The following is a 288,358-nucleotide window of genomic DNA, read 5'->3' on the forward strand; positions in this document are numbered from 1 at the left end:
CTGGAGGCAGGGATATGGGAAATGTTTGAAGTAATCCTGGCAAGAAAAATCCAGGGTGGTGGTAATGAGTGGGAAATGAAGTAGAACTGAATTTGAATATAGGATTAACACACTCAAAGTAAGATTAACATAATGTAATGATTGATCAAAGGTGGGAAAGGAGAGAAAAAGAAGAGTCTAGAATGACTCTAGCTAGAATTAAGAAAGAAGAAACTACAAGACATACTAGCAGAATTCTTGAACAGGCCGTTGAAAATTGGGTCTGGAGCTCATTGCAAAGCTCTGAGTTAAAGATATAAATTTGAGAGTCATCAGGGAATAGTGAGCAGTGAAAGTTCTGGGAATTATTCCAGGAAGAGGAGTTCAACATGCTATCTTCTTAGTCTATTGCATTATTTTCTCTGGTATTCATTTTTCTGCAATGAAGTGAAGTGTAATTCATGTCACATGGCCTCCAAAAATAAGGTCTCCATGCCATTCAACTCTTACCACATTTTTTTCCACAAAGTGCAGCCATGGTTGAATCACCTCACTTTCTACTGCAGAGGAAGGGTCCTGTGCATTGAATTAATCAACAGAAACATGCTTCTTGGACCTTCGGAACTCTGTTACTTCTTGATGGACAGAAATCGTGGTCTCTTACTACAATAATTGCTCTTGACTCTGTTCTGCCACAAAATGTTGGAGAACTAAATTGTTCATTTTTTTTTTACAATTAAATATTTCATCTACAGAAAGTAACTGCATATACATTGACCAAGCAACCCACCTTTATATTACATAAATCAAAGTTCAAAGGCTCATCTACCCTCCTTAGATAAACCTTTGTCTCTTCTTCTCAAGAAGAGATACTTCTCTTCTAACGTCTTGTAGGTGGGATAGTAGTCTTTAACGATAAGTTTAAATTTTTTATTTTATTCCATATCCATAATGATTTTGTGTGAATCTTTTAGAACATAAACTTTTTATTTTAGATCTCTCTAAAGAGCTTGCAATGATCCTGGTTTCACCTTAACCACCAGCCCTAGGCCAATTATTTGAAGCAAATGAATGACCAAACACTATAATTTTTTTTAATAGTTCACCATTTACTGTGATTGAGTGTAAAGAATTTTATGGGCAGGAACATTATTAGAGAACCATCATGCTTCATCACCCTCAAGCTAAATGTTGGTGTAGACTACAAGGGTGCCTTCAAGCTGGCTGATGGACAAGATTAACCAGAATGACTTGGTAGTTTCCTCATTGCTCAACATACTATATTTTATAAGCAATAGTTTACACCTATACAATATCACCAATGAAAAAACAGAATTGAAACCTAGAAACCTTGGGTTCACATCCTTGCTTCAACCTTGAGCAAATCAATTCAATCTTCTAAGGGGTCAATGTCTATACTTGTAAAACACTGAGAGCAGTACACCCCTACAGTTTTTTTTAAGCATTAACAGGATAATATATGTGAAAACTCTCAGCATGGTGCCAAGTAAATAAAGATTTGCGCCAAATATCAATACTGGAGCAGGATAAGAGCTGGGGATCTAAATAAGATCATGATCTGCTTATACCAGGTCTTTGCTTTAATTGTTTGCTCTAATGACTTACTGGGATGGAACTATTGAGCCCACAGATTTTTTTGAAAACTATATTTATTTTTATGTATATATTTTACATCATTGTTCATTTTCGTACAATGTTTGAATTCTCTCAGTGTAAACCAAATAATATTCCCACCACCAAGTCATCTATGAACCATCACCATAGTCTCTTGTGCTCTTCCCACTGCTTTATGATCCCTTTCCCTCCCCCTCCCTGGTTGAATGTCTCAATTAATAGTTTGCCTGCTAGTTTTGTCTTTTTTCTTGATCCCTTGTTTTGTTCCCCTATATTCCTCCTATATGGGAAAGCATCCAATATTTTTCTTCTTTCCTTTTGACTTACTTCACTGAGCATAATCCCTTCCAGCTCCATCCATGTTGCTGCAAATGGCATAAGTGTATCTTTTTTGATCACTGAGTAGTATTCCACTGTGTGTGGGTGTCTATATGGGGGTGTGTGTATATATATATATACACACACACCATATCTTGATCCAGTCATCTGTTTTTGTGAGAGCCCACAGATCTTGAATCTTGAATCACAATAGTTGAAGATTTTAGATGACCCTTCTTCATATTAACCATCAGTTAATACATAGCTATTTGGATGACCAGGAAACTGAAGACTTTTAAAGAAGCAGTTGCTGTTCTGATTGTGATTTTTTCAGGTACTCCACAAGAGAACTTACCTTTTCTCTAACATAAAAAAGCCACAATCATCTATCCACAAATTACTGAAATGAAAAAAATTTTGATTTTTCTACACTTGCAGAATTTGAGACAGAAAAGGTAACATATTCCCCAGATTTAGAAATATTTTGTGCAGGTAACTAATTTGACTCAAATAAGCTAAATTAGGGTTACCTTAATATTGTAATAAAGCATATATGACCAACTTCTTGCATAATTTGCAAATTTCTTTCTATTCTCTAGGAAATTTGAATATGTACATTTGCCTCTCCTGTGTAAAACTCTGAGGGAAAATTCCAAAGAAGTTCTACTGAATACAAAGAATTTAAAAAAGCAAACTTAACAAATAAAACATTTTGGAAAAGGTCAAAAAGATATTTAAGGGAATTTGCCAAGACAAACATCATAGGTTCAAAGAAAAAAATTACTTACGATGGATTAATGTTTTGGAACTTGATCTCATAGTCCAGTATAGGTCATTCTCCTCATATATTATAATTAAGTAAACACATATTTAACAGATACTCACCAATGGGAAATTGATTTCTGGAGCCCACTTGATATTCACTCCATAACTTGTTACTGACACACACACACACACACACACACACACACACACACAGGCTAAATGTACTTGGTCATACAGAGCCAGTAGAGGAAGCTTGCATCTTATTCATTCCCAAATTCTCTCCAGCCAACCATGTGACTTTCCAGAACCATCTGTGAGAAGCTATGGACTTTGTCATCCTGGACCATTTATCCAGGCATGATGTTTAATTAGTGCACACAAAGTTGATGTGAAAGGCTTGGCAGCTCATCCCCTCACCCCTGTTGGGTTCATTGCCTCATTAGAAAAGCCCTGGATGGCTGACCAGCCAGACGAAACTAACAAGCACATTTTTCACCATCCACAGCAGCAGTAACTAACATTTTCATAAAGATTTAAGGTTTACCAAATGATTTTACGGATGCCATGCTCTATCTTGCAGTGTAGTAGATGCAGCACCAGATTTCGAAGGCCCAAGTCTAAATCCCAATCCTGCCATCATGTGACATTGAGGAAAGTATTCTGTCTTCTTCATTTGTCTGTTTACTCCAATGAAATGTCTAGATGGGAGTTGTAGGATCAGCTGAGATAGTCCCTGTGAAAATAACTCTGCAGGTGTACAGTAGTTGTCCTTGTGACCCAATCTACTGCTTTCCAGCTTCTCCCCATCATGTAGTTTAGAGAGCAAACTGACCTTCAGTTCCTCTGAAAAGATGATGGTCCTAGACAGGCCTACTGAGTAGAATGAACTGCCAATGACTCAAGAAGAGACCTGAGAATATCATAAAAGAGTAAGGAGGAAACCCTGGAAGAGAAGATAGTGTCTTCAGATAAGATTTCATGCTAACCCAATGTCCTAGAAATGATTTTGTAACTCAGAAAGATTCTTGTGAGTTGCTGAACCAACACATTTGCCATCACCAAAGTTAATACATTGGACATATCCCAGAAGATGGTTAAAGTTGGACTCTGCAGTTGAGATCTTGCTTCTAGCATCTTTTCTGCCCAATGTTCTGTTTCAAAATTCCACAACTGAGCCCCGAGCCCCCTCAAGAAAAGGGGCTGGAGCTCATAGAGGTACTATATCTCAAGGAAAGATATGACTACCCCTCTCCTATCTTTCACAGTCAAATAAATATTTACTAAGTAAGGACACACAGCATACATTAAAATTAATGCTTCACACAGCTTTGGAAATGTCTGTCATATCTGTCAATGTTTCAATAGCTTCATGACTACGAATGGCTCTGCTGTCTCTCAGTGAGAGCTGCCATTTTCCTGACATTGCTCAGCAAGAGATGGGGGCTGATTACACACTCAGAGCCGGAGGACGGCAGCTAAGCAGAGGAAAGCTCCAGAGAGGGAGGAAGAGCTTATAAAGTTTATGTTCAGTGAGGTCTGTGGCTGCTCCATGGTATTTTGGGAGAGTAATTTAATGGTGATTTCAAATAAAGAAAAGAGGCTGCACCTAACAGGGACATCCGTGTTTATAGACTATTAAAAGAAAACTGGGGAAAACTGACGACCATCTTTCCTTGGTTAAATAGCCTATGCAGAGCTATGTCTTCCATATGTCAAGTTGTCACCAGCACAAGGGTGTAAGAAGGGACAGTTTGCACTTAAAAGATACTGGTGCACATGTTTCCCCAAGTGTCATTCATCCAGTGCCTGTGCAGAGATATTTGGACTTGGGTCATTTTATTTTAGTGTTTTCCCCTCCTCCAGGAACAGTGTCAACTCCTGACACTAATCTGGCTGCTGAAATGATGATTTCCAGTTTCATTAGTAGTATATTTATGATCCTTTTAAAATGCCAGTGATCTACTCTTTTGGAAAATACACACAACCCCTAGGAAAACCACATTTTCCAGCCATTGCTGTGTCTGTTGGCACCTTGGATCCTGTTGCAACCACAGTCTCCAGAAGATAGAAGGAAATGTGACTGGCTATTTTGGAACAGTGAGAGAAACAGATATGGGGAGTTGTAGAAATGGAGAAAGTAAAAAGTGAAATGGGAAATAGCTACCAGAGAGGTAAAACTGTGATACACAGTTCACTGCATTTTCCCAAGTATTCAGAAATGAATTAGTGACATTCTTGAATGTGCTGGAATGTCTTGCTTCATTCCAGCTGTGTTTTCTCTGTGACTCATACATTAAGGTCCATCTCTTCAGCGCTAATAGGCAAGTGGTCCAATTTAATATCAGGGCTGGCTTCCTGGTTTTCTTCTTAGAAAACACACTTGTTTTTGTCAGGAAGAAAGCCAGTCCTCTCTACCAATATATTTATCAATGGATATGCCTCTCCATAACAGGTATTTCACATCATAAAAATGGGATTGGAAAATCATCGTAAGAGCTCTAGCTCTAATACTTCTTGAAGTTACCTGGGTGATTAAAGCATTTTTTTATTTCAGTATAAATTGCAAAGCTGCTTGCATGTCTAATTCCATTATTGAGAACCAACAAAGCTGTTAGGTTGGATTTCTCAAAAGCAAAATCTGAGATGAGAATTCTTGCTGGGGAGATTTATTGAAGAAGTAGTCTCCAGAGGTATTGGTAAGGGTGGGGATGTCAGTGTCAGTACAGGAAAGGGGAAGAAGCCAAGCATGGTGTAAGTGCAGGCAGAGTTCCAGCCTCAAGCTGAACCTGTGGGGAGCTCTAGAGGATAAATAACGCTGCAGAGTTTGTTCCATTTGGAGGCAAGGGAGCTTGCCTCAAATTCCTGAGCCAGTAAAACACTGCTTCCAGGATGCCCCTGAGGAATGTAAACAACCAAGCATTTTTGACTCTTGGAAGGTCTGGGCAAAGAATCTCCACTGGCTCAAGGGAAGTCCTGTCATGAAGGTTGATAGTATGAGCTGTTAGGGACAAACTACCCAGGAGCTAAGGGATTGAATCCAGGGGCATCTGTGAGGTGCATCAGTAGCATCCACTATGACATATAATCATGTGGTCATTATTCACTAAGCAATCCTTTAGTCCCCACTATGTGTCAGGTACCTGACCAATTATTGGACATATAAAAATGAAGGAGAACTATTTCTCAGTAATGTTCAACAACTCTAGGAAGGAACAGACATAAACAAAAGAGTCTCAAAAATACAATGTGCTTTCCAGGATAAAAGTGCAATGGAATCATAATGAATACTTGTGTAAAAGCCAGGCGTGGATGTCTTGCAAAACTTGAGAAAAAAAACAATCTTAAACATCAGACACTTTGGAGAAACAGAAGAACTCGAAATCATTGTGAAAGGATGAAGTTTTGCACACTCAGCTCTGCTGAGCTATGCTCACACCCTGCGTTATTGTTTCTGTTGTTTCAGAGACATTCATTAAATATTCACCCAGAAAACATTTACTGAGAACCTGGCATTTTCCAGGAACAACAATGGCACTGAGGGAACAAAGAAAAAGAACAGCCCCAACCTTGGGGAGCTTATACCCTGAGCTCATCATTTCCCACTTTGAAAATACAGCTTTTCCATCTGAAAAACAACATCTATAAGCCTTTGATATCTGTCTATACCCAAAAATCACACATGAAAAAAATATGAGCTCACAGAATTGGTTCAAAGCAATTAAGATCTCAGAAGCCCCAGAAAAAAAAAAAAAAAGCAAGTATTTTTTTCTTTTTTTTTTTCATCATTGTGGAAGATGTGGGTACTGTTAACCATAGACTTAAACTCAACTCGTAGAATGAGTGACTGGTATCCTTAGTAAAATATCTAAAATGTCTTCCTCTATGGCCAAAAAATAAAAATAAAAGTAAATGAATCTTAAGCTCCCTGTGATGGTCTCTACTACTAGCTGCCAAGTAAAACCACAGGTAAGAAAGCATCAGAATGAAGGATGGTGCTACCCAGGGTCCAAGTAGGTATGTGACTGTCAATAGAAAATGAAGAGGGCCTCCCCTGGTGGCGTAGGCGGTTGAGCACCACGCTGTGAAGCTGTCCACAGTTTCTGCAGCACCGGTTCAATCCTGGCGGCCAGCGAGGGTCCCACATGGCACGGCAGACCTCTCCTGTCTCACCCGCTGCTCCCCTCAGCAGTGTATTTCATCAGGCTGCCTGTTCTGTTCCCCGCTCTGTCTCTGGTGAATCCTCTCACCCTCCTGCACATCTGGCCTGTACCCTGGTTTTTGCATAAATAAATAAATAAATCTTAAAAAAAAAAAAGAAGAAAAAATAATGAAGAATGGGAGCAAATAATGTGGAGGAAAGCATGTTTAGGAACTCCTGCCTGATGTCATCTGCCCCAGTTCACCAACAGTGATGCCTCCCCTGGTAGGTCCTAATCCTGCTCCAACTTCCCCAGAGAGCCAGGTTCAGTCTCTTTAATAAAGTAATCCAAACCCTTCTCTTACTTCTAACAGCTCTTGTGTTTTCCCCTCTCATTAGCTCTTTGCAAATCATCTGATCTTATTTCTTAACTTTCTCTTATTCCCCAATAAGTATTTAAAGGCCTTGAAGGTAAAAATTTCTTCTTTTCTGTCTCTCCAAGCTGAGTTCAAGGCAAATAGAAAAAGTGAAAACTCATATTTGCTAGTGGAGGAATAGGAAGAGTATCCTCAAACTCCAAGTGTGTCCTCAAATTTGAAAGGATAAAGCAAAATGTGGGTGCGGGGAGCGAATATATATTGGCAACAATGCAGATGAATCATCAAGCTTAGTAAGATTAGCATGGAAACAAAACAGGCTGAAATCAGGATCTGACTCCAGTGAACAAAATGACAACCCTCATCAATGGATTGACAGAAAGCAAAAGGGAAGAGTCAATGTAAAGAATAAGTCACGATGAGAGCTGGCAGGGGCTGAAAGACAAGAAGTTCAGAGAAACAAAATCTGAAGGTTAAGTCTGGACCACCTGAGCAGACAACTCTGTTGAAATTGGCTTTTATAAAAAATAATTCTTTTTACTTACAAAATCCTTACAAAATTAATATGTACAACTTCGTGAGTTTGGAGATAAGTATATGTTCGTGAAACTATTACCACAATCGATGCCACCAAGCTATCCATTTCCTCCTGGATCATTCTTTTATTGTTGTTGTTGCTGTTTTTGAATTTTGTGTTAAGAACAGAAGATCTACGCTAACCAAAATTTTAAGTATAAAATACAGTATTGTTGATACCATGTTCTACAGTAGATGCCTAAAACGTGCTCATCTTGTGTTACCAACGCTTTGCATCCTTTGACTGATACCCCCATTTCCCCCCACTTAGCCCTTGGCAGCCGTATTCTACTCTCTGCTTCCTTGAGTTTGACAATTTTAGATTTGTCATCATATAAGTGATATCATGTTGTGCTTGTCCTTCTGCTTCTGGCTTTTTTTAGTTGGCATAATATCTTACAGTTTCATCCATGTTATTGCAAATGGCAAGAATTCCTTCTTCTTTAAAGCTGAATGACCTATATAGTATAGATATAAATAGATATTGATATAGATATAGATATGTATGTATCACAATTTCTTTATTCATTCCTCAGTTGATGGGCAAATATTTAGGTTGCTTCCAAGTCTTGGCTATTGTAAATAGTGCTGAAATAAACTTGGGGATGCAGATATCTCTCCAAGATATTGATTTTAATTCCTTTGAGTATATACTCAGAAGTACAACTACTGCATCATATGTTAGTTCTGCTTTTAGTTTTTTGAGGAACCTCCTTACTGTTTTCTATAGTGACTATATTAATTTACATTCCCACCAACAGTCTACAAGTGTTCACTTTTCTCCACATTCTTGCCAACATTGGTCACATTTTCTTGTTTTAATAAAACCCCTCCTAGCCAGGTTTGAAGTACGTAACTGGCCTTTTTTGATGACAAAATCTCCACTTAGTAATTACTACTAAATTATATTAATGGATGAGAAGTTACATGTCTTCATAACTTACATGAAATTGCACTTTTGAGAATAAAAATCTTAAAGACTACAACTCTGTTCTTTAATTAATCTGCTGAAAAGATTACAGAAACTACGAAATAGTTATGAGCAAGGAAAAAAACGCACTCCAGGTATATGAACAGTTTATCAGACATCTGTCTTAAATGAGCAGCTGACTTTTCTATAGAAATTAGAACAAAAAATTGGGGTAAATTAGCTGAAAGTAGGAAGGGGAGCACTTAAGGAATTAGAAAAATTGCAGACCTAGATCAGTACTGTCTAAGGCTTTCTGTGAGCCTGGAAACCATCTATAGCTATACCATCCATAGTGCCACTAGCCATAAGCAGGTATTAAGTAGTGGGAATGTAGCTAATGCAACTGAAGAGGAATTGGATTTGTCTGTAATTCTAATTAATGTAAATTAAGATAGGTACTTGCCACTAATGGTTTCCACATTGGACAGTACTAACCTAGACCATCATCTTAGAAAGATGAAGAAAAACAATAAAATAATGAGGTTGAAAGAGCAGAATAAAAGAGAAACAGAATGACTAAGATTGAGAAAGTGATGAGAATGGGTAACAAAGTTGGTCAATAGAAGAAAAGAGTGAACAAGACCATCTGGGAGATCTGTTTTTACTTAAGAGAAGATGTGTTGCTAGGAGATATATCAGCCTAAGACCAGAGTTAAAATAGCTTAGCTAGGAGAGGTTAGATTGGCAAGAGGCCTTGTCAGGAAATATCAACCAGTTTCTACAATCTGGAAGAATGTTGAGCTAAGAACTTCTTCCATGTTCAACTTCCAGGCTCCTAAATAAAGCCATGTGCAGTGTCTGTTTTAGTTTTTAAATTTGTCCAAGGAATATCCCTAAAAATTACTTTATTTGATGTTACTTCCCATGAAATGGAAGTTTTTATTCTCTGCAAGGCAATTCTAACTGTTTGAGTCTTAAACTCCAAAAAAGAACATTATAGAAAGTGGCACTCCTTCTTGAGTCTATTTCATTGGTTTACCAAATGTGTAGATGTTTATAGCACTTTATTCATCAATCTGCAGAAAAGCAGATGACTTTGTTTTACATTGGTGATATGGGGAATTCTCCACACAGATACATAGACAAAACGAACTAATCTACCTTATTCCTGTTCAACCAGAGACATTTTCTGAACACCGGGAGACTTCACTGAGGTCATGAGAAATTTCAAGGGTGGGGAAGTTCCTACAGAAGAACAAGAAGAAACTTGCTTTCTTTTTTCTTTAAACAGAGGAAGCTGTTCCCAGATCAAGTCATTTGCATTGTTTGTTTTGCACCTTCCCCTTGAGTAGACTATGCCCATCTGGCCCTCATGTTTACATGCTACCAAGTAAGGAAAAATAACTAATAAATTCATTGAGTCAAACTATTTAGGTAACCTTTCTAAAAATCTTACTATTTAGATCAGCAAATCATTCTTATTTTGCAGAGGAAATAACAGACCCAGAAGAGAGGGTGGCCTGCTCATGGTTACCCAATAGTGAATAGGAAAACAACGGTATCTCAGGTTTATTTCAGCCAAATCCTTTATGAGAGTATCTAATCCAGTGCCTTGTTCTTGGCCCTGGAACTTACTTCTGTCCTTCTTTAAGGCCATACACACGACAAAATCCATATTCCTCAGGCCAAAGATTTTCCCCCTATAGTACCTAAAAATCACTGGCAGGTAGGCAAAGAGGAATCAGCAAATTGAGATACACACTGTTAAGTCCTGTGTGTGTGAGACATAGACCTGGTAAATCTTGATCAGAGTTGAGTAGAGGGATTTTTAAATAAAGGAAAGAAGAAAAGTACAAGTAATGTTGCTATAAATTGGAAATTTGAGGAGAACACTTCAGATCTGAATTAGTGGGTGACTGACAAGATGAGCTACCTTATTACCAGGCTCTAAACAATGAGCTGAAGGTTTTACAAATAGTTTCCTTAACAAAACTGACTCTGTGATGATTGGCATTGACGATCCAGTATCTCTTCATCCTGAGATGATTGGCCTGTGCTTGTCATGGTAATTTCATTCTTGTTACCAGTCATTACTTTGGTAATAAACTGCTAATCCAATGGTCTTTGGATAAAATTTATCTCCTTCATAAGCCAGAGCCATGGGAATATACAGCCTCTATTTCCCCCTCTGAAAGTAGTGAACCATAAAGATGATAATGCTGAAAAATGAAAAGAATATAACTGAGTCATTGAGTCTCACAACCCTGGATCCACCATACCTTTGAAATCTTACAATGTGAAATAATCACTCATCTTGCCATTAGAAGGTTACCTGTAGGTAAAATTGCCCCAACTTATATGTTCTATTAACCTCATTTAAGGACAAGAAAACTGAGAATTGAAGATGTAAAGCATCAGAAACACACAGGTAGTAATAGCAGAGTTGGGATTTGAGCATGTAATCTATCTGATTTCAAGGCCCATAGCCATAAAATAAATTGGATTCAATTTCTTATGTTTTCCAAAATTTTTAATCACTGACAAATGCTTTCTGAGTGCCAGAGTTAACAGTAACCAAGAAATTATTTAACCAACTACCTTTTTATATATAAAAGCCCTGATTCTAATGCATTACTTGTTTTTTTTTTTTTTTCAAATACAGATGGACACCCTCAAAGGACTCCACATTAAATACAGTACTTCTCAAATCTTTTTGTGTTTGTAATATACTGCTAAATATTAGGAATTTGGATACACATTTATGTTTCCTTCACCAATCACAAAATAGTCTAACTGTTGAAGTGGATTTGGACTGAGTGCTCATAAATTTCTGGTCTTTATTCATTCCTGGTCTGCTGTTGTCAAGTCTTTTTTTTTTTTTTTATTGTGAGCTTTAATTACAGGGAATGCATTAATACAGAAATTACATTAAAATAAGCAAAGATTATGAAACAACTGAAATACATGGGTGAAGTGAATTGTGTACACACTAGAGCACCAAACAGTCCAACTTCCAAGTCCTTCAAGCAACACTGAGACTATTCAGGGATCAAGGAGGAGAGAAGAAGGCTTATGGTAGAGAGTAAATAACCTTCATCTAGCAAACCAGAAAATTCAGGATAGATTTTAAAGATAAATAGGTGGGATTTCCAGAGAGGAATCTAAGAAGTTTCAGTGATCACATGCTGCTGTCAATTCTTACCTTTCCTTGAAGCAAATAACTCCCTGTTCTATACCACATCGCACAAATGCTCATTGTACCTTCTGACAGAAATCACGGTAATAAAGGTGTGTACACCATTGTAGCAAAAATAAACTTTACAGTTGGGCCCAGGGAAAGGTTCATATTAAATCTGTCAATCTTGACACAATAGTCAAGAAACAATGATCTGGTAAAAGAGACAGATTTGTAAACAACTAATTACGATATAGTCTAAGGAAAGTAAGCACCATGGCAGGAAAGAATCCTGGGTGGAATATATGGGCAAAGTCATAAGAGGTATGATATTTCCTGTTGTAGTCACATAAAAAGGGTTGATCAGAGAGGGTGGGCATTGCTCAGTTCATGCCCAACAATGAGAAGAAAAGAGCTTTGTAAGGATATCTGTGAACTTTAAGATAGAAATAATAAACAGTATTAACCCCAGATGTATAAAACAGCTCACACTTTGGAGGAAATTTTATGTATGTTATCTAAGTTGGTATTTACAAGAGTCATTATTATTTACACCCTACTGATGAGGAAACCAAATTTCAGCATGATTGAATATCTTGCTGATAATTACACAGCAAATATTCTACAAAACTTTCAGTAAAATATTCTTTCAATCAGAACATTCCTTTAAGCATCTCATAAATTGAAGGTCATAAAAATGTTTAAGGTCATAGGGAAATTCATGTGCATAGAATATTGATGCCAAGGAATATAAGACAATAACTGAGTAAATCAAGGAACTGGGAAAGATAAGACTTCTTTTTCTTTCTGGCTTATATTCTCCAAAACGGTGTCCTTTTAATTTAAAAACAAAAAATAACATTGGGAGTGCATGTGAGATGTGAATAGTGCTATTTCTCCAACTTTCAAAGTTGTTCTTTATTTTACACTTAAAAGTATTGCTTTTTTGACTATAAAGTAATTTATAATCATTTTATAAAATTTGGAGGAGAAAGAGCTCACTTAATTCCAATCATTTGTTAATGTTTTGGTGCATTTTTTTCTATATATATTTATGAATGAATGCATACTACAGGTGTGTGTGTAGGTGTGTGTGTTCCTTATGTGCCACCAATTCTTTCTCAGATTCCATAGGTTGAAGAGAAGACATCTGAGGAGTATCTATCTGAACAAGCTACAAAATAGGATTGTTAGGATTTTGCTAAATGTTGCTACTGAGGGAAGAGACCCTGACTCAGTTTAACTAAAGATATGTGACACTGAGAATATGTCTAATATATGCATTCCTCTCAAACTCAGGATTCACAATTGCAAATACCAAAAGTGACTGTGGTCACTCTGAGACGTGATCTAATAGGAGTCTCAATGTTGTGGTCCCACTTATCATGGAATCACTTCATGAATCTAAGTCCCAAAATACAAAACACCTACTTGCTGGTCCCAATGACCTAATCTCACTCTTATTTCTCTATTGCCAAAAACATATGGTCAGAAAGATTAAGACACAAGTGTGAAAAATGAAATATGGGACCTTGAAGGTGGCCTTTAGCATTAAGATACTGGTCAGTGGGGAAATCAGAAGTCAAGAAGACATTCTTGGGATCAGCAAAGAGAACAATTGAACTTTTTCTCCCATCCATACTCCCTACGAAGGGTAAAATCTACGAAAGGACCACCCAAGATGATGTTTCGAAAAGCACATGATCACCACTTGAAACAACAAGTTAATTCATGAATTACCTCATCTACCTCAATTGTAAATACAATGCCCTCCATGATGCCTAGCTGGAAATAACTGCTACCTGCCCCCCATCACTGTGTTTGTGCCACCACTAAGCATCACCTAATCTCTACAGTTAATGAAGTTTCCAGTCTCAGCACCTGGCTTCCAGTCATAATGAGTAAAGTGTCCAATCCCTTGCTCCGGTGGTTATAAAATCAAATTATATCCATAGGACTTGTCTGTGTTGGCAATATTCTTCATCACTTGTAGATATAAGCTTTGGTAACTTGTGAAGTTCTTGATTTCAACATGATGATATTTTCACTCAAGGGACATGCAGAAATATATTGATCACTTTTATGTCAAACTTCATGTCAAGTATTAGGAGAAACTCATTTACTCTTCCTGCTCTCAACAAGCTTTCAGCCTATTAAAATAAAGATGAACACAAGAACCCAGTATATAAGCCAGGGGAATGTATAATTAAATCCTGCATGGTGAGGAGGTGACTCTGATGATAAGAGGATAAGATACTGTGGCAATAAGTAGAGATGTCTACTGGGAAATATACTGGAGTCAAAATCTAAGTTCAAATTCTGGCAGCACTACCTTCTAGTCGAGTGTTCTTGGGCAACCTCTTTGATTATTTCAACTAGATGGGTTTGTACTCTTCCTGTCATAAAACTCTATAACTCTCCATCTTGAGGTACAATGAAGGTGGAATAAATTTTGTATAAGTAGAAAGAAACAAAAGGGCATTGAATAAAGGAACAGTGTGGATCAGGAGAGCAATGGAGAGTGTACCGTAGGAAAAACCCTAAGAACAAGATAACGATGCCTTATGGATCAAGAGTTTTTAAAAAGTAGACTGTTGGTTGAGGCGGGATCCCCATTTACTCTCTTCTTCCAATGTAAAGTGCTCCCTTACTACTTTCAGATCATGATAATATCTGAGTCCCTTCCTAGTCACACTTAGACAGCCTGACTTGCAAAGACTATAATTCAAGAGTGCTCTGGTCTGAGAACTTTAGCTTTGTCAGGATTCATTTTGTTGCTTCTAAGAAAAAGGCACTCACATTAGTTTAAATAGAAAGGATTTATTGAAATAGAGGAGGATCCTATGAGATCCAGTTGTAGACTATGACAACCAGATTTCATATAACCTAAAATATCATCAGGCAACTACTCACTCACTCCATCTCACTCCCTGAACCACTTAGTTCTTTCTCTGCTTTGTATCAACGTCATTCTCATCTTCCTGCATAGCAGCGTGGTCATGCCTGCCCCCCCACACCTTGGTAGTCACACAGATTCTGTCTCTGACTCCTCATGAGTGTAGCCTCTCAGTGGCCAACATATTTAGAACTTGATTCATTTCAAATTCTAAAGAGAGTATCTGATTGAGCACAGGCCAACTAATGGATTTATAAGTTTAAAATTCCTCCAATCATCAGAGGCCAATAGATCCTGTAATCACCCAGTTTGGACTTTTCCAGGCTTTAAGTGGAACAGCTTAAGCTAAAAGGAGGATTTAGTTTTGCCAAGCAATTAACTGCTGTCTTTGCTACTTATTGTATTATAGTTTAGACATCTTGTGAGTTACAAAAGATTGTGAGAACTAACCTAATGACCTAAGTATCTTTTATAACATATAGCATTATTTTAAGATTAAAAACATGCTTCAAATTCCAATTTTCAACAACTTTTAGGACAAGAGGTATCTCCATACAGTGTCTCCCAACTGAATGTGACACGTGAAATGAAGGCATTGATCAGATTGGATCTGAACTTGATTCGCCTTTACTCCATATAATTTCTAACAACTTGAGCAGACGTATACTTTCATGTGAGTACAAAAACCCATCAATTAAAAAGCAATTTACTTTTTTTTTAAAGATTTCTTTTTATTTTTTATGCATATAAGACTGGGGTGTGAGCCAGATGTGTAGGAGGTGAGAGGATTCACCAGAGATAGAGTGGGGAGTAGAACAGGCAGATCTACTGAAATACACTGCTGAGGGGAGCAGCAGGTGAGACAGGAGAGTCTGCTGTGCCATGTGGGTTAACTCTCTGGTGGGGGATTGAACTCATGCCTCACTGGCTATAGATAGCTTGATAGCACTGAGGCTTTAATCCCTTTGCCACCAGGGAGGCCCAACAATTTACTTATAATGTAGTAGATGAGTGACCAAGAAGAAGGTAGGATGGCCAGCCTTCCTCCATGACATTAAGGGGAGCTTCAACTGGAAGAAACTAGCCTTTGCTTGATGTTAATTGTATGCCAGACACTGGGGCAAGGACTGGGTGTGTATTTTCTTATTCAATCATCACAAAATCCTGGAGGAGGATATTATTAACCTTACTCCCCAGGCAAAGGAACTGAGTGAGACTCAGTGAAGACAACTAGTTCCTACAAAGTTGCAACAGAGCCAGTATGCAAAACAGGGCCCATCAGACTCCAAAGCACAAGAGCATTCGTTTCCGCAAAACAGGGCCCATCAGACTCCAAAGCACAAGAGCATTCGTTTCCTTCACTCACCTTAATCTACACAGAGATTACACACACAGACTCTGAAACCAATCTAGTGGATTCTTACCCTGCTCCATCTCTCACCAGCCCTATGACAGAAGGCAAGTGAACCTGTAACTCAGATCCCTCAGTAAAACTGAGTTGTTCAAAACCTATTCCAAAAGCTGTCAGAAGGATTGAGTGAGTTTAAATATGTGAAGTGCTTAGAAAAAATCCTGCTATATCTTAAGCTCCTCACCATTCCTTCTGGTATATCAAGTGGGATTCCTGGGTTTGAGAAATACCAGCAATGTAGAGATGCCCTCAATGCCCAGATAGCTTCAGTTGAACTGAAAATAAAGGTCTCCTTGCATACCCTATTTGCTCCAATAATGAGATTTGGAGCAATCCTATTTTGTGGCTCATTCAGCATGCAGAGTTTTACATAACTCAGATGATCTGCTTGTCTTTTCTTCAACCTCTGGTGATGAGCAATCTGAGAAAGAAATTGGTGACCAATGAGCTACATACATGCATATATGCATAAAAGCAAAAATGCATCAAAATTATTGTTTTTATTACCCCCATGCTGCTTTGGAGGCTATGATCCATGAGCAGATGATTAATACTATGAAGGGGGGGGAATCATTTACCTGGATCTGATTACAAGCACAACACAGTATTTGCAAACTGGAAAATGTATCTAAATGTTAAAAAAGTAAGGAAATCCAGGAGCATATACTTACCCAAGGAAACCTGCTAAAAGTATCAGCACAGACATTTTAGAATGAGGGTGAACCAAATACTGAAGAAGCAGAAGAAGGAATAAAATATGCTATCAGAGTAATCTTCAGCACTGGCCCTAGAGGGATAAACTAAGTAACCTAATAGGTGTTTTCCATCTTTGAATTCTATGACTAGAATAGCAATGAAGGTTTTAGCTGAGAATTGGGATGCTATAGCAAGCATAGAAGATCTGCAGAAAGAAGCTTTTATATTACCCACCCACACCATATCTGGCTTAAACCAGAGCTGACTGATTCCTATTCTCATGAGTGCTCACTCACCATAACACTGTGTTCACACACTATGTGCAGTCCTCATGCACACATGTGTGATGTACACAGGTCGAGCTACAGGAATATTTGTGTATTGATTGATTTTGAAAGGTGCATTTCATCCCTGATGCACTGGTTCTTTGATTTACATTCAATACTTACTGAAAGAAAGCATATTTCTTTTAAAAGGGAAAGAAAAAGCTGATGTAGTTTTGAATTTATGGATCAAATATTAATTCCCCAAATATTTCGGTAGATGAGTGTTATACTTTTTAACTTGCAGTGTTTATCAAAAATGATAGTGTGTGTTGGGGGGAAGAGGCTGAGGGGAGAGAGAGCTTTAGTTTCCTTCAGACTTCATTATCAAGCTCACTTGACGTACCTACTAAAATTTTGATGATTATACCTTTAAAGGTAAAAATATGCTCATATTGATCACATTAATTTCCTTATGGTGGCAAATAGTTTGAATTACAATGTAACAATATTGAAACTAAATAACCACTAATGCTTTTGCAAAGGTTATTAAGAACAGAAGATTTCTCCAGACGGTTTAGGAATTATCCCAGCGAAATCACAGTTACATAATATATGGGTCAAATTCCATGATCTTAAATTCCATAAAAAGTATAGTTTTTCTTACACCACTTTTTTGGTATATTGCCTAACTAGATGGATATAATAAATGAATGAATCTTATGATATAAAATGGATAGATTATTATGTAAAGCTTTTTTTCTTTTGCAAGCAGTATTTGTTGAAATGGAATCTGACCCACATAACAATTTATCTTTATGGATGTGAATCTGATATGGGAGAAATCCTTTCAAAGTTCTATGTCACAACACTATTCACAATAGCTAAGATATGGAAGCAATTTAAATGTCCCAGAACAGATGACTGAATCAAGAAGATGTGGTATATATACACAATGGAATATTACTCAGCAATCAAAAAAGATAAACTCATGCCATTTCCAGCAACATAGATGGAACTGGAAGGGATTATGCTGAGCAAAGTAAGTAAAAAATGAATAAGATGTAAGAAAATAAATAAATTTATTTTAAAAAAAGAAAACAAAGTTTTATGCCACATATCCTTTCCATTATGGAACATTTTCAAGGATATGTTTTAAGTGTATGTAATAATGCATTACTTTCTACTATCTGAATCTCAAAATGTAGTAAATCATAAAATACAAACTCAGACTGTTACAATTAATGCCCCTTATTGTCAAGTTACATGCATGGGTGCTTGAAAAGATACCCAAATAACCATTTCAGCATTTAATTTCCTCAGATTAGAATCCCTCATTGGCAAGAAATGAATATTGCATATTGTCTCTTCACTTTTTCTTCTCCCATTACAGTCTAATGACATTAAAATAGTTCTCTTGCTTAGAGTATCCCACCTTGGATTTCTCCCCTAAGGTGATGGAGTTTATAAAATATGTTGTAGGCCCTTATTACAGGGAGACTCTCATTATGCAATTTATAACCAGAGAGCATTCTCTTCTGAGGGCACCAGCCAAATACTGTGTTTAGAGTTTATGCAACCCTCATTCATTTGTACATTCTTTTTCAACTAATAGTTATTCATTGTGCCAGACACTGTTCTGAGTGTTTCATGTGGCTAAAGACAGAATAACAGTCAAGGAAGGAGCAGAGAAGAAATCCTACATTCTTGAAGCAGGCTCTGATTATACAGTACCTCCTTTGTTAACAGTAATTGCTTGTTACCTTACAACACTATCCTTTAATTAGAAATGCCAATACAGGAACATGTTAACTAGGTTTTGCACCTATTATCAAATGCAAGATATGTCAAAATTACAAGAAGATGGAGAAATGCACATTCATAATAATAATGATGATAATAATAATAGAATAATAATAGTAACATCTACCACTTATTAGTGCTTAGCATGTGCTTGACACCATGACAAACACTTTCCATTTAATCACCAGACTGTCAATTCTCTTAGGGCAGGAACCATGTATGTGTCTCATGTATGGCTCTATTGCCAGTGTCATGCAAATTGTAAATATTCAAAAAGTCCTTTTGTCAAAGGAATGAATAGATGAATGGATGGATCTATTATCTCATTAAATGCCTAAAAGATAGGGATTATTACCTATCTTTACAGATGAGTGAACTTAGGTTCAGAGAAATGAAGTATTCATGGCAAAACTAGGATTTAAAATCCAATTCTGATTGACTCTGAGGCCTGTGGTTATAACTCCCCCACAGCAGTAGTCTCCTGGTACTGTGGGTCTCGCGTTTCATTGCCTCCTTAAATTTAACATATTCTTGATTAAAATAAGCATGCAATTCCCTTTCATTTGACAAATATTTTGATCACCTCCTCTGTCTCTCATTTTTGGTACCACCCCTCTGTAAACACTAGTTTAGTCTTTATTCAGAACATCCATAACTTTCAAAATAAATGTATCTTAAATCTTTTCCCTGTTACCCCCCAAATCCAGTGCTCGCAATACTAAAGGGAAGAGAACCTCTCAGAGAGGGACATGTGTTTTCAGTAAACCAATCACCCTTCTTTGTATCGAAACCTGGGGTAGTGAAAGTAACTGGTGAGGCAAACCTGGGTTCAAGTCCTGCTCCGCCACTTTCCCCACTGCAGGACCTTAACAGCAGAACAACCGCAAGCCTCAGTGCTTCCCATGTAAATCAGAAACAATTGGAAGAAATAACGATATAAAATTCTCAGAGTTCCTAATCCAGTGTGGGATATAAGAGGTTTGGTAAATGTCACATTCCTTCCAGCGCTGGTTAAACAGATGCACACAACTTGAACAACCAAAAGCAGACAGACGCTCGTGTGTGGTGCTTATCTGGTTATGGAATAGGCAGGCCCAGTGGAGTGGAAGCCACTGCTGTTTGGTTTACTGATGCTCAGACAAGTTCTCCTCCAAGAAAACTGCTCAAGAGCGATGGTTCCTCAGGATGAAGGACAGAAAGGGAGATTTGAGTTTTACTCTTGCTGAGAGGTCAATATCATCTCAGAAGGGGAAGTTCCTAGAGTAAAAACTAGTGGAGAGTCTAAGGCTTGGGAGCAGATGATCTCTGAGGTTCCATTCAGTAATTGCATATTAAGATTCCAACCTCTGACCAATTTGCAAAAGTAATTTAAATGATCTCAAATGGCCTGTGAGTGCATCAAGGCAGAACACCTCAGTATTGGAGGACAGAGGGGGAAAAAGAGGAACTTCCCATCACCCAGTGTGTTAAACCTCCAATGCTGGAGAGATTATTATAAGTGGAAGCAGGAAGCACAGAAAACCAGACTTCAGAAAGAACACTGCACTCCCTCCCTCACAGGCACCTCAAGAAGAAGGCATTCTGTGCTAGCTGAATCTTCCAAAGCATGTGTGAATGCAGCCTCAGATAGAATATTCTAAAAGCTTACAGGAAAAATAACCTATCAAATTTCACACCGAAAAGAGAAAGCTCTCCTTTATGGCTTAGCAAAGAATATCAACAACACACTGAATACCTGATCTGTGTCTTTTACTAGACAGAGATGCAAAAACAAATGAGAAAATAAGATATTTTCTGTTGTCAAACATCTGGCAATTAATAGGTGAAGATAGGACCCAACATGGCAGAATAAAGTGACCCCTAAATGGGCACAAATAACATACTATGAAAAAACAAAAATTCAAGCTAAGAAACTAGAAGAAAGTCCCTGGGGAAATTCTATATTTTTGAGAAAGTACATTTTAAGTGGAGCTTAGAAGGATAGACAATCAGAATGTATAATAAGGGGAAAGAAACACTGACTAAAAACTACCTTCCTAATAAAAAATGTGGACACAGGTTATGGACAGGCAGTTTCCTCCAAAATGCAATGTAAATGACCAATAAATAAGAAAATAAGATTAATCTTACTAACACTCAAAAATGCAGATTAAAATAATGTAAAATTATTTTTTACCTATCAGATTGGCATAAGTTTTGTAAATGATTATATCCAATAGTGACATAAATAGTGATATTATATATAGTTTTATGAGCAATCACCAAAAAATATATATCAAAGCCTTTAAAATGTTAATACAATTTTGCCAAGTAAATCTAAATCTAAAAAAAAAAAAAAAAAATTTTAAAAAATTAAAAAATAAATAAATCCAGGACCTCCCCTGGTGGCGCAGCGGTTGAGCGCAGGGCTGCGAAGCTGCCGGCAACCTTTGCAGCACCAGTTTGATCCCCAGCCGCCGTGAGGGTCCCACATGGCTCTCAGACCTCTCCTGCCGCCGGCTGCTCCCCTCAGCAGTGTACTTCATCAGTCTGCCTGTTCTGTTCCCTGCTCTGGCTCTGGTGAATTCTTTCACTGTCCTGCACTTCTGACTGTACCCAGTGCTTGTATAAATAAATAAATAAATAAATAAATAAATAAATAAATAAATAAATAAATAAATAAATAAATCTTTTTTAAAGATTAAAAAAAAATAAATAAATCCAAATCTAATGTTCAATTCAAAGGGGGAAAAATCAGAGGGATGCATAAAGACATATGTCAAGGCATTATTTATAAAAATAAAATATTAGAGGGGCCTCCCTGGTGGCATAGGGGTTAAGTCTCAGCACTATCATGTTGACCCACATGGTGCAGCAGACCTTTCCTCTCTCACCTGCTGTTCCCCTTAGCAGTGTATTTTGGTGCATCTGCCTGTTCTGCTCCCCAATCTGTCCCTGGTGAATCCTCTTGCTCCCCATGCTTCTGGACTACACCCCAGTTTATGTATACATAAAAAAATAAAAATAAATATTTTAAAAAATACATTAGAAACTATTTAAATATTCAGTGATATTTGTGTAATAAAATGTGATGTATCCTTTACATATAATTTAAAGAATATAGACATAAGAATGTTTTCTTTATACATTAAGTGAAAAAGAAAGGGTTCTAAATACACACTTTTATATATGTGTAATATAAATATGTACTTTGAAGACTAGAACACATTTATATAGAGAGAAAATATTATTTCTGGACTAAGCAACTATGTGATTTAATTTATACTTAATAATGTTACTTAAAAACAAATTTTTAATGAGTTAGATTTGGACGGATAGAGAAATTAAAATGACATTTTTGACCAAAGAATAATAATGGTAGAAATAAAAGGAGAAATGTGAACAGTACTTCTGAAAATGATAGAATAGGCTAGAAGGAACATGGCAGTCAATGAGACTGGAGTAGTAGTGGTTTCTGATTGCTGAAGACCTGAAATATCATGCCTGTGAATTAGTCCTCTGTATAGAGGAGATCCTTAAACAGGGTGACTGTGTGAGCATAATAGTGTTGTAGGAAGACCTTAAATGACTGCTTGGGGGCTAGGGGAATGAATCAAAGTGGGAAGACTGGAAGCAGAAAGATTGTTGTCTATACACTAACTGCAGTGGCTTCCAAGCTTTTTAGACCATGACCCACACAGTAGGAAATCTGTTATATACTGTGACCCAATCCACTCAGGCACACACATACAGACACAATTACTCCTACATACAACTGAAACAAAGGTTTTGTGAAAGTCATCCCCTTATCCAATAAAATCTACTCTAATATACTTTCTACTCTGCTATGTCCTATTTCTTTCCCCTCTATAAAATTACATTGTATTCTTTTTAAAGCAGGTCACAACTCACAAAAAATGATTTCATGACTCATAATGTGATAACACAATTCTGGGAGAAATCCAAGGCTCCCTCTCCCCTCCCCCAGCTTCACTCCTAGAAGTAGATCATGTAATGGGTTAAAACCAAGAATCCAGTTAGGGCCTCCCCGGTGGCGCAGCGGTTGAGCGCTGGGTTGTGAAGCTGCCCGCAGCCTCGGCAGCACCGGTTCGATCCCCGGCTGCTCCCCGGCCACCAGAGGAGGGTCCCACATGGCGCGCAGACCTCTCCTGCCGCCCGCTGCTCCCCTCAGCAGTGTGCTTCGGTCCTTCTGCCTGCTCTGCTCCCGCTCTGGCTCTGGTGAATTCTCTCACCCTCCCGCGCTTCTGACTGTACCCAGTGCTTGTATAAATTAAAAAAAAAAAAAAAAAAAAGAATCCAGTTAGACCATGATACGAGGAACTGGAGTTTCCTGGAAAAGGAGCAAAGGGAGAGACATCTTTTGATCCCATATGGAGAAATATTTTGGTTGGTTCTTGTTCCCTTGGCCTCTCTTTCTTCCTTAGAAATCTTTATGTCCTGTAAGTCACTTCCCATACAGATAAGAAGGCTTGGCCCTTGTCCTCATTCTCTGCCAACTCACCCCACCCACAGAACGTCAACAGAAAACAAAGGTTAGCCCAGAAAACAGGAGTCTGAAGCAGAAGAGCATCTACTCCAGACGTAAGGAATCTTTCCAACTGGCATGTCATCCAGCCTAATTCCTAATATAGGAATTTGGAGGGGAGGGAGCCTCAGCCAAGAACAAGATGATAAATTGTTAGGCTGCTGATGGTAGAACTTTCCTTTTGACAAAAAATCATAGGCACTGACTCTAGATGGAAGTTGTGTTTTCATATATCCTGACAGAGGAGTCATAGTTCTAGTAGGAGATGATGCAGGCCTTTCTCAGGAACAGGGTTGTGGGTGGAGGCCAAGGGAAGGTGGAGGCAATAAACATCAACAAGAGTTGAAGTCCCATAGGACTGACGAGTGGAGGAATGACAGAAAGCAGGGACAGGGAGAGGAAGAGATTTCCAGTTTGGAAGACTGGTTGAAAATGTCAGAATACACACAATATTCTGACATTTTTAGCAAGGATAAGAAATTGGAGGGAAAGAACAGGTGTTGTAGGGCAAGCAATGAGTTGGATTTTCAGAGAAGTCTACAGCTGAGAAAATTCAAATCAAAAGGACAAAAGTATAATATCCTTCTCCCCTGAAGTGTTCCTATTTATTATGGGAAAAGGCAGAATATGAAGGGCAGCTAACCAAACAATAAATCAGTTCATTATTACAAATTTATGGGCTTAAAGCAAGCCAAGGTATGCCCAATTTCACACAGAAAATGCAAGCAGCAATGTTTATACATTTAACTACGTTTTTTTCTTGTCTACCTTTTCTCTTGCCTTCTCATAAGAAGCCTCAAAACAACTGGATGATATAGGAGACACGACTTCGTCTTTGCAGGTGAAAGCCCAGACTTGAAGAATTTAAGAGACTTGCCTGAAATCACATTTAGTTCTGGCACTTTTTATTGCTGCCTGTTCTACTCTTGAGCCCCCTCTTACTAAAGAGCGAGCCTGTAAATTTGATCATGAGAAGAGAGGGGAAAGTGCCAACTCAGGAGGCCCAAGTGGAAGAGTCATCTCTAAAAGGAATTTGGAATATTCTAGAAGCCAGTAGTAAAAGACTAGCCTTACCCAGTTTGTAAAATAGAAAAAAAATATTGAGCATAAAATCCCGGTCATTAGAAAACATTTCCATAATTTGATGCTAGTTATGTTATGAAATACAGTCCCAACGAAATCCATCTGCTTTACAATCATTCTGAAAAATAGTTTCAGAAACAGAAGGATACTAAGGAATTTAAAATGGCTTCTGCTTTGAATACTATTGAATTTTGTTAGAAGAGGGTTTTCAACCATTTTAAAAGCATGTCAATTAACATCAATTATATGTTTTATCAATTTTATTAAAGTTTGTGTATTAGTAATGAGTTTAATCCTTTTGCCATAAAACAAGTAGGATTTTCCCCAGTATATTGATAATTGTAAAGAAAATTTTGGATTCAGAGAGGACAGGATTTTAATTCTAGTTCTACCACCTATAGTTTGGTAACTGCAACTGGACAAGTTCTAGCAGAATTTATATGAGTTTCAGTTCCATCATCTGGTAAATAAAAATAACAATACCTACCTTACATAATAGATGTAAGGATTAAAAGAGATTAAAATGCATGTAAATCCCTGGTTCTAATGCCTGACATGGCAGAAGCTCGATGAACAGTAGTTGATGAAAAAGAGAGAAGGGAAAATATATACACCAACTTTGGAAAGCTGTAGTAATCTTTAGGTTACTCGAGTAAAATTCTTTCTGGAGATTTCAAACTTTTAATAAAACACAATATATACTTGCAAAAAATTCTTATACTGGGCCTCCCCGGTGGCGCAGCGGTTGAGCGCTGGGTTGCGAAGCTGCCCGCCGCCTCTGCGGCGCTGGTTCGATCCCCGGCTGCTCCCCGGCCACTGGAGGAGGGTCCCACATGGCGCGCAGACCTCTCCTGCCGCCCGCTGCTCCCCTCAGCAGTGTGCTTCGGTCCTTCTGCCTGTTCTGCTCCCCGCTCTGGCTCTGGTGAATTCTCTCACCCTCCCACGCTTCTGACTGTACCCAGTGCATGTATAAATAAACAAACAAACAAATAAATAAATAATAAAACAAAAAAAAAAAAATTCTTATACTTACAAAATATATGTGTGATTCTAACATTCATAGTCTAAGAAGACACCTTGTCTTCTTTGGTCAAATTTTGTAAAACAACAGGATAAAACCACTTACCTCTAACCTTTCCAGAAATATAGGGACTAATTACTTTACAAAGATCAATCATGGTTAGAAGTCCTCTTTATTAAAAGTCAATCCAGCTCTGGTCTTCAGACTCATGATCACATGTAACAAAAACTAAACCATCTCAGGCAAATAAGAGGTAAGCCTTTTGGGTCTAGGTTTTCAAAAGAAAATATGGCCATCTTTCTGGGGAACTCATTAAGACATTTAACAACTTATATTGTTGGGAAATTCAGGCTTAAAAATAAACAGAGTAACTACATTTCAAGTGCTGCCTGTGTTCCAACCTCAGCAGAGTTGAAGTACAATTGGTTGCCACCCTCTGGATAATACCTCTTTAAATACTGCAAGATTAATAACAGCTTCCTCTGTCTTTTCTCTTCTACAGGACAAATCATCCTAGTGCCTTTAACCTCTGCAGAGCATGCTGGAATGCCCTGATTCTATAAAAGTGCCTGGCACCCCGTGGACCTTAATAAAATACTCTGGACAAACTAACAGGTTGACTTTTGCCATAGATCTTATTTCCCAAACTTCTAAACTTGCCTGTAGCTTTCCTGTCCAAGTTCAAATATAGCATAACACATCACCAGTGCTGAGAAGCAGGAAGTCCATCACTGAATCTGGCACAGCGGTCCCGAGTGGAAAATACCATTGGTTTCCTTGGCAATCTCTCCTTGGTAACTGGATGAAGAGGGAACAAAGGGTTAATGCTCCTGGGGAAGAACATCTAGACTCCACCAGTTCTGAGAGGACCAGGAAGGGGATAGGGACTGGAAATAAGTTAATTCCTGGTGTTGTTCGACAGGAAGTTGGAGAAAAGGTCTAAAGGTCTAATGGTCTCATAATTAAGAGCTTCTACTCTATAAGTTTATAATCGGGAGTTGTCCTGCAGGAAGAAAAGGAAAGGACAACAAGTGGGAAAGTGACTTTTGCATTGAGACTTGGCTAGCCTAGAGGATGGAAGGCAGAAGACCTTTCCAACATGTTAAGAGCCAAAAGAGTACCTTTTAGTGTTTGTTTTGATTATATTTGCTGTAACCCAGCAACTGGGCCCAGATGCCAGGAGCTCAAAGAGAACACTGCTGATGACTAGTGTATGGAAAGAAAAAAAATCCTTTTGTTTTCTTGCATTTATGGTTCTGCTCAAGGTAAGTGTACAGGGCTAGTCAGGACCTTTTGGAATTGTTTAGAACCCTTACTCATTTTCCTAACAGTCAGGATGATTTATAACAACACATGCTCTCACTGGTGGTTCCCTCTTTTTATTTTTGAAGACAAGACACTAGAGGGAAATGTGAATCTTGAGCCAGTCTTAAGCTGATCTTTTAAAGCAACCAAATGAATTTCCCAGTCACTATGCCCCAATCTTGAGGTTTCTTCTCTGAACCACTGAGTTTTCCCCTTTCCAGGGCAGTCATTCATAGACTTGGGGTCACTCGAAACTTTTGGATTTCAAGAGCTGCACAATATTTGCTCAATATTTAAGTTGTTTGTTTAATCCATTCTCCCTCTTTGTACTGGAAAACAAAAGGAATGTATTCAGTGGGTGAAATTAATTAAATCAATCATAAAATCACACCAAAGTGATCCCAGACAGAATTATATTATTCCAATGGATACACAGAAAAAGGAGAATATAAAACTAAGCCATTCTTTATAATTTTTCCAACCATGCAAGTCTTCTTTCTTCAATCTAAATCCTTCCTTTTAAAGTGTTTATTTTTTCTTGTCCTTAACTCTATAGAAATTGGGAAGTGTGTGGAGGGAGGAGTAGTATTTTAATTAAACCATCATCACTCAGGCATTTGACAATAATTATTAATATGATCCTTAACCTCTTTTTTTCTAAAAGAATTGTAATTTTGTCAGATTCCTTTGATACTCCCCATAGGTCTTATTTGGTGTGTTAGAAAATAACTTTAAATTAAAATATTTCATATTTTGTTGTTAATTCAAAGACTCTTGGGATTACCGATGATGTATCAATTTAAATGGGAAAATTACAAGTAAATTTCTTTTGACTGACTAATTTGGTGGGTAGGGTTTTCTGATTAAATAAGCATCCTCCATATGTTAATGTTCAAAATTTTTTAAATATATCTAGCAACAAAATTATGTGCACCAGAATTTAACCACTCTGATGATTCAGGTGGCATTTTAGAAAGTGGTATTACTTCACTAATGGTTTTGGAGAGTCCTTTATGCAACTTCACAGGATGGCTTTGAAATCAGTCATGGCAAGAGTATTTATGCCACAGAAAGCAGTAACGTCTACAAGGAGACCCAGTTGTTAAACATTTACCAGCACACCATTGGCTTCTAGGTCATTATTACAAATATCATTATCAATTACCTATAACAATTACCTATAACATTATTATCTATGACCTTGAATTTGCCATAGCTCAGTAGGAAACAGAATAAATAAATAACCAAACTTGGCAAATTTCATTCATGCTCAAAATGCAAGAAATGCAACTTGGTTTTGAGTTACTAATTATTTTTCAAATGTTTTAGCATTAAAAAAGGTTTTCTCATTAAGTTAGAAGTGAGCAAAATAGAGCCTCCCCTGGTGGCACAGCAGTTGAGCGCTGGGCGCGAAGCTGCCTGCAACCTCTGCAGTGCTGGTTAGATCCCCGGCCACTGGCGAGGGTCCCACATGGCACAAAGACCTCTCCTGCCACCCGCTGCTCCCCTCAGCAGTGTATTTCATCAGTCTGCCTGTTCTGTTCCCCACTTTGGCTCTGGTGAATTCTCTCATCCTCCTGCGCTTCTGACTGTATCTAGTGCTTGTATAAATAAATAAATAAATCTTTAAAAAAAAAGTGAGCAAAATAGTAATGTATGATAAAGTTTCAGAATGTTTTAAATCCTGTTTTAAAAGGTTGATAAGCTTTACTATGTAAAGAGTTCTTGAAAATCAATAAGTAAAAGATATATATCACAGTAGAAATTTGGCTATTATGTTGGGGGAAAATGACATAATTAGAGATACAAAAATGAAAATAAGAAGATTCTATTTTTTATAAGATTGGCAAACCTTAATTTCTTAATAAAAATAGTCAATGTTGGTACAACTATAAAGAAACAAACATTACTGTACAGCTAAGGAGTGGATAAAATATCAAAACTTTCTGGACAAGTTAGAAATATTTGTCAAAGTCTTAGAAATATGTATATTCTATAGCCCAGAAATTACCTCTCCAGGGAATTTATCCTATGAAAATTACCAGAATTTGGAAGTTACCAAATATTCAGCAATATTAGATTTCTAAAGTAAATTAGATTATTAATTTTTTATTAAAACGGTTCTGTTGCATTGTGTAGCACATATAACAGTTCACATTTATGAAAACCTAATAAAGGATAAGGAATAAATATGATGCCAACAATTTTAAAGAACTAAGTCCAGGGCACAGCTGAAACCAATGTAGAGTCAATTCATCACACCAGATTGTTTACATAAAAAATTAATATAATTCATCTTAACTAAGAACTTTCATAATCAAGAACAAAATGAATTAAAGTTGCACTGCTCTAAAGCAGGAAACAATTCTGTGGATCTTAAGAGTTGTGAACTCTATTCTTCACACTACATACATTCTTTCCTTCTATAACATTTCTAAGAAACAGTATGTTCATCACCCCTTAACATGTTTTTAATAAATATTTTTATGGCTATTACCATGACCCCAGATCATGCTATCACCCTCTCTTGCTCGTCACTTCAGTTGCCTCCTAATTTGACTGTATTACCCTTGAGCTTCTACATAGTAGCACTGGACATTAACACTTCTAACTACTCTATCCTTACTATGGCCTACATGTTCAAAATTACAGTTCTCTCCAAAACACCTCTCTGACATCTCCAGAATGTCAGAGCTAGGGTACAAGAGCTGGGGTACAAGCCAGAGGTGTGGGGGGTGGGGGGGAGGAGAGGATTCACCAGAGACAGAGTAGAGAACAGAATAAGCAGAATGACTGAAATACACTGCTGAGGGGAGGAGCAGGAGAGACAGGAGAGGTCTATTTCGCCATGTATGTTGCGCCCTGGCCGGCCAGGGATTGAACTTGTGCTGTAGAGGCTGCAGATAACTTCATAGGATGCGTCTTAACCCCTTGAGCCACCAGGGAGGCCTGCATAAACTGCTCTTTGTGGAGTGAATGGACTTCTCACTGGCCTCCCCACCTGCTATCGCTGCCAGCCTCCAGTTAAATCTTTTATTTTACATCATCTTCTTTTCAGTTCTCAATGTTTTTTTCTTGAACTCTCCAACTATTGTAAGCTCTCCCAAAACTTTCCTTCAGGGCCCTTATGAGTTCCTTTGTGGGCATTACAGGAAGGTGTCCATCCTCTTGATCCTGCAGGACACTTAGCAGGCAGAGCTCAGGCTGGTGCCTCTCAACCCTTGTCCAGGTGCTTTTAGGTAAAGCCCAACTTGAACAACAGAAGTGACTCTGTCCTCCTTAACATGTATCACAGCTGTAAGTTTCATGCAGAGCCATTTTTCTTTCCCATGTTTCTTTTCTCAGCCTCTCCTATTCCAAGACTGGAACCTCCAGCTTGACCATGATAGTGACTGGATTTGCTTACCTTATTTTCCCTATTTTCATTTCTGCTATTGCCTGGCATAAAACAAGTCTTTACTAGGAATTTGCAAATCAAGGAATGAGTCTAGCCTTCCCTTTTATCCTATTATTCCTCTTTCCCCCACTTACCCTTTCTAATTCCACCTTGTTGACAATCCACACACAGAGATCATTGACACCTCCAAGAAGGCTCCAGCATTGACTGCATCAAAATTACAGAGAATGGAGAAACACTGAGGTCCTCAAAAAGGAAGGCAACTGCCATCTTCACAAAAGATCCAACACAGGTATTATCATTATTCAGTTTCTTGTTTTTATTGTAACATATTTAATTTTTGTTTTTTCTGCATTTTAAATATGTAACTAGTAATGAGATATTTAGAAAATGTTAAGGATCAAAAAGATCTAAGTTTAGCTTATCAAATAATTGTAAAAGATTTCTGAACTACAAAAAAAATGGGGGCGGAGCAGTGGCAGAAGATTTACAGAAGAAACTACAGGGTCAAAATCATGCTAAGGAAGTCCTAGAAAATAATATTCAGCAGCCAGTTACCAGCTGTACTTGAAAGTGAAGAGGAGGATTCTGAAGAGCTCAAATTGAGTCTTCATCCTGGCAAATTTCAAAGAAATATCAGTCTCCATTGTTTCGGTAAACATGAAAAAGCTGGAATTCAACTTTAAACAAAGAAAAGAATAGAACAAGTGCAAGTCTATTTAACTTTATTTTTTTTAAAAGATTTATTTATTTATGCAATCAAGAAATGGGGTGTCAGCCAGAGGTACAGGACTGGGGGGCGGAGGGGGAAGTTGGGGAGGATTCACCAGAAAGAATGGGCAGCAGAACAGGCAGATCTACTGAAATACACTGCTGAGGGCAGCAGTGGGCAAGACAAGAGAGGTCTGCTGACCCATGTGGGTTGCTCCCTGGAGAGCTGGGGATCGAAATTGTGCTGCGGTGGCTGGTGATAGCTTGATAGCGCTATCTTTATTAACCCCTGCGCCACAAGGGAGGCCCGTCTATAAACTTTAAATAAGTGTTTTATAATTTTCTAAATAGCTTTTCAGAGTAGAAATGAAATAATAATTAAGGTAGATGGAGAAAATATAAGATAATTAGCACACTTTGGTTTGAATAAAGAAGAGGGGATGGGACTCCATGCCTTAAACTAATTGGGGAGATGTAATTTTGGTATTATTGCCCTTTCCTTTTTTTCCTCTTGATTTTCTAAAAGTAGCATAGGGGTGGATAAACATGTTTACAAAGGAGGGGCATCATTGGAAGGAGAATTCTGGCTTTTTTCTGCTTCTATATCTAAATCCTGTTAGAAATACAGTGTACCAGGAGAAATTTGGAATGCTTATAAAAAACATAAAGGAGGAAGAAAAAAATTGTTAAACCCATTATGTTGCCCTAAAGTGACTTTATATACATATGTACATACATGCATACATACATACATGCATATATATCATCAGTTCAACATTCCAATAGATAAGCCCCAATGAATGGAAAAATGTAAATTGACAGGTAACTTTGGGAGATTAATGATAATGAAAAACAAGACTTGTGTGATTAAACAAGTTGTAGCACATCTTTTGTGCTTTCACAGTGAACTATGACCATTTGAGTATCTGAGTGAAAGGGAGATTAGTGTTCTTATAGGCCAACTCCCCTGATGTGCAGTTGTTTTATTACATCATTCACAATATATGTCTTAGTGTATGATTGTGCCAGAAAGAATAGGAGGTGCTGGAGATATGGCAGAGAACACATCAAAGTCCTTGATCTCAAAAAGCTCATATTCTACTTGGGAAAGAAGAATAATGGACCTATCAAGAAATGTGTGCTATGTCAGCTGTGCAGGCAGGGATGGACAGTGTACTTGTGGTACTTGCATTTGTATGTATTTGTGTGTGAATTGAATGTGAGAGACTGGAGAGGGAAATCCTTTCAATAAAGTGGCATTTGAGTAGAGATCTTGGTGAAGAGAGTATGTCCCTGAGGTCATACAATAGCAGAGAAGTCCAGAGGGAATTCAAGAAGGAACAGCAAATACAAAGCATCAAGTAAAAGAGAGGAGGGACAAGTGTAACTGAGCAAGAAAAATGATTGTTCTAAGAATTTCAAACAAAAGCGTTGTCCAAGATAATCCAACATACTTTGGATTTTATTCTGCATGGTTTGGGATACCATAACATATCGATCCCTTAATCTTATTTAATGTTTTAAAAGGGTCACTCAATATAAACTTTATGGGATCAAGAAGTAGAGAGATCAGAAAAAGGCTATTAAAATCATCCAATCAAGAGATGATGGTATGGTAGTCCAGATTACATAAAGGAAGTAGACAGTGGCTAGATTAAGGATTTATTTTGCAGTGGAAGGATGGCATATAATGATGGGTGACAATTGAGTGTAAGACAAAAAGGAATTAAGGGTAACTTTGAGGTTTTTGGATAAATGAAACTACCATCTGCTGTCAGAGAAGACTGTGGGATGCGGAAATCAAGCACTTGGTTCTGGATGTGTTAAATTTGATAGCTGTTAGACATCCAAGAGATGATGAGCAGGCACTTGGATGGACCTAAGAGTTACTTCATGCTCTTTTGGAGTTATTATTTATGGTATTTAAAACACAAGACTAGATAAAATCACATTGGGATTGACTTTAGATTGCCCAAGGAAAGAGTCTGGGGACTGACTTTAGATTTCTCCAACAAATAGAGGTAGGAAAATGAGAGGATCCAGCCACGGAGACTGAGGGTATATGGCTTGTGAAATTGAAGGGGAACCAAGAAAGCAGGGTTAGAGGTCAACTGAAGGACATGTTCAAGGATAAAGCAATCTGGTGAGACAGAAGCTAGAGAACTGATTGGATTTTTTGGCTCTCAGTTCCAGGCTTTTTCTTTAACACTATCTTTCCTCTATTGTGAGAGGCCCATAAAAAATGTATTAATGAGTAGCTACCTGAAAACAACTGACTCAGTTTCATGGAGACTTTCTGAGGAAGCGTGCAGAATATGCTTCCACATTGTTAAGAGGGTCCAATATGCTTCCACATTGTTAAGCTGAGGTAGTTGTTCACAGACTTGTTGGTTGGTTGTTGGCTAAGGAGGGTGGATTAAATATTTAGCCTTTCCCAAGTGTCATGTGTATATTCTGTGATGCTAGTGGAAGTTCCTAGACAGAGAAACAAAAAAATAGGTGCTTAAGATATGCAGGTACCCAAGATATGTCCATCACAGCTGCAGGTGAGTCCAGAGTTGGGCTGCGTGAATATAAGGAAATTGAAGACCATGGAAATCTGATTGTGTGAACATTGCTTCATACCAACCAGTAGCAGATTGTCTGGATTTTAGTGTTTTTAAACTGTGAACTAAGACTTCTAGGCAAATGATCAAGTGTTATTTTTTAAAAGGTCTAGCTAGATTGATGAAAAATATATGCAGTAAAACATTTTTAACAATATTTGCTATGTCTTAAGAATAATAAAATATGGTTTGATTAATATTAGAAAGCATAACACCCTACCTGCATTTTAGTTTCTAGAAATTTCTGGAAAACCTTCAAGTTCCTGCTGTGTAAAGAAAATAGTTGAAATATAAATATTATAAATAGCATTCTTCTTTTTATTTGAAAAGTTATTTGGATCTAACTAGTATTCAAAAGGATTTCATATGGATAAAATAATTATTAAAACTTTTTAATGTGCTTTAATAGGCACAATCTATATAAATATATCATTAAAATGAAATTTTCCTAAGTCCATCCAGTGAACTATTGCCATTATCTCAAGAAGCTATACTTTTCCCCCTGATAGCTAAAGGGTGTTTGTTTTTTTTTAATTAAATAGATAATAGACATATGTCTTAGTAGGGTTTCGTCATTTTCTAGGGAACTTATCCACCTAGAGATGCCTTTAATTGGCAACACAGACCATATGAACTCCAGGTTCTCATTAGAGAGCTGAGCTATTCCAAACAAATAAAAAAAACATGGTTGCAAGCAATGACAATGACATTAATAGGGAACTGCCTGAAGCACAAGTAGTATATCCTTTCCTCTAGGTCTTCCGCGAGGTCCTGGAGGAGGTCAGAGCATGAGAAATGTGCCCATGCAGGTGGCATTGCTTTGACCTTCCTAGAATTACACCTGTCCAATTAGGATTTGGTGTTATACCAAAGGTTAGGGAAGGGGGTTGCAGTTGAATCCACAGAATTAATGTCTCTCTTTAGTGTTTAAAACAGACAGACAGACAGACAAACAGCTTGTTTTGCCTTTGTCTTCTGACTGCCTTATGACTAATGAAGTGTCATCCATGTTGGCCCATCTCAGTCTATGCCTTGTATTTCTGTATGATAATCCTATGTTTGTCTGCTACTATTTTCTATTCACTTTTAAGCTTGCTTGGGTTTCTTTGGTTATTTTTGTCTTTGGTTTTACATTTATTTTTATAATTTGACCTGAATCCTTTGTGGAAGTAGAAGAGAAATAAAAATGAAGATGGTAGGGAGGGTGGGAGGTAGCTAAGAAAGTAGGAAGGAGGGTAAATAGAATAAATGACTTGTGAGCATTTAGTGATTATTGGATCCAATATGGGTTAACATGAATAAACCAGGTAAAATGAACAATTAAGAAAAATGCCATGTATATAGTATATCCTAATTTCCAGAACATGTTTTCTGTTTCTCATAATGTAGTAGATCAAATACCAACTTAGCTAGGTGAATTCAACCCTATGTGAATGATGATAACAAAGGAGGGTTAATTGAACAATGACAAAACAAAGAGGATTGATTAATGAGCCTATTCCAACTTACAGAGGTCATTAGTAACAATTCAAATCTCCCTCCTTTACCTTGTTACTTCAAAGGGATCACAAAAATATTGAGCTTTGAGAATTAAGGATTCATAAAACTGGGGGAGAGAATGAATAAAATAGAAAACAAAACCAATACTGAAAAAAATAGTTTGACAGTCTGAAAAGGTACACCAATTTTTTTTAAAGATTATGTTTAAGAAGGATTGTAATAAAATCTTAAGTATTAAAAACTCTATTTCACTAATACAAATTGGAGAAAACCAAGCTCTGGAGAGATCATCACTGGTTAAAAAATTAAAAGGGGAGGGGGATGTTGAATGATATTTAGTTGACTTAATGAGTGTAAATAACATTATTGTAAATATTAATTGAAGTTGATAATCAAATTAAAGTTAGGGGCCTCCCCGGTGGCGCAGCGGTTGAGCGCTGGGTTGCGAAGCTGCCCGCAGCCTCTGCAGCGCCGGTTCGATCCCCTGCTGCTCCCCGGCCACCAGAGGAGGGTCCCACATGGCGCGCAGACCTCTCCTGCCGCCCGCTGCTCCCCTCAGCAGTGTACTTCGGTCCTTCTGCCTGTTCTGCTCCCCGCTCTGGCTCTGGTGAATTCTCTCACCCTCCCGCGTTTCTGACTGTACCCAGTGCTTGTATGCATGTATGTATAAATCAATCAATAAAAATAAATAAATAAATAAATTTAAAAAAAAAAAAATTAAAGTTAGTTGAGTTTTTTTTTTTAACATTGCATAACTTTGGTTCAAATCCTGTCTTTTAAAGATAATATCAAGTATACTTCTGGAGAAAGAAAACTGAGATGAAGAGGCTCTGAAAATTTAGTAACAGTTGAAGGAACTGGAAATATTTAATGTGGAATATGGAACAAAATCAAAATTCAGACAGAGGTAGAGTGTTTTATTTAAAAGGCATAGAGACTAAATTGTCTCTGTTGGCAGAAATTGAGATCCAGGGAGGCTAAGTTATTTGTCTGAGGTCACACAGTTCATTCCTAGGGCTGATATCTGCCCCCAAGTCAGACATATCCCAGAGACTTAATATGATCTTAGTATGATCCACTACACTGTCTTCACAACTGGGATTATTCCAATCATATAAAAAAATCATTATCTTAAAAAAAAACTGTTGGTTTACTTGTAATGTTCCTCTCTATATATTGTTAGAATCTGTCTTCTTGAAATAACAATTCCATACCTTAACATGTATGTATGTATGTATGATGTATCATATGAGTTATGTAGGATGGTAACTAGCTTTCAATTTTGTTGTGATGCTTCAGTAGAGGCAATGTTTGTGAAGAGTTATGACAGTGTTGAAGATAATAGTAAACATTCAGTAAATCATAATCATTATTCTGGCAGATATTATCTTATTTCCAAAAGATATAAAGGGATTCTTGGAAGAGATTCTTGCATTGGATGGGAAATTGACTAAAGGATCATTTGGTCTTGCTCAATTCAATGATTCTTTTAATTTGCGATTTTTCAGCACTATTTTTTTCCTGTTTCCATAGCATTTTATAAATGACTCTAGAATTGCATTTATTTCACTAAACTGAGAGCATTAAATTAAAGGAAATCTTGAGTTCCTTCATAGAAAGAACTGTCCCTTGATCATCTTTACACCTCCAAGTGCCTAGTACACTGGCTGACATATAGTAAATAATACTGTATTTACTGTCTAAATGAATGCATAATCAAGCAATTAAATATTTACTTTATCTAAAAACATAGACCATAACTTTCATCAATGAAAGTTCAATTACAAGTACTTGATCAAATCTTCCTGATGAAACAAGGTTTCCTTTAACCCCAAATGAGAAAAGCAAATGATAAAGAGTATAATTTTTTATCTCTTACCTCAAATATTTAGGAATAATTTTTGAGCACCTATTATGGGCCAGGTCTTTTTTCATGCATTAGGTATTATTTTGCCTAATTTTTAGATAAGTTGAGTTTTTGATAACTTAAAAATATTCAAGTCACACAGCTCTTAGTGACATATACAAGATTTGAAACTCAGTCTGTCTAATCTAAACACTTAACTGTCTCCTTTTAAATATTTTTATTTGCAAAAGCATGATATATGCTTATTCTGAAAGTTAGAAATACATAGAATAAGGTATTAAAATATTTTAATATATTATAATGTAAATATTTTATATTATATTTAATATAAAATAGCTATTTTTCCACACTCTCCTGCATTAATCTCTTCCAGTCTATAAGAAGTCATTTCTAAGAGCTTAGCATCCTTTTAGATACTGTTTTATGCATCCACATGTTTATATAATATACAAATATAGTAGTTATAAATCTAATATATAATATAATAGAAATTAGCATAAAAATAATATAACTTTTTCATTTAATGTTATATCTTGAGGATCTTTCCATGTCCTTACAAATAGATCTGCCCTAATTGCAATGAAAACGTAAACATTTCTGAAAGTGTAAATATATATGCTATAATATATAAAATAATTCCACTATTGTTAGGCACTTAAATAATTAGATTTTCTCCAATTAGAAACACTACTATAATAAATGATTTTGTGCACTTATACAAATATTTATAGATGCTGGATTCTTAGAAGTTTAAGAAAGCTTACATTATTTTAAAATTTGGTAGATATTGTCTTATTGACCACCAAACCACTGTGCAGATTTGCGTTTGTGAAAATTTTCACAAACGCAAATCTTGTATATCCCTATCAATACTGGAAAATATCAGTTAAAAAACTCACAATCTGATATATGAACTTATTCTATCATTATTAAAATTTTCACCTTCCTGATTATTAGAGATATGATGTCTTTTAAATATGTTTTGCCCATTTTGTATGCCTTCTGTGAATGGCTTGATAATATTCTATATCCACTTAAAATATAGACTGTCTTTTATTGAATTATTGAGATTCTTTGCAAATTATATTTTTCCTTTCCTATATATGTTACAAATATCCTTTCCAGGTCTAACTTTACATGCAGAATTTATTATGTAGGTTAACCGGTCAATCTTCGGATTTTATGTCATTTTAGAAAATCCTTTCACACCCAAGATTATAAAAATATTCCCCAATGACTCGGAGCATGTTATAGACTTTTCTTAATCCATCTGGAATTTATTTTTGTACATGGTGTGAGAAAGGAATATGACTGTTTCTTCCCAAGTGGAGACATTTTTTCAAAATTAAATCTAAAATAATCAATTATTTCCAACTCATGTGAAATACCCTATATGTTATGTAAAAATTCTGATGTGTATATAGGCTGATTTTAGACTTTTTGTTACTGTACATATATAATAAATATTATGATATATAAGGAAGCAGACCTCATACTAGTCTTATTTTTGTAAAAAATTATGTCTTCGAGACAAACTCTACAATTAGCAAGGTAAAAAGAAAAGGGTGTTTTGATTGGGACTACTATGGATTTGCAGATTATTAGAAAGGTAATCAGCATTTTACCATTTGGGGACTTTTTATATAAGAACATGATGTCTCTTTGCTTTTTTAATGTCTTGTAAAGTTTTCCAGTAAGTTTCTGTATATTATGTAGGTTTTACATATTTCACTATTTATTGTAGATATGTGTGTCATGGTTTTTAGGTTGTCATAATGGCATACACTGTTAGTCATGTATCCAGTAGCCCTCTGACCACTTGCCCCTTGCACAAAGAATCCTAATTCTATTTGAGGGCAACAGTGTGCTCATTCTCGAAAATAATCATGATTGGTCAAAGACAATGTGGCAATCCAAGTGATTGTATCTTTTACTACATCCTCACTTTCCCTGGAATCCTTGCCACCAAGGCTGGCCATATTGCTTGGTTTTACCCAATGTGTGATAAGGAAAATTCTGATTATTTTTATTCCTTGATCAAGGAAAGCTGCTTTGCTCCTGTCCCATTCTTCTAACTTTATTGTGTTTAATTGTTTGGGAGGTATTTATATTCCACAGATTAGTGAGACTATCAAAAATTTGTCTTTTTGATTGATTCACTCAACATACTCACCTTAAGATCTCTCCATTTTGGGGGGGCCTCCCCAGTAATGCATCAGGTTAAACGTGGCTCTGTGAAGCTCTCCGCAGTCTCTGCAGCATGGGTTTGATTCTGGGCTGCCCAGGGAAATTCCCACATGGCTTGGCAGACCCCTCCTGCTCCCCTCAGCGGTGTATTTCAGTCCATCTGCTTATTCTGCTCCCCACTCTGTCTCTGGTGAATCCTCTCACCTTCCTGTGCCTCTGGCCTGTACCCCAGGTCTTGTATAAAAATAAATCTTAAAAAAAAAAAATCTCTCCATTTTGTCTCAAATGTCACCATTTCGTCTTTCTTCACAGCTGTGTGATATTCCATTGAATATATGCTCCACAGATTATCCATTAATCTGTTGAATGGCACTTAGTTTGGTTCCATGATTTGACAATTGTAAATAGTACTACTATGTACATAGGTGTAGATAGATCTTTTCATATTAGATTTTCATGTTATTTGGATAAATACCTAATAGAGGTATTGTTGGGTGTAATGGAATTTCCAGTTTTATTTTCTTGAGAAATTTCCATACCATTTTCCACAGGGGCTCTACCAGCTTGCATTCCCACCAACAGTGGATGAGAGTTCCTTTTTTTTTTTTAAAGATTTATTTATTTATTTATACAAGCACTGGGTACAGTCAGAAGTGTGGGAGGGTGAGAGAATTCACCAGAGACAGAGCAGGGAATAGAACAGGCAGGCTGACGAAACACACTGCTGAGGGGAGCAGCGGGGAAGGCAGGAGAGGTCTGTCATGCCATGTGGGACCCTCTCCGGCTGGCTGGGGATTGAACTGGTGCTGCAGAGACTGCAGGCAGCTTCACAGCCCAGCGCTCAACCGCTGTGCCACCAGGGGAGGCCCGAGCATTCCTTTTTCACCACAACCTCACCAACATTTATAAATTCTGTTCCCTTTTACGTGGGCCATCCTCAAAGGGATAAGGTGGTATCTCAGAGTGGCTTTTATTTGCATTTTTCTTATAATAAGTGATACTGAACTTTTTTTTTTAATTTTCTATAATGTCTTCTTTACAGAAGTGGTTATTGAGGTCTTTTCCCCATTTTTTAATAGGGCCATTTGTTTTTTTGGTTTTGTATTGTGTAAAAACTGTAATTTTTTGTATTAGCCCCTTGGTAGGTATGCAAGTGCATTTTCCCATTCTGTGGATTGCCTTTTTGTTTTTGTGATGATTTCTTTTGAAGTATGAAAGCTTTTAACTTTGATATAATCCCATGTGTTTATTTTTGCTTTTGTTTCCCTTGCTGTTGGGATTGCATTCCCAAATTTGTCTTTGTAGTAGATATCCTGTAGTATGACCCCTATATTTTTTTTCAAAGTTCTTTATGGTTTTAGTTTTTGTGTCCAAATCTTTAATCCCTTTTGAGTTAATTTTCATGTATGAGTTAAATTTCATGTGTTAAATATAGGTCTTATTTAGTTTTTTCATGTGGCTATCCATGTTCCCCAGCATCATTTATTAAAAATGGCAGTCTTTTCTCCAAATATATGGCCATTATTCCTTTGTTGAAAATCAGCTGTCAATATTTATGTGGATGTATCTCTGGGTTTCAATTCTGTTCCATTGGTCTGAATTTCTATTTTTGTTCCAGTACCATACTGTTTTGATTACTGTTGTTGTGTAATATTGTTTGAAGTCAGGAAGTGTGATCATATCTCCATTTTTCTTCTTTTCTCTCAAGATTATTTTAGCTATTCAGGGTATTTTCTTGTCCCATAAAATTTGATAATTGTTTATTCTATTTCCTTAAAAATGTCATTGGTATTTTAATAGGAATTTCATTAAATTTGTAAATTGTTTTGGGTGATATGACCATTTTAATGATGTTAATTCTTCTTACACATGAGCACAGGATCTTCTTTTATGTCTTTTAACCGAATTTTATAGTTCTCATTTAATAAGTCCTTCACCTCCTTCATGAAGTTTATTCCCAGGTATTTCATTCTTTTTATAATTGGAACTGTATTCTTTATTTCCCTTTCTTTTGATACACTGTTCATATATTTAAATGCCACTGATTTTTGTGTATTGATTTTGTAGCCTGCCACCTTACTGTATTCATTTTTGATTTCTACATGCTTTTTGTAGAATCTTTTGCTTTCTCTAAGTAGATCTCCTCCATCTTAATGTTATGTATTTAAAGGTTTTTAAATCAAACATATCTGATTTTTCTGTTGAGCATTTAATCAAGTTTACTTGCTAATTTTGGCAGAATTCTGCTTTAAGCTCTCAACACTTTCTACCTTTAAAGTGGGGGAATAGGGAGTAGTGGTGACTTTTAGTTCCTTTAATTTAAATGTTTTGTTTTCTACGTAACACATTTGAAAATATCATTTTTTATTTGATTACCACTGGGTGACATCACATAGCTTTTGATATGTAATATTTTCACTGGTTTATATTTAAGTAGTCTGTATTTCAGCTTGATTTCTTTTCAAACAAAAGGTATTATAGAAGATATTTTAAAGTTTTTAGTAGATTGTGGGTATTTCTACCCTTTGGTAGTGAATTTATGTTTTTATTACACTCCAATCTGTATTCTGCTATTTATCAAGTTTATAGAAATTTAATTTTTGTGGATGAATGATTGGACAATTTTTGCAAACGTTCTGTGGGAATTGAAAAAGAATATCAGGCACACAGTTTACAATGTATAATCTATATTCAACTTTAATAAATGTGTTATTCAATTTCCTCTATATACTTTTGTATTTGAAGACTACTTAATTTGTCATTTTGGGGAGGCATACTAAAACTCTATAATTATCATTTCAGTTTTATAAACTTCTTTTTTGCATATCTAACAGCTTATGCTTTACATATTTAGAAGTTATATCATTAGGCACAAAATAGTGAGTTATTCTTTTTATCAATTAATTTTTTTCTTTTTCATTTTAGTGTTTTAAGCATTAAATTTTGTGTAACTATTATTCCTGCTTTCTTTTTGATAGTGTATTTACCTTTACCTGATTTCTGGCTATTGTGTTTACAAAAATATTTACTCAAGTAACACTGTCTTATAACATTATAGAGCTTTCAGGTGTACATGGTTATTGTATTTTATTTCCAAAAATTCCTGGTCATTTAGTTCTATTTAGGACCTATTTACTTTCTCTGTTTCTTAGACATTGCATTGTTTAACATACATCTTTCAGAAACAGCCTGTGACTTTCAGATAATAAAAGATATAGAGGAACTGAGCCACCAGTTTAGTAACTTTGATTAAAGTTTATAATTATTTACTTGGTTTATCATATGAGAGTTTCTGTATCTCAGGCAAGTACATACATTCATTAACATTTACTCTGAAAATTGTAAAATTTTCACCAAATGGTTTTATTTCTGAAGTCATATTTGTATTGTCCATTATCTTTTTTTTCTCATTTGTTTAAATCTATTTTCTTTTCTTTATCTGTATTACTCGCAATTTCTTGTTCCTATATTCCTTTATGAATCTTGATATCACTAGTCTACTACCTTAACTGCTTTCTTAATGAGATGAAAAAGTTAGATAGCAAATAGTAGTGTAAGATACTACTCAGACTCCTGAATCGGTGAGGAAAAAAGCTGATGCAAAGTTTTGGTTTTTTTTGATATAAAGTTTTGAAGGGATTTGTAACACACTAATGCATCTGGGGGCATGTGTAAACAACAGTCTGTGTCTTTGTTGACGGGATTTGGTCTAAGTTAATTGATATGCATATTTTAACTCTATATATGCTCATATATTTAATAAAATCTAAATAATATTGTGATCTTTTTCAATGTTAAAAGAAATGTTTGATAATAAGAGGAGAAGATCCAAGAGTAAAACCAACACACATTTATTAGATACATAAATAGAAACATACATGCAGATTATATCTTATGTATGCATGTATGTAATCCTACATGCATGTTAATACATACCAAATTGTAGTGCTTAATAAAAGTAGCATTTCAATTAAGCGGATAAAGGAAGGCTACTTTTTAATACATGATTATTTAATTATTAAATGATTTGGAAAACAATTATGTTAAATACTTGCTTTATATCACATATCAAAATAAAATCTATGTAAGTTGTAGAGTTAATGTGAAAATAAAAATCCTGAAATTAGTTTTAAAAATATAGATGAATAATATCCTCTTTGGAATTTGGAAAACTCTTCTAGTATTACAACATGGTAGAAAGCTTAAAGAAAATGATTGATAAATTGAACCAAATATTTTAACTTTGATATATATCAAAAGTATCATTTCTAAAAGGAAACAAGCTAAGAAAAGAATTATATAAGGGGTTAATAAATTTAAAACATGATAGCACAAATTTAATCACACATATAAATAAAATAAGCAATGGATGTAAACTTTAAATCAGAAAAGGAGCTAATGTCATTTTCTCTGTGTTTCATGTCTAAATGTTCTTTTTTTTTAACTTAGGCATTTGCGAAACTTGCTCAATAAATATATCACTTTTATAATCTCTCTCTACATGTACTTTATATCTAGAGATATAGGGAGATATATGGAGTGATAGAGAGAGGGACTGATAGACAAAAAAAAAAAATACTATGTTATAGTGAGAGTTTAATGTTTAACAACAAAGAAAGATGGTAGTATCTAGAATTAGAAGTTATGTTTTAGTCCCAGCACTCATTGAATGATCTTGGGCAAGTCACTGAACAACTTTGAGACTTGGTTTCTCCAAATATCAAATGGAAAAAATAATCTTTATGTCATAAATTGTGAGCAATGGATTTTTAAAAAGCATGTGGGAAATGCTTTGTGAGGATCATAGACAGATGTCAGAGATTCTTATCACTGATCCAGTGCATTAGGGCTTTTCTCAGCCTCCAGACAAACTGTGCATTTTCTCTTACAAACATTTTATCCTTGTGCAGGATGAGGGTTTATGTCCCTGAACTGTTGTTCAGTTGACAGTTAGCTGGAAGTGTCTTGGATTTTGCAACCTCACTGAATGGGAATGGAGTATCTACTATGTCTTGTCAATAGTCAAATGAAATTGCAGTGATAACTGTTGCTTTTCTTTTTTCCACGCTAAATGCTGTATCATTCAATTCGAGTATCAGAGTTAATCTGATGACCAAGTCCATACTATCATTCCATGTACATGACCTTTAAAAAGTTACTACTCATTTCAAATTCAGTGTTCTGTTGTAAGTCAAAGGAAGCACTAGCTCATCTCCTCTTTCAATAATAGGAGTAATTCCTTTGTGAGTGCTCTATGACAGAGTGAATGCAAAAAGAATGGAGAAATCAATGTTTCTTTTATGTGACCCCTAATAAGCATTATAGTGGTATTATGTTTCTTCATTTAGATATCTATGGAAAAGAAGAACAGGATTAGAATTGTCCAGGTGAAAAATTTATCTTTCTTTCTGTTTTAATCATAAGCCTGGAAAGACCTTTTGATTTGAAATATGAGAAGGAAAATGTAGAAGAAAATGAAATATTTTCAAGGAACAAAAGATATCCGTACAGGGAGAACACAATTAGCTATTCTGCTAATCCTCTGAGGTTAGAAAAAAAAAAGAGGATATGAACTGAAATTCATCAAAATAATTTAGAGAAAGCATGAAAATTATTTGTTGGTTGACTAAACTGTTGATCTTAAAGTACAGAATCTCATTTCAGGGGAAATCATAAAAGGAAAGGAGGCAGATAGAAATGTAGAGAGGAGAGAAGATAACTTGAGTTTCTAAAGAGTCAAAGTTCTTTTGCTAGGATAGGCAAATTGGATGCAGTGGAAATTGCCAAGAAGAGCAATTGAATAGGTCTGGATTGTCAATAATTTGGTATGTAACCCAGGGCAAATCACTTTTCCTTGAGACCATTTTCTCATCTGGTATAGATCAGTGGTTTTCAAATTGTACTCCAGAAGAACACCACTGATCTAGAAGCTAGACCAATGAACAATGGTGGTCTCTATACAATTCACAGAAAAATGAGGCAAAATAAGATGTCCCCCTTTTGCTGGAATTTGTTTTTATTTATTATAACAATTCCTGCACTGTGTGGACTTTTTTTTTTTTTTAGCACATACAACTGTTTCTTAGATATGAGATTTCAAAAAACAAAATTTTCTTGATTTTTAAAGTCTTCTCTTTCACTTAAAAAAAAATCTTCGGTCTTACTGCCTTATATCTGGTAGCTGAGTTCTATCAAATGACAAAGTGAACAAAGAAGCAGCAAATAGTAGAAGTTAGATACAGTTAATCATGCGTAGAATTTTAATTATTATTGTGTGATATATAAGTATAAAATAAAAATGTGTTATAGATATTTATTTTATATATTCTATAGAAATTATTATTGATTTTTAAAAATTTGCTAAAATAGCAGTGGATTGTTTTTGGTCATTGCTACACATTCTGGTTTTGATTTTCTGCAGTAGATACCTGTCTTTTTACTCTTAATTTAGAGCTCTTCCTTCATCTATGCTGCCTTCTAGTAAATCTTTAAGGACACAAATCAAACTAATGTACAGCTATAGACTTTCATGTTCTTCATATGCATTTTTAAAAATCCTCATAGCAATCCCATACTCAGTTATTTTTCTTTTAAAAATGTAGAAACTACTGCTTGGAGTCCAGGACAAGAGCAGAAGTTGGAAACTAGTGAATAGGTGTTCATTGCTAGATTCGATTTTGTCTTTGTTCTAAACACTAAATGAATAAATAAGCACTTAAGACCTGTTCAGGTTTTCTGGACAAACATCAGAAAGACCTAAAAATCACCTTGTTCTGCATTCTGGACGCTGAAGAAAGCCTATAATCAATGAGTAACTTTTGTGAAACACTATCGGTAACTTACGGGAATATCAAACCTAGTACACAGGAGAGAATGCTGAAGGATCCATGTTATGATAAAAAGGAAACAAACAGGATAGTTACAAGGGGTCAGCCGTGACCTGTTGGTTAGTGGATGCAGTCACTTTGGTGCTTGTAGTTATTACCCAAATACATACTGAATGTGCTGAACTCTGAATAAACACTATTGGGGAAATCAAATAAATAGATGTAAGGATTTCAATGTTTGCATATTTTAAAATACTGATTCATAAAAGCTTGCAGTTAAATTTTGTTTTTGATAAATTAGGCAAACATTTGTTTGGTTAGTCTTTATTACCTTAGAAAAATTGTGTGCTGCAAAATTTATTTTCAAATTTAAGTTTTCTTTCTTTAATTACAAAGAGATATAGTTGTAGAAATGTTTCAAAAGCTGAGAAGGGACAGTAGAAAGGAGATATAAACACCTATAATTAAGAAAAAAATTATACCACCTAGAAAAGACTACTAACACTTTGATTATGCTTTTCTAAGCATTTCTCGATACTTAGATACACACACATATTTACAAATATGGGATAATGCAATATAGTTTTGAAAAAATTTTTTTTAAGATTTATTTATTTATACAAGAACCAGGGTATAGGCCAGATGCGTGGGAGGGTGAGAGGATTCACCAGAGACAGAGTGGGAAACAGAACAGGCAGACTGATGAAATACACTACTGAGGGGAGCAGCGGGCGAGACAGGAGAGGTCTGCTTCGCCATGTGGGATTCTCGCCAGGCAGCTGGCCAGCCGGGGTGGAATCCGCGCAGCAGAGGCTGCGGACAGCTTTACGGTGCGGCGCTCAATTGCCTGCGCCACCAGGGAGGCCCTGAAATGTGTTTTTCCTATATCAAAAATCATGTAAATACTTCAGTGTCATCAAATATTTCCTATAGCATTTGATAGCTATATAGCTTTCTAACACATAGGTGAACACAATTTCTTTAACCAATCACATATTGTTGGATATTAATATCACAATGAACCTCCTTGTACACACATTTTTCTTACGATTGCACCTGTGGAAAGCAAATTAAATTATCTCTGTGAAAAAACAGCTACCACCATTTGATTAGAAATATTAATAAGTTCTCTGAAACTCATTTATAATTACCAGACACACAAAAGTAGGTTCTATCCTTTAACTTTAAAATGTTTTAAATATTTAAATAACTGACAATTTAGTTCAATTGACTGCATAATATATGTGTGTGTGATATTCATATATTATATGTAAGTTCGACATTTTTCTTAGTTTTTATAAAGAAAAGTCAAGTTACTATTGACAAGTTGGTGTATTTCCTTTCAAGGTGATTTTTCTGTGCTTGGACATTATGAAAAAATAATGGGTGAGCTTAATGTTGATTCTAAGTTTTTCACCTAGCATGAGTTCATTTTTCTCTTTAATTGCAAATCTTCAAAAATAAGTTTAAGCTGCCTAGTATATCATAGTGAGGATGTATTATTATTTACTTAGTCATTCTGCTTCTCTTAAGTACACATACTTTACCTGTATTTTATTTTTTATTAATCTTTCCGTCATTTTTTGATGCTTCTTTAAGATAGCTTCTAAGAGGTGAAATTAAGGGGTTTAAAATTGTGAACATTTTAAGATTTTAAATACATATTGTTAAATTGCACTAAAAATATGTGCTAATTTTTAATTCCTACTAAGTATATATAATGAGAGGACTTAATTTGGGGGTACACTAGCCACCACTAGACCACATAATTTGTTTCTTATTTTTCAAATTATGAAAATGATTCATGTTTGTATGCACAAAAACAACACTTTCTTTTCCATTTCCCTTACCATTTCTTTACCAATAATGGTTTGGTATGTATACTATCAGGCATTTTTTTAATCCCCAAATCTTTTTATTATTTTAATTTTAATAATTATAAATTTATTTGGATGAGTACTGAAAATGTATGATAAATAGCTCATCAGACCTATGATTTCAGGGTGCTATTGCTTCTAATGAAGCTAAGATTTATGTAATTTGGTTTTAAAACAATCTACATTAAGTAAATAACAGCATAAGTCATATGGAATTGTCAAAAAAAAAAAAAAGGAAACTTGAAGGTGAATTAGAATAATAACTTTAAGGAAAGAATATGGAGGCCTACCTTCTAGATCTGATTGCTCTTCACTAGCTCTGAATTCCCCACTAAGTCACATCCCTTCTCTGGGCTTCAAGTTGAGTGCAAGAAGTAGGAATCTGGAAATACTGGTCTTTCTGCTGAAAGGGATGCCTTAACAAAAGGACAATCTTTCAGTAGAGTTTGTTTCTGCTGAATTTTGGTTAATCTAATCATTGATGAGGCAAAGTAACTTTCTTTCCTAAAACGATATTCTCTAGTAAGAATTTTGTGTAAATTATGAGTTAAGGCAAGGCATTGATTTTATAATGCAATATGCATTTATAATTTTAACAACATTGCTTCTCAATATCTCCTTAGTAGGGCAAGATACATTCAAATTTGATCATAGTCTCCTTATAAATTCCTGTTACTGCTTTGAATATGTAAAAAATTGGAAGTTCTGTTAGGGGGAAAAGGATGTCCTAAAGCTAATTCCATACAGTCTTTGTGCACTCCACCCCCACCCCAGGCCAAAGCCAAAGACACTAGGAACTCTAAATTCCATCACCACCTGAGTTGTACATTTTCCTTATTTCCTTTTTCCCTTGTAAATAAACCTTTTATTAACCTTTTGTGTATGCCTGTAGTGGAGTATTAATAAGTCCCTTTTAAGCACGCAGGTGAGGACCCACAGCCAGGCAACCCGTTCAATATCGGGGCTGCCCTATAACAGTTCCATAATCAAATATTGGAATTTTAAAGTTAGTTGTTCATGAAGTAGAGCATGCATTTAGATTTTGACTCCTCTTCTCCTAGCATTCAGCTCTGTGACACAGCATAGATGCTAAACAAATATTTATTGGCTAAATAATATGCATAAATATTCTATTATAATAGCTAGTTTGATGAAATTGTAAATTTAACTTCTACCTATGAAAGTAAGACTTAAAATTATTTTTTAGGACATTGCTATTGAAACATCCTTGGTATTCAAAGGCATATATACCAATTCAGAGTAAGTTCAAGCTATTGCTGCTTTTCTTCCTTTGAGAGATGTTCAGAATTACTTATGACCATCTTTACGGCTTTGCCCTAAACATGGACACCAGTCCATTAGTTACCTCTGTTTGGATATGGGTTCATGAGAATATATGAATTTTTCTGTAAGGGATCAGAAAGAAGGTATGTTAGTGACTTCACTTTTTTTATATTTGGAGGGCTTGTAAGGATCCAGTTCGAAGCTTCTTTTTTAAAAGAAAAATGTTTCAAAGATAGAGTAAAGATTTCAAGGATTCTAAATAACCTGTTGAAAAATCACAAACTCACTCAAATAATAATTTTTTTAGAAGACCATTGAATTGCATGAAAATGAGTTTCACATAGACAGAAAAATATTATCGAGTTGAAGAGGTGTGTCACAATATGGTCAAATGTTTAAATTCAAATAATTAAGATTTCTGAAAAGCCATATTCTCCATTCATCTACTCTCTGTTTTGCCAACATTGTCAACTCCAACAGTCTTCACCTTCAAATTTTAAAAAGTGGAGCTATAGACAGAATTTTTAAATACAGCTTTTTCTGGAAGTCTGCAGGCATTTCCATTTCCTTTTTAATATGATAAAGTTAAACATTGAAACGATGACATTAGACCATCAGTTGAAAGTCTTTTAGCCTAGCCCCTGGGCCAACTCTTCTTTCTCTCCATGATTCCTTCCTGCAGATGATAGAAGCCTCCTCCCTCTCCCCTCCCATACAAACACTTTTCTTTGAGAGATTTGGGTGTCTTCCTTTCTAAACCTTTAAAAACCAAAATGATTTATAGAGTATCCCTGTCCTGCTAGAGTTGGGCCAGTAAATGGATCATATTTGCATGGGTCACTCTGATTATAGGCTCTGCTGTTTCTTGAACTAAAACTGCAAGATTTATTATTCTATTAATACTCATAAAGTCATTATTTGATGAGCCATAATTTCCCTTTACGAGGAGTCTGCATGCCACTCACCCATGATAAGGGAGAAAAAAGTCCAGACATCCAACATATTCATATTTCCTAGGACATTATCAGTCTTGAAATCCCATATGACTCTGGGGGGATAATGGCATAGGGTACGGTAACAAAAGGCAAATTTCACGGAGTCAACAAGTCCCCATGAGACTTCCCTCACATTGTGGGCTGTATACAAAACGTAAGCTTTTCCATTTTAATTAAAAAATTTAGAAATGAACCTTCCAGGTGAAGACGATAACCCACCAACAGGCTGGTGGTATCTTTGTGAATATTCTTAGGGGATAAAACAGCAGGAGGTGCGAACTTTCTCTTGTTTATCTTAATGGTCCGCTAATGGCAAAGCATAATTACAGTTACTTAAGTGCCAAGTTTATCAAGGTTTTCACTAAAACCTTCAGCCACAGCGCCTTCCTCGCCTGACCCAGCTTTTATTTCTCCAACTGCTTTCCTGTCATTGGAAACAAAACTGCTCCCCAATAACAACAAGCAAACAAAAAGCCCACTCCCCCACCATGTTTAATTTCTTTCCATTATTGTAGTTGGATGGTTAAGACACAGGAGACTCCAGAAAAGTGGGGAAAAATAATGTGTGGCATCATTAGCTGAAATTTTAGCCTTCCCACGTTCAAAAAGCAGGGCTGTGAGGGAGTTTTGCAATAGTTCGCTTCGAGGCTTTGGGAAGTCAATTCTCCTCTAAACCAGAAGATGGTCTTCTACAGACTAGCCGGTATTTGGGGTGGAAAGTTCGCCCTTCTACCTCTCCCCCAGGGCATCTACAGGAGAAGCCTGAGAGCCACCTATCTCCCCATCGGTCTCAGGAGCTCCTCTCCGCCTTTGTCCCTGGTAGATGTGGAGGCTTGGAGAGGAGGTTTAGTTTCCAAGGATTGGAGCGTTTGAAGGGCGGGGCCATCTCCAAGTCCATCTCCCCTTTTTGTCCTCTTCTCCTGGGACGGGAGGGAGGAGCCAGGTTCCCCCGCGGCCGGTTCGGGAGCTCTCTCGGTCTCTCGAGGTGAGTGTGCAAGGCGGCAGCCCGTTTAATTGTAGCGCAGGTTAATTTCTTGAGTTCACCGCAGCCGGTCAGCCAGCCGCTTCCCGGGGCGCTGCCAAGTGGGTTTATGAGGTCTGAGGCGTGTTGGGGCGCGCTCACGTTCTCGCGAAAGGCTCCTCCCCAGGGCTCATTCCCCGACTGCGGGAAGCCCTTTGGTGTTCCAGAAGCTTTGGGTTTCCTCTGACCTCGTCGCCTCTCCCTCCCTTCCCACCGCCCGATTCCGTCCGTCCCTGCCCTGGGGGAAGGGCGGCCCCCATCTTAAGACTTCCGACCCGAGCCAACCCTGAAGGTACCTTCACGTCGAGGAAGATTTTTATCACGGTCTCCAAAACCCAGCTGTAATAGGATCTTTCAACCTGAAATACGGTTGTTATTTTCCCGGTGCAGAGCTTGACAGAAAAAGTCAGCTTTTTTATTAAAGACAAAGAGGTAAATTATCAGCCGGGGCAGTGAAGGGACGGCGGAGACCTGGCGCGCTTCCTCCGGTTGCCACGAGGAATTTATGGGGGGAACTGCGGCCAGCGCGCTGACACCCCTGGGATCTGGGGGGGGGGGGGGGGGGTGGGGGTGGGAGGAGGAGCTCGGGGCTGGAGGACTTGCCTAGGTCCCTCCAGGCACCTGGAAGAGGGAGTCCTCCCTATTCTGCACAAAGCCAGGATTTCAGTCCCGAAGAGCCTGACCGTCCTCGCTTCTTTTCTTTCTCTGAGTCCCTTCCCCTTTCTCCTGCTTGTGCTCCTCTCCCGACTTTTTCTCTCCGCTCCCCTCCCCCTCCTTTCTTCTCACCGCACGCGTAGAGTGTCATTTATTTATTTATTTATCACCCCCGCCATCAACACCCTTTTAGGGCTTCCAGGCTTTCAATGTGAGTGGGAGGAGAAAAGGGCAGGAAGTGTTGACTGGAAGGGGGTGAAAGAATGCCTCTGGGTGAGAGATTCTGCCCAGGAATAAACGATTGGGGAAAAATCTTGGAAAAGGAGGACTCAGATCTTTTTATGAAATCCCACTATCCTATGGGAACCAACTCCGCGCGCGTCTCCTCCTCCCTCTTTATTGTATGGGTTTATGGGTCTATCTTCCCGGAATGTAGTCGGGTGGAGGGGCGGGGGAGGGAGCGAGTATTAAAGAGGACAATCTTGCCCTGAATGCCCAACGCCGCGCCTTCTCCGCCGGATGCGCGCTCCCATATGCAAAGGAATCCAGCGACATCCCCCAGTTCGGACGCGGACAAAAGAAACTTTAATTAAGGTCTCTGCACCGCGCGCTGAGTGTTCCTCTCTCCCGAGGCTGTGGATGTCCTATTCGAGGATAGGGGAAATGGAAATGGTGCGACCAGCTCGTGCCCTTGAACTTCAATTGCTCCTGACTCAGTGTATGGATCTTGCTATACTGTAGGCATCCCCATCGCACCCCCACCCCCGGTCACATGAAAGCCTCAGCAGACGTTCGATCTGGTGAAGAAAGGCAGGGGAACCCACTCCTTTGCAAAATAGATAGTTCAGAATGATTTGGGGGAAATTACACCAAATAAGAATTCAAGGTGTGAAAGCTTCATCTCGGCTCTCTTGTCTTCAACACCATGACACCTTATCATTAGGAGCGCTGATTGTTACTTTCCGAGCCTTTAGATGATCAGCCAGAAAGTGCAAGCAACGCGGGGCTGGAGGGTGTAAAGTTATTTAAGTAGGCTTTTTTTCTTCTTCTTCTTTTGGTGCGCCGTCAAAACATTTCACAAGTTAGGCAAAGAAAGTGGTGGTTCCGAAGCTCGGAACGCTGGGCTCTGTCCCTCCCCCACCCCTCCTTTCCATATCAGAAAAGAAATAAAATGCACAACGAGGCTTTATTTCGTGGGGAGAAGACTTCAAAATACGTGCCAGCAATGGACAATTCGCGCTTTTCAGTGGAGATACTCGCACCGCAAGCTGGAAAGGGATTAAAAAGCCCCACGTGGTTGATCGGGGTTTAGACTTGCAACCTCGAGTTCCCCATGTCTGTTCTCTGCGGAGATTGGCTTCTGGATGGATGCGTGTGAGGGACCCTCAGGGGCCGGGGCTCGGTGGGGGCTGACGGTGGGAGCGCTGCGAGCGGCGGGGCGGGCTCCGCGCCGGGGGCTTCCTCGGCCGGCCGGGGCCGCCGGGCGCCTCCGGGACGCGAGCGCGCACGCCTCAGCCCGGCCGCCGCGCTCCTTGCGCCGCCTTCTCGGCAGGTCTTTATTCATCTCATCTCCGTCCTCCCTTCTCCTCCACCGCCACCTCCTCCACTCGCATCTCCCTGGCCTGCCTCTGTGTTGCACTGAGTGACAAAGACAATGTCCCAGCCTTAACTTTGCAGCCACCTTGCCTCCTTCTGGGGTTCAGCTGGGGGTGGGGTGGGGAGGCGGGGGGGGGGGCGGGAGCTGCAGCCTCAGCATCTCCTCCAGCTTCTCCTGCTCTTCTCCAGCTCTTGGATAATTCTTCCCTGTTCTCCCCCCACCCCCCAGCCAGCCCTTTCCTCATTTCTTTCTTTCTTTCCTTTTTCTTCCTCTCTCCTGCACGTTGTTGTTGTTACTAGAAAGGCTTCGCGCACCCCCTGGTGCTCCGGCGTTTTGTGTGGCAGGAGAAGATTGTCTTCCTTCTCTCTTTCTGTCTTGCTTTCTCTCTCCCTCCGCTTGCTCATTATTCAGAGAGAGACACAGAGGGAGGGAGAGAGCGCGCGAGCGCGCGAGGGAGAGGGAGGAGAGGAGAGAAGAGGCGAGAGGGGAGAGAGGGAGCGGGAGGGAGGGAGGGAGGAGAGGGAGAGACGGATATCTCAGGTCATCTGCAGCTGCAGCGAGTCTGAGGAGCCGGGGAAGGCAGGGAAGATGGCGATCCTCCATTGCTGAGACCCGGCAGAAGCACATGAGACTCCCCAACAACTTCCACAACAATAACCCGAGCAGGAAGAGGAGAAAGAGAAAGAGGATAAGGAGGCGGTGGGGCTGGAGAACCCGAAGCACCTCCCGGCGCCGGGACGCTGCTCCTGTAAGTTACTGCGATTAGCAGCCGCCTCCGGGTGGTCTGGGTGCTCCGGGGAGGAGAGCGCGGGTGGTGGAGGCACCGACGCGCTCATTCATTCGGCCGAGGAGGGCTGTGGCGCGGGAGGAGAGGAAGTCCCCTGCCTGGACTGGCTGCCGGGAGAGGAGACGGAGCGAGCGAGGGAGAGAGAGAGAGAGAGAGAGAGCGCGTGAGAGGGAGAGGGAGAGGAGGAGGGTGGGGAGGAGGGAGAGCAGGAGGGAGGAGGGACAGGAGGAGAAGCGAGGGAGGAAGAGGAGCAGGCGGCGGGAGGAGGTGGTGGCCGTGGGGGCGGCTGTGCTTTTCCCGCGGCTGCTCCTTCTGCCGGGCAGCGGAGCGCTGTGGCTTAATTAATTTCGTGTAGTTGTGTGGAGAGAAGAGAAAATGAAAGATGAGTGAGAGGAGAGCTGGAGGCGCAGGACGGACGCTCCCGGAGTGGGGACGGGAGTAGGGACGGCGAGGGGCGGCGGGCGGGAGGCGAGGAGACCTGAGGCGAGAGCCTGAGGGAGCGGGCGAGGGCAGCGGAGGGAGCGCTCGGGCCGCCCCGACCCGAGCGGGGTGACCTCTTTCTTTCCCTGTCCCTCTCCTTCCTTTCCCCCTTTCTGTCTGCCTGTCCCCCGCCTGATGGCAAAGCCGTGCGGATTGGCACCCCTTCTTCCTCAGGTATTTGGCTCTTGCGCTCTCTCTCGCTCTCTCTCTCTCTCTCTCTCTCTCTCGCTCTCTCTCTCGCTCCCTCTCCCCCTCTCTCTCTCCCTCTCTCTGCCCGAAGTTGGGATGCGGGGTCGGGATGTGTGTTGGGGGTGGGGGTGGCTGCTGCAGCCGCCGGCGCTGCCGGTGAGGAGAGACGCGGGGGGCCCGGGCCGGGTGGGGGGCGCAGGTTCAGGAGCAGCTGAGGAGCTGTCTCCAGGCTGGGGGTTCAGAAGCGTCTGGTGGAGGAGGACAACGGTTTCTGGAGAAGAGAAGCCATTACACACGCTTGGCTCTCCTCTGGGGAAGGGAGAAAAGAAGGCAGGGACCTGGGGGTCGCCTCACTCCTGGTGCAGTTCCCAGGGGTCTGCTCTCCTTCCAGGCACGAGGGGACCCCGCAGCCGCCCCCTTTGGAGCAGCCCCTCTCTTCCCCTTTCTTTATCTCCCTGTCCTCCATTTGCAAGCTGTCTGCCTTGGTTCCAGTCCAGACTCCAAAACACAAAGCTCCTTCTCACGTTCATTCTCCAGGCGTTTCACCATTCCTGAAGGAACCCTCATTTTCTTTTCATTGTAGCTTCTAACCTACAGAGAGGGAGGGAGGCTGCCTGGAGTTCCTTTTATATTCTTCCCCTACCAAAAAAAAAAAAAAAAAAAGTTTCATTTTTAAGCACGCGTCTGGGATGGGAAAAGACCAACCAGTTGGGGCTTTCTCCCAGGGCTCCCGGGGGCCGTGTCTGAGTGTCTGTGTTGGCTGTTTGCTCTGCTTTGGTTTTGTTTCTGGAGGTGGCTTGCAGGTTTGGGGAGGAAGTGACTAGTTTGGTTGAAAGCTGGGAACTGAGTCAGGTAAGCCGTGTCATGTAACTCCACCAGAAAATGGAGGAGAGCGGGTTTCCAGGAGACAAAGCTGAGATGAGAAGTGTTTATAAAATTATGGATGTCTCCATTTTGAAGCTCTGTTGGTGATGGCTGGAGGAGGAGGCTTGCCTGCCTACTCCTGCTCCCTTCCATGGGGAAATCTTGTGGTGGTTCCTCACTATCCATTCATTATGCAAGGAAATGAGGGGCTTTTAAGGGCTGCTCAGATTTTTCTTCCTCCAAAGGAGTGCTTTCACAAGTTATTGAAGCGTTTGTTTCCATTTTGAAGTAAACTTTTGGAATCTTTCTCTCTCCTTGTGAGTGTCCCTGAAAGATTTTGACCTCCTTCAGGAAAGGCAAGGCAAAACCTTTAAACATTTTCCACTGAGGTCTTCACACAACTTTATGCTGCTCCAGGTCTCTTGAAAGTCACCAGGAAATGTGATTTCCTCATTGTGAAGATGGTTGTGGCCCCAGGCTGAGATTTTGGAGTTCTGGGGCTTGGTTGTCATGTTTTGATGCATTGCAAGACCTTATTTTCTGGTTTGGCTTGATTTCTGCAAAAAACAACAACAACAAATCCTTCAACATCTCAGAGGAACTCTTAAGACTGACACCAGTTTCTCCAGGGTCTCCATTTCTCTTCAGCTTGTTCCATTTGTGTATTAGACCTTCTTTTAGTTCCTTTGTTTTCCCCCTTCCCTTCCATTCTGCTGTTTTTTTTCTGTGTTCTCAAGTACTGTAAGTCTTCAGAAATACCAGATGTCTTCTTAACAATGTCACTATGGAAACAAATTTTTCAAATATTATGTCAGTTGAGAAAACCTTTCGTCCAGGTAGCTTCACCTTTTTAATTGAGAGGATTTTATTAGTCTTAGAGGGAGACATTTTAGAAGGATGATTTGAAGAAAGGACCCAGTCCTACCCTAGTCCACATACATTGATTGGAGTTCTTCACAAATTAGTTCTAGAGAATTATGTAATTGATTCCAGGAAAGAACTAAATCCCGAAATGCTTGAGGAATTTATAAAAGCCTACTATGAAGATGATGCTTTTCCATTAGGTGAGGTAGCCATCTTGAGGATGAGGGAAGATGTTGGAAGAATTTTAGATGGACTATTGAAGATAGGTGAGGAGGGCTCCACGGTGGAATGAAAACTTGGAGGAGATTCAGAACCAATTAAGAAATTGTGAGGAGACTGATTGGACGTTGTTTTCAAGTAAGGAGAAATATAGCAAGGTGCCAGCTTCAACAGAAAATAAGGAACACATTGGTGAGCGACTTATACCAGTTTTATTCTTTGCTTTCTCATTATGTGTCAGATTTTTTTGTTTGTGTGTAAAGTTCTTTCTGTCTACAGTATTTTTGTGCATATTGAGGTGGTTTTAGATTCCAGATGTAATTATATTCTGTTGAGTAGCTGGTAGCAGTGTCATTCAGTAAGTGCACAATGCTGGAAATGACAACATCACATTTTTCAAACCAAACTGTTGTGTCATTAATTGAGGGTTATTGTTCTTCTGAGGGGTATGAAAGGAGAGGAGAAATGCATAGTTCTTTAGCTGATAATTGTCCATGGTCAATGAAGTAAAACTGTTTTTAATAGAAGATGTATGATTTTCAAATTTTCAGTTGATATGTATGTTTATTTAGAAATACTTCTTTTCAGATCTCTGCTCCTTCATTAACAACCTGGGTCTCTCCAAGAGCACTTTAAAAAGCTTTCCTTGAAATCATGCCTTTTATTACTCATTTTGAATGTTATCTTTTGATACCATTACTTTTGTTCTTAAGTGGAACATCCTCAGTGTTGTATTTAAATTTGCTCTTGCATATATGGATGCTGCATGTTTACACTGGGAAATTCAAATGCAATGGAATAAAAAGAGTTATTTGGGAAAGTAATTGCCAGATAATTTGGTGTCTAATTAACCATACATGTTTATGTAAACATAAATATATTATATGTTGATCTTAAAGCAAACTTCCACGATTATCTTTTTTTGCTGATGATACCTGGACAAGCAGTTAATTACTTATTTCAGTAGCAAAGAAAAATGACAAACTGGTCGCCAGTCCAGCAGTTTGAATCACCACATTTTTTACTTTGCAACCAAATGTTTCGGTGTCTTTTTAGATAGTTTTAGAGTGAAGCTTTTCTGGAGGGAAAAAATTAGGTACTTAGGGATTTTGTGGAGCTTGAGGATATGTTGTAACTGGTTATCTAAGAGACAGGTCTATCGCTGGTGTCCTTCACCAGCATGGGAAGCACCATGATACAAAAGACATGGCTTGTTGTATTTTTCTTAACATACACATTTGAATGTGACAAGTATTTTGGATAAACCACCATAAGAGAAATAAAAGGTGTCAAATTGAACATTCTCATTTGTTGTCAAAGCATTCTGTTTTTGAGACCTCAAGGGATAAGGTAACTTTTTCCCCCATAGGTCTAATATATCACAAAGAGAAATCATTCTGGAGAAATGAATGTGAACAGTGATGCATTCTCTCACAAGAAAGATTCTTATGAGATCTTCATATTCCATAATAATTTCTCATAGTAGACTTAGGAGAAATAATTTCTTGACCACATTCTCTAAGAACTTATTTTTTTTACTACTCTTTGAAGTTGGAAACAACTTTTATACCAAAAAAATTAATATATTTAGAGAGAGAGGTATAGCTATAGATGTATATATCTTTATCCACATACTCCTATACAGTCTTTCTGAGGAGTCTTCCAGAAGACAGTAGGAGAAAAATCCAGTTCTACTAATGGACCTTGGAGTACTTGTGGTCTCTTTTCTTAAAAGAAAGGAAGGGTAAAGTTGCCTTGGAAAAGAGTTCTGTTTTCTGTGTCATGGAGTTTAATAGGGTCTAGTTTATCTTGAAATTTTCCTTAGTGTTGAGATTTCTTGGTTAAAATGACCTTATTTATCTTCTTTGTGGTATGACTTATAGTTCCCTGCCTCATGGGACAGCATTAACAAAGCTCTATCAAATGTTTCTTGATGACTGGAGAACAGAGATGCTATTTCACAATGCCACCATCACAAATTAGGAAATATATAAATAATGGTCTCAGATTGCAAAGGATCTGACATGCCTGTATGATTGGGTGATTGGCATATGGAAACTAAGGAAATTTAAAAGTGAGGGAAAATATTTACAGGTCTATCCCTAACAGCCTGTAAACGTGGGGGGGTAGTCCTGGAAATCACTCGGGGGTGTGTGTGTGTGTGTGTGTGTGTGTGTGTGTGTGAGAAAAAGAGAGAGCGCGCGCGCGCGAGAGAGAGCGCGTGAGTGAGCCCTGTTGAGAGAGGGATATTGAGAGAGAAAGTCTTGTAAGGTTCACATACTTGAGAAATTGGTGACTTTGAGAGAAACATTAGCTGGGTGTTGATGACCTATTAATTGATTATGAGAAAACAGAAAGGAGAGTAGATAATGCTAGAAGATAATTCCTTTTCTTGTGTGATATGCCAAGACATCTGGCAGATGTTATGTTGGGCCCTAAGGAATGGACAGTTTAATTTTAGCCCTAGCAAGGAAATGGGAAGTTCTAAGCTCTTTTAATAGCACAAGTCTTAGTTTGGGGAAGGTTGCTTAAAAAAATTAAAAAAAGAAGAAAGGAAAAGAAAAGAGGCTTTTATTGAAATATGAAAGAATTCTAAGGGATCTGGGAGATTAAGCTGAGGGTTTTTTTGGGGCGTGGGGAGGTAATGAACAAAAAAATACTATTTCCTAAGTAGAAATTAACATAGAAGTCATTTAAATTTTGACAGATAGGTACACCATTAATGATGAATATTGTTTGATATACAACAGCCAGAACTTCCACTTAAGAAGGTTGTTTGGTGCCTTAGAAAGATGGTACACTTCAACTCCCCCTCCTCCTGCATTTTACTGAAGAGGAAACTGGCACAAAGACATGAAGTGACTTGCACAAGGTCAGAAAGTTCAGTTGTAACAAAGCCAGGCCTAGAACTCAGGTCAGCTGACTCCCAACCCAGTGCCCTTTCCACCTCCCCACTGCATATGATTGTGGAGGGTTGTGAAACTCTCCTCTCCAGAGTGCCAGGCTCTCTGAGAAATTGTAATTATACACTCCTGGGCAGGAATATTGGTATTTATTGGTTGATTTTAACATACTGGGGAGTCCTGGGGGCTGAGCATGGTTTCATTCAAGAAGTGATATGCTCCAGAGGCCAATTTTGTTTGTGTGACTTTGAGTCAGGTCTTAGCTATTGGAGTTGTAGCTGTGCTTTTGTTTTAATTGTTGCACTCTCCTCTGTAGTCCTCACATTCAAGGCTTGGGAGTCCTTTTCAAATGCCCTTCTTTGGAAGTTTGTCTGGGTTTATTGCAACTTACAAAAGTACCCACAATTGGACTCCAAGGATCTATTTTGCAACGTGGTACAGATTTAAATTGGCTTCTTTCAGAGATGCCATTTTGTAATCCTGATGAATGGCCAAGAGACTGAAATCCAGTAAAACAATTACTGGTGATTTTCCAGTGGTTCAAACTCTTCCAAAAATGTGCCCTCCGTGTATCTTCTTGGAGCTCGGTTCTCTCTTGGAGACCAAGGGCTAGCTAGCTCTTTCCCTTTTCCCAATATCCATGAAGTCATCCCTAAAAACATTTAACCATGAGAATTAGATGGGACAGCGCTTCTGAAGGGTGACATGGGTTGCCATTCCTGATTCCTCTTGAACAAGTGAAAGTAATTTTGTAAAGAAGAAGAGTGATGTTTGGAAGTTTCCTCATGTTCTAAGCTTCTTCCAAACTAAAGCGTAAATCCTTAATCCAGGAGGCAGTCTGGAGAAGGTAGGGCTGCCTGTGGACTTCTGGCAGCAACACAGTTAACGCTGTAAACAGTTGAACCTCAGTGTGGCACTACTCCAAATGAGTTGACTGTCGAAAATAAAATGTTCCAGAAGAACTGGGAGAACAGGAAAGAAGTTAAAACAGCATGGTTTGCATGCCAGTACTGAGGAAGAAAAAAAAAAAAAGCCCTTTGGTTGGGGTGGGGGGACATTGAGGAGAAGATAATCCTAAATTGAACAGTCTCCTGGATTTCTATGTCCTAGGAGGAGAAGTTTCCAATTTAGGACAAATGGACTTTTATGAATTTCTATTGCATTTGCAGTTGACTGGGAAGCTCTTTTGACTCTTTTGTCCCCTTGAACTGTGTGTCTGGAGAGCTGTACCCACTGATAAATACAAAGACAATTGGAAGTTCTTTGGATTTACATTTTCTTCTTGGCAGTACTATCAAAATTTATTTACTTTCTACAAGTTTAGGTCCTTATCACTTGAAACATATATAAGATTTTTGGTCTTTGGAGTGTGGTTCCAATACAAAGTTGGTTTTTTTCAGGGCTTGGGAAGACAGGAGGATGAGTGGCTTGGTGTGAGAGGGTACCGCCATGGTCAACTGCAAATGCATTGTCTTTTAATTCTGTTGAGTAGATTACTTTGTGTCTTCAAAGCATTCTTGCCTAATTCCTAGCTGGAGACATTTTTTCTTGAGTTATTCTTGGAGGGAAGGTTTCTTTCTGTGCCAGGTCATGGGTATTTTGGTATTGATTTCCTTGCTTTCATGTGTTTGCTTGTTCAGTTCCCTGCATGTTGCTTCTGGATATTAATAAAATACTTCTGCTGTGTCTGTCCACGTCTTGCCCCCAACTTCATTCAAAGAGCACAGCCTGCTCTTGGGGGTGCAGGGTAGAATGTTTGGTACTTATTTGTTCCAAAAAATAAATACTTGACAATGAGGACTGCTTGACTCAGGAAGTTATTTGTGAGGCTTTCTAGAAGACTTTAAACAAAGACCTTGCAAGGAAATTTGGGGGAAATTCTACTAGGAACCAATAGATCCTGATTAAAATGTTTTAGGATCACTTAGTAGGAAATTAAGCATTTGTCCAAGAGGAGTAAGCAAAGACTTACCTCTGGATTCAGATTGGTTTGAGCACAAAAGGGGCTGGAGGCCCAGGCCAGACAACTGTGTCAGAAGTAATTAAGCCCAGGATTTGTGGAGAGGCTTATCTGCCACAGAGCCCAGCTGGGGAAGGCCAAGCTCGCTCCTTAAGCCCTCGTCTGGCCAGTTGAACCAGAACACGAGCTAAGGCCTTCAAATTTTGGAATTCTTCTTTTCCCTGTTCAAATTTAAGAAGGTAAAGTCATTATTCTTCAGTTTTGCTCATGTCAGCTGAGTGCTGCTCTCTTGAGCTGGGAAATGTCAGAGGCAGGAGGGTGGGAGCTGATTTCCTCTGAGGGAACATTCTCCCTGTTAACACTACAAATGTACCTATAACATTGCACTTATTACTCAGAAAATAATTGTGCAGTGGCACAATGTGGGATACTTGAAAGATGTTTGCTGCACAAAGGTTCCAATACTCACCTGCAGATTAAGAAATGGGTTTCTAAACCATCTCATTTCTATTGCTAATGAAAAGCTTTGGAAGGCACCTGTGAATTAGGGCTCCAGCTGCTATCATGGTAGGGGAAGTTAGGCCTTGAAAGGATGTACGGATTAGCCCGTCAGAAAAGCAAACAGTAGCATCAGCACAAGTAGAAAATAGACAGGGTTGTTAAGCTAACAGAAAAGTAGGCTAAAGCATTGCCATAATTATGTGGTGGAAATTTGCTGGGAAAGAGAGACAGCTTGGATGGGAGAAGGAAAAGGAGAAGAGCCGGCAGGGGAATGATTGACAAATCAAAATAGAAGAGGTCTGTCCACTGGGAAGAGTCTACAGGAAAAAGAAAGACATTGCTTTTGGAAAAACAAACAAACAAACAAGCAAAAACCCCCAATAAAGCAAGTGGGAAAAAACTTGGTAATGTGCTACCTACTGCATGTGAAATATGAAGACCAGTGTTCAGGCCCACATTCTTTGGTCAGTTATTACTGTAAAAAATAGAATTGGACTTGGAAGACAGTTTATGTGACTTTGGGTTTTCAAATGTGACTTTTGTGATGAAGGTCAGATGGCCACTTGAAGGAACTGGTTAAGTAGGCCTAGGTGGAGATTATCCCAGGATATGAGCGAGGCAGAGAATAGATTGCAGTAGAAAATAGCTGCATTATTAATGGACAGAAAATGTGATAGTCCTTTCTAGAGTTATCCATAGAGCTTTGCTACCTACCCTCTGGGTGTCAGAAAAAGGAAGAGCAAAGACGTGTTTCTTTCAGAGGGGAAGGGGATGGACCGTGATTACTACCTGGTGTCCAGTCTGGGATTATACCATCGGGTTGAACCTAGTGACACAGGCTGGTCTGTCAATCTAATCCTGGCATTTTAAAAGCCAAAATAAGGCCATTGTGATCTAGAATGTTTAGCCATCTAAACTCTAATCACATCATCTCTATGTTATAATAAATTAGTCAGCAATTGGGCATCAGTCATTTAACCTAGTGGACCCGATTTCTAGGGGTCTTTTCTGTGGGATGAAATTTGAACACAAGGTTACAGATTGATGACAGCTAAAGACAGACACCAGCTAGAGATTTGGTAAGATTTCAGTAACAAATCTTGTCACCCAGAAATTTATCTTCGGTGGTTTCTATTTTACATGCAACTAACAGTCTTCTCTGAAGACTGTTACTTAGTATTTACTAATGATAATTGGGAAAAGAGGATCTGTGTGAAAAAGCCCCATTTTCATCTGAATGTCAGTTTCAACCCCTTCTGCTGTCAATTGAATATTGTATCTTCTGATAGTGGGTAAGAACACCATCCTTAAGAAGAATTAATATGATCATCAAAATATTCTGCCAACTCCTCTATAGAGTGGAGATCACACAAACCTTCAGCAAAATGCTATTTCTCCTCCTGTGGTGACTCATAGTATTAACACTATGTAACGTTTGTTTAACATTTAGTGTGAACTAGTGACTATTCCTGCAGTAGAGAAAAGGAGGTTTGGGAGGTAAAGTCTTTTACATCCAAGGTCATGTGGCTATGAAGTGGGGAGCTGGGACTCACACCCAAGGGGACTACCTTCCAGCTCTCAGCTGGTGGGAACTGGCCTTGCTTATTACTTAGTATGCTAATAGCTTATGTTCCTGATGGTTTATCTCTCCCAGTTGCTTATGCCAGGAGTATATTCCGGTGTTCTGGAAGGAAATCTGAGCATAATGGAAAATTAATTATAATATATTAGTTGATATGAGAGATATAACTTATTGTAATAGCTTAACAAAGTGTGTTTAATGGGTACCCTCTTTTCTTCTGAGTTACAGAGGAGATAGTGGGGAAAAAAGCAAGAGACCATATAGGGCAAACTTTTAGAGAATGCATGTTTTAAAACTGTACTGGGTCAAGCTCAGTAGTGTAAAGTAATTGTACACATGGACATTTCCAAGGAGTACCAATGGCAGAATGCTGTGTGACTTTTTTGTTTTAAGTAGAGAAGATGCTTTACTTTTCCCTTCCTAGTGCCTCTTTGGAAAATCTCAGTGTCCTGTTTTGACTCTGGTTACTGTAAGCACATGCAATGTTTTCAAAAGCTACACAGGCATACTTGAAAATTAGTTCTACTGTCTAATGGTCATTTTTGGAGCAGATCTTCTTCAAAGAATGGGTGCTCGTCTCCTCCATGCCCTTTGGTGATCATCATGTGCTCTGTTTAGATCACGGAGACATGATGAATGTTTTGGTTTTATTTGCCTCTCCCTGAAACATCACAGTACAGTAAGGAAGCTGCTGTTCATGGATGACCACAAGTGCCCTCAGCAACGTAACAAGCTGTGCTCAGGGAGATGGAGCAGGTCCAAACATCCCTAAGATAGCTTTTCTGTAAGACAGGCAGTTGGGCATCTGAAAAGTCTCTGTGGACTTTTCAGCCCCAAAGCAACTAGTGGTGATTTTTTAAAATCTTAATTTTATTGTGGATCTGTTTAGGGGATCTCCTGTCCCCAGACAGACTCACAACCAAAATCATTGTAGGAGCATAAGCATGTGTCCTGTTTATAAAGTGTACTAGATGAGGCCACAGAGTCACTCATTTTTCTTATCCATGTTGTTATTTACAAAACTTGTTACAAGCATTTTTTAAATTTTATTTTCCAGATAAAAGCCTTTAATGGGAAAAAGACTCAGGAAAAAAACCAAAACTGCATGGTATCATAGAGTAAAATTGAGCTATACCAAAACATATGGTTGTCCAGGTAGACTTTCTAATTTAAGAGTAATAAGGACTCTACTCAGTCTTAGGGAGCATTAGCTATGACCCTAGTCACTAGTGCCTGGCCATCTAAGATAATCCTTCACATAAGTCTGTCTCAAGAACCAGCCCTTAACTTTTTTTTTTTTTAATTTAAAGGTTATTTATTTTGAATGGAAAAGCTGAGGTGCAGACCAGAGGTACAGGAGGTGAGAGGATTCACCAGAGACAGAGTGGGGAGCAGAACAGATGGATCTACTGAAATACACTGCTGCAGGGAGCAGCGGGCAAATTCTGCTATGCCCGTGGGTCAGCTCCCTAGCCCTGGATTGAACTGAGGCCCTCAGGCTGCAGTGGCCTGCTATAGCAGTGACCTGCTGAGCCTTTAACTGCTGGCGCCACCAGAAAGGCTCGGTCCTAACTTCTTTCTAAAATCTTCCTCTTAACTATATGAAGAGACTATTACCTTCAGGAACTGCTTTGCAGAAAGGGAAGGTGAATTGGGTTGAAGGATCTTTGTGCGTGTAGTTCCACCGGCTGGGAATGGAGTACTGTGTTTGAGAATACCCTCTACTTGAGAGGCAGGTGGGGCAGGAGAAGGAGCCTAGAGCATGGCCAGGAGAATCGTATAATTGACGTAGGCAAGCCTGGTGGAAGAATCAGCCATTATAATGAGTCGAAAAGAAAAGAAAAGCATTTTTTAAAAGATTCCATGGTGGTGTGAAAAACCATGTTGCATAGATCATATAAAGTAAGTAAGAAGGCAGAATTGTATTCTCACTCCTGGGGAAGTTCTCATCATTCCTTCTCTTTTGGCTTTGTCTCTTGTTAGTCATTTTTTGGGGGACTGGGAAAGTATGTGGGTGGTGGCTGAGAAGTACTGTTGAACAGATGTCAACTGTCCCTGAAATTCATCCCTACTACTTGGTGGACTCAAGTGTTTGGGTACCTTACTCATCCTTTTTCTGATCAGTGGCTGTAGTTGTTCATTATGAATGAACATCACCCACAGGCCCTGAAATTAGCAAGTGTTAAATGTTATGTGATTATTAGGGGAAAAACAAGATAATCTAGTCAGTGGGCTTAATTAGATTGTGATTGCCCAATTGCTGCTTCATGGTAATTATATTCATAACCCCATTTCTAGATGTCAACTACAATGATCAAAATTGACCCCAGCCCAGGTATGTGTTCACAAGCTCCTTCGAAGCAGCTTCTAAACTGTGAAACTTTGGTGCTCCCAATGAGTTCCTGCCTGTTCTTTCTTCCCTTCTTGCAACTTTCCCTCATCTCTTCCCTATTTTGGTAGAAAGTCAATGACAGTGTCATTTTGTCTGTGAGCTTGTATCGGTGCTGACAAAAAAACAAATCTTTAAATTTTTAAGAAACAAAGATGACTGAAAAATATTCATAATAAATGAAAATCTGGAAGCATACAAGCCCAAAATTGCCTAGATTGTCTTTTTCCTCAGCACTAAGTCCTGTTCAGTAGATTTAATGTGATTCATTTGAACAGATCTTTTGGTACATGTGGCATAGTCTTAAAAGGAAAAAGTCATCTGTGTTTAGGATAATACCTTATCAACATGATCATTAAGGTCTGAGGAATACAGAGCAGGAGCTTTTCACTATATCCACCCCCAACACCCAAATTCATTCATGACGTTTGCCACCAGTGTCTTCCAGTGTGAAAAGAATCTGTCATTGCTGGGGGCATTGTTTATTGCTTATCTCACAAACCAAGGCAGTGATTTCTAGGAAATACAAATAACAGTCTGTATCAGAAAAGGGTATGTCAGGGTGACACCATGAATCACTTGGCCAGATTGTCACTGGGCAGCCATCCCTTTCTGACATGCAGTTTTATGGGAAAATAATGCACTTAAAATTTGCACTAAACTTCAATGCAGTTGACCTGTGGAATAACAATAAGAACTTGCCTACCTGACATTTAGGGCCTTGTGTATGTATATCTGTACATATATATTAAGTATGTATTGATTATAAATATGTAAATATGTATTATGTGTGCATATACCTATAGATACATATTCTTTCTGGAAGAGGTTCTTTTTTCTGAAACTTCAGGAGTGTAAATTTCTTAGAATTTCTAGGTGAAAACACAGTTCTTGTGCAGGGACCCACATTGAAAAAGTGGTGTATAGTGGGTGGAACATATTCTTTGGGCCTCGGGTGAAATTGGTCTCTTTCCCTTCCTAGCTGTGTGGCTTTGAGTATGTCACTTAACCTCTCTGTTCCCACAACTTTCTGCCATATGAGATGGGGAGAATAACGTGAATCTCTAGAACTGACATAAAAGACTAAAAGTTATGATGTTTATTAGGGCCCTTGTTCATAACGAGGACACAGAAAGTCCTCTTTCCTCACTGATAGAGTAAATGAGGTCGAGATCTTCTCTCAGGGCTTTTCCATGTTATTTTGTTTTTGTTCATGAACTTGGTTTTCTTAATCCTACCTGATTGATTTTGTGCAGAATTTGCCTTAACAGTCCTCATTGCTGTTGCCCATGTGCAGGTAGACGTCCAGATCTGGGTTAGGCCTGCCTGGCTGCTGGCCCTGCAGGGCTCTCTTATCTGTGCGTGTATTCAGTAGGGATTTGTAAATTACCTGAGGATGATGCCACGTTCTCTGGGAAAGAGTATTTGCGTGATAACAAAGCCTATTCCAACCTTGCGGAGATATTCCCTGGAGTCTTGTGGGGGAACAATTTTTAATCAGTGTGAACGTCTTTGAGCTTTCTGGAAGAAAGATGTTATTTACTGTTCCTATTGTTTGGCATCATTCTGGCAAAAATGATTTGTCTAAGAAAACTCTAGTGATTACAATAGTCCGTGTCTACTTGGTTTTAGTAGTGTGCTGTAGTAGCAGATGCTCTGACGACTCAGGAGGCTAATTTTAGAGTGCCTTAAGGATAGGTAATATTTCAGAATGTGGAATGGTCTCGGTATGGCCTAACAGAACTTACCTAATTTTGCTTGCTCCAAGCCACAGAAGCATTCACTGTGGCTTCCTTGGTGGCAGAGTGGTGGTGGTGATGTTGGTGGCAAAGATAGTCATAGGGGTTCTTTGATTAAACAGTGTAGTGATTTTTCACTTTAAAATACAAATTATCCATTACAATTGTTTGATTTTTACATTTTGAAATTTTCCAGAGAAACAAAGGTATCAATGAAAAAAAATTTATTTAAATTATACACAGCTTTATAGCCACTACATTAAAAGTGTGTGCAGAGATATTTGGAGAGGAGAGAATCTGTTTGGCAGAATTCAGATCTCCGGGCTGATCTCAAGTAAGAGGTTTTTGGTTTGAAAGACACGGATTCCAGGACCAAAGGAATGGAGGTTGGAGCTTGGGTGTGGCAGGAATGGTACAGGATGTCCTGAATATGAAAGGAAATCTGGGGAGAAGCAGCAGTAACCCAAACCAGGACTTCCTAGGGTGCCAGAGAAGCTCTGGTAGTGGAGGAACTTTTCTAGTTTCCTGGAGACTAAGGAAAGGGAGCTCTTTGGGACCGGCCCCTTCGCAGTCACTTTCTTATGAACTGTAAGATCCTGATTTATCCGTGACTACAGAGTAGTAGAAAACTAATTGACCTAACTTGGGTCAAGCTCCTAATTTGCTCCTGGCTTCCAGGGTATCTTTGAAATGAAATTCTCTCTTTGGGGAAGGCCTTAGGGGTTTAATGTATGTGAAGCACCCAGCACCCGCCTCCCCCCCAGGCACCCAATAAATGGCCACCTCTGCGGTTCATTTGCAATGATCAATTAGTCTTCCAGGGCCTCTGGTGCAGATGCTTGCTCCTTGTCCTTCATCTGCTCCCTGCCTTTGTATGCCTTCTTAGCACCTGTGGGCTCATGATAGACTTGGAGAAAATTTAGTGTCTTCACGATTGTAAAACGTGTTTTATAGATGCTCTTATATTTGAGAAATATGTGTCCATTCTTCTATTCATCCATCAAGTATTTATTGAAAGCCTTGTGACTACTTGACACACCTGCATTGTGCCCAGGTGGGCAAGCCCTGGGGATTGGGCTCCACCAGTCGTTGTATTAGGCTCTTTGTTTTGGTAATTGGAGTTATTATGATGGAGATGTTGTCCTTATCCACATTTAAATACCTTGGAGCCTGGGGATGGTGAACTGTGGTGTAAGCAGTCGGAAATAGATGCCTGGTTAGAGGCGTGCATTTCTGCATCTTTGTGTGTGTGTATTTACAATATAATTTGCTAACCTTGTAGTCCATGCTGCCGGGGTGCGTAATCTGGCAGATCATTTAAATATTTACTCCAAAATATCTTGTTCTCTGTTGGTGTGAAGTAGAGTTTCCAGTTATTTTTAGGTCATTTTCATCTTAGCAACCCTGTTGGAGATGAACCAGACACAGTGCTGTAAACCGGCCCCACATTTTGATAGAATTTAATAAAGTAAAGTTTAATGGTCTGGTCCCAAGAGGCAAACCAACCATCTGGTTAGCAGAAGGTTAGGTCGAGTGTTGCATGGCTGCTGAGGGGGCCACACACCAGCCCTGGCGCGTGGCGATGTGTCCAGTTGCTGAAGGCATGAGGCATTGAAATGGTGCTCTCAGGTCTGCCGAGCCAGCAGTTCTGTTGCCACCGCTGTGACGCAGGAGATAATTCAGCTGGGCAAGCGGCAGCATGGGGGTGGATCTACAGTACAGGATGTGTAATGTCAACATGAAGGATTGGAGCTGGCAGAAGGAAGGGAAGCACTCATTTCATGCCAGTGCAGGAAGCCTAGAGAGATGCTTCCCGCCCCCCCTGCATCTTGTCCTCTTCTGGAGCTTTCACATTATGTGTTAAATGATTACCTTGTGCATGGTCCATGGCAAAACTTCAGCTGATTTTCTGCCTCTTTTGGAACCTGTCAGCATAAACAGAGTGAACCACATTCCGCACACATGTAGGGCGGGCAAAGGCAAGTTAGCTGCACAGACTGGGAGGAGGAGGAAGGGCTTCGTTAGGCAGGAGCATCTTTGTACTGGAGATGGAATCCCATTGTATGTCCTTTTGTGCTGAGATTTGAGAGCGACCATCCGTTCAAAGGCTACAATCATCTCAGAACATTGTGCTGCAGCTGTAGTCGGTGGAGGGCTGCAGGACGGTTCCAGTGATTCTGCAGAAGCTTAGCAATTACATAATTGCTATGTAACTGGAGAGAGCCATCAGGATTGTCTAGTTCTCCTGCAAAGAGAGCTTCTACAATTTGAGGGGAAGATTGTTTTTCCTTGCTAAGGCTGAAAGCTGATGAGCAAGTACATCAAAGCCACCAGTTTGGAACTGGGTCCTCTCACTTGCGTGAAAGGGAAAAAATTCACAAGGACACTGGATTGGACATTCAGTGGATTTCACAGCTGTGCTAAAAGGAGAGCAAGAGCAACTCACTGACTCTTGGATGAGTGGTTTCCTTTATCAGTTGATCATGATGTTTGACTTGTTTTAATATCTGAGACTACTTTCTATATGCATTTAAGGCATGGAGTCTTCCAGAGCCTTCTTAGGAATGGGATTGGTGGAGTTGTACTTGATCACTGAGAGCCCTCACAATTTCTTCTGCTTGCTCAGGAGGATTTTCACAGCTTCTCTTGAAGGAATTCTTGCCTCTGATGCTGATCAGCAGATGTCTGGCAAGGCCCGACGATCATCAGAAGTTCCTGAATGCTGAAATCCTCCTAGCTTCCACCCCTGGTCTCTGCAGCAGCCTGGGGGCTGGAGCAGACTGGACAGTTTATGAAGACCTCACAGTGCAGGAATGAATTCCTTCTTTCAGCTACCTTACCACTTGTTTTCCATCGTTGAGAAAAATTTGAGGTGGAGTTGGTTTAAATGTAGGCTGGAGAGTTGCATGAAGCCAGCAAGAAGCCCATTTCATCAGACACCAACCACTCATCTAAAATTAGCCCCCTCTCCTAACCCATGTGTGGACTTGGTGTTTGTTTATGTTAAGCAGCTCTAAATTTCAGCAGTCCTGAAATCTTCTTTGAGGTTGGTTTTATGGAGCTGCTGGAGTGGTTGTTGGGGTACATTTTTATTAATGACCTAAGTTGGGTTTTTCATAACTATGATATTTGTGTATATTTCCTTATATCTATATGTTTTAAGGGTGTTTGTGGTCACAACTTGAGTAAGGGAAAATTCAACATTTTGGTTCCTTTGTAAATTAAAAAGGAATGACCAGCAGACAGTATTAGGACTTGAATTCAAGATGGATTGGGTCCACAGATTCCTAGACCTTTTACCTTTAGACTTCTGCTTTGCTTGGTACCTCCTAGGTTTAACTCTGAGGTTGACAGATGCAGATAGTTTTCTTAAGAATTTTGATTCCTGTGAAACAGCGTTGGCGGGTTTTCAAGGAGCCAGCCTGTCTCAGCACCAAGCTTTTATTTTGTAGCAATCTGGAGGGGCACAGGATCACCCATGGTGACCCTTGCCTGCGTCATTCTAGGCAGGCCTTGGCATGCTCCAGCAGATGAGTAAGGACAAGGGCAACTGGCGGGGGATCCGCTGAGTTCCTCTTGCTTTGTATCTTAGGAGCTGGTCTGACCTTGATCCATCATCAGTGTTTGGGCACTCTGAGAAAGACGAGATCATCTTGCAAGGGTCCTGGAGAATGGATTGGAAGCAGCATACTCTCTTACAAAGTAGAAAGGAGCATTTGACTGCAGTGCAGGACACCCTTGCTATCAGTGTTGGGAGAACCATAAGATCTTGGCAGTGAGGGCTGTGGTAAACAGTGGAAAGATCATAGACCTCAGAGCCAATGAGAAACTGTGTGACCTTGAATGAATGGTTTCATCTCTGATCTTCAATTTCCTAATCTGGGGGGAAAAAATCCACTTTGTAAGTTTCTCAAGGGGAATAAATGGGATCATGAACGTAAATCTCTGGTGCAGAGCTTGACATGTAGTAGGCACATAAAATGACTAATTCTCTTTTCTCCCATCCTTAAGTTTTTATAAAACACTTAAGGTACACAGAGCACTGTTAAATGTTGCCTATCTGATTAGGAGACAGAATCCACTTGCATTTCACATGACATCCCCGTTAGGGGGCTCTTGGAAGCTTGTACTGGTGGAATTGATGTACACTTAGCAGGACTTTAGGGGCTGAACAATATCCCTTAATACATGGTGATTTTTTAAACGTTGGTGAACTCTTCTGTAAAACGTGACTCCAGAATCTGGTACTGGGGAGGAAAAGTCCATTTATCTCTGTTTGCACTATCTTGGACATTCTGTAATGGATTATTTATTAAATTCCTTAGAGGAGGTTCTGGGTTCTTTTGTTTGTTTGTTTTTTTTGTTTTGTTTTGGTTTGACTGTGGTTATACAACTAACTCCTTGACATTTTCCAAGAATAACACAGATGGGAGATACCTGAATATCCAGACTCCCAAAGACTTCACTATATTAGACTTCACTGTATTAATGACTCTTACTTTGACCTCTGACCTGGTGTGCCTTTCCTTATGTTGGTGTCCAATGAAGCCTTGTTGACTATTTTCAGGGAAAAAGATGGTGGTTAGTTAAAATTTAGCCAAGTCAACTTTGAAGGCCAACCTCTGGTTTGTTTAATGTTTGATTACTGAACAGGACTAGACTGGAAGCTGCAGAAAGGCAGGCTCTGCTCTCCCCTGTTCATCTCTGTATCATTGTTGCCCTTACATTCATCGTCAATGAGTACATGTTCGTTCAATTAAGTCCAACACCCTTTTTAAAGTCCATAGTGCTCCTAAAGATCTCTTCCCTAAACACACCTCAATTTCTGAAACAGAGCAGTAGCTCTTAACTTTCTACTAAATGCTGATTACTACTCCAGACACACAGCATTCAACTTTAGTAAGTAAGGATTTGACCCTGACATTTTAATTTATAAATGAGAGTTAATGTTAGTTCTTAACCAGGGGAAACTGCCAACTCATATTAAATATAATTTGGGAGCAAAAAATGTCTAGACGGCAATCTAGGTTAAAGAAGCCAAGGAGTGTTGGGTATTGGTAGTTTTTGAAGTATCCTTGTTTTAGGATGGCAGTTTACTAGTCTGATCCAAGTGACTCTTCAGGGCATTGTAAAGTTAGATTTTATCGAGTGGAGTGGAAGCATTGGAGCAGAAAAATCAAACTCATGATTCAAGGCGTGTGGTTCTGGGACAAACTCATGTAGTTTTATATGAAAAAGGAAGATGGGTCTTTTTCCAAGTCTTCATTTGACCTATTAAGTCTAAATGGATTGTGATAATGTATTTTATGGGGTAAATTGGTGGTATGGAAGCCTCAAGGGGATATAGGCAGAGACTGTTGGAGAAAGAAAAGATGAATATGTGGTGTCTCCTTTTAATTTAACAGAAGTGGAAGAATGAAGCGATGGCACCAGAACAATAGACACGTTCTTTGAAAATCGTCAGACGGGCTCAGAAAGCTTGCTTCTTCACCTTTGCCTTTAGTTCTTGAAATTTCAGTGCAATGATTTAGACCGTTGAAAGTGTAGTATGTGTAGAAGCCTTCTAGGTATGAGGTGACCTTGTAGCATTAAAGAAAGCCATGGATCCTGTTAGTTCCAACTTCACTGAAGGACATATTCTGAAGAGCCAGCTCATTAAGCAAGCTTTTGAAGGGTGTGCGCTGCAGAGCAGTTTCCTGTTATTTGGTTAATGGTTGACCTAGTTCTATTGCCATATGCTTCCTGGAACGCATTCTAATATAAAGTATGTGTTAAAGCAAGACTAGGATAATAGCAGGAAAGTCGAAGCCTTTCAGAAGCTGGGACCATGTTCATGCTGGCCCAGGAAAGGTAGAATAAGTGCATGGATGGAAAATGAAAATGAGTTTTCTCTTTATGGTCCTGTTTACTAATTCGGATTTGAATCAGCACTTTTCATTCCAGCCCACTGTAAGGATTTGAACTTTCTCAAAGTACTTAGTACAGAGAGAAGGCCTGCATCATCCGTGCATTGCTTGTACATGCTAGACCAAGTTTGATACCAAAGTACTCTAAAATGACTACTTCAAGGAAAGTGTAGATTAGATTTGGCTGATGGCAGGTGGTTTTGGTTTTGTATTATTATTTTTGTGCTGCTAACAAGTTGATTGGTACATCTTTTTGTCTAAAGTTGGGATGGAGTCCAGAGTCTAAGACTCCTCTGACTTATTTATCATTTTATCTGGGGACAGTAGCGTTGGCTTGTTCATATCGATGCATAGGGGAGCCCACACAGTCAAGGGGACTGCTGAGCAAACTCTGCACTCGACACATAATGTTTGTTTTAGCAGCTTCAGAATGTGAAGAATCTGTGGGTCTAGTCTGCTAATTGCTGGATATTTGGTTGGTGGCGGAAGCTGTACTATTCTCTTCATGGCTCATAAAATGTTTGAGGAACTACAAGTGTGTGGGGTGGGGTGGGATGTGGTGATAGTTCCTTTTAAATTTGCTTTTGAAAAATTCACCCTCATGGTGGCATGGGCAGTGATTCTTAAATCAGCCTCATCTTCAAAATCATTCTGAGAACTTGGAGACAAAAGGATATTTTTAAAAATAGATTTCTAAAGGAATTCAGTAGGTCTAGCATGGGACCCTAGCATGTGTGTTCTTAGGAGCCAGGTTTAGGAACCACTGGCTTGAGAATTCAGTTTTCTTAGTCAGGCAAGGGAGGAAGGGGCAGCCATGCTGCTTTAATGTCTCACACTCAGGAAGTAGGAAAGAGGAAAAGAGCTGCTGTCAGAACTTGATGTTTGTAGCTGCTGATAATTTGAGCATGGGAATAGGCTTTCGTCTCTTCTTCCGCAGGAACTCATTTCCTCCAGGGCACCTTAAGGGGACTGTATACCAAGTGATTTAGGTTGGGGAAATGTCATGCTAGTAGGTCTAACCCCATTACCAGCTCCCTTCTGCTTTGTCCTTCCCGCTATAGGGGTAACGATTGCAGAATATCTGTCAGTCATCAATTAAATCGAATGCAATTTTTTCATATTAGTATCTTTGGCAGCGACAAATGGAAGTTACATTATGTTGATTTCTCTATATAAAGAAATTGCTATAAAGAAATCCACCCAATTAGCTTCAGGGGTTTTTGTTTTAATTAACAATAAGAAGAGGTACTCGTTGTCGGAGGACTTAACTCCACATGGCTGCCTGCCTGGCCTGGTTTGAAGCTGTTGACTCTGATGTTGGGCCACAGCTCAAAAACCCATTTGTGAATCAGAATGTCCTTGGCCACAGGATCACCCTGATCTGGGGTCTAATAGTATACCTGATAAGTGGTTGCTCTTCAGCACTCAGTTAGTGGGTGAATGAATGACTGAACCAGCTAAGTAAACATTGGCCCCAAGAGATAAGAAGTAACTTGGAAGAAGAAGATTCTGCTTCAGAGCAATGTGTGCTGTGTGTTGTCAGTGGAACCTTTTTAGAATGTTTTCTGCATTAATCTCAACAAGAAGGAAAATGACCCTGCTGTGAAATTTGGCAGATCAGACACTTTGGCTTCCTGAGAAAATGCAGGGATATTATCTCTCTTCTTTATGTGTTATCTACTCTTCCCCCCACCCCAACAACTCTCCCCACTACCACCACACAAAACCCTGTGTGCACTAAAGACAGCAGCTCCAGAATGAATATTGTTAAGCATATTTGATGTTCTTCTTCCATCCTCCCTTTGAACTTTAAAGGTCTCACCGGCAGTGAAAAGGATATTGTTTCAGAACTAGAAGAGAAGAAACAATTGAGTAGAAAGAAGTTGAGGAAATTTCTCTTCTTTATGGCAATTTGTTAGTCACTGGAAGCAGTGGTCATAACCTAAGAACTCGTGGTCATGTCCTTGGCATGCTTAGAAGTTCCAAGAATGGAAGGTAGTCTCTTCAAAGTTATTTTGAGGAGTTGGACACTACCTACTAGGCTTCTAATGCTTACCCAAGTTAAGAGGTTGAAGTGCCTCCAAGACTTGAAGTAGCAGCTGGACATGTGATCTTGTTAACCCTGAGATGTTGCTGAGCAGTGACTAAGATCACTGTGGCAAATGATCCTGTCCTGTTCCAGCTGCCCCAGCAGAAATCAGCATTAGGTCACCCTCTAGGCATATTGCTGTTGCTGCGCTCATGCTACCAAGACTTAGCACCAGGACCACTTGGACTGACTGTCCTGCACCTAGACTGATGGTGAGGACGGCATGGTGTTTGGAGCTCTCAGATTCCTAAGCATTTCCAGTCCTTTTCTTTACCCTGAGCCCCTGTCCTCACACAGACCACTTGAAAAGCAGGGGAGGACGCAGAGAGAGGCTTGCGTTCTCTTGGTGATTTGTTCTTTGGATGTTTCCTCATCTAGATACACGGAGGCTTTTGTTTTCCCCAGGAAAAGGTAAAGTATGCTCGATGTAGCCTAAAAAAATGTGTGTTGCCTACTTTAAATAAAATAGCCACTTGAAGAGTATGCACGTTACTAAATAATGATCAGGGGGTAACCCAAGAAGCTGGTTTGTTGGCCTTAGCTTGGAAGGACGCTTGAACTTTGAAATGGCTTTCTGTTCAGTTGAGTGAATGTGCTGCCTATTTCAAAAGCTGGTCATGACTCAAGGGTGTCCAGCTCTCAGGATTCAAGCCACTGCATGTTAGCCATGATACTGGATCCTAGTTTTATAAATAAAATGCCGAGGTGCCACCTTGAGGATCCAGACACAGTCTATGAGCACATTCTAAATCTTGATGCATTGGGTCTACAGCAGTGTCTTATGGAAAAAGAAGACAGAGCCCCAAAGGAAGGAGTTACTCTCACTCTCTAGTTATAGTCAAAGAAATGAAATCCCAGAAGAGAGTGGACCCCTGAAATCATCCTGCCCAACCTCTTCAATTTGCTGTTCTGGAAAGGCTAACATGATCGGCTCGAAGTCCACAATGAAAGAAGTTAGTTTGGGAAGCCTGAAATGGAATTTCATTTTCCTGCCTTGGCCATCAAGGCTTATTCCACTACAACAGTGTTGGCAAATAGCGTCTATTTCTTGTGCCAATTTTGATTGATTGGTGGAGACTGCCTGGAGCTCCGCTTTGAGGATTCTGTGCCTTGTCTAGGCTTGTTGGAAAAGAGCATGGAGATCAAGTGGAGAAGGCTGCAGTAGGCGGGAGAGCGTGAGTGCAGGCACTGGTGCTTCTCCGTAGTTGCTGTCCCTTACAATTATGTGCCTGAAAATCACAGCCTTGCTCCCTACCAAAACACTTTCTCCTGTTTCTGTGTTTTAAACCAAAGAAGAGGATGTTTGATTAGGCGGAGACTCTGATTTGGGATAGCTTATCCAAGTGACTTATCTAAGGTAACTTAGGTAACTTAAGTAACAATTTGAACCATTGATAGGACTTTCACAGTGGCTTTTAACTAGGCTAAAGAGCTCTCTTTTGAGCCCCATGGATAATCTAACCTCAGTATTGGTGAGGGGTCATGAATCTCCTAGTTTTACCAGCATCTTCTTTTTTTTTAAAGTCACTTTTCTAAAAAAAATATTTATTTATTTATTTGTTTATTTATACAAGCACTAGGTACAGTCAGAAGTGCGGGAGGGTGAGAGAATTCACCAGAGCCAGAGCAGGGAGCAGAGCAGGCAGAAGGACCGAAGTACACTGCTGAGGGGAGCGACGGGCGGCAGGAGAGGTCTGCGCACCATGCGGGACCCTCCTCTGGTGGCTGGGGAGCAGCTGGGGATCGAACCGGTGCCACAGAGGCCGCGGGCAGCTTCGCAACCCAGCGCTCAACCGCTGCGCCACTGGGGAGGCCCTACCAGCATCTTCTTGCCTGTATTTGCATGTTATACACAGTTTACCTTTTGTTGCCTACACAGTTCTTGGGACCTCACAGACCTACTAAATAGATCTCATAGATCTACTAAATCCTTTCCCTCTGCAGGTGACTGACCCAGGGTCACACAGCTAAGAGCTACCACCCTGGTGTCCTGACCATGGCAGCTCCATACTTTTTCCTTAGAGGTTTCCTACCTGTTACAACACAGGTGATTTTGAAACTAGAAGGAACCTTAAAAGTTAGTAATTTAATCTCATTTTATGGCCAGAGAAATTAGATCCAAGAACATTGAAGGGACTTACCCAAGGCATCTGGATCTGAATCTTGGAGAAACCAAGTGCAATTCACATTGGATATTTTTTCTTTATCACTTTCTTTTCTTTATTTTAATGAGCAATGTGATCTTTATCAAAGATTCACAGGGGGCACAGTGGAATTGCATTGGAATCTGTTTGATGCCCTGCTGTTAGAAAGATGAAAGGGTGATGAAACAGGACTTTTGGGTTACTTACCCTTATGTAGTTTGTGTAGTCAATTTAAAAGGAAAAACATTGGTCATAAATTTTTTTGTAATATGACCCTCACAAGGTTTTAAGTATAATTTTAGAACCCTTTCTGCTTGCAAAGAGAAGCTGTTGTAAGGACAGCTGTTAGTGTAAATGTGCCTGGACACCTCAAGAGTGCTGTGAATTTGTGATGGTCTAACACAGTGCTAGGCACTTGCACTGTTCTACAAGGTGGATGTGTCTCCAGCATAGGGAGCACCCACCGTGGCTGTCCTGATTGTAGATGGGTAACACTTTGCTCTGAATAGGGTCAGTGTTTGACTGGGAGGGAGCTGTGATTCACAGGCAGGGCAACCTGTTAATGTTTGATCAGACATGAATGCCATCAGTAACAACACAGAAAAGGCTACCGTCATTTCCCATGCGGGTACATACGTTTGCCCCTCTCTTGGCTGATCTGCAAAGTGGAATTGAGGCTCTTCTATTTTTCAGTATCTTGAGCAGCAGACAGTCCCTCTTAAAGCAAAGTGCCACTGTTGTCTATTACCATTGACCACTTCACATCTACCCCTCTCCCCAACCATATCAACCAACGAGGAGGGAGAGCCTAGATTTCTTTCAGATCTTGGTGTTGAAGAGTGTTGACTCATAGTCCTCTTAGCAAGTAGAAAAGGTAGGCCACCAGGGGGCTTTTGCCTTTCCCTGGAACGTTAACTTTTGAAGTGCCACCACTTACAGAATCATCAATAAAAATGTTTTCCTTCTTTTTCAGGAACCTCCATCTATCCTTGAGCCTTTGTTTTAGAAGATAATGGTGTAATTTCTATACAAAACAGGGAACAAGCCACTCTTTTTTTTTCCTCCCCTTTACCTACCAGTCAATTGTTTCAGTAAAATGATCCTCTTTCACTTTAACAAAAAGATTCCCTTTCTAGCTTAAAATATTCCGGATATGCTTTAACTTGCCTTGGGGTCATAGCACATGTCTTCCAGGACTGATGAGTCTTGTCAGTTGCCCTAGGGTGAGAACTTTAATAAGCAAATTGCACACACCTGGTTTTGCAAAATATTGGCCTAATGGGGCACCTAGGTGGAAGTCAGTCCTTCCACTCCCCGTGTACACACCCTTCCTCCCCACCCCTTTTAAAAGAGAGGCCTCAGAAATTGCTCTTTCTCCGTTTATCTTGTAAAACTTTGTCTCTTTGCTCCCCTGTGCACTGGTAGCTCAGAGGGTTGTGATCATTAACGAGCTCAAGTCGTTGCTGTCGCTGCTGCTGTCTTTTGGGTTTGAAAGTAACGCCAGTGATGGGTTGTGGGGAGTGTACGAGGGAGTCTGGTTAAAAGGGAACAGGGCTGGCAAACTCTCCTCTTCAGATGGTGAATCCCCCTGCCCTTCTCTTTGATTTGTGGCTGCCACTGGTGTTTTCCTAGTTGTTCCTGCTCAGACTCCTGTGGGTTAATTGAAAAATGTCAGCCTGTTTCCCTGTTTTTGAATGCCGCACATCAGACTTACTTGTCTTTCAGTCTTATCCATTCATTTGATCATTCATTCAAGCTTCTATTGAGCATATGACTTACTCGCCAGGCTTTGTGCTAAATATTGGAGATTACAGTAATAAAATGCCCAGATCCTGTCTTCTAGAAGCTCATAATCTAGTGTTTACATTGCAAACTGCCACGCCTCCAGTGTATTGTGATGCATTTTCTTTGACGTCTGTGTTCTCTGTAATTGCCAAGATCAGTTCTCCCAAATAAGGCTATTTGGATGTCTTTCTTGTCATCCATTTTTTCAGACAAGTTGAAGTACCCAGCTGATTGGGAGCCAGGAGAGCCCCCTGAAGCAGCTGTGTCATTGATGCATAGGTGTATCCAGACCACCTGAGGGGCACGGTCGTGTGAGTGCCTTATGATGTAGACTAGAGTCCACATTGACCTCTTATGCCATGTGCCATCCTTTCCATCTGCCTACAGGAGTCTAAGGTTAGGCTTTTTCTTCACTAGTCAACTTTATACATCATTGGATGACATTTTGCTAAAAAGTTTATAAAATCTAGCAATGGCATTTAGCTCTTCAGTCAATAAAAGCTATATATAAGCCTTCCCTGGCTTTGTCTAGGTTATGGATGACCTTATGCTTGAAATCTGCTGTCAGCCTGTTTTCTACTACTATTGGCATGAATTACCTCAGAAATCATAGTCATCAACCCAGTAACACCTGAAGTACTTTGCCAGAAGCAATGGTGATCTTCTAGTCTCTTGGTTTAGAAGAGCTTCCTAAACATGTTTAGGGAAATGCTAGAATCACTTCTAGAGTCCCTTTTTGGCATATAAAAAGCTACTATGCCACATAGCACATTAAACCACTGCATCAAATATTCACCCTTCGCTGTTCTTTTTATGTCCATAACCATGGGTATACATTTGTCGTCTTATGCCATTAGACTAACTACCATTTATGATGAGCAGCTTATTCCTCTCACACCAACTGACTTGGGCACATAGCATGAGTGAATGGCTCAGGTTAGCCAAATGCATCTAGGTCACAGGGCATAAGCTTTGATACGGAATTCCAGAGGTCATTCTCTGTCTTTGTCCTCTCTACCAGAACTCATGTCATGTCACTTGCATCATGCTGTGACATGAAACAATATTGCATCGTACCGAGTGAATAATGGAGTGTGTTGTCCAATTATCTTGAGATTACCGAATACTTTTGCTGGGAAGCTTGCCAGCAGTAGTGAACAAAGAGATGCCCCAAGCCACTTTCTCACCTTCACTCTTGAAGACCAAATGACATTCTTAATATCTGGTGGTTTCCTCTGTACCCTTCAGGTTGACTTTATTTTATTTTATTTTGACAAAGAATGTGGCAAGCATAGGAAACCAACATCATTTACTAATTTGATTAGAATTAGTAAAAAGTCAAAGGTGGAACAGCAAATACACCAGCTGGAAAAGGAGATGATCAATTTCTGGGAAAAGGGAGGTTTTTTGATATAATTGCAGTATGAAGAACAGTTGTTCCTGGAACAAAGTACTGAAGAAATAATGAAAAGATGCCCTCCACCCCCCAAATTGCATTTGCCTAGCTCATAAACTATGAAGCCTATGCTTTTTGTTACTGGAAGTTCTGACATTTTCTTGAATACTCTGGCTTTCTTGATTTTTAAATTCTAACATCTAATTCCAAAATAATCCTTATTCATCTCTGTTCCCATTCTCCCTCAGTTATCTGTGTTCTCTGAAAGTTGAAAAGCAAGTGATATTTTTTCCCCCTTAGCTCCTTTGGTGGAGGCACACAATGGGCTGTCTTTCCCCTGCTCTGCGGAAAGAATGAAAACTTAGTAAGCAGCCAGCAAGCTCTGTACAGATTGACGTTCCTTGCTTCTGCTTTTGAAGTTAAGATGGTCACGAGAGAGAAAAATATTGTTGGTTCCAAACCTAAGAAAATGACATTCTTTTTAGTCTTGGCCCTCTTGTTTTCATGGTGTTGATTTCTCATAGAATCATCTTTAGCCCCATTAATAAATCACATCTGAAAATGAAATCATTTTTGTTAGTTCTTTTCCTCTCCACACCCTTGATTTTAGAGAAGGTGACGTTTTCTTAGATTGATCTGAAGTAGCTTAGGATATATTTTCCTGGCAGTTTTTTCTCTGGGCGAGTTCCCATTGTTGATCAAGCACATTCAAGTGAGTTTTCCAGAGCCTTGAGAGACCCAGGCATGCATTCTGTTCTGTTAAACAAGAGGGGAAAAGTTTCATTTTTACCTTGCTTTAGAGAAGGAAATCTCAGAGGAATCATTTTCCTTTCAGGAAGATTGGGGTTTGTAGGTTAAATTCCACATTATACAAATCCCCTAATGAGAAAGAACCTATGTGATCAACAGTCTTTCTTCAAAATGCATTACTCTATTGCAAGAGGAGGGGATTCCATTTGAGACTGTTGATTAAGATATGATGATGAGGTCTGAAATTGGTGATGGCCCAAGGTCATTGGTAGAACTAATGGACCTCTTGAAAATTATTAGCAGCTGGTTTAATAGAGTTGTAATAACTCCAGCTGTGTGAGAAAATCCAAGCACAAGGTATGTGGAATATCCCCTTTGAGGTCCTTTCTATTGTTCTAGAATAATCCTGTATTCACTTAACAAAAGTGCAACTTGGACAAAAGAGTAGGTAGCTGTATGCATGGGCATGGGCATGTAATACAGGCTTTATTTGCTTCAGGTTTTTTTTTTTTTTTAATAGTTTATTTTTTTTTATTTTTTTAGATGTATTTATTTATTTATACAAGAACTGGGTACAGTCAGAAGCGCGGGAGGGTGAGAGAGCTCACCAGAGCCAGAGCGGGGAGCAGAACAGGCAGACTGAGGTACACTGCTGAGGGGAGCAGTGGGCGGCAGGAGAGGTCTGCACGCCATGTGGGACCCTCCTCCAGTGGCCGGGGAGCAGCCGGGAATCGAACCAGCACTGCAGAGGCTGCGGGCAGCTTCGCAACCCAGCGCTCAACCGCTGCGCCACCGGGGAGGCCCCTGCTTCAGGTTTTTTTGACCACCTTTTTTTTTTTTATTTCTGTTTATTTTTTAGTGTATTTACTTATTAATTCTGGCTTCTCATCCAACCTACACACCCCCACCCAATAACACTGCAACTTCAGAGTCTGACAATATTTGGATATTTTAGAGGCTTATCTAAGCAGTTTTCTTCCTTTTTATTTGTTTTTTTTTGTTTAAAATTTTAATCATATCAAAGGGTTGGTGGAGTTTGATTTACTAAATCCAAGGTGGTGGAGTAAAAGAACAGATACCATACTTTCTGAAACATGTTTTCTCAAAGTATAAAGTTGGTTTCTGCTTTTGTATAACCTAATGAAGGAAAAATTTGCTTAGATCTTTGCTTTCATATCTGGAGACATATACATTCACGTATGCATGAGTTGCATGCGTGTGTGTGTATGTATGTGTGTATATATATATATATTATGTTTGGTCCTCCAAGAAATATGCCTATTTGCTCCATTTGTCATCTGTACCTTGCTAACCAACAGACTTGACAGGGAAGAGAAATGCTGAGAGCATTCCACTCCTTAATGAATTCCAAAACCATGAGTCACCGTGGCCCCAGGCTTCTCCCTTTGCCTCATCCTATTCCTACTCTCAAAGTCAGAGGTCTGGCTCTCTTCTGACTTTGAAACTAGGGAAGAAGATAGAAGATGACACAGTTAACAGAAAACAAGTGTCCTTTTCTCTATCTCAGAGGAAATTCCCAAAGTATACTACCAAGACCCAAGAGTATGGCAATCAGGTTTAGATAAAGCACTGTCTTACATTGATTTTAAAAACTTTTTATTAGTTAGATCAAGGACTTTGAATATATGGTATGGAAATGGAAATTTGTTCTTCACAAGGTCTCCTTTAGGCAGATGTGTCTCAGGGTAGGTCAGATTACTTCCCCAAAGTCAAAAGTTGAAAACCAGGACAAAGTCCCAAACCTTGTCTTCTGACCAGTCCTTTCCAGTACACCGTGGATGACTCAGTCCTGAATGACAAATGCTTCCTAGATTTTTAAAGGAAGTTGGGGATATTCTGGAGACATCCTCCAACCCTGTGAGGATGTATCATCATGGAGGGAAACCACCACACTCTTCATAGAATTGTCCTTCTCTGAGCCAGCTGCCACAATGGCTTTCTCTGTAGGGTGGATTTCAGTGATGATTAAGGACATGGGAAAAATCCAGTAAGATAACAAATGTTCTAGTAAATAATCCAGTTATAACAGTTGGTCTTTATTTCACTCAGAGGAGATGTACCCAACTCATCCCCAAAGTAATGTGTTAAAAGCAACAGTCTCCAACAGATCAGGCTAATGGCGAGTGCTGATAACACTCGAAAGAGGGAAGGCGCTATGTTTTCTAAAGGCCAGATTTCCTACTGCCATAGACATCTAATCCTTGCTGTATTGTTGTGGAGTGGATCCAATTTTATTGTTATTCCTATTTAGTGTATGACAAAACAGAGGCTCAGACAGGTTAAGTAACTTGCACGTGGTCACATTAGTGTTAGGTGTCAGCAAGGGCTCTGCTTCTTCCATTGTGCAACTGTCTGCAGACCTCACTGAGATTGCTGAGAAACATGATACGGACATTTCTGGAGGACTGGAAAAGTCCAAGAAAATAATGGCTAAGAGTTACTGGCAAAAGACCTTGTGCCCCTATAAATGATATGTATTACCTTATTTAATCCTCGCTACAGTCTAGGAAGTAGTACTACCATCTTTTTTTTCTTAAATCACTTTTTACAGATGAGGAAACAGATGTAAAAGAGGATATAGAATTAACCAAGATTAGACAATTAGGAAGTAGTCAAACTTGGGTTCAAACTGAAGCACACAGACTTCCAGCCCAGGATCTTAACTCATATGCTGGGTGCCACTAGGCAGGACAAGTGCCAAGCTCAAAATATCCCAGGTTGACTAAAGATATCAGCAGGATCAGGTCTGGGGTTGCTGTATTATGAGAATGACCACCTTGACGACGTAGGCCAGTAGATTGTGTTTTCTTTTTTTTTTTAATAGAGGCATGTTTTATTTATTTATTTATTTGTTTGTTTGTTTTGTTTTTGTTTATACATGCACTGGGTACAGTCAGAAGCGCGGGAGGGTGAGAGAATTCACCAGAGCCAGAGCAGGGAGCAGAGCAGGCAGAAGGACCAAAGTACACTGCTGAGGGGAGCAGCGGGTGGCAGGAGAGGTCTGCGTGCTATGTGGGACCCTCCTCTGGTGGCTGGGGAGCAGCTGGGGATCGAACCGGCGCCGCAGAGGCTGCGGGCAGCTTCGCAATCCAGCGCTCAACCGCTGCGCCACTGAGGAGGCCCAGTAGATTGTGTTTTGAGGAAGACCTTATTTCAGTAATTACAAAAGGTTTCAAGGTTTTTCAAAAGCTTAATATGGCAGACTTTCCTTTCTGAATGGGAGGCATCCCTAACTGGTTAGGTTTTATCTTAAGGAAAATATAAAGATATTGCATGGCTGTAAGACAGGGAACAGATGTTATTCAATTAGCATTTTAAATCTCTCACTCCAGATGTTCAGCTGCACTAGGTGACTATCTCAAGGTGAGTTCCAATGGAAACTCTTGCATAAGTACTTTGTTCAAAGGGAGCCTTGAAGGTTATCTAAGTCTACACTGTCTAGTACAATAGCCCTGCGCCTCTTGTGGCTGTTGAGCAGTTGAAATGTGGCTGCTCAGAATGGAGATTTTGCTCTAAGTCTGTACTGCATGAATATTCAGACTTCGTAGACTATACTCAGTCTTGCAATTTAGTAGAAAAATAAAAAGAATGTATACTAGCTCATTAATGTTATTGTATTGATTATATGTTGAAATAATATTTTTGGATAGACTAGGCTAAATAGACTATATTATTGAGATTAATTACACCTGTTTCTGGCTGTAAGAAAAATTTAAATTACATGCATAGCTTGTGTTATATTTCTTTCTGACTGTGCTAGTCTAGGTGATTTCCTTGCTGTCTAGCTAAATAGAAAATTATAGAAACTCCACGATCATTTGTTAACACACTGAGTACCATTTGGTGAAAGTAGTCCAACCTAAGGGCTGTTGCTTCTTTAAGTTGTGCACTTTCACTGGCACTATTATTTTATAAATGCAGTTAATAATGTGATATTTTAAAGTATTTTTTTTCATTGATCACTGAAGACCTTCCCCTGACATAGGTTTCAGAACAAATAGAAGCTGGACCACATCTCATTAGTTTATCTAGATGGGGCAGAAAATGGTGCCTGGTTATGGGATGATGTTCCCGGAGTTAGCTTTGGTCCTTTCTTCCTTCTAAGTCATGTTGAAGTTTGACCAACTCCTTCTCCTCCCCAGTGCATCTTCCCGGCCTAGATCTACTTTGCTTACCAGGACCATCTCAGCAATTGGTTTAGCTGCTTGTGTCTTACTATCCTCCTTAACCCCCTTCCTGCCCCAGAAGTCCTTCTTGGTGCTGCCAAAATAATCTTGAGGACACAGTTTCATTGTATCACATTCCCCCATTAAAGATGACAAGAGATCCCTGTTGCTCTACCAATGAAGGGAGGGAGGAAAGAATCTGACATTTGAGACTCCATACATGTTACCTTGTTTAATCCATATGAGATAGATATTTTTAGGCCCATTACACAGGTGAGGAAGCAGTTCTGTTCTTGCCTGAGGTCAGGGGGTAGGTTTAAAGCTAGATCCTTAACTGCTAGGCTGAGGCCCTATTATCTGGCTTTTGCTAAAACCTGTGCTAGTTCTATTGCCCCATGCTGGCTGCCTAGCTTTCAAGAATATTCATTATCAACCCCATGGACCTCCATCTCCTTTGCTTTCGCAGCTGCTCTAGTTGTCTTTGTAGTTGGAAACTGTACTAAAATCCACACTTCATTATAGTGTTTTGAATTCTTCCTTCTGTGTTCATCTTCAGATGGAAGTTATAGTGAGAGCCTTATACCTGCCTCTTCTGCCCTGGTGCCCGCCCCCATACACACACACACACACACACACACACACACATACATACACACACACACATATATATACATATATATACAACCTTACAAGTTGTTTACTAGGCACTCAAAAAATGCTCAGTAAGTGTATGGTGTTGGCACTTGGTAGCTGATCGATAAATATGCTTTTTGGCTCATCTGAAAATAATTTCTCTTTTAAATCAGGGCAGAGAGCTCCAGGGCAGTGACTCTTCTTCCCAGTGTAGATGTATGATGACATGAACCTTGGTGATGACAGGACACTTCTAAGCCAGACTTTCCTCATTGAGTCTCAGATTTCTCACCTCATTTCAGTGTGGGGGTGAAGTGGTCAGGACTGGCATCCCCTAGATCTTCAGGGGGGTCATGGATTATATTGCTGCTGCTATTTCCTAGAGGGATATTTAAGAGGCTTTCATCTTGAGGACATCCTAAGGGATGTAAGGACAGAGACTTGGTCTTCCAAAGGGTTTCATAGAATGAAACTGATCATCAAATGTGATGGTCTGTTAATGGGGTATTTAATAGTGGGTTCCTGCGAAGTCTTATTTTCTCCAATCATCAGGGACACACTTGTTCCTGTCTGAAGTTCATGAAGAGAGCAAAGCATTGACATTTTGGCCCATTTGCTAATAGGCACTTAGTCTTCTGTGGTCTGTCTTAGTTGGGCTGCATTTGTTCACGTGCCAAGTCATTCTGTGGACACATATTAAGTATTTAAACACCCAAGTGAGCATACACCCCCATGTTCGCTAAAATGTGGGTTGACTTGCTAGACCTACGGATTTTTTTTTAAAGGGAGACTGTTTAGTTCGTTTACTTATTACTCTGAAAACACTTAAAACTTTAAAAATAATTCCCCGCTTGTAAAATCAACACACTAATAAAAAATAAACAAACATTATAGACTTCGGAATTTAGAGAAAGTGAAAGTCCTTTTTAATTAACTTTCTGGGCCTGTGTCATCCGATTGTTTTGCTATGTTTATAAACTAGCATGTGATTATTACCATTATTATTTAAATGGTAACAGACTAGCCATTCTGTTTTGCAGCTTATTTTTCCGCTTACCTATAAATGCTAAGGAACATTTGCCCTATGAATTACTTAAGGAGAAGCACCGATTTTGTAATGCAAGCAGAGTAGCCTGATGCCTGGCTTCTTAGCTCTAGTGGCCAGAGAGCTTTGCCCACACTATGCTGAACCTCAACCAACCTTGGCCTTCAGTGACCTCATTCTAGTTTAATATATGGATCTTTAGAGACTTATTTTGTTGGCAGTGGTGGGGGCAAGTCCATCAAAATCAGCTCTGTAGAGATCAGTTAGTTCTTTTCAATTCTGACATTTCTCATCCTCCAAACACACCAGCCTTCTGGAATGCAGTAACATTTTATGAGTGAAAGTGGTTTTTGTAAGGACACTGTTTCTTCTTTGTCTGAAATTTCATTGCCAGAGGCAGGAACAGTATTAAGAGCATAGTAATATGTACAAGGATATGAGAAAAGGAAGGCGAAGGTGGGAACATATCATTAATTTCCAAAATTCCAAATCAGCTAGGATGTCTTAAGCCAAGGACAACTTTAAGTTTAGGGAAGGATGTGACTTGTGCTGAGAATATAAAGGGAAAGAGGCCAGTAGAAAGTCCTGCCGTAAGCCAGATCCTTAACTCAAGGCCATCTGGGACTGAAGTGCTATAATCTTTCTCTAATCCACAGCTTCAGCTCCTCCACCAATATCTACCCTCTACACATACACACACAGCCCATCCATTCAACCTGATTCCTTGCTTTTTAGGTTTTAAGACACACTTTTCCCATATCTATACATTACTCAAAGGAGATGCATGTTACAATCAAAGTTTGTATTTGATATGTATGAGTTTCCCCCCCCCCCTTTTGAAAATCTGTATTAAGATGAGTCTTCTAATAAATTTGTTTCCAAGTGGAGGAAGAATATGTAAGTTCCAGATGCTGGTTAGGACTGGGACTGAACAGCACCCAGTCCTTGCTTTCAGGGAACTCACAGTACAATGTGGGGGTTCAGGCAGTTAGGCAGATGGTGCTGTGTGAAAATGCATGGGCGATGCTGGGACACCTGGACACCCTTACCCAAGGAAACACCAGTCAGGACTCACTAAAGAAAGTGGTTCTTGGGCCTCCCTAGTGGCACAGGAATTAAGTCTCAGCACTATTAAGCTCACCGTAGCCACTGCAGCATGAGTTCAATCCCTTGCCAGGGACCTAACCCACATGGTGCAGCAGACCTCTCCTGCAGTGGGGAGCCCACTGCTCCCCTCAGCAGTATATTTCAGTCAATCTGCTTATTCTGCTCCCCACTCTCTGGTGAATCCTCTTACCCCCCTGTACCTCTGGTCTGTACCCCAGCTCTTGTATGCATAAATGAATAAAATAAATCTTTTTTTAGAAGAAAGTGGTACTCAACAGGATAAAGCCTCATTGCTCCCCAGTGTCTCCAGTGACACCAATAGAAATACTGTTGGTTGTTGCTACTTGGGGCACCAGGGTGGGGAGAGGCACATATAGCTGGCATATAGTGGATGGAGGCCAACAATGCTCCCAGACATCGCTCGACTCTCTGTACCGACTGACCCCAAAAACCAGTTGTCTGGCCCCAAGATGCTAGTGATGCCAACCATGCTCTAATTTGAAACTGAAGGATGAATGCAGATTAGTGCAATGAAGGGGTGGAGAAAGTCATAGGCATCCAGTTATTTAAAGGGGATATTGGGCTTTCTTTGGTGAACAATGGCACAGAAATAATGGCTATGTTAGATAAGGAGGAAAAGCATCCTTTCATTGTCCCAAGAGCATCCTTTCAATAGCTCCTGACCATGGTGAATTTATTTTAGCAGAAATATAGTAACAAAAGCCAGATGTAGAGGACTGAAGGAGAAAGGAGGAACATAAAAACAGTTTACCTGTGAAAAGGGGAAATTAATGGTAATGATGGCAATTATAATTAAGTCTTCTTGTACATCCAGAAACTATGCCAAATGCTTATGTTCATTATCCAGGTTATGCAGCCCAACAACCCTTTGAAATAAGCTCTTCTTTGTATGGATGAGGAAATAAGGTTGGAGAATTTAAGTAGTTTGTCAAGATTCATACAGCTTATAAATTGTGGGCTTGGGATTCGACTCAAAGAAGTTTTGACTATATCTATACTTTTTCCCAAGGGAAGGATATATGCCAGAGGGCCATGGGGTGATTAGGGGTGTGTGTGTGTGTGTGTGTGTGTGTGTGTGTGTGTGTGTGTGTGTGTTTTCCTCCTGGATGGGAGAGAGTTAAGATGGGAATGATTTAGCCAGTAGTCAGAAATTGCAAAGGCAGAAGGACTATCAGGTGGATTCCCGGATAAAGCCAGAGAGGATTACATCTAGAGTCTAAATTGGAGAATGAGCCGTAGATGAGGGGGATGGGAACACATCTTCTGTGGTGTCAGAAGAGGGAAAGGATGGGGAAGAGAAACCTCTTCCTTTTCTCAGCTAGACACAGTGAAGAATGGAAGACAGATCACTGTGTCAACCTGAAGCTAAATTTGCAGGTACACCGATCTTAGGAGGCAAGGTTAAAACACTGATTTAGACCAATCCAGGGTTGAGATTTTTCCAGATTGTTGTGAGGGGAACACTGGGTTGGGCTTCATAATTCAAGTTTATTCTCCCAGTTTTCCTTCCTCTTGCTTAAATTCCTTTAGTGAGAGTGTAGCTTTTATTTTTATAGAAATAAAGTAAAATAGAAAGATTTTTAAATGATTGCGTGGAGCAATTGCTGAGAACTGATAAATGGGGATATCATCAGTAAAAACAAAAATATCTTCAGGACTTTATGTCCAGAGTTCATAAAATCACTGAAATTCCTAAAATCAGTGGATTTGGAGAATCTGAAACTACGGACATGAGGAGTCACTAAAGAGTCCCAAATGTGATAGCAAAGGAATGCCAAGGTTAGCAGGAGAGTCAACATTCTTAGTGACCTGATGTGATAAAGGCATTAATAACCGGCATCGGATCAAATCACCCCAGTGCTTTACATTTGACAATTGTTTGAAATGCCAAAATAATAAAGTCTTGTTGAAAAAATTTGAATTCTTTTTTTTTTTAAATAATAAATTTTATTTTTATATTCCCCCATACAATTGCAAACGCCCCATTCTGACCCCAATCCTTCCCCTCCCGCCCCCCACCCCCCAAAAAGTGTCTCTGGAAAAAATTTGAATTCTTAAAGTAGAAAATCAAAAGTGTCATTCACCTGGGCTCTTTATGTTATTTTTTAAATTTGGAAATTATGTCTTTTCCAAATGTTATTTCTCTTTATTTTCTTGTACAAATGCTTTGGCTAGCATTTCCAAAGCAATGCTAAGTAACAGTGATAATACTTGTCTAGTTTTTAATGTCAGATTTTCTTTTTTTTTAATTTAGTTTTCTTAAGATTTATTTATTTTATGCATAGAAGAACTGGGTTATAGGCCAGAGGTATGGGGTGGGGCGGGGGGAGCTCAGTGACAGGATTCACCAGATTGGGAAGTAGTACAGGCAGGTCTACTGAAATATACAGTTGAGGGGTGCAGTGGGTTAGACAGGAGAGGTCTGCTGCGGCATGTGGGGTTAGCTCCCTGGCCAGGGATCAAACTAAGGCCACAGTGGTGAGATCGTGATAGCACTGAGACTTAAGTCATAGGCCACTGGGGAGGCCTCTTAACTTAAAATTTTCTAATGTTTTATCAGTAAGCATTATGCTGGGATATATAACCCCACATATTAACTGATTAAAACATTTGTATTTGAAATGGATCTTGAATTTCTGCTGTCCAGGCTTGTATGTATTGTTCAACTTATTTTTCTCCATTAATTTACTATGGTAGAAACTTGTATCAAAATTTTCTAGTATTAAATATTGTCTTCTTGCAGCAAACCGCACTGTGGGATCATGATGTGGTATTCCCTTAAGTGCACCTGGATTTTATGTTGAAGTTTTGCCTCCATAGTTAACAATGTATTGCATTGCTTTTAAAATTATTGTTACTATTTATTGTTTGAGGTAAGCTTTGATGCCTGTTTATACTGGCTTTGGAAATAAATTCATGGGTGAAATTCTTGTATGCCTCAGATTTTGGAGCCTTTTGAAAAGGTGTCTGATACACTGATTCTTTGAAGGTTCTTAAAGGCTCTTCTGTAGTTGGGTTGGCTCTTGGTCTGTTTTCTAGCCCTCCATTGATATGGTTTCATCTTGCATTCATTTTGGTCACATATTGTGTTTCTAGATAAGCCATTACATTTAGATTGACAAATATTACAAGTTGTACAAAGTAATTTTTAATTAAAATTTATTTAGTTTTGTGGATATTTTTTACTTTTTAGCCTTAATTTTCTGTATTTATTTTGTCTTTCCTATCCCCTTTCCTTTTTCGTTATTAGATTAACTAGTGTTTTTAAATTTAATTTTATATAATATTAAAAAAATAACTGGTTAGTTGGTTCTCTTGTCTTTCGAGTTCTGATATTCTATCTTAAGTTCTTGCTTCTAATTTTCTTCCTTTTTCTTTACATTTTCCTTTTTACCTAAGTTAGATGCTTAATCATTTAGTGTAATTATTACTTGATTTGTGAGTAGTATTATTTCTTGAGTTACAGTCTCCATAGTTTTGAAATTTCCTCTAAGTATAACTTTTACCAAACTCTATATTTTGTTTACATAACATTTTTAAAGTTATTCTGCAGTTGGATTTTTATTTCTGATTATTTCAAAAATTGTTTAGGAGACTATTAAAAAATTTTCCACATGTTTGGAATTTTTTGTGTCCTCCTACAACCCCCCCCCCTCCCAGTTTTATTGCTCTTAAGTGGAAATTATGGAATGTTTTTCTCTATTTGCAATTAATTATTCATTAAATTTGGCATAGACTTTGGAGGCCTCCATGAGCATTTGAAAACCTTTGTACATATATATGTGTATATATTTGCTTGAAGTGAAATGGAAATGTGTTTTCTATTTCTAGGATACAGAATTTAAAATGTTTCTCACGTCTATTAATCCTAGTAACCATTAATTGTCTTTCTTCATGTGTCTGTTCCTTTTTTATCTATTGACATTTCTTTTTCCTTTATCTACTTGATGATATTGGGGGGTAACACAAATATTCATGCTTAATCTTCAGTATGGATTGTAGTTTTTTACATTACTATATGTCAATCTTTAAGTTTTGAAAGGCTTAATATATTTTCCTTTACATTCATAAATATTTTATTCTTTAAGGATAAACTGAAAGACTTTTATCATCTTGAGTTTTCACTTTGAATAATTTTAATCATCATTTGCTACTTTTCTTGATATATCATTGGTGATATTACTTTAAAACTTTGTGTGTCATTTTGTTAAATGTTTATCTTTTGTAAACAAAATGCAATTAGATTTTTGTTTGGTTTTGTTTTTTTAAATCTACTGAGAATATTTTCCATGGAAGGAGTTACCCAGTTCACATTTATTGATATAACATATATACTTAATTCTAATGAACGTTTTGCATTGACATGTATATATTTGTGCAGCTGCCTTTGTCTTCTTTTACCATATGATCTGTTTTCTTTGATTAAAAAAAATGAAAGTTATATGTAGTCTGTTTTACTAATTAAATATGTAACTCTATTGTGCTTTATATTTATATTTGGGGATTTATTAACTTTAGAAATGAAGTGATATTGAGCATTTACGTGCTGCTATGAAGGTGGAGAATATTGTCCCATTTATATTTGTTCTATAAGGTCTCTTCAAACTCCTTTCTATTTTTGTTATTATTCTTAAGTATTTTCTCTGAGTTTCATGTAATTCTGTGTGGACTGATTATTATTATGTTTTATTTTACATTTAAAAAAAAAAAACTATCGTTCCAAAGAAGAACTGGGTATAGGCCAGAGGTCCAGGGAGGTGAGATGATTCACCAGAGACAGAGTTGGGAACAGAAAAGGTAGATTTGCTGAAATACACTGCTAAGGGAAAGGGAGCAGCAGGTGAGACAGGAGAGGTCTGCGGCGCTGTATTAGGGCTAGCTCCCTTGGCCAGGGTTGGAACTCAGGCCATAGTAGTGATAGTGATAGAGTGATAGCAGTGATAGGGGATAGAGACTAGGCACCGAGGCCACCAGGAAGGCCCCTTATTTTGCAGTTATTATAAATTACATATAAATATAAGTGGATTTAGTGCTCACCTTTTAATTCTTTACTCTTGAGCTCTCAATTTTGAATATTCTCTTGGTTTGATATATTGCATCACTGAGTAGATCTCAAAGCTAGTAAGTGCTGAATTTCCTGACTTGCAGATTGGAAAATTGGGAAAAGGGATTAGTTGTGTGGTGAACTTTTAGTGGTAAACTAAATGTTGTATTTACAGGTGTTGATTTTTTAATGATGCAAATGAAGAACTTAAATGTTATAAGCAATGTTACTTCATTTACACACAAAAAGGAAAATGTTTTTTTCCCCCTGACTTTTTTACATGGCAGTGGACACAGTTGGGAACAGAATATTGACATCTTACTCTTCTTTAGACTACATTTCCCTCTACTGCTTTCTGTTGTTGAATGTTACTGTGAAAAAGTCAGAGGCTGCCTGACTTTTCCCCCTGTAGTTGGCTAATTTTTTAATATCTTGATTTTATACAATTCAGTGTTTATCCTTGACATTCTGTAACCTCACCAAGATGTCTCAGTTTTGACGATTCTGTGTTACTTTTTCCTGGAACATCCGATATTCCCGTTTTAGAACTAAGCTATTTTCTATCACAGATTTGGACATATTTTGTTTGCTGTCTACTTCTAGAATACCTTTTATCTATATGTTGGATCTTTGTTTTCAAGCCTTCTTATCTGTCATCTTCTCTTGCTTTCATCTGGTTGTTCTTTTCCTCTGCATTTGGTGCTGTTTTTGAAGACTATTTTCCACATCATCAACTTTGTTTTTGGTTTGTGGATTTTGCCTCTTATTACTTTAATATATTTATTGGTTCTGCAGTGATATTATTTTGTCATCAGTTTCTTTCTTCAACTGCCAGCTCTCCTTTCATCTCATTCTGATGTCTTATCATTTTATCTTTGATCTTTTCTTTTCTAGTATCTCTGTTAATTGTTGTATATCATTTTCTTCTGGACCTGTTCTTTAAAATAGATTATTCATTGGTCTTTCCCATACCCAATTTATTTCTGTTACCCTTTCCCCTCTTCATTTCATTTTTCTCTAACTTATGTTTGATTGGGGTATAAGGATCAGGACTTTCTCTTGACTCCCCCAAATGAAGGTGATATCTCTTTAAATCTCAAGTTCATTCTGCTTTTCAAACTGAATTTAAATCTCTTGATGGTTTGTGTTCTTTCTATACTCTGAGGTCCTCTAAAAGGGTCCTCGTTAGTTTCCTGGCCAGGGCACAATTAATGAATTTTATCTTGAAACAAATTCTTAAGTTTTAAGTAATGCTTTTGATTTGAGGTCTGTTGGTTTGATATGAATAAATTTACTTTTTCTTTGTTTATGTTTTCTTCTTTCTTTCCCTTCAGCCAAGGTTTTATTTGCACTCTGGGACAGTTAGCCACTTTCCCCTGCTGAAAGTCCCTTGGTTAGCTTAAAGGACATAACCTTCTTTTGAGGGGCTTCCAATCCTGTCTTTGTTTTCCAATGATGATTCTTACTGTGGATTTAGCTCTGTATTGTAGCATTAATTCCATAATCAAATAAACACTCCAAGTCTGGGGATGCTTTTTTTTTTTTTTTTATAGAGGCATGCTTTATTTATTTGTTTGCTGGTTTGTTTGTTTGTTTTGTTTATACATGCACTGGGTACAGTCAGAAGCGCGGGAGGGTGAGAGAATTCACCAGAGCCAGAGCGGGGAGCAGAGCAGGCAGAAGGACCGAAGGACACTGCTGAGGGGAGCAGCGGGCGGCAGGAGAGGTCTGCGCGCCATGTGGGACCCTCCTCCGGTGGCCGGGGAGCAGCCGGGGATCGAACCGGCACCGCACCGCAGAGGCCGCGCGCAGCTTCGCAACCCAGCGCTCAACCGCTGCGCCACCGGGGAGGCCCTGGGGATGCTTTTTAATAAGCATTTGTTTACCGCGGAAGCTTCCTGTCATGGAAGCGTCTAGGGATTCTGAGGATTTACCCAACTTGTAGTATTTCTACATAAAATACTCCAATTCTTGCCTTTGAAGATACCCAATCCTACTTTAGAAATATCAAGTACACCATGTCATGGACCATTCTGAAGGTTTTAAGGGAGATGATTATCCATGTCAGCATTGCATTGGCCCTCGAGTCACTCTCGCCAAGACAGTTACTCTGTCTTTTCTGAGTGTGCTCTTACTAGCGTCTGATGGTGGACTCTGCAAATTGGTATTCTCCCATTAATTGCTAAATAAGAATTGAAATATTTGCAAACATTAGTCCTCTCCTAGACTCTCTAAAAGACTGCTTGCTATAATTGTATTCATTCAATTAACAGCTCTTATAAGTAGGGTTCCCAGAGCGATGGAGAAGGAATCACCACTCTCTGGTGGCCTCAGAGACTGTTCCTACAGGAAGACTTGAGCTTAATCTTAAAACTTGAGTGGCCATCAGAATCAGTCCGATGGCTTGTTAACGTGCATTCTTTTGGGCCCTGCCCATAGTATCTGATTCATTAAGTCTGGAGTAAAATGTGAGAATTTGCATTCCAATGATTTCTTGCTGATGATGCTACTGGTCTCTCAACCCCACTTTGAGGACCATTCTTTAGAAGGATGGGAATTACTTGGTCCTACAAAATGTAGGTGAAAGTATTCCAAAGGGAGTAAAAGCATTAGCAACCTTGTTCTTGAGTTCTAAGTCATCATCATCAGCATCTTCTTGAGTTGTAAGTTATCGTCTTCCTTAAAATAAGGGACTTTATCAGAGACCATTTTATGGAGACTATTTTAAAAGTTGAAGCTGATTTTTCTGTCCCATAAATGAATGTAAGTATCTTTTAGGGATATGGACACATGAAGAAACAAAGGGGGGAGGTAAATTAACATGCCTTTAAGAATAAATTACATGTATAAAATATTCCAAGTTGCCATTGGTTTCAGAATGTAATAGGTAGCTTGCAGTGAAATCAGGTCTCCACAATATTCTGGAAATATTGGCCTGAACTCCTCAGTAAATTTGCCATGAGAAGGCTGGCTTCCTTGCCAGGCATTTGTGGGACTGATGGCTCTTCTTTCCGTTTTAAATGGACTGACCCTGATATTTCCAGATACCCTAAGGCTCACTCATCTAGCCTCTTCAGTGACTTTCTTGGCAGCACACATTTTCCATAAGAAACAAGGCAATGTTTCTCGTGGGGTAGATTTGGCAGGCATAAAGCTGCTACATAACCTTGTTCTGATTCCATGAGGTTGGATTCTGAAGAAAGATAATTCAGTGTTACCGCTTTTGTTCTTCTGTGTATACCTTTGTCAGCAACTTTCAGTCTTCCAAATGTGTTTCCCAAGTACGAACACACTGCTTGCATACCTAAGAAGATCTTTGAACAGTCAAACTGCAGACGGTGGATTTTGCACCTTTTTAGTTACTCTCCTGAGTGTGGAATTCAGAGAAGGGGAGATGCTGGGGGTTATTCTGGAATCTGCCTTCCCAGTGAAGATGCTTGTTAGTGAGACAATACGGGGCATGGACTTTAAGTGTGAATAACTATTAAGGAACTGGATAGCATTTATAGAGTGTGTCTTTTACTGCTGATTTTCTTTCTCAAATTATGAAATTCAGTAGATTTCTTTTTTCTGGTATCAGAGAGTCTGTGTTCCAGAAGACTTGGGCAGGTTTTTCTTGAGACCTCAGTTTTGCTATCTGAAGATGAAGATATCGGACCAGATCAAATTACATGGTCTTTCAGCTCTTGAGCCTAATAGATGTCATGTGCTTATTGATAATTAACTTTTAGAGTAGATTCTCTTTGATTTAATGAAGGCAGAAATAATATTCTTTAAATATTTTTCAAGGAAAAGAAAACTTTGCTCTTAATTTTATACTTCCCGACACTGAAAATGTTTAAATAATTTTGAGCTATAAGGGAGAAAGGCAGAAATACGGGGAGACCACTTGTGACAAAGAGTCCAACCCCACACTATTGACATTTTTAACCAGATCGTACTTTGGGAGGGTTGTGTGTGTGTGCTGTCCTGTGCATTACACAATGTTTAGCAGCACCCCTACTCTCTCCCCATTGATAGCACCCCCATATAGTTGTGATAATCAAAAATGTCTCCAAATCTGCCAGATGTTCCCAGCCTGGGGTGAGGGAGGAAGTTGGCCAATTGCCCCCTGATTGTGATCACTGCTTTGTGATAACATAGGGTAGAACAACCTAACTCTTAGGATCAATCTTTTTATAAAGTATGACTAGAATCCTATCATTCAGAAGTTCTGATTCATTCATTCATTCGTTCGTTTGTTCATTCATTCAACATATTTGTTGAGTACCGGTTGTATGAACTGTCCCCAGTGCTGAGGATACCGATGCAAACAAGACAGGCATGAACCTGCTTTTAGGATGCTTATCTTGCAGTGGAGGGGGACATCACACACAGGTATCATGCTGACAATGGAGGAAATAAATGAGCGTAACAAGGTAAAGAGAGACTGAATGGTTGAGACTGCTGATGGCACCTCAATTTCATGGGAGTGGGGAGGGTGTCTAGATGAAGTTGTCAAAGAAAGTCCCTTGGAAGATAGAACTTTAAGCCCAGACTAGAATGAGGAGGATCCAGATGTACAAACACGAACATTTATCTTTGAATACTAATGAAAAGAGAGAATGAATTAAATTGGAAAAAAAAATCTTTGAAAATATGAGAAGGAAATCTTGTAAAGCACATTTCCTGTGTATAGAAAGGTTGAACATCATACTCTCATCACTCTTCTTTTACCAAAATGATAACAAGTTAAGGGGTGGGAAGGCTCAAGATGAAGGTGGCAGGGAGGGTCATCAGACCCTGCAGGGAATAGATTGTTTTATTTTCTGGATGGGTACTTCTGCATCCTTGTCACTAGGACAGCCCGATAGTGAGTAAGCTGGAGAACCTAAGTTTGTTGGGCAAAGGTGAGATTTTTATCATTAGGGATTTATGGAATGTGAGGCTTAGCCAGGCACTGAGTGCTGTAGTGTTTTCACATGGTGATAAATTCTACTGTTGTGTAGGCAAGACAAATGTCTTACCTTTCTGCTTACAAGTTCTTGGGATGCAGTGCTTTTTTTAAGAGTAGACTTACTGACTGAAAGTAGATTGGAAATGAGAAAAGAAATCTTTATTTTTTTAAATTCCTAAGTCTTGGGTATCTGCCAGTACCATACATGAACACCTAGCGTGTTTTGCCTATTACTATAAGATTTTATTAATCTTATAGTAACAGGGGTTGTTGGAATACCACTGGGTTTGAATGAGCCTGGGGGATTGCTTAATAAGGAATAAGGACAATCCTCCAATGGCTCCTACTACAGATGGAGGCCAAAAGGAGAAAAGAAAAATTACCATTTCCTTGGATAGGAGGATATGAAATTGTTTATGATCCAGTGGGTCCGGCCATTGTTTACCTTTCTAGAAAGCAGTCTGCTTAGGGCTTTCATCCTGACCAGGGTAGTTAGGTCAGAAACCAAGGTTTGGAGAGAGACAAATAGACCCAGGTGCCAGACTTGTGTAATCAGTTTTGTCAGATACAAGAAATCAGACTGGAAAGTTCATCGTGTTGCTTGGATCAGGGCCTCGTGGGTGGCTGACACAGGAAGCCTCGGGACAACTTTCATCTGAAGGGAGTGACTTATCTGAATTTTCTGAGGAAACTGTGAACGCAAAGCAAAAAATAAATCCTGGGGAATTATTGGAATTTTTGTGGGCTCTTTGCCCTCAGTAAGAGTTCTTCTTTCAAAATTTTCTTGTGTTCTCCGTAAGTCAGCATTCATATGTCATTTTTTGTTTGTTTCTCTCAATGGTGATAAGGAGCAAAGTAAGTTGTCACAATATGGTTCTGGATTGATTCACTGAAACTGTAGAATTTCGACTGTGTGGTTGATGAGAACAGTGATGGCTGTGAAGACAAGCCCAAGGCCTGAGCTCAGGCGCTTTTCAAACCCACCGAGGAGGTACTGGGTGCCCCGAGGGGTCTTTCAGGACATGGCAAATGACTTCTGCTGCAGCTTCTGCTTACTCTGCGTCTTAATCAGTTCTGTAATGAAGACCCAGCAGCATATCTGCGACTTCCCTTTAATTTTACAATTTTTATAATGAGAGTTCTTGGAGTGTGAAAAGTGTCTGTAGAAACCCAGCCAACATTCTGTGGCGTCTCTGAAGAAACACCCTGATTTTCTGACTCTGCTGTTGGGGTGAGGTTTGACTCGAGAGGACAGAAATCAGATCTTGCTGGGTCTGAATGCTAGCACGAGAATGACTTCAAAGTTTCCAAGAACTTCCTGATGGCCCATGACATTTCAGAGAATTCACCCAGCTCCAAGAATGGTTTTCTGTCATTTGAAAGAACAAGATGATCTGGGATCTCATTTGTCATGGTTGCATTTGGGGAATTAAAGTGAGGAGGCATCTTCAGTTTTTATTTCTCAAGGAGAATCTCTGAAATAGAGTTATCTTGTGAATTGCAGATTCCCCTTTAAAGGCAACGAAGACTAATGCTGCTGAGATTCCATTCTGCTTCCTCCCTTTCTTTTCTTGTCCCTTCTCTCCTCTTTTATCTCCTTGTTCAAATCACACGCTTCCTTTTCTAAGGACGGGAGGGCTGGCAGGCTGCCTATTGGCCTGTTGGCCTCAATTAGCCTTATATCATTGCAAAGGAATGCATGAATTCTCCAGAAGGTATGTACTATCTCTTTCTGTATTAGACACTCAGTACCTGCTTTCATAACAGGTCACTCAGCCAGAATCGCTTCTTATTTACATATTGGACGTTTTCTCAGTCACTTGGATTGCATCCCTATATGCTCATCTCATTTTAATGATGCTCCCAAAGGTATCTGTTATGAAATATTACTCCAGCATGCTCTGTTGTACTTGAAAACTTGATGCAGGAGAACAAAGCTAAAACAAGAGAGAGTCTGAAGATTAGCATCCTCCACCAGAAGGTGACGGAGTTATTAATCTGCAGACTGACTGCCTGCTTCAGACTTCACGCTTGTGTAGAGGTCCCACAGATGGACCAGGCCGACCACATAGCACGGAGGCCACGTGCCTTGGCAGGATTCAAGGTCTCATGGTATTTCTCTGCTACTATTTAAATTCAGTCTCATATTGGGGGTTACATATGTGATTGCAAATTAATCCTTTCTCTTCTGAAAATTTGGTTTTGAAGAACAGCTGTGTCTCCCTTCTGAATTCCTTAATTATTTATCCTCCCTGATATGTTAAACCTTTCATTAGAGTGGTGAATTGCCAAGAGTACACAGAACTGCTTAGATCATGTAGCAAACGGTATAAACATTTGATAGGACATTTGAAGACACCACATGGTGAGCCAGTACCAAATGCTGGGGAGTCGATGGAGGTAGCTTCTTGTCGCAAGTTCTTTGTTGGTTTATTTTGCTGGTGTATTTCTTTTTTTCCTATACCACAGGAACAGTATATGTATCATTTGTACGGAGCTCAGGAAGGGACTGATTCTGCCCTAGTAGATAGAACTGCTGTTAATTTGGAGTGCACATAGGTGTATCTGAGTTCAAATTAAATTAAAAAATTAATTACTTCATAGATAGGTAGGGAACAGAGCGATAGACTGATTCTATATTTGTAAGTTTGATCCCATAACTACTGTTCCTGTTCTTAAAAGGAGACCGTACCTCAATTTTCAGTCAGTGATGTTTGGGAAGAGGTTTTAAATGATTCATCAACTATTACCATTTCCACTTGGACCATGAAAGAGTAAATGATAAATGGTGATATGAGACACCCTTATTGCTAAGATAGTAACTCAAAATGCATAAGTGGATTATTTAGTGATATTTTTTGCATGAAAAAAATTTGCATGAAAATTATTCCCTCCTCCCAAACTATAGTCTTGGGGCTTGAATTAGACATGTTATCCAACATATTCCATAGCCATTTGACTTCATCATATTGACAGTTTCTGATCTGCAAATACATTTGTAGAATGATCTTTAGGTCCCTGATTTTTCTGCCTTTCTAGCTAAACTCTTCCACAGTGTCGGTAATCCGTTATCTGTCCTTAGACAGTTGGTTTTTCCATTCATAGGAGAGAAAAGTAAGAAATACGCAAACAACAGGTGCTAAGTTAAGTAAGTAAAGCCTTTTATTAGAATCGTGATTCAGGAGATCTGGGGAGTTCAGCGTCTTCTGAGTGAAAGTAGGTTTCTGGAGTGGACAGAGGAAGAGCATCTCATGGTGTTTCTGCTTCTATTTCTCAGAGGCTTTGTAGGTTATAATTAGTCACTACGAAATCACTGTGGCTGGGGTGCTTTACCGTTTTATTTCTGGCCTGTGGTCCTTCAGTCAGAGATCAGGACACTGATCATTTGGACACTTTCTGGATACCTTTGGAATTTTGACTTGAAGACCACACTTATGTTCCTGGGCTATGCAGGCTTAACAGCAGCTCAGCAGTCTGACCTGGACAAGAGTTGATGGTGGCAGGACTGTGAGAACATGGTGAGACCAAGAGCCCCTCCTGCTCTCATGTTACTGTTTGCCAGTGAGTTGGAGGGACACATGATAAAGCTGTGATTTGTCTCTTTTTTTTTGCTCCATAGGAGGGAAACTGAGGCATAAATGGAAGTGGGTGGGCAGAGGGTATAAATTAAAATTTATGTTGTGAAGACTGAGAGAGAGCAGCCTGTGTTCATAGTTTCCCTTTCTCCATTCTTGTGTATCTAGTCCAAATCTGTAACAAGATCTCTGGATTTTACTTAAATATGTCTTTAAGAGTTCATCAGATGTGAAAAATTGGATTTGAAGTTGTAGATCAGAACTCTACATTTTGAAATTCTCAATTATGTGTAAATTGAATACGCCAACAACCAAGTATAAGTAGTACTGAAGGATAATGAATAATTAGAATGGTCTAGGGGTTTCATTTTAGGAGGATGAATCAATTAGGTGCTGGGTCATTTGAGAATGCATCTCTGCTCACCTAGGGGGTTCGTGTTGGGGGTGTTTAGAGTCCTGTATTACACACCTGTTTGACCCTGAGGGTCCTGGAGGGTGCTTTGGGGTCCACAGGGTAGGAGACAGAGGAAGGGGAGCTTGTTTGATTTTTAGATCCTTCTCATGACCTTTTGAGATAGCACTTTTCTTCATGAATTCAGAAGCTTCCTCTTCTGTTTCTGATTTTGCTGATATTTGATTAAAAAAAAAAAAGAGTGCCAATCCCATGCTCATAGCCTGTTTAAATTAAGTAGATAGGAGAGCAAAGTTTTGAACTTGAAATCATCATTGTATAGCAGATCAGTGTCTGGTTTAACTTCTTTAAGGGTATTGCACTCTCTAGGTTGATGCAGCCATCAAATACAGTGCTTCTTTCTTACTTTATTTTCTGCTTGTGCTTGGCTTCTCCAGAGCATTACCATCTGCTGCGAGAACATACTCTCTGGCGGACCAGAAGCTCTGGTCACCCTCAGGTCCAGTTTCTGTGGCTCTCTCCTTCTCTGCCCCCTTCTCCTCTATTCTCTCTTCTTACACGTTTACCTCCTTAGTCTACAGACACAACAAGTTTCTGTTTCTTTGCTTGGTTAGACCATGCCAGCAATTTCTGTTTTCTTCTTCTGTCAGCGTCTTCAGGAGACGTGTGTACACAAAGGCAAAATGGCTTTCAAAGGAGGCTACGTCCTCATTTCTGAACTTGGTGCAGACATCAAATTGAAGGCCATTCGGCTGTACCTGACGCTGGTGCTCTCAGCAGCCTGGAGATTAACCTCCTGTAAGACTCAGCTGTTTTGGAGGTAGAGACTGCCACAACATTAAAGCTAGAACCAACCCATTAGGAAATCACTTTCATCATCTCTTCTTTTTCCAAATCAGAGCCTTTTTTCCTTCTGATCTCATAACCCTCTAATCTCCTTTGTAGCAGAACAAGGAGACTGTTGGTTTGTGTTTACATCCAGCAAAGTTAGAATCCTTGACGACAGCTTCCAAAGATCCCAAGATATTAGAGAACCGCATAGGGAGAAGGATTTCATCTTCTAGTGGATGATGATGCTGAAGGTGCCCTGCTTCACTTATGCAGGACAGTCATTTTTGTTGATGTTGTGCAAACCAGGCTCAAACTTTCCAAAAGACACTCAGCAGAAAGCCTTTTGTTGCATTATTTCTAAAGGCTTGAAGTTTTGAAGGCAAGAGATTTTGTTTTCCTCTGGGCTACACAATGGAGCTTTCAGAGAACCTCTTTTAAAAGGAATAGCTACAGCCTTTGTGTTGAAGGGTGTGTCTGTTGGCAGGGTCTGCTGATGCAGACAGACTGGCTGGTGATTAACAAAGGTCATTAGACTTTGGAATCTGGCAAACAGAATCGGATGGTATGTCTTCTCTGTGTGGAAGGATGACTCCCAAGAAGCCAAGGCATTCTGGAGGTCCCCCCACCCACCCCAAAATCCTGCTGTAGGACAGGGTCTGGTCCAGGAGTGTCCTGCAATAACCAGTGCTCTGCTGGGACTAATGAGCAGGCATATCAATCATGGGATAAAAGAACCTTCGGAGATCTTGGTGAATGACATTTGAGGAGGAGAAAGGTGCTGCTTTTCGGAAAGAAATGCAAACAGTTCATTCTTTGTTGGGAGGAGAAGAGCATAGGAGGAGCCCAGCCTGCTCTTCTGTTCATTTTGATTGTCAGCCTAGCAGAATCCCAGAGAAGCCATGTTGTGCACGGAGGAGAAGCTCTGAGCTAAAATGGCTGCTCCTAAAGCTCAGAGGACTAGGGCAGCTTAGTGAGTCTTAGAGCTTCAGTGACGCAGGAGCTCATATCTCTTGAAAGTGTGATAAACACATTCAGCAGAGCTGTGGCTTGTTTGGCTGAGATGAAAGGACTAAGCTTGGGGGATGGGGCGAGCACACTGGATGATCTGCTTTTTTCTGTGAAGTGTTCTAAATGCAGGAGTCGTCTGCACCATGGAAAAATTTGTTTTCAGGTCTAATGGACTGTGTGAAAGGAGAAGTGGGGTGGGGCCTCAGCGACTGCTGTAATTTGATCCAGAGCTGATAGCAACCTCTTCCACACAATTTGGGTTGGTGCTTAGACATAAAAGCTTGTGTATCTGGAATATTGAGACTTAGTTAGCTGAAAAGACTCTGGTGTACAGTTCAATGTTTATTGAAAAAGGATAAATTGCTGGGTGAAAGAAGAGGAGGTAAATATCTGTGTTTCACTCTGTAAGCTCAGTCTGTCCAGAGCTGGACTTTGCCAGGAGTTATTTTAGCAGGCTATCAGGAGGAGCCTTCTTTCATAGAAAATCCTTCTGCAAGGGCTCCTTTCACTAACTACACTAACATCTGACTCGGCTTTCTCCCCCTACAGAAATAATACATCTTTTACCATAAAAGTGGAGAAAGTTGCTGTGCAATAAAAGTAGAGAGAGATTTGGCTACAGGTTTAGTTCTTGGCCATCTGGTTCTAGATCACAATGACTCAGTAGAGTTTGCAGTGAACTCAATGAAGTAACTTGCTCATTAAGATAATAATTGTGTATTTGAACTCAGTGTATGTATTAAGATAGGAAGGACTCCACCTTTCTAATGCTTTTTTGACTTCTCAGTGGTGGCATTCTCCATTGAGTTAGTGTCGAGCTCTCCACGATTCAATCACACAGTAAATAGAGTAAAAATAGCCAGGCAGGTTTTGCTTCATTCTGCACCAAGTTCACAGTTTTGTGTTCAATGATATATTTCAAATTTGTAATAAAGAGCAGTAGGAAAAGATAAAGTCTTGACTTAGAAGCACCCCCTTCAAAACTGTATGTAAACTGAATTTACATTCATCTGTTGCCTGAGTGTAAATTGAAGTACAACTTTAAACTAGAAACTGGATTGTCATCTAAACTTGGTGGTTTGAGAATCTCATGAGAAATATTTTATGACCTAATTAGATTGGAGAAGCTGTTAGGTTATAATTGGTAGGTAGTAAAAGAGCAAATAACCATTTAGCCATTGATTGAAAAAAAAACCCACCAACTAAACTATTTGGGGAAGGGAGAAAAGAGGTGTACCCCAATATCAATTAAGGTATTAAATAGTAAAAAGTACAATGAAAGTTCTCTCTACCGCCACTCTGAGATTTCAATACTGTTTGGCCATTTGGAAGATGTAGCATTACAATATTAAAACAGCTAATGATTGAAAATTGTCCTTTCTGTTGGACAGACATCTTTTTACTTCTGAGAAGGTTCTAGTTCAAAAAGAAAATGGATCTGAGCCACATCCCAAGTCAATATTAAATGAGTCAGAAGTTTGAATTCAGTCAAGAAATTCAGAATCTGCTAAAACTTTTGAAGTTACTCTGACAAATGACATGTGAAGATATATTTATAGCATGCTAGAAAAAGTTTATTGTTCTCCTCCCCCCTCCTTTGAAGTTATGTAGTCAAGGACATCATCCCTGTTATGTCTGATTGCCTTTCTTTGGCCAGTTTTCCAACTGGCAAAGTTCAGTAAGAGAAATGTGCCGATACTAGAAATTTTTCCCATGGATGGACTTATACCTATCCGCATTCCTGAAGATGTTCTGTTCTGACTGCCACTGCAGGTTCCTAATGTGAGAGGGTAGACCCAGATCATGGAGGTGCTCCAATGTGATGGCTGTGACTTCAGAGCCCCATCTTATGAAGATCTCAAGGCGCATATTCAGGATGTCCACACAGCATTTTTGCAGCCAACTGATGTTGCTGAAGACAATGCTAATGAGCCACGATCCGGGTCCATGAATGCCAGTAATCAGACGGAAGTGGAGTTTTCTTCTATAAAGGATGAGTTTGCAATTGCAGAGGATTTATCAGGTAAATCTAGACTAAATGCACAGACCCGATGTATTTCTTTGCTCTCTTCTGTTTTCAGCCTGCAGCCAGGGTGCTTGGGTGCATGGCTTTGACCGAGTTTGCTGCTCTTTGGGGAGTGATTTTTGTGCTTTGGGCATCATGTTTCTCATCTTGAGTATCCCAGGTGATTATCTTCTCAGCGTCCTTGTGTTTCTTCGTTTTCTTATAATTTGGAGAACAAGGTAGTATTTTGTGACGTTCTAGAAGAAATGTTGTAGTTTGTCAAATGTGTATATTTATAGCTATATGACACGAGTTTTGTATGAGGCGAGTTTTGCACCTCAGGCTGCATCCTGTGTCTTCATCCATGAGAAGCAATATATGTATGTTCATTAATGCTTCCTTAATACTCTTCGGGGCCTCATTTTGAGATGTTAGGCCCTTTGACTGCAATGTTCATTAATGAAGAATAATTGAAAAGAAAAATTGATTTGCATGATTGAACTTCTTAATTCTCTTTCGCTCTGCTTTTCTCTTCCCACTTACCATATGCTTTCTCTTTAGGTCAAAATGCTACTGCATTGGGGACCGGAAGTTACTATGGCCACAGTCCAGGATATTATGGTCAGCATATTGCCCCTAGTCCCAAACCAACAAACAAGTTTTTTCAATGCAAGTTCTGCGTACGCTACTTCAGGTCAAAAAACCTCCTCATAGAACATACTAGGAAGGTCCATGGAGCTCAAGCTGAAGGGAGCTCAGTGGGACCCCCTGTTCCAGGATCCTTAAATTATAATATCATGATGCATGAGGGATTTGGAAAGGTCTTCTCTTGCCAGTTTTGCACATACAAGTCACCAAGGAGGGCAAGAATAATTAAACATCAGAAGATGTATCACAAGAACAATTTGAAGGAAACCTCTGCTCCTCCACCCGCCCCTGTTCCGATGCCAGACCCTGTGGTCCCACCTGTGTCCCTGCAGGACCCCTGCAAGGAACTGCCGGCAGAGGTTGTAGAACGCAGCATCTTAGAATCCATGGTCAAGCCCTTGACCAAGTCTCGAGGTAACTTCTGCTGTGAGTGGTGCAGCTACCAGACGCCCCGCCGAGAACGCTGGTGCGACCACATGATGAAGAAACACCGCAGCATGGTCAAGATCCTGTCCAGCCTCAGACAGCAGCAAGAAGGGACTAACCTCCCCGAAGTGCAGAACAAGAATGCTCCCAGCCCCACTTCTAACTCCACCTATCTGTCCATGAATGCTGCAAGCCGGGAGATACCCAACGCGAACGTCTCCAACTACAGGGGCTCTGTCAGTAACTCCATCATGAGACCCAATTCTTCAGCTTCCAAGTTTTCACCCATGTCTTACCCTCAGATGAAGCCGAAGTCACCTCACAATTCTGGCCTCGTTAACCTGGCCGAGAGATCCCGTTACGGAATGGCTGACATGACCAATTCTTCAGCTGACCTGGAAACGAACAGCATGCTGAATGACTCCAGTTCTGATGAAGAGTTAAATGAACTAGACAGTGAGAATGGTTTAAATGCTATGGATCACCAGACATCAGGCATGTCTGCAGAGCAGCTGATGGGCTCAGATGGCAACAAACTATTAGAGACCAAGGGGATTCCATTTAGGAGATTCATGAATAGGTTCCAGTGCCCCTTTTGTCCCTTCCTCACCATGCATCGCCGTAGCATCTCCCGTCACATAGAGAACATCCACTTGTCTGGAAAGACAGCTGTCTACAAATGTGACGAATGTCCGTTTACTTGCAAGAGCTCATTAAAACTTGGGGCTCACAAACAGTGTCACACGGGTACAACGTCAGATTGGGATGCTGTGAATTCTCAGAGCGAGAGCCTTTCTGCCTCGCTCAGTGAAGGTGTCATGTCTTACGAGAGCTCGAGCATCAATGGCAGGAAGTCAGGAGTCATGCTGGATCCGTTGCAGCAGCAACCACCACCGCCACCGCCGCCGCCACTGCCACCACCACCTCCAACACAGCCGCAGCCGCCGCCGCTGCAGCCCCCACATCAGGTGCCGCCACAGCCCCAGCCACCACCAACCCAGCAGCCGCAGCCTCCCGTGCAAGCCCCACCCCTGCACCCCTACAAGTGCACCATGTGTAATTACTCCACCACGACTCTGAAAGGGCTACGAGTCCATCAGCAGCATAAACACTCCTTCTGTGACAACTTGCCAAAATTCGAGGGGCAGCCCTCAAGCATACCATTGGAAAGTGAGACAGACAGCCACCCCTCTTCCAGCAACACTGTGAAGAAAAGTCAGACCTCAATCCTTGGGTTGTCCTCCAAAAACAACTTTGTAGCTAAGGCCGCGCGGAAGCTTGCTAACGACTTTCCTCTCGATTTGTCGCCGGTGAAGAAGAGAACTAGGATTGATGAGATAGCGAGCAACCTGCAGAGCAAGATCAACCAAACCAAGCAGCAGGAAGATGCGGTGATCAACGTGGAGGATGACGAGGAGGAAGAGGAAGACAATGAAGTGGAGATAGAGGTGGAGTTGGACAGGGAAGAAGAACCTACAGAGCCAGTCCTGGAGGTGCCCACCTCCTTTTCTGCCCAACAGATTTGGGCGAGAGATGCCAGCGAGCCCCCGAAGGAGCCCAACTTCCGAAGTGTCACCCATGATTACAACACCACCAACGGGGCTGAGATTGAGCTCACCCTTTCTGAAGATGAAGAGGATTATTACGGCTCCTCAACCAACATGAAAGATCACCAGGTCTCCAGCACTGCTCTGCTGAACACTCAGACTCCCATCTACGGAACGGAGCACAGCAACGAAAATACGGACTTTAGTGACTCTGGAAGGCTTTACTATTGCAAACACTGTGACTTTAACAACAAATCTGCCCGGAGTGTCAGCACCCACTACCAGCGCATGCACCCGTACATTAAATTCAGCTTTCGGTATATCTTGGACCCCAACGATCACAGCGCAGTGTACAGGTGCCTGGAATGCTACATCGATTACACCAATTTCGAAGATCTGCAGCAGCATTACGGCGAACACCACCCAGAAGCCATGAATGTACTCAACTTTGACCATTCGGACCTGATCTACCGGTGTCGGTTTTGCTCCTACACCAGCCCGAATGTTAGAAGCCTGATGCCACATTACCAAAGAATGCATCCCACGGTGAAGATAAACAACGCGATGATATTTTCAAGCTATGTCGTAGAGCAGCAGGAGGGGCTGAATACAGAATCCCAGACCCTGAGGGAGATTCTGAATTCAGCTCCTAAGAACATGGCGACTTCCACGCCCGTGGCTCGTGGTGGTGGTATGCCAGCTCCGTTTAATAAAAGCACTCCTTCAAAGACCTTTACTCCAGAATGTGAAAATCAGAAGGACCCCTCGGTTAACACGGTTGTCGTGTATGATTGTGACGTTTGCTCGTTCGCGAGCCCCAACATGCATTCTGTCTTGGTTCACTATCAGAAGAAACACCCTGAAGAAAAGGCTTCCTACTTTAGAATCCAGAAAACCATGCGAATGGTGTCTGTGGACAGGGGCTCTGCCCTTTCTCAATTATCATTTGAGGTGGGTGCTCCAATGTCTCCCAAAATGTCCAACATGGGTTCCCCACCCCCCCCACCACCCCCGCCACCAGACCTCAGTACTGAGCTTTACTACTGCAAACACTGTTCCTACAGCAATCGGTCAGTTGTGGGAGTGCTTGTCCACTACCAGAAAAGACACCCAGAAATAAAGGTTACTGCCAAATATATCAGACAGGCTCCTCCCACAGCTGCAATGATGAGAGGGGCCGAGGGGCCCCAAGGCTCCCCCCGGCCACCCGCCCCCATGCAGCCGCTGAACCGAAGCAGCTCCGAGAGGGATGGCCTTCCTGTGGAGAATGAGATGTTCTTTTGCCAGCACTGTGATTACGGGAACCGGACCGTCAAAGGCGTCCTCATCCATTATCAGAAGAAGCACCGCGACTTCAAGGCCAACGCAGATGTGATCCGGCAGCACACGGCCACCATCCGAAGCCTCTGTGACCGGAACCAGAAGAAGCCTGCCAGTTGCCTGCTTGTTCCCTCCTCGAACGTGGAGCGGGACAAGACTAAGCTCCGGGCGCTCAAATGTAGACAGTGCTCGTATACCTCTCCCTACTTCTATGCACTGAGGAAACATATCAAGAAAGACCACCCCGCCCTGAAGGCCACGGTCACGTCCATCATGCGGTGGGCATTTCTAGATGGTTTGATAGAAGCTGGCTACCACTGCGAGTGGTGCATCTATTCCCACATGGAGCCCAGTGGTTTGCTCCTGCATTACCAAAGGAGGCACCCAGAGCATTACGTTGACTACACGTACATGGCTACCAAGCTCTGGGCTGGGCCAGACCCCTCTCCTCCTTCTCTCGCCATGCCAGCTGAAGCCAAAACATACAGATGCAGAGACTGTGTTTTTGAGGCTGTCTCCATCTGGGACATCACCAGTCACTACCAAGCGTTCCACCCCTGGGCCATGAATGGTGACGAGTCGGTGCTGCTGGATATCATCAAGGAGAAGGATGCTGTTGAGAATCCCCTGGCTCCGCCTGAAGACTTGGTGGGCCCCATGAATTGTGAAAACAGTATGCCCACTCCACTCCCTGAGCAGGAAGCTGAGTGCCCAGAGGATGCAAGACTCTCCCCTGAGAAAAGTCTCCAGCTAGCGTCAGCCAACCCCGCCATATCCTCCACCCCTTACCAGTGCACAGTGTGCCAGTCTGAGTATAACAACTTGCATGGCCTTCTTACCCATTATGGGAAGAAGCATCCTGGCATGAAAGTGAAGGCTGCTGACTTTGCCCAGGACATGGACATCAACCCCGGCGCCGTCTACAAATGCAGGCATTGCCCCTACATCAACACCCGCATCCACGGCGTCCTGACCCACTACCAGAAGCGACACCCGTCCATCAAGGTGACCGCCGAGGACTTTGTGCACGACGTGGAGCAGTCTGCCGACATCACCCAGAACGACGTGGAGGAGACGAGCAGGATCTTCAAGCAAGGGTACGGCGCCTACCGCTGCAAGCTGTGTCCCTACACGCATGGCACTTTGGAGAAACTCAAAATCCACTACGAGAAGTATCATAATCAGCCTGAATTCGATGTCTTTTCCCAGTCACCCCCGAAGCTGCCAGTGTCCCTGGAGCCCGAGATAACCACTGAAGTGAGCCCCTCCCAAGTCTCCATTACCGAGGAGGAGGTGGGGGAGGAGCCCGTGTCCACTTCTCACTTCTCTACCTCGCACCTGGTCTCCCACACTGTGTTCCGGTGCCAGCTCTGCAAGTACTTCTGCTCCACGAGGAAGGGGATCGCCAGGCATTACCGCATTAAGCACAACAATGTCCGAGCCCAGCCGGAAGGCAAGAACAACCTCTTCAAGTGTGCCCTGTGTGCCTATACCAACCCCATCCGCAAAGGGCTGGCCGCCCACTACCAGAAGCGCCACGACATCGATGCCTATTACACCCACTGCCTGGCAGCCTCCAGGACCATCAGTGACAAGCCTAACAAGGTCATCATCCCGTCCCCCCCCAAGGACGACTCCCCGCAGCTCAGTGAGGAGCTCCGGCGGGCAGTGGAGAAGAAAAAGTGCTCCCTCTGCTCCTTCCAGTCCTTCAGCAAGAAAGGCATCGTGTCCCATTACATGAAGCGCCACCCCGGGGTGTTCCCAAAGAAGCAGCACGCCAGCAAGCTGGGGGGCTACTTCACCGCGGTCTATGCCGACGAGCACGAGAAGCCGATGCTGATGGAAGAGGAGGAGAGAAGCAGCTTTGAGAAGGCCGAGGTAGAGGGCGAAGCTCAGGAAATCGAGTGGCTCCCGTTCCGCTGCATCAAATGCTTCAAGCTGTCCTTCAGCACGGCGGAGCTGCTGTGCATGCACTACACTGACCACCACAGCCGGGACCTCAAGAGGGACTTCGTCATTCTGGGCAACGGCCCCCGCTTGCAGAGCTCCGCCTACCAGTGTAAGCACTGTGATAGCAAACTGCAAAGCACAGCGGAGCTGACCTCACACTTGAACATTCACAATGAGGAATTCCAGAAGCGTGCCAAACGTCAGGAGAGGAGGAAACAGCTTTTGAGCAAGCAGAAATATGCAGATGGTGCTTTTGCAGATTTCAAACAAGAGAGGGTAAGGATATGTTTTGATTTCCCTTCCCCCAGGAGGCCTCTCATCACTGGTGCCCACATGCGCTTCTTCGTTGCCAGCCAAACTGCTACAGGCTTCATAGTGACTTAGCTTGCCAGAGAGCTCAATAAGTCAATTAAACATTCCGAGCTTGATTATCCCCCATTCTAAGCTCGCCCTTCTCCAAGGTCCTGTTCCCCTCCCTCCACTCCTCCCGAGGCTCCCCAGGGGAGGGTTGGGGTGGTTTCTCTGCATTTCCTTCTGCCAAGTAGCCTTATCTGAGGCCCAGTTCCATGACAACGCTTGCTCTCTTTCTAAGGCAGTGTGGGCCGCCTCGTGGTATCATTAGCACTTCTCAGCCATGTCTTGGTCTGCAGTGTCTGCTACAGGAACCTGACAGCTCAAGGAGTAGATATTTTGTCAAGAAGTTCATTAATGGCGTAGCTATGCAACGTTTCACCTGCGTAGTTGAAATTGGTTTGAAAACCAGATAACTTGGTGGCAGTGACGATGAGGCTTCTGCACAGACATCTTCTCTACTCACAAGTTGTAACATGTTTGGGTTCCAGAGACTTTGCATAGTAGGCAGTATGCCACGACTGACGAATCCGTTATGTAAAAATACTCACATATCTCTCCCTTGGTTTTTAACCTGCTAATCTGCTTTAAAATAAAATCTGCTAGTAAACTACAAGAATAAATGCCGGCAATTGAGGGAGGGCTCGGAGTACTGATGGCTACCACTGTATTTTACCAGCCTTTTGGTCACTTAGAAGAGGTGCCAAAGATCAAGGAGAGGAAGGTGGTGGGCTACAAATGTAAATTCTGTGTGGAAGTGCACCCGACGCTCCGAGCCATCTGCAATCACCTCCGAAAGCACGTCCAGTACGGCAGCGTCCCCGCGGTGTCCGCCGTGAAGGTGAGCACTGGGAGGTCTGGATGAGCGATCTTGTGTGTGAGCGATTCCAATTCCGCATTAATCCCATTGCTCCAAGCAGCTCAGGAAAGGGCGTCCCAGAACCGGGGCATTCCTGAGTTCTGCTTGGATTGGGCTGCCTTGTTTTGATTTCTTTGCAGGTTGGACCTTCCTCATCTTGCGTCTTTCGACCCGGTTGCGTTTCGATCTGGTTCCCTTCCGCGCGGATAGTTTGGTGACACGGAAGATCTGGGCCTCTCGGTACAGGAGGCTTTGGGTCGCTCTTCTGTCTTTAGTGCCGTTAGCTGGTTGCTCTTCCAAGGTGCCTGAGCTCTTGAGGGATCAAGTGGGTTCGGTTCCCCTGGTCTTCTGCTCCTCCCACTGCTGGCTTCCTAACTGTTCACATCTGACTGATGGCTCAGCGCCCCCAGGAGAACCCATCTTCGCTTCTTACCGTGGGCTCTCTAGGAGTGTCAGACGTTAATTCCAAAACAAAAAGCCTCGAGGCTCTGTTGGGCCGAGAGCCCGCTGACCTGATTTTGTCTCCTCCATCCCCTCTCCCATATGTTACTGACAAGCTCTCCCCTCTTCCCCCTGACCGGTACTAAGACACCTGTTTTGAATGTCATAATCCAATAGCAGCCTCGGTCCCAATGACTGAGCCCCACGCGTGCCTTCTGGGGTATTGCTAAGCACTTAACCTTTTTGGAGCAGAGAAGTTAGTTCCGGACTCTGCTCATTCTCTCTGGATACATAAATATATGTTTTGTCATCTGCCCTTCTGATCTTGTGTCCTGTTTTGCCAGTGTGGCATGAAGGTGCAAAGCCTCTGTTTTTTCTTCATCCAAGGCTGAAGCCCTCCCACAGTCTGCTGAGCTGTGCCACCCCCCACCCCCACCCCCAGGAACAGTCTCAGTCAGCTTTTTTTCGAGCTAGGCTTATTTCCTGGCATGGCTGAGAGGGAGAAAGAGGCTCTTCCTGTGTAATCAGTGCATAATCCAAGGAGCCACCTCAAGAGATGAGCAACTTAAAACCAGGCTGCTCCTTAATTTTTTCAGTTGAATGGACATCATCCCTTAGTCAAGGGGCGAGGTCATCTTCTATAGGGTGGGGATGAGTGAGGGCAGCCAAAGGCAGGATCCTTCACTCTCCTTCATTCCCAGAGGATGGTGCAAGACTCCTAGATGCCCAAACTTCTCTGCTTTTTTCTCTTCCTTCCTTCCTTCCTTTCTTTTTCTCTGAGCCTTAACCCTAACCTTGCTTTATGTCAGTTCAGGTGGATCACAATTTGAATTTTCTTTTTAAGATGGGAGATAAGTGGGTGAACTGTCTTCAAAGTGGGTGAGCCCTTTCTCTCACATTTCCCAGCAGTAGCAACCTTTGCCTGGATACCTTGCCCTAAAATCACCACCATTGCATGGAGAATGACAGTCAGCCGTGCCCTTCCTCTAGGGGGAGCTGGAGAGGCAGGGGAGGAAGCTTTGACAATGAAATGCTGATGAATTTGGGAGAATGAAGGGAGAGGAGGAAAGCCGGAGCAATGACGATGGATATTTATTTTGTTGGTGGGGCATGTGTGTGTGTGTGGTTCTCTTAGCAGGAGGCTGAAGACCCTTCCCACTTGTTTCTGGATGGATTGGAAGCAGCCAAAGATACCACTGGCGCCCTGGTGGACCGGGTGGATGGTGAACACTGCTTGCTTGATGGAATGTTGGAGGATGAAACCCGGCCGGGGGGATACCATTGTAGTCAATGTGACAGAGTCCTGATGTCCATGCAGGGGCTGCGTTCTCATGAGAGGAGCCATCTGGCCTTGGCCATGTTTACCCGCGAGGACAAGTACAGCTGCCAGTATTGCTCCTTTGTTTCTGCTTTCAGGCACAAGTAAGTGCTATGGAGTGGTTGCAAGTGGTAACTGGGAAGAGGTGTAATAGTAAAAGGCAGCTCACTAGAACAGGAGCTTGGAGGAGGCCAGAGGCCCCGCTCGTGGCTCATACCTGCTGTTTGGTTAACTATGTTACCTTAAGCTTCAGTCACCTCATCTGTCCAGGGGGGCAAAGATAGTAAATTGTTTGGTTGATGTTAAATTTGGCAAATGTGGGCCTTTTTTTTTTTTTAAAGATTTATTTATTTATACAAGCACTGGGTACAGTCAGAAGCACGGGAGGGTGAGAGAATTCACCAGAGCCAGAGCGGAGAGCAGAGCAGGCAGAAGGACCGAGTACACTGCTGAGGGGAGCAGCGGGCGACAGGAGAGGTCTGCGCGCCATGTGGGGACCCTCCTCCGGTGGCCGGGGAGCAGCCAGGGATCGAGCCGGCACCATAGAGGCTGCGGGCAGCTTCGCAACCCAGCGCTCAACCATTGTGCCACTGGGGAGGCCCAAATGTGGGCATTTTTTAAATGACAGCCTGGGAGGTGTTGCTGTGATTTACACAAGGGAAGACCAGAGAGTGGACAGGTTGGTGGGTGCATCTGTCAAACATTTATTCGGAACCTAATCATCCTTTGAGGAAGTGAAATTCCATTTGGGAAACTGAATAGCTAAGAAAGTAAAATTAGAACTGTTAATTGTGTGAGCAAAGATTCGTTGCTCGATATTTCTTAAAAAGAGCTGGCACAATAAAGAAGTTTATGGGTAGCAGAATACAGGAAGGTTAAGGAAAGGGAGCTTCCTGTTGTCCATCAGAGCCTTGAGATTGTAAGTTTGGGGTACTTTGTAAGGCTTTTTGGTATGATAAGCAGAGGGATGGTTCTAGAAATAATTTTTATTGCCTTTCCCTTTCAACTTTATAAGAGAGATAAATGTTCGATGATGTGTTCTGACAGTCTTGGATGAAGGTGACTGTAAGACTGACATGCTGTTTATTTTTATGATAATTGAAAAGAAATGATGGGCTGTTTGCTTTTTTAAAAAGATATAAGTGCTATTTAGTGGTTGTTGAAAGGCAGGGGGAGGCAGTGCTTCTACAGAGGTTAGGATAGGATACAGACGATTATCATACCAGGCTTAATATCTGATCTTTGTCATCAGATCCACTTAAAATTTGTGTCGTCCTTACCAAGTCAATAAGTATTTATTGAACAGCATTGATCACACTTTCTGACTCCCAGTAGCACCTCAATAAATCTCTGTGCGTAAATGATTATACCCTGTGTCACGCACTGTGCTGGAGGCTTAGGGGGACTATAAAGATGAATAGAACATGATCAGCCATCTAAGGGAGTTTAGGATCCAATTGAATTATAAATAAAGTAAGCACATAAATAATTTGACAAAATAATTCACAATGTTAAGTGTATATATAGATATCTAATTGATATATATGTATATATGTATATGATGTTTCATTGTATACACCTGTATATCAATAAAATGCTATGCATTTTCAAAGGGAAATGTTGCATCTACTTTGGAAGAGCTGGGAGGTTTATGCAGTAGGGTGCTTTGGAGTTAAGTATTAAGGTGGAAGATGGGGCTTGAGCAGTTTGGAAAGGACATATGATGTAGGAGAAAAGATGAAGGCACATGAACCTGAGGAAGAGAGTGTGAGGCTTTTGGGAATCCAGCCTGGTAGTGCAGTTCAACAATTTTTAAGATGTAAAGGAACTGTAGAAGGTCAAGTTTGAATATTTGAGTAGAGACCATGTTGGAGTCTTTGTGGAAGTAGTGCTTTGTACTTTGCATCACTGGTAAAGGAAAACTTTGAAATGGTGTAAAGTCCTCATAATTGCTGACATTTCTGGAGCCTCACTCTGTGCCAGGCACCGTGTTAAGCTCTTTCCCATATTATCTTGTTTTCTCATACCTATGTGGTATGGCCCCATTATTGTTTCCATGTATGAAAAAGAAAATTAAGTCCTTTTAGTATAAAAGCATCATATAACTTGCTCAAGTACATACAGCATTAAAAAAAAGCCATAATTAGATTCAGGCAGTCTGACTCCATAGATTGTCCTCTTGAGTTGAAAATAAAAGATGGGGAGACCAATTAGGAGACCATAATAGTAGCTAATCTAAGAAGTCAGGATGGAATTTTGGGAATGGTTGAGGGAACTAGGATCTACATGACTTAGAAAAATGGACTTAATGCAGGAGATAGAGGGACAAAGCAGAGTACAAGTGGCATCTACCATTTGGTTGACTACTGAGAGAAGAGTAGTGCCCTTTACAGAAACAAGGGTGTGAAGAAAATCTGTTTCAGTGAAAAAGTACTAATGGACTTGTTAGGGCTGGTTGAGTTTAAGATAGCTAAAGGACATCCAGAGGAAGATGTCCAGAGACAATTGAAAATACTCCTTTGGAACCCAAGAGAGCGTTCCTTGTTTAAATGGTAAGCATTACCAATCCCATATGAGTCATTTAGACTGGAATCTTGTTCTCTGGGGTGCTAATACAAATTAGAACTTCTTCCCACACCTTGTTGGTGGATTTATCATTTTTTTTAGACTAGTAATTATTATAAAATACTGTGAGTTCATTATAATTAAATAACTTCCTTAGATGTGGCTTCCAGAAGACAGATGTAGAGCAAACATGGTTGTGTTTATTGAAGGGATTGCCAGCCTTTGGCTCACATGACTTCCTTAAACATACCTGTCCTGTGCCTCCATATTTACAAAGACATTAAGAATAAGTCAGACCAGGCCTCCCCGGTGGCGCAGCGGTTGAGCGCTGGGCTGCGAAGCTGCCCACGGCCTCTGCGGCGCCAGTTCGATCCCCGGCTGCTCCCCAGCCACCGGAGGAGGGTCCCACATGGTGCGCAGACCTCTCCTGCTGCCCGCTGCTCCCCTCGGTCCTTCTGCCTGCTCTGCTCCCCGCTCTGGCTCTGGTGAATTCTCTCACCCTCCCGTGCTTCTGACTGCACCCAGTGCATGTATAAACAAACAAACAAACAAACAAATAAATAAAACATGCCTCTATTAAAAAAAAAAAAAGAATAAGTCAGACCATTGCAAGTAATTTAATCACTTGGAAAACTCCCTTCCTCCCTGGAGTGTTCACAGTTAAAGCAGAATTGAGATTTAAAAAGAAAGTTAGCCTTTTTAAAAGCAAATTTTCTTAAATACTTTTTCTTTAACTATGTTAAGGGATGTAGATAAGGGACTTTGGTAGGCATCAAAGTTTTACTTTTCTTTTTGCATGCATTAAAGAAAAAGCTTTTGGAAAGTAATAGAACGACTGTTTTTGGAAAGTAACAGAACAACTCTGAGCTTAGAAATGTGATTGCTGTGAAAGGGCATTAAGAAAATATTGTATGCAATTTTTAATCTTCTCATTTTCCTTTGTGTTTTTTTTTTTTTCCCCCTTCTACATCAAGTTTGGATCGCCACATGCAAACCCATCACGGACATCATAAACCATTCCGATGCAAACTCTGCTCCTTCAAGTCCTCCTATAACAGCCGGCTGAAAACACATATACTCAAAGCCCATGCTGGTGAGTTGGTATTAGTGCTGCACAAATTCTCTGAGTTTGAAATCTAATGAGTGAAATTATGGAAGTCTTATGCCCACACATGAAAACACGTTCTTGAAATGGTTGTGTGTTCAGTTTTATTTGAATCTAATCAAGATAAATGAAAACGTCGGCCAAAGCCCAAATAATACAGCCTTGTCCTTATTGATTCATGCTACTAACAGGCAGCTCCTACAGATTTATGCTCCTAATAGGATTTCTTTTGAAAAGAAATTTCTAAATTATCCAGACTTTCTAACGGAGATGCAGAAAATTCTTACAGGCACTAAAGAGAGTTCCCAACTAAAATAAAGTTATAATCTTGAGGATGCCCAGAGAAACAAGTTCAAGACGTGTGATGTTTCTCAGGAGATGCCCTGAGATACCCATACATCAGCTAAGCAGTGACCTCGGGGTGTGTGTTCAGGAGCTCTGCTGGTCTCCACTGTTGTTCCCACTCATTATACTCACTGCTCACTTCCCTCACCTACCAGGCTCAGCACATTATATTCATCATCTTCTGTTATTCTTACGATAATCCCATAAGATAGGGGTCAGATGAGGATTTAGAGTATCAGGCATCAGATGAGGATTTAGAGTATCAATAAATTTCATTTTAGAATAAAACTTGCATCTTATCACTGACAAAATGCTGCCTTCTCTCTCTTCTGCTCTTTTCTACTTTGCATATGATGAGGGATGGTCACAGGTAGCTCATCAGATCTCAGCTAGGAGAGGAAGGAAGCATGATGTAAAAAAGGCAGCGGGAAGGGCTTTAGGGGCCTCTCTCTGATCTTGCCGGTCACTCAGAAGCCAGACTCAACAGCAGCCCAGTCTTCTCATAAGTTTTGACAGCCTCAGAGGCACTTACACCAAACACCAAGGGTCTCAGGATACCTAGCTGCACTGCCAGAGATTCTTCTAGAAATCAGCTCTCTTCTCTGAGTTCCCTCAGCTAAGGCATTCAGAATCCTACTTTTATATTTTGTAATGACCTACCTACAATTCTCCTGTCTCCTTTATTTAACTTCCATTGTATGCTTGTCAGAACTGCCCAGAACATGAGTCTTTCCCTTTCACCACCTACTCAAACCAAGTCTGCTGTTTCCTCAATGTTGGGACCTGAGGAACTGACTTAATAGAGTGAACTACTGAAGCCTGCAGCTGCCCCAGGCTCCACGTGGGAATGGGGTGGGGAGATGAGCTGTGGAAGCTTTTCTCTGTCAGTATTTTTATATCTCCGGGAAAATCTTCCTGAAGTCCATGGAGTACGAGGCTTCGGGGTATGAACCACTCTTTCTAACTTGTATATCTTGTAAATTATTCAGTTGGGACACCATCCTGGTGAGGTTTTCCCATAGACTTCAGCCTTGTCAAAAGCACTTTTACCAGTGGGAATTGGGTAAATGATTTGGCCTGTGGGAAGGACTTTCAAAGAGTGCCAGAGGCTGCACGCTGGCTCCTGGGCGCTGAGCTGAAGTGTCTGTTCTTGGAGCTGCCTGAGCAGATTGGCCTCCTGCACTCACTGGTTGGCGAAAAGGAGGCATCCAGAGAGAAGGGAGGAGGAGCCATGTAACTCGATTCTCAACACACCTTGGAATCATGGTGTATCTTGGTGTCCGGGAAGTAGAGAAAGCAGAGACATTTCCCAAGACTCTTGACTCATGTGTTTCAGATGAATTGTTTTAAGGGGTAAAATATGTAGACCAACCAAATAATCTGAATTTGAATTCTTTTGGGTTGTGCTACTACTTACAACCACTTTTGCATGTGGTAGTAACTAGTTACAATCAGGTTCATATGCACAGGCTTCATTAGAAAATGAAACGTGGAATAAAGAAAGCAGTAGTTTTATATAGTCTTTTATACTGTATGTAAATATAATATAAATTTGTATCTCTAGAAATTGTCATATAATATTAAGCATAATGTAACATATGTATGTTATATTAGTAAATTTATTTGTACATTTGTATTGGTATGTATGTATATATTAGTAAGTATACATATGTATGTGAAATAGTGTAGATGACATTTTACATATGTATATTTATGTTATATGTTGCATTTATATACAATATAGTATATTATATATAAAGCTACTGCTTTTCTCTTTTTCAATTTTTTAACTAATAAAATATGAATACATTTACTATAAATATACATGTGTATTCATATTATTTTCACAAATACTGTTGTTCATGGCCCAGTATCGGCCATAACTCCTAAGTAATGGTTGGGGGGCCAGCTGACAGGTGTATTTATTTGGATTCTCTGACTTCTTGGAACTTTTTTTCTGCCCTTAGGGTGAGAGTGTTGCCTCACTCAAGGTTTTCTATTGCTCTCTTTAAGGTTTTCTTAAAAATGCATGCTCTGGAAGTCATCAGTGGTGAAAGCAGGCTTAATGTAGAAATTGGGGTCTGGGGCTCCCTTCCTATGTGAAGCCATATAATAATTTTCAAGGCAGAAGGAAAGTAACCCTCTCCCCTGGGTAAAAGCAAGAACAGAGGCACTTACTACATTCTAATTTCTGCTTCACTTAAAATCTGTAGACCACCAACCTTTTCTCAGTTCATTTTTACTGGTCCAAAACATTTTATTAACTAAAGGCCTTTCTCTTCTTGTTACTCTTCTTCCTTCTCTGCTTTTCAAATTTCACCTTAAAATGCATTTTTAAAAATTGATGTTCATTAGAGAACATTTGAAAATGAAAAAGGAAACATAGTCATCCATAATCTCATTATTTAAATACCACTATTGTTACCATTTCAGATTACCTTTCAACCATTTCTTCTATAATTACTTTTTAGCAATTGTGATTATAATTTAATCTAATATATATTATGCTTTTCTATTTTTCTGAGTGTTGGGTTTTTTTTTCTTATTTTCTCCTTACAAGCTTTGCAAAAATTTATTGTAGGGAATGATAGTTGATCAAGAAGAATACACCCACATTTACTTAGCCATTTCCCTATGGTTGGAAATTTAGGTCCTTTCATAACTTTCTTAAGCATAATGTATCTTTTTAAAGAACAATTTCTGTGTATTAAAGGATATTTCCTTAATATGAACTCTCAGAAGTAGAAATTATTGAGTTGTAGGCATGAACATTCTAAGTCCATTGTTAGAAAAAGCAAAATTCTTGCTGAATTAATCATTCCAGTGTATATCTGTCCAGCAGTATAAGTATGCCCCCTTACACCCTTACTTCTTAGAATACAATTAATTTAAAAGCTGACTTAGGGCAAAGGTAAGTCATACTCCAAATTTAATTTGGTCTTAGCAATCTGCTTAAATTTCAGTGTTATAAAAATAAGTAAAAGAAACGTGCTTATTTTTACTTAAATATCTCATTTATTGAAATCTATTAGAGGCACACACATTTATACATGTTCAACTCTCAGTTAAATAAATGACTTATTTACTCATTTGTGCACTATTGATTAGATAAAGAAATGGTGTTTTGTGCTGAGGTTTGTGAACTGGTCCTCTAGAAATATACAATAAGGTGAAATCAAGGGGATATGTAGTCAACAAGAAAGTGAAGAATGAGAATAGAATAGCACACTGGAGTGTGTGGTGAGTGACTGTTCTTAGAAGCCACTGGCAGAGAAAGAATTAAACATACTATTTTCTGTGAATGACAAACTTAATAAAAACTGAATGGCCATTTCTAGTATAGAGAAGGATAAAGAAAGACTGGGAAGGTTTTCTGAAGGAGGCATAGACATGTGGTTTCCCACTCTGTTAGGGAATCAACCCATAGCTTTGTCCCTGTAAGCAGAACATGAAACAAAGATACTGTCTCTTGATTGCAGAACTTGTCCCAAGAGTTTCCACATTGGAGGGTTGCTGTGGTTTTATGAGAATGGGCGGGAGCTGGTCTGCAAGGGATCTTGGACCACAGGTCTGGGACGCACTGCTCCACGCAAGCTCACCTGCCTGACACCCTTCTTTCCTCTTCCTCTCTGTCCCTACACTTCCAGGTGAACATGCCTACAAGTGTTCTTGGTGCTCTTTTTCCACCATGACAATCAGCCAGTTGAAAGAACACTCCCTCAAGGTCCACGGGAAAGCCCTGACCCTCCCCAGGCCACGCATTGTCAGTCTCCTCTCCTCACATGCCCACCACCCCTCCCAAAAAGCTACTCCAGCTGAAGAAGTGGAAGACTCCAACGGTAAAAACGGGCTTTTGAGCCTGAATTAACCACTCAGGGTTGAGGTGGGCTGGGATTAATTGCCAATCATTCTTTCTAGAGGAAACTCTTGCATGAAAATATGATGGTTCACGTGAAGGAAGAAATGAGTAGAGGTTGACAGTATAGAAATTGGTGTGGGGAGGTGACGTGAATGCCGTGAGCGTCTCTTGGGGGCTGTGGTGGGATTGTCAGCGTTGCTTGTGGCCCCAGCACCTGGTGTGGGCTGGATTCTTGTTGGAGACTCTGATGGTGGTTGTGAGCAAGAACATGGATGGGTTACCAGGCAGGTTTTATTATTTATTTCGTTTACTTATTTATGTATTTATAGCCTGTCTTGTTCTCTTAAAAATATGTGCTTTGAAATATTTGGTGTTCTAGCTATGAAAGTTAACTCTGCAGAAGTCAGAATAGGAATGAAAGGTTGAATGGGTATGGGGTAAGTATGTTCAGCTGGGTCACAAGATGATTTTGAGATAATGTGAAGATTTTTTTCAAGAGCTGAAGGATGTCAAGGAAGCATCAGTTGGGAGGAGGGTGCCCGGTTTTGGACCTTCAGAAGATAAATGGGAATTCATGCAGGGAGTTTCTTTCCTGGCAGTGTAACCAGAGCTGTAGGGGAGAGAGAAGCACCGGTCTTGGTGTCTACAGATGTTGCATCATGAACAAAGGATGCTTATTAGCTTTGGTAAGACCAAGAAAGAGAAAGGATTTGATTACTTGGCTTACCTGGATGACCAGAGAATCAGATGTTTAGGGGAGGAGTAAGTCTCTGGAGTCTTGGGATTGAAGACCTCAGGCTTCCCTCATCCACCCCCTCTCCTGGTTGAATCCCTTCTTCAGTACCTTCAGTCACCAGTTAACTGCCACCGGCTTCAATGCTTCCCAGGTCAGGGAATGGACTGCCCAAGGTTTGCTGTTACATTCTTGGAAGGGGTTTAGTAGATTGGAAAGTTCATAATTTCATTGAAACAAAAGCCTGGCTTTGGTTCTTCCTTCTGTCAAGGCTAGCTGTGTTTTTCTGGGCCATTTTGGCTTCCTATACCTCCTCTAAAAAGTTGGGTAATAAGATCTGCCTCAACTGATTATTTTGAGGGATTCATAAGAAAAGGTACTTATGTAAAATGTTTACTGCAGCACCTGATACACAATAGGTTTTTAATACATGGTGCTTTTATTCTTACAATGTTCACCCTATGTTTGTAATTCTGGCCTTTTGCAACTGCTTATAACAAGTATGAATTTTGGGTTATTTTTAATGTAAGGGTTTAAAAAGAGAGACTCTTCAGATAACCTGACAACCCAACATGTCAACATGGTCTAATTATCAGATTATCAAAAGAGTAAACGAGTCATCTTTATTCATGAGTTCTGTAAGAAGACAGCTGTAGGAGGACAAGGAGAGGTAAGTCCTGAGACTCAAAGCTGCCTTTATCAAGTGCCTTTATTTGGTGGCCCTGCCTTGCAAATCAGAAGCACTTGTGTTAACACACAAGCTCCTTGCTGGCATTCCTGTCTTAAGAACTTCTGTTGTACAACGGAGGCTTGTGATTGTGACTGTGGCTTAAAGTGCCGTCAGCACTTGCCGCCACTGTGGTATAGATGTTTTAAGTGTAGGGAGGGGAAAGCTGTGCTGCTGTTGTTTTCCTGGAAACTTAGAGTCTCCAAGTTACCTCTGTAATAGGACATGGAAAGCATTGCCTTTGTACCTTGAGAGTCTTTCCAAATATAATTTGATGTCTTTATTAATGTGAGTTTTAATTAATCGCTTTCATCGGAAATGGAAGCTACACCTGTGGAACCGTTTGGATAAAATTGATTCATCCAGATACTGCTTCTCACAAGACTTTACCCTAGGGCCTGTTCCTCTGTCATTCCTTCTTTTCCCTCACTCTTCTCCCTTGAAAGGTCTCAGTTACAGGGCAAGAGAACCACACACCACTCACTGCATGGACCATCTTCCTCCCAAGGACTTGGCATAGGCTATGAAGAAGAGGTCAAACTCAGCTCTAGAGTCCAGACTCAGCCCAGAGCTCTGTTCTGCCCAGGAGAAGTGCAAGTGAAGGCAGGGGGATTCCCTCCAACAACTTAATCAAATGTTTAGATGATGTTCTCAGCACCTGCTTCTGAACTAATCACAGCCCTAAGCCTGAGGCCTCAACGTTTAGGGGAAATTTCAGGTTCTTTGAAACTGGAGAGATTAGGACCTTGGGGAAGGTGGTTACAGAATCCTGATATGATATTGAGTTACTCTAGAACACAGAGTGTAACACAGGGAATTTGTTACAGGAGTATAATGCAAAGAGTGTGAAGTATGTAACACAGTGTTTAATGCAGAGAGCATGTAACACAGGGATTGTAACAATGTGTAACACAATGAGTGTGTGATGCAGTGAGTGTGTAACATAGACAGTCTGTCTTTATTCAGCCACCGGGAGATGAGTTACAACATATAAAAGTGTTTCCCACCCTTGCAAAGAATATAGTGACGTCTTGGCCTCAGGTGGCAATTGTGTCTTATCTTGAGACCTACACAGAGATCACTTACCCTCTGCAGTTTTTAATGTATATAAGTAATCTGTATTAATGGACCAGGAGTGAATCATTTAATTGAATTAAAAAACTTGATAAAAGAGTGGGCTAAACTGAAGGAAGGCATCAAATGGGCTATTCTCATGAATAAATAATCCCAGGGAAAGAATAATTAATAGTTTATTCATCTAATAAACAGTCTCTTAAATCCTTACTGTAGATCTTTGCATCATTGGAGAGGCCCAAGAATGATGGTGGAGATCAAAACTGGGAAGACTATTTGTTAGGGAGCTGAGTGGTGGATTCCTAGAAACGGCTAAGTCTAGGGGCTGGAGAAACAGCTGTGAGGCTAGAACAGTAGCCTGTAAATCACGCCTTGAATGGTGTTTGAAACACACATGTGAAATCCAATTGCACATTTTAATAGGGAGAAGCTGTGGGGCTGTTGGCTCTCAGTTAAGATTTCCCACACTACAGATGCCAGGACACTATGAACCCAAGAACCAAAAATGTGATGCAGGCCCAGGGGGAGTAAAGATCCATAAAACCAGGGAAATCACCAGTGTGTCCTTGGCTCTCTGATTCCCTGGTGAGGGAGGTGAGTAAAATGAGTTGACATGCTCGCTGCTATTTCCAGTGGTCAAATGCTTGCAGCCTTGAGAGCGAGCCAGTCATCTCTGGCAAAAGGAAACAGCCTGAAAATGAAGGTTCTTCCAGAACTGCTCTCCTCCCCAAGCCAGAGGGAAGCAGTGCAAGAATAGGAGGCAAGAAGACAGAAATGAGAAGGTGGAAGGGAGATCTCACCCTAGCTGCCTGGCCACACACCTGTTCTGTACATAAACAGATCTCTTGGGGCCTGAGCTGTCAGTCTTGACATGTTTCACCAGAACATGAATCCTCTATATATTCTTCATGATCGGGTGTTGAAAAGTAAGGCAGAGGCTGTGGGGTATTCGTTCTATGTGTAGGACAATGGGAAATGCCATGTAATGGCTATTCTAAGCAATGCATAAAGGGGAAATCTTCCAGCTGTCCACAAAAGGAAGTATCTGCTGTGTGTGTATTTACTGGGTTTCTTCTCTTGCTGCATAAAACACAGGACTGACTTTTATCAAGCTTTTTCCAGGTCTCTGCTTTTAGTATAGAAAACACACATACACATACGTACACACACAAACCCCCCCCCCCTATGAAATAACAAAGAAAAACAATGTAGTTCAGTTATGATATCTGTTTAGGTCTGAGAAGCCACATGGTTTACAGCCAACAGATATGTCATTTAATATTCAGCTGTATCCTTTAGAAGTCAGGCCAGTGGTGACATTCCATCTTTTCCTCTCTCAAATTCTCCCCAAGAATAGAAGATTTTATTTTTTTCTATCTTTCCATTTATGCTGGAGGAAATTGCCTGCTTTGGGAAATAGCCACTGTGATACATATTAAAAAAGACAAAAAATAAGTCAGGTGAATGAGGATAACAGAGGGTTTTTTTGTCCTTGCCCTATTAGCAGCCCAGGGAAAAGAGTTCTTCGTGGTGTTGCTTCCCCCTTCATAACACAGGTCTCCCCAGTGGAGAAGTCTGTGCTGTTATGAGTCAGTGAAGAATGGTTAGAAGATGGCGTTGTAATTGTGACTTTTCTATTAGAACTTTTTGCTTGTTTTTTCTGAACTCCAGGTTAATATGTAATAAGCACTATTTTGTCAAGACACCTATCCTTGAAGACTCACAGGACTTTTTTTTTAATATTTATTTATTTATTCATACAAGCACTGGGTACAGTCAGAAGCGCGGGAGGGTGAGAGAATTCACCAGAGCCAGAGCAGAAGCAGAACAGGCAGAGTGACGAAGTACACTGCTGAGGGGAGCAGCAGGCTGCAGGAGAGGTCTGCGTGCCATGTGGGACCCTCCTCTGGTGGCCGGGGAGCGAACTGGCGCTGCGGAGGCTGCAGGCAGCTTCGCAACCCAGCGCTCAACCACTGCGCCACCAGGGGAGGCCCACAGAGGACTTTTTATTGCCGTATCAAAATCAAGTCCCGGGCCTCCCTGGTGGTGCAGTGGGTTGAGCGCCACGCTATGAAGCTGTCCGCAGCCTCTGCAGTGTGAGTTCAATCCCGGCCAGCAGGCGAGAATCCCACATGGTGCATCAGGCCTCTCCTGTCACGCCTGCTGCTCCCCTCAGCAGTGTATTTCGTTAGTCTGCCTGTTCTGCTCCCTGCTCTGTCTCTGGTGAATCCTCTCACCCTCTCATGCCTCTAACCTGTACCCCAGCTCTTGTTTAAAAATAAATAAATCTTTAAAAAAAAAACGGGATCACTCAGCCTGAGACCTTAAAAAAAAAAATTAAAATCCCAAAATTATAGTCTGCCATGTATCCTCACTCTTCTCATTCCAGAGTGATGCTGTTAACAGATACTGATATTTCCATCCTTCCCTGTACTTGTAACCCCCAGCATTTAGATTCTTCCTTTACATTCTCATGCTTTTGCAGAAGACTTACTGGACACTTGGAAGGATTTCCTCCCTGTTGCTGACTTTCATTTCTTCTAAAAAATGATTTTTATTGGCCCCCAACCAACCCTCCTCTGATTACTCTTCTATCACTGATATTCTTAGTGCTCTGTTTGTACTTGTGGCTCTGCTGTTGATTCTCTCCCCTTTTCTACCGGGGACAGGTAGTGTAGGTACTTATCAAACACTGACTTCTGATGATTTCATGGAGGCCTCACAATTTTCAAATCAGTTCATTGTTCCAGCCTCCTGACACATCCAACTCCACAGAAACAAATTGTAAGATGGTAAGTTTACTTCATTTCCATTTAAGAAGCAGGTTCAAAGGCATATGATCCAAGGATGAAACCATAGGGACTATGCTAGCAAAAATTGTCTGGCATGTCATCCATCCTTCCCTGTGTAAAGGGGGTCTTCTGTGGAGGTGGAAGGCTGAAGGTTGACATGGGTATCAGTCTTTCCAATTCTCAGGAGACAGAAAGTATGGTGGAGCTAGAGAAGTGAGTATTGCTAGTGTGGTCACCTAGTAGCAGAACCTCTTCCCAGGCAAGTGGCACAATCATTGACCTTGGAATGGGTGAAATTTGGGTCTGTTTTTGTCAAAAGAATGTACAGTGCTTGGTGGCAGTTGAATCCAAATCTGGAGAAAGGTATAAGATAATACTGATGAACAAAACTCCTCATAAATTAATATAATCTTCTGTTTTACTTGAAAAGTTGCCACCAGATTTTTAATATATTTTATCTAGAGATCCATTTGATGAGACTTATACTGGTCAATTTCTGTAAACCATAAATTAAGAATTGGGTTATGGAGTCTATTTCAATGACTCAAATGCCATTGTAATGTGAAAATAGCCATATAGAATATGTAAACATGGTCATGACTATGTTCTAGAAAAAACTTCATGTTCAAAAAGGGGGGGGGGGCTGGATTTGGCCCATGGCAGTCTATTGTTGACCCCTGTCATCCATGATTTGGGAGTGCGGGATGTGGGGATTCAGCAATACCCATGAAATCAAGTCTTTAATAAATGTCATTATAAACACTTTTGTTTCACATGTGGACATCCCTTAAAATGTAACTGGATATAAATATAGTCTTTATTTCATATATGAAATGTTGAGTATTAGAGTTGTAAAAATATTAGCATGTGAATTATATTTAAGACTGGAAGAAAATCTTCTCTAGGAATTATCTTGAGTGTAACACCAAACTATCAACTCATTTAACCTTGACTGCAGTAATAGTTGACACTTAAAAATTAAGATCTGAGATGTCTACTTTTCGAAGAGAAGCTTTTCAGGTTTCTAAATAGGTCAGACATAAAATTCAACCTTTAAGAGGATCCAATTAGTTGCTAGGGCATCAGACTTTCCACACAGATTCCAGTTGCAATCAGATTTCTCTTGGGGTGTAAGAAAGAAGAGGTGGTTTCTTTAAATACGACAATAATGAAATGGAGACTCTTGTGATTAATTGTGAAGTACTAAGATTTACATCATATATAACATATGGGATACGAGGCTTAATTTTAATGTCTTGACCATAATTTTTATTTTATTTTTAAAGATTTATTTTCACACAAGAGCTGGGGTACAGGCCAGATGTGCGGGAGGGTGAGAGGATTCACCAGAGACAGAGTAGGGAACAGAACAGGCAGATCTATTGAAATACACTGCTGAGGGGAGTAGCAGGTGAGCCAGGAGAGGTCTGCTGTGCCATGTGGGTTGTTCCCTGGCCAGGGATAGAACTCGTGCTGCTAACAGCTTCATAGGTTACATCTTAACCCCTTCCACCACAAGAGAGGCCCACTAACCTTTTCTTTTTGACATCAAAATTTCTATATTAAAATGTGACCTGGAATTTAATGCTTATTATGAAGAATGGCATTTCTACTATGATGACTTAGTAGTCTGCAACTCCAGTGCCTCAAGGTGGGGCAGATGACTCTAATGAGCTTTATCCTATATGCAAGGTCTTCAATTACTGGAACTTGGCCCCAGTTGAAAATAGGAAGCCTCTGAAATTATCATCATCCTGAAGTCAAATCTGTGATAGGACCTTCCCTCCCCAAGTAACCCACCTGCCTGAGATTTCTGTGACTTTTTGAATTAGCTACAGTTTTTTGTGCCAAGAATTAAAATACATTTCAAGTGTAAGCTTTCCATGTCCTGGGAACTTGGTCAACTAAGCCATCTCCCTCTTTCCATGCCAAGAAAAACATTTGCTCATCAGAAACACAAGCCTATACTACCAAACTCATTCAGAGCTAGTTCCTAGCAACGCTGGAGTTTTCTTCATAACTCTACGTCTGACCTGTATCTCTGGGTTGGAGATGACCTTAAGTCCTCTAATACCTCAGATGCTGTGGGAAGTATCTGAAAGAAAGAAGAAATATACTTTATTTTATTTTTTTTTTGGTAGACAGTGTATTAAATTGTTAATCAACTTATTTAAAACAACTAATCTCAGTTCGTTCTTGAAAGAATTGTCCCTTGTCTGTTCACTGCCCAACTCAAATTTCCTTTCCCTAGAGTTGAAGCTGGATATTTTAGCCCAATTACATTTGATATAAAATCCCTTAAGTTCTCTTGAGACTTCCTGGCCTCATGATTCATAGGTCTTCTCTGTTCTCTCAAATACCATTCTGCATTAGAGGATTTTAAGCAGAAGGAAGGATGCAGGATTGGGGAGGGCTAGGCTGATTGAGCCATGATTCAGAGGAAGAGATCTTGAAACAGCCTTGCTGGAGCAGAGGGTATGTCCTGCAGAAGATGGGCATGTGAGAATCATTTTTTAAGTGCAGGGACGAGAAAAAGATGCCAGAAACAATCTTAGAGAAAGAATGATTATTCATTTAAAAAAAAAATTATATGAGTTTTGGTGTGATCCAGGAAAGCTTGTCCAAATGAGGAACATATGTTTTTGATAACTCACTCATAATCCTAAATAATATCCTATAGAAAAATCCCAGGGCGGTGGTTAATCAAACATGCCAATATAAATAAAGAATGGCAAAGTGACATGGAAGATTCAGGTAGGAGGATGGGATTGCTCTTTGCTGGATTCAGCCACTGGTTGTTTATGCTCAGGAAGAGATCCATGTTCTTGCCAGAGGCTCTTCTTTATGCAAGTGGCCTCAGAGTCCAGCTCTACCCAAAAGAGGTGTTTGTTTAGCTGAGAGTCCCGGGCCCAGCTAAGGTTTTATTTACCAGCATTCTGCTCTTCGAGAAGACATTCCTGGGCTAGGTTCTTCAGCTTCCTTGGGGACACAAAACATTCTTAGATGACTCACACAAGCCACCCTCCTTATGTCATCTCTTATTTTCACACACTGTGAGCTCTCTACCAATGCTATGGCCACATGGAGCAAGGCAGGACCTTCTAAACCCTTAATCTTGTCCTTGATTTTTAGCATTGCTGTTTTCTTTCTCCTTGCCCAGTTCAAATGTCATCCATTCTGGCTTGTTGAAAGGCTTCTGCATGTCTTTTTTGATTCCTAAGTGATAAAGTTAATCATTTTTATGTTTAAAATTATGCTGACTACTTAAAGTTTGTCATCTGAATTAATATGTCTAATGAATGGGAGGTGCAAATTATTCATCATCTTTTATATGAGACTTTAAGGAGTGAAATGATAAATCCAAAAGTCCCAAACTGTTTATATGGTGGAACTTGTCTGAATCCAAAGCCTGTGTCCTTCACCTTTGTGCCATCTCCTTGAAGACTTGTAGCAGAAATACACTCCATAAATGACCCAGAATAGCCCAGACACAACCTCTTCTTCTATGATCAGGGCCTCTGCTATCTTCCAGAGGAAACTAAAGCCAAGTTTCTATTATTGATTGGTATTTAGAGCTTAAGTGAAAAGAGATACAGATAGTGTTAAAAGAGCAGAATAGAATGAAGTGAGAAATTGTGCACTTGGGCTTTAATAACTATATCCATGGAAACGAGTTGGAATTGATGAGTCACAGAGGGCTTCTTGGAAGAGGTAGGGCTCAGGCTGGGTCTTGAAGGGTGTGTGGGATTCATCCAGGTGGATGGAGTAACAGAACTGAGCAAATATACAGAAGAAAGGATCCTTGGACACCTAGAATGAAGGGTCTGTGGGGAACTTAGTGAGATAGGGTGAGGAGAGGCAGAACCAGACTTCAGGGGTACTCGGGGCTTTAGATTTGTTACAAAATAGACTGAACAAGGAAAACAGCAATGATGGGGGTCCCTATCCCCCCTGAAAGTGGGAGGTTCCTTTTGATTCTAGGTACGGTAAACTGACATCTCTGAGAATTATTATGGATTAAAAATGGTCATGGTGGGTGTTATTCCTTTTAAGTTGCCTGCATGAATTTTTCCCCTTGTGATTACAGAAATCATACCTACTCGGTGATTAAAGAACAGCTTTATGGCAATCTGTAACACAAGATGTCAGGGCCACCCACCATGCCACCTATCTCTCTTAGTACCCAAAATATTTTGTTGTGGAGTTTGTTGTGGAGTCATCTCAATGTTTGTTTTGTGCATATACAAATGTAAGTTCTGTTTTGTTTTAAATTTTTTTAACTACAAAACTGAGCCTATTGTCTACCAATTTTTTTTCATGTTTTTGTTCTCACTTGATAGCTTCTATCATTACCTGACTCACTGTAGCTCTAAAATACAAGGGTCCACATCTCCAAACAAAAATGACTCCCCTTCAAATAATAAATTTTGAGTAGTCATGGGCTTCAAATGTGTGTGAGAGAAGGAGATGCATTTAAAATGGGATTCTTGGGCCTCCCCGGTGGCGCAGCGCTTGAGCACTGGGCTGTGAGGCTGCCCACAGCCTCTGCAGCACCGGTTCCATCCCCGGCCACCGGCGAGGGTCCCACATGGCGTGCAGACCTCTCCTGCTGTGCCCACTGCTCCCCTCAGCAGTGTATTTCAGTCCATCTGCCTGTTCTGTTCCCCACTCTAGCTCTGGTGAATTCTTTCACCCTCCTGCGCTTCTGGCTATACTCAGTGCTTATATAAATAAATAAATCTTTTTAAAAAAAATTAAATAAATAAAATGGGATTCTCAAAATTATGTTAGGCCGGGCCTCCCCGGTGGCGCAGCGGTTGAGTGCTGGGTTGCCAAGCTGCCCGCAGCCTTTGCAGCGCCAGTTTGATCCCCGGCTGCTCCCCGGGCCACCAGAGGAGGGTCCCACATGGCGCTCAGACCTCTCCTTCTGCCCGCTGCTCCCCTCAGCAGTGTACTTCGGTCCTTCTGCCTGCTCTGCTCCCTGCTCTGGCTCTGGTGAATTCTCTCACCCTCCCGCGCTTCTGACTGTACCCAGTGCTTGTATAAATAATAAATAAATAAATCTTTAAAAAAAAAAAAACTTATGTTAGGCCGTTGAGATTGATATTGCCAATCAAAAATTCACTAATTTATTTTATTTTAAGCCTCACTCATCCCCTGAAAAATTACTCAATCTCTTCCTACTTTTTCAAACTTACTGCATTAGAAATACTGACAAGTGGTCCATAAGTTAAATGACAAAATCGAGATTACAGACTGTCTAGACTGTTGAGAATAATGTGCTGAAGATGAGATTTTGCAGGGGGACAAACATAAAATCTGTTGGCTAGCATCTGACCCTTGCTTTACTTCCATTACTGGACTCGTTGAATATTCTTATAATTGCTGGCGATCTTATCTGTCTCTGCAGCTTAACTGCATGCTCTCTCAGGTCAAGGACCAAGGGAGCCCAAGCACGTGGCAAGCCATTCAATTAGTATTTCTTGATTTAAATTAGAGTCTCGCTATCAAACACACACAAGGAGAACCAACCATACAGCTTACATGTGAAAAACGCTGGAAATTTTAGTGACTGGGAGCTTAGTGTGTTGGTCTGAGTTGGATCGGGCTGCTGCCTGCAGCGCTGTCTTTTGGGCCTGCACTTCCCCCATCACACCTTCCCCATCACTCCTCTCCCCTCCTGGTGAGTGGCTTTGACCATCCCCCAGTGGCAGCTCCACATCCCTCTCTATATTCTGCAGCCACAGTGAGTAATCTCTTTGCTCCATGCAGCCAAAAAGAGGAATGAGCACATTCCTTCCTTTCTGCCACCTCCTGTTAATATTTCTGCCTCCTGCCCAGAAAGGTCCCTTTTCAAATGCCTGTTGCCTACTTACTGCCTTTTCTTTTTCTCTGCAGTGTTCTTTCACTTTCCTCAGCCAACTCAGTGCCAGGTTCAGTCTTCCTTTTTATCCCAGCTGTAACCACCATGCTCTGGAATTCCAATACACTGGACTCCATGATCAGATCCAATAAATACTAGGACCCATGATCAGACCCAACAAATACTAGGTCTCTTCAACTGGGGAACTTGCCCTCCTGCCTGACTGCCCTCCAGCGCCTGCTGTGGCTGAATTCACCAGAATTGCTGCACTGCTCACTTTTCAGGCTCTTAAATTCTCTGGCCACTACTTTGTGGTCTCCTTGCCTTCTCGACTCAACCCGGACCCAAGGGTCACCCTTGCAGAGGGACTTTCTCCAGCATCCTGTTTCCCTAGCTTCTTTGTTATTCTCTGGCTTCCTTCTTCCCAGACTCCAGCCCCAAAGAACCCTCACTCTGTGCTTCCTGTCTCTCATCTCCAGCTTTTCCAATCTATTTTCAGGTTTTAGTCTTGTTAACTGCAAACCTGATTTACTTTTAAAAGTAACTCTTGAGCTTGAGCTCTCTGTCCACTGTGTCTAGACAGGTGTCTTTTTCTTTATCCTTCTCCTAATAAACCTGTCCTTTTAAAATGCTAAAAAAAATTAAATGAATGAGTGAATGATAGATTTAAGCTTGCTCAGATTTATTCCCCTATGATGTCAGTCATCTGAAAAGTATTCCAAGGTTCTTTGTTGATTGAGAGAAAGGAGTCACAACCCATGTCCCAGAGGTGATGACTCGCTGCCATCTCTCTCACCTGCCCCAAAGCTGACGGGACAGTGGCAGGAGGAGGCAGCTCTCCAGTTCAGAGCTATGGAATCACAATTGATTGTCCTTGTGAACTGTGACTTTCCTGTTACTCAGGTTTTATAGTTTTTTAAATTTTGTCCCAGGGGTAAATTTTTAATTAGGAATAGAGAAGGAAAGCTGAAGAAATCCGTATCTACCTTGCACACAGGCGGGGGCGACGCCACCAACAGGACTGCTGGAGAAACGATGGTGGTCGCTAAATGTGCAGTAGATGATGAAGTGTGGGGAGCATCCTCATCAAATGTTTCCATTGGTAAATTCTCTATATTATTATGATGATGATAAAGCATGATCACTTTTGCTAATACATCTACAGTGTACTTTATCATCTGGGTTATGTTTACCTCCCTAATGAAGAACTCTTTAGAAAATTAAGTTTACTGTTTAAGTAAAAAATTAGAAAGATTGGGTTTTTTCTCTTCATTATTGACCATTCTCTCACTCAACAAAGTACCTTGGAAGCCATATAATGGCTTCATTATTATATGTGTCTACCCTGTAACTTAACAAAAGGTTTACAGTATTGTTTCTCCCTCTTCTAATGTTCTGGCACATTGTCTGAATCACAGTATGCCTGATGGCCACTTGTTATATGTAGCTGATGCAGAAAAGAGTTGGATAACTGGAGGTTGGAGGGATGGTGGTTCTGTGCAAGTCAAGTGCAGGCTTAGGAAACTCTTTCCAATTTATTAGTTAACCTTCTCTAAGTGAAGAGGAGGCAAAAGAATGTAGAAGAAGGCAACTTGGTAAATGAAGAAGACTGGCCAGAAGGGTGGTGGTCTTTGTGCCAATCATGAGCCCAGTAAAAGGAGGGAACTATTTGAGCTGGCCATAGAAAACCACAAAGTTAAGAAGTGCTAACACCTGAAACTAATGTGTTATATATGTCAGTTATATCTCTCAAATGGAAAACAAATAACAGGGAGTGCTGAGAGGACCCCTTCCGACCCCCACAGCAGCTACTCTTTGCAGATCTGGTGGGCCAGCCTGTCTCAGGAAGGGGAGCCAGTTGTTGATAGCAACACGGCCACAATATTTGATCACCCAACACATCGTCTAACTTCTGCCAGGGCTTCGGGAGGCTGTGGCTGGCTCTCCTCTCTATTCCCATTCAGGGAAGCCTCCCAATGTTCCATGGAGTCTCTGCCCCAGCTCCATGTTCTTCAGTGGAATTTGGAGTCCTGCTGGCCCCAAGGGGGTATCTCCCTCACATCACTGTGTTCATTTGCCTTGAGCAAATGCCAGTTCCCTTTTCACCCACCTGGAGTTAGTAAAAATCAGGGGCAAATGGTCTTTTGGAAAGCACTTCTCTGGATGGCTCATATTTAATTGTCTGCACATATTTAATTGTTGCACCTCCGAGTTTGGGGTCCAGCTTGAGCATTGGTGCAGCCCAGATCCAGGAAACGCCAAATCCTGGAAGCACATGTGTGTGATAGCCACGAAACCCTAGCCTGGCAGCCTTAGGTCTCTGTGTGTGGCACACAAGTGCGCAAAGAGAAATCATGACTTTCTGAGCCTTGATTTCTAATAAGTAAAATAACAATGATGCCTACTTCAACATTTGATCCCTGGAAGACTTTGGGGTTCTTCCAGAGATCAAGTGAAATAACATGGAAATGCTTCCATCTTCTAAAAGACTGGAGAAATAGTCGGTGTTATTAAAGTAGCGCAAGAGAAACACATTTTTGTCAATTTATGATAAATTGTAATCAAGCAGAGATTGATGAGGATTTTTTCCTAAATGAAAACAGAAGCAGAATTCACGCTTTGCCTTTTAAGCTGAGTGAAGTCACTTCTCTTTACATCATAAGCTCTTTATGAAGAGTCTAAAATAACTCAGTGGTTGGAAAGTGGTGTTTAATCTGGAGTCCTGTTGGTATAAATTTACTTGAACTTTGGGTCTCCATTGAAACTACCCGCACAAGAAACTCCGTATGACTTGATGACCAAATGGACTGGTGTAATACATTGATAAGTGCCAGTGTCAGACCTCATTAGTAGTAGTATTATAGGCTTTAATCAATATACATTTTTAATTAATGATAACTATTATTTACTGCACATCTACTGAATGAGTATTTTACAAACATTGCCTCATTTCATTTAGTCCACACAGCAATCCCGTGAGACAGGAACTTCCATAACCAGCTCCCTGCTGTTTTAGGAAAGAGGAAAATGAGCTTAAGAAAGGTCATATTTACCACCTGGGGGAGGAGAGAGAAGGGAGGGGAGTCTACTATGTCACATTATTTCCTAAACCGCTGTTCTTAGATACTTTATTTTTCCCTTGAAAAGTCTAAAAAAGGAGCTAACTGAGCCCCAGGAAAGTGCTCTGTGTTTTAAATATTAACACCATTCTTGGCTATGACCTTCACGGTTTTATTCCTCCAATTGCAGTCTTATATCCTCCAAATCCCTCGAAAGAACCAATATTCCCAACTTACACTTCCTCGCCACTTATTCTTTCTTAAACTGCCAGGCGGTGTTCTGCCTCCAGCATTTTATTGAAACCACTCAGAGGAAGCGACCTCCTGTTGGTTAGCTCCTCTGACATTTTCTCTGGGAGCCATCCCTTCCTTGTTTACTCTGCTTCCGCCTCCTTCCTCCCCTTGCCCCCCTGAATCCCTTGCAGTGTGACTTTGACCCCTACCACTTTAATGAAATGTCTGTCACAAGGGTTGACATTGACTCTAGACAAACAAGTCCATGGCCCTACTCCTGCCTCATCCTTCTTTTTTTGTCCAGGGCCTTTAAAACTGCTGACTGTCCTCCCAGGGAAGTTCTCCCCCGTGGTTCTCGTACTGCTGTGTGTTGTGGGCTCTCCTCTGGCCTCTCTGATACCTTCTCTTTGCCCGGTTTTTGCCTCTTTTGCTCAGTTGCCATCACACAGACCTCAGCTCTGTCTTGCCCTTCACAAGCACAGGGAGTGAACCCTCACTCTTAAAGATGCTGCCCAAATCCCGATTTCTCCCCCCAGTCTCTTAGGCTAAATGCAGACCCACTTTTCCATCCGGCCCTCATCTCTTCCTTCTGGAGATCTCTTTCCATCTTCCCGTCAAAGGTTCTAAAAATGGAACCCTCTCAACTCCCTCGCCAACCTGCCCCTCTGCCAGGTCTCTGGGGCCCAGCTTAAATCTCCTGCATCTTCAGATTTTCCTGGACACATCCAGTCAGCCATTACTTTGCCTATGCATCCCTGATTCATCTCCCTGCTGCCTCCCAACCACCCGCTTCTTCCCTTCCCTGTCTTACTAAGGCATCACCACACCAGCTACAAACTCTTCTCTTCCATCTACCCTGAGCCAGGCTAAGTCTTACCAGTCTCCAGCCAAAACGCCTCCGCCACTCTACACAGCCTGTTGAAAGAACAAATTACCACTGAGCATCCTCCGAGCCTATCCCCCAGCTGTACCTCCCCTCTTCGCCTCCAGGTGTCCAGGCCCTACTTGTCTTACAAAGCCATGATCAAATTCCTTCTTCCGTGATGTGTCTCCTGACCCCCCTCTTGTGACTGAGTCTCCCCACTCTGACATCCCTGGTGCTGTGCCCGCCTCTCTTGGGGACCCCAGAAAGGGAGCTCGTTGAGGACAGAGTCTTTGTCCTGCTCATCTTTATAAGCCCTATAGGACCCCTCCTTCCCAGACTGGATGTCCTACAACATGGAAGTCATGTTCTATAAATAATCATTACAGTGGTTTAAAGCAGTGAATCAAGATTCAAATTATTTTTTTTTTTCTGACTCCAGAGGCCCCCTGTTTGCTGGCCACTCTGCTAACAACACACAGATGCCATTGGGCGTTTGCTTTTTTCCTTGAGCCCTCGTTCATTTTAGGGTGTGTGGTAGTAACAACCTGATAGCTCTTGGAATACAAGGTCAGATGATCTTTGTGTCTGTCAAATACCTAAAATATAGTAGATAGAATATTTGTTACGAATAAACCATATATAAAAAGCTCATGCATCCAGAATCACTTTACAAAATAATAATATTTTGACCTTTAAGTTGAGTTTAAATGAATCCAAGAAATAATGTCTTAAGTGTCCCTGCATGGATACATGGCTGGTAAAACCAAGGTGTAAAATACAGTTCTAGAAACACTGCATGGCGCTGAGACCCTGTGGTTGGAAAAGAGACCATGGGACCTTGGCCAGTGCCTGTACATTTGTGGTGTTTGCCAGCATGTGAACAAGCCACTTGGTTTTCTTGTGCTTCCTCCTTATTTTTTTTTTTTTTTTTTTTGCTGATGAAGGGTTGGCAGGGAGCAGGAGAGGCAGGTTATACTGTTTCCCTCTTTCCTTCCCGTAGGGAGGGCCTCTGGGGATCCAGTGCAGATGTAAGTGTAGCACATGCAGTTGAAACAGTAGGAACTGAATGACAGATGAATAATTCCAATTTGCTACTAAAATCCGAAGGAAGAAAGGTACCACATTGGTGTTTTCTACTTGACAAAATGAAGTACAGAATTGTTGGCTGCTGCTGAGATTCCATCATCAGCGGGGCAGGTGCTGCCACTCGGTCTTGCTCACGGTGGGAGTGCATTTGTGCTGAGCTGCCTTCCCATCTAAGAGATACTTGGTCAGGGCAATTTATAGACACAGTAAAGGTAAAAATGTGAGGCTTCTATTTCACCTGTTCTTGCTTAAAACCCTCTAGTGGCTTCAGAATAAACCCCAAGCTCAGCATGGAGAATTGTTGCTTGGATCCCACCTCTCTGGGATCACTCCTCAGCTCTTCTTTGCTCCTGCATTCTGTACTGCAGCCTTGCAGAATGCCTCCCATCTCCCACTCCAACCAACCTCCCTGTCCTCTTTACTACAACATCCTTCACCTGTTTTCACACTTCCTCTTAATTGTTCCATTCCCTTGGTTAATTCCTGCTTGTCCTTGAAGTCTTGACACTCGGGTCCTCCAGAAACCTTCCTGACTTTTCTGTCTGGCCAAGAAGCCTCCTTTTGACTCCTGCCCATCTTTGTCCCTCTTTAGCATCCCAGCCCAAAGTGAACCCCTCCCTATGGTGGCCGGCTGCAAAATACAGCTGGTGGGGGTTGTTGCCAGAAGTGGCAGCTCATTGGCTTTGCCCAAAACCAGTCAAGAGCTAACTTCCCATCACCTGCCCATCCTGCAGTGGGGCACATCCCTCAACTGGGGATCTGCATGAAAAGTGCCCCTTCCACCTGACCCTAAAAGTCCAGTGGATGAGACCACATCTTTTCATCAACAGAAGACATTTCATAAATACTAAAAGGCATTTGATAATTTGGTGCAAAGCTTGAGGATGTAGACTTGAGTTGCCACAAGACTGAGGCCCTTCTGGCACCACTGTGTGCTGCCCTGCACACACTGGCCCTTTCCTCGCAGCCCCTGTGAAGTGGCAAGTCACCATCGCCTTTTTCCAAATGAGGGAGTGGGGGTGCCCTTCGGCTGGGGTCTCCACAGGTGACCCAGAGGCACAGAAGCATGCTCTGGGGAGCGGAGAAGAGGTCTACATTCCGGTAGCACCCTTGCTTTCCCCATCTGGAAGGAACACGTCCCTTTGCATGAGGTCCTGTGCAGTCAAGTGACCTGTAAAAAGTACCTGCCACCACCACTGGGCACAGAGCAGCTTAGACAATGGACCTCAACACCTGACCCTTAAGGCCTCTCGGGGGGCTTCGACCCCACACCTGGGCCCAGGCTGCGCACTCTTTTTGCGCACTCTTTTCCTGGATGAGTTTGGAGAGGGTGGAAGCGCCATCCTCAAGAAAGAGCCAATCTGCTTGAAGGTGATTAAAAATTATACCAGAGCCAGGGTTTTCTCCTACTGCTTGGGAATCAGTGAAAATAGAGAAAGGGTTAGAAACCCACTGCGTTGGCCGGTTCACAGACTCCCACTGCAGGGGACAATTTTAAAATAACTCTGTGCTTTGAAGTGTGGCTGCTCTTTCCTGTTCCTGATCAACCGTGGCTTTCCTCACCTGATTTCCATATCATCACTAAGCGTTCTCTATGCATCTAAATATATATGCTTCTACTCAGAGGTGTTCTTTCCTCCCAGTTATCTAATCTTTTAAGAAATCTCCACCATTGTTCCCCATCTGGGCTCTCGCTTGCTGTTCATCATTGTGGCCAGCTCCTTGAAGTCAGTAGGCATCTTCCCTCTGCTCAAGTCTTGAGGAGGAAACACTGCAGCCTTGCCCACGTCCCAGGAGCTAGAAATACCATCTGAAGTTGCTAGCAAGCTCTCTACGGTTGAGGCCAAGTCCCCGATATAAAGAAGCTTTTGTATTCAACGTATTTCGTTGGATTTTCAGTGTGGTAAAGACATCTATACGATCTAAACGAACAGCAGGAAACATTACTTCCTCATCACACAATTCAAAAGAGTCACAGGTGAATTATGCATTTGGTATTGTCAGAGCTTCTCAATTAACAATGGCAGATGCCACCCAGAGCTTCCTCTGAAAAACATTAGCAAAAGGCTCCTTTGCTGCACATTCATTTGTTTCCCTACAAATCTCCAGTCTGTGTCATGGAGGGTTTTTAGAAACACACACATACTTTGAGTTATAAATTCTGTTTCATGTAGAAGGAATATCTACAATGTCTGCTAATGACTGTGGCAGAGAAAGAACATATTTTAGAAACCGGGCCACGCAGGAGCCCCAGTTATGGCCCTACTTCTCCATAGACTGGTGGGGTGACATGAAACCATCTCTGCTTTTCAGAGCCCCCCCACCACAAGTCTTTAAACAAAATGAATAGTCTGTACAACATAGCTGGGATGGGAGTATTCCTGATGGGAGAAATCCGGTAAAATATTTCATGTGGTGAGAATGTGGTGCTTAATATTAGAGGGCCTTATTTTTCTGGCTGAGGAGTTGCCTATGGAGAAGTTCATGGTGCAACTAAATACCTGAGACCTATTAAATGTCTGGATTTCACAAACTCTGTGCCCACTGATAGATGCAAACAGGAGGGAGAAAAGAATTGCATGGAGAATCATCAAAAGTGGCCCCCAGGTGCCCTGATATCATCTATTTCATGCATCAAATTCCATGGGAAATTCTCATGTCATTTAGTTGATTGGATTTTCCTTTTAAATTGGGGCTTTCCAGGCCAGCTTAAACTCTTTCTGTAGCTTTGTAACATATTCTGTTGTTGTTTTGCATACCTGTTTTAGTCTAGGTCCTGAGCTGTATTCTGGGGCATGTGAACTTTAAAAAAAAAAAAAAAAAATGGATGGATGGGTGAGTGGGTAGATGGATGGCCTACTTTCAAAGAGATCATAGTCTGATGGAGGTCAAATAAATTAACCTCAAAATTCAGCATGATGTTACTAGTGGAAGAGCCTAGAGGGGGAATGGAATAGGTGTATCTAGAGAGATCAAGGAAATCTTCATAGTGATGGTAAAGTTGACTTCAGTTTTGAAAAATGTAAAGCTTGCTAGCCTGGAAATTAGAAGAAAGGCATTGCAAGAATGCAAAGATGCAGCAGGGGAAAAGCATACCATGAGCATTGGGAGCCTCCAGTGCTGGCAGCAAAGCCCAGTTTGGGGACAGGGTGGTGTGCCTAGGTTTGGGAAGATAAGAGGGTCAGAGCACGTAGGTAGGTCGAGTTTGTCCTTTTTCTTTTGAAAAAGGGTGAATGAATACCAGGATCTCATTTGCTTTTAGGAAAGAATGGAATCTTACTGGGGGAGAGGAAACTTGAAAATAGAAAGCCAGTTGGGAACATTTTGCAGTGGAAATTCACACCAACAACCACAGGGGCCTGAATGAAAGCAGTGGCCATGGAAGAGTGAGTGAGCCCATCACAGCTAAGAGCTTTTCAGAGGACAAGAACCAGCAAGGCTTTTTCCTTCATTGACTATGTAGGATGAAAGAGAGAAGTGAATCAAGAATTTGTTCTGATTTTGTTGACTGGGTAGATGGTGATGTTATTAGGGAAAAAAAAAATAGACTCTGGAATTGTCCCCAAATATAAGACCTAGTGAATTATAAGTTCAGGAGTCCTCTTTGTATTAGGTCAGACTTGTCTGGATTTCCCCAAAGTATATAGACAGTGAGACATGAAGCTTCATGCAAAATAAGATTTTGAAAGACCCTTTCAATGAACTTAAGTATGATAGGACACTAAATCTCAAAAGGAGACAACTGCCTGTTTTTTGCTCCATTTTTTGCCATTTTGAAGACTAATTTTTTGGGTGTTTTTCTGTTTTGTTTGTTATCCAAATATATTCCCTGATCATATTTCAAGGTTTTGTTTTTACTCATCAGAATGACAGGAAGTTTTCAGTGTGTGTTTCCTTCAAGTTTGGCCTCAACCTTATTTTCAGGATTAGGCGTTTGTTTTTCCATTGGCCTCCATGACAACCAAGCCCAGAAGTCCTATATATAGTCCTCCAATGTCCATTGTCCCCTGGCCATTGTATCATAATCTTGTGCATCCAGGCCAGAGAACTCTACTGATGATAGAAGACAAGGAGGTGCCACAGTCCTTGGCCTGGAGATTTTCAAGGCAAAATCAAAAGAAGGAAACAAAACGTGGCCACCTCTGGAGATTTATGTTCCCCTTAAGACATTCTCCAGAAGGAGCTGAAATGGCTTATGTTCCAAAGCTTACTTTCAAATGCAATTTTCTTTGGGAATGGTCCACAGATAGAGAACATTTTTGAGACTCTTCAAAGGAAATAGTTGGAAAGTTGCATTGGTGGTTTGTAGCTCAGTTCGTCTGGAGATCAAGCTCTTTTCGTTGGTAATAGCACAAAGTAAAGAGAAGGTATCTTGAGAAAAGAAGGGAGTTAAATTGAGTTTCAAAGGAATTCAGATAGAACCTGATGTTTTTAAATAAGCAGAATGCTTGAGTTTGTGAGTCATCTTAACATCTCTGCTATGTACTATTTTTGTAACTGGATGGATGGATGGATGGATGGGCAGGCAGGCAGGTAGGTAGGTAGGTAGGTAGGTAAACATGACTGAAGTTAAGAAATTTATCTACAAGTTTAATCCAGCAAACACTTTCTTAAGTGTGTCTTTATTTAAGAAAAGACGATGAATCTCTGGCTATAAAGGCCCATGGCTCTCCATGTCAACCCAAAAAAGTGAGCTGTTCTGTTACTTCTGTGCTTTTGGCTGAGATCAGGTGTAAAGCGCAAGCTCCACCTGGGCAAGAGCCTTGCTAGTTTTTTTCACTGGTGTGTATCAAATGCTCAGAAGTACCTGGCAGATAGAAGTCTCTCAATAAATGTTTTCTGAACTAATATAAAATAAGGGGGAGGACAAACATAGAAGACAGTAGAAACTTTCTCACTTGATAGCATCAAAACCTAGAGCTTCTTGGTTATATTTCAATGTTGCCTAATACAGGCAATCCTTTTTAAAATGCTTTAAGCATTTTATATTTTCATGATATTTGTATTTAACACAAATAAAAGTAATAAAAATATAAATATATATTTATATTTGAATCCATTCACCAGTATTGTGTGATAAGATCAAGCCTGTCTCTGAATTTTGGGGTCCTTTGATTGGAGTTCCCCACCATCTCTCTTGCATAAACCACAATCACCTACATAGCATCCTGCGTACTTCCAGTTTCAATTTCCTTTAAGTGGAATGAGGATTTAGACATTTGTGGAATAGTCTTATAGCAGAGTCCTTCAGATTTTTATGTTCTCCTCAATCTTTTATAGTTGGTCTTGCCAAAACATAATTTGACAGTGCTTTTTTTTAGCAACTTGACTTTATCAAGTCTTTTCAAAGCATTCCATGTAGCTTTCATAGAAATGACACTTTCTGTACTCTTATTTCCTCACTTCAGATATTATTAATTAAACTGAATAAGCTCAGTAGCAAATGTAACTGGTATGCAGATGTTTGGGAGCAAATAAAGCTGATTCCTCTTAGCATTAATTCAGCAGCTGAGAACTGAACTGGACCAGCCCACAGCGCTCGCCCAGACTCTGTAGCCCGGATCATTTTAAGTCAGGATGCTTTAGGTCAAACCCATTGGTCTGGGCGAGTTTCTTGGAGGAGGTGGCTAAAGAGAATTTGTAAGTGTGATATGAGGCATAACAAGATTGGGGGGAAAACCACAATGTGCAGGCATTGGCAAAACATGGAGGAAAACAGAATTCTGTCTTGATGGTAGGAAAGATCTTCACAAAGTAGGTGACAGAGCTTAGCTGACTTTTGAAGGATGGGTTAGAATGTGCCAGGCTATAAGAAGAGGATGGGAACCAGGGAAGCCTGATCATTTACAAATGACAGAGTTTATAAAATTTGCAAGGAATCAGGAACTAGCTAGTAATGAGGCTGAAAACCTGACCTGGGACCAGACTAGAGAACTGCATGTACTAATGGAAGGAAAAGACACTTCACCCTTGAGCACTGGGTATGAGCCTATCAGAATCATGTCAGTGATTTGTGTTCTGTGTCTATGACATGTGTGCATGCCAAACTAGACTGGGTCCCAGAAGAAACTCAGGGAGGAGATGTTAGCATTGCCCAGGTGGGAGATGAGGCTCTGAGTGAGCAATGGAAGGGAAGGCAGAGGGCTGGAGAGGAAAATGATGCAGGTGAGTCAGTACCTCTGTCTCTAGGATGTGGTATCTGGTTGAATGTGCTGCCACAGGAAACATGTGCCCATTCAAAAGAAGCCTCTCACAGTTTGAACTTGAGTGAAGTGGGGGGCCACTCACTGACATTCCCAATGCAGAAGGACATGTGTGGGCAGAGGCAGTATAAGATTTCAGCATGTTGCTCAAATTTTCTGTCATTTCTCAGCTAGAAATGGAGGACTCATTTCCAACTTTATTGGGCCCACCCTCTACTGCCCATACTTTAGATAGTTACTGTATTTGTGGTTGGAATATCCACAGGAAATATTCTATTCCTTATACTACTAATGTTTGGTTGCTAAATTATAATCTAGGCATTTTTTAACTTTCCAGACATTTTAGTGCTTGAAGAGTTTAAGTTCTCCCTTGTGCTAGGTACCTACCCCCTCCCTCTGATGTATCTATTTTTTCTGTTCAGTCTCATCCTCTGATCTTGATTTCTTGTCCCAGTAAGAATTAAGTCACTGTCTTGTCATGGTGATTACAATGTAGTTGTTTATTTCTATTTATGACTTACGATGGGGGTGTGGAGAATTGAACATTTAGGTATCTTCATGTCTAGTGTAAATTTTATTAATTAACACACTAATCCTAGCTACAGTTATTAATGGACAGTCGAGGTGCTCTGGACATCCCCCTCCATCTCCCTCGTTCCCACATTCCATCAGTCACCAGGTCCTGCTGAACTGGCCTCCTTCTCCACAGCATCTTTTTAGATGCCCCTACTAAGGTTATTTTTTCCCCATTTCATCACAATCAATTATTTACATGTCTGTCTGAGACAGTGAATTGCTTAAGGGCAGGGATCAAGTCCTACTGTCCTAGCACAGGGTCTCCCATTTATTTAGATGCTGGGTAAACATGTGCTGAATGAATGGGTGTCACTTAATCATTTGCCCCCTGGCCACTTCTAAAATCTGCTTGCCTAAAAATCTTTGTCTTTTATTTTCTCCTGGTACTTGATTCACACCAACCCAAGAACCTCTCTGCCAGGTCTGCATGAAAAACTAGCTCAAATATAATTAAATGTGGTTGCTGGCACCAAGGTACTTCTGATACTTTTTCACCTTCACTCCTCCCTGTACGCGGAGCTGCAGAAAATTGAGAATTGATCCTCCTGCGCTGCTTCCTTCTTGGATCGCTCAGCACACAGGGGGCTGTCCTCGGCGCCCACAATTTACTGCCCAATTGATTCTTACTCTTCCTTGTGTCTTCCTTAATCTTGCAATAGTTAAACTCTCCCGTTACTGTTCATTTGTTCTCTTTGCCACTTTTATTCCTTCAATCAATGGAGCACTTTGCTAGACATGACGAAGGCCTATATTTTCATAAGTCAGCTTCTCTGCCCTCTCCCTAGTCTAGCTGAGCTGCTAGAATCGCCCCACCTGTCGTCTTTGACTTTGACTTTGAATCCCTACAGCCAGCTGACCTGGCACTAAGAGGTTGTGGACTAACTGTTTGTAGAATCAGAATATACAAGGAGGTATATGCTGTCATGCTTACTGTTCTTCCAGGGCCCACTTTATAAAATTAAATTTCCTGTGATTGTCTCTATGTTGGCGCATCTCTGATGAGCAGGCAGGAGGGGAGGGAGAATCATTTTCATTTAAATTGATACTGGGTATCAATGGTTGGGCTGGTATTTCGGGAAGCTGGAAGCAGGGCAAGAAGTTTGCCATTTCTTGGAAACATGACAAAGATGGGGAGGGGGCGTTGTGATCCTGGGCTGTCCAGGAACCATGAAGGTGCACAGTGCAACTTCTCCCATTACTTTCGGGTGCCCCTCTTTTCCCAGCTGAATCCCACCTGAGGAATTTGAGAGCTGCTTGAGAGGATTGCCTCACGCATCTAACATAACATCAAGGCAGTAAAGTTCTAGTACAGGGTATCTACAGTATTTACTTGGGTAGTATGCCTGTGAAAGTGTCTCTGTCATTGGTTTTTTTGTTGTTGTTGTTCATTTTTTTTTGCTCTTATAAAGTATTTTGAAATTTTAGCTATTCCTTCTCTCCTCCCCATGAACTTTATTATTTACTCTTTAACCCCTATGTGCTCTGAAATGCTTATTTTAGCATTTTCTTTCATATTCAGTTTAATGTTATTTTCCTGCATGTGTTCTGATTTTTCTCTATTCTGAGGTTATGTTCTCCATTCTGTCAACCTATCTCCCATGTTCCCTCTCCCCTCCCTGCTGCATGTTTATTACAGATGTTCTTATATTCTTCGGACATGCTTCCAGGGAGCCCAGAGGCTACTAGGCAAAACTCAGACTTTAGAGTCAGACAGTTGCTTAAATACTACCTGTCGCTTTGTAGCCATTCTCAGTCTCAGCCTCCTCATCAGTAAAATTGGGGTGAGAACCTGCACTGCACACCATCGTCGTGAGAATTAATTGCTAGCTGCTTATATTAAATTCTAAACCTCCGCCTATAGGCATGTGACCATGTGTGCTACATTCTACTTTGACCCCAATTTTACAAAATATAATTATTTTCTTATCAACAATTTATGAAATGGAATGGCTACCACTAACTTAGTTAAATTGATTTTATAACTATAATTACAGAACATAGTTTAATTTCTCCAATTTTGTACATAAATTCACAAGAGAATTAAACTCCCAGACTGCATCCTGGGTGGGTTAAGAATATGTGTACTGATATTACAGGCCATACAGGTGACTGAGATCTGTCAGGTGATCCAAGTTTGGGTGCAGGGTTTCTCCCTGAATCACACTCCTGCATTTCAGCCCCTGTATTTCCCTGCGATCTCAAGTCGGGGCTCCCCAAGCATAGAGCAGGTTTGCTTTCCTTCCCTTAAGCTCTCAATGAAAGCCAATAGTCTTAATGACATGCATGCCCTCTGCTACTAACAATCTGTTTGCCTTTCTAACCTACGCACAAAATGATCCTCTTCCTGTTCTTCAGGCTGCCTTCCTAAACAAACTGGAATTTTACATAGCTTAGCAAGTGGCTTTTTTAAGATTGGTGGAATCATACACACTCACATCTTTGTCACTTTAGTGCCCAAAGTGCTAAAATTGTACATTATTCACAAACTCCAAGTGAGAGAAAGAGAGTGTGTGTCTTGGCACCAGAAAGGAAAATAAAATCCTAAGAAGACCCCAAAAGTTGTAACTGGGTATTAGTACAGATATTTCCAGGGTGGTGGGACTTGCTTGTTTTTGTAAATAAACCCATCCCCTGATGTTATCCAGGGAGACAGATACCCACCCATCCAGCTTCCCTGCTGCAGTGCCATTTGAGAAGGGTGATGAGCTTGCCTTACTTGGAAAGCTTTCCTTGCCACTTCTTGCATTTTATTTCTTCAAGTTTCATATGACATATACATACCGGAGTTAAAATTTAGAATTTGCTTTTGAAATGAATGGGATAATAAGCAGTGTGGTAGATTCTACATAAGAAACAAATACAGGATCCCACCTGAGAGTGCTGCATGGGCACGGGTCAGGTCGGGTGGGCGAAAGGTAAGACACGGGTGGTTTGTCATCCTCTCAGGAGCCTCTGATTTCTTTATAATCTTGCTCTAATGGGATGGGAGCTGCTAGTGACCGCCAACACCTGTGCTGGCCTGTGGGACTCTCAGAGGTGGTTATTTTGGAAGCAGCTGCTTATTGAGAAAGAGGCAGTTCCTTGGCACAGCTGTTTTGGTCTCTTAGGCTTGTGGATGGTGAACAGCTTCCAGGCAGTAGGACCTAGCTTGGGTCTTATTGGTCACAGAATTTCTCTACTGTGGAGTTAAGAGCAAATTAGGACCAACAGTAGCAGGAGGACAGGGCCTTGGGGAGACCCTGTTGTGGCGATGTGTAACTTGCAGCCCATGCTTGTGTTAACAAGAGAGGTGTGGAGTGTTTGTGCTTCATCATGTGTGTTTTAAGCAGAAACTATTCTTGAGGGCTTAAATAGAAAACCGAGAACAATCCATGAAATGGTAAACAAACCTGCTATTGAAAGAAGGAATGAGAAGTTGACAATTGCATTATTGTGATCCTGAGTGGGTTCATCAGCCTGGGCTGAGGAATAAAGAAAAAGGAGATAAAAGAATCGGGTAAAATGAATTCAGTTGTGTCATTCCTTGCTTCCTTTGTCTTCAGTTTACACCTGGTAATGAACCCATGGAGGCTCGAAGATATTGTTCCAGTTTCCTTTTGTTTTATTTTGCTGTGTGGCAGGTTTGTTTACAATTTCCAAAGGGGTTTTTCTCGATCTTGAAGAATACGAATTGAGGAGAGGGTAGAGAAGAACAAGAAGGGAAGGCAGTTTAGTATTTTTAAGACAAGAGGTGGCCCCTTAATGCGGGAGAGTGCTCTGTTTTTTTGTTTTTCTTTCCGAAGAAGCCGGCAGGATGGATGGTACTAGTTTCATCAAATACGGGTTTTACAGAATTCCTCCATGTCCTGCCTCAGGGAATCGTGCTTTGGAAAATTAAGTGTCCATCAAATCAGGAGGAGGCTGGTACAGTTTCTATCCCCTCTCCCCCTTGCTTTTTGAAAGGCTTAAGAAAAGAGCCCTTTGTTTTCTTTTGAAGGAAAGTTACACTGAAATTCATCTGTGTGGTGTTCATGGACTTCATTTGCATCAGTTATAGGCAGCTATAGGTTATACGGGATAGTGATGTTGGATTCCTAACCTCAGCATTCAAAGCAATGTGTGGGCAAAGGGTTCTAGACCTTTCTTTCACTTTCTCTCACTCTTAACTTTTTTGTTTGTTTGTTTTCTTTAAGAGGAAACAGAAATATCCCCTCTTCCCTATAGATCAGATTTCTCCACCACATACCTTTGAGGCTTCTCAGGTTTAAGATTTGTGCCTATCATTTCCAACATTTTCCTCAGAACTGCCACCTTTAAAAATACCTTTCAGGGAAACTTGTTTGGAATTTCATTTTAATGGGATTTATGAATAAATCTCCATCTTAATGCTGACTAAGCTTTAAACATCCATTCCAGGAGAACACTTTGGGATTTTTATATTTTAAAATTTAAATCACTTGAAGTTATAAAACATTTTTATATTTAAGGTATAAAACCTTATACCTTAATTTTATACCTTATATTAAGGTATAAAACATTTTATATTTATGCTTGAGCATTTCTGTTAAAGACCTTTTTTTTTAAAAAAAAAGACTTGGTTGGCTTGAATATTTTTGGGCTGCAAAGGAGGAGATGTTGCATCATCTACTTTCCTTCCTCGTGTAGATTCCCGGACACTTTGTGCAGGTTTATTTATCTCAGCAACAAGGATGGGTCTTCTGTGGCAGCCTGTTGCCACACTGCAATTTCCTTTCAAAAACAGTTTACCTTCTTCCTTCACTTTGAAACCTTTAACCTCAGAATTTTATTTTTAAATGCGATGAGCCCTCAAAGTGAGATTAAAGAAGGTGACACTTCCTCCCCAGCTGCCTTTCCCCAGATCTGTGTTGTGGAAGGTAATCAAGGTTGAAAGATGGGATCATAGTCATCCCTTTTAAAACTAATGCTGGGGGTTTTCAAGTGCCAAACCTCCACCGTGAGTTCTGTGTCCCGTGTCCTTGTCCCCCGTCTGTCCACAGACTCATCCTACTCAGAGCCTCCAGATGTTCAGCAGCAGCTGAACCACTACCAGTCTGCTGCACTGGCGAGGAACAACAGCCGCGTTAGCCCCGTGCCTCTGGCTGGGGCAGCTGGGGGTGCAGAGCAGAAAACCGAAGCTGTTCTTCACTGCGAATTCTGTGAATTCTCCTCTGGCTACATCCAGAGCATCCGGCGCCATTACAGGGACAAGCATGGCGGGAAGAAGCTCTTCAAGTGCAAAGACTGCTCCTTCTACACAGGCTTTAAGTAAGTGGCACAGTGGGCAGCCTCGAAAAATAAAAGGGTTGCACCTGCTCCACCCCTCACCGCACAATCCTCCCTTCTACCCCTACCTGGAGTACAGGGCAGGCAGGCCCTGCCCACAGGATCATACAAGAGTTGTCGGGGCCCATCTTCAGTAAAGTGGGGGCTAGTTCCGGAAACCACTTTGGTATTTATGGATGGGAAGAAGAGTTATATCAGAGCAAATGAGTTTAAAAATCAGAGCAAATAGGTGCCCCAGCAATGTGAGATCCCAGCAAAGGATTTCCTTGGTCTAGGTCACAAAACAATGAGTGTTTTCCCTTTAGAGAACAACCTTTCCCCACCCCCACCCCTTTTTTTTTTTTGATTTGTCTTTGAAAAAAAAGTATGTTGTTGAAAACAAAGTGAAGTCAGAAAGAGTAACCAGCAGTAGTGACTTTCCTGCTGCCCCTTGTCAAAAATTCTTATTTCTCCAGATCAGATTACTGAAAGATACCAGGGGAGCAAGGCTTCAGTGCTGTGAGGACTAGACTGGATCAATCAATCTATGATCAATCAATCCATCATAGATTGATTGATCCAGTCTAGAACAAGATAATCTAAAGTCTCCTTTGCTTCTGTGTAAGACAAAGTTGGTGGGCTCAGTTTAAGAGTGGAATGCTTCTGGTGATTAAGCCAAGCTCCTGTGATTTAACCTCAGCCCGTGAGATGCTGTTTAGCTCGTGGTTATGAGTGTAGAGTGTGGAATCTGATCGCCTGCATTTGAGTCCCAGCTTTGCAACTTATTGACTATATAACTTTAGACAAGTCACTAGACCTCTCTGTGTCTCTAGTTCCTTAATTGTAGAATAAAGATAATATTAGTACCTATCTTGTAGGGCTTTTGTTTCTAGTAAATGAACCAAATGTATCCAAAGGGCTTAGAATAGCTCCAGGCACACAGGAGCCACTAAGTGTTAATATCACAGGCCACATGCTCCTACAATGCTATGCTATTAGATGCTATATTTTTTATATGAAATTGTTGTCTTCTGCTTTTGCACTCAGGACCTGAGCCTTAGGCTGCTCCAGGACTTAAACTCCCCACGGGGAGGCTGCAAAAGCAGGCATCGTGCCCCATGAAAAACATGAATTGGAAAAGGAGAAAAAAACCTCTTTTTCTACCAACATTGTAGTTACTGTGAATTGACAGAAAGTGTGTTAAATATCTGGCTATTTTTTTGGTTGAGTTGTTTTCCAGATAAATATGTATGTGACCTTAGAGCTGAGAGCAAGCTAAAGGATCCAGTTAATCAGGACCCACTGACAGATGTACACAGTTCCCCTGAGAGATGCAGCTGGGTTGATAAGAAGGGAATATTACCCAATAAGCTCTTAGTTTCATTCATTTCACTGAAGCATTTGTAATTTTGAAGTTTTGAAAAAGATGGCGAGGGAGGTAACAGTACTATTCCATCTGTGAGCTAGTATAACTGCTCTGGGTTTCATTCACCTGATCATCAGCCATCTTGACTTCCAACCCACCTGTCCTTCCTCCCTTACCTGTAATCAGGTGGGCCATTGGTGAGTCAGCCTACCTTTAAAATAGTCCCTTTCCTGCCAAGCATGATGAGAAGTCTCTGCGGATTGTGTTTTCATACTTGGAAAAGCAATTTCTAATTTTCAAGAATAAAGTGTTTGTGGAATCCATTTCTTTTCAACCTAAGCCCTGAACCCAGCAAAGTGGCAAAATTTCCAAAAGCAAGTTATCGTGGCGTGGTGGTGTTCAGCACTGAGTGAGTGGCCGGGGCGCTTGTGGTTGGCCAATGTGATTAACCACTATGTTTTCCAATCCCTCAAGCAGGGGTGTCACCCTGAAGCACTGTTGTGGGGTTGCTGGTGGGGGCATGTTACCAAACTGATCCCATGTCACACTCATGGCCTCTTGTCCCACTTCTGCAGATCTGCTTTTACTATGCACGTGGAAGCGGGACATTCAGCAGTTCCTGAGGAGGGCCCCAAAGATCTCCGCTGTCCTCTCTGCCTCTATCACACCAAATACAAACGCAACATGATCGATCATATTGTGCTGCACCGAGGTAACTTCTGCGTCAGTTTTCTTGGGGTGCCATGAGAGGGTGTGCAGACTGCATTATAGGGACACCCTCCCAAGGTGGCAGCGGCATCCTCACCCCAGACCCTCGTTCCTCACCTCATTCCCAAACAAGAAGTCACAATGAAAACCACAGTGACAGTTGGCAGGATAAAGACCCCTTCCTACTGTGAGGGTTTCCTTCACCTGGAGGGGTGCAAAGGTGCTGGATTCTGAGGTATATATTTTGTGGGGGCTTCCAAGCGTGAGAGAACTCACATTTCAGATCCTCTACTCTCCTAACCTTGCGTAGAACACACCTAAGAAAGGAGCAAAGGAGAAACAGAATGGGTGGGTGACCACATGTGATAAAAGGTCACACATTATAAAAGGTCTACAAGGTTGTAAGCAATTCTTGGAGGAAGATCATAATGAAGATTTCCAAAGCAGAATATGGAAATGGGTGGAGAGAGAAAATTCTTGAAGAATAAAATTTGCCTGATAGGTATTAGAAAATTCATGGGCTTTGGTTTGATATTGTGGCTCTGCTGAGCCTCACTCCTCTGTAAAGAGATGCCATGTGCACCTATGAGCTATGTACCCAGGACCTGGTACCCCAGGAGGAGGCATCCTGGGGCCCCTCAGGGTGGGTTCTTGGTGGTAACAAGTAACAATACTTCTTTTAAGAAATCTTTGGTTTTTCTCTGAGTTGAGTTTACTCAGCCAATGAAAACACTGCTAAACAACAGATTTCCTCTACATTGAAGGAAAAATATGTTTATGTAAAAACTGCTTTGTCCTGAAAAGATTCAAGTTGAGGATGGATAGACAAATGACTGGACTACCTTGCCAGTCTGTCTGGCTCTTTTCATATTTTGATGTTGCATCCCTCCTACATACCTCCCATTCCTCCCTTTCTTCCCTGGGAAAGCTTTTTGGTGTTTGCCACATGCACCTCAAAAGCGTTGAGGCTCTTCTGCTGTTGTGCTGAGAGTCATTCTCTGAAATGCTAGCCATTTTGGGGGGGGGGGGTGGATACTGCTGAGTATTTTCCAAGTTTCCAGTATTGCCCCAGAGCTACTACCTTTGAGCAATGCATTTGTGATATCCTCCCTGTATCTGCTGCAATCTGTGGAAGGCTCAACATTTAGCATCATTCTCTTCCGGGGAGATCTCAATGAGACGTGAGATGGTTGCTGCCTGGCCCCCCACTTGCAAACTGGAAGAGGCAGCGTGGACTATTTAGGCCGAAATTCTGGGTCCAGGTGCTCCCACCTGGTGTTCTGTCTCAGTTAGCTGGCCACCAGCCTCCCAGCCCATGTGTCGCCATGGCTCTGTGCCCCTTGTAGCTTGGGGAGAGCCTGTGAGTAGCGTCGCTGCTAAGCACACAGACACGATGAGACCTCACCATGTGGGGGTGCTTCCCTACCTTTATCTAGATTGCTGCCTGGTGGGATCTGAGCTTTGGTGCCTGTGAAGTGCAAAGACCTTCCTTTCTCAGGCTAAGAATCCAAGACAGGGTGGCAAGGTTGAACGCCAAGGTGGCCAGCTCACTCTGGAAGCTCTACCCTGGGCAAAGTGCTTCCTGCACATACAAGGTTGCTTCTCTTCCAGCAGCAACGTGTGGGCTAAGACTAGTGTGTGGAGTCCTGCTGGATGTGTGTGAAACTTGAGACTGGGGACAAGCACTTTTTCTTTAATGTGGTATCAGTATTTGTGGTCACTTCACAAAGGATTGAAAGTATCCTACAGGCATTGTGTAGAACTATAAGATTTGAAAACAAACGAGGAGTTGGAGCAATGTCAAAATAAGGAGAAACCGTTTGAGAGGCCACCAGAAAGTTTGGGAAAGCTCCCCAAGTGTCTGGGTATGTAGTGTTGGCCAGAGGGTCCTGGGCTCTGCTGGCTGTGGCCTGCAGACCTGCCCCTGAGATGCTGTTCTCCCCAAGTCAGCTGGATTTGGAAAATTTGTTAGACTTCATTGAAATATTTTTTGGGACATTTTTAGGAATCCTAGACACTGAAGCCTGAAAGTAATTTCTCTATTGGGCTTCGCAAAGGGAACTGTGGCTGAAACTGCACATCCCCCTCTGTGAACACAGTGGCACATCCAGAGGACTCATGAGCGCTGAGGTGGCATCACCAAAGTCACCAGCTGGTAGTCAGGGAACTGAGTTAACCCCAGCCTTCTGATCTAAGGACAGTCTGGCCATACCTAAGGACATCCATCCTACGGCCTGTCACTGGTTACCTTCAGTCTCCTGTTTATTGATGAAGATCATTTAGATTAAAAGAGGTACCAGGATATGTAAAATTGTCCTCATTGGGGTCTGTTCTTGAGGATTAATCTGGAGTGAATGATCGCAAATGAACACGAGCATTTGAGGGTTATAGTGATATTAACAGTGATTGCTGTCACTCCTCAGCGCTTAGTAGGGAGCAGGTACTATACTAAGTGCTGTCTAGTACATACTTTACAACGTTTTCACCAAACTCTACGGAGTCTGTATTACTGTTATCCCTGATAACAAGGGGAAAGGCAGGTTGAGAATGATCGACCAAGTTACCCACAGCTGGATAAGCAATGAGCGGCCTGACTGACACCTGAATCCAGGTTTATCTGGCCCATAACCCAGGCCTTCACCAGCCGTCATGGTGTTACCCCAGGAGTGTGGCTGGTGTCACCTGTTAAGTGTTCAGTGGCTGTGGCAGCTGAGTCTGAGGAAGCAATTCCCATGGGGCTGGAGGTCAGGGACCAGGACCCCTAATTCTCAGAGTTGGTGCTTCAGGACAGGCATGGCTTCCAGCTGTGTCCTGGCCCAGCTTTAGTGTCCGTGTCAGCTCTGAGTACTGTCTCAGTAGGAAGCTGGTCTTGACAAGCCAAGAGTTAGGGTTGGGTGTTTACCTTGTGACATCAATCCAGGGCTGATCTCAAAGTAACAACACGTGGCTCTTCTTGCACCTGTGCTCCCCTTACTCCGTGGATGAATAAACATCTTTGGTCTCTAGGGCCTGCAGTAAGAGATCTCTGTGAGCCCTCACTTAATTAAAATACTTGGGATGAAAGGCAAGAAAAACAACTTCTGAACTGGCCCTGAGACAGAACTACTGCTTGCAAGAATAGTTTCCTTAGGATTTGTTCCAGATAAATTTATATAGTTAAATAGAGAGGAAAGGAAAGAGATTCCATTCCTCTCGTGAGAAATCTGAATAAGACATAATCATGGATTTACGTTGATGGTGGCAAAAGAGAACACACTGTTTGTACATGCACTTGACAAACATTCATTGTTTGGGTTACTTAGGCCAGAGGGGGTTGATAAGACCCAGTATCTTCCCTCCTCGTGCAGATGAGGTGTGTGCACAAGTACATACAATATAGTGAGTGGCGGGCACCCAGGAGATTCACAGTGGCAGATAAACTGTTTGAGGTAGAGGGAGGTGATGGTAGGGGGTAGCCTTCACTTGATGCATTCCAACAAGCAGAGAAACACTTTGGGGGGTAGATCAGTTGCCTGAGTGCCTTAAACAACAAAAATCTATTATGCCCACATTCTGGAGCCTACAGGTCTCCTTAGATGGCTCTAGAGAAAAAAACCTTGACTCCCCATAGCGTCTGCTGGCCCCAGCACTGCCTGGTGTCCTTGCGGGCAGCTGCATCATTCTCATCTTGGCCTCTATATTCATGCATCCTCTCATCTTCTAGAAGAGCACCAGTCATCTGATTGAGCTCCACTCCAATCCAGTATGATCTCATTTTGACTAATTACCTGGGCAAAGATTTATATCCTGTATGGTCATATTCTGAGGTTCCAGGTGGACATAAATTTCTGGGGGACACCGTTTGATCCACCTTGAGTGGAAGACTTCTTTACAGGTTATTCAGTGAGCCTGAAGGGAATGAGAGGCCAAATTATGGCAGGTTTGGTACCCGTGTAGGAATTTGAAAGTTGACCCAGTAGACAGACAGAAAGCAAGGGTACTGGTGAGCCCCCTGATGAATACCAGCTAGCAAAGTTTGGTACTAAGTGTTAAAGACCCATCTCTTTGAGGAACTATGAACCAAGGTCAGATCAACATTTGGTGAGGTTTGCTGTGACTGGACATATATAACTAGGAAAAATTAAATCCTGAGTCTTGTTTTGAGGCTAAAATTGGTGGTAGGACTTCTATTCCTGGTGGGTTTTTCATTCAGTCAACAATATTTATTGGAATAACATACTCCTACTCTATGTCAGCTTTGCTTTAAGCTCTAGGGATACAACCCTGAAAAGTCAGGCAAGATTTGTGCAAGAAACTTGAACTCTAATGGGGAGAGACAATATGCAAGTCAATAAACAGTTTCAAGAGTGCAATTGCCTTGAACTGATCAACACAGGATGTCCGAGGCTTCGTGCATAGCCTTGGCTTTATGAGCCTCAGGCACCTATATAGAGCCTCAAAACCAGCACTGATTGAATTTTAGGGATGAAACACAGTTTTCCAAATTTTTTTCCCCAAAGAGTTATTTATGCATAGAAGAACTAGGGTGTAGGCCAGAGGTGTGGGGGAGGGAGGGTGAAAGGATTCAGTAGAGACAGAGTGGGGAGCAAATAGGTGGATCTACTGAAACACACTGCTGAGAAGAACAGCAGGCGAGACAGGAGAGGTCTGCTGTGCCATGTGGTGTAACTCCCTGGCCAGGGATCGAACTCTTGATTCAGTCACCGAGGATAGTTTGATAGTGCTGAGACTTTAACCCTGCGTCACCAGGGAGGTCCCTTCCAAATATTTCTGTGGAGCTGGGTCATCCCTGATACTGGTCTCCAGTTGGCATACCCAGAGATTGTTTCCCAGCCTCTAATCCCAGTAAAGATAAAAACTGAATTTAACTAAATCCTGCAGGTGAGCATCTTTTTGAAATGGAACACATCTCATCTATTTTGCCTGATTAGTATCATTTTTCTTGAGAAAAACATCTGCAGTGAGATTGCCTTTTTTTCCCCCCAGTGAAATGACATTCCCTTCTATCCGCATCAAGTATTTTTCCAGGTACAATTCTCTCTGACTTGAGGGTGGCAGCCTGGCTAATATCAAATCTTACTTCTCACCAGGAGCTGTTGTGTTTATGTTTATGTGTATCTATTTATGGTAATGTTTGAAATGATTAGTTTTTAGAAACTCTGCTTATTTTCTTAGTGGCTTTGCCACTCAGTCCCTGTCATGTGTTTGAGGATAACGGCTGGGTCTTTGGTTTGGCCCAAAAAAGTCTTGGTCCTCTGGCATGATAATTTGCCTACAAAGTTGATTTCAGTGAATGATTTCCAAATCTCTCCCTGCTTCATTTAGACTTGGCACTTAGTGGGGAGGAAACCCACGTGTGTTGTGGTCTGCCTTTTGGGAAGAGTCTCTGGTGATCTGAGACTCCACAGTGATGTGGCTTTTTGGTGATTTGAACAGGAGTGACCTCCCTCTCTGTAGTTGGAGTTCTGCAGCTGTTTCCATCAAGCTCTAGAAAGCTGGACACACGTGTCCCCCTTGGCCTTCCTATGAGGTCCAGCCTCCTGGGTTTCTGCCCATCTATAGCTCCAAGCATCTTTTGTGTAAGAAGAGATGAGAAGCACCATCTATCTTGTAGTCCACTGAGTGAAGTCAGAATATTTTTGCAGCCAGTGGTGAAAGCTGAGTCACGGCAAGTGTGATTCAGGACTTGCTTTCTTACCCAAGGTAATTTTGAAAGTGTGAAGTCAAGAAAGACCCACCATTGGTTGCTTAGCTTCTGTGCCTGACCCAGAACTTGCTCCATACCTGGAAACTGTCCAGTCCCGACTGTGTGTCCTTCATGTGTCTCTGAAATAAATGACTCATTCAGAAAACAGTCTGTCATTTGCCCACCTTTCAAAGTTGGTCTTGCTTTTTATCTTGGTCATATTAACCATGTTTTTAGAAAGGAGAAAAAGTTCACTTTTTAAAATAAAATAGAATGAGTATCTTCATTCTTGGTCAAAATCCCTGTAAATAAGAGACTTGGTATATGTTAGTGATGTCATAGTTTGGAAATGAGAAGTCTTACCATTTCCAAGTTAGAGGGGAAATTAACTTTGATCCGAAAGAAACTTTCAGATACAAATGGTGGCCTTAGATGTCTTTTGCATTTTTAAATATTAGGAATTAAAGGCTTGCAAGTACACTGCTCACAGACTGGGTGTTCCCTAGGGATTTGTGGGTGAAGGAAGAGGCTCTGGCAACTCCCCAAACTTGTGCTCCCAGGTCACAACGTGTGCTGAACTACAGGAGTGACTTTGAGGAAGTAGCTTAACGGCTAACCTCTCTGTTTCCACATCAATAAACTGAAGATAATAAAACTGACTTTGCAGAGTATTAGGAGAATAAAATCTAGAAGTGAGGGCCGAACACCCAACCATGCTTGAAATATAGTGAGCACTTAATAAATTGTCGAGGTCATTCACATTGATTATTATTATTTGAACTCCAAGGTATTCTGAATGCTCATGACTTTGTGTAAAATTCACTCCGGCACATATAGTGAAAGTAGAAACCACAAAGAAAATGAACCCAAATGGTAGAGGAACTGAAAAGGAGACTTGCTGAGGAAAACAAGTTTGAAACAACCAATTACTGCTGATACAGGGTGAAGGGGAGACCAGTGGGTGACTGTTGCTTGTCTTCAAGGTGCTCGAGTCACAGTCAGAGGTTGGCCTTATTCTCCATCTCCACTGAGGTGACAGAACTAGGGCAGACAGGACAAGTCAAAGCCAAAGCACAAAAGTGCAAGCAGTAGACATGACAACCATAAATCAGGAGCGAAGCTGGGAGTGCAGTCCCAAGGAAGGTGCCAGAAAAGTTCACATCAGCACTTCCCAAGAACTCCTGAGTGCGAAGGTGTACCCTTGGTGTGTGGACAGGTCTCCGTGGTTCAGCCTGCTCCCATCCCACCCGTTGCCATGGGCAACAGCTTGCTCATGTCCATACATTCTTACCCAGGGCCGCTGTAGGTAATGCTTGACCCTTTGCCTAGAGTAGTGTTTCTGGTTGATCTTGCCTCCTCAAGGTGCATTTGCCTGGGGGTGTTTTTGATGTCAAACTGGGGAGGAAGGGGTACTGCTCTCCAGAGGGTGGGTAGAATGAAGGGTGCTTATCGCATCCTACTATGCACAGGACAGCCTTCAACAAGAGTTACCTGGCCCTCAAATGTCAGTGGTGCTACTGCTGCAAAACCGGGGCTAGAGGTGTAAAACAACACAGACTGGGCATCTGAAGGCTCACCAGATTACACCAAGCCTTTTTTCCCTCCGTTTATACCAGACCATGGAACTGAATGGTTAGAAGATTGTTAAACACTTGCTATTCTAAAAATATGTGTGGATTACATTATGATCGTGTGTTTCATAGCTGTCTGCTAAACTTTGGTTTAAAAATATTTATATTTCTAAATAAGTAACTGACTCTTTGTATAGGGAAAATAACATATGCATTAGAGCTTTGGGGAGTATGTTGCAAACACCACCTTCCACGCTTCCTCTGCCCAGCTTTTTGCTGGCCAATTAATCGCTGCATTCAAGGACTCCCCAGGCAGTGACTACCCCACAGTGAGAGCGTGGTGGTTGAGATGAAGGCGTGACAGTGGATGGGGAGAATACCCCAGGGCCCCAACACAGGTCAACAACAAAGGGAGGACTCTAGCTGAGTGGGTCACATCAACACACAAAATACTAATGCTCTGGAAGCGTTGCTACTCGGTGACTTGGAGAATAAATCATGCTCTCTTGACTTAATAATACATTGCTGTTTCAAAATAATATAAGTATATGTTGTGTGCGTCCATTTGTAAACTTTGAGAGTCTTCTGAAATCCAGACACAGCATGAAAACACACGCTATATTTGATCCTTGCATAAATAGCACAGATTTTAATTTTCTCCCAGTTATGGATATCTGGCGCGTGCGCTGATTCTCTGGGCAGACTGGTGTGAAATTTAATTTGAGCAGTTAAACACAAGGGTGAGAGAGTGCAAAATAAACAAGCACATGCATTTCCAGCCCTACAGCATTTGGTATGTTAACGGGAAAAGCACCCAAACCCTCTCCCTTGCTGTTTTTTTTTTTTTTTCCATCTTGTGACAATCAGATTACAGATTGTCTGCAAAGGCACAAATCCTCCATTTCTCCCACACCACCCCCATGTCCCCCTGAATATTGCCTGCAGCCATTTCATTTGGGAGCCTTCATAATTGGAGGTAGACTTCAGTGAATGAAGTATACAGGTTTCTTTGTTTTTGGATTTGATACTAGATGAGAGATTCCCTTGGTTTCAGGAGAAGGGACATTCTCCTTTAGACCATCCTGGAAGATGAAACAGGCATGGAATTGGAAATAATGAATCTGCAGTGCACAGAGCAGGGATGCAGAGCTCAGCTCCGCCCATCATAATATGTGTGATCTTGGAAAAGTTCCTCTCTTTACTAATTTGTAGACCTGATAATAACTACAACCTAATAGAGTTGCTGGGAAGGTACGCAGTGCCAGCACACAGGTGCTTGAGGGCTGTCAATTTCCTTCCCCCTAAAGGCATCAGTAAGTCCCCCCAAACAGTATGAAATACTGTCAGTTATCATTAGTGTTGGTACAAATGGCTGCACTTCCTTTCTTCTCTGGCACCTTAGTCACCTGCATTCAGAAATTTAGGAACACCTTTCATTCTGCCCCCTCCAGTTACTCCCTGCTATAACTACACCAAGAACTTCTGGTTTTAAAAGCACCTACTTATATGGGAAGAATGTGTTGATGGGGAGGGGAAGTACATGTGTAGTTTATGGACCCAGATCCATAGGAAGTCGGAAAATTCAATGGGTGAGTTTGTTCTAATATTCCAAAGTAAAAACATGTGTTCACCATCAGTAAAAACTGCCATCTTTTCATTCACTTTGTTTCCACAGAAGAGCGAGTTGTCCCTATTGAAGTGTGCCGTTCCAAACTCTCCAAATACTTGCAGGGAGTAGTTTTCCGCTGTGATAAGTGTACCTTCACCTGCTCCAGTGACGAGAGCCTCCAACAACACATAGAAAAGCACAATGAACTGAAACCTTACAAATGCCAGCTCTGCTACTATGAGACCAAGCACACCGAGGAACTGGACAGCCACCTTCGGGATGAGCATAAGGTACTTGCCTGGGACTTCCTGCTCCTAGATACCTGTGGGGAAGGGTGGGAAGGACCGATCTGGGAAACGAGCAGTTGTCACACCACTGTGTACAAGACAGGTATAAACTAAAATAATATTGAAGGTAAGGTTCAGTTTTTTCTATTATAAAGGAAATATAAGCTCATTTTATATTTGAAAATTGCAACAGATAGATGGGGGGTGGACAGAAAATCACCCATACTTCTACCACCCCAAATCCAACTTCTTAACATTTTTCATCTCTTCAAACTTTCCTCGGGTTGCAGAATTCTAATGGTACAATACATGAAATAGTGCATCGTCTTTTCTTGTTTCTGTAACTTAACATCCTGACCAGATTTTATTTCCATATTTTAAATATATTGTCACAAAGCTGAGCAAACGTTTTTGGTGAAGGGCCAGATAATAAATATTTTCAGCTTAGTGAGCCACATGGTCTCAGTGGTTACTGCTGGGCCCACCACTGTGCAAGAAAGCAGCCATCAACAATACATAATGAGTGTATGTGGCTGTGCGCCAATAAAACTTTATTTACAATAATCAGCAACAGGCTGAGGACCCATAGTTGCCAACACCTGGATTCTGTCTGATGACTGGTGTCCCTCAATAGCGTAGGTAGTTTCCAATATATTTCTGATGACAAAGATTTTCCAAGGCATCACTGTGGGTGTCTAGCACTTTAAGTGTTTTAAGTATGTGTTTTATTTAGGGATGGGAGATTGGTACAGAACACATTCATACAGTACATAAAATAAGGAATTTGTGGAAAAAACTCATCCAAAGAATGACTGATGAGGGTGAAGTCTTACTGGAGGACTTCCTCGCTTCCCCTAGGGCTTATCTGGCACATTAGGAACTGAAACAATCATTTCTAGCTTTATGTATTGTTCACAGTGCAGTGTTGGGGGGTGGGGTGGGTATGATTAGTATTTGTATGATGAAAAGAGCCTATTGAAATACTTTCTAATTAACCAACAGATCCAAAACATCTAGTGAGTGTTTACTTAAGGCACAATGAGAAGCACTTTTGATATTGTTTCCTTTTCCTTGCTCTATATCCCCATCAGCAGAAATACAACTCTTTATTCTGACCATATAAACCCAAGTTATAAAGATTTTTGTTCTGAATTACTTGCACCCGAAGGTTAGCCTTTTTCTGTGGGGTAATTGAGAGAGGAGACTCCCCACAGCGTGAAGATTTTATGGTAACTTCTCTGCTCTGGAATACATTCATTTTTCTAATGTGGCTGCCCCCAAAACTGAAAACAGAGAGGAGAAGCCTGAATTACTTCACTTAAAAACTTTAATATCCTCTCTTACTCAAACTTCCTGGGTATTTCTGCCTCCAAACTCAAAGGAAATCACTCATCCATTTCAGACCAAGTTTTCTACATTTATGCACATGTATTTTATTTACATTAACTACCTCAGATCTTTTGATTATTGTGTTCAAGCCTTCAGGCTGATATTAGGGGACTAAGCTAGCCAAGGAGATAAATTCTTCCCCAGTTGCTGCACAGTAGCTTGTGAGTTGCTGGAGAGGTCCAGAGAATACTAGAAGCCATACCAGATGTGGAACCAGAGGCTTCTGGAGCAGGGTGGAAGGCTGGGACTTCGAGGATATTGATCCGGGAAATGGGTTGCTCGGGAAAACAGGAGCCAAACAGGCCTTGGTTTAAATCTTATCGCCACCATTTATGGTACAGCTTCAGTGAGTTACTTAAATTTCTGTATCTGCTTTCTGATTTGTAAATACGAATCATTAAACACCTTTCCAAGAGTTTTTAAGTGGAGTCCTGGGTGTTTCCCCCACGTTGAGACCCACTGTGTTCCTCATTCTACTGGTGAATTGAACTGTCCTCAAGTATCATAACAGTTATACCTATCATAAGGCAGTTCAGTTCTTAAAATCCTAAAATAGAAAACCACTGCTGAAACCTTGCATTTTCGATAGAATCTTTGATGTTATATTTTTTCATTCTGACAGATTGTGCTCTTTCATTTTACTCTTTCCCTTGGTTGACCAGCTTATTAAGTCCAATGAGCACCTAATTGAGGCTAAAGAATTGCCACTTTCCCATGCCAAATGGTTTTCATCTTTGTCTCAATTGTTGTTAAGTTTATGAGAATTGTACTTATTACTGATAGCAGCACTTCCTTCCCCCACACCCCCGCATTTTCTATTCCTTCTTTTCTAAATAATGAGTATGAAGTGCTGTTAGAATTTTTGAAATCATCATCTAAACACTATTTTATAAAGAAAGAGAGCAGTGCTGCTAAAACTGAATTTTTGATAAGCAGTGATAATTATGCACTAGTGTAAAAGGGTCATTCATCAGAGTGAAGGCTATACAAAAGTCTGATCTCAGCATTCACGTCAGTGTATAATGTGCTAAAGAGAAGTTTGCTGCTTTAGATACAAAGGTTAGGGACAGTAAGGCAAGAATAAGAACTTAAAAGCATAAAAATTGGAAAGGAAGAAATGAAACATAGTCTCAGAAAATGGGATCTTTGTAGGTAGAAAATCCTAAGGAATCTATAAACTACTAGAATATTAGTGAGTTTAGCAAAGTTGCAGAACACTGGATCAATATACAAAAATCAATTACATTTCTATATACTGGTAATGTACAACCTGAAAATGAAATCTTACAAAGATCAAATCCATTTATAATAACATCTAAAGGAATAAACCATTTCAGAATAAATTTAGTATAAGAACTGTGAGACCTTTAACACTGAAAACTATAAAATATTGTTGAGGAATAAAATAATTAATGTAATATATATGATGTAATATATATTTGTGCATAAAAGCCTCATATTAGTAACTTCCCAAATTAATCTATAGATTCAATATAATCTCTATGATAATCTCAGTAGGCTTCTTTCTTTGGTAGAAATTGACAAACTTAGGGCCTCCTCCATGGCGCAGCGGGTTGAGCTCTGTGCTATGTAGCTGTCCTCAGCCTCTGCCGTGTGGGTTCGGTTCCCGGCCAGCCAGGGAGAAAGCCACCTGGCATGGCAAACCACTTTTGCCTCTCCCGCTACTCCCCTCGGCAGTGTCTTTAGTCCGTCTGCCTGTTCTTCTCCCCGCTCTCTCTGGTGAATTCTCTCACCCTCCAGCGCCCCTGACCTGTACCCCTGTTCTTGTATAAATAAATAAATCTTTAAAAAAAAATTGATAAACTTATACTAAATTTATATGGAAATACAAAAGACTTAGAACCTAAACAGTAGTAAAAGAATAAAGTTGGAGGACTTATGCTTCCTGGTTTCAGAACTTACCATAAAGCTGAATAATCAAGAGTTTGGTGTTGGCATGTGTTTAGATGTGTGCCTCTGAGGCACAGAAGACCAAGTCCAAAAATAAATCCTCATTGATGTAGTCAGTTGATTTTCGTCCCAGAAGCCAGCGTAATTAGGAAAGGACTTTTTTAAAAAAAAAAGCAAATGATACTGGAGCAGTTACATTCCTATGTGCATAATAATGATCCTGACCCTTACTTCATCCCCAACACAAAAAATTAAAAGTAGATCATCAAGGGCCTCCCCGGTGGTGCAGCGGTTGAGCGCTGGGTTGCGAAGCTGCCCGCGGCCTCTGCGGCGCCGGTTCGATCCCCGGCTGCTCCCCTGCCACCGGAGGAGGGTCCCACATGGCGCGCAGACCTCTCCTGCCGCCCGCTGCTCCCCTCAGCAGTGTACTTCTGTCCTTCTGCCTGCTCTGCTCCCCGCTCTGGCTCTGGTGAATTCTCTCACCCTCCCGCGCTTCTGACTGTACCCAGTGCATGTATAAACAAAACAAACAAACAAACAAATAAATAAATAAAAACATGCCTCTATTAAAAAAAAAAAAAGTAGATCATCAATACAAATGAATGAGCTAAAACTATAACGTTTCTAGAAAAATAATAAAGCTTTCCTTGGGTTTGGTAAGATTTTCTTAGAGATTTTCTTAAGATTTTCTTTGAAAAGAAAAAACAATCAATAAATTAGATGTCATCAAATTAACTTTTTGCTCTTAGAAGACTCTATTAAGAAAATGAAAAGACAAGCAATGGATTGGATGCAAATATTTACAGAGTAATTATCTAACAAAAGACTTTAACCAAAATATATAAAGAACTTTTACAACTCAATAAGAAAATAGACAACTAAAAGAAGAAAAGATTCGAATAGATACTTTACTTATAAAGATGTACAGATGGCAAATGATCACTGATCATTGCTTAGGAAAGAAATGCAAATTAAAGCAACAGTAAGCACAACTACCCAGTGTAACTGCTCAAATTAAAAAGACCAATAGCACCAAAGTATTGGTAAAAATGGGGAGAATTGGAAATCTCACACAGTGCTGCTTGGAATCTAAAATGACATGTCCACTTTGGAACATTTAGGCGATTAGTTTTAGAGTTAACAGATACTTACCACCCATCTGACAACTTTCTCCCACATAAAGTGAGTGGCTAACCAAAATGCATCTCTGCAACGGAATCCTACTCATCAATGAAAGGAAATAAGCTTCTGATCCATGCAGCAGCAGGGATCCATCTCAGAAACCTCATGTTAGGTGGGCAGAAGCCAGACACAGAAGACTGCATAATGATTCCTTATATGAGATTATCAGAAAAGGCAAAATTATAGAGGCAAAGCAGATGAGAGATTGGTTGGGGCTGGAGGTTCAGGTATTGAGTTCAGACAGGAACTTTCTAGAGTGATAGGAGAACCATTTTAAACTAGATGGATGGTGAGGGTTGCACAGATGCATAATTGTGCAAAAACTCATTGAACTGTTCACTTGAAATAGTTTAATTTAATGGTAAGAAAAATATACCTCCTTGCCTAAAAGATACAAGTTTTCCAGCACCTGATATACAGTTGGTCCTCAGTAAGTGTTAATTTCTTGCTCTCAGATAGTTGATCCTGGGAACAGGTCCACAAAATGCTCAAAATTCAGATTAATCTATAAGCTGCCAAAATTAACAGGTGAAATAGACTAGCAATTGGTTTTAAGGTAGTGTTTACTAATTTTTTTCCCAGTAAAACTGTTGAGGGACTTAATCATTACATTCTTCCACAAATAGCTTTAGATAAATTTGTAGGTGAAGAGAATCTGGAGAAGAAGCTACAGAAGCACTGTAGGATGTGTTTTTAGTCATTGGATTTTATTAAACTGAGTTGGACATTCAAAACTGGACTCCTAAATTCTCCCTGCAAAGCTTATAAACCTCAGGAATGTCTCCAGAGATGTCATACTGTGTCACCCATGGGCTGGACAGAATGCTGGTGACAGCAGAAAGGGTCCTTGAGGTCAAATACACTATTCTTAAAAACCAAATTCTTGGGTGCATGGGTCTTGTTTATCCTCACAAGCCAAGATGAAGTAGAAAAGGGACCATAGTCAGTACCCCCCTTTTTTTTTTACATAACACAGAGAATCATGTTTCCCTAGATCTTTATCTTTGTGCCAGTGAACTGGAATCGCTTGTATTCACCTGGAATCTAAAGTAAAATGCAGGCTATTTGAATTTTTTCTTCTTCCAATGCCCTTTCAATCTCACTAGGTCTCATAAAGCAGACTATTATTCTCTTAATCTCTTCTCTCTCCTTCCATTTCCTCCTTCTCCTTTCTCTCTCTCTCTCTCTCTCTCTCTCTCTCTCTCTCTCTCTCTGTCTCTCTCTGTCTCACTCTCTCTCTCTCACTCTCTGTCTCTGTCTCTCTCTCACACACACACACGCACACACACGCAAAATCATACATTTCATTTTTGTTCCATTTATTAGCAATGCTTGTGAAAGATGAAGACTTAAAATTTCTAGAGACCTTGAAGTTATGGGGGGAAAAAACAAATGCACGTGTAGCATTTAAAAACACATACTTTTTTTCTTTTTGAACAAAGTTTAAGTATATGCGCAATACCTTGTTAATGTTCTTTATGGTTCCGAAGTCTCTGCTAGTTTAAGGAAACATAAAAATATATTATCTCTAACTTGGTTTGCTCGTAAAATTGTCATGTTCGGTATATTAAATTTAGAAGCATGGTCTATTCAAGGCAATACACATTCACTAATTGAATTTACTTTGAAATGTTTTTAATTTTTTTATACAAATGGAGCCTCAGGCGGCTGAACTCTAAGGAACTCATGTCTCTTACTTTTTGCCAGTTTGGGGGAAATTGCAGAGAAGTAAGTTCAGCAGGAATCACCCACATTTTAGTTATTTCAATCAGATTGTTAAGCACTGTACACTGGTGAAATTTATAGGTGCAGGAAAGTCACATTAAAACATTTGTTTCCAATAAAGTAGAGGAGAACAACTCAAACAAAAAGAGGAACTTCCCCCTGTTCCAAATCACAAAAAAAATTTTGACCACATTTATTTTTTTAATTGAATTGAATTACTGAGCTAAGTGCTAGCACTTTAGCTTTATTGCTCCCAGGATGTTGGCAAACTAAAGGTGTCTCTAGCAAACCAGGTCATTTCATCTCTGCTTTTCTTCATGTTAATTTTGCTCCCTGGTTTGTCGGCTTCAGCCTCTTTTCTTTCATGTTTTTTGGCCAGAGACAGGAATTATAAGTAGATGAGAAGAGATGTAACTGTTTATCAGAAGGACATGCCTGGCAGGACCTTAGGCAGTATCATTCAAGTAGACATCTGAAGATGTTCTTTGCCTGCAGCCTTTGAAAGCATCCTCTAACTCCCCAGGTAACAAGCATGAACTACTCCTACTTCCGACCTTACCATGGGTTTACCTTCTTACTCTACTCAGGCACACCATGCACTAAACCAGTCTCTTCATTGGATGCAACCTTCTTAAAATAGAAACCAGAGTCTACCATGGTGTCCCACATACAGTGTTGGCTGTTGCTTCAATCCATAAATTGAAGTCACTTTACAAGTAGGAAAGTTTTAGGAGCCAGTTGGTTCAAATAAGCAAAATCTGGCAACGGCAGCAGCGTCTTTGCTTCTGGATATTGAGTCCAGGAGCTTGGTGACAGCTCAGTCAGCCAGCAGCAAAGTTCTCTGGGTTTCTTAACAATGACTTTCACTTGGTTTTCTTGGGTACTAGTGACTGGAGATACGTGGCATTTCTCAAAATGAGCTGATTTTATCTGGGCTCTTTCTAAGTGAGGCCTGGAAGAAGCATGTTTTCTGACTCTGAGTCACTGATTTTGAAAGGCAAGAGATGTTCTCCTTGACTTTCCCATGCCCTTTTGGGTACTTTACTACCTTTATTCCTGCTGTTCTTAGAAAAGTTTTTATTTTGAGGGAAAACTCTTGAAAGATTCCACTGTTCTATCCCCCTGAATGTTGCAGCAGAACATATTTTCACAATACTTTTTCCCTCTTCTTTCTTTTGTTCAGCCAGTCTACCGTGGGTGAATTTTACATATTTTGTAAACAATTTTGCATTTCTACAAGTGATTTATTTTATCATGGGAAAAACGGAAGCTGTGCCATCTAAAATGATACATGTTCCAGCCCCGCTGTCTTACCTGTCTGTGTTCTGTCCTCCTCCTCTACAAATATGGATGATAATACACATCTTACAGAACAGCCATAAGCGTTGAGTAATAGTTGCAGAAAATAACGGGATTAATTATTAGCACATAATGAATATTTAGTAAGAACTGAAAAAAAGCTTGCAGAAAATTTCCAGGTTTATTCTCTCATTAGCAAGCAAATTCATATCATGGGATGCCAACCTTATGGCAACATCATGAAGTTCTTTATACTTTATGATCTCCCATGGGTTTTTATGCTACTGGTAAATTCAGATAACATTTATCGTGTGTCAACTACATGGCTGACCTTATACTCTGCGTTGGGCATATAAAGCTACATTAGAAATGGTTGCTACTCTGGAAGAGTTTATAAGCAAGTATAAGTTATAAGCTTAAACAAAGACTCACAACCCAGCATGTTAAGTGCTTGATAAAAGTGTCTATAAAATAGGAGGGCAGCATCGTGCAGAGCAGTATGGTGTCACGGCTCATCTTCCATAGAACCTTAATACACTTGGCTGAAAAGCCTTTCGTGAAGCTTTTACAGAACTCTGATTGAAATACTCTTCTCTGAGAAATCAAGATTTTTACCTGCACCTTTGACCATCTTCCTTTAATAAATCATAGAGTCAGTGCTTTCCTGAACCTTCCTCCCACTGGTTTCTTTCTTTCATTCCCATTCTGACTTGCAGAGATCTGCTGGATAAACCACCTGATTTTGAAGTCAGGGGTTGGCAATCTCTGGCCCCTGGGCCAAATCCAGCACAGCGCCTGTTTTCATATGGCCCACCAACTAAAAATGGTTTTGACATTTTTAAATGGATGAAAAAAGCAAAGAATAATATTTCATGACATATGAAATTCAAATTTCATATATACAGTTTTATACATTTTAATTGGAATCCAGCCTTGCTCGTGCATTTACTATATCTGTAGCTGCTTGCAAACTAGAGCAGCCATTGAGATAACGGCACAGATTCCAGGTCCCCAGAGAGCCTAAAATATTTGCTTCTCTGGCCCTTTACAGAAAGTTTGCCAGCTTATGATGTAAGTCCTTTAAAATCTTCACAGATACTCTCAGTGTGTGACTGAGATGCACTCTCTGATGGAACAGAAAATTTTTCCATGTTGTTTGGTGTCACTTTTTTTAGAAATAAAATGTTCACTTAGATTATTTTAACATGGACTTGCAGTATTAGATGATGTGAGCATCCTGACCAGGTGTCCCTTCTACATGATAGAAATGTTAGAAGTAAGAAGGAGGGGGAACCCTCAGTGGCATGGTACTCTGGAAGTGTTAGGTAGAGTTTTTGTCCTCTTGATCACCCCCACTTAATGTCTGCTAAGGCATTCTGAAGACAAGAGTGTCCAACTTACATTTTTCCATGAATAGGCAAGTTTATAGCTGTCTTTTCTCTAAGACTGAATTTTGACTTGCCACCCTAGGATAACATGAAAATGCATGCTCAACTTGGTAATATTTGTAAATCATAGAATATTTCCTTCCCTTTAGAATAAGTCTCAAATATGGAGTTTTTAATCTGCTAGGGACAGTCCTAAATCATTTTGTTGAATGGCTAAGAACTGACAAACAAACAACAGAGTTGTAGTTGTGAACTTGAACATGAAGCATGAGCATGGGAGGGTTTATGGTGTGGTCACTGCAGCATCAAGGGGTTAAAGCATTTGCTGGTGGCTATCATCACTTCATCTCCCCTTCTCATTAGAGAGGCAGCTTCACCATCACTCTGAGTTACTGGCCTCCTTAGGGGACTTTGGGTTTTGGACAGGCACGAATAGCTTTCATGGGATATAGGATTTGTTTATAGTTTTATAGTCTGAGTAATTATGTCTTTGAAACATCCATCCTTCAACAACATACCAAAAGGCAAATCTCAAACTTGTTCTTTCTCTCCTTATTGTAGACCTCCTTATTGTGGACTCCTTTGTTTCTTGGGAAACAAAGTAGTTAATTCTCATCTCCATAGAAAAAAAATGACTTCCCTTCAGTATGTCCTTTGCGCCGTTAAAAAGTTGGTCAGTTTCCTAGGTCATGAAAGTAACTTACTGGTATGACCATTTCAGAAACCAACTTAGAAATATATTGTAAATTCATTAAAATCCACATCCTTTGATTTGGGCCCTATTATTTCACATCTGGAAATTTAACCCATAGAATTAAAGCTACAAATGAAAGTAAGGTTTATATACAGTATGTTTTAGTATTGCAGGTTTAATAGTGAAAAGCCAGAAATAGCAAAAGACAAGCTCAGATAGGAAGGGTCAAGTAAACTACAATAATTGATAAAATATATAGTGATAAAAATAGTATTTATATGGACACTATAAATACACCTGTCATGCCAGGAGTAAAAAGGTAGGCTATGCACCTTGTATGTTTGAATATGATTATCGGAATGTAAATAATTTTTACAGAGAGAGCAGGAATGTAGAAGTGCCATAGCTTGTTAATAGCTATTGTGGATAGGTAATTTGGACTTCAAGAGACTTCTGTTTTCCAAATTTTCTTTGTGAGTGTCTATAAGAAAGAGAACTATATTAAATTAAAATGGAGATGCAGGAGGTGAGAACAGTGCCTTCTCTAATCTGGACACATACTGACCATGGTCATCTAGCCTTGAATAAGAGTCTGTCCTCATGAGTTTGCAGCTTTTTGGAGTAGAGGTGGCCATAGAAAATTCATTGCTGAGTAAGATGAGTTATGAAAGGGGAGAGAGGATGCTGAGGAAACATAAGGCAAGAAGATTGAACTGGGAGAAATTCAAAAGCCAGGCTGGAAGACAGAGGAGGCATCACGTGGAGGAGACAAGCTTGAGAAGATTTCAGGTAGAGCAAATGGCATGAGTAGAGGAGGTATGAAGTCAAGCATATGGTGTATCCCAGGAGTCCCTGTAAGTTTAGGTGTGGGAGCAAAGGAGAGTTGAGGTAGTCTGGAGACAGCGGGCCAGGATGAGATGATAGCCAGCCATGGGGATTTTTATCCTGAGGGCAAGCAGAGACTGACATGAATAGGTTGAAATTGGAAAAAAAAAAAGAAAAAACAAACCAAAAAAACTGCCCAGACCACACGGGAGAATCGATGCAAGAAGGGGCAAGAACAGATACTGGGAAAACAGCAAAGAGGGAGGGAGGGGGTTGCTCTAATCCAGGTAAGAGATGATAGCTCAAAAATGCAGCCAAGGGGTTTTCTTTTGTATTAAGATTATGATTGGATTACTGATTTGGGGATTTAAAATACAGAAAGAACCCAACACTATCAAGAGTTTTATTTTAAACTCTTCTAATTATATAGTAAGAATTTTAGTTTTTACTCTTAAATCTTTTAATTTCATAGTAGAGATTTTGAAATCTTCAGGACAAATACATCCTGGGCCAGCCCCTGATGAATATCATATGGTGAAAATATCATCTACTATTTTAAAATTGTGTAAATTCACAACATTAATAGTTTTCTGGTACAGGGATGATGATGATAGGATGATGGACAAATGGCAGTCCTCAAGAAATCTGAGAAGGGTAGGAAAAATATTATGTCAGCACAAATTCATTGGGAAGTAGAAGCTCCAACACCTAGCAAGGGATCTGGCGTGCAACAAGCATTTAGAAGTCCCGAGTAAGTAAATGAATGAATGAACATGAACGAACAAATGAACAAATACTAACAACTGGATTTAAACAGATGTTTGAGGATTCTTTTTTGGTCTTGGTCTTTCTGGGTTTTATTATTTTTGCTTTCTGGCAACTGCCCACCTACACCTACAGCTGAGTGAATAAAGGTAAGAAATAGAAGAAGGTGTTCAGGAAAGGCTGTTTTTCAACAATTGGTTCATTAGAAAATATGGTTCGTCACACATATCTCAAAATTAGGCAAGTTGGAACCTTTCCTCCTTTTCCTGAAAAACTGGCAACCCAGAAAACTTTTATTTAAATATTTGTCATAAATGCTATTTGGTTAAAATGTAGAATTTGTGGCTAAACATAACCTCATAAATATGCATTTACAGTGCTTATTATGAGATTTTCCAAAAGCCAAAATGGAAAAAGATCATTTTCCCAGAAAGGGAAAGGGAACTATGTTCGGGGGATTGTAGTTTTAGGTACTACACTGACCCCATTTTACCACTGATGACATTGATATATGTTTGGTGATGTACCCAGAATCTAGTGGTTAATGGCACACCCTGAACTTGAAATCACCTCTGCCTGATTTCAAAACTCATGCTCCTTTGCTTTTTGCTTTTATGTCATTAAAGTCAATAAAAATTCATCTTGGTGTGTGGGAATGAGACATGCAGATAGATATCTAGGTAGGAAGGAGCCATAAGTTAAAGCCCCTTGGAGACTGTTCTGTAAACTCTCCTAGAAGGGGAGAGAAATAATAAAGATCCTAAACTCGACTTCCTCCTTCTCATCTCAGTCTGTTCATTTTAAAATTCATTTTAATGAGTTAAACAAGAACTGGCCTTTTTTACTGAGCAAAATATGAATAAGAATTGAGATTGACGAAAACATCTTTTCTACTCTCATGTCCACTTGATATCAAAGTCAGCTGATCTCAGGGGTTTTATTACTATCGTTAAGTCACTGTATGATTTCTCTTATTTTAAAAGAGATTTTATTCTGACTCTTCGTCCTCCTCCTAAATGCTACCTGCTTCCTGTGTGACTTGTTGGGGTGAAGCTAAGCCTTGTCACAGGGGCTGTCTGTCAGCCCTGCTCTGAGCCTCTTTCCCCGTGTCTGTCACAGTTGATGGGGATGTACCCATCTGCCCGGCATATGGAATTGGTGGTGCTCAGCAAATCTTTGTTCCAGTCTGGTCCCAGAGAATATTTGGGGATTGTTTTGTAAATTCTGCCTGTCCTCTCTTGTGCCCTCATTACGCTCCATCTCTGCAGTAGCAGCTATGGAAGTCTGCCTTGGAATCTAATTAATGATGTCTGTCTTCCCTCCTCAACTAAACTGTGAGCCTCTGGAGGCCAGAGCCAGGTCTCATTCTCCCTGGAAGGTCCCTCCCTAGTCGCTGGCAGGGAGAGGGCCGTGGCTCACACACAGGACTCGCCTGTCGTGGTTTATTGGCCTGAGTCTTGTTGGCTGAGCTCACCTGTGATTCCTGGCAATTCTGTGCATGCACCTGAGGAGGTTCTGAAAATAGATTAATTAAGAAGATAAAGTTTATGCTGCTATTGACAGGAGTCCCCCAAACAGAATATCATCGCAGGGATTTCTTAGTGTGGATTTTTCTTTCCCTTGGTTGAGATTTTAAAGAAATTTTAGATTCCTACACTGTTCTAACCGCATTTTACATAAATAAAAATCAGCCATCGTTAACCCTTTTTTAAGAGGTTTTTTTAAGAGTTAGTCATCTAGATTTTTCTCGGATGATCCCAGCTTTGATAAATAGACTGTGGTCAGCTTCATAAACAGTGGCACCACAGACAGTAATAACATCGCCTCCATTTACACTGGGCTTCGGAATGGACTACCCGCAGCCCTCCCAGTTGATAGGATCTTGGTGGGAAAGGTTGTGACTCTCACTGCTGGTCTGAGAATATTCACAGAACCTCTTCACCTCCAGAAGTATTGGAAGCTGGATAGTTAACAAAAGTTACACCTTTCAGTGTAATGCATAAAGTGTTTACTGGATACCTACTCTATCAAAGGGCTTCACGGTCCCTTTGATTTCCTGCTGGCAGTACTTCACCTTTCTTGGTAAGAAAGGTCCAACGTGGACAGTCCCACTGCAAATGGTACAACCTGGGAGCAAAGGATGTACCCTCTCCCACACCCCCGAAAGAGTCAAAGTGAAGGAAACGACCTCATAGGCACTAAAAACACCTTCTAGAAAAATGAGCTTTCCTCCAGGAAGAGCCCCATTCACTCTGTGGTTCATCGTTCCATCCTTCCTTTGGGCCTTTTACAGGTAAGCCGTAACTTTGAGCTGGTTGGACGGGTGAACTTGGATCAGCTGGAACAGATGAAGGAGAAGATGGAGAGTTCCAGCAGTGATGATGAGGACAAGGAAGAAGAAATGAACAGCAAGGCAGATGACAGAGGTTAGTCTCGTTCCTGCCCTCTGCTCCCCAGATGGTATCCAGCATGTCCGTGGTGAGACAGACGGGAGGCAGAAGGTTGTTGTAGGAGGAACAGAAGGAATGATCCTTCTTAGTTAAGTAGCAGAACAGACTGACTTAAGAAACATGTCAGAGGCCATGTCTTTGTAAACTTTTACCATCTCTAGAAACTCCAGGGGAATAGACATTTTCTCCTTTTATTTAATCATAGACATACACTTCCGTGATGCAGAGTTGGGTTTCCGGAGTATCATGGAAATCCCAATATTGTGCATATAAGAATGTAGGTTAGGATATGTTACCTTAGTTACTGCAAATTATCAAAAGCACATGGATGGCATAAACATGAGAAATAAACTTACAGATTTCATCCCAGTGATGAGAAGAATGCTATTACTTCCCATTATGAAGCATCATTATGTGCCAGGCCCAGTGTTGGTGGTTTTCATATAAGCTTTTTTTCTTTAATCATATTTAAAGTAGAGGGCTCTGCAGTTGGCCTGCCTGGATTTGAATCCCAGTTCTGCTACTTAGTGTCTTTATGACCTTGGGTAAATTATTCTATCCCCTTGCACAGTCATCACGCGTAAAGTAATAATAATAACAACGACAATAATAATAAATCACCTACCTCCTAGGGTTGTTGTAAAGCTTAAGTGAAATAATACACAGGGCATTAGCCCAGTTGCTGGATGTAGTAACTACCTGATAATAACCCTGCAATGTAGGTGGTATTATCATCATCTTATAATCAGGGAAATGAAAACCCAGAAAGTTTAGGAGTTCATTCAAAGTAAAACAAAATACTGACGTTTTCTGGTTCCAAAGACAAGATCTCTTTTCTACTACTTACTCTTTGGGCCATGGATTGTCCTTCATTGAAGGGAGCTGGCCCTGAATTTTGTCCATCAGTGGCCTTTAGGGCCTTATTCTGAGATGCGCTTTTGCAGAATATCCTTGTGTTTTCTGCTTAGTCAGGAAGCCTAAGAAAGCTTATTTAGTGGCATTTCTTTCCAACATTCTCCTTATTCCTATTAACTTGTCTCTACTTTCACCCATGCCTTGATGCTACACCAGGAGACCATGGGTTTACAAAGTGGGGGTCCAGTGTGACCACTGAACCCCTGACCAAAGGACAGCAGGGACCACCAGGCAAGGTGGACCAGCTCTTCAAACCCCTGTGCCCATGGTCAACCTGAAAAAACAATGGACAGAGGAACTATCTCACTCTGTGGGTTGACTGCTCTTGAGAAGTCACAACTTTTATTAAAAGGAGTTGTACTAGTGCATCCTTTTAAGGAAAACAACTGGAGCTGAGAAGCATGGCTTTAAATTTTCTTTTCACTTTTTTTTAAAAAAACATTTCACCAATAGGGTCCTTTAATATCTGCTACCAAAGTTCTCTGCAAGAGGATGCCCTTAACAGAGGGCCTCAAGCCTCCCTTTACCTTCTGGTGCTCTCTGCTCTGCTCTTCCTCTGTCATGGATAGTAGGATGTTTTAATCACAAAAGCAGAGCACTCTTGATTTTAGAAGTTAGGAGCATGGCAGAGGCAAGGACCTCTTTCCATCCTTCCCTTTCCTGTGACTTATTCAAAACAGAGGCATAGAAAATTAGAAGAAAGACAGCGGCCATAAGATACCTGGGCCACCGTATCCCTGCTGCCCACTCATGTCATGTAAGCACTGGGGCATCAGACCAGCTCAATTTAACCAGACAGGACATCCTAGTGGCCAATCTCTTCTCACTGGAAAGTGTAGAATCCACATTCATGAGCCTGAACCCCAAGGGACAGAAAAAGTCTTGGAATGGAGAAGCGTGTATTCCTCTCTCAGAGGGTGGGGGTTTGTAAGAGTCTCTTCTAGTCATATGAATGGGAATTAGAAGCCTAAATCTTCCCGGCCCCCTCTCAGTCCTTGAAATAACAGCCTCCTTTGTCTCATCTCCTTTGAATAGACCTAGAATCAATTTTCCACCATCTAGGTATATTCTTGCCAACAAGAAGAAACAGCACACAATAGCCTCGGGGTGTTTTTGCCAGACGGTCTGTCTTCTAGGAGTAGAGAGCGGGAGGTGGCTTTAGCACAGCTCTCGCGCTGATGGGGAGCTATTTGATGTGTGACAGGTAATGATTGGCCTCCTCCTTTGAGGATGAAACAGCATGAGCCATTGGAAAGAATAGATGGCTGGTTTCATGTTTCCTAAGGGTAAAGGAGCAAACGTGCCAGGAGCAGGCCCTCCTTGGTGATGCACACTCTCATCAGGCATGCTCCCTCATTCTTGGGGCTCCTGGCTTCATCGCCACCCCATCCCCAACATCCCTTCGCAACACGGGAGCTGGAGAGAGGTCTGACCGACACCACCGCTGGTCCTGCCTAGGAAGCTTGGAGGGAAATTGAAAGAGAAGAAACCAGGCATGAAGAAATCAAAATGAAGCCAAGCCGAATCCTCCCCACCCCCTCTCATTATGCAGCTGGGAGGAGTCAGGAAGGCATTCTGTTGATTTCTTGCCCAAGATAATCCCTGCTAAGGAATTAATGCGCAGAGCAGATGGTGCTGTCTCATTTCCAATGAAAAGAATCAAGGAAGATAGTCTGTGCAATTATTTTTAATGGCTTGTGTGGTGATCTTCTTAATTTGTGAGAAAATGTTTCATCTTTTGTTAAAACTGGTCCCATTCACTTAGCTTTTTGTGCTGAAGATTAAGGCAGCGCAGAGACACCTATCCTGTTAACGTCATCCTGAGGCTTTTATTAGGTGGAGTATTTCAAACAGGAGGCAACTTCCTATAATATCTTGTATGTACAGGCGCACGATGATGAGATTCATAGGGATGATCAACATTTCCCTGTGCGCGGCCCTCACTTTGCAACGTGGCTGCAGAACCGTGTAGGTCCTGCTGTTTATTACCCACAGGAAGATTTGGCCCTCCTGGTATAATGAAAGACATATGGGCTGGGGACTCAGGATAACACAAAGGCCATATAAACCCTCGTCTTAGAGTTTGCCAGGAGGAGTGGCCTGTAAACAATTAGCCAGCCAATCCACATTTATCAGACCCTTAGCATGTTCCCGGCACTGCAGATAACACAAAACCACAGTCAGTATTTGCTTTGTAGAATGGACATGGCCAGAAAAGTCTGCATGTCCCCCACATCTTGGGGACACCACTGATTGAGGGGTGGATACTGTTCTGGCCAGGATTCCTCTCTAGCTGAGGATGTGTTTCACATCCTGGCACCCCCATGTGCTAAGACTCACATTCACACTAGGTGTGTATGGATCTCATTCAGCGCCTGCAGTCACTCTGGGAGGTGTTGATTATGATATCCGAGACAGATGACCATAGCTGGGAGCCTCACCCTTCCCGGGAATGAGTCAAAACCCTGTGGTATACTAGGCATAACTGGTCGGTGCTTTCTGTAGTCTATATATTCTTTTTAGCGAGCAAAGGAAAACCCGTGTCAAATAGAAAATGAAGAGGTGCTAAACTGTGAGGCACTGATCGGGAAAATCACAGAAGGGAGAGATTAGGTAGAGAAAAAAGTGCTGAGACACCTTTGCAATGGGCAGGCAGGGCTCTTTTGGCAGGAAAGAAACAGTTTCCTTGCAATGAATGCAACTGGGGTGGTGAGTAGGATTGGGGAAGCGTGGGACCTGGGAATCAGGACCAGTTCTTGAGAGCTACTCAAAAAATACCCTTTGGGAGTAGGAAAAAGTATAAGGATGTAGAAACTGCTTTCACCAGTGGCTTTGCGTGAAGGTAGGTGAGGGAGTTTCCTAATGACTGTTGACTGCTCTTCTGACTCCCTCAGCACTCAAGTGGTTCTTCTGCCTTCTTCTCGTAGATCTGATGCGATATTCAGACCATGGGGCTCCGATGAACACTGAGAAGCGTTTTCCATGTGAATTTTGCGGACGGGCGTTTTCCCAGGGCTCTGAGTGGGAGAGGCATGTGCTGAGACATGGCATGTAAGTGGAGCCTTCCCCAAAATGCCTACTCCCGAAGAGACCATGTTCTTTTCTGGGTTTCCCTGATGATGCATGGACTCTGTGTCCCATTTCTGGGAGGAGAGTTAGTTGTAAGGAACTGGGTATTTCCTATTCGGTTAGTTTTTATAATGAGCACCCACATATAAGTCACACAAGGAGGAGTCATCTTAATGAATAAGAGGTCCTGCTCAAGTCCTCGCATAGTGTCCCTTCAGCGTTCATCAGCCTTGCATTCTCTGATGCGGAGATGGGGCAGAAGATCAAAAGTTCCTGCCTCTGGATGACTCATTCCCTGAGTGGCTTTGAGCACTCCTCACCCCACACACAAACCCGCACTGCCTTCAGTGCTCTTCCCTTGACCGAGCCAGCTTCTGCCTGCCTCCCAGGTAGGTGGGAGCATGTCTATAAACTACTCACAAGATCCTTGAACATGCAGCCATCCCCTAGACAGAGCCCTTGGCCCTCCAGACAGAGAGAGAGTAGGAGTTGGTCCTTTCCTGAAGCAGCTAAACTTCAAAGACTATAACTAAGCTTCCCATGGATTCCATCTTCAGGTGTTTGTTTTCTGTTTGTTTCTACACTTTGTTTCTGGACCTGTCAATTTGATCTTTAATACCCGAGTTGTGCTTTTAGTCATAATAAGTATAGCCAACCTCCAGCCTTCCAGGTTCTACTGCTGACTTTGAACTTAAGACAAGTCTTGCTAATCACACTTACGACCTGGTGGAAGAGAGGACATAAAGCCAGTATCATAATCTGGCAACAAAGTGGCATCATCAAAACGTAGTATAATAATGAATGCTTGTGTAGGTTGGAATCTTTAATAAGATTCCAGGACATCAGGAACACATGACTGAGACATAACATGTGGCCAAGGTTGTCATGGTTTGTTTAACCACGAAGATCTTAGGATCAGAGAAGTAAAGACACATAAGTCTTTTGTGTTTCAGTAGAAAAATATGTATACTCATCTGTGTCTACCGTAAATGTTTTGCCAGGGCATTGAATGACACCAGCCAGGTGAGCAGAGAGGAAATCCACCTGAAAGAGAGCGTGGAGGACAGTATTAAGATGCCCTCTATTGAGGAAAAAGAAGATGACGAGGCAATCGGGATAGACTTTTCCCTAAAGAATGAAACAGTAGCCATCTGTGTAGTCGCTGCTGACAAAGCTCTCCTGGAGAATGCAGAGGCCAAAAACGAATAAGCGTTTGGTGAAATTCTGAATCAAACCTTACTTGAACCGTGATGAAAAAGTGGGAGGGCCAGCTTGGGCTGAGAAGGGGGGTCAGAAAAGAGAAGACAGAAAAAGCTGCTTTTTAGGACTGAACAATCTATTTTCAAAGCACTGGTACCTGTGTGAGTGAGTATGTAAATTAAAGTTATTTAAATGGTTGGAATATGTGGCTCTTTTCCATCACTACACCTTTTCTTCCGGATCTGCATCATGAAGTGTCACTGGTGGCAGAATATGGAAGCCCCTCCTGTGCACCGGTGTGCTCTGTGGTGGTCTTGGACTGATGCAGAAACAGACGCTCCATGCAGGAGAAGACTTCTCTTAGGGGAACAACTTTTTGACGCACAACTTTCCGTGCGTTTTTCTAGTTTTAATACCTTAAGCTTTTTCAAGACCTAACTGCAGCCGCTTTGGGAAAAAACAAAAAACAAAACAGAAAACAAAAAAAAAACTGCTTTGCATAAAACAGTCACCTGTTTCCTAGTACCTCAAACTTAACCAAGGGAATTCTCTGCATTGTCAGTACTACCTGTCGTCGTCGTCGTGGTTAAATGTAGAGAGAACTGCTGGGCAAGATGGTGAATGGAGAAAAAAAAAAGAGTTTTAAAGAAAGGAACACAAATTGTGCTTAAAATCCCCATGAGGGTTTTATTTCTTAAAATACTGTGATTTTTTTAATTATTTTAGTAAAAAACAAAACAAAAAAAAGAAACAGACTTTAATTATTAGATAACTGTTTGTGAATTGTCATCCTTTATTCCAGGTAAGCTGTTTATTAGTGTTCAACTATAATTTAGAATTTGGTAGATTCATGTGAGCTAATTTTAAGGTGACTGTGGAGTTTTTGTTTGCCACATGTTTATTTTCTATCAATTTGAGTGTTACAAACACAGCACAATTCAGTTTTTCATATAAATTGTTTTTTGTGTGTGTGTTGTTTTTGTTTTAATTTGGGGGCAAGGGAGATTTAGTTTTTTGTGAATAGGAATGTTTTTATTTTAAACATGGAAATAACAAAGAAGTTAACTTTTTTTTTTTATTATTTAACTAAAGAACCAAACTTTTCGGCACAGCTATGCAGCTTGTGGACCAGATGAGGAAGTCCTCTTCACCCTTTTGTTGCTTGTCAAATTAACACATTATCCGTCTCACACAAATAATTTCTGTTAGGATGGGCTGACTTTTGTGTGTGAATTTTAAATCTGTGTTCTGTTTTGTTTCCATTGTGTTGGGGGGGAGGGGTTTCTCATTTATCTGGGGGACAAAGGGATGTGCTAGGACCCCCATCCCTTTGGTGAGCGTGGACAAGAAATACTTATATCCTACAAGGAGCCTGGAGAACTACTTTTTTTTGTTGTTTTAATCTAGCTGCCAGCTGCTCTGTTTCCCCATATTAGCTTTTTCAGGAGGGAACCGCTTAGACTAAATCTAAGTCTACATTTATAATATGTTCTGATGGTGAACAAAGGGTTTCGTTCCAAAAAGTAGAAAAGAACTTTCCTTGAAGCCTAGGTTTTAGAAGCCTGTGTGTGTGTGAGTATGTGTGTGAGTATGTGTGAATGTGTGTGTGTATGAGTCCTTTGGTTTTCATGTTTTGTTTTGTTTTGTTTTGTTTTGTTTTTTTACTTGGAGGGTTGGGGGAGGGGGAGGGAAGGAAGGGAAGGGAATTGCAGAGATGACAGTGTCCCACACAGCTTCAAATAAAATCCATGGAAAGGTAGTGCATTTGTGGAATAAGTGCTTACTTGAAAAGCATGTTCTTCTTTTATTTTCTTGCTGTTATGAATTTTTATTCATAGGGCATTTGTTTTAATTTAATTTTTTTTTTTAGGGAGGGGGGCCATCACGTGGAAACCAGAAAATGGGGAAAGTGTGAACTATCTAAACAAAGATCCATTTTATGTCCATCTTTGTTTTTAATTGGCCTCATTTCAAATGTATTAAACAGTTCCATACCTGGATTGGGTGTTTGTAATGGTTACCCAAAAACAAACAAAAAAGAAAAAGAAAAAAAAAGAAAATAATTGTGACATGCTTTTATCACTACTTTATTTTTCAAATAACATGTAAATATTGTAATCCATTGGATTTTGTTTTGCTAACCTGTTAATAAAAATATGGGACCATTATCCTTTTAACAAGGCTAGAATGTCATTTTTTTTTTCCTTTTTTCAAACATATACCTGATATTTTGTGGCCGCACATTTTGGATGCATTATTATAATTCTGTTGACTGTAATGCCATAGAATTTACAACATCTTTTTTGGTTTAATTTATACAGAGGACATTTTTTTTCAGAGCTTGAGAGAAGAAAATAAATAGCAAAATGATAACTTTTTGACTCCAGCGACAAGTGTTTCCCAAAACTTGATAAAAGATAGGGAAATCCTGAGTTCTTGAAGCCAAGGGTTTAAAAAACAAAAAACACACAAGTAGGTTATTCAAGTTGTTTGCAACATACATTTTGTAATGAAATGTGAGAAATTAATAAAGAATTTTTTTCACATGTGTCTATGTGCATCTGTTGTTGATCATTTACAGATAAGACTACAGATAAGAAATGTAGACATAATACAGCTTTGCTTTTCAATAGCATGTACATGAGAGGTAGTTGAAGTCATTCATTTTGCACAGGTATGGAAAGTAAAGGAAAAAGTAAGATGAACTGTAAGCCGGGATTTTAAAATGTTAATATTTCTGCATCCAGTATTTATCACCAATTGGAATTTTCAGAGGGAATACTTTCAGTGGTGTAAGGAGCTTCAGAAGGAGAAATGCTAGTAATAAAATGTCATCTGGGGCCCCTGGATCCATGAATAGTTATTTTAAACTCACTACAATTCACAACCATTGCCACAAACTACCTTACTGTACCTCCTACTCCAGTAATTATCATCATTAACTTATTCAAGCTACCCTGTTATAAATAAATTAATCGTCATGAAACCTAGAAGAAGAGCAAATTAAAATCAGCAGCACTGATTGTGAACTCACAATCGGCTGATTCAGAATGTCTGCTTTTGCCAGTGTTAGAAGAATGACTCCTGGATCATTTGTCCCAAACTCATTCTGAAAGTTTGGTTTTCACCCCCTTCCTGGTCTTTATCCCCCTCATAAAGAAAAAGAGAACATATGCATGTAAAATGCAATTAGGTAAAATAGAGAAAGCAAGATCCAAAAGGAAAATGAGACTGAATAGCAAAATAATAGCTGTAGAAAGTTGGCAAAAATGCAATCCACAAGGCTGTACAGATGCCGCAAATTTGGTGCTGAGCTTCCTGGTAAGCAAGGCAAAAACATCAAGAATCACATTCTTAGTAATGTTTTATTTAACTAAAGAAATAACTCAACCTTTTCTAGAACTGCAGGTTGAAAAGTTTATGTGTATTATCCTAAAGAGATGGTGATGGAATGAATTTATTCATTGCAAAGCAATTATTCTCTCATGGCCTCCCTTAAATATTTCATGGACAGTGTGTTTATTGAGTTTATGTCGAATTCAGACTCCTACTTTGTCTTATGGACAGGAAGGGGAACTTACTGATACAATAATTATGGTGGGGGCACAGCAAAAGCTTCTCCTTAGCATAGTAGAGGTGAATTCTTGCACAAATTTCCATGACAGTTGATGGCAGGATATACCTTTTGATCTGGTGACTCAGGAATCCAAAGCCCTCCATTTGATGCTGCTGCTATCTCAACCATGAAGTAGCAAACATTTCCCGTCTCACTTTATGGTCTAGACCTGGTCACACAGCCCTGCCTATCCACCAGCAGCTGGGAAGTATGGTCTGTGTACCCATGTGCCCAGGAAGGGCCCAGGAACTGGCAACCTTACCACATTAGGAACTTAGAGAATTGTTCCTTTGGAAATGGTAGAAGGTAGAGAAATCTTTTGTTCTTTGCAAATCGCAGAATGCTGGTCCCATCGTCCATGCTCTTAACCAGTATTCTCAAGCAAATATTTGGTGCTAAGCCCTAATGGCAGGCAAGACAGACGTGGCTCCTGTATGCTGACAACTCGTGCATGAATAGTGAGGACAGATACCACAGGGTAGAGATGACTAGCATGAAGAATTGGGGCTGCCAGTCCGCACTCATGAGGCTTCTACCTACCTCTCTCACTTGTGATACGCTGGTAGCCCTGGTGGCCTTGATTATGAATGTTTTCCTGTCTGTCTGAAAGGACCCATTTGAATTGGGGAGATACAGGAGAAATTGCTTCCCTGAACACAGTCTTTAGACCTAAGCTTAACAAAAATCACCAAAGGATGTGTTCATCTTGTAGCTTTTTATATTTCAGGTCAAGGTGTGATAGAACAGCACCTGATCATACAGACCACGAGAAACTCGGAGGTATGATGCGTCTCGTTCCTTGAAAATGGCAGTTCTCTTCCCCAGACCCCATCCTGTCCATGGTGTTCCCTCTGCCTCAGTGTTGAACCCCTTTACTGGAGAGTGCCTGCCCTTTAAGACTCAGCATAAATGTCACTTCTGATGGGAAGCCTTCCCCACTTCCTCCATGTCACATGATCCAGATGGTCAATGCCCTTACTTATCCCCCGTCTTCATAAATGTCTATGGAAGACGTTCCTCTGCCCCACCCCCACTCCGATTCCGACTTTAAGTAGCAGAGACACATTGCTGTCAGATGCAGCTAGCCTTTTTAAATTCAAATATATTCCTGTTGATACCAAGTGTTAGTGCTCGTCTGATTTGGCATCAGTGTTACATTTTCTTTTGGAGCTCGAGATTGCTTTTTTAAATATCTAAGTAAAAATATGCAGCTTGGTAGATGAAAAATGTCTTTGTTTGAAACTCCAGGCTTTCTCTCTGAGAAAACGTCAGGAACTGAACACCAGCTTCCCCCTCACAGGGTCTTTTTTCCCCACCCTCCTCCTCTCTGGCCTGGAGGTGAATAGGAACTGGATGGGGAGGTCCACAGGTCTGAAGATTCTATAACAGGGTTGACCTCCCCAGAGCGGGGAGCAGAAACCAGAAGGGGTGGTGGTGAGGGAGGGGATGATGTGTGACTGATAAGCTGGGAGATGAGTGGATCAGGAGGGTACTGGCGGAAGCACGCAGGCAAGGGTGGGGATGGGAGCTAGAGAGGCAGAGTTAAAGGAAGACTTTTTTTTTTTTTTTTCCAGAATACAAGTGGTTTGGACATGTTTATTACAGTGGAGGGAAACGCATTGGCAGCTGCAGGCTAATGACATGCAAGTTCCTATTGGGATCCAGGGCGCGGTGGAACAACTGGCGTTGCAGATGAAGAGGGGCCTTTATTCTCCTGAGAGGGAGAATTAGGTTACGAGGGAGGGAAAGTGTCCTGCTTTTTGTAGGTGTGAGCTTGGGGGTGTGGGGGAACTGAATCCCGCTAGTGAAGCTTGTCTTTGAGGTGGGGTCTGAAGTGAAGGGTAGGAATGAGATGGCAGGCAAGTTAAGATTTGGAGCTGCTGCTTAAGGCCATGTGGGGGGCCTGGGTGAAGAGGACAGGGAGACAGCACAGAAGTGAAGGCCAGGAGCTCTTATGATGTTCTCCACAGGACAAGAAAACTTTGCTCAGAGGGGCCAGGCTGATAGATCTTTGATAGGGACTTTCCTCCTAATACTGCCCCCGACACACATACCCCATCACCATCACTTCATGAAGAAAGGAAATGGAGAGAGAGAGAGAGAGACAGAGAGAGAGAGAGAAAGGCAGCTCTTGGAATCAGAAGGGACACTTCCTTTCTCCGCCTACTTAATTATCTGGCTTTTTGAATTAGGGGTGGAAAGCAAACTCCTCTTGTTTCTATTCACAATTTCTCTCTTGAGTTTGCTCCCATTAATGAAACAGCTTAGTTTGGTTTAGCTCACTGCACGCATGACTTCCAAAACCCACATCACAATGCAGGAGGAATGCAGCCTCTAGCTACGCTACAGCAGCTTAACCACATTGTTTAGAGAGGAGCAGGGGCAGCACCAGCGCCTCTGAAATCCATTTAAGATGTGTGAAAACACGAGATTGAAATTCTGACCTTTCCCTGAAGCTGAAAGAACCTTCTCCAGGAGGCTGTTGGGAAGACTACAGCTACAGGCTTGGGCCCATCCACGGCTCCCCAGGACCCTGGCTCCCAGTGGCCTATCCGGCTGGGGGGGGGGGGGGCCTTGCTGCTGTGTGTCCTTCTGTCCCTCACTGGGCATTTGGTAAGCAGAGAGACTGCTTAAGGAGCCATCATCAAGGTGGAAGCTTATTGTGGGGGTGGGGCGTATCAAAGGATACGTGGAGCAAGAGGAAGACCTTTTATAAACCCTGCGCGGCTGGGGCTGTGGCACCCGCTGCCTTTTCAGATTTGAGTCAAGGGAGACTCTTTCCAGAAGGACTTTCTGATACTAAACTAGGTGCTGAAATCCTTGGGGCACTGTGAGGCAGGAGGTAGGGCATGGAACCTGAGTTGGATGAACCTGCCTGAGTCCCCGCTCTCTGCTGTGACTGCAGGGAATGGATAAACAGCACAGCTAGCTAAGAATGGAGTCTGCCCTGGCTCACATCCCAGCTCCTGCACCTCTGTATGGCCTTGAATAATGAAGATCTCTTTGCACCTCAGTTTCCCCTTCTCTGTAACTGGGATGAAAGAACCCCTTCATATACATGCTGTGAGAATTAAATATGTAAATACGTGAGGCATTTAGCACAGCACCTCGCCCCTCCTCCATGCCCAGCTGTTAGAAACCATCCTCATCACCCTCAACATTGTGGTTAACTCTTCATTGACTTGGGATCTCTGCTTCCCCTTCTGCAAAGAAGGAACAATGAGGTCTTTCTCTTAAGGTGGCTTAAGGTGAAAAATAGTTTAGGACAAATGGGTTGTGTTTGGCATTGATATGCAGCCACTAAATCTACATGATTTCTTTCTTGCTGGGACCTACAAAAATGTACAGGGCTTGACTTCTTCAGAAAAAAAATGTGTAACAATGGAAAACATTGCGTTCCCACTATGGATTCTGGGGTCAAACAGAGCTGGGTCTGAGTCCCAAGTTCTCTTCTTATTCTCTTTGAAACCTAAGGCTATGGAGCCTTTCTCTGCCTCGGTTTCTTTGTAAAATAGAGTATCTAATGTGAAAATCAATAACATTAGGCAGAATCTCGGCCACAGATGGCAGGGAGGAGGGCAGGGCCACCCACTGCATTCCTGCACCTTTGAACATAGCTGGTCCATCACATGGTGCCCTCATGTGAAGTGTCTGTGGCCGGAGTGACCAAGTGGTGGGGCAGGAGGGAATCTGTGCCAGTTTCTGGGAGGCAGCGTGGCCCAGGGGGCTCTCACAAGTTTACCAGAGGCTCAACTGGCTCAATCTCACATTCGAGTAGGTGCCACTCTCTTTGAGGAATCCTTGTATTTTAGTGTCGTTCTCTTCGTATCTTCCAGAAACAAAAGAATTATCTGCCAGAAGCTCCTCTGCTTGTATTCAGAGGGCACTTTGAAAGTTCTGGTCACCCTGGCTGCTACCCCCTCTGACTTGCCACTGAGGAGAAAGAGGCTTCTCCAGAACCACATGATAAATGACCACACATTTTTGGAAACAGCAGGAGGAGGTGACAGGTTTCCATGATTGATCCCAAATGAGTTATTCAGTCTGGCAACTGACAACCCTATAATCACTGCTCTGGTTTAAACATAAGCACTGCAGGACTCTGGCTGATGAACCTGGAGAAGATGCTGGAAGGTCCTAACTGGTTTTGTAACAGGGTGATGCTGCGGTGCCTCTCTCCCTGCCCTGTAACAATTTCTCCATCTCTCTTTGAGATCCCTTGAAACAAAGGTTCCCAATCACTAAAGACTTCAAAATAACCACAATACCTTGAGGATGGCGGTTAATACCATGTGAGCACAGACCCTGGGAGAGGTGCTATCCAAAACACTTTACATATATTATCTGATTTACTCCTCATTCACATCATGTATGTGCTAGAATAAGGCCTTCTGTCTCCCCAGGATTCATTGACCAAAGACACCCTCAGCTGCCGGGCTCTAAGTTTTCAGAGACTATAGTATATGAGTTAAAAATCAGACTTTTTTACGCGCTGCCTCCATTAGCCTCTATAGCTAGCACCTGTGGTCTTACAGCCTCCCGTGATTGTGGACACCCGGGCGCAGAGAACATGGGCGTGCGCGGGGCCTCCCCTGGTGGCGCAGCGGTTGAGCTCTGGGCTGCGAGGCTGCCCGCAGCCTCTGCAGCGCTGGTTCGTTCCCGGCTGCCGGGCGAGGGGCCCACAAAAAAAAAAAAAAAGGGTATTGTAAGGGGCAGGACCAGGACACAGTGCATGTTTTCTGATCCCATACAGACCGGGTAAAGGAGGAGTCAGAGTCCTCAGTGGTTTTTTGCAGGTCTTTTATTGGGGTTCAGTGGGTATGTGGCAGTCAGTGGTGCTGGGGGGCTGGAAGGCTGGCAGTCCTCCCAGCCCCCAGCAAATCTTCACTCTATCTGGGCTCTCTGGCGTTCTCTGCTTCTGCTTCGGGCTTCTCTTTCGGCTTCTGCTGCTGCTTCTACTGCTCCTGGCGTCCCCATGACGCCGCCCTTAAAAGCCCAGTCTCAGCCCAGGTGAATCCCATCTACCAATGCCCACACCCTACTCCAGGTGCCCGCCATCAGGCATGCATTCAGGACTGCAAGGATCCATCATCTATCCTGATGGCGGAAGGGCAGAAAAGCCTGACATTTTCTTTACCCTACAGGTATGCGTGTGTGTGCGTGTGTGTGTGTGTGTGTGTGTGTGTGTGTGTGTGTGTGTGTGTGTGTGTGTGTGTGTGTGTGTGTAGGTGGGGGCACCTGTGCCTAGAGGTGATGGGATAAACGTAGCGCCGGCAGCAGGCGAGAGCACCACTCTATAGGGAGAACAGGAGCCAGCAGCAGAGAGAGCTAGAGAAAGAGCCAAGAGATTTGTGGGGGGCTGGGTTGTTTACTGCAGGAGCCCGATATATGTGATGTCGGGGCAATAGTGTCAGGGCAGGCAGGTTCGTGGTTGATTCCAGCAAGTGGAAAAGAGAATCTTGGATCCCTCGGTAGACTTGACGGGCCTTTAATGCTGAAGCAGGGGACCAGATCCAAGCAGAGTGGCAGGTAGGGGGGTGTTGGGGGCGGGGCAGAGGGGCAGCAACCAAGCCTCCCAGCGCTGGGCATCTCTGCAGTCTCTCTCTGATTTCTCTCCCCTCTCTCCTTCCGATCTCTCAGTCTCCCTCTTGGCCGGGGTGTCCCTACTTAGAGGTACGGGCGCCCCGTGCTCAAGTTTCCAAATGCTTTTTGCAATAACATGTTAAAACAAGTGGGCAACGAAACCTAGGAAGAAAACAAGGCTGCAGGGGGTGGCATCCATAGAGGCTGGCGGTGGGAGGCGGGGGAAAATAGCCTGACTTAGCCCATTTCCTTACACATGAGTATTTGAGGGTCAAATATTTTCAATTCTATAGCCTATGGGAGGGAACTTTTTGAAATTTAAATCTGAGCCTGTCTGTCAGCTGAAAGTATATCTTCCTCCAATAAATGTCTTCTCATCCTTCAGGCCTGGGTTGACTTGCTACAACCCTCCCTGCCCCCCGCCCCCAACTACTTTCTAGTTGCCAAGGTTAGCTGAGAGTGCCCTCTCGGGAGCTTCCGTAGCCATCAAAATCGCAAGAGCATGCTCAGAACTGAGTGTTTTTGCTCATTTGGGAGCGTTTCTCCTCCATCGTGAGTGAAGACTGTCTCAGTGACCATTTTAACCCCAGTTCCTGCCCCCTACCTGCAGCAGGGGAGAGGGATTCAGCTAGTGTGCTTTGTGTTATGTGCAGGTGACTGGTATAACTCCAGAGGTCCAGATGTAGGGTGGGAAGCAGGCACAAGGACCAGCGGCTCAGTGATACCGTCAAGGGTTTCGTCCAGAGCCTTTGCTTTGCCACCAGCAATGGAAGCTTCATCCCAAAACTGGCTCACCTCCCGGTCACAGTGCGGCCCTCACCTCAGTGCTACAGACTTTATTAGAAGGGAAGAGAGAAGCCACTTCTCCAGGGGACGGTCAATAGAACCTTCCTTGTAATCTGCGTCCGCTTAGGTTGACGCACACAAACAGCCTTGGATCATCACCATCTGCTGGTCTTGATTTAATGTGATTTCCATCTGGGGAAATGAGATGGAATGAGGGGAATGAGAGGAATGAGATGGGGAAAATTTGAGTTTAACTGGGAAGGAGAAGGGGAATTAAATGATGGCTGGGCAACCAGCATCTGTGTAGGTGCTGGTAAATGACGTGATGAAACCGAGAGCATGGTCTGTGTTTCTAGGAGTTGTTCCAACAGGAAAGTGCCCCAACAAAGTACTAGATCCACTCTTGAGGTTCTAGAGGTGGTTTTCTCAGCACTGGACTGTCCTCTGCTTCAGGAAACTGATCTAGGCACCATGGGGTCATTTCTAATTGGGTGTCTCAACTGTTGCGAGTCCTCTTGCTCAGAAAGGATAACAGTAAACTTCTCTAGCCAGGTGAAAGCATGTCGAAAATCTTGCAAGTTGTCTCTATACCTCCATCTAGGCCATTTCCTTGACTCTAACAGATGCTTAGATAACCTGTTGCTCTTGTCTTGTTTAGGACTCAACCTCTACAGCACTCATTAGTTTCCAAGAATCAGTCTCTCCTTGGAGACAGTTAAAGAATTACAACCTTTCTTCTTAAGCCTGTACCTTATAATCTACCCAACCTGCTTCTCAGGGAAGTGGGGAGAGCCGATGCTAGGTTTTGGGGGTCTTATGGGTTTCTCTTAAAACCCAATCTCTGCTATCGACTGGGGATGGGACTGGGGGAAAATCACTAACCCTCTGAGTCATTTCCCTTTCACTGTCTGCAAGAGTGTTCATAAATGAGGCATTGCCTCCCCTAACTCAAAGAGTGGGCTTCTGAAAACTGCAGGAGTGGGAGAACTTGAGTTTGGGAGAATTTAGACCTTATAGAAATTCGGGGTGGGGGGAAGTTAGAAGGGGCCAGCAACAGCAGCAAAGCTATCAAGGTCTCATCAATGCATTTAAAATTTTTCCTCAAATAATCAAAAAAGATGTAAAATGGCAGTGACATTTAACACATATTAAAACACTAATAACAAGTGCTACTAATTTTCTATTATCCCAAGCTTATAAGAATATTTCAAGGTCTCCCTCCACTTAAGTTTTCAGGAAAATGCTAAAAATTCAGATTGTAGGTAAGAGGCACACTATAAGGAGTTCTATTGGTTTGTTCGTTCTCACATCCAAGTCCACAGATTCATTGTCTTTCTGATGGTTTGTTTGGGTGTTTTTCTCCTGCTCCCCAGAGATCCAGGCTGAAGGTGCCTCAAAGAACAAATCCGTGCACCATCTGTTCACACAAGGCCTGTTTCTCCCCGGGGCCCCCAGTCTCAGGGAAACACCACCACTTTCCCAGTTGCCCGGGGAGAAGCCAGGGCAATGCCCCAAATCCTCACTCAGCTAATGCTTCACCTTCAATAGTGCCGAGGACCAGTTGTCCCCAGCAGGGCCCCCTGAATCCATGAGCCTCACTCCAGGTGCGGTAGCTTAGCTTTCGTTTACTTATCACGACCACTGCAACCACTTCCCCTCTGGTTTTCACCAGGCGACCCCAGGCAGCCAGAATGGGGCTAAATCTGATTCTGTCGCTTCCTTTCTTAAAACCTCTCAAAATCTCTAGCTCCATTTTCCGTGACTTCAGTCACAAAGATGACCCCAAGTTCCCCTCCCCCAGATGTTCCTCACAGTCTGTGGAATAATTCTCTCCTGTTGCTCCAATTCCTTGGAACATTTTCCCTCCAGCCCCAACCTCGCTAACTCTTCTCTGTCCCTAAATATTCAGCTCAGGTTTAACCACTCAGTTATACATTTTTTTTTTTTTTAAATCCCGTAAAGTAAGGGTACTAATGGTACCTAGCCTGCAAGTGTTTGGAAGGAATAGATGAGTTAATCCATGCAGATTGTGAAAAGCTGTGCCTAGCACTTTGATAAAAGTTAACTATTATAATCCTCTCCACAGGGCCTTGCCCCTGAACCATACTCCCCGGGTTATATGCTTCCATATTGCCCCACACTGCCCTCATCACAGCCCTTAACAACTGGAACTCAGGTCATCACTGGCCTTTACCTCCCTTGAGAACCTACACCCCATTGTATTTATTTCTGTCTCTGCTCAGAACAGGGCCAGGGTCACTGAGGAGACCTAGTAAATATTAGTTAAATGAATAAACATTCAGCAAGAATCCCTTTTACCGTTGCCTGAAAGTTATTCCAAATAACTTACAGCAGGAACCTCCTGAGATGTCTGATTTGCGCCCCAGTTCTCACTAACCAGAGACAACCCTGTCGACTCCTCGAGTTAGCGGCATGACAGGCAGAGTTACTCGCTTCTTCACTTAGAAAAGGAAAAAAAAACATGAAGAGGAAAATGACTTAGTCATCACTGTCAACCTTGGCAAATAAACATTGCTATTACCTACTCCAGAGCTGGAGGAGCAACACATAATTAGGCACAGTTTCAATCAGCAGCAAGATGTGAGTTCAGTGAGCGCCTGAGTGGCTCATTTGCGCTGCAGGAGAGGTGGGATGTTGATTTTCATGCAAACACTGTCTCTCAGACTCCCAATTAAATAAGCACCTTAATATTTTTCAGGCCCTACATAGGTGAAACACTTTTTCTGAGAAAGGAGCAGGGAAGGGGTGAAGATGTTTGAGGGACGGCAGCAGATTTATGATGAACTTTGCTTGTTTTCCGATTATAAAAGTAATATATTTTCCTTGTGAGCACCTTGTAAAATATAGAAGACAATAAAAAGAAAAGAAATCTATAATAATCTTATCAAACACTTGGATCTGTCATCCATTTGATTCACTCTATTCTGTAACTCAGTAAATGATCTCATTCAGTCCTGTGGCTTTAAAGGCTGACTTTATGTTCATAATTCTCAAATTAATATCTCCAACCCTCTCCTCTTCACCAAACTCCAGACTAGATGTCAGAGACAGAGCCTTGTGGATTTTGAAATATTCAATAGGACCACAAAAAAACTCTTGATTTTTTTTTTTTTTTAGCCTTTCGCAGCAAAACTGTTACCTTCTTAAATCTTCCTCGTATTAGTCAATACCACTGCTATTCACCAAAAAACTAGAAGTTATACACTAAAATGTCACATGCATTTAGTCCATCTTTTTACATTCCAGCTTTTTACCTCCAGAAATCTTCCCAGCCTCCCGCAGTTCTTCCATCTCTACTGCTGCCTCGCAAGAAGCCAATCTATTAACTCAGCAAGTTCTAAGATCAATCCCCTAACCTATGTCTTTTTCTAGCCTTTGTATGGCAATTAGAATGCTATCTGGCTATTTTCTTAAGCCTGATAACTAAAAGTGGGATTACAAAAACATTAATAATTTAAGGCCTTGATGATAGATGTGTGTGTGTGTTTGTGTGTGCATGTGTGTGTGTGTGTGTGTGTGTGTGTGTATATATATATACACAGATTTGTGGAAATCATTTCCCAGTATCAATTGCACCCAGCAGGGTCTGAGGGTCTGGATTTGAAGATAGCGCCCACTGTTGCACTATGCTCATGGCCCAGAGCAAGCCTGGATCTTCTGAATGGTTTACATTTCTATCTGTACTATGACTGAAGTGATTACTTCTTTGATCACTTCATAATATAGCAGTATGAATTTTCAACTTAGGGCAGAGTGAATAAAAACATAACTCATAAAATATTTTTTCTCATAATTGAACTAAGTATCTATCTGGAACCCTCATGTTGCTGATGGCAGAAAACACAATCTATTTAATTCTAGATAAACTCAACACTTAAGGATTTTCCTTTCTCACCTCAAGTTAAACTCAGTTAGGATGTTTTCTACCCTTTTCTTTGGGTCTTGACCTGGGATTTACCTGCTTGTTGAAGCTATGGGTTTAGGGGGTTGCTTTATGGAATCCTAGCCCCAGACAGAAAAAGGAGGGAGGGATCTACTTTAGAGCTGTCATCTGTCCTTGCTGAATCTACTTCAATTTTTGTGGGTTTTGGTTAATCCAAAAACTTGGATTTTATCAGCTGAGATGTGATCTGTGCTACCGTTAACTCCAGGTATTAATTGGTCCAAACAGTCTATCTGTCAACCATTAATGCACTTCCTGGGGTCCCAGGAAACTTACAGACACTCTCCCATGGCAGTCTGGGGTCTGGCAAGACTTCCAGAGCTCTTTTAAGCTCTCATTGAACCCTACCATTTCATCTCCAGCTCCAGTCCACCATTCAGCTTCTTGGGCTCACACTTGGGAAGTTCTACACAGGCCCTTTTTGCTGGTTTTCTAAACCTGCCCAAATGTTCTAACATCTCCTGGCCTGGGATTAAGCTCAGAGAGCAGAGGATTAGTATGGCACTGTTGAAGATTGCTGCTGGCCAGACCCCCTTTTTATGGAAGTACTTGCTGCACAGCTGCAGGGCTGAGAGCACAGGCAGATGGTCTCCAGCTGTCAGTTCCTCCCAGATGCAGAAAGCCACCTCTCCTCAGATCATGCCCTTCCCAGAGTAACATCTGTCTGATGACTGAAGAAGATGGAGGTATAAAGGCCCAGTCTTTCCACCCAACATAGAACAAATGTGGTGGGAAAGATTTGCTCCAGAATTCCCTGCTCTCTAAGGTTTTCTCAGGCTTGCATCTCAGTTCAACTTCTCCCTCTGCCCACTTCTTTCTTTCTCTTCCTTTCTTAGGTGTTCATTTCTAACCATCGTTCTGCACACAGAGCTTCTCTCAGAGTCTACTTGCACAGAACCCAGCCAGTAACATTTGTGAAGCAGAGTCACATTCAGGGTCCTGTCTCGAGAATACTTATTGCAGCTCTTTTGCTTCCCCTAAGATGCCCTCCCCTTCCGTGCAGCCCCTGTAACTTGTATAGATGCTCGGAAGTAGACCATTCACTTTAAAAAATTGTATTTTTATATCATTCCTTATATTTATGTATTTCTATATGTATAGGTCTATCTTTTTTATATAGCACCACACAATCACCCTAAATCTATTGTATATAACATAGCATATGGCTTTTGGCACCAGAAAAGCCAAGCTTTTGAAACTCAAAAAACCTTTTCTATCAACCTGCTTTCTTTGCCAGGACTTTGAAAAGGCTCTTTTGAAACTCAAGATTGAGAATTGATGCCTTTGTTCTCTTTTGTTTGGCTGTGGCCTCCCTTCCTTGAGGCAATGAGCTTAGACTGCCCCAGCCACTGCCTGAAATGATACAGGTTCCCATAGGCCATGAGAAATGTGGAGGAATGTGTGTGCAGAACTTGGAAAATACTTGGGTTAACTCTAAACCTTATCCCAGTTCATCGGCCAAATACCTGTAACCTAAGCACCGTTGAAAACAGTTGGCGCTCAATTCTCTGCTGGTTCGGAATCCCAGACATGGAAGGTGAGGCTTTAGCAAGGGTGAGTGCGTCTAAAATCTGTCAGTGCTTAACCTACAAAATGTTCTACCATGAACTTAGAAATTATCTAGTGAAAAAAAAATACAAAGATTCATGAAAGACAGCGTAGCATCAAAGGAATTTCACTGTTTTCCATCTCAATACATGAATTGTTCAAAAAGTGATGTCAGTAATGAGAAGCAAAATTACGAGAAAGTCTTAGAAGTGGAATGGGCCATCTTACAGGAAGGTCCTTCCCTGGTGCACAGGTCAATAGATAAAAAAATGGTACTAGTATTCTGTTACAGAAATGGGCCTCAGTGAGCCACTGTTTAGGCCCCTTCCTGGAGTCTGGGCTGGTCCTGTGACAAGCTTTAACCCACAGGCTGCCAAGGAAGTGACGGGTGTCTGTTCTGGGGATAAGCTGTAAGATCTACCAGCTTCCACTTTTGTGCTGTGAGGACACTGAGCCCCATCTTAGGGGTCTGGCAACACTGCTGGGGAGACTGCATAGAAGGAAGAGAGAGAAAAGAGGGAGGTTGTGAGATTATATGGAAAAAGAGGAGGCCCAGGAATCCCAGCATCTCAGCTGATCTTGGCCCCCATCGATCCACCGAAAAATTACAGCCCCAAGAGTGACCTCCCATAAAATCTTGTCTATTTTGAAGTATTATCAAAAATGGTATAACATTTTCTGTTTTAAGCCTCTAGTTAACTGGAAGGAGGAGTAGCTTACAGACTTCAAGTCTTCAGGGCAAGCCCTCCCGATTTGGAGGTGAATTATTGGACATCTTAATTAATGCCATCCAATTCATCTTACTCCCTCTGTGTGAGCCTCAAATTAATATCTCCAGTCCTACCCTCTACTATAGCCAATCCAGATTCCAGCCACTCTCTAAACCATCCCCTGCAGCTCCACCCCTGCCCTGCCTTGCAGTTCTGACTAAAAGGAAAGAAGGCACTAGTAAAGACTGCTGCAAACTCTTTTCTTGCAGTATTTTAAAAAATTGTGTAAATATATAATGAATAATGTATTTTAAAGGTATAAATAATATACATCGAATACATAAATCTTACAGTCCTATTTCCTATCCCACCACTCCTATAGCAAATACAGTGAGGACACGTTTCTCCATAGAGTAGGTTTGGCTGTTCTTGAACTACATATAAGTGGAATTGGACAATATATATACTTTCGTGCCTGGCTTCATACACTCATAAGTCTGTGAAATTTATTTCTTATACTTTGTGATAAATTTACTTGTAGGCGTTGATAAAAACCAGGTTTTTAAGCGTAGAATGCTGAAAAACATGTCAAACCAACATAGCTATATCAAGACGATGAGGGACAGTTTAGGGGGTCCCTGAGAAACAATTAGCCTCTCTGTTCTCTGATAGGATTCCTCAGTATCATCATGTGCATGCTGTCAACTTCTGTAAAAAAAAGGAAGCAGAAGTAATTAAGCATGGCACCATGGCAAACCCCTACAATTTAAAGGCAGACATGAGTCAAGAGTAGGGCATGGGAAAATTGGTAATAGGAAAATCAAAGAAATAGGTTTTGTTTTTTTTTTAAAGATTTATTTATTTATGCGTACAAGAGCTGGGGTACAGTCAGAAGTGCAGGAGGGTGAGAGAATTCACCAGAGCCAGAGCAGGGAACAGAACACACAGATGGACCAAAGTACACTGCTGAGGGGAACAGCGGGCGGCAGGGGAGGTCTGCGCGCCATGCGGGACCCTCACCGGTGGCTGGGTATCAGGAATCGAACCAGCACTGCAGAGGCTGCGGGTAGCTTTGCAGCCCAGCGCTCAACCGCTGCACCACCAGGGGAGGTCCCTCAAAGAAATAGGTTTTCAGAGAAGTTCAAGAATGTCAAATGTAGTAAAGAAGTAAGTTAAGAATATCCTGGAGAGGCCAATGAATTTGCCTATATGAAATCTGTAGTTATGTAGAAGAATTAAGGAAAGAACCAGAAAGTTCCACATTGAGGAGCGAAAAGACAAAAGGACATAGAATCTGTCATCTCGGGTGAATCTTTAAAAGGCAGTGAAGGAGAAACAATTTTAAATGGGAAACTTAACATGTTTATCATTTTAGAGGAAGGAAAATATAGGGAGAAGAAGTTAAAGATAAAGGTGGAGGAAATTTGACACAGAAAGAAATAACAGGGAGAAGTCGGAATCTTGAATGGGGCAAGAGAGGGAACATGTTGAGGTAGAAGCACTAACTTCAGCAGAAAGGCAATTTCTTTTTTTTTAAAGATTTGTTTATTTATGCACACAAGAACTGGGGCATGTGCCAGAAGTGTGGGGAGGTGGGTGAGGGAGAGAATTCACCAGAGACAGAGTGGGGAACAGAACAGGCAGACTGACCAAAGCACACCGCTGAGGTGAGCAGCAGGAGAGACAAGAGAGGTCTGCTGCCCCATGTGGGTTGCTTCCTGGCCGGCTGAGGGATCGAACTCATGCTGCAGAGGCTGTGGACAGCTTCATAGGTTGCCTTAACCCTTTGCACCACCAGGGAAGCCCCAATTTCTCTCTTTGTGATAAGAAGAAAGCATGGAGGTCTTAGTCTGCTTGAGCTACCATAACAAAACATCATGGACTTGAGTGACTTAAAAAACTGAAACTTATTTCCTCACAATTCTGGAGGTTAAAAGTCTAAATTAATGCTCCTAGTCAATCTAATTTCTGAGGACATTTCCTGGCTTGCAGATGACTGACTTCTCATTATGTCTTCACATGGCCTTCCCGTGGTGCTTGTGGGCAAAGCAAGTAAGCTCTCTGCTGTCTCTTACAAGGACATTAACCCTATTGGATCAGTGCCCCACTCTTATGATCTCAATTGACCTTAATCACCTCCTTCTACATTCTAACTCCAAATAAAATGACACTAGGGCTCAGGACTTTAACATGTATTTTGGGGTGCTACCTTGGGTACTCAACAGGTAAAGACACAGATCGGTTAGGAAGCAGAAGGGTGTTGAGGAAATTCCTGTTTAGTGGCCCCTGTTTTCTGTGACCAGGATGGAGGATCCTCTGTTGTTGTTTATGGTGGGGTTTATTTATTTTTTTTTACTTTTTTTTTAATTTTTTTTATAGAGGCATGTTTTATTTATTTATTATTTATTTGTTTGTTTGTTTGTTTTTGTTTATACAAGCACTGGGTACAGTCAGAAGCACGGGAGGGTGAGAGAATTCACCAGAGCCAGAGCGGGGAGCAGAGCAGGCAGATGGACCGAAGTACACTGCTGAGGGGAGCAGCGGGCGGCAGGAGAGGTCTGCGCGCCATGTGGGACCCTCCTCCGGTGGCCGGGGAGCAACCGGGGATCGAACCGGCGCCGCAGAGGCCGCGGGCAGCTTCGCAACCCAGCGCTCAACCGCTGCGCCACCGGGGAGGCCCTATGATGGGGTTTAGAGATGGTAGAGGGTAGAGGAAAGGAACAAAGTTTTGTAAAACAGCAGTGGGAAGCAAGGGAAGGAGAAGGCAGGCATGTGGGAGACATGACAGGGAAGATGGAGGGCCCTGTTGCAGGTGAAGGCATGGATTTAAAATGAATCTAATCCAGAGTGTGGCTGAGCCCTTCGATTTGGAAGCAATGAATAGTTCAGGAGCCGAAGTGATGAAATTAACAGTGAATTTATCCTAGGTAGCGGAGGAGCGCATGTGTTGGGGGTGGGGGTGGGGGCAGTGGGATGAGGGGTTTGAATGTAGTTGAAATGCTTTCCATGGGATCCAGGCTGGGTCAAGAGAGGAGCAACAATGGCATGGAATTGAATGGGGGCACAAATTTAGGTGGGATCAAAAATATTAGGGTAAAAGTTAACAGAAGTCTTAGGAGTACCAGAAAAATAGCCTCTTATATTCCAAGAACTCGTGAAGGTTAATGGTTCCATTTGTGGCTTAACCTGACTGAGCACGGTTTGGAAGCCATCTGATCCTGCTTTCATACTTTATGCCTTTCTCTCTTAGGATGGACTGCCTAGCTTGCGCACGCATCTGCTGTTACAAAGCCATGGAGATAATGGGAGATTTGTATAAAATTGTATTTTTAAAGTGAGGCTCCACACTTGAGATTTTCACCAAGTCAAAGGGTCACACATCCTCAGCAGAGAGAGGATTAGTTGAGATGTGTGTGTTCTAATCATTACAGATTGGTAGGAGCGCAACTGCCCCTGCATTAGCCCCATCGAGTCCACAGCCCTGGCGTAGTTTAGAGGCCACTAGCTCTGCAACTGCGAGATACATGACCTTGGACGAGTAAATTAACTTTCCTGAGTCTGTTTCCTCATCTTGAAAATAACTTCCCTTCCAGGGCTGTAATGTGGGCAGAATGAGATAATGGCAATGAAGTAGTGCAAGGTTGAGTCATTAATTACTTTGCTGAAGAGGCTAACCATTACAGGTTTCTTTGAGGCTGATCTTTTAGAGTAGATTTATCTCAAAGAATAATCTACAATAGGCTTACTGCTTTAAATGCAATTCTTTCAGTTCCCATCCGTATCTACAGAAGAAAACACAGTTAGACCACGAAGAATCAAAAGCCTTGGTAGTCATGTCAGAAGCAGCTCCTGGGTGGGTCCAGAGCAGGGGTTCTCGAGCTCTCACATGCCTCAGAATCACCTCATAGGTTGGCTGCTCAGGATTTCTGATTCAGTGCATCTCGGCTGGGGCCCATGAGTTTCCACTTCTAACTAGTGTCCAGGTGCTTCTGTGATCCAGGAGACCACACTTTGAAAATCACTGACCTAAAAAAACCCAGCGCATTGCTCCCCCACATTGTCCCTTCGCAGCAGGGCCAGCTTCTTCTGTCAGTGAAGGAAAATAGTTCTCATTTCACAGATTAGTAAGGACCCTGGTTCCTTCTTTCCCATTCAGTGGTCGGAAGTGAGGGTCACTGATGCTTAGTGATTAAACTCTAGAGCTGGTTTGGCCAGTCTTCCAAGGAAGAGGATTTAACCACACACCTAAATGAATGGGTTGGATCAATAATTAAGTGAGCTCTTTCTGGAATGATTGTGATGATGCAGCCGTGGTCCTGCTGCATCATGTGGGAGGTGGCAAGGAGTGGTTTTGCTGGTTCAAGCAGGGTTCAGAAGGGCTTCGGGGAGTTAGAAATGGAGCCAAGCTGAATAAATATAAATTTTAAAGCAGGAAAATCTGTGCTACTGACAGGCAATGGTGAGGGGAACAGAAAGTGTTGCCACCTTTCTAAACCTCAGACTTGGGAATGATGGTGAAGATGAGGTCAACTCCCACAAAACTAAAAATGGCAGGCTCTCAGTTTTCCCTGCTGCCTTGAATGAAGGGGACTTGGTGGAGATTCTGCTCATTAGGGAACTAACTTCAGAATCTACTAAGAAATTAAGGACCCCAGAAGGAGAGGTCATGGAGAATCCGCCCACCAATGGGTATGGCAACTCCACTGGGTTTCTCAAAGCAACCAGATCAGCAATCTGAGACATGAGGGGGGAGAGTGGAGATGTCAGGTATGCAGACGATGGGATCTAGTGCTCAGAGAGGATGCCCTGGCACCTGTGCCAGCTAGTGCTGGGCCTGGGCTAGGGGTGATGCTATTCCTGGCGACAGACCCTCCAAGCCTGGTGCAGAGGGGTTTTTGTTTTGTTGCTTAATGAACTTTTGCCTGTACCTCAGAACCCTGTTCAATTCAGACAAAGTTCAATATAAACTCTGAAATCAATGAAGCCTCATTTTGAACTGTTCTTCCATTTATCTGTTATTTTTGAGCAAATATCTTAGCCCATCAGAACCATAATTCCTTAAACTATAAATAGGGAGGAAGAATCATTTCTAGGTAAAGGTGGCATGTAAAGGCAGTGCTGGGAATACGGTGAGATGAATGTGTGAAAAGGCTTTGAAAACCACATTGCTTTATAAAAATGTGAGCTACTGTTTTTACATAAATATGAACAAATACACGAGGCTCTATTTTGGCCCTTTGTCAGTTGTTGACCCGTACCTTCTCTCTGTTCCTCCGGCACCTCTGCCTGTTTCTACTTAGAGCATTTTCACAATGAATTTTAATTAGTTGTTTTCTAATCTCTCCCACTGGGCCATGAGTTCTTAGTGATAGAGGGATTGACCTTTTCTTTTCTCTCTGGTGTCTACTTGCACATAGTAGGTTCATAACAATTGTCAATTGCATGAGACAGTGAAAAAAAAATTGCTAGGACTTCCATCAGTGCACCAGGAAATTTCAAGCTCAGATGCAACTTTCATTTTCTTTCTTTACAACACTTTTTGGATCCGTAGCAAAACGCCCCAATGGACAAGGGACCTATCAGATGGAATATGCTCCTGGCGAGGCTGCACGTTGCCCTACAGGTGCAAGTGATGGACACAGTGGAGGAAACGCATCTTAATTGGTAGCGTGAAAAACATTTCCCAGGTGTTAGGTTGGGTTGTAAGTGCCATCTGTCCTGCCACAGAGGATTAAAGGAAGAATCCCTTTCTCTGGGTTCTGGGGACAGTGTAGGCATCATGATGAGCTGTTGATATTAACTTGTCTGTGCTCCACCTGGATAATTGCAGACGAGGGATTCTATCTAGGGTTTCCATCTTGAAATTAAATGGATGCTGCCGTGGCAGGTCTCTTATTCCCAGGTGTTTGGTTGCGTTTGTTAAAGGGAATTCAGGGGAGAATGTGACTTAAACCTTTTTTGGCCTCTCCTGGAAAGTTTTACGTCAATACACTCCACATGATTTGATGTTTGATCTCCCAGTGGCAGAAGTGAAATTTACTTCTTTCTGACCCTCTCTTGTTTTTAACATCCTTTTTAATCGTCATTCACACCACCATTAAGGAGTCCCCATGAAGAGGACAAGGCACATGTTAGGTCCTGGGAACACGAAGGAGAATCACAATGTGTATGCAAGGAATTTTGGAGAAAGACTGGGGATAAGGCAGGAAGAAAGAGGAGGAAAGGGAGAAGGGGGAGGAGGAAAAGCTCTCATTCTGGTTGTGTGTTCTCCAGCGCCCAGGAGGAAGTCACGTGGTGCACATACTTTGCTTCTGCTAAGAGAGCGATAGCCAGAACTAGCAAAATATGGAAGCAGACCCGCCAGACCAGGCTTCCTCAGCCCTCTGCACAGACCTGGTGAGCTACAGGATAGGTCCTGAAAACAGCCCCCCAGCCAGTAGCCCTCAGCAGACCTCAGTGAGCCCTCCGACAGGGCATGGAAGCAGCACCACTGGTGGTAGCCCCCTTGCAGGCCTCGATGAGCATCTAGGGGGACCCAGAAGGAGGCCTGCTACAGGAGGACCCCACAGATTCCAGCAACCCCAGGGGAGGGTCCGAGAAGCAACCAGGCCCAGTACGTCCTGGTAAGCAGTAGGGTGGGCCCTGCTGAGGGGAGCAGACATGACAGGCCCTGGCAGAGGCAACAGCAGGGTCTGGTCCATCCATCCATCTACCCATCCACCCACCAAGTTTTTCTTTATTTTGGTCAGTAAATCCTCCTTTGTCTTGGTTTGCCTTTGGTTCCTGACATATACAAATCAATGAACCCTGACTAATAGGGGAATCTTGCATAAAGTCCTTCAGATAAAACTGCAACAGGGTTTCAGTTTCTTACTAAAGAAGGATTGGGAGCTCCAGAGAGAGGTCATGGCACTACCAAGGCCATGAAAGAGCAAGGCATGTTTTGGGAGTGTTGATGTTTGATACAATTGCATGTTTATCACAGTCACAATGAGTCTAAACACCACAAAGTTGAAAATCACTGCTTTAAAAATACCCAGCTCTTCATATTTCAAACATCTCCCAACTTTATCCCTTCATTAAAACAGATACTCTAAAACTTCATAACTGATACCGAACACACTGACTCTGGAAATATGATTTTTTTTTTAAAGTCTAACCCAATATCCTTGGCTTTCAGTGACTGTAAGCTTCTTGAGAGAAAGACTAAACAATTCATGCAACTAATTCTTCCTAAATTAAGGGAGTTCCTTTTCTGAGACAAATGCTGGCAGCTGAGGTGGGGATAATATTTTGCCCAGGCAATGAATAATGAATATGCATATGCAAATATCACTTGGGTTTTTGTTTGGGGGGGGGGTGGATGGGAAGAGCATTCTATACATTCATGAACATTAGGAAGTTCATACCCATGAACCTTGTGCCTTCATCTCATAAGGTAAAAATAATACTCAAGAATCACAGTCATGGTATTCAGTAATGGTAATAAAAATAACACCCCCTTATTCCGTGACTTCTCCATGTCCAACGCTTTGCTGGGAGCTTATAAACTTAATCCGATTCTGTTTTCAGAACAGCCCTGTGATGAGTATGGTCATTTGCATTTAGAGATGAAGAAACCGAGGTCCCAGAACATGTAAATAATTGGCCTGCAGTTAGGGAAGTTAGGAGAAGAATCCAGACACTTCCTTTTGGCCACACTTACCTCTCTGCCTCTCTAGTTCCCTAGCTCCAGAACCACCTTCTCAGGGTTCGCTTCTGGGGCAGTGAGTTCCCGGCCCTCTCAGTTTCTACAGTGGGAGGTGAGCCTGGCAAGGAAATCAGGGACAGAGGGAATGCCTGTTGGGAAGACAGTGGCTGCAGCTGCCCCGTGTCACATGGGATGAGGCTGAAGTAACCTCAAGTGCTTTGGGAGGTTGGCCTAGCCGATGGTAGAGATGTCATTAGGAATTTCGTAGCACCGGCCGTCAAGAGAATGGGCTGCACAGATGGGGATTTCACCCAAATGTTCAGACAGAGACTGGAAGGTGGCAGGCATGGGGAAAAGGAAGCATTCTAGAATCAGGCAGGCTGGGTTCACCCAATGCTGCCACATCCGGGCTCTGAGACACAGGACAGATTATTTAAACTTCAAGTCTCTGCCTCTTCATTATCACGTAAGCCTAACAATACCTATTCTGTAGACTTATTGTGAGAACTCAAGGTAGTATGTGTTCAGAACTGCCATAGAGCAATGAATATAACAATATTGTAACCACTGCCTTCGACTGGACATCTCCCTTAGCCAATCTGTTTTACATTCGAGAATCAAATGAGAAGGGCTTGAAATACATTACCTGTAGCGATCCCTCTGGAGGTGAAAGGTCTTTATTAACCATAATTTCTTCAAATGTGAACAGTTTTCTTCATGATCCAGGACCACACTGCTGAGAACAGCACTAATAAGTGGGTGGTGAAAGTCCTCTTACAGGAACTTTTTCCCTTGGTGATGCTGGGATAGGAGTGGAGAGCTTCCCAGATTCTGAATATTCCATCTCCAAGATCAGGTTCCTCTGCTATAACCACACAGAGCTGTTATCTGCCCTCCATCTCTGTAAAATTCTCACCACTGCGTTTACAGCTGATTGATCGTTCACTCCACATACTATAATTGCTTCATTAGAGTCCTCAGATGGTTCATTGTGTTGGCAACTTCCTGCAAAACTGTCTGCACAATCAGGGCCAGACACATGCCACTTGAGTCATCAGGAATTGAAGCGTTTGTTTGTTTGTGTGTGTGTTTGTTTTCAAAAGGCAGCATAATACATGGGATTCAAAGGAGGCTGGGTGAGATCCCACAGATGGGGAAAAGCACCACGCAGGCGAACAGATCTCTCCTGGGGTGATCTGAGCCACGGCAGGGGGCTTGGTACCACCCACTTATTATTGTTCCTGATTTCTAGCTCCAGGCCTGAGCTCTTTCACGGACTTCAGACTGAGAGAGCTACATTTGTCAAGATAGCTCTCACTTCCTACTTGGATGAACCCACAGTCATCGCCAACTCAAGATCCCCAATACTGAATTCATGACCCTCACCTCCTCCTCACTCCCTGGAACCTTCTGGTTACCCATCTTGGTAAACAGCATCACGGTGTTTGCAGATCTCTGCTCACTGGCCACAGGTGCTTGCTTCCCCTCTGCACCCAATCACCAAGCCCCATGAATTCTTCCTTGTATCCCTCTGTTCTCAATGACTTCACTCACTCATTTCCAAGGTCATTTCCTCACCCTAAGCCAGCACTACTGTGTTCCATGGAATTCAGTGACAGCTCTTGCATCCCATGCCTCCCAGGCCCCAGGGGCTGTTTAAAACACATCTGATGGGGCCTCCTTGGTGGCGCAGCGGTTGAGCGCTGGGTTACGAAGCTGCCCGCAGCCTCTGCAGTGCCGGTTCAATTCCCGGCTGCTCCCCAGCCACCAGAGGAGGGTCCCACATGGCGCGCAGACCTCTCCTGCCACCCGCTGCTCCCCTCAGCAGTGTATTTCGTCAGTCTGCCTGTTCTGTTCCCCGCTCTGGCTCTGGTGAATCCTCACCCTCCCACGCTTCTGACTGTGCCCAGTGCTTGTATAAATAAATAAATAAATCTTTAACCAAAAAAAAAAAAAAAAAAAATCTGATGACATCTCTCCAGTTTTTGAGCCCTTCAAAGCCTTTCCTGTGTCCTTAGGACAAAGTCTTGGCTGTCAGCTTACACTGGATTATACTTTTTTTCTTAGCATCTTGCATTCCTTTTCTTTAAAAATGTCCCTATTTCTTCTAGCCCTCTCCCTGATGTCAGGGGCCATAGGTGTGTATGGGTATGGGGGTAGTGGGGGGAGTTGGTGAGAGGATTCACCAGAGACAGAGTAGGGAACAGAACAGGCAGACTCACTGAAATACACTGCTGAGGGGAGCAGTGGTTGAGACAGGAGAGGTCTGCTGCGCCATGTGGGCAGCTCCCTGGCCAGGAATCAAACTGAGGCCATAGCGGTGATAGCACTGAGACCTAATCCCTAGGCCACTAGGGAGGCCCCATGGTGTGTGGTTCTTAGTCACCAGGGACCAGTCCCATGAGGAGTAGGACACCAATCACAGAAGTTGCTCAGGAAAAGTCCACTAAGCTGTGGCCCTCAAAGACCAGGTTGCAGGTATTTCTGGGAGCCAGCTTTTCAGCCTCTGTCCCAAGATGATCACAGGGATAGAGAGAGAGAGGCACTTGTAAGATCAAAAGGGGAAAATATACCAAATTAGCGCACCTGAGAAAGGAGCACAAGGCCCCTCACAAACTTGTCTATCAAACTTGTCTATCAAATCCCACCTTATTCTCCTGCTTCAATCCCTGTATGGTCTTTCCTCAAGTGACAGGAACTTTGTCTGCAGCCCAGATCCCCTGGTCTTTCTCAGTTGGCACTGCTTGCTGCACTCTCTGGCATGCCTTTATCCAGCTTTGTCCTTCTCCTTGGTGTTACTGCCATCTAGCTCACTGTGCTTCCCCCCATCTATCTTGTTGCCTGCCTCCCCCCATTAGAATGTCAACCACATGCAGGCAGGGACTTCTGCTCTGTTCACTGCTGCAAAGCCAGGACCAAGAAGGGTATTAACACTAAAACAACCCATCCATGCATCAAAGTCATTCAGGAACATTCAGCACAGAGTAGATTCTTAAAACTACAAAAACTTGGATAAATGGATGAGAATATGTATCAAGTTTCCCTTGCAATCTTATATTTTGGGGTTTGTAGAAAAGCTTTCTTATTTTTCCATGGTATTTAGACAGGGCATTTATTCAGGGAAGAACCAGGTCCTGCCTTTTCTCTCTGGCCTTCCTGCTCAGCGTTGAGCTGCACTGAGATTGTCTGAGACACACACTCCTGACCCTGCTCCTTCTGGAATGCGGGGGGTGGGGGGTGCTCACAGGGAGAAGGCAGGATGCATGGGCCTCTGTCTCAGACAGGACAGCAGGTGGAGCTGGGGATAGCTTGGTGAGGAAGGCATGGGATTCTGGCATGAAAGGGGAAAGGTGTGTGCCAGGGCTCCTGGGCAGGCTGGCAGAGGAGGACAGGCTTCTTGTTAAGTTAATTGAGGTAATTTTTGCTGCCACCTTTTGGATAGTAACAAAATTCTCCTACCAGCCACTGATCATATCTCTACCTCCTGCCACATTCCATTCATTGTACAGAGACAGGGCTCTAAATTTAGCTACATTTATTTAGCTATTCCTTAAAACTTTGTCACTTAAAAAATAATTATAGGATTTCTCTGACAGACTGTAATACATGGAGTGCACCAAATTACAGGTATAATTTGGAGATCCAACTGGGATCACCAAATAAAATTGACAGTGGTGGCCTAATTCCAGAATAATCTGCGTGGTGACTGGAGAGACTTTGTTCCTCGGGCCAATCTCCTTAATCTGCATGTCGAGCCAGAAGGTCAAGGGAACCAAAAGAAACTAAAGGAAGTGGCCTCTTGGCCCAGGCCTGGACCGCCAGGAAGTCCAGGCTTCCTTCTGTTTGGCACAGCTGGGAAGCTCACTGGGGCCCCAGAAAGTGAGTCTTGTGTACCCTGAGTGCAGGGAGTGTCGGCCTGAGCAGCCCTATCCCCCACCTAGGAGCCCAACACAGGTCATCTCTAGGAGAGGAAGGTCTTTTTTTTTTTTCTTTTTCTTTTTAAAATTTCTCACATGCTTTCTGTGATCGTCAACTACAGAAACCAAAATTAGTCTCCCAAGGGAACAACGATGCCCAGGCAGGAAAGGATAGGTCCCTCTGGGAAGCGAGGACCCCACTCAGCAGAGCCCTGGGGGACGTGAACACCATGGGGAGAGGAATGCTTGTTTCCCGTTCACCCACAAACGGGACTGAGCTCCTGCTGAGTTTCTACCCTGGTAGCATCCTGGGGGACACACAAGCAAATCACAGGGGTGAGGGAAAACTATTCAGCCTGAAACCAAGAAGAGCTCAGGAGGGGAGGAGAGGGCCAGGGAGTAACATCTGGAAGAGCAGTTGGACTAGAGGCAGGAAACTGGGGAAGATGGCGCCGCCCTGCTGGTCATCAGGGCTATCTGGCTTTCACCCTTTCTAAGGCCCCTCTCTTCACAGGTGGTTCATCACCGTTTCTTTGAGGCATAAAGGGCTCTCTTGGAGATATATTCACTTGGGCTCTTGTTTTTTTTTTTTAAAGATTTATTTATTTATTTGTTTATACAAGCACTGGGTACAGTCAGAAGCGCAGGAGGGTGAGAGAATTCACCAGAGCCAGAGCGGGGAGCACAGCAGGCAGAAGGACCGGAGTACACTGCTGAGGGGCGCAGCGGGTGGCAGGAGAGGTCTGTGCGTCATGTGGGACCCTCCTCCAGTGGCCAGGGAGCAGCCGGGGATCGAACCGGCGCTGCAGAGGCTGCGGGCAGCTTCGCAACCCAGTGCTCAACCACTGCGCCACCGGGGAGGCCCACACCTGGGCTTTTGGATGGAATTCATTGTCCAAGGCAATAACCTTTCCAGATTTCACCGTGGCTTACCAGGTGGCTCCAGGCGCCTCCAGCATTAAGACCGGCAGCTGGTGCAGTTGGAAGGGATCTTCTGGTTTTTCTATTCCCAGCTCCGTGTTTGTCAGAGTTGCTGACTCAAGCACAGAGCAGTTAACTGACTTGTCCCAAGTACCAGAGCAAGGCTGTGGCTGCATCATGAGAAGGGCCAGCCCTCTGGGTTGCATCATGGGAAGGGCCAGCTCTGTGGGTCTCAGTCCAGGGCTACCTTTCTTAAATCAACTCCTGGGCTAGTGGAGAGAGCACTGGCTTTGGAGCCAGATGTTCTTACACTTGAATCCAGACTCTGCCACCCCAACTGAGCAGATCTCTCAAAGCTGTGCTTTTTTATCTGTCTGTCACATGGTGGGTGGTCAGTCTGCTGTGTCCTGCATTATGCAGCTTCTGGGAGAGTGATGATACTCTGGAAAGTGCTGGGTGAATACTGCTCTTTGTCTTATTTCCTCACCATGGCTCAGCACCCAAAGGGGCCAAACCTGCCTACTTCAGCCCTAAACAGAACAGCATAAAACAGCACAGGAGGGCTGGTGACTGTGTCACCAGAGAGCACAGGCCCCTGCACCACCCACTGTCCCTCACTCCTGGTCCCCTGCTGAGAGCTGTCTGCTGTCTATAGTGGCTCTGAGGCTCCGGCTGGGCAGTTCCTCCAGGGTGACTCTCTTGGCCTCTGACTCTGCCTCATTCTATTCCTTTGACCAAGAATGGTCAAAAGACCTTGATCATGGGTTGGAAGAATAAACATTATTAAAATGGCCATCCTACCAAAAGCAATATATAGATTCAATGCTATTCCAATCAAAATTTCAATGTCATTCTTCAAAGAAATAGAACAATTATTGATGAAATTCATATGGAATCACCAAAAACCCCGAATAGCCAAAGCTCTCTTGAAACAAAAAGAAGGGAATGGAGGCATCACACTCCCAGACTTCAAACTATACTAGAAAGCCATAATCATCAAAACTGCATGGTATTGGAACAAGAACAGACACACAGACCAATGGAATCGAATAGAAAATACAGAAATAAACCCACAGATTTATGGTCAACTAATCTTTGACAAAGGAGCAAAGAATATGCATTGGAGCAAGGAAAGTTTGTTCAATAAATGGTGCTGGGAAAACTGGGTCGCTACATGCAAATGAATGAAGCTTGACTACTACCTCACACCGTACACCTAAATCAACTCAAAATGGATTAAAGTACTGGACATAAGACCTGAAAACATAAAATACATAGAAGGAAATATAGGCGAAACACTCCATGATATGCACCTTAAAGACATCCAATGCTTTGGTATCTTTGTACATGCTGTCCCCTCTAGCAGGATGACTGTCTCCTTTGCATTCATCCTTTGGGTCCCCTTAAGGAGACCATCCTCCAGAAGCCTTCTCTGACCACTGGCTTTGGTTAGGTGAACCCCTCGCCTGCCACGGCAGCCTGTGCTGAACCCGCCCAGCACTCACCACCAATCCTGGAAGCTCACAGCTCACCTGTCTCACACCAACCACGAGCTGTGTCCCATCTCCTAGAATTTCCTTCTACAGGACCCAGGGTGGTACTGGAGGCACTTAGTAAAAGTCTGTGCACCGATAATGATAAAAATAGTAACATGCACCCCATGTTTAATGAGGGCGTAGACTGCCAGGAGCTGTGCTAAGTATCATTTAGTCAGTACAGCAACGCTAGAAGGTGATCCAACTCTTACTCCCATTTTACAGCTGAGGAAACTGAGGAGTGGGAATGTTAATTTGGTTAGTTGGTGACGTGGGAACCAGAGCCCACAGCCCGGTGGAGGGAGGGAGGTAGAGAAGAAGGGAGGGATGGCTACACCCTAATAGGACCCACTCCAGTAGCAATATTAACCACGTAATTCCAAGTAAGCGTCACTAGGAAGCGGACTCTGAATATGGCACAGAAAAGAGGGCTCCCTGATGGCACAAGGGGTTACAACACATCACTATGAAGCTGTCCATAGCCACTGCAGCATGAGTTCAATCCCCGGCCAGAGAGGTGACCCACATGGCGCAGCAGACCTCTCCTGTCTCGCCCGCTGCTCCTCTCAGCAGTGTGTTTCAAAAGATCTGCCTGTTCTGCTCCCCGCTCTGTCTCTGGTGAATCCTCTCACCCCCCCCTACTTCTCTGGCCTGCACCCCAGCTCTTGAATGCATAAATAAATCTTTAAAAAAACAAACAGAAAACCCAGCACCCCACAACTCTGAGAGCCTGAAGTCCCCATCACTTTGCTGAGAAAACAAGGTGAGAAAGGATTTCCTCCTGAGGCTCCCATCCCCCAGCCTCGCCCTCTGTCCTCTTCTGTCCACCAATTCCCAGCCCCAGGTTGCTTCCCTGGCAGCCAGAAAACTGGCTTTTATATGGCTGGGGAGCCTCTCGCCCCATCACTCCCTTCAATTACCCCCAATTCCACACTAAACCAGGAACACACGAGGGCAGAAAATGGCTTGCAATCTGTATGCCGGAGAGGTTGGGGAGGTTGAAGAGAGCAATTTTTGTTTCACATCATTCCTTTGTATAATGTTGTATCCTTCTGACAAGTCCGCATAATACAGCTTAACTTCACCAATTGCTGCCTTAAGAGAAAACAGTGAAGACCTATCTTTAATGTCAAAGGAACAATGGGCATCCTTCCAGAGGAGGAAAATGACTTGCTTTGAAAGAGTTGGGGAAGAAAAGTGCAAAATGTTCCAACTTAACGTGAGGGGGGAAGAAAGTCAGCAGCTGTGTGTTGGCACGTTGGCTCCTGGCTGCAAGATGAGGGCGGCCCCTGCCAGCTCGTCTGTGTCTGACCTGGGAGGAGGGAGCATCTCGGCTCTTAGTGGGGACAGATAGTGACTATCTTCTTAGGGAAAGTCCAGCCGGCTCTCCATAGTCCAGGTGTCTCTGTGGGTATGAACATATGGCTGTAGTACTTTCTCTTCCAAGCCATGGACACCCCAAATCTCAAGTGGCTCCCCCAGGAGTGCCAGCAACTGCCTCTTCTGCCACAGCATTTTATTTGCACCTGATTCTCCCCACCATTGGCCGCTCTCCACCAGCATTGAGGTATGGGGGGAGATTCTGACCAACCTTGGCCAAAGGTTTGGCAGACCATGCTATTTAAACTATTTAAACTCTTTAGATTTTTCCTGTGAGATAAGGAGCATCTTGGACTGTCTTCCAGTTCCCAGATTCCATGCCTGCCACCTCATTTCTGATGCTTCAGCTACATCAAGCTTCTTGTAATTTCCTAATTGTGCATTTTTATGTGATCCTGTTCAATGTCCCAGTGCCTTTGCACATGCTGTTCCTTTGTCTAGAACCTGAAAGGTGTTACTCATTCTTTAAGGCTATTTTCTCCTTCTGCATTCCTCTCTGACTTCCCTGTGTGTGCTCAGCCCCAGGCTACTTCATTCATTACCCTGAAATTTATTTTGATTTATATGACTTCTTCCCTATTAGGTGGTGATTGTTTCAGGAGCAGGGAATTTATTCCTATGTACATCTACATATATGCATATGGATTCACATACATATCATATCCATGCCCTGGACCTAACTCAGTACCTGGCACATGGTGTATGCTCAATAAATGCTTGTTAGACGCAATAACAAATGTTGGTGAGGATGTGGTGAAAAAGGAACTCTCTTACCTTGCTGGTGGGAGTGCAAACTGGTCCAAACATTATGGAAAGCTGTCTGGAGGTTCCTGAGTCTACTAAAAATGGAGCTACCATATGACCTGGCAATTCCACCCTTAGGGATCTACCTAAAGGGTACAAAAACATTGATTCAAAAGACCACCTGTATCCCTATGTTTATTGCAGCACTAGTTACAATAGGTGAAACCTGGGAACAACCCAAATGCCCCAAAATAGATGACTGGATCAAAAAGATGTGGTGTATATATACACAACAGACTATTATTCGGCAATCCAAAAAGATAAACTCACGCCATTCGCAACAATGTGGATGGAACTAGAAGGAATTATGTTCAGTGAAATAAGCCAGGAGGAAAAAGAAAAATATCAGATGGTTTCACTTATAGCAGGAATGTAGGGGAACCAAATAAGACATCGGTGTAAAAAAATAATAACAGTACAAAACACGACAAAGCAAAAACAGACAAATATAAATCAGAGACATCCTGCGGGGGAGGAGGAGGGAGAGGGATCCGAGGGAGGGAGGGAGGAGCACAGGGGACTGAGGTGATGGTGCACAGGTGCATTGGTGAAGGAAACTATGGGGACTACACCTGAGGGGGTGGGGGGAAGCAAATACTGTTTAAAAATGAACAATGATGTAAAAAAATAAATGAAATATTTTGGAACACACACAAATAAATGCTTGTTAGAGGGTCTAGAATTGAGATTCTTAATACTGCCTGCAAATTAAAATTACCTGAGGAACTCAAAACAAAACAATGACAGCATCCACATCACCTCAGAACCTCTTAGAAAGGCAAAATCTAGAGTTCACTCCAGAGCAGGGTGGGGTTCAGCCATTTGTGCTTTTATGAGATTGGGATGTGACATGTTTTTGGTCCAGAAATTAAAATTTAACCATTAATCACTAAAGGTCATGTTTAATCTCCCTTCCCTACCAACAAGTATGATACACACTGATGAGAAAAGTGGACGATAACTACTAGTGAAAGCTCAATCTTGGAAAAAGAAAGACGGGGAACCGACACACTGTCATCACTGGCATGTGGTCCAGACACGAGCAGAACGTGTGGATGGGGATAATGGCACGGGGGACAGGACGACCAGGATGCCTTTGCCCATGGCCAGTCTGGCCTGCGTCTGCTACCTGGCAGGAGCTCCCTTTCCAGGGACCCTGGGGCCATCACCTCGAGGAGCTCCAGTAGCTTTTCTCTCGGGGCTGCTCACTTTCTCCTAGGAAGAGCACGGGCGTGGGGCTACCTGGCCACTGGTTGCTGTGTTGCAGAATATTGTTTGACAGACTCTGTGTTTTCCGGGCTTTCTGCCTCTCCAGCCTTAAGAAGCTCTTAGTTGATTTGCGTCCAGTCACACCCAAAGTCAGGATTATGCTCCTTGGATCTAGAGTACTACCTGGAGGTTTCTGCCTTCACAGCAGGTGTTCCTGTTCCACTCATGTGCTAGCATGATGTGGGGTGGGGAGTGCAAGGTTCAGATTCCTTTTGCTTCCCAGCTGCATCCCGGAGGTCAGCTTTTTACACTGCTAGGAGGATGATTGGAAGGCTTCGGGTTATAAGACTTTAGGGTTCTAATCTTCTATCCCTCTGTGTTTTTAGCCTCCCTTAACTCCACTTATACTAAGTTAATTTGAGATGGAGGATTAAACTTTTCATAACTGCAGCATTCTCCTCAACCACCCAGGACAGCTGATGGAGACAGGGTGGGCTTCTCTGACAAAGCTTGTTTCCTTCCTATTCATCTTGCTTCATCCCTGTAAGACATTACTAAAGAACAGAAGATGTGGACAATCCTTTCCAATGTAATTGTATTTCCTAGCTCTAAAATATGGTGCAAGCCTCAAGATATTTCATGTGTCCAACCCAATTGCCACCTAACACATGACTGGAATTTCCAACTTTTCACCAAAAGACAGGAGTTCTTGTTGCTCTGCGCCCCAATGTAATTCAGCCAATTCCACATTCTATGTGGTCACTTTTAAAATTCCACTTCCAGAAGTTAATGCTATTATTATTTAGGGCTTATTTCATTGCAAGTTAAAGAAGCCCATCTTAGAATGGCTCAAGACAAAGAAAAAAGGGGGAATATTTTCGTTCATCTGAATGGGATGGTTAGGGTTTCCGCTGCCTTTGATGTGAAGGTATCCAAGGCCTGGATTTATGCCATCAGTTTACCCCCTGTGACTCCAGCAAACTCTTGATACTGCCTTCCTTTGTATTTATCTCACTCTCTACCAGTAGCTCCTCATTTATATTTAACAAGCAAAAAGAAAGCACCATTTTTCTAATCCCAGAAGTCCCATTGGTGACTCTCAAGCCCACCCCAAAACCAATCACTGTAACTAGAGGGTGCAAGACTGCAATTCATCATGTTCACAAGCTTGGAGTCCAGGAGTGGACAAGGGCCCAGCAGAAACACCCAGCCTGAGAATGGGAAGATGCTTTCCTGAGAGAAAAGGGTGGTTCTGTTGGCAGATGCTGGATGGGCCAAGTTCTCTTGGAGGACCGTGACTGTGTTGGCCTTTGTGTCCCTAAAGCTCAACACAGTGACCTCTGGGTGCCACAAGAGCCTGCTCTAATAATATTTGTTGAATAAGGGAATGAATAAATGAATGCGTTCAGACACTATCTGTGTATTTCAATTATCCTGTGGATAAGCTCAATGGAAGATAAGCTAGTTCTTCAAGTCTCCATGAAGCTCATGTAGACTAATTTTAATCACCCCTGGATTTGCCTAGTTGGAGCAATTATTCTCTTCTTCCCAAAGGAATCCCTCTTCCCAAAATTGTCACCAGAAGGGAAATCTGACAATTTTCATGAGCCCCCACCATGTTTAAATAGACAACGGAAATTTCTCTAAAGTGACAATGTTATTGACTCATTCTTTCTTTAGTTCATTCATTCCACATTTAGTGAGTACCTATTGTATACCAAGCACTATTCTACATACTAGGAAACAGGTACCTAACATCACAATCCCTTACTTTAAGAATCTCAAACCTGATGGAGAAAACGGCAGGTGATTTTAGGGGGAAAATGGAGGCAGCTTATGGGGTGAAAGAGTACAGGTTTGGTGTTTAACCTGGGTTTGAAATCTGGCTCCATCAATGACCATGTAACAAAGGGAGAGCTACTAATGTCTTCGAATCCTTTTTCTATTATCAGTAAAATTAGTTATAATAATATCACCAACTGCAGAGTGTGAACGACATAATATATATGTATAGCTTGTAGCTGAAGCTTGGTGCAAATGGATGTTCATCCATTTGATGCTGTGGAAGATTAGCGGAAAGAGCACTTACTTCGTCCTATAGAAGCCCAAGTAGGGCTGATGGAGGAGATGAGATTTCAGCTGGTTCTTAAGCAGAAGATCACAGTAGCAGGTCTAAGAGGAATGCATTCTGACAGAGGGAGCAGTTTATTTAAAGCTTCAAAAGCCTGAAGGAAATTGGTACATTTAGAGAACAGCCAATATTTCTAGAAGCCTGGTGTATTGGTGAGATAGTGGAAAGGTATAAAACATCAACATTCAAGGAAAGAATAAGGGTCTTGGATTTCTGTCCAATGGGAATAATGGGCACCTGGGAACCCCCACCTAATAACCGTAAATCATTGGCATTCCAGGTAAGTAGGTGTCAAGACAACCATTAAGATGTGAACACACTAATGGTGCCTTTCAGTGGATGGAGATGTTGAGATTCCATTTACGATTCCTCCCAAATGACTCAACATAAATCACAATATTTATTATTCAGAATCTGGTTTGAATGAAGCAGGGATTGTGAGCTGGCGGAAGCAAGGGTGGGGTGTGGCTTGACTCTTTGGGGAAAGGTGGAAGGTTTTAATGAGATACTATCCATAAAGCACTTTGCCCTTGCTCCCTGGGGCCATCTGCTCCTGCTCGGGCACTGTGTGATCAGGAGAGAGAGTGTTTCTCAGTGGAGATGTCAGAATGTAGGAATGCTAAGCAGGACAGAGAGGAAAAGATTCACTCCTTGAGTAATTTCCCTCCTCAGCATAACGGCTACAGACACCCATTCTGGTAAGCACACAACGATTCCAGTTTGCCACTGAAGTTCGACTCCTCAGGCCCATGTGACTTCTTTCTCCAGGAAGAAGGTCGCCCCTTTTACCCTGAGCCACCCGCCAAGTCCTATGGGTACCCGCAGCTGTACTTATGGCCTTGGTCCTGAATCTTTCTCTTTAACCCAGCTTTTAGCCACTGCCCCAGCCAGCGTGATGGAGACAGAAGACCTGCATCGAGAACTCCAGATTCCTAATTAGCTGCTAACCGATGCCACAGGCCCCTCGGGTGCTCACAGCGGGAAGGACACAATTTGTCTACTGCCAAGGTGGGTGGGTGGGGGATTGTGTGGGGTGAAGTCATTCCTCACACCTCTCACCCGCTCTCTGCTTCCTCTGCTCCGGGTCACTCGTACCCTCATTCCTACCTGCATTACACACAGGCGCGGAAGCCCCCCACCTCACAAATGGAGCTTCAGGAGAGAAGGCCAGAAGAGCGAAACAGTAAAGAACAGTGTCCATGAAGAAGCAAGAACTTTGATTCTCTTTATCCCCCCACTTGAAGCTGGCCCCTCCTTACTGTGACCCACTTTTATGTCCCTGATGACTACTCAAACCTGATCCATTTTAGAATTCCTTCTCCTTTCACATTTATATTAGAATAAAACTAACTGTAACAAATGAACTCCAGAATTCCAGAGGCTTAATTCTGTCAAAAACGTGTTTTTATTCGTGGTCAGTGCATGTGCTTTTCTTCAGTTCTGGGGCACGGGATGGGGGGCAGGGAGAAAGGATGCTGTGGATTAAATATTTGTGTTCCCATCCTAGTTCATATGTTGAAGCTTAAGCCCCAATGTTATGGCAGTTGAAGGTGGGGGCCTTTGGGGAGCAATTGGATGAATAGGGTGCAGCTTTCAAGAATGGGATTAGTGCCCTTATAAAAGTGATGTGAAACCAATGACCTCCCTCTCCACCATGTGAAGACAGGTATAAAGGGGTCTGCAAACCAGGAAGAGGGCCCTGACTGCAGCAAAACTCACCAGCACCTTGATCCTGGATTTCCCAGCCTCCTGCACTGTGAGAAACAAACTTCAGTTGTTTAAGGCACTTAGTCTTGATATTTTTGCTACAGCAGCCCAAACAGACCGAGACAGAGGGGCTTGTGTTCCAGTCAGGAATTCGAGGTGCCTACTTTTAGCAGCTGACTCTCAGTCTCACCCAGGGTGTCAGCGTCTAGTTTGCAAAGCAGGAAGGACTGGATGTGAGAGGCGGCTGTGGGCCTGACCTTGAAGGATCATACCTTACCCCTCATATCCCATGGGCTCTAAGGCAATCACGTGACCCCTCCTAATGGCGAGGAAGGCAGGACATGTAGTCTTGCTACAGCGGGAGGAGCAAAAGTCAGTAAGTTTGAGCAGGAGCCAGTTGCCTTGACATGGATCTGCAGGGCCCACACCATGAAACACGGTGTGAGGATTTGGCTTTCAGAGGACAGGGCTGAGGTGTTGAGAGAAGAACAGCAGCACCTGCAGATTCCAGAGACGTCAGTGGAAAACTACTGAAGACACGGGAGGAAGACTGTAAGTTACCTGGACCTCTGAAATGCTGACAGGACTCGTAAGTTGAACACAGGGCGAAAGGCTTCGAGAAACATCACAGGCTGATTGTTCTGGGGAGAAAGGGCAGTGGAGAAAACCGACAGTGGGTCAGACTTAGGGATAAATAAAGGAATTAGCTGAAAGAGTGCATTCTTGCATACTTAATTCTTAGAGAAAGATGACAGATGGGAGGAAAGGATGTCTGTAAATAAGGTACGAAAATCCTTTATGGGTGAAGATGAATGGCTCTGAGGTTGGTTAGTAATATCACTGGGGTTAGAAAAAGACAACAGGGTTACCTTACACAAGGAGATGCAGAAGGAAAGACAATACTCTGGACAGGTGAGTAGGAAGTGGGGAGAACCCCACCCCCATAGGTGGTCTGTGGGAAAGGTGTGAGAAGGTGACTGGCCTTCACTTTGGAGAGTTGTAAAGACACAGCGGGGTCAGGTGCAGCTGGGTCTCAGTCCAGCTGAAGCGGTGGCAGGGGTGTAGCTAGACATGCTTGAAGATGGGCAGGAGCTAGTAGCGCCAGCGCAGAGGAGGCTCAGGGGAAAATGGCTTGAGATCTGGTAGGACTGAGAAAAATGGACCTTGGACATAAGAATGTAGTGAGCCCTGTTTTATGACTCGTTCATCTCACTGTAAATGATGCCCCTATTGATAAAATACAGAATGAAAACATTCTTTTGAATGATGCAAATTATCTGAAGTGTCAATCAACCATTTCTCCCAAATGAAGAGGCTTGTGTTGTAAATACATAGATGAAGTACAAAGATGGATTTCCTTTAAAGCGCACGTGAATGGCTGCTATGTGAGCAATGACAAATATTTAAGAAAGACCCAAACTCAGAGAAACAAACTGTTCTGCAGTTTCTTTGTTCGCTCACATCAGACTGGTCTGAGCTGCTGAGTTTTAACTCAGGGTGGAGGTGCCTCGGCAGCCAAGGCAAGGAAAGTTTTATGGGGGAAGGAGAAGGATGGATTCTACTTGAAAGGTTAAATTTCGAACTGGGAGCTGTAACAAGCACTGTCAAATAATTATTATTGTTATTTTTACAAATCTATTTCACTTTAAAACAAGTTGGGAAATTTCTGACTTTGTTTAAATGAGACCTCAATTCTCCCCGGCCTGATCGGCCACCTGAGGCAGGGGCTCCCGCTGAAAAAGTGCTGCGCTGAGTCATTAAAATGGCAGCTCCCACAGAGAGAAATAACGGAGCCAGATTCGCACAGCAGAGCTGTGAACAGTAGGGGGAGAGCGGGAAGGAGGGAAGCTAATTTTTCCAGGCAGATCTGAACGCTTCTTTTTCATAGGCAATCTTAGTCAATATTTATCTAGCTATTCAAGAATTATAACTCATCATTTAGCTCTTCCTCCTTTTCATTCTATTTCTCTGCCGCTTTGTGGTAGACCAAACTCGGGTAACAGAAGGAAGTTCTCACGTCTTCACTCCAGATCTTAAGATATCAAAAATAAAACTCTGGCTGAGGGGCGACTAAATTGACAGTCTCTGACAGTCGAGGCAAGACCTGTGACAAATCAGGCTGATGCTCCTCCTTCTCTGAGAGTTGATTTCTAGTGAGTGAAGCTTCATTCAGTATGATTTTTTTTATTAAGTCTTTTTAAAAAATTTTTTTCCCATTTTGGGAGGTTACTAACTCAGTCCTTCTCTGACTTGCTAGCTTCTCTGTCTTTGGACTTTAGAAAAGTTTCTCTGGGAGAAGAAATCTTGTTTGCCATTTTGAACTACAGTGGGGGTAGCAGGAGATGTCACCTTTGGAGTGAGGTCCAGCTGCATTTCTGTAATTATTAAGAGCCACGAGGGAGCTAAGGCTTCCATAGGCCCTTTTGATAAGGACATGGGAGCATGCATCCAAGTCCTAGAGGCCCAGAGTCCTGATAAAAAGCTAAAGGTCAAGTTCCCTGGGTTAACACCCTAAAAAGGTGGTTTGTGGGCAGAGGTTTTCTTGGGGAGGAAGTGGGATCGGCAGAGCTGAAGGGAAAGTTGAACTGGAAAGCCGTTCTGATGGACCCCAGGGGAAATCTGAAGCTGACCGAATCTTTGGAGATGCCCAAAATTGAGATGACAGGACTGGGCCTTTGCTCCCACATTGACCAGTGATTGGATGGGGAGGGCACCAGAACTCTCTGGGGAGAGGCAACTTCCTCAGCCAAGGACAAGTTGCAGGCAGACAGCCAGCAGGCAACACCCCTGGCAGCTGGGGTGTGAGCACCTGGGTTCTAAAGTGAGGGTATCAGTCTGAGTGGCACGTCACAGCAGCTACCAGGGGGCCTCTTCTTAAGTACATGACATTTACTGCTGAAGCCGCCCTTAAACTCTAAGTGATTCTCCTCTATCATTTGCATATAGATTTATTTACATGACCCGAAATAATCTGGTTTCATAGAAAAATAGTGGAATGCTAGGCGAGAAAGGAACATTATCTAATCTAACATGTTTTTTAAAGAAGTTGAGGCCAAATAGAGTAGGGGTTTATGCAAGGCCATGAAGTGAGGGCAGAGCTAGGATGGGATGGAGCCCTGGACTTCTGAGTTTTGAACTACTAAGCTCTTTCTATGTGTTGTGCTTCCATTTTATTCTTGTTTGTTTGTTTTGCTTTTTTTTAATTGCAGTAACATGCATTGGTTTACAACACTGTACATGAATTAGGGGATTAGGTTCATAGCTCCTCAGATGTGTGCTACCCCTACCATCAAAGCACCCATCATCCTTTAGCCTAGGACATTGCTACATTTTATTCTTAGAGTATCCCTGAAAAATAGGCATAAAAGGCATCATGTACACACATACATGGCTCTGTATGTATTAGACATACACACAAACACACATACACACTACATACTTTTACATATATATATACAAAGCTCCCAAACTAAGCAGTGGAAAGTTCCCAGCCCAACCCTTGGAGAACAAAGCTAATGCTCTGTCAACCACACCACACTGGGCTCTCTGCTAGGAGGCCCTCACCTCTATTCAGTTCAACACAGAGATCATTTATTGAACATCTGGGCATGGTGATAGAGAGTAACTAAACACTACATCAATTTTCAGTGAATTCACTCCACTTAAGTGAAAAAGAAATGGACAAGGACAGATCAATGCACTGTCACTGGGTGAATGTTCTGATAGAACTGAACAATGCCATTAGGGTGCAAACCCTACTCAGTTCACATTTGAACAAGAGAGTCAACACCTCATTCTCCTGCGCACCCTACCTTATCTTCCTGAGCTCAGATGGTGGTTCTTTCATGGACTACTCACCAGTGCCTGGCACCACGACCAGAGCATAGCTTTCCTCCACATTCACCCTACACACAACTCTCCTGCCACTGAGGGTTCATTGAACTCTCACCCTCCATCCCTAAACTTTACCTCATATGTTCATTATATATAGCATGGCTTCTTAACTGGATGAGTAAATCTGTTAGCATACAACCAAGGCTCTCCTCTGGGTCCCCAAACTTGCATGCTTTAAAGGGGCTTGGCCATCTGTGTGTACAAAGATGAAGGAGATGCTAGTGTAAAATAACTTTAATAGATTTAATGTGCATAGAGAAAAGAAAGGATAATTGTTTTCCAGTCCTGCCTATACCATAGACTTTTTATAGGACAAATACGATTCTGCCATTCCCTGTTCAAAATCCCACTCACAGCTTAAACCTGATATGAAATTTTTGGTACTTCCATGGTTTCAGTTACTAATCATCTGTCTGGAAAACCCTTAACTGAATTGCCTTTTTTAACTATGTAAACCCCTTCTTTCTTCAAAAGTCAGTTCAGGCACCCACCTCCTCCAGGAAGCCTTACCTGATGTCCCAGTCTGATGTATATATCTCCAGTGCACCTTGTATTTAACCCAACTGAGCCTTATCACTCATTAGTATAATTGCCCATCTTTCCCACTAAGCTAAGAGCTCCTGGAAGGCGGGAGTTTGGGAGGAAATGGGAGTAGTATTTATTTGATTTGAATTCTAGGCACCTGGCATATTTGTGGAGCGGGGGAAAAGGGTAGGTAGCAGGAATAGCTTAAGCAAAGGCATGATCAGAATGTTTGGGGGTACCTGATCTCAGATGGATCCTGACCCATCTTTTGTCCAAAGTGAGGAATTCCTAGGAAGAGACCTCACGACTATATTTTTTGTGCTTCTGCATATGAACAAGGGTCTCATTCTTAGGGAACAATTCCTTCATCCTTTCTAAAAAGAATGAATTGGGTCATTTGGAATCAATAGGACAGAAGGCACAATGAAAATACCCTATGGATATGCAGACCCGTTTCTGCCTGGGTCTTCTTGGGACAATGATTATCTGACCTTCACTTCCTTATCAGTCCATTTACCACACTTAGTTCTAAAACAGGTTTGAAATCAGCCATGTCAAGCAGACTGAACGAGGAAGTAAGTTTGGCCAGGTCTGTGATCCAGCACATTCTACCAACACCAAAACAAAGACTGAGTAAAATCTAATAATCACCTTCCAACAATGAAAGCAAGATCTAGGCATGTTTAGGGGCTGGTGCAGGTTACGATGGTGATGTCCTACATTCATGGATAAGTCAGACAACTGAGTCAGAGGTTTTCCAAGAGGAGGTCTTAGTAAATATATCAGATGATGAAAATTACTGAATTTCACAAATTTGCATGTAGTTTAAATAGGTAGTTGCTTTTGGATGCTTGTTTTGGCTCAGTGAAGCCACCTCAAGAATGATTAACATAACACAAGTCTTTAGGGTGGCCACCCCCACTTTTACTGCCTATATTAACTTTCCTGTACACATTTCCTCCAAGAAAGCAACCTTGAACCTGATTCTACTGCCCAGCTGAGGTCTCTGGAAGCAGTCTTAACCATTGTCTTTCTGGTCCTATATTCTTACTCAACTTCCTTGGAGAGGAAATGTGTTTTAGTGGTGGTGTGAGATCCAATCTGTGACTTCAAAATTAAATGAAACCCAGTTAGTCATTTAAGTGCTGAGTCTTCATTACATCAATTCTCCTTACCATTGCATTACCCTTAATTCAGACAAAGTAACTTCCTTGGGGTTCTGCAAAGATCCTCTGCCAATTCTGTCACCAAGGAAGGACAAAGTTCAGATTTGACTAATGTTGCCTAGAGAGCTTTTGATTTTATGAGTCCTGTTTAGGATTGAGCTAACTGGTACCAAATGACTTTGGCCAACTTCAAAGACTTTTAAATTATCTTAAGAAAGCCATCTTGAGACGTACCAACAGCTCCCCCAGAATAACCTGCCTACTGTTCTGATGGCCAAGTATCTCAGGTAAAATATCACTATTTGTGAAGTTCCCTAGAATCTTATAGTCCAGAACCCCATAACTTACTATCCAATATCAAACCTTTAAATGAGTGTCCCAGGGTGGGAACATAATTGAAAGTTTGAATAAAATGGAGTAAATGTAAAACACTATGATTATAGGAGATTATTCGCCAAATCCTTAGCTATTTTGGTGACCTACTGAGAATTCATTTATTTTATGTTGTAGTGAGGATAAGTCTGTTCCTCTTTAAGGAGAGCACCTTGGCTGACAGCACACACTTTGTTGGGGCGTCCTTCTCAGAATCACTGTCTGGGAATCAGAGGTATATTATAGGACATGCGCAAAAGATGATTTCTGGATTGCTACACCTGTTAGTGACCTGTTTTGAGGTTATCTGGTTCAGACTAGGGTACTATCTAAGGGAAAAAGGATGTTCCAGGGGTAACAACCCAGACATTCCCCCACCATGATCTCCAGTCTCTCAAAGCGAATTTTGAGAATGGGAGAAGGGACACCTGTGACCAGGGATTAGACTCTGCTTTCACAAGATTCAACGAAGTCCTTATTTTACGCAGAGAGATCAGGTTTGAGGGTCTGGAGTTATGTTGCTATTGGGGCAAAGATGAAGAGGAGAGCCTACAAGTCTCAATCTGGAAGGTCTATGTGTTGTGATGAGATACCAGGCACCCTACTCACAAATCAGAACTCCTGACCTCAAAATAAGCAGACGTGCAAGTCTGGGGAAGAGAACCATGAAGGTAATGAAATATTTATTTTTCACACATATCAGTGACCTGAAATTACATCAAGTGGGGTTCAAACGATAAAGTGTTACTTGGTTTGCAAAAAAAAAAAAAAAAAGCAAAAAACAAAACAAAAAAATAAACAAAAAAACAAAAAAAAATCCCTTGTTCATTTCATGAGATGAAAGTCTAGAAAAGATTGAAAAAAATAGGACAATTAAAAAACGAACCAAAATAAGACCCTTAGGGGATTAAAAAACAACAACAACACATGATTTTTGGAATGAAATGTTATGGTTTCTTTTCTTTGGTTTTTATGGGGCTCTGTCGCCGTCAAATACAATTTGCAGTTGACCATTAAGAGAAAGTCTTTTGGCTCAACTACGCAGCTCCCTGCCTCACCCACACAGGGTGGCACACTCCAGAGAGCTGCTGCCATTCATCAAATAGGCCCGGCTTTTAGTCTCCGCTTTTAGAGCCACCCCATGGGGACAGGCAATTGTTCCTCTTGGTCCCAAGGGAAGACATCAGTTTGGCTGTGACAGTCCCCGAATCACATGCATAATTGTTCTGGGGGAAGTATTATAGGACCAACAAAAAGAAATCTGTGCTGTATTATTTTGTAGGTTTCAACTGGTTGGATATAAAACAAAACAAAAAAGAAATTACATACTTGATGCAAAATGAGAGCATTTAACATTTCTATTTCTTTTAGACATTTTAATCTATTCCTCCATGAGGATAGCTAATGGTTGTCTAAAAAGGTTTTGCCACTTTTCTACCACATTTTAAGATGCCTATTTTCTTTAACTGGTCCTTCCAACAAAACCACGTTCATTTTGTTCTTAGGATTTATTTCCAAGGATACAGTTCTTAGAGTAATTTAGGAATTATCCAAAGAATTATTAAAGGATTTAAGAGTCTTAATATAGCAGTATTAATTTACTAAGGGATACTTCAGGAAATTTTTTTGAATGTCTGGTGGTGAGAAAATTCTTAGAAAAAATATTGAAGCCATGGACCTCAGAATGATTAATAATAGATGGAGAATGAGAATGTAATTGTTGCTACACAAGTTTTGTCATATATAAATGTACATGTAGGTATATTTTATTTTCATCAGGCCAATTCCTTTGACAGTGTTGTGCTGATGTAACTTCCCCAAATACATCATATTTTTCCAATATGATGCAGATACACAGGATGAGTAAGCTGATCCGCAAGGAAGGATGACAAACTTGTCCATGGATGCCTTTTCTATTTACAGTTCTCTTCCTAAAGCTAATTAAGTCCTCCTTGGAGCTCACATTTAATAATCAGGACTATTTGGGCTTCAAAAGTCATATTTAAGACCAGAAAACCAGTCCTTTAAGTCTTCCCTTGAATTAGCCGCTGTTGAATGAGCCAGCTGGTCTTAATTAAACAATCAACCTTGAGCATAAAGCAGGCAGAAGCACCATCAATGACCTCGCTGATTCCTCCCCCACCTTGTGTAGTTGTTTTCATCCATGAGGCATGAGGTGCATCATCTCTTTCACTCACATACCACCCCAATAGTGAGCAGTAAATAGAAATTCTCCTCCACAGAGCATGTCTATAATTTGTGGGGAAATGCCAGGAAAGTTACATACGTGGGGGTCTGTAGGGTAAAGAAAATATCAGGCTTTTCTGCCCTTCCACCATCAGGATAGATGATGGATCCTTGTCCTGAATGCATGCCTGATGGCGGACACCTGGAGTAGGGTGTGGGCATAGGTAGATGGGATTCACCTGGGCTAAGACTGTGCTTTTAAGGGCGGCGTCACGGGGACGCCAGCAGCAGCAGAAGCAGCAGCAGCACCAGTAGCAGCAGTAGAAGCCGAAGCAGAAGCCGAAAGAGAAGCCGAGAAGCAACAGAACAAACGCTAGAGAGCCCAGATAGAGTGAAGACTTGCTGGGGGCTGGGAGGCTGGCAGCCAGCACCCCTGCCTGCCATATGCCTGGTGAACCCCAAATAAAAAACCTGCAAAACTACTGAGGACTCTGACTCCTCCTTTACCCGGTCTGCATGGGATCAGAAAACCTGCACTGTGGCCAGTCCAGCCCTTTACAGGGTCCTACTCAAGGGCACAGGGGTTCCGGAATCGCCTTCTGTGGTGGTGCCTCTTTTCTCTGGCTAGACTTTCCTTTCACTGCACCCCGGGGTATTTTGAAGATGGCTTCTGGGGGGGCCTAGGGTGGGGGCGCCCTGGGGCTGGGCACTGGCGGGGCCCAGTTCTCAACGCTCCACAGGACAAGCCCAGGGCCGGGCCCAGCCGCCCCGGGAATGCTTTCCGACAACACCAACATGGCTGCAGCCTTGCAACCTGCGGCCGCCTGGCTCCGTGATCTGCAAGGATCTGCCAGCCACCGAGGTGCCAGTCAGGTGCAGCCACACCGGCTGTGGCAGCAACAGCCCAGCGAGTCCGAAGCCCGAAGCCTTGGGTTCAACCTGGGAAGAGGAAGCCCATAACAGGAACATTGATGCTGAACATGGGAGGCCCCGAGACTGTGGGAGACGTGCACACCTTCCTGAGGCTCTTCCTGGACTGGGACCTCATGACGCTGACTTTTTAAAACAGGCTGGCACCGCTCATTGCCAAAGGCCAAAACCCCCAAATTCAAGAGCTGCACAGCAGGATTGGAGGTGGAACCCCAATTAAGATGTGGACCTCCAAGCAAGGAGAAGGCATGGTGAAGCTGCTGGGCGCCTTGTTACCTGAGACAGCCCCTCATAAATACTACAGTGGGTTCTGGTATGTCCATCCAATAACAGAAGAAGCAATTAAGAGATGGCGAGAGGCGGCCTGGGCAGGACCATTGCTTTCGTGCAGTATCCACAGTACAGATCCTCCCCCACAGGCAGCAGCTTAAATGCCATTTGCAGATTCTATGAAGAAATGGGAAAGAAGCCCACGATGAAGTGGAGCACCACTGACAGGTGGCCCACACATCCCCTCCTCATTCATTGCTTTGCAGACAACATTCGGAAGGAACTGGACCATTTTCCACTTGAGAAGAGAAGTGACGTGGTCTCTCTTCTGTGCTCACTCGCTGCCAATCTCTGTGGTCAACAGAGGAGACCCCTATCCTCAGGAGGTAGGCGCCACTGTACAGAGAGTGATGGATACACTGGGCTTCTCCAACCCCTACTGACTGGTCTGGCAGCCCAAGGTCAGGCCAATGCCTTGGCTGGTACCACAAATGGAAGACAGGGGGAGGAAGAATATCCTTTTGGTTCCAATTGCATTTACCAGCGATCACATTGAAACACTGCATGAACTGGCCATTGAGTGCTCTCAAGTTCTAGCCTAGGAGTGCGCGGAGCTGAAAACATCCAAAGAGCAGAGTCTCTTAATGGAAATCCATTGTTCTCTAAGGCCCTGGCCGACCTGGTGCCTGCGCACATCCAGTCCAGCTCTGCTCCAAGCAGTTGACGCTGAGCTGCCCACCCTGTGTCAGTCATGTCTGCAGAGAGACCAAATCCTTCTTCACCACTCAGCATCTGTGACCCCCGACCTGGAACCCGTGGGGTGTAGGCAAATGCCCAGCCTCCAGATGCCTCCGATATGGAGCAGGATGTATTTAGAGATCGAGGAGGTAAGTTTCATTAGTTTATGGACATCCTTTGGGTACAAATCATATGATTTCTTGAGGAATAGACTCTCAAATCCTTACTGAGGGTTTTTCTATTTTATATACCTACACAGTAAGCATTTATAGTTCCTCTCTCTGGGTAAAGCTACAAATTGGGAATGTCCACTAAGCTATTGGGGAAAAAAAAGAATTTTAACAATTTATCTTATGAGATGCATACCTATTTTAAATAGAGGTTTTGATTTTATTGTCTGAAATCCTTCCCACGAGGGATCGAGAGTACCCTCCATGGATTGTGTGAGGGAGATTCATTTACAGCCTGTGCATATTATCACTAACCTTTCCCTAAGTCTGTGGGCTCAAATGCCCGGAGGCCAAATAAGCCATTTGAGCCCTTCTGTGTGGACCTCACTTTCCTCAGCACAGAGCCAAAACTAGTACTGGTTTTGAAAATGCTTTGATACCCCCCAGGCACACAGCCTAATATACCTGTCCTAGCCTTGGTCATACCTGCCCTGGAGCCTTGGGGTCGGGGGTGGGGGGAGCTGTGGTACCATATGAAAGCAGCCCCCGACATCACTGGGACTCCAGTGAAGCTTTCCATCCAGCATCTTCTTTGTCTGGGTTGAAGGTCTCCTTTCTGCATATATGTTTGAAGAATTATTTTAGAAAAATCAATGATGTTTCATCACCTTGAAATCTTTCTTAATTGGCAATTTTTATTGCAAATATTTTCTAACCATGCTATAGGGGATTTGGAACATAGAGAAAAGTAACTGCTCTAATGCAATAACTATTAATCATATCATTGCAATTTGTGTCATTCTTTTCCTATGGATTTTTTTTTTTTTTTTTGTTTATATATGCACTGGGTACAGTCAGAAGCGCGGGAGGGTGGGAGAATTCACCAGAGCCAGAGCGGGGAGCAGAGCAGGCAGAAGGACCAAAGCACACTGCTGAGGGGAGCAGCAGGCGGCAGGAGAGGTCTGCACGCCATGTGGGACCCTCCTCCGGTGGCCAGGGAGCAGCTGGGTATCGAACCGGCGCCACAGAGCCTGCGGGCAGGTTCGCAACCCAGCGCTCAACCGCTGCGCCACCGGGGAGGCCCTTCCTATGGATATTTTTAATGCCATTGTAACCTTGAGTTTGTGAGTGAAAAGTTGTTCTAAAGATGTAAAAATAATGTATGATCAGAATTTGATCTTCTAGACTTAGATTTAAATAGATTTAAAAAAACTCTCTGCTAGATCCTTTAAAAAAAAAAAAGTTGGTTTCTGGGGCGGAGCTGAACTGTGAGAAAAGGAAAAGATAGTGACCTTGCCACTGGTCAAAAGCATAGAAAAGAAGGTGCCTTTGTGGTTGGAGTAGAAAAGGAACAGAGGAGCAGGGAGATGTCTGGACTTGGGCTCCAAGACTGAGTTCTGTTTAGTGGACAGTGCAAGGCTCTGCTCTGTTCTTCCCAAGATCTGTGGCACAGCCCACGCTACTCTCAGTGCTGTTGAACGAGCTCATTTTCTAGAGGGGTTCAGGGAACAATCCATGTCCTGGTTACATTCCCCCAGTATCAATACAAAAGCCAGTCCAACCCCAAAATCAACAGGCTTGAAATCGGGTTGAAAAGCTGTGAATAGTGTTCTGCTTTCTGGAAGTCAACAGTGGCTCATTGACCTCAAATTCTTTCTTGTGTAACTCAGAAGGAGAATCTGTTTTATAGTGAACATGTTAGAAATAAAATATGGCATTATAAATTTGAATCCATAAAATATCCAACACCAAGAATGATCCCTCATGTGAACTATGGGCTTTGGTGGTAATGAAGTGTCAGCAGAGGTTCATTAAATGCACCCCTCTGGAGGGGAATGTTTACCATGAGAAAGGCTGTAGGTGTGTGGGCTGGGGGTCCATGGGAATTCTGAACCTTCTGCTCAGTTTTGCTAGGAACCTCAAATTGCTCTCCAAAAGAAAGTGTTTTTTAAAAAATGCTCTACTTGTACCCTGCTTCGTTTCATTTCCTACCATTTCTTACTATATGAATAACTTTTTTTCCTTATCTCTTATCTGATTTACTGGTTTAGCTTTCTCCCTCACTAGGATGTAATGGAGGGATTTTCTGTTTTTGCCATTGTATTACTAGCACTTTGAAGATATTTGGTACCTAGTAAGTGCTCAATAAACATGTGTTTCACAAACAATAAATATGTGTTCAACAAACAAATTATTGTAAGACAATAAATATTCAGGATCTGAAATTAATGATTTTTGGCATAATGCAATCTATTGGTAGGCATATGAACACTTTGTATCTCTGGGACTCATTTCCCCAGAAGCCAATAAATCCCAGTCAGCAGTGAACAACCCTTGAGCTGAAGAATGTACCTGGCCCACCTAGTTAGTTAGGCACATTATCTAATGTGTATGTAGTTTGTGATAATCAATATCGTCTTTGATCTAATTTAACCATGAAGATAGCAACTAGAAAGCTGTTTGCTTGTTGCCATTTCTCTAGTAGTAGGCATGGAAATGAACATTTTAGTGACCAAAAGGCAGTGCCAACTATTTTCATCCACAATTTCCTATTTAATGGTAATGAATATTCACATCTCTATAGGAACAACAAAGCTACTTCTTTCATTTTGACTGAATGAAAGTTTGTTTTTATATTCATTCAGCTGGCTTGGCTACAAAATAAAATCCTGGGTAGAGTATTTCTAACTGTTCTGGAGATAAATGGCTAAGGTTTATCAAAGTGGACTTGTCGGTGGTATGTAGCCAATAAATCTCAATTAGTCTAGAGTAATTCTGCATTATAGCTAGAAATCAGGGGTTCATAGATAAATTCCTTGGTACAAGGGCTTAGTGCTTCCTACATTTTATCCATTGTAAGTGCTTCCTATGTTTTATCCACTGGTTTCCCTTATATTTATCAATTATTTAGGATGCTGGGAAGAGAGGTAACACGGCAATTGGCAGGGACTCATTTCCTTGTTTTCATTCCATTCTTGAAGACTCTCTTGCTCTGCGAATTTTCTTTATGGGTGCTGAACTTTGTGTGTGATTAAGACTCCCCCAAATTGAATGACAATTGGCCATTACCCTTCTAGAAAGGAAAATTGATGTAAAGATATACCTCTAATTGCTCTCCCTGCTTTCCTCTTCCATGTCATACTCAGCACAGCTGCCATAATACTCCACTCAAATCCTAGCTGTGACCACTTCACTGTCCTGCATAGAAGCTCAGAGACCCAAGTCTCTCCAACTCTTGGAAAATCTGACCTGAGGTTTGTAGCATGGCCTTTGATGCCTGTTGTTGTCACAGTATGATTTTCTCCCCAAACTTCATGAGACCCTTTGTGGATTCTAGATTTCCCCCCTTCCCTGTGTTTCCTCTTCTCCTCCTTACTAAATATCCTTTTCTGTCCCCCATATCCCCAGAAATTGCTTGCAGTGTCCTCCTTTTTTTGCAAAGTTTCCTAGAGACCTATAATCATATATGCAGTTGAGGTATTTTCTATCTCTCAGATTGATGTTGAGTTCATTCTGCCTTTTAATAGATTTAATTATTTGTATCTTATTACCCTTTCAAAATTATAAGCTTGAAACCGAGTCTCATTCATCAGACTCCAAAACTACATTCTTTCCACTGCTCCAAATTGCTCCTTTCCTTTGGAGGAGCAGCTAACCACTTGACAGTGATGCGTCTCCTTGAAATGGGATATATTCAACTGGTATTATCCTGCTTTTAAATATATAGGTACCCCTCAGTTCTGTCTTTTGTCACCCACTAAAAAGCTGAGTCACAATGATAAGACCCCCCTGCAAGTGCCAGCACATAGTAAGAATGGTCAGTGAAGACCATCTGCATCAGTCCATCCTCCTTAGCCAAGCAAGTGCATTTGCAGAAAGGGCTGAAGAGCTCCCGTTCTGTGAGGCATGTGTATTAGTTACCTGTGGCTGCTGTAACAAATGACCACAAACTAGATGGCTTAAACAACAGAATTTTATTCTGTCACAGTTCAGAAGGGCAAAAGTCCAACATCAGGGTGTTTACATGCTCTTTCTGAAGGGGAGAAAGGGTTCTCTGTATAGGGGAACCTTCCCTGCTTCTTCCTAAATTTTGGCTCTAAGTGTTCCTTGCCTTGTAGATACCTCACCCCAGCCCTCCTCTTCATATAAGATACTCCCTATACATCTCCTGCATCTGTCTTTTCTTTTGTAAAGATACCAGTCATATTGGAGTGAAATCAATCATCTTCATTTGATTAAACCTAGAAAGACTATTTCCAAATAAGGTCACATTTGCAGATCCCAGGGGTAGGACTTGAACATTTTTTTTTTTTGGAGGGGGACACAATTCAAGCTCAACAGAATTCAGAACGCTTCCCATGCAGCTTGCTACTGACAAAGACTCACATAATTTCTGTACTCAAGGCACTGAATGAGTAAAACTTCCCCTCCAACCTCTAGTTGAGGGAAAACATTAACCCTGAAAGCCTTGAAGAAGCAGTGATTCTTTTTTTCATATTGACCTATAATTTTTAATTATTATTTTAAATAATGGTGGAAAATTGAGCATCTTAACCATTTTTACATGTCAGTTCGGAGGCATAGAATACATTGTCTTGCGACCACCATCCACCTTCAAGACTCTTCATCTGTAAAACGAAAACTCTGCACACATTAAACACTAACTCTCCATTCCCTCCCCCCCATGATGGCTTTTTAAAATTGGGAATTTATCATTAATGACTGGTTATTGAGTGACTATCACCCATGGAGATACACACACACACACACACACACACATATTTGAAGAGAGAGAGAGAGAGTAATCTAAATTGTAAGTGAAAGCAACAGTTCTAGTGATAAACTCTTCCCCACAGACAGGTACAATAAGCTAGCTAGGCACAAGTGAGAAGAGTTTCACACCGCTTGTCCCAGAATGTGACCCAATTCCCTCATTTGACTGATGAAATTATTGCCTAAGCCAGAATGACTAGGGCCCCCTTGGGGATGTGTGTGATAAATCCTCATGGGGAAGTGTTACTGGCCCATTTGAAAAGTTCATTCAAATCAATGCTACAAACATTTGTTTATAACTCTGATCTGTGCCAGACACAATTCAAAGCACTGGGACCCAGAAATAAATAATACCTCTCCAGTTCTAATTACTCAAGTCTATCATAGATACAAATATTTAATACCAGGAAAGGAAGGAGTTGGTCCACTTCTTCCTCTTTTTTCCTCCTCTGTTTCACTGGTCTCTGATCCCTGATATGCTGTCCTTGACACTGGGGCATGGCTTTGTAAAGAAGGATGATGCAGAGGAGGTATCAAGGAGACACTGGAAAATGTGGACCTAAAGCTCAAGAGAATTTTGTGTTGGAAAGAATGGTTCAAGAGCAATCAGCTAGAAGCTGTCAGAGGACATCCGGTGGATATTTTTCCTCTAGAGTGCCGTGTCTGCTGCTTCTATAGCTTTTCCTGGCTTGAAAGAGTACGTGTTCCCTCATGGAAGCATTGCCCACACAGAATGGTTCACCCTTCCTGGGATGCTGGGATACACCCTGAATCTTTTCTGTCTGTCCGTTCTCTAAAGTTGGCATTACATGTCAGGTCCTCTCTCTTGGTTTCTTTGTGTCTCCCTGGATCGTCTCATATAATCCATGGCTCAAAATGCCATATAAAATCTGATGCCTCAAATTTAAATTACCAACACAGATTTTATCCTCCACTTCAGAATCACAGATCCAATTTCCCACAGAGACTTCCTCATAGATGAGCTGCTGGCATTTTCCTTGAGCATGTCTAAAAGTTACCGACTTCCCACTTCCAAATCTTCTCTTCATCCCAAGGATGAATCATCCTGAGTTTAAGGACTTGACCAAAATAAAAAATGGAGAGCTATAGGGTCTCTGTAACGGGTATAAGGTTTTGGTTCACAAATAGAGTAAACTGGTACTAGGTAACAAGGAACTCTGTTGAGTAGTTAGTACCTAGTACTAGCTACTACAGGAAAGCACCTCCTATAACACCTGCAGAAGTAAATAAAGTTGCCTAGGAGCCTAATTCTTAGAAGCTTAGCACAATGTTTCACATTATGAAAGAGAAAGCCCCATGGTGATTCAGGCCTGCTTCTCTTTGGATCTTAGATCCAAGCTGCACCAGGAAAGCTGTGACCTCAGGGTCCCAAACATTGTATTGTTATCACTCACAGCTGCAATTTCATAGGAAGTAGAGTCAACAAGAGTCTAGGAGATGATCCATTACAGGTGTGCTGAGAAAGCCTGCTGGCTTTCTTTTTGAACTTGGTAGGGGTGGGGTTTCTTTCGGGGGCAATAACAATATTTTAGAACTAGATTGAGGAGCTGACTGTACAACCAACATTGTGAATATACTAAATACCACTTAATTGCTTACTTTAAAATGGCTAATTTTATATAAATTTCACTTCAATTATATCTTTAGAAAATCCTGTCTGTTGATAGGGTATAAGGTTTTGGTTCACAAATAGAGTAAACTGGTACTAGGTAATGAGGAACTGTTGAGTAGTTAGTACCTAGTACTAGCTACTACAGGAAAGCACCTCCTATAACACCTGCAGAAGTAAATAAAGTTGCCTAGGAGCCTGATTCTTAGAAGCTTAGCACAATGTTTCACATTATGAAAGAGAACTCACATTATGAAATTGAACTCTCCTCCTCCAAAAATTACCTATTTCTTTTGTAATAGATCCCATGTGTTATAAGGTTCTGTCTACTTTTCTCACCTTTTTTGTAATCCTGTGTTACTCACTGTAGACCAGTCACAGCCTTTTGGTTTCTCAAACACATGAAGTTTATTTTCACCTCAGCAGTTGCTCTTCCCTCTTCCCAGAATGCTCTTGTCTTGGCTTTGTGTAGGGTCATCGTCTCCTTGTCACTCAGTTCTCCTCACCAGGCTCCCAAACTCTGCCTGCTTCATTAGAGCAATGAATGTGCTGTGTTCATGCCCCAGGGATGTTCCACAGTAGATGTTCTCTGACCCCCAAATAGCCTTCTTCTTCTGGGTTTCTTTCCCCAGTTTGAGCTCTCAAAACCTCCCAGACATCTCACACAAAGTCTGAATGACTGATTTGTTGGACTGAGAAACATGGAACCCTGTGACCAAATAAAAAGAAACAGGAGATGGGAGACCTGGGTTCCACTAATCTGATGAGATCTGCTCTCACCGTTTGCTGGGACTCAGACAAACCACATCCTCTTATACAGCCTGTGTCCTCATCTACAAGATCAGGCAGTTGGAGTCAGAATCACCACGGTCTCACTGTCTCTAAAATTCTCTGACTCCTGAACAGTTTTCAGGTTCTTTATTACACTCTTCAGGATATATGATATAATTCTTTGTAAGCTCAGGTCTTTTAGACACGACTGCTCAACACATCATGGATTTTAATTTTGCTTTGTTTTGTGACTGACAATCATTGACTCAATTCTTTCTTGTTAAAAACAAAATTAGCCTTGTTTGCATTTGTAAAACTGAGTTAATAACCTCTGTGTAATTGAAAGCACATGGTCTTTGAAACCAGGTAGAACTGTGCTTTTAATCTGCTCCTTCCAATACTAGCTGTGTAACATGGGGCAGATGACTTCCCCTCTCTGAGCTTGGATCCCTTGTTTGTAAAGAGTCACTATAAAACTCTTCGTGCAGCAGCTGTCAGAGGAAACAGCCAGCCAGGAGAGGAGGCCTGTGAAAGGCAGTCCACAAAGACTCATTCCTTTTTTTAAAGATTTATTTATTATGCATACAAGAGCTAGGGTACAAGCCAGAGGTGTTGGGGGGTGAGAGGACTCACCAGAGACAGAGTGGGGAACAGAACAGGCAGATCTACCAAAGTACACTGCTGAGGGGAGCAGTGGGCGAGACAGGAGAGGTCTGCTGTGCCATGTGGGTTGCTCTCTCGGATTGAACTCATGCTGCAGAGTCTGCGGACAGCTTCACAGGCTGTGTCTTAACCCTTGCACCCCCAGGGAGGCCTAAAGATTCATTCCTTTACTGCTCTCCTTTCCCTTTCACATTTAATTAAAGAATATTTAGAAACCAAAGAGATAGTATCACTGAAATATTTTTGTATTTGTTTTTCACATTTGGATTGGATTTGCATAAGATAAAAGATTACAGAAAATTCCCCTCAATATGACATGGAAGCTTGCAATAATGACAACCTATGTTCATCTCATAGGTGCTAGAAATAAGTTTCCCTTTAGCGACTTTACAGTAAGGCTTGTCTAGTTACTTGCGCATTTTGTTCCAAGATTAGCTGCCAGAGATTTCATCTAGAACCAGAATCTTTTTTTCCTGCTTAAGATTTTGTGGCACACAATTTTAATACTATTAATTTACTATTATGAATTATATAAAAATAAGAAAAAACCCAAAACACGATACATTTGCTTAACAGGTCATATTTATTTAGTATGTTAAATAGCATGACATTTACAGCAATGGGATTAAACTAAACATTATGCTTGCCTTTCCTCAGTTAATTATGAACAATAGCTTTCCCACTCAAAAAATATCAACACTATCATCAATTTTCAGTTGCTTATTATTAAATTGTATGGGTGTAGAAAGATATTTAGCCAATCCCCATTATTGGTCATTGCGGCGTTTTCAGTACTAAGAGAATCCACAGAATGACTTTGAAAGAAAATTGATCCTGAAAAGACAAATCTTAAACAAGAGGAAAGAATAGATTATAATTTTAGTGAACTTTGGAACCCATTCTTCCAAGCTTATGGAACCCTTTCTAATTGCAGTATAAGCGAGAGAAGGACTAAGGGAATTTCTGCAAATGCCAAAAATTCTGCAAAAAAAATTTCTCCCTTTCAATGTCTTTGACCAGGAGTCAGCCAAATCCAGTTCACACCTGTTTTTATGTGGACTGGGAGCTAAAAATGGTCCTTGCATTTTGAAATAGTTGGAAAAAAAATCAAAAGAATAGCAATATTTTGTGGCACACAAATTATATGCATTCAAATTTCAATGTCTATAAATAAATTTGTTTTTACCTCACATGGTTACCAAAGTTTTCTTGAAACACAGTCGTGCTTATTTATCTACATATTATCTCTGGCTGTTTTTGTGCTATAGTGGTAGAGTTGAGCAATTGCAGCAAATACCATATGGCCTAGAGAGTCTAAAATATGGCCCTTCATATAAACAGTGTGCTAACTCCTACTAGGGCCTGTTTTCTGCTTAAAATTGAAATGCATCCTGTTTACAGTTTTATCTACTACTCATTAATATCTGGGGCTTTATAATAATTTCTAGACTTGGAGAAGTCTGGGCTTGGGGAACTACCTCTGCCATCGATGAACTTATGTGACTCGTTTTTCTTCCCAAGCCTCAGTTTCCCTATCTGTAATAGGCAAGTTAAACTAGATTTATAAGACTATCCCTTTGACAAATATGTTCTTAGTGTCATCTGCATGCCAGGTTCCTCGTAACGTTTATGACATGGGATAATATTCTGAAGTTTTCATTGAGCTGCAAATTACTATTGACAAAATAAGGAAACAAAGTCTGCCAGTAGAGACGTCAGAAGAGACCCCAGCAATTAAGTGCAGGCAAATGACACCTCCCCTGAAATTAAATTGAGAGTTTCAAGGGACTCCAAATTCAGTGATTTCTTCCATAGGAAACTTTAAAGAGAAAAAGGTCTATCTTGTGCCAGTATCTTCTCATCTATTAACCTTTTATCCACACCGATCTTCTAAAAGAGTGTTTCCTGAAACTTACACTCATAAGCTGTGCCAACTCAAAAGGAGACCGCCTTATTTGATGGAGAGGAGCTATGGATCCATAAATGTTTCAGGTCTTTGTGACTTTCTGATTCAATAATCACTAACTGAGCTCCTGATGTTGTGCACATCTGTGACATGGGTTGCCCTGTGTTGGAGGAAGATCCTGATGTTATTTCAAAGTCTAAAATTGCTAAAATTCCTATAGCTCTCTGTACCCAAACAGTGCTCCTTAGTGGATACCAGTTTGGGTAGACTTTCTGTCTTAACCAATTCTTGCTGACTTTTCCTAGACTTCCCAGGCATTGTAAACCAAAGACTCTTTGAGGTCATGAAAGTATTTTTATAATTATAATAAAATAATAATTGCTAATATTTATTGAACACCTACATTCTAGGGTCTGTGTTAAGTAACTTGTATGCGTTGTTGCGCTTACTCTTCATAATAACCAAAGTAAACAGAATTATTTATTTTCAAATTAAGAAACCAAGATGCAAGGAAGCTAAGTAACTTGTTCAAAGTTGCTCAATTAGCTTGAGATACCCCAGAACAGAACCTAAATCTGACTGTGAAATCTTTGCTCTTAATGTTAACCTATACTATAGTTTTACTACTTTATCTCCTTAAATGCATACCCTCCCAAATCCTTCAAATTGCCTCTACTTTCTGCAGTGTGATTCAATTTAATGCAACTAATATTTAATTTTATACTCTAGGTTCCAATGAACAACCCACTGCTAACTATCTTGAACAATTTTCAGCTAAACTTTATGCTTATGTCTTCATTAAAAATAGCTGGTTTGCAATACCCACACGAAAGTTCTCTTATCTTCATTTTGATGTAGTATCCCACATCCACTAGACACCAGTGTATCTCCTAACATCAGGGACGCTCTTAACTTATCTTGATCTGCAGGGCTTTGTACATTGCAGGTGTGTAGACAAGAAAATTACAGTATAGGCACAGCCTGGAGCCCCTCTTGATGGCTCCTCGCTCCCCCACAGCCCATGCTGAGCACTTGGCCTTAGACAACCATAATTGATGGCGTGATCCTCATTTTTTTCTCTCTCTGGTCAAAATCACAAAAATTTATCACCCAAAATTCTGAAGGGCTAGAATTCTGAAGGGTCCAAGATCAAGGTGCTGGCCAGTTCAGTTCCTGGTGAGCACCTACTTCCTGGCTTTCATGGGGCTCCATTCTACATCCTATGATAGAGTCTCTATGATCTCTTTCTTTACTATTTGACCCAAGAACAGTCAGTGCATGCTAGCAACTTATGAATTAACCTAGTTGCCACAAAAGACTATCAAAATAGGGGTAAATTATAGTCTAAAAAATTGAAATCAGGAAATGTAGACAGATTCCCCCAATCAGCAACAAAAGCCAATTTTACAATGTTGTGAAGAAAGGAAGTATTAGGCCCTATGAATGCATCAGTGGTCTGAACAGAACAAATAAATGATGTAGAGGGAGGCATGAAGAGTAGGGGGTTACAGAGTTAGTAGGTAGAAGCAGTTGCTCTTAGTGAGCTTGGGTTAATTGGGGGATTACAGTGATGATCCTTGCAGCCTTGAATTCTCAATGAGCTTCTAGATAGTCCATGGTGGAGACAGTTCTTGGATTTTCATGAGACTCAAGTCTCTCTTGTCATATGTATCTTTGCATTGATCTTACATAACTGGAAGTAGCTTAAGTGAGTTATATTCTTTGCAACTCTAGAAGTCTAATATAGGAAGCATCGAAGATTATTTGGTGAACTGTCTGAAAGACTGAATGATAGCCTTCAGCTATCTGTAGTTTCCTGTGTGGGCCTTTGTGGGAACCTACATTTTTTCCAGCTGAAAGCATAATTGGCACTAAAAACACTGGGCATCAGACAACCTAAAAAACTTGTGTGTTAGCTATGCATAAACCATATGCAATTCTGCAACAAGATCACCAAGGGCCTTATACACCAGGCTAAGAAGTTCAGGTTCCACCCTTTCATCATAGTAGTTGCCAAGGAAAAAATAAAAACTTTGCTGAAAAAAAATGGAATCACATGGTAACAGCAACCTTTTAATTTTTTATTTTTTTTAAAGATTTATTTATTTATACAGTAGCTGGGGTACAGCTCAGAGGCGCAGAAGGGTGAGAGAATTCACCAGAGACAGAGCGGGGATCAGAAAGGCAGACGGACCTAAGACACTACTCAGGAGAGCAGCGGGGGAGACAGGAGAGGTCTGCCACGCCATGTGGGTTTCTCCCTGGCCGGCCAGGAATTAATCCCGTGCTACAGTGGCTGCGAACAGCTTCACAGTGTGACGCTCAACCCACTGCGCCACCGGGAAGGCCCGGCAACAACCTTTTTTTTTTTTTTTTTTATTAAATAATAAATTTTATTTTTATATTCCCCCATACAACTGCACATGCCCCATTCTGACCCCAATCCCTCCCCTCCCGGCCCCCACCCCTCAAAAAGTGTCTCTGGTTCATAGTTTTTTGTTGATTTTGATTTTCACTTTCTTATAGTTATTCATTTTCCTGGTCCCTTATTTAAGTTTTCTAGATTCCTGCTATGAGTGAGACCATCCGGTATTTTTCTTTTTCTTTTTGGCTTATTTCGCTGAGCATGATCCCTTCCAGCACCATCCATAACAACCTTTTTATAAATAGTTACTGTGTTGAGGCATCTTCCCAGATTTACCATGGCAAATTTGGGACCTTATTACTGTCATTTCCTGATGTGATAGAAAGGCCAGACTGATACCATTTTAGCAAAACATCCATCTCAAAATAAGTATGAACCTTCGTCAGCCACAGTTGTCCTCAGGGGGTTGGTGACCTTTGCAGTTGGACATTGTTTCATTTCCCTGGCCATGACCCTGTTCTTATTAAATGCTAGTGTATAGATGCTGGTAAGGTTTTTTGGTATCATCCATCCCTCATTAGCTGTGCTAGAAACAGGAGTTGGACCATCTTTGTGAAGGCTGATAGGACTATGACATGAGTTTGTCACTAGAGAACTCTAAGAACAGATCCACTCTGGGAATAGGCCACCTCATGTGCTCCTCTCAGAGTGTCCAGCAGGGACAGTTAATCGAGTTTGTTTGTAATGCAGAATCCACTGGAAACAATTTGCCATACTTCCTGAAAATGCTGTGTAGAGAACTGTTAACTTTATTATTATTATTATTATTATTAATTTTATATATTTTTACATCATTTTTCATTTTTTTACAATGCATGCAATTTCATCTTGGTTATAGTCCCCATACAATTCCCACCCCCCCTTGTTTTGATCCTACTCCCTCCTCCCCCCCACCCCTGTAGTGTGTTTCTGGTTTACAATTGCTAGTTGATTTTGATTTTTACTTTGATTCGTCTTTTTCCTGGTCCCTTATTTAGGTTTTCTAAATTCCTGCTATGAGTGAGACCATCTGGTAATTTTCTTTTTCTTTCTGGCTTATTTCGCTAAGCATGATCCCTTCTAGCTCCATCCATGTTGCTGCAAATGGCATGAGTTTATCTTTTTTGATTGCTGAGTAATATTCCATGGTGTATATGTACCACATCTTCTTGATCCAGTCGTCTGTTTCTGGGCATTTGGGTTGTTTCCATAGCTTAGCTATTGTAAATAGTGCTGCTATAAACACAAGGGTGCAGGTGCCCTTTTGAATTAATGTTTCTGTGTCCTTTGGGTAAATATCTAGGAGTGGAATTGCTCCGTCTTTAGCAGGTTGAGGAATCTCCACACAGCTTTCCATAGTGACTGGACCAGTTTGCACTCCCACCAGCAGGAGAGTTCCTTTTTCTCCACAGCCTCGCCAACATTTGTTGTTGCTAGTTTTTTAATATGTGCCATTCTCACTGGTGTAAGATGGTATCTCACTGTAGTTTTGACTTGCATTTCCCTGATTACAAGTGATGTTGAACATTTTTTCATATGTCTGTTGGCCATTTGCATTTCTTCTTTGGTGAAGTTTCTTTTTAGCTCTTCTGCACATTTTTTGACTGGGTTATTTACTTTGTTTTTGTTGAGTATCATCAGCTCTTTGTAGATTTTTGTGATCAGTCCTTTATTATTAGTGTTGTGTGCAAAAATTTTCTCCCAATCGGTGGGGTGTCTCTTTGTTTTGGTTACAGCTGGGACTACATCAAATTAAGGAGCTTCTGTACAGCAAGAGAACTGTTAACTTTTGACCACCACAGAGGAGAGGGTGTTATTTTCAATTAATAATGTCTGACAGATTCACAGGAGGGGCATTAAGCAGCTTGAGTTCTATGGGTAAATGAATAATCAGGTCTTATGTCTGTGACCATTGAAATATGAGTTGTCTAGAGATGAACCTTTTGAATATTTCAAGGGCAGTTTGTTACTTTCCTGAGTTTTTCAAGGACAGTGAGAAGTGGGATAAAAATTATTCCTCCTGAATTTAGTTAACTTATTATAATCTTTTGATTTTGTAAGACACAACTGAGTCTCTTCCCACCTAAAATGCCAAGATCTGCCAATTTATTGGCAACCTTCAAAAATATGTCTTATCCATATCCCACTTTCAACAATGAATAGATCATCCAGATGGAAAGTCATAAGGAAATATTAGATGTGAACTATACTTTAGATTAAATGAAGCTAACAGACATATATACCACCTTCCATTCAACAGCAGATAAACTTTCTTCTCAAGGGCACATAGATCCTTCTCCCAGATAAATCGTATGACAGCTCACAAAATAAGTGTTGACAAATTTAAGAAGCTGAAATCATGCCCAGTATCTCTTCTGACCACAATACTATGAAACTAGAAATCAGTAATAGGAGGAAAGCTGGAAATTTTGCACATGCATAGAAATCAAACAATACACCCAGAACAATGAATGGATCAAGGAAAAAAACTAAAAGAGAAATTTAAAAAATATCGGAAACAATTAAAAATGGAAGCACAATATACTAAAACCTAAGGATGATGAAAATCCAGTTCTGAGAAGGAAAATTATAGCAGTAAACAGCTATATTAAGAAAAAATCTCAACCTCAAATTATGCTCAAGGAATTAAAACAACAAGAACAGGCTAAGTCCAAGATTAGCAAAAGTAAGGAAACAGCAAAAATCAGAGAAGAAATAAATGAAAAGGAGACTATAAAAACAATTAAAAAGGAGCAGGAGCAAATATTGCAAGCTACATATCTGACAAAAGCCTAGTGGCTAGAAGAATATTCAGAACAGTGAAAGAACAAACAATCCAATTAGAAAGTTAACAAGATACGTGAAGAGATATTTCAGTGAAGAGGATAGAAAGATGAACAATAAGCACATGAGAAGATGTTCAACTTCATTAGCCATTGGGGAAATATAAATAAAAATTACATTGAGAATCTACATACCTATCAGACTGATTAAAATTAAAAAATAATGACAATAAATGTTGGAAAGGATGTGGAGAAATATATATTGCCAGTGAGAATGCTAAGTGGTACAGCCACTGTGTGCACATTTGGCAGTTTCTTAAAACAGTGAAACTACCATATGATCCCACAATTATGTTCTTAGGCATTTATCCCAGAGAAAGGAGGTCTTATGTGTCTTTATAGCAGTTTCAGTCATAATAACTCATAATAGCCCAACACTAAAGCAACCCAGATGTCCATTAATGAGTGAAATGGTTAAATAAATTGTGGTCTATTCATATATTGGGTTATTGCTCAAAAATTAAAAAAAAAAAGATCAATACTTGCTACAGCCTGGAGGAATCTCCATCTATGTTAAGTAAAAAAAAGCCAGTTTTAAATATTACATAGTGTATATTTTCACTTATATAATATTCTTGAGGTGACAGAATTATAAAAACAAAAGAACTGATTAGTTTCTAGGAGTCAAGGGTGAGGGAGGAAGGTACATGTCTATAAAAGGAGAACTTGAGAGGTGGTATGGTGACGGTGATGTCCTACATCTCGATTGCACTCATGTCAGCATCTCAGTTCTGATGTTCTGCTATAGTTGTGCAATATTTTACTGATGGAGGAAGCAAGGTAAAAGGGACATGGGATCTTTCAGTATTATTTCTTGCAACTGCGTATAACCAAATTATGTTAAAGTTTAATTAAAAAAAAAAACAACTTAAGCCACTCCTTCTAGCCTACCCCAAAATTTCAAAGTTGAAGAACCCAAGGCTCTGAAGAAGTCATGCCTGACTCAATCCTGTGATATCCCACTGGCTGATGTGACTCAGGAGTGACAGGCACTTCTTCCTGCTTCAGCTCAGTCAGCAGATCACTGGGATGGAAAAACCTGCACCTGCCATCCCAAGTCACCCTCTCCTCACACTGGCTTCCCCTCTCTCTAAATTCTCCAAAGAAAGGGACAGGTAGTGAGCCCCATGAGGGGGCTATGAAATAGGTCCTGAAAAGGACTCACTGAAGAACAGAGCAGTAATAAGGCAATCAGGATAGAAGGTGGCAGAATAGGAACATGACACAAAAGAGGAAACCCTCAGTCCCAAGGGAAAAATAGAGGAAAGTAACAGGAACTCTTTGGAGGCTATTTCTACCTGGCTGAAAGGTTTAGAGAGCAGTACTTAAAGAGTGGGAGGAGTGTGATTCAAGTTCCATTCCAGTTTCTTTGCTGCAAGAAGGAAGTCCTGGTAGACCAGACACCATGGACATCATAGACAGACACCGATGGTTCCAGAACAAGGAAAATATTTCAACTTCTTTCTTTATTAAAGTATATAGAGCCCATGGTACCCCAACCAAATCAGGAACTACAAACTTTAAGAGAACTCTGTGTGTGTGTGTGTAAGAGAGAAATGGTTCAGCCGTCTGGGGAGCCTGGTAGGTTAGAATTTTTTTTAAAAGATTTATTTATTTTTAATACAAGAGCTGGGGTACAGGCCAGAGGTGCGGGAGGTGAGAGGATTCACCAGAGACAAAGCGGGGAGCAGAATAGGCAGATGACCGAAATACACTGCTGAGGGGAGCGGTGGGCGAGACAGGAGAGGTCTGCTGCACCATGTGGGATTCTTGCTGGCCGGCCAGGATGGAACTCACACTGCAGAGGCTGCAGACAGCTCCACAGCGCTGCGCTCAACCCACTGCGCCACCAGGGAGGCCTCTGGTAGTTTAAAATTGACAAGAGATACTGCAACCCTTCTACACCCAGCAAGCTAATAGAGAACAGTGCCACCTAATAAAGTAAATAACAGTCTAAAAGCACAGAAGTAGCATCATTTATTAAAAATGGATGGCAAATTGGCTCAAATCCAGGAAACAGGTGATCACTTTTAAGTAAAGAGTAGGCAGGAATAAGAAGGTGCTTGCCTTATAGACAAGCATTATGGACCCTTTGGTCTGCCCTATATAAATAACCCGTAATGGGAGTATAATTTCGAAAATGGATACATTTGCTGAGAATATAATTGGAACAGACCAGGCGAAGCACCCTAGAAGAAGGAACACCCAGGATGTATGGGGAGTTTGGGGCCTTTCACTTCAGACTGGGTCTCAGCTCCCCCCACTATCCAGGGCAAAATGTCTGCTTCAGTTTTAGGAGGAAATGTCTCAAACACTGAGCCCCCTTTAATTGTTTGTGGAACAAATTAAAATAAAAATAAAAAAGAGAAAGGAAGAGAGAGAAAAAGAAAGAAAATCCCTTCTGAACTCCAGCCAAGAGCAGCATCAAAGTAGCTCACACACTATCCCCTGTTTGGAGATGTACCCCATGGCTCACAAAATGGATACCACCTACACTTTGAATGGGGTTCTGGTGTGCCAGGAAGCTGGGGAAGCAGATGAGAGACTGAAAGGAGGACATTGGAGATGAAGCTAAAAGCTGAAGTAGCAAGACCCAACTGGACGGCCAGGGAGGGAAATGCAGCACATCATCAAAATGCATGTTAGAGGCCTCCTTGTCTATGTGTGTATAAGTGAGAAGAACAGAGAGGGCCAGCCGAAGCCTGCTGGAGTCTCCAAGGGGAAGGAGAAAACCAGCTGGTACAAGGTCCTGGCAGAGATTTGCACTCATGTTCATTTACGTGGACAAAGAAACACAGAAAGAATGTGCAACTTGTCACTGAGAGAGGCTCACATCCCAGTCTGCAGCTCTTGTTCTGAGCCTCAGTTTACCTCTCCATAATAGGGATTCTAGTGATAGCTGCCCTGGGGAACTGTGGTAATCAAACACAGTTTGGGGAGGACTTGCGCATTGTCTACACCTGCTTCTTGTTTTACTTTCATTTTTTTGGAGGGAGGAACATTCATGAGACAAATTCTGGCTCAGATGGGGAACACCTATTTTCCTTTCTTGATGGTGTTGTGAGAAAAAACGCTCTTGTCTTTCATCCCATTGCATATAATTCTACAAACGTTTCCATTGCCAATGCTCAGTGGTTTGGTCTCAGAGTATCTGCTACTGTCATGAAAACAGCTGTGAAGTTTATTGTTATTCTTCCTTGATCTCCAGAAAGTGTGCAAGCTGGTGCTTCTGAAGAACCTTTATTCAGATTTAGAAAGTGGCCTCCTCAAGTCCACTGATAGTATTATTAAATGTGAGATTAAAACTGTGAGAAAATGGGTATGCGTTCTGTGCAGTTTCGTATAGTTACAATAGATGAACTTTAGGTCTGACTTTGAGTTTTCTGGCAGCCAAGGCAAAAAGGTAAATACATTGAATTATTTAATTTGTACTATTTGGGAAAGAAGGCATACTAATTCGAAAAATAAATTCTAAAACAAATGTATTATAGTGAATACTATGGTAGCTTCAAAAATAGCTCGACAGAAATGTTTTAAGATGGCTGTTGTTTTTGGTAGGATTGCACTGTTGGTGGGAGTGCAAACTGGTCCAACCACTATGGAGAGCTGTGTGGAGATTTCTGGACCTACTAAACATAGAGCTTCCACAGGATCCAGCAATTCCACTCCTAGGTATTTACCCAAAGAACACAGAAACATCAATTCCAAAGAACACCTGCACCCCTATGTTTATAGCAGCACTATTTACAATAGCTAAGCTTTGGAAACGGCCCAAATGCCCAAAAATAGATGACTGGATCAAGAAGATGTGGTACATATATACCATGGAGTATTACTCAGCATTCAAAAAAGATAAACACATGCAATTTGCAGCAACATGGATGGCGCTGGAAGGGATCATGCTCAGTGAAATAAGCCAAAAAGAAAAAGAAAATTACCAGATGGTCTCACTCATAGCAGGAATCTAGAATACTTAAATAAGGGACCAGAAAAATGAATAACTATAAGAAAGTGAAAATCAAAATCAACAAAAACTATGAACCAGAGACACTTTTTGGGGTGGGGGGGCGGGAGGGGAGGGATTGGGGTCAGAATGGGGGGATTGCAATTGTATGGGGAATATAAAAATAAAATTTATTAATTAAAAAAAAATGAAAGTGAAGAAATGTTAAGAGAAATAGAATTATAGCCAACCATTTGAAGAATAAAGATAACCAGCAGAGTTTAAAAAAAATAAAATAAAATAAAAGTAACTTCTATCCCCCACTGAAAAAAAAAAAAAAAAAAGATGGCTGTTGTTCATCTCTGTCCTTAAGACAAAGATCAAGATATTAAAGCAAAATTCCAAAACTTTTGATTATTAGGAAGCTAGAATAATGATTCAGTAGCTTTTAAGTGGTCCATCTGCATGAAGGATGGAATTCAGAACTTGTTATAGAACCAGTGGAGTGTGTCTCCATCATTACTAGTATCCAACTCTCACTGTGTATCAGGAACAGCAACTGGGAGACTTATGAATCCGAATTTGGGGGCTGGGGCCTAGAAAGAGCAATTTCTCTGAAATTTCTCCTAGTTATACTGCTGTGCAGCCACATTCAAGAACTACTGACAAACTATCTTAGCAAAGGAGTTAAGCAATATACAGCGAGAGCCTATCCTCCCCAAAGGACCATGGAGAATTTATTGTTAGCTGCTAACCTTTAAAAAAAATGTAAGCAAACCCTTGGTCACCCCTGATATTTGTAAATACCCTTGTCTGCATTTGATGAGTCCTGGCAATCCCTCTTTTCATGGGGAAACATGAGATGCAATGTTTGCTCAGTTCTGCACTTAGAGAATTTTGGGCACCAGGAGAGTCATATTTGTTCATGCCTCAAGCCCTTCCCTCCTGCTGCTCCCCAGGTCAGATATATTCCTCTGCCCATTCATCCCATCCCACCCCACATCCCCTCCTCCCTTACCTTGCCAACCCCTGCTTATCTTTGTGATTTCCATTTAAATATCACTCCATACAGGAAGCCTTCCCCCAACACGCGCCTGGATGAGGTCTGCCTGCCACCAGCTTCTTCCTCCCCCTCCCAAAGACTTACCACCCCTCTCAATAGTGCCTTCTCCCCTCTACTGTCAGCTCTCAAGCACAGATTCTGTTTGGCCTTCTTCACCCTGTATCTCTGATACTCAGCACAGAAGCTAGTGCACCTTCGATGTTTAGTAAATATTTGTGGAATGGGTGAATGAATATCTGATCTGCCATATTGTGTGCATGCAAAATCCAAGCACTAGAGAGTCATGTGCACCAAGCCAAACATCTCTTGTAGAGCCAGGACTAGGAATATTGAATATCGTAAAAAGGCACTGATCCTGGAAGAATTAACATTATCAAAATGGCCATCCTACCAAAAGCGATTTACAGATTCAATGCTGTTCCAATTAAAATTTCAATGTCATTCTTCAAACAAATAGAAAAAAAATTGATGAAATTCATATGGAGCCACCAAAAACCCCAAATAGCCAAAACCCTCTTGAAAAAAAGAGAAGGGAATGGAGGCATCATACTCCCAGATTTCAAACTATACTACAAAACCATAATAATCAAAACTGCATGGTATTGGAACAAGAACAGACACATGGACCAATGGAACCAAATAGAAAACCCAGAAATAAACCCACAGATCTATGGTCAACTAATCTTTGACAAAGGAGCAAAGAATATGCACTGGAGCAAAGAAAGTTTGTTCAATAAATGGTGCTGGGAAAACTGGGTCACTACCTGCAAAAGAATGAAGCTTGACCACTACCTCACACCATCCACAAAAACCAACTCAAAATGGATTAAAGAACTAGACATAAGACCTGAAACCATAAAATACATAGAAGGAAATATAGGTGAAATACTACATGACATGCAACTCGAAGACATCTTTACAGACGCATCACCCAAAGCAGTGATAGTGAAGGCAAAGATAAACAGCTGGGACTACATCAAATTAAAGAACTTCTGCACAGCAAAAGAGACAATAACCAAAACAAAGAGAAACCCCACCAACTGGGAGAACATTTTTGCACCCAACACTTATGATAAAGGACCAATCACAAAAATCTACAAAGAACTGATGAGACTCAACAAAAACAAAGAAAATAATCCAGTCAAAAATGGTCAGGAGAGCTAGAAAGAAACTTCTCCAAAGAGGAAATACAAATGGCCACCAGTCATATGAAAAAATGTTCAACGTCACTTGCAATCAGGGAAATGCAAATCAAAACTACTATGAGATACCACCTCACACCAGTGAGAATGGCACATATTAAAAAAAAAACTAGCTGGGGGGGGTGTGGGGTGGGGAGGGGAGGGTTTGGGGTCAAAATAAGGGGATTGCAATTGTATGGGGAATATAAAAATAAAATTTATTTAAAAAAAATAATAAACATCAATTCACAAAAAAAAACCCAAAAACCTAGCAACAACAAATGTTGGAGAGGATGTGGAGAGAAAGGAACTCTACTGCACTGTTGGTGGGAGTGCAAACTGGTCCAGCCACTATGGAGAGCTGTGTGGAGATTTCTGGACCTACTAAACATAGAGCTTCCATATGATCCAGCAATTCCACTCCTAGGTATTTACCCAAAGGACACAGAAACATTAATTCCAAAGGGCACCTGCACCCCTATGTTTATAGCAGCACTGTTTACAATAGCTAAGCTTTGGAAACAATCCAAATGCCAAAAAATAGATGACTGGATCAAGATGTGGTGCATATACACAATGGAATATTACTCAGCAATCAAAAAAGATAAACTCATGCCTTTTGCAGCAACATGGATGGAGCAGGAAGGGATCATGCTCAGCGAAATAAGCCAGAAAGAAAAAGAAAATTACCGGATGGTCTCACTCATAGCAGGAATCTAGAAAACCTAAATAAGGGACCAGGAAAAAGAATAAATCTAAGAAAGAAAAAAAAATCAAAATCAACAAACAACTATGAACCAGAGACACACTTTGGAGGGGGGGACGGAGGGATTGGGGTCAAAATCAGGGGGTTACAATTGTATGGGGAATATAAAAATTTAAAAAAAGGCACTGATCCTTTACTAAGTTATTGGCCCTGTGCTAAGTGCTGTTCATCCATCATCTAGGTCACAACTTGTCTGATGACCATGAGGTAGCCCCTATGAAGGGGCCATCCTGGATTCTCTTTCCTACTCTGCCTCACCTAATCCCTCATCAAATTCTGCTGTCCCTCCCACAAAATACCTCCCAATCCAACATCTTTTTATCTTCACTCAAGCCAGTGTCTCTGATTGTCTGGACAGCTGCAATAGCCACATTCTGATCTCCCTGCCTCTGCTCTTGCTCTCCCCCCACAATTTATTTTCTGCCAGGAACCAGGAAGAGATCTTTAAAATGCAGAACAGGTTATGTCATACTGCTTAAAAATCTGTCGATGGTTTTCCTACATATGGTAATGAAATACAAATTCCTGGCATGACCAGTGAGACCCAAGGGGATCTGCCCTTGTCTAGCTGTCTGACCTCCTCTCCCACATTCCCCATTCTGTGCTTCTCTCAGCCATACTGGCCACTCTTCAGCTCTCCTGTACTCCAAGTTCATCAAAGCTGTGTCTAGGCCTTTGCCCAGGCACCCCATCCACCTGAACCTCTCCCTCTACTACCTCACTATTCAACTCCAGATCTTGGTATAGCTGGCTCATTCTTGTCATTTTGACTTCACCCAAATGTCACCATTTCAAAGAGGTCATCCCTAATCCGCCCCAATCTAAAGTACCCCCCCATCATCACATTTAGCTGTTGTTCCTTTATAGTTCTCAATACTTTGTAAACTTTTCTTGGGCAATTCTTTGTTAACTATCTGCTTCCTTCACTGTCATATTGGCCCCATAAGTTATCATCTCCCCCAAGACCTCACATACCCTATTCAACTCTGTACCCCTCACATACTTTAGACCAGTACTTTATCATGCTTATTATAAACTTTTGAATTAATGGATAAACGCCCATTTTTCAGATGAGAAAACTGAGGTTCAGAGAAACTGAGTTGCCCAAGATCATGCATGTTGAAATGGCAAAACTGGGATTCAGCTATATGCAGGCTCTCTCCAGAAACTTCACTCAACCCTCATGTCCACATTTTCTCTCTTTGAGCCCAATGCCCAGTTCTCTCTACCATTCTAGATTCTTTCCCTTTAAGATGACTGACATCCAGAGGAACTAGGTTTTGAGGAATCATCCTGCTCTGCATGGACTATGGGAGGCATGGTGCCCGGGCCCTATCAACCACTCCTGTTGTCCAACCCATATATGATGACATTTTTGACAGTCCTTACTGTACCATTCGGGAAATTGGCCCTCATGCAACCCTGTTCCCAGGTTTCCAGTATCACCTTCTCTGCCAGAGCCATGGGGGCAATGGGAGATGTATCAATGAGCCCTGACTCTGCCTGAATTGTGCATGGGTATGAGCAGCCTTGAGGTCACCAATACAAAGAGGTGCCTGAAGCAAGCAGTGAGCCAGGGCTCAGCAGGGAAACAAATTCCCATCCAGAGCCTAGATTCTGTGCGGGTCACAGCAGGAGGCAGGAGAATCATGGTTCCTGGTTCCACTGAACACAGGGCTTGTGAGCTCAGAAAAGGCATTTCCCCAACCTCAGCTTTCTCATCTGCAAAATAGTGATAGGGACCCCTGCTGTACAGTCGCCTTATTGCTGGTTCTATAAAGCTGGGGAGGGAAGAGCCAGGAAGAAAAGTCACTGCCAAAGACACATTTAAAGGGAGGAAAATATGAGATGGTAGGAATTTGAATAATATTAGTATTCCATTCCCTTGCTTTGCACCATGGCTTGACAATGCGCTTTCACGCCTATTGTCTACTTGAAGCCTCACAACCCTCCAGTGCGCACATTCCTATCACCATCATCATCCCTACCACATGCAGTCAGCATTCTCTGAAGAGGAGACACTCAGTCTCTATGCATGATGGTGTAGCAGGGGTAACCATAAAAAGCAGATTTTTGTAGTTAGAAGATCAACATTTGAATCTGCTCTTTACCATTTTAATCCTTGCTAAAATATCTGAATGGCAGTTCCCTCTTCCATAAAGTGGGGATAATCGTTTCTCCCAGAGCTGTGATCTTTTAAGTGAGATGCTTTAAGATAAGCACCATGGTGCTGTAAAATAATATTGCAACTTGCCCTGGGGGGACACCACTGGCTTCCCATCTCACCCTTTTATGAAACAGAACTGATTTCTCCAGAAAGAAATCCCACCTGTCTGCCTTCCAGAATAATCTACCTTCTAGCATCATTTTGGTGGAGACCACTAGTCTTGGGAGCAGTCTGGCCTAATTGCAGCCTTGAGAAGATGTGAATGTGAGATGCCAGAGCCTCCAAGCCCCACGCAGAGGGCAAGCCCCAGAGCCCCAGGGTCCCTGCTGGCCTTCACCCATAGGTAAGCTTGGTCCACTTCAGGAGAGGTCTCAGAAGATGCAGAGCTACAGTCTAGAAAGCATCCACAGATGGAGAGCTTTGCCACAAAGCCAACGGGACTCACGCCCAGGCAGTGAGAGCAACTGAGATTGCCTGTGTGAGCTGATTCTGCTCATTCGCAGGCCGAAGGGGCCAGAACCACTTCTTGTCCAACTATTCCCTGTCTGCCCCTGAAGCTAAAGGTGCCACCTACATGTCCCATAGAGAGCGCTCTGTGGATGACCCCAGGCCCGGCACACAGCCGCCCCGACCTCCTCACGCTGGCAACCACTTTCTGTGCTGTTTAGCAGCAGTGCGAGGAGGCATGGCCTGCCCTGGGGAGTATCTGCAGAGAGAGCAGGCACTGAATTGATTTTCAAGATTAACTGTCATCCCCAGCTGGGAAGCAGCACTCACAGGAACTGAGCAATCTTCCTGGGTTTTCTCCTGTTTTAGAAATCACTTTTTCTGCCAGGTGTCTGGGAAGGCTGGATTGGTGGATCCTAAGAGGTCTTTTCCTGGCCACTGGGAAATGTACAAGCACGAGGCAGCACCAACAGAACCTCCAATAAGACTCACTCTGTGCCTGTGAGTTTCATCTTTGCTGGGTGGCCCTAGGCACTTTGCTTATCCTCTCTGAAACCTCAGATCCTCACCCCGAATACAGGGGCAACTAACGCTTACTTTATTGTGTGCTTGTGAAATCTAGAGATAGTGTATATAAAGTTCCTGGCCGACTCAAGTACTCAGTAGAATGAGTGGTGACCATTATTCAGTTGTCACCTCTCCAGTGGCTCACATCACTCTTGACTGTTCTTCCCAGGTGTGTTTAAATATTCTATAGGTTCTATAAAATAATAAGGGAGGAAGGGAAAAGAAACAAACAATCAGTAGTTTATTTGAAGTAAAGAAAAAAATGCCAAGTTTTCATAATCCAAGTTCTGATAGTTCCAAACCTTGGTGCTTGATCACCTTCTTCTCCACAAAGCTCACCTGTCTATTTTTAGGAACAGATCCAGGATTGAGTTTATCCTATTTCTTTGATTGGTGCCAAAGCTCTTCTCATTCATTCCAGCCCATCCCCTTTAAAATATTCTATGCCCCAAGAATTCTCAATCTGGCATGAGGTTCCTGCTCCCCTGAATTCACAGGACTCCGAGGACCATCAGCTGAGATCCAAGGACTGGCCTGGGCTGTAGCCATACCCACTTCCCTTCCCCCTTTCACAACTCAGTCCTCAGTGTCTCTCACATAAATCAGGATCATAGTGCATGTTTATTAGAAACACAGGGTCCTCAGCCACATGTATGCCTGCTCAAGCAGAATCTCTAAGGTTGGGGCTAGGGATCTGCTCATATAAAAGCCCCCAGCTCCTTTTTTTTTTTTTGTGGGACCCTCGCCGGTGGCGGGTGAACGAACAGGCACTGCAGAGGCTGTGGGCAGCCTTGCAGCCCAGCACTCAACCGCTGCACCACCAGGGGAGGCCCCCCCAGCTCCTTATTATGCCTGTGCAAGTTTGAGAACCACTCAAGCACAGGAACAGGAAGGACTCTTAGAATCACCTAGTCCTTACGCTTTTCTCTGTGGGGGTGAGGGTGTGAACAGCTGAGTGAAGCAGTCCAGCATTACTCTCTCTGAGTGCCCCTGCCTTTTAAGGAATCATGATTCTCTTAGGGCAGAAGACTAGCTCCAAGTTCAATTGCCCAGATGTCACCTGTGTTGCAGCACAGCACTAGCTGGAGGAAGTGTGTCCAGTTGAGTTGATGTCCACTAATAGGCCAAAGGGATAGATTTTCATTGGGATGTTGCCAAAATGAACTTACTTTTATAATATTACAGATATTTGATTTCCTTGGAGAAAGGATTTTACACACATACTGACACCTACATATTTGCCTACAGAAAAAGAGAGACCTATTCTTTTAGTAGGCTTATAGTAAAAAAGAAGACAATAAAGCAATATTGAGGGTTACGATGTGCCAGGCATTTTTATATTATTATCTCATGTAATCATCCAATTGCCTTTGGTGGGTTTTGTTAGTTCATATTCAGATTAAAATTGTGGCACAGAGTCTAATCATTGTCCTCATTTCCCTAGGTGATGTGGCAGATGCCATCTTAGACATGGAGTTTGACTGATTTAAAAAGCTGTGCACTTGGTCTTTATCCAGTCGTTCTTTCTTAATTTATGTCTGTGTAGCTCTTCATATTTCACAAAGTATGTCTAAGGAGATAGAGGTCTACTGGGGAATATAAAATATGGACAACTATTTACATTAGGAGACTGACCTGGCTTTGAAGAGGAATATGGTGTCATAGGAGATGGTTCCAAGGAGATGGTTTCAAGGAGGCCTGGCTTTGGGGATTTGGACAGGAAGGAGGTCTTAGTAAAGAGACACTGGAAGCATGCACCAGTTGGCAGGAACAACATGCATAATTGCGTGGAGGTAGAACTTGAAGAGAACATCTTCTTTATATACATGTGTATATATATATATATATATAATTTTTTTATTTTATATATTTTTATATCATTTTTCATTTTTGCACAATGTATGCATTTTCATTTTGGTTGTATTCCCCATAGAATTCCCACCCCTTTTGTTTTGACCCTAATCCCTCCTCCCCTCCCCCCCACCCCCATAATGTGTTTCTGGTTTATAGTTGCTTGTTGATTTTGATTTTCAACCACTATGGAGAGCTATGTGGAGATTCCTCAACCTGCTAAAGATGGAGCTTCCATATGATCCAGCAATTCCACTCCTAGGTATTTGCCCAAAGGACACAGAATCATTAATTCAAAAGGGCACCTGCACCCCTGTGTTTATAGCAGCACTATTTACAATAGCTAAGCTATGGAAACAACCCAAATGCCCAAAAATAGATGACTGGATCAAGAAGATGTGGTTCATATACATGATGGAATATTACTCAGCAATCAAAAAAGATAAACTCATGCAATTTGCAGCAACATGGATGGATCTGAAAGGGATCATACTTAGTGAAATAAGCCAGAAAGAAAAAGAAAAATACTGGATAGTCTCACTCATAGCAGGAATTTAGAAAACCTAAATAAGAGACCAGGAAAAAGACTAATTATAATAAAGAGCATCCTCTTTTCTAACAGAACTAGCAGGGAACCCGGTTAGACTGCAGCAACAGAGGTCCCAGGAAGGAAGAAAGTGTGGGCTTATAATACAGCCACTGGATGTGAGTTTATTCTTCTCCAGCAATGTTCTGAGACCCTGGAGATTTGAGGCAAAGGAACCATAGTGGAACTTGTTTAGGTAGAAATGGCCAAATGTGAATGTAAAGGGCACAAAGTGCCCTGTTCATGGAATAGCTGATGATGGAGCCTGACCAGGCTATTAAGCAAGGGGAGTAGGAGGGTAATTTGGGATGGGCCAAGAGACCTTGGATGCTTAGAGGCTTGAAGACTCTGAGCAGTAACCCACAGTGAAAGGGTTAGCAATTTGGCTGTCTTCAGATGTGAGAAATAGAAAATCCTAAGTCAAATTCATTTAAATAACAAGGGAACACTTGAGTTAACCTACATAACAAAGCATAAGAGCAGGGCAGGGCCAGAAGCTCTGAAAGCTCTGACCCTGCTCCTCCTACAGCTGATGGCTCTGCTCTGCCCTTCTCTGCACACTGGCTCAGACTCTGACTGGTAGTTAAATGGCCACAGGAATCACAATGGTCAGTCAGCACTTCAGAGAGCACTTTATCCAGAGGAAAACGGAGACTCTTTCTTGTCTCTCATTTGCAGAATGGAAACACTTCCCTAAAACTCCCCTACACATTTCCTTTCACATGTCCTCAGCTAGAATCAGCCACTTGCCCACGCTGCCACCCAACACGGCAGAGGGTAGAGATTCTCGGGATGGACTTGTCACTGGGAGTGGGGTAGGTGTTGGGGACTCAGCTAAGTGGCCATCACAGGGGGAAGGAAGGAACCCCATGTTCTTGCTAAGTCCTCAGGTGTCTCGGGTGGATGCATGTGCTCTTTCATCCACATGCCAGGCGTTGCTGTTGCCTCCTCTGAACTAATAAGAAAACAGACTCTGGGAGGGAGTCCACTGCCCAGGGCCCTGCATAGCTACTGTGTTCTGAAGTCCCTGTTCCTTTTATTACTCACACTGTAGACTCCGAGTAAAGTGGAAAAACAGAAGCTGTGCTCAGAGAGGGGATTTTCAGTGTAAATATCTTACATGTGGCCACTTTTGAAGTGCTCCACGCTTGGTTGGCTTCAATGAAGACCTCTAGGACTGAGGATGTGAGCGCAAGAATTGAAAACATCATCAAAAACAAACAAACAAAAAACCCCAGACAATCCTCAAACATGTCAACTTCCCAGGGGAATAGTCCTGGAAACAACCAGTGGGATTAAGGAGGGTAGGTCAGCTACAAGATGCTGGGGGGCCCCACGACAAACCACATAAATGGAACGGGGGGTGAGGAAAACTGGGTGAGGAACCAGCCTGCCCAAATGGCTTGGCTCAGGCAGCATTATTTTCTCTCCCTCCTCCTCTTACATCCTACCAACTATGGAAACAGATCCCTGCAGACCATCTGTCCCTGAAGAACCACAACTCCAGTTCACCCTCTAGAAGGTGGGAGCCAGATGGGCTGATATTGTCTTTTATCCTGAGCACTCATGACTGGGAAGTCTACGCGTTGGGAGTGATATCAGTGATCATCTTTCGAAGTGGAGAAAAGTCAGGACCCAGAGAAGCCAAGTTGTTTGTCCTGGGATGGTAGTAGACCAGAATCCTTTCCACGTCACTGTGCTGCCAGCCACCCGCTACTTGACAACCAAAACTGACAGACCTCTTCTCCCTTCCTAAGAGGACCCTCCCACCACCACCACTACATTGGATGTCCCAGAATGGGTGAGCGTCCACCCAGAGCTCCCCAAAACTGGCCATCGACGCCTCAGGTACATGATGGCAGAACATGCTGCACCTCTCCATCTCAGCTGAGCCTCATAGATGGTATTTCAGATTTTACTTTCAGGTCGTTTCATCTACTGTGTCAACAGTGGCCCCTCACCTCTAGGAACGGAATGTGTTTTGATCAGTAGCAACCGAACCCCCTACATATGACTAACACAAGGTAAGCCATTAGGAAATATTGGAGTTGAAAAAAAATGCAGACAGAAGCAGCCTGAATGACAGTTACAATTCATTGAAAGCGAAGGTATTGTAGTCCCTAACATGTGATGAGCTCGATATTGGACTGATAGAGGCAGAACCAAAAAAAAAAGTTGGAGAAGATCTGGAGGGTTCCGAATCTTGGATTCTAAAAAATAGAAAAACATGGACAGCGCTGTCATCCTGTTTCCACTTTAGCTTGACTTTGAGTCCTAGTGGGTCCTGGTGACCAAAGATGAACTCATATTGTAGATATCCCCAGGAGCAGCTTCCAAGCCCGTTGTGCAGGAGGCTGGTGCCCAGTCGACAAGAAAAAACAAATGGAATTAGTACAATCCCATCATGCTCTTGATAAGATTTGCAAAAATGTGGTTAAGAATATCCGGGGTTGAGTTCAAAGGAGAGTGATGGTGGAAGGCCCAGGACATAGTCCGGGTCTCTTTAACAAAACGGACAGTGGCAATGTCTCACACTCCTAAAGCACTCCCTCATTCTGTGTAAGTGTTTCACTGGAAATTTCTTGGTCCTCTCCCCCTTGCCCATAGTTATCATACTTTATGGGCATCTCACTTTAAGGGAAGAAGTTCCACTCATGCTTTCCTCCCCCATAGAACCCTCAGCATCTGAACTAGGACCAGGCAAGCCAGGCAGCTAGGGCATGAAATTGAAGGGGGCTGTGACTCTGAGGGACTGCTTAGCCTCACGCTGTCCCCTACACCATCACCTGCCAGAGTGTCTGAGCTGCAGGAGATGGCTGGTGAATATCTGTTTGCATAATGATTCTCCAGTGCTTAAAATCCTTAAATGTCTCCCCTTACATACAGGAGAAACTCTATACCGGGGGGGGGGGCTACCACAGCCCTTTGGGAGCTGGGTTCTGTGCCTTCCCCTGCGTCAAGTGCCTCTGCTCTTTATCTTGCCTTGCTCTCCATAACCCTAAACTGCTTGAGGCTCCCTCCAGTGGGGCTGGGCACAGATTTGGTAGACTCTGAAAGACCGGCAAAGAAAGTAGTGTGAGAGGCCTGAAACACTGTGAATATCCTGACTCTAAATACTCCCATCGGAACTGCGACCCCAGACGACTGGTTTTTCCCAAGTCTCAGTTATCTCTCCTAAAAAGAGTGCCTATGAGAGTTTATGTAAACCCCGAGCTCTGGGGCTGACATAGAGAAGTGCTCAATAAGTGGCCATTGATGGTCTTACAAATTGGAAACAAAATCCAATCTTCGAGAGGTATTTATAAATCTACTGACTGCAGCTGAATGTCAGGAGGTGACAGTGACATAGGGCTAGCCCTTTGATGAAGCCAGTCATCCTGAGAAGTTCAAGTTCTCTTTCACAGGTGCCTGCCAAGAGCAGGAAAGAGACGTTGCAGACTGCAGACTTGTGCTGGAAGCCGCTGCAGAAGGGTGACAGTGCAGAGTGTGGGTTTCCATGTATCAGTAGCAAGACCCTGTACCCGAATTTGTTACCTCATTACTTAGTGTCTGAGCCTTGAAGAAAACATGTAAATTATGCAGAAAGGCACCATATTGTTGGAGGCAAATGAGACCTTCATTATCCCTGTGTGAGCAGGGCTTAGCCAACAGAGCAGAAAGAAACAGCAAACCCGTCAAGGTCTGGCGGCACAGATGGGCATTCCTAAAGGTTCCAGGGACCCTCTGAGCAGGGCCCCACGCTGCTGTTATTCAAGCGGTTAACACATGGCCAGGCACATGGTGTGTCCCTAATGATGCTGCTTCTCTGCAGCCTTCTCCAGAGGAGACTGCTTATCTGCCCACAGTCCTCACCACCACCGCTGTAAAACACATAACTCACAACCCAAGGGTTTAGGATTCTCCTAGTACCACCCCCACCACACGCACCTTGCAATTAGAGGGATTTGCCTTCCCACGAGATTCAAAGACCCTCTTGTCTCCATGAGTGCTATTATTAGGCTACACCATTGGCTCCTAGCCCCACCCTTCTTACATATTTATTGTATTGAATGTCACCCCCGTGTTTACTGGAGATCGTGCATGAAGTAGATACTCAACTTTCGCTGAATCTTGACCTTGGTACACAATTTTGCTCTTCATCCCCAACCCCTGCTGCATCTCAGATGCCCTCAAGATCTGTTGAAAATTCTCCCAACATCTCATCTTCTAGAGTATTGCTTTACCTATTTCCACAGCTTTCTCTTCCAATCCAGAAACTCACATTTATGGTCTCTCAATATCCCTCTAGAATCTTAGCCTCAAAAAACTCATCTGTCCCAGCTCAGTCTTTTATCCTTTCCCATTTCTTACTCTTCACAAACTTGATCCTCTCCACTTGTCTGCACTAATTACATCTGTTCTCCCACTGCCGCAAATACCTCTTACTTCATATAGTAAAGGTGAATAGTGAATTTTTCCTGGATACCTTTCCATTTTCTTCCAAAAAGAACTATATTTTCATCTATTGTCATTTTTCTTGTGATCCCTTAATAAGGAAAGCTTCTTTTTAAGCTAATCCTCTACTTTCATCCTATCTTCATCTTTTTGAAATGCCATACATTTTAGCGATCCACTTCTTTCTTAACCTCAGTTGACCATATTCCAAAGAACTCTCATCTTTATCTTCTGAACTAGCACTTACCTTGGACCTTTCTCTTCCCACTACATTCATCCTTGTCAATACTTTACCTTTGTTCACCCTGTAAATTCCAATGTTTCTGGGGCATTTGTCCAGAATATGCTTCTCTTTTCATTCTGCACCCTCCTTTTAGGTTATAGCATCTCCTGGCATGGCTTCTATTATATTTGTGCCCATATCATGACTCCCAAATTAGAATCTCCAACCAGGACCTCTCGCTTGAACTTCAGACTCATACATCCAACTGTATATGGAGACCTCCTCCTTATGGTGTTTCAAAGGAACTGACATGCTTAAGACTCTCTCTGGTCTCTCCCCCTACTCTGCCTCTGAATTCTCCATTGTCCATTTAACTTGGGCTCAGACATGTGAGTGACTAGGCCGCAGCCTAATCAAGTGTTTTTCCTTCTCTCACGGAGATTGAGTGAGGAGGGGCTGGGCTCGCCATAGAATTGGCTGTAGCAGTTAGTTGACCCTCAGGTGTGAAGGAGTTTTAATCTGAATAAGGAGATATTTTTGGCCAGGATAAAAAGGAGGTTGTTACTATGAAATTGACTGGGCAATAGAGACCTTGGATTTGGAAAAAAGAAAGAGAATTGAGAAGTAATCCTTGGTTTTCAGTCAACAGGAGACCCATGCCATTGAACAACACTACAGAGGACCATTTTATGACGTTCTATCCAGTTTGGAAATACACTTTGACTTTACATTGCATTCTGGCATGGAATTAGGAAAGAACAAATCCTGGTCCTATCTCTTCCTGCCAATCCTGCTCACTTTTCAGTGAAGCCCACTGACCTCTTTCTTCCTGATTTCCATAGATCTCTGCTTTGGTCTCTCTTTCAGTGTTTCTCTTAGTGCTAGTAACTCTCTACCCCTTACTCCCCTTAAAGCCAGCAAGGAAAGTCTCTGGCGCGTTACTCTTGTGTTATATCTGTCATCAAAGCTCTTTTAAGGTGAGAAAGCACAGAACCTCCTCCCTCTATAAATGGGTGAAGGGAAAGAAGAGAGCACGGCAGAAACAAATATTATTTTGCATCACCAAAGCTTACTTTACCATTTAGAATTTCCACCTGTGTACAGGTCAGCTACCCACAGGAAAAGTAAAATGAGAATTTTGGAGGGTCAACTCTTAGATGGTGTCACAGTGGGCTGTTAATACTACCCATGATGTCCTGCCTTCCTTCCCATTGCAAGAATTCTGCCTTATAGGAGCTTTTTCACTCCACCTGCCTCCCATAGCTCCACTGGGAGCATTTATGGGGCTGTATTATCCCCAAAACTGATGAAAAGACTGAGTTTCCAAGAAATGAAGCCATCCAGGTGGGGTGAGGTAGTACTGGGGTATGGACTTATGTCTATCTGCCTCCTGGATTCTGTGTTTCCCACAACTGCCGGCACATCTGCACCCATCTGTCTTCCTACATGCACGACAGGGCTTCCCACAGCAAGGCCCAGAGCCCAGGCAACCAGGTGCTCATCCCTCCACCCCATGAGGCCTGGCATCTTCTCTAGGCCCTTGAGTCTCTTGACTATACCACTACCTCGCTCAAAGTGCCCTTTCACCATGCAAATCCAGCTCCATGCCTTCCCTCAGGACTCTCTTTCTGGAGGGCAGTGAGCTCCATCTCCCAGTGTTACATACTCAAACCTCCCTTTATAGTGACCCTTACGTCATTCTCCCCTGTACTTTGAGGTTTATCCACGTGCCTCTGCTCCTCCTCACTGTGGCCTCTGTAGTGGTATAACCGTGTCTGATCCATTGCTACACTCCCAATAAAACAAGGTCTGACACAAAGACACACAAGAAATGTTTGTGAAATAGAAGGATGAACAGAGAGATGCAGAAATGAATGAATGTATAAGGAAGAAAAGGAATAAATGAATGAACTAATGGATTGAGTTGAAAACAAAACTCCTAGATGATGGCAAGATTCCCAAACAGCCATTGTAGAGAGTGATGAGATAGGATTCACTGCAAAGCAGAGTAGAAAGAAAGATCACATTGAGTTTAAAATGATGCCAAAATGCAAATATGATTCTGGATCTAAGAACTGACATGTTAAGCCCCAATAACTCCATGTTTCTCTCTGCATTCACACTATGGGGTCCTAAGCATTGGTTTCTGAAACTGTTCACTTTATAAGGCCCTAACCCTTCTTCCTGATCACTAGCAAACAGCCACAATACAGCAACACTATAAAAGAGAATAATTCTGGTGTACCCACAACATGCCAGGCATTTTTCCAAGTATCTTGCAGCAACAATATGAGACATGTACTGTTTAATTCTATTTATTACTCACAACAATAATATGAGACTTGTGCTGTTATATCCAATGTTATAGATGAAGAAGCAGTCTTAGGGAGATTAAATACTTTTCTTAAGGTCACTCATCGAAAAAATGGCAGAGTCAATTCAAACCCATGTCATCGGACTTCTGAGACCTCCCTCCTAATCACTCTCCCATCGAGTTTTCTGCTACCTGTCTCCATGGTTGGTTATGCCAGTGAGCTTCCATCCACTGAGCACTTGCTATAGGGTTCCCTGAACTCTGCAGACACTGGCTCTACAATGACCTCAGGGTTGAGGCACTGTTTTAATTCTCTTTTTATAAACAAGGATGCAAAGGCTCATGTGACCAAGTGACACCCCCAGCAAGTGACAAAACTAAAATTTGAACAAAGTTGACTTATTCCAATAGCCAAACAGAGGTATGTGTGATATTTCCTCTTGTTTCCTAGATGGTGGTGGGGGTCATAGAAAGAGCCCTGCATTTGAAATTGGATTATTTGTGTTCTGGTGTGGATTCTCCCACCTGAAATCTGTACCTTGGACAAGTCAATAACATTTTTAGCCTTAGTTTACCCATCCATAAAATAGTCAATCATGCCCCATATAGAATTAGTGTGAGGTTCAATGAGAAGCCAGTGTTGATGAAAGCACTGTGCAAGCGTTTATTTCCATGGAAAGTCAATAGATATGATTATATTTGTGTTGGGATTGTATAAAACGAGTCTCACAGAGATGAAGTGCCTGGTCTGACAATCTCATAGGGAGTGTGTTCATTAGACCAGGAACAAAGCCCAGATGTCAGAGGCAGAGGCCCATGTGCCTTTTGCTAGGTGGCCAAGGGCCATTATAGGCATGGGTGAGTCCTGCGGGCCCACCGTGCCTCTTCAGTTTCCATGCGCATGATCTTTCCCTCTTCTACATGCCCCCAGCTTGAATGAGCTGGGGGTGACATTCAGGGGGAATCTTTTCCCGTCTCCCTTTGGCTTAACTGTTGAATTAAATAGTCTTTTCTGTTAAAGAGCTCCACCCAGAACGAGCAGTTTTGAGAGAAGACAGTGTGAGCCTGGCCAAGCACGCCTGTCACATGCTTGAGATCTTCTGCTAATGAACATCATTTTGGAGCTGTTTAGGATTAAGTCATTATCTGTGCAATCTTCACCTGACCCTTGATGGACCAAAATTCATTCATTCCAATTCCCTGCTTAACTAGGAAGGCTTTACAACTCCTCTCTCCCTTGGTATCATTTCTCTTCAATCTCCGGGACCCATTATGCAGCAATTTTGCTTTCTCCAATTTCATTTTCACTTTCAAAGTGAATGTCATTTGTCAGGCAAACCACATATTCTTTGGATCCCTATCTGTTAAATTATTTCTGAACTTGACTTTTTTGGAGCCCCATTCTGGCTGACCTAAATTCTTCTCTGTCTTGTACCATTCCCCCCTTCTCTCTGAAGGCAGCATTTGTGGCTTCGCTGCCTAAAGAAGCTGTTTCTGGAAACACTTATCTTTTACCCCAGTTGGAAAGTTATCTTTCCTATCTAAATTAGCTAGTGTGATCTTTGATCTGAACTCCAGGCAGAACTGGTCCTTTGTATGAGAACTCCCCCATCGGGTTTCAGACCCACCCGCAGTGACATTCTCAGATGATTCCTTTTGGAACTAAGATTCAAGTCCTCGATGTTTCAAATGCAAAGATTGTCTCTGTAACCACTTTGCAGAAGAACATGCCTCCCTTGCTGAGATGATGCCTGAGATGCCAATTAGGCCATCTCTAACCCCACCACCTTCTTGGCAGAGATGCCATGCAAGGACTCCTGGTCCTTTTTGGCCCTGGTGTTACCAGCTGCAGAGGGAAGGCAAAATGGCAGATGAGGGGAACAACTCCAGGGTAGGAAAGAATGATTTCATACAGTTCACTTTCAGCAGTTAAGAGATTTTGCAGTGAAACCATGAGTGTTAACACTTGTCACACACCATCTCCCAAGGCAGCCAGCAGCCCCACTCTCCACCAGGCTGGGAAGGCCATGAATGGAGTGCTGGGCCGGGTGTGAAGTACCCAAATTCCAAGAGAGGTGACCAAATGAAAATTCCACAGAGAATAATCAGGTCTGTGAAGAGACCAAACTGTGTGATGGAGAGTTAAAAGCACTGGAATGTTTAGCCTGGAAAGGAGAGTCATTTATGAGGATAGGCAGGGTGGAAAATTCTGCCTCAGACTCCTGTTTTATAAATTAGAAATCTGAGACTTAGAGAACACAGACCTACAGAATAACCAGTGAATTTTTTTAAAGAATAAATGACATCATTTTGCTTTGCTGATTAAAACTCACCAAATGACTCTTCCATTGCTGTTAGAACAAAGGACCAACTCCAACTCATGGCCTCCAAGACCCCACAAGATGGTGGTGCTCCCCTGCCCCCCTACTAAGCAGAGGACCAGCTAGGTGGATGCAATTAAGAGACCTCCCAATACCATGGCTTAGACAAAGTAGTTTATTTCTTTACCTTGCTACAAATGACACTATGAGTTGTGGACCAGACCAGGCTCCAGTAGGGGCCAGTTAGCTGAAACCACCATCCAGGACTTTAGGAAAATAGCTGTGAGTGAAAAAGAAATCCTTGCACAAGAGCAGGTTGAACTTGAAATTGTGGAATCCTGCATAACCTTCCCTTGTAGTCCATGGTGGGGGGGAGGGGGGGAGGGGAGGGCCAGGGAGAGGTAACCTGGCCACAAAACAGCCAGGGCGAGGATTCACACAAGCTACCTAGGGAAATCAGAGGCAGGGAAGGTGAGCAAGTTCCTTAGTAGTTTATTTATATGGCATGCAATTGTTAGGTGCTTGTTTTTTTTTAACATCCCCCCCTCAGAGCTGTGTGGTGCTCTGTGTGTGTGTGTGTGTGTGTATGTGTGTAAGTTAGTTGCTTCTGGTATCCAAGTGGGAATTTAATTCATTTAACTTGTTCAGAGTCAGTTGCAATAAACCAGGTGGTTTTGCATTGCTCATGCAAATCACTTTCTCCTCACACATGGCTACAGTCCCAGCTGCCAAAATGTTGTCATGTTCTTGTCTCCAGAGCCTTAATAAGAAGAAAAAATACAGTCTGGGCGTGTATGTGCTCCACACTCTCCCTGGTTATCAGTGAGCCTGTGTGGTCCCCGCTAACTGTCAATGGACCAGTTCAAGCCAGGAGAGAGGCAGGCGAACGCCAGTGGGACTGAAGGGTGAGTTTCTGGTTCCACTGCTGCCAGATTCTGCCCACCTATTCAGTGTCCCTTACTAAAGTCAACAGAACCTTAAGTATGCAGACTAAACCCCCCCTTTCCAGCCCTGCCTTTGTGTTACTGTCTGGATTTGGGCTTGGACTAATAATATCCTACTGCCCTAATTCTTGTGAGAATTAGCGAAGATTCCAAGTTGTTTTTTCTTCATTTTGCAGAAAAAGATACTTTGTAGAGCACGCCAGATTATACATGGCTAAAGAGGACCTCTAGAGGGTCTTGACCAGCCTTGCCCAGCTACCCTGTGGCTAAGAGATCAATGTCTCAAGTAGTGATCAGCTGCTCACCCTAATTAGTGGCCCTCCCAGGACAGTTATATGTCTCTGTGAATACAAATAAACAGAGCCAGATGTCTTGCTTTGACCAATGAAATGCAAGCAGAAGTGAGAGGCCACTTCCAGGCAGAACCTTTAAGAGCCAGTGTTTGTATATTCTACTTTGTTCTTCGCCTCCATTACAGTGATGAGGAATGTTCTAGATCACCCTGGGTCCCCAAGTAAATGCTGTGAGGTCCAGAGCCACTGCCCAATTCACAATGGTCCTAAAACACAAACTTCTTTTAAGAGCTTGGGAGTCATTTTTTTTTCCTGTAACAACACCCTTCCCATCCTCACCTGCCATGGCACAACTGATGAGCCTTTGATCTCAAGGGGAGTTCTAGTTCACAGGCAAGTGCTGCACAAATGTTAGTCACTCGCATATATACAAGTGTAAATAATTTTGGGGGGTTTCTATCAACTCTTTCCTCTGTGGGGTTCAGCTTTACCCAAGGCTCATAAACACATGATTAGAAATTCCGGTTATTATATCATCCTTTTTCTGTTTTTATTTGATAGAGAATTAAAATTTCCCAGAAGTTTCTACTGAAGCTTCTATAGCATGTAATTATAACAATGTGAAAAGCATGGACTATGGAATCATGTAGTCTGAGTTCAAATCCTGAGCAAGTGTTCTTAGGCAAGGGACTTAATCTCAGTTTCTACATCTGTGAAATGGGAATAACAAAAGGACTAAATGAATTCAAGGACTAAATGAACCAGGAATAAATGAGTTAGAACCCATAAGTATCTTGCACAATGGCTGACTGACACACAGCACACACTGTCCATGTTAATAGTAGACATCTGACATGCTCTTGCTCGCCTATTTTATGCTTTTGCTTCGAAACCTTCTAATATTATGAGTCCCACTTTGGTCTCTTTTGCATCAATTTGTCTGTGACAACTCTGACCCAGAATTATACAGGAAGAAAATTCTAGGAAGCTTAGCTCCAGCTTAGCCAGGTTGACACACTCAACGGTCATCATGAACTTGAAAAGCAGATTGTGGCTGACATTGCTGCTAAGCTAAGAATTGTGTGTGAGGGCCAAGGGCCAGAGAAAAGTCTTATAAATTTTTTTAACCAAAAGTGGCTTGATGAATTTTGCATTTAAAATGATCTCATAGGGGCAAGGTGGAAAATGTTGGGTGGTGAGAGACAGGAAATAGGAAGAAGCGATTGTTACAATATTCTGTAATTTCTAAGAAACTGCTAGAAATACTTGCGGAATGGGGAGATAAAAATGCACAAGCAAGCAAATGCTAGTAATTTAGTTCTAACTATTGATTGATACAAAAATAAAGTATATGTATGGACTCTAGATGAAGATACTTCCTTTTTTTGTCACTCAGTTTTCCAAAATGTGGTGGTATCAAATATTTCATTCTGAATTTTTCCCATTGACAATGCAAGTGTCAAGTGACCAGAATAATTCTCTTAGGTTTTCTCCTTTTGTATAACAGAAGGGGGTGGGGGAAATCTATGAAAGATGAGTCTCATTACCTAGAACAAAAGTGCTTTATGACTTGTGTGTGAATTTCGGTTCTGAGCAATCTGTTTGGAAATAGGAAAGACAGAAGCACTCATCTCCTGGAACAATGAGCATCCAGGTCCACCCCTGTCCTCCCTATGACCGTGTGCCTGGTGCTGGCCAAAGCTGTGTACAGAATGATGTGTCCCACTTCTGGGTACAGCCAACCTGGAGCCAGGTGTCCCCTTCTGCCTCTGTTCCCTACAGCAGTGACTTGGAGGCAGCAGCTGTCAGACCTGCAAGATGAGGGGGGTTGCCTTACCAGGATGGGACTTCATGTGAGAAATGGGTTTTTATTATGAAAAATAATTGGGGATTTGTTATCTCAGCATAGCTGAGGATAGCCTGACTAATACATCTGTAAAAGTCTGTGGCAGCCACCTTCACACCTATTTTTCTCATTGAGACAACATGATGAGCCTGTGATAAATGAAGAGTTTGGAGAGGTTCTGTAGCTTACCTGAGCGCACATAGTTTACAGGCAGCACTGAGGATATTTGAGCCAATCAGTAGTTTTCTATCATGTGTCTTCTCTCCTGTCACACCATCACACACCCTATTACTTTCCCACTGAGGAAGCGAAAGCCTCTGGCCATGATGGGCAAGAGGACTGACAGAAAGCACTGGGAGAGACACAAAGCTCTAGCTTGGCCAGGGTCTTCACCTGGTCACAGGTCTTCAGGTCTGCCCACCTGACCTCTCCTTCAGTGTCTTTTTCCTTTTATTCTAGAGGCAAAGTAGCACTGAGGTTAAAAAGATAGATTTTTGCAACTCTATCACTTACAAGCTGTGTGACCTTGACCAGATACTGCCCCTCCTCAAGCTGCCATTTCCTCATTATCAAACATGAGGATAAAAGCACTTAGCTCGTAGGGAGCTGAGGAAGGTTAAATGAGATGGCATCTGCAGAGCACACCGCGTAGAACCTGGCACATTGGAAGTGCTTGGTAAATAATCAGAGTATCCCTTCATTTTCAGGTGCAAACCTGATTTTCAAAAAAAAAAAAAAATGCAAAAACACTTTCTCCAGGAGCTAATAAATGGCCTCAGGTTACAGTGGGATGACAGTCCCAACCTCAGAGGCAAGGCGACATTTTGTCAGTTTGCTTTCCTTTCTCATGCTTAATTTCAAGCTTATACTTCATTCCTGATACTAGTTGCTATTTTCTTTAAGACTTCTGGATTTGGTATCAAAGAGCTATTCTAAAAGAGCAAACTCTTAGAATAAAGGGTTCATCACAGACCTCAGGATCCTCAACACTGGTTTCTCACCTGCAAAATATAGGTATGCTGTATGCTATGCAGAGAGAGAGACAGACAGACAGACAGATAAACAGAAAGAGACAGACAGAGAGAGACACACACACAGAGAGAGAGAGGTAGACCTATAAAGACCTACAACCACATCTATAATGCCACAGTTTTCCATTGTATAGATAAAACCATAGGTGGTTTCCAACTTCTGCTATTGCAAGCAATACTATCATCCTCAATGCTGAATAAACACAAGGCAAAGCTTTATTAGCTCTGCTATCTCACTCTTGTCCCACTCCTGAATCCCTTCCTTGTTCCTATTATAAATAATTAAAATGTTTTCCAGTTAAGCCTACCTAATTACATATTAATGGTTCCTAAGTCAAAAGATCACTGCTGAAATTAATTACAACAGAGACGCTTGTTCATACAAACCCAATCCTTATTTCATACCAGAAACAAGTCATTAATCTACAGACCGAACTTCACAGACTAAAATGATCTTTTACAACAGATGTCAGTCAGGGTCTTCTTTGGCAAGGCGGGGAATTATATCATGACTCAATAATTCAGGCTGGGTAAAATGAGTTCCAAAATAAGGGACCTTGGGTGCAGAAAACATTTCTCAAGTATTAGCAATGTTGCAGTCAGGAATGAGGTTAACATCTGACCCTGATCGTTAGTTGCTGTGTGTTCTTGAGCAATTCACTTAACTTCTCTGAATACCAGCTTCTCTATCTGTAAAATACCAGCTTCTCTATCTGCAATAGAGGTCTATCAAGTGACCTCTATTGCAGGCTTGTTATAAAGAGTAAATGATAATAGACGACACAAACATTTTTGGGGGCCATCAATTAATAGAGAAAGAGTAAATTCCCCTCTTTCCATGCAGAAAATAGCAGAAGGGAGCAAGAAGTTAAGTTCCTTTCCTTGACTCTTAAGACACGGAGACCAGCTGGAGTTCAGTTCTCTACGACTTAGAAGAAACTGTCACGTAGTCCAATTCTATCTTTGCTATTTCAGGCCAACAGAGCTTTCCATTAATAGTGTGGTCAAAGAATTTACATCCACATTGGGGCACTTTTGGGACTTACTGGGGTGCTATTAATAGTCGGCAGGGACAACAGGTGTGAACTTGAGCTCTCTCAGGCAGACTAGCCACCCTAGTATGAACCTGTGACCAGTCTACTTGGAAAAAGTGGGAAAACTGGATCATTTCATTTCAAAGTACTTATCTACCTTATTTTAGTTGTCCCCCCAAGTCATTGAGAAAAAAAAAAATAATTCAGTTGCAGACCAAAGTGTGAACAAGGTTTATTTGGCCTGTCCGGCATGACTCTTAGGCACCATGTCTTTGAATTGTCAGTTCTGTTAGCAGTTTTCTCAGAGCTAAGCAAACTTCTTTCTCACCCCTATAAATTCTGGTGTGCAATTTTATAAGATTTATGGTATCATTTTTTATTTATTTGACATTATTTTAGATAGTCGAAATATGGCAAGCCCAAGTTTAAAATGATGGGAACTACACAGATGGCTGAGTCATAGTTTCTGCTTTCAAGAAACTCACAGTGAAGCCAGAGACACAAATTCAGAAGCTGTTCACAAAAAATACACAATATGAAAAATTCCAATATGGAGGGTGTGTGCAAAGAACTATGGGACACAGAGAAGAGGGTGACTAGGAGGCTTCAAAGAAGTGATAATGTTTAGGTCATGTCAAGTATCATTTTCTAAGTGCAGAAATGTAGAGAGAACTTTCTATATCAGGTTTCAGGAACTTTGAGAGTGTGGAATATGGAGGGGCCACTCCAGGCACCGTGTGGCTGGATCCTGCTATGAAATGGGGAAACCAGGGCCTCCCCAGTGGCGCAGCGGTTGAGCACTGGGTTGCGAGGCTGCCCGCGGCCTCTGCAGCGCTGGTTCGATCCCCAGCTGCTCCCCGGCCACCGGAGGAGGGTCCCACATGGCGCGCAGACCTCTCCTGCCGCACGCTGCTCCCCTCAGCAGTGTACTTCGGTCCTTCTGCCTGCTCTGCTCCCCGCTCTGGCTCTGGTGAATTCTCTCACCCTCCCGCGCTTCTGACTGTACCCAGTGCTTGTATAAATAAATAAATAAATAAATAAATAAATAAATGAATGAATGAATGAATGAATGAATGAATGAATGAATGAATGAACGAACGAACGAATGAATGAATAAATAAATAAATAAATAAATAAATAAATAAAAAGAAAATAGGGAAAACATAGGTTCCCCATCACCCTCTTCAGCAGTGGAATCTAAACTGAGTCTTCTACACAAAGAAATGGAAAGACATCCCCTGCTCATGGATTGGAAGAATAAACATTATTAAAATGGCCATCCTACCAAAAGCAATATAGCGATTCAATGTTATTCCAATCAAAATTTCAATGTCATTCTTCAAAGAAATAGAACAATTATTGATGAAATTCATATGGAATCACCAAAAACCCCAAATAGCCAAAGCTCTACTGAAAAAAAAAGAAGGGAATGGAGGCATCACACTCCCAGACTTCAAACTATACTACAAAGCCATAATCATCAAAACTGCATGGTATTGGAACAAGAACAGACATATAGACCAATGGAATCGAATAGAAAATCCAGAAATAATCCCACAGATTTATGGTCAACGAATCTTTGACAAAGGAGCAAAGACTATGCATTGGAGCAAAGAAAGTTTGTTCAATAAATGGTGCTGGGAAAACTGGGTTGCTACATGCAAAAGAATGAAGCTTGACCACTACCTCACACCATACACAAAAATCAACTCAAAATGGATTAAAGAACTAGACATAAGACCTGAAACCATAAAATACATAGAAGGAAATATAGGTGAAACACTACGTGATTTGCATATCAAAGACATCTTTACAGACACATCACCCAAAGCAGTGATAGTGAAGGCAAAGATAAACAGCTGGGACTACATCAAATTAAAGAGCTTCTGCACAGCAAAAGAGACATTAACAAAAACAAAGAGAAACCCCACCAACTGGGAGAACATTTTTGCACCCAACACTAATGATAAAGGACTGATCACAAAAATCTGCAAAGAGCTGATGAGACTCAACAACAACAAAGAAAATAACCCAGTCAAAAAATGGGCAGAAGAGCTAAAAAGAAACTTCTCTGAAGAGGAAATGCAAATGGCCAACAGGCATATAAAACAATGTTCAACATCACTTGTCATCAGGGAAATGCAAATCAAAACTACCATGAGATACCATGCACATATTAAAAAAACTAGCAACAACAAATGTTGGAGAGGGTGTGGAGAAAAGGGAACTCTCCTGCACTGTTGGTGGGAGTGCAAACTGGTCCAACCACTATGGAGAGCTGTGTGGAGATTTCTGGACCTACTAAACATAGAGCTTCCATATGATCCAGCAATTCCACTCCTAGGTATTTACCCAAAGGACACAGAAACATCAATTCCAAAGAGCACCTGCACCCCTATGTTTATAGCAGCACTGTTTACAATAGCTAAGCTTTGGAAACAGCCCAAATGCCCAAAAATAGATGACTGGATCAAGAAGATGTGGTACATATACACCATGGAATATTACTCAGCATTCAAAAAAGATAAGCACATGCAATTTGCAGCAACATGGATGGCGCTGGAAGGGATCATGCTCAGCGAAATAAGCCAAAAAGAAAAAGAAAAATACCGGATGGTCTCACTCATAGCAGGAATCTAGAAAACTTAAATAAGGGATCAGGAAAATGAATAATTATAAGAAAGTGAAAATCAAAATCAACAAAAAATTATGAACCAGAGACACTTTTTGGGGGGTGGGGGCTGGGAGGGTTGGGATTGGGGTCAGAAGGGGGCATGGGCAGTTGTATGGGGGAATATAAAAATAAAATTTATTATTTAAAAAAAAAAAAAAAAAACTGAGTCTTCTCACTCCAGCCACCTTCCTAACAAACAAAATATCCAACAGCCCCAGAACCTCTTGAGAAACTCTGACAGATTTTCTTTAAACTTCTTTAACAGCAATGGGACTGTCTTTCTCAATTTCTTAAAGTGTGTGTGTGTAAAATGTGATGCCACATGCCCACTAAACTCTTCCAGATCTTTGCTATGTGTTTGAAACAATGAAAAACTTTATGAGCGGTTGCCATACTCGTTTTTACAAGATCTCTATGTGGTAGATTTTTAGAAGAAATTTTCCTTGTAAATTCAAAACTAGTCTATTTGTGTGGGAGGCAAATTTGAGAACAAAATTCACCCTATTCTGAACTAATATTATTTTTTTTTGCTGTTGTTGTTGTTTTAAGATTTTATTTATTTATTTATTTATTTATATAAGCACTGGGTACAGTCAGAAGCACGGGAGGGTGAGAGAATTCACCAGAGCCAGAGCGGGGAGCAAAGCAGGCAGAAGGACCGAAGTACACTGCTGAGGGGGAGCAGCGGTCGGCAGGAGAGGTCTGTGCGCCATGAGGGACCCTCCTCTGGTGTCCGGGGAGCAGCCGGGGATGGAACCGGTGCTGCAGAGGCTGCAGGCAGCTTCGCAACCCAGCGCCCAACCACTGCGCCACTGGGGAGGCCCTGAACTAATATTATTTTAAACATGCTTTCCTACTATCCTTTCTGCAGGGTATTAAAAAAAAAAAGATGATTCTAAATAATTCTTTTTTTCTTTTTTTATTTATACAAGAACTGGGGTATAGGCCAGAGATGTGGGAAGATGAGAGGATTCACCGTACACAGAGTGGGGAGCAGAACAGGCAGACCGACCGAAATACACTGCTGAGGGGAGCAGCGGGTGCAGCAGGAGAGGTCTGCCGCGCCATGTGGGAATCTCCCTGGCCGGCTGGGAATCAAACCCTCACTGCAGAGACTGCGGACAGCTTCACAGTGCTGCCTTCAACCCACTGCACCACCGGGAGGCCCTGATTCTAAATAATTCTGACCTCTTTAGAAAGCAACACATATTGCATTTGATTCAAAACAATTGTTTTAAAAAGCAAGTGAGATAATGAGGAGTGCAGCCATATGGAGATGGGCTGACTCAAAGCAGCCCCAGTTCAGAGGGCCCATCCACTCACCAACCGAGGGAAAGCAGAGTGAGTGCGTCCATTGGAGGTGAGGATGGAGGGAGAGATGAGAGGGGGCCCGAGGGTTTTGCAAATGGGCCTCTATTAAGACTATTGCTTACAAGTGACAGAAACTCAGTTCAACCTGGGCTCATGAAAAAATAATTTTTAAAGGACTTATTGGATAGTTTAGTTGGAAAAATCAGGGGTAGGACTAATCAAATATGTCTGACTATCGATCCTCAAAGGTTGTCACTGAAAGGTACCTCTTTGATCTCTCAGCTCTGCTTTCTTATTTGTTGCCTTTATTCTCCAGTCATCATTCTCCTATCATGCTGGCAAGATGGTTGTCTGGGGTCTTCCCTTTACAACTCAGCAACCCTAGTGGAGTGAGAGGTTCTCTTTGCCAAAAGTCCAATGAAGTCCTAAGACAGTCTCATTGTGAGACTCAGTGTGAATTATGAATCAGTACCTGAAGTAATCGCCACACGCAGAGAGTGAAATACGCTGATTTTACTCATTATCTGATCCAGGCTAGGTCACCTGGATCTTAGACGAGGGGTTTGGAGGGAGCACACAGGCAACTCCATCTGGGCCTGGGGGGCTGCGAGAGAGGACCAGTGGTTCACCAGTGTGATGTCAGTGTCTGGTTCAGTCTTTCCCAAATCTGTTTTCTCTTCTCCCTGGATACACACTCTAAATATAGTCTCAGTCTCCTTAACAGTTGGCCATGTGGATGTGACTGAGTTCTAGACTTCTCACTGAAGGTGACGTCTCACTTAGCCCTTGTAGGCCCATCAAAACCTCCTAGCCCACTTCAGAAGCCATGAATTGAAGATGGTATAGGCACAACATGGAAGGAGTCTGAGTCCCTAATTATTTGCCACTTGGAGGAAATCTTTCCACCAAACAGGAACCCCCATTGTGGCTATCCCCTCCAGGTTGAAATATTGAGCATTTAAGGGATTTGTCTGTTATAACAATTTCACCCATTTAAAAGAGGGAAAGGGCCTCCCCTGGTGGCGCAGCAGTTGAGCACTGGGCTGCGAAGCTGCCCGCAGCCTCTGCAGCACCGGTTCGATCCCTGGCCTCCGGTGAGGGTCCCACATAGTGAGACAGACCTCTCCTGCCGCGCCCACTGCTCCCCTCAGCAGTGTATTTCGTCAGACTGCCTGTTCTGTTCCCCGCTCTGGCTCTGGTGAATTCTCTCACCCTCCCGTGCTTCTGACTCTACCCAGTGCTTGTATAAATAAATAAATAAATCTTTAAAAAAAAAATTTAAAAAAATAAAAGAGGGAGGACTTATAAACTGAGCAAAAACAGTTCATGTCTACTACCAAACTTATTTGTGTTCAGAGCTAGAAATTCAGACCTTGTAATGAATTTAATCAATCAGTAATTGTGGTCTGAGAGAAACCTTGGCCAAGTCAGAAGACAGGGGTTCAAGGACTCTGCTACTGGACATGTCTGACCTGGACATGTAACTTCGGTCTGACCCTCAGTATCCTCATCTCCAATTTGGCAGTCCCAGAGTCTGCTTGACTACCTACCTGACTGTGAGAATCAGACACAATTATGTGAGTAAAATGTGATGTAAACTTGGGCTAACCTATAAACAAACTGTAAACGCACTGCTGATTCCCCAGTTGGCGAGAGCAAAACGTTCATGATTTCATTTGGCCTCATGCAGAAAAACATTTTGTCCTATTCAGAAACATAAAAACTAGGCTTCGGGAAGAAATTGTTGAGGAAGACAGACACCCTGTCCCAGGGAGAGAAACCAACACAGCTGCAGTCAAGCCAGATACAAGACAAACTTCAAGCCTCTGCCTTCCCGTCCACTGTCTCTCACAGTCAATCAGGCCTTATGTTTCCAAAGCTGGCCACGCCTCAGGCTTCTTTCTCCCTCTCTTGGACGAGTCAAAGAGTCAAATCCAGCCCAACCCCCTTCTGCAGGCTCCCTCGTGATCCTTGCAACTGTGTCATTTCTCCGAGCCCAGAAAGTATTTTGAATCATCTGAATTTTTGAATCCTGAATCCAAGCAGCGGTGGAGGCTTTTAGCCCCTCTTCCAGGAATTCTCACAGCCTGGTCTCAACCTGCTCTCTCTCATCTTGTTATCTCTGGTGCAGGTCAAACAGACCTTCTTACCACTCCCTGCAGCTCCAGCTGCTTTGAAGACTGTTATCTCTGCTCAGGCGCACAGAGGTCCAGGCGGGAATGGAGATGAGGGCGTTGAGGGCGCTCAGGAGACAGACTGGCGATGTGGGGTTCAGGGGCGCATAGGGTAGAGGAGATACCTTTGTAGCAGTGAGGACTGAACCCTGGAGCTGGCATGAACAAAGTGGTGGAGGGAAAACCAAGGGAGAGAAAAGGATGGGGGGAGGGGGAATTTCTGAAGACTACCGTTTGGGGTAGAATTGTGAGCTACAGAATGGAGATGCAAGGCAGAAGAAAAATCAAAAGGTGTTGGTGTGGGAGAGCAGCAGAAGAGGGAAGCCATGCAGAGCAGGACAGAGAAAACGACAAGAAGGGGGGGAAGGTCACCAGGGTCGATGCTGCAGGGAGGTCTGAGGGACCAGGAGAGACCAGAGCCAGAGTGTCTCTTCAAGGGAACAGCTGGATGGGTTCAGGAACGAGGAGGAGAGGACCCTTCTGAGAGATGTGAGGTAACCCGAGCCAAGTCCCTAAAAGGTAACCATTGTGCCTGGATGGGGGGTCGCTCTCTACCTTACACTGTGGAGTCTTTAGCTGCCACCACCTGTTTGTGGTGGCCTGGCCAGGCTGCTGTAGCCTGAGCTGATCCCCCACCCCTCCCCCCTTTGAAAGGAACCAAACAACAGGTGCTGAAATCCCATCTACTTCAAAGCTTCCTCCTCCACTCACCTGGCTCACCTCCGTCAGGAGTTCCTGGAGACCACGCCCTACAACTCACAAAGAAGCCATACCCACTGGTGCCCACAGACAGGATGCCAGCCGGGCATCAGGTTTAAGGGAATCAAAACACAGTCCTGCTAAGTGGTCGCTTTGGGACCTTTGGCAAGGTACTTCGATGCCTCAGTTTCTTCATCTGTCAGACGACAACAGTTTTACTACAGAGGTTAGAGGAGGAGAGGATCAAATCAGAACATGGATTTTTAAATCCATCTCCCAGAAGATTGTAAAGTTGTGTCTAGGGATGCATGAGTCACAGCATCCTGATGGTGGGAATGCTCATTTGCTTAGTTTGTCAAGAATTTGATCTCCAACTCTTCTCCCTTAACTCCCTCATCCACAACCTCAAAACTCCCATCAGATCCCCCCTTTAAATAGAGCATGAATCTCCACCCCTATCACCATTGCCCAAACTGGCATCATTGTTCTCCCGAAAAATGCCAAGAATAATGCAGTGAGTCTTCGACCTTCTACTCCTGTATCTACCATCTTTGTTCTCTCAAGGCTGCCAGGGGGCCTTTTGCAAAATGTAAACAGATCATGTCATGCTTCTCTCAAAATTCTCCAATGACTTATTATGTCTACAGAGAAATCCAAAGTCCCTGTCAGGCCCTGGGAGGCTCCCCGTGACCTGCCTCCCACGGCCTGGTGGCCTCCTGCGGCTCCCCACCACCCTAAGGCTTCGGCTCTGCTGTGTGACTCACTCCCAGACTTGAGTCAGGTCTTTGTTCAAGTAGAACCTCCCCAGAGAGGCCCCCCTGACTCTTCAGTTTCCAAGAGACCCCCTCCCATCACCCAGCTCCACCCCACCTCTGTCCTTTTTAGTCTTGACCCCTTATCTTGGTGTCTCTGTTTGCAGAATGCTGACTTCACATTCAAGGGGGCCGTTCTTGGCCTGTCCCTTGAGACAAATGCAAGTTTCTTTAGGACTGGCATGTTTTTCTGTCTTATTACCCTGAGCACCTGGAATAGCGCCTGGCAGGTGATAGGCCTGATGAAGAATCTGTTGAATGAAGGGACGAACGCTCTTCCCACATCTGCCACGTCAGCAATGCCTGAATCCTGCTAGCCTCGTCACACAACCCAGATCCACGTCCAAATTCAGCCTTCCCCAAGTCCCTGACTCTGGCTTCTGGACTCCTCAAAAGAGAAGGGAAAAGACAAGTTGCTTCATTGGATCCACAGAACTGCTTTTCACCAGTATCGTTCAACACTTTGAGTGGCAGCAAAAGTGTACTTTTGCTTTTTATCTTTTTTTGTGAGGGAGAAGGGGGAGACCCTTATTATTTTTTTTTAAGATTTCTTTATTGGTACAGGCAAGATGTGCAGGAGGATGAGAGGATTCACCAGAGACAGAGTAGGAAGCAGAACAGGCAGACTGACTGAAATACACTGCTGAGGGGAGCAGCGGGTGAGACAGGAGAGGTCTGCTGTGCCGTGTGGGTAGCTCCCTGGCCGGCCGGGAATTGAACCCATGCTACAGAGGCTGCGGACAGCTTCACAGTGCTGCGCTCAATCCGCTGCGCCATCGGGAAGCCCCGGCCCTTATTTTTAAATGCTTTAAGTTCACATCAAACTTGAGAAGACGAGGTTTCCCAAATCTCCCTGTTCCCGCACTACACGGCCTCCCCATTATCAGCACTAAAGTGGTATGTTCACTCAATTTATGAACCTACATCAACACATTATTAGCACCCACAGTTTATATTAAGGTTCATTCTTGGTGTTTGAGTTTGGGCAAATGTACAATGACAGGTTTCCACCGTTATAGTATCACACATCATTCTCACTGCCCTAAAAACCCAGTGCCCCACCTATTCACCCCTCCATCCCTCCTTTCCCCCAAACCCTTGGCAAATGGTGATCTTTTATCATTTCTGTCATTTTGCCTTTTTTTACTATAGTAAGAAGTGGATTCTCAGTGTTACACATTCCAGCAGCACCTTTGTATAGAAAGTAAGTCATAAAAGCTCCTTCCTTTTGCCCAGATTCTTCCAATTCCATGCCACATCCCCACCAGAAACCTTCGTCAGTGGTTCATTGTTGCCTTCAGGACTCAGTACATAGACACATACGTGCTCACCACACTGTGCCTTTGACCCTTTTGCTTAGCAATGCATCTTGTGCATCTTTCCACTGCAGCTCAGCCAGATCATCTGCATCCTTTTAGGGGATGCCTCGTGTTCCCTACATAAAATCAGACTTTATTCAGTGCTCTGTGGGACTCCTATTACAAACACCACAAGCGTCCTGTAGGTGCAACTTAGTCCACATACCTGTTTCTATAGAAGAGATATGTGAAGACAAAAGGACATTCTCAATCACAAGAATAAAGATGGAAGTAATTATCCCATAGAATAATCTTTTATTAAGAGACAATTCCAAAATTTTCCAAAGACTGAATATTAGACATAATGACTGGGTAGAGGGAATTAGCACTTAATAAGGGCCCTAGAACTCTCCCTGGATAGCTCCCATAAATCTGGCGACCACTCAGCAGAGGGGATATTATTGCTGCCTTGTCAAACTTGAGGAAATAGAGGTTCAGAGAGTGGATGAAGCTTACCCAAAGCCCCCCACCATGGGGTGGCAGAGATGTGACCCACGCCCAGGCCCATTTACAAAACCCATGGCCTTTTCACCCTCTTCCTTCTTTCGTCTCCATAAAAAAAAAAAAAGTTTTACTTCTGAAACTTGCTCATCTGCAGTCACTCATTCCAAGCCATTGGTTGTCTCACCTAAAAAAATGAGTCTCCTCCTTAATGACTCATCATGAAACTGAAAGGCCCATTGAAGGGCTTATGCCCACACAAAAGGGTCCTTTTCCAGGAAGGAGGAGAAAGGGCTCTCCTAGAAACACCCCCACATGACTCTTCCAGCTCACCTGGTGCCTGGGAATCCTGGGAGCTCTGCCTGTCCTAGAGAAGGTGCCAAGAAGAAGAAACGGACCCCTCCGCACCCAGGTGTGCCCAAGGAAGCAAACCTGTTCTCAGTAACAAAGGAGCCTGCAAGATGTGGAGAGCTCTGTTCTCAAATGGCTAAAAGTAAAACAGAAAGGCCAGGGGGTCAAACATGTATGTATCCTTGAAGACATTCACAGTTGGGAGTATGGGAGGACAGGAATCATTTAAAGGAGAAAGCTGGGAAATGGCTAGATATGCAGAAGCAGAGGTCATGGCTTCCAGAGGCCTGACATGACAAGGCTGGAAGGGGCCGGAAGATACTGGCAGCTGCTGTAACAGCTCAAACTGTGCCCAATGCAGCTTCTTGGCCAAGAGACAACCTTCCCGCTCTTGTCCTCCTTACACCTCAGTTCCCCAAACATCAAGGCCTACCTTGGCCCATCTCTGCCTGATAGAGAGCCTTTCCTTTCAGTTTGCTGAAACCTGCCTCCCCTTTACTTCTGTCCACTGTGCCTACCTCGTTCCCTGGAGACCCCACAGAACAAGCCCAGTCCCGCTTCACAGAGACACAGAGGCAGCCTTCCAGCCCTGAGAAATACCCGAATTCCGAGCGCCTCTGAAACCTTCCCAGCAGGTCTGAAGGGGCTGCAGGATAGACGCTTTCTCTTCTTAACAAACAGGTCTAGCCTTTCTGGTTAGGAGAGCTGTCTGGACAAAGAAAACCAATCCTGCTTGTCTTTTGAATCTGCAGCTGATTGGGAAGGGAACAATAGCCCCAGGGAGAAGTGGTGGAGAACCTGACTCTTCACATCTTAATGAAGGTGTGAACTTTGAAGCTTTATTATGAACACTTGAAAGCTTACCCCTGGTTAAGCTCCTTTCAGCTGCTCACAGTCACCCTGGATAATGAGGCCACAGCTGTGTGGGAAGCGCTGGGGCAGGAGAAGGGGAGGACCAGGGTTATCTGGAGGCAGGAGCTTGGCAGGTGCTGGCAGAAAAGCCACCCTTGGCTGCAGGCTCTGCCCCGTGATCAGGCCCTGGTGACTTCCGGGGACAAGAAACTCTCTGTTTGAACTGAAGGAAAACGGTAACACTATTCAGGATAGGAGAAAGGCCTGGAGAACCTTTTTTTAAAAACTTCCTGATAGTGAAAATAATGACACACCTGGATGGCACCCTCCATCATCATGTCATTCGGATTCACATAAAAGTCTCCATGGGTTGAAAGGACAGTAGCTCAGAGAACTCAGTGCCCCTGTGTGAGGTCACTTGGTCAGTAAATGGCAGGTCAATTGGTTTCAACCCAGGTCTCTCCCACCCCACAGCTGACTCTTCCCTTGAACTCTTCAGGTCAGGTCTCAAGGTAGCCACTGAAATGCCAGAGCAAGGTCAGTGCACAAACAACAGTGTTAACAGGAAATGGCAGTCTGACATTGATCTAATGCTTCCTGAGTCCCTAGCATTGGACTTCACTATTTACAGGCATCATTTCATTTAATTCTCATAACAACCAAATGAGATATTGTTATTACAAATGGGGAAACTGAGGCATGCCGAGAAGCAACTTGCACAAGTTCCCATGGCCAAGTGGGATGAGGCCACAATTTGAACTCAAGCTTTTCAGAAGCTTGTTTCTCATGTCCCCCATTGTAATGATAGCACATGTTAACTACAGAAACTGGAAAATCTGGTCTCCTCACCCAAAGTTGAGTGCTGAATACATATCCTGACTTCTTTCTCTATGCACTTAAGTTTTACCTGCATTCACTCAACATGCATTTAAGGAGCATCTCCTGTGTGCCAGGCATCACTATGGGCATGGAATCCAAAGGTGAAAGTCCCTGTCCTCAAGGGGTAGACATCTGGGAATTCCAGTGTCCTGAGTCATATGACTATCTCTCCCCAACCTCACAGTATACTCATGAGGGATGAAGATAAAAAATGGCAAACATGGAGGGTCACCCCCATGGCCTAGGAGTTAAGTCTCAGAGCTATCACTGCTATGACCTGAGTTTGATCCTCAGCCAGGGAGCTACCCATATGGCACAGCAGCCCTCTCCTGTCTCGCCTGCTGCTCCCCTCAGCAGTGTATTTCAGTAGATCTGCTTATTCTGCTCCCCACTCTGAATCCTCTCATCCCCCCACACCCCAGTTCTTCTATGTAACACAAGAAAAAAGAAAAAGTAAAAAAAAAAAAAAAAGACAAACATGGAAAGTGCTAGAGGGCTGTATGGGGGTTAATATCTGAGTGCTCATATGACTTCCATCCAACGTGGTGGCATATAATAGAAATGCCACCTAGTCTCAATTTCTACAGAGGCAGAAAGCTTCTATGGATGCTCTGTAGGGTACCAAGGGTGTCTGTCCTGTGGTCCCCTAGGCAGGGTAGACTCACCACTTGGAAAATGGAACAGGCCTGCCCTCCCAGCTCTGGTGGGAGAAAGACCTTCTAAGTATTAAACTTCCATTTTCTAACTAGGGAAACTGAGGTTCAGATAACAAAAAGTCATTTCCCAGAGTCGCCTTGAGCTAATGTCAAGGTCAGGTCCTTAGAGACAGGCCAGTTCTGAAAGGTAACAGAGCATTGTATATCTTGAGGCGCAGATGACCCAGTTTCCATCCCAGAAGAATCCAGTCAGCAGCTGCTACTCTGGAGTTGTGGGTCTCACATCCTTTGCACTCCTTTAATGCTCTAGTGGGGCAAAGTTACCTATGTCAACGATGTGAGGAGATAGATGTGTTAATTATCTTGATCTTGATAATCATTCTACAATGTACACATATATCCAATTACCATGTTGTGTGCTATCAGTAGATACAGCTCTATTTGTCAATTATTCTTCAATAAAATTTAAAAAATAACTGAATGACTCTATAGAGTTGCTGATGGTGTGGGTTATATCTTTTGGTACCTACTGCATTAGAAATTAAAACTATTAGAAGTCTTTGTAAATGTTTATTTAAAAATAATAATAAAACCATTACCTAATAAGAAATTCATTATTTTACAAATAACACATTTGTAAAAAATAATTTTCTAAAACAAAAAAATTTAATAAGAAGAGTTGCGTCGAGTTACATTTTTGAAAATCACGTTAAGATCTAGGTCAACTGGCAAGACCTGGATTCCATCTCTGCTTCTGCCTTCAATCTGTTGCAAAATGTTGTTTCCGTGGAAGTATTATAAGGAAAATACAGCCTTACATAGATATGTAGTTGGGAAGGGGAGAAATATTTAAATTTCTTTTTTAGATAGTTGTGGTTATTCTTCATTTATACAACACCAAAACTAGACATGTGATTGCCTCTGATAAGTTGCACTGTGGAATCTGAAAGCGTTTCGGGGACTTCTAGCCACTGTTCTCTTAAAACGCACTGGTCTGTCTTGGGTTTCGGCTGGTTCTTTACCACATGTGTGTTTTGTAACATTATGCTTTGGTCATTTGGAAAATATTGGTTCACTGAGATATGTGGATCCTCCAGATGTTGACACGTTTCATCATAATGGTCTCTGGAAAACCTCACAGTATACTCATGAGAGATAAGGATGAAAAAAGACAAATACATTATTATGAAAATAGTTTTGATCATGGGGAATCCCCAGGGTCTCAGTGACTTCCAGAAGGCCATAGACCACCCTGTGAGAACTACTGTTCTGGAGCAGAAGTGACAGGTGATGACCACTTAGAAATCCAGGTGTTGGGATTGAACACCATCACTCTGACAGCAGAGAATACACAGGAAGCTAAAGCTGAGAGGGAAGGCCAGTCCCATTTTCCCAGAAGGTTGGGAAAAAAAGATTAAAAGAACCTGGACAGGTGCTCAAAGGTCATGCTCCTGTAAGCAGCAAAAGATACTTAAAAAACTGCCTAGGGGTCCAGTGGTCAGGACCCAGTTACTGAATCCTGGGTCAGAAAACACTTTCAAGCTCCAGTGAAGACACTGCCATACCTTCCCCCCCCTTCCACTAGAGGGCGCCAGGAAGTAGCGAGGAAGGCCAGCTAGGCGCTGGGAGCAGACACCCCAGTGAGATGCCCTGAGTGGAAAGGACCCTTTCCAATTCTCTTTCTGGCCATCTTTTTCCACTGGGTCACAGCTAGAAGAGTCTGGGGGCGGGGAGGGAAGGAGATGGCAGAAAGGGAAGGACTGTGATATTGTGAGTTATAGTAAGACATAGACATTTGGCCTTTCTCCCACTTCTGGCTCAGAGCTCCTGAAGTCCTTGGGATTTCCTGACTGTAGAGGGATGAAGTTGTCGGCTGTTGTGTTTAAAGAGGTGACCTTGGGAAGCACAAAGGACGGGGTCTGGTTGCCCACCAAACCAACCTTCTCACCCCCTCGCCTCTGGGGATGGGGAAGGGACTGAAGATTGAGTCCAAACTCCGATAGTCAGTGATTCAATCAATTGTGCCTCCATAATAGCCCCAAAACACGGGGTTCAGAGAGCTTCCGGGTCAGGGTACACGTGGAGATTTGTGAAGCGCGGCACCCCTGGAGAGGGCATGGATGCTCCATGCCCCTTCCCACATACCTTGCTCTCAGCATCTCTTCCATCCAGCTGTTTCTGAATTAACTCCTTTTAAAATAAACTGCTGATGAAGTAAGTAGAATGTTTCTTTGAGTCTGTGAGTCATTCTATCTAGCAAATTAAAGAACCCAAGGACTAGGTGTTGGGTACCTCTGGTTTCCAGCAGCAGGTCAGAAGTACAGGTGATGACCTGGGCCTACATCTGAAGTGGGCGGTGGGCGGTCTGTGGGTCTGAGCTCTTACCTGCGGGATCGGACACCAGTTGGTGTCAGAATGGACTATAATTGTTGGTTATCAAACTGGTTCCAGAGAATCGCTAGTTGGATGTGTGGGGATAGCCCCCTCACAAACACATCCAGATCAGAATTTGGTGATGAGGATTTATAAAGAGAACCTGGAGGGGGGCAGGGGTAGGAGGCATCAGTTTGCCCCATTGTTTTTGTACTTCTCTGCACACAACCCGCTCCTTCCCGGGAAGTACTGCATGTGTTTATTCTCTTATGACACTCCTAGACCAGGATCTCATCACCTATCTTCTTTAAACTGAACTCTCTGCTGTCGGGATTGACCCCTCCCAACTCTTCAGTCAGAGGTATTGTTCCACAATACAGATTTGATCAAGTCTTCCTGTTATTAAGACCCTTAAGCAGAACCTCTGATAACCTGCAAGTCAAGTCCAAGCTCCTTACAGTGGTGGCACAGAACTCAGGTACCGCCTGGCCCCTAATGTCTGTCACACTGATCTCTTCCTGTTCCACCACTGAACCCTCTTTCCAACCACCAGCTCTTCCTGTCACCCCTCAAGCACTAGCCTCTTAGCCCCCCTTTTGTCTCTGTCTCCCCTAAGATGTGGAGGTCAGTGTCCTTCAACATCTGGCTCACTTATTACTGCCTCTCAAATGGAATTTGGTCACAATGAACCTGTCTATGTGCCCAGTTCATTCCTAAATCCCTAAAGTGGGAGTGTTTTGTTTTACTAAGTAACCTACTCTGACTTATCCCATGCCAGAGTTCTCCAGAGTTGTTATCTGCATAACCAAAAAATGGGAGGGAAGTGAAGGCCATGTCTCCAAGGTGCCTGTCAAATTGGTCTCCATTCTGTTTCTGAGATAGCTTTGGGACTGGACTAAAAGATTTCAAAAGGGGGAGGAGCAGAAGCCAACACAAAGGTTGGGAGAAAGTCAGATTTGAGATTGAAATGCTAACTGATGTGTCCTACTGAGTGACCCTGGGCTAGTTGCTTCCCTATTCTGAGCCTCAGTTTTTTCATTGTAAAATTTGGACAGTAATGCTTCCTTGTAAGGTTGTTGTAAAGATTAGGTGAGAAAATGTGTAGAATGTTCCCGAAAGAATAAATGGTCCACAGTAGGCACCCAAACTGTGGGATGTGGATTTCATATTAGCCACACACTCTAACCACTAGAGGGCGCTCAAAATCCCCACCACGGGTCTCCAAGGAGAAACTGTCATCTTTGTTAGCGTCCACACCCGGGATATTGTGCTAGGGGATGCAGTCTTCAGGGGAAGGACTGGAAGAGGTTAATGCTTCCAGGTTGAGAGCTCCTTCTCAGATCTCTTGTAGGTGGTTTTTTCTCTTCCCTGTCATGTGGCTGGTGTAGTCAGAATGACCAGGGACAGGGATATGCTAGAGCCAAGTCAACTGCTAAATTTTTAGGAATTCTGCCAGCTGGTTGCCAAACAGCCATAATTAATATTAAATTATATAAATTTATAAGTAAATAAATCATTAAAAACAAAGGTAATAAATACTCAAAAATGATCACTTCCAAATTTTTTTTACAGCATTTACAAGCTACGCACTTGAGGTTGTTCATGTCTATTGCATCTTTAGTGTAGAAACACTTATCTAGTGATGTGCTGCCACGTATCTCTCTTCCCAGCTAATATCCAGTGATGCCCTGTCGGTAGCTTGAAATCCTCCATGGTGGGGGTATTTGCACTGCAGATATTGGCAAACGCTGCAAATCTGGCCTTGATTTATTGTTTTGTTAATTGTCTAGAGCAGAGGCCAGCAAACTACAGTCCACGGGCCAAATCCAACCCACTGTCTGTTTTGTACAGCCTGCTGTGAGCTCACAGACTAGCGCTGTGAGTGGCAGAGACCACACTGGGTATCCCCCCTCCGCCTTGTTTCCTCCTCTGCTCCCAGCACCTGCCTTCCTGGCTGGGGGCCATGCCTCACCACCGTCCAGGGTCCATGTTGGTTGCCCCCTACACACTAGAGACTCTGCTGTTGG

The 288,358-nt window shown here is 42.0% G+C and overlaps 1 protein-coding gene, 1 long non-coding RNA gene and 1 pseudogene across 8 annotated transcripts; all 3 read left to right on the forward strand.

Annotated features, from left to right (window-relative positions):
• The first annotated feature begins 26,404 nt into the window (after positions 1-26,404).
• On the forward strand, positions 26,405-185,304 carry ZNF462 (zinc finger protein 462). 7 transcript variants are annotated; one of them, XM_037491657.2, is made up of 14 exons: positions 26,405-26,836; positions 30,445-30,565; positions 106,519-106,768; positions 107,312-112,917; positions 113,672-113,833; positions 115,611-115,714; positions 119,150-119,268; positions 123,273-123,464; positions 151,694-151,961; positions 153,900-154,036; positions 162,965-163,188; positions 176,657-176,789; positions 180,656-180,779; positions 181,799-185,304. In XM_037491657.2, exons 3-14 carry the CDS (start codon positions 106,549-106,551, stop codon positions 182,004-182,006), a joined length of 7,497 nt encoding a protein of 2,498 aa, XP_037347554.2. In that variant the 5' UTR covers positions 26,405-26,836; positions 30,445-30,565; positions 106,519-106,548; the 3' UTR covers positions 182,007-185,304. The 7 variants fall into 7 exon arrangements, with proteins under 7 accessions (XP_037347554.2, XP_037347553.2, XP_037347559.1 ...); XM_037491656.2 differs by lacking the exons at positions 26,405-26,836; positions 30,445-30,565 and adding an exon at positions 51,054-51,112; XM_037491662.2 differs by lacking the exons at positions 26,405-26,836; positions 30,445-30,565 and adding an exon at positions 53,894-54,147.
• A 5,620-nt stretch (positions 185,305-190,924) lies between these two features.
• Positions 190,925-219,142, forward strand: LOC119232712 (uncharacterized). Its single transcript, XR_005122181.1, has 3 exons — positions 190,925-191,142; positions 218,660-218,799; positions 218,914-219,142. It is a non-coding gene; the product is annotated as an uncharacterized LOC119232712 (long non-coding RNA).
• Positions 219,143-228,416: 9,274 nt separating this feature from the next.
• On the forward strand, positions 228,417-229,640 carry LOC119232349 (ferrochelatase, mitochondrial-like; annotated as a pseudogene).
• The last annotated feature ends 58,718 nt before the right edge of the window (positions 229,641-288,358 follow it).

Source organism: Talpa occidentalis, unplaced genomic scaffold (genome assembly GCF_014898055.3).
Source record: "Talpa occidentalis isolate TD23 unplaced genomic scaffold, MPIMG_talOcc4v2.1 talOcc4.7, whole genome shotgun sequence".
Lineage (NCBI taxonomy): Eukaryota > Metazoa > Chordata > Mammalia > Eulipotyphla > Talpidae > Talpa > Talpa occidentalis.

What these genes read in the sequence shown, in the direction of transcription:
- ZNF462 (XM_037491657.2), top strand. Translation starts at nt 106,549, where the DNA reads ATGGAGGTGCTCCAATGTGATGGCTGTGACTTCAGAGCCCCATCTTAT. An exon ending in TATACTCAAAGCCCATGCTG is followed by an intron (nt 119,269 to 123,272) that starts GTGAGTTGGTAT and finishes CTACACTTCCAG; the next exon opens with GTGAACATGCCTACAAGTGT. An exon ending in TCCTTCTACACAGGCTTTAA is followed by an intron (nt 151,962 to 153,899) that starts GTAAGTGGCACA and finishes CCACTTCTGCAG; the next exon opens with ATCTGCTTTTACTATGCACG.